Below are 258,508 nucleotides of genomic sequence, written 5' to 3' on the forward strand. Positions count from 1 at the left end.
AGGCTCTCAAGTACCAAAACGAAGGACGATTCCTTCGAATATACCAATCCGCCTTCATTATCATATACATAGCTCCAACAATAATGTTGATCGCAGCTCACTGGGATCAAATCATAGTGTAAGTTGCGGTATATCATGGCCCGCCTATTTCTTCTGATCAGGATCGCACTTGGCCGAATAGAAAATTGACGATGGAAATCGGTCGACTTTGATTGGATAAAACCAAAACTATGCCTGATAGCATGCTGCAAAATCCTTCAACCAAGCGGCCTTACCAGACGCTTGTATTTTTAATGCTCAGATTTAGCCAAACAACCATATAGGACCGTCGTTATGAACCATCACTCATTCCAACTCTTCACATCCTTATTCTGTGCCAACCAAGGCAGATCTCTCTCGATTCTCCAAATCTACCAGGTATCGTGTGCGGTATGTTAGATGCCTCGGGTCGCTGCGTTTTCAGGTTTGTGTGGCGACACCTAGTCCATGTGTAACAGTGCAGAACAGACATGCGTCTTGGTGGTTTATAAGTCAACCATGTGGCAGGAGTCTGGTTATTATCGTCGAAGCATGTCTTCCAACACCGTGTACTGGACTTTTACGTTGACTTGCACTTGTGGCCCTTGAAGTTACCTTGGCTCAACCCATCAGATATCAAGTCACTGCTAGTGAAACCGAAGGTTAAAGGTTATGTTCCTTTTTATGTCTCAGGCTCTGAGACGATGTTCTCCAAGTACGCCCACTTCTGATTGGCTCCACCTTCCCGTCGTCAAGTTTTCCGCTCCACTCACACCTGAGCGACATTTTTGATTTTTCAATACTACTTATATGAATACCATTACTGAGGCAATTTTCAACAGCAAACCATCTGAAAAGATGGCCTGGTTAGCTCAATCGGTAGAGCGTGAGACTCTTAATCTCAAGGCTGCGGGTTCGACCCCCGCATCGGGCTCAATTCCCGATGCATTCTAATCATTAGAATAAATCGACCTTATTTTTGCACTTTTCTTTTTCTTTCCTTTGGCCATATATGTATGACCCAACGTGTATTATCTGTTATTAAATCAGCTTTCTCTCCGAGCAGCCTCTAGTAGCTCGGTTGGCTGGGTATTACCTTCGCCACTCGATTTCGGTAGGAGCTGTGCCTGTTCACACCATCGAAAATGTTCCAAGAAGTCATATTGGGCATATACCTTGTCGCAAGCCTCGAATGCCCATTAATCGCCCCACAGAGCCGATGATATTCTATGGCAGCTGGAATTAGAGAAGCTTCCGGTGTCGGATGCGATCAGATGAATGGCGCACCACACGTGTTTGATTTTTTAAATATAATGCTGTTGAAGAGGTTCAAAAAAGAGCCGTGCCGGTCAGTTCACTACTTGCACAAGGTGAGCAAGCGCCTGATTACGTCTCAAGCTTCGTTATGGTGGGGGTATCTTTTACAGTATACGCTGACCTAGTTTGTTCACTTTAACACGACGATCGTCTGCAGGACTAGGACATTAAGTATTATTAAATTTAATCATTAAACCATTTAATTAATTTCAAAGTTATGAGAATCATAATAAATATATTTATATTTCTAAGAAATGTTTAATATATAAGCTTAATATGACAACTCTTAATTATTACGTTAAGCTTTTACAAGATTAGTAAACATGTAATAGATGCAGTTATGCGCTAGTCTTCCTTATAGTATAACGAAGGGGGAGAATCTCTACTCCTGATCGAGGAACACCGAAAAGGACAAATCTTGCACCCCATCGCGCAACCTAGAACGGGCGTAAAAAAAACAGGAAAAGCGGGTGTTTGTTTATAAGCCAGCCAGGGCTTCCGAACGACACTGGGGACGTGCCGTGCAAAGCCCCTAGGAGCCAAGCTGAACCCTTTTTAAGCTATATAAGAATTTTGGCACATATCTGTAGAGCACCATAAGTCCATTGAATAGGAAGAGAATTACACGAAATGATGGTGGAATGGTGTCCATGTGCAGTCTATACCACCACTTCTCGGCCAACCTCTTCCAACGCCTTCAGAAGCCCCTCCACGGTTCCTTCCAGTGTTTGACAGTTCACAACAACTCGGAAGAAGCTACCTTGGGGTCCTGGAGAGTAGTCGATCATAAAACCTCTCGGCACCAGCTTCTTCACCACCTCGCTCGTCCGTCTGGTATTCTCACTCTCGTCCTCCGCCAACGCGCCATCGGGGGCGTAGTAAAAGCACACCTGCAGACATGGTGGTGGGTTGCTGCTCACCAACCTGAAGTCTGGGTGTTCTTGGACCAACGTCGCAAGGTACGAAGCCATGTCAAAGGCATGATCGATCTGCTTCTCGAAGCCAGCAGCTCCGTAGTAGACCCACGCGAGGGCCAGCTTCAGCGCGTCTCCGCGGCGCCCGCACTGAAGAGTCAGGTCCGCGAGATCCCAGTACTCCTTTGTCTCCTCCTCCACGTCGTCGTCATCGTCACTGTGAAACAGATATCCAGCGGCCAGGGTGTTGGCCTTCTTGAACACACTCAAGTCGTTGGTCAACAGGAACGAGCAGGTGACGGGGACGTTGAGCATCTTGTGCGGGTTCACCGTCAGCGAGTTCGCCAGCTCCGCGCCCTCGAGCTTGTGGCGTTGCCTCGACGAGAGCACGGCGCTCCCGCCCCACGACCCGTCGATGTGCAGCCAGAGGTTGAACTCCCTGCAGATGGCCGAGATGGCCCGGAACGGGTCGTACGAGCCGAGCACGGTGGTGCCGGCTGTGGCGTTGACGTAGAGGGGGGTCTTGCCGTCGGCCTTGGAGCGCGCGACGGCCTCTCGGAGGGCGCTGGGAATTATGCAGCCTGCGTCATCCACGGGCACGGCAACGACAGCCGCTTTTCCGAGACCCAGGGTCGTCGCGGCCTTCTCGACCGAGTAGTGGCCGTGCTGGCTGGTGAAAAGGACGAAATTGTGAGCCCCGTTGCCGTTGATCTTGGTATCGGGGTATAGTGCGTTGCGGGCGATGACTAGCGAGGTCAGATTCGATGACGAACCACCTTGACATGTCACACCGCCAGCACGTGGACCAGTGAATCCGAACAACGCGGCGAATGACTTTGCAGTCTCCCGTTCAATGACCGTTAAAGCGGGAGAGACATTGTATACGTGGAGCTGCCAGGCTATTAGTCAGATTCCAATGATCTGAGCCCATCTGGAATAAAACCTACGTTCGTGTTCAAGACGGAGAGGACAAGTTCTGAGACTACGCCGACCTAAGGAAGATTGATTAATTTGTACTTCCGCGACACGATAGATACAATCCACGTAACTCACAGCATTGGTGCTCGAGTACAGTTTGTCCAAAAACCCTTGATCCCAGGTGTTGACGCTGTACTTCAGGAGACTCTGGATGGTAGCGAGCAGTCCGTCACGCCCTCGACCCTCTCGTTCCGGCAACGAAAACGCCAGTCGTTCCACCAGTGCCTTAGGGGCATAGGAGTCGACAAGTACGCTTGACTGAGATGTCACATTGCCGCCCCTGGCCCTCTCCGGCGCCGCATCATCCGCGGACTTGATGAAGGGCAGCAGCAGAGACTTGACGGCATCTACGAGCTACAGACACGTATTAGTAGCGTACGGGACTATAAGGGACGAACAGCATAAATTACATCTTCAACCTCGGCTGCCCTGGTCAGGGACGACACCGCGCCGTTATGGTGGATATGGCCATTAACACCGTTCGTACTCTTGATATCCTGGCCCATTATTTCCTCCGTCTTGGTCGGTTTGCGGTCGCCTGTTTCTTGAAGCAAGGAAAAATTACTTTACAAAATAATAGCACGAATGCAAAAGTCTACTTGTCTATGCAAAACTTCATCTCGAGGCGTCCCCGTACCCCCGAGAGGTTTATACAACAACCCCCCACATACGTGACTAATGCCGGCTTGCATAATTTTCTTAGTCCCAACGCACGTAGACTTGAAGGCCGATTTCGTCAGCGATTTAGCCCGAGCCTTTGCCGAACGGTAGGTAGGTATCTAGCTATTCGTATGCCTTAGGTTTCAACTGGTACTACGGTGTTGATTAATTGAAATTAAAATGGGAGTGTATTGTTTGCAGCCATGAAATGCTCGAAAGCAATGAGCTGTGAGTCAAAGAGTATAGGAGTAAACTCTACGCTCGGACCTCTGTACGATGCAGAGGCCATGCCTGCTTTGCGGGTATCGCGACTCGATGAAGTTAATACTACGTTGATTCTTTATAGCAACTGCCGCCATCTGCATGGAAGACTTGACATATATTTGCAGTGGAAGGTAGCCTGTTCCCGAATGTGGCCACAATAATCTCGACGAGTGAAGCTATAAGATAAGGCTGTTAAAAGCCAGGTGTTTCTGAGCTTGGTTTGAGTCCTGGCGGACCAAACCACAACGAATGGCATAAAGACCTATTTAAATATAGTTTGGCCGGCCAAGATTGCAAGGAACCATTTTCTACGTAATCCATAGCCATCATGGCGTTCATCTAATTCGTACAGGGGCTAGTAAGTCATCATTCCATTAATCATGAAGCTTAGCCCAGCCCGAACGCCGCAGAAGGTATCATTTGGGCCCGCGTAGTCCTCCGTTATCATAACAATTACAAAGACACGATTGCAGTTAGTCGACGCGCTTTTTGGCCTCGTTGATGTCGCCGATGTCTTGAGCAGCAGCAGCAGCAGCAGCAGCAGCAGGGGCGGCCTTCGGTTTGCTCGAAGAACCTCCAATATCGCCATCATCGTCGCCCTCATCCCAGGCGTCGACAGCATTCTCGTCCCAGTTATCAACCTCATCTTCCAGCGTCGTGGCCCGCTCATTACCGGCAGCGCTCATGACGCCCTCCTCTCGTTCCGCATCTTCAGGTATCACGCTGCCTTCGCCCAACTCGAGATCGTCTTCGTCTTCACCAGGCACGGCGTCATACCTTCTGCCCTTCCGCCTCCTCTCTAGCATGCGCTTGTGGTACCAACTGCACAGGCCCAGAGCTCCCAGACTCCCCACGATGTTGGCTACGATGTCATAGCTGTCAAACTCGCGGCCATTTGGTAAGAAGCCCTGAAGAAACTCGGAGCCGACACCAAGACAGACGGTGCAGACGATGGCGGTGAGATTGAGAGTGCGGCGGCGATTCGTGTCGACGATCCAGTAGAAGACGACGGTCAGCAGGAAGAAGGTCAGGACGTGCAGGAGCTTGTCGTCAATGTAGAGGCCGAGCTGCAAAGATGAGAGGCCGGCGTAGCCTGCTAGCAGGCAGAGGAGGAAAAATGTGCCTGGTAGAGGTCCTTGTTAGTCTCTCGGAACTCTCGAACCCCTCGGGTAGCATGTGGAGGGTGATACAGAACGACGAGGGGCTGCTGTGCGATACGAGGTGAAGCAACGGTAGGCGGCAATGTTTGGGGGGGGGGGGGGGGGGGTTTGCTCACCTGCGAATTGTAATCGGATGCGCATTTTGCAATGTGTGGGGGGTGTGGTTGTTGGGAAGAATATTAAGAAGTGGTGGTTATATCGGGGACATCTTCAGTGCGGAGGGTGTCGTCGTGAAGGTGACTTGTTGAAGAGTTGTCCTGTTTGCGATTTTGTGTAAGACGAGCTGGAGAGCTGCTCCCAACCAGCCGAAGCTCCAGCATGAGAGAGCTCCACCTTTTGATTTGGGCGAGCCTTTGACATGCAGCCTGGCAACTGGAGTTGCGCGCACTGGATGTAACTACCAAGTGACGTTTAGCATGCCTGGACCCGCGTGGCTGGGGGGAGTAAAGTGACTTCAGAGCTGGAGGTGCTGCCTTGAAAGCATCCCACAGTGGGGTGATGGCCTAAACGCGCTATCCTGGTCAGGGCGCCCAAGGCTGTGTTGTGGTGGCCTGTAAGGAATAACTAATCTGTGCGGCACCTGTACCTATATCCCGGAAAAGCCTCGGATACAGGACATACCCGTGGTTGGATACTGCGATGTCACCCAGTACTAAATACCGTGAGGCGTGAGGGGTGCCAGACGAGTCGGACAGACAGACTGTCACATCCTACTCGAAATTCATTTGCTTCTTGTCGATACCTGACGACGGGGATCGGCATCACAACCCGGTGGAGGACTTGGAGGCTCTGCCTTTTTGCGCCAAACCTCAATGTGGGGTTAGGGCGCCAAGACCAGGATTCTCGATCAAGAGAGAGTGACCTGGACAGGAGAGCTCCTAGAGGGTGTAAACCGCTCGAAACACGTCCTCCTTGTCTTTGCCTGTGCAGACAATGAAACGTGTGTAGAGCAGCCACATGTGTGTTGTAGTGATATGTAGGACCAACATGGGACAATGAAAACACGTGATTGACTCTTTCATGGTCAGACTAAGTTAGCCTCGAGGTTCCAGGAAGAAGGAGAAGGGGGGACGACGGGGGGGGGAGGGCCACTTGCGGAGAGGAGGTACACGCATCGGAACAAGGCAATGCTGCTGATTGAAGGCCTCAATGGCGACTGCAAATTGCGCAAAACAGCGTAACGGCTGCTCTGACGGCTGAATGGAAAATTGTAACGCGCAGTTGCTTATACAAGAGCATGTTGCCTCAGTAATCTGACATGGCGCCTGCCTCGCTCAAGTACACGGGGGCAGCCAAACGCAAATGCAAATGTACTTTGTAAATGCAAATGCGAATGCGGTCATCGCGGAGAGAGCAAAACTCACTTGTACCCTTTTCGGCCTCTCCCAAGTTAACCACATCCATCAACGACACGCGAATTGACCAACCTGGAAATCATCGCGACAGCAGCAGCAACATCACTCCCTCGACCAAACTCGGTTTTCCCATCTATTTCAATGACGCTCTTTTTACCAATACTATTTTAGGTGCAGAAAACGCCCTTTTGCCTGCGCGATAGAGACCTGGCGTTTTTGCTTGGTTTTCCCGCATGGCGACCGCAGGCCTGCCTACCCCATAATACGCGAAGGACCATCTTTTGTCCATCATGAACGGCAATCAACAATGGACGCCTTCATCGGGACCCCAAGTCAATGGCAACAGACCTTTCCACTTTCCCGATGATGGCCCAAGACGTACCCAAACACCCATCGACAATTCCCAATCTCAATCCCAATCCCAGTCCCAGTCTCACTCCCAGAACTCGATGCCTGAGGCATCCACATCTGATAGCACCGACGATGACCGTCAACGCGCCTTCTTTGCCGACCTCTTTCGCAAGACCGAAGCAAACATCGCGCACATATTTGGAGACGACGGATCCTACAATTACCCCGGCATACACTCCCTCCGCCGCCCCGTCGCCCTCGCCGCACCCCTGCTACCTCCAACCACCGACCATGCGCCCGTCGAGGAGCGCCCACTCAAGCGCGTAAAGCGTGTCATCGACGAAGATGATTATGGCGACGATGATGATGACGAAGAAGAAGATGATGAAGAAGACGACGACAGTCAAGGTGCCACGCAGCTCAACTCTAAAGCTGCTCAAGCCCACAAGGGTTTATTATCCCCCTCCAAATCCGGCAGTTCTCCTGGACACTCCGTTACCACTCCCGAAAAACAAGCCGACAAGTCCAAAGAAGACCTGTCACAAGGTTCGCAAGCATCTCAAGACCGCAACAAGTCATCTGAAGATGCGCGCAAAAAGTTGGAGGAGGACCGCGTCGCCACCGAGCAGGCTGTCAAGCGCAGCTTCCACACCGTGTTCTATACCCTCGAGAACGATCGCACAGCTATGCTCGAACAACAGCAGTTAGAAGAGTCCGAAAAGCTGCTCCAGGCTGAGATGGACAAGAACAATAATGGCCAGTCCAATACTGGCGCGACCGGCGAGAATCATGGTTCTCTCAGTAGCGCAAATCTTGGCGCTTCAAGTCTCACGCTCAAGCATCTCATTGCCCGAATCGACATGAAGCGCGATATGGTCCGCGCCTCGGATGCTGAACTGCGCCATCTTATGAACGAAGTCAGAAAGAACCGAAGCAAGTGGGCTAGCGAGGAGAATGTCAATCAGGAAGAATTATACGAGGCAGTGGAAAAAGTCCTGACAGAACTTAAGGCGCATACCGAATATTCGACCCCTTTCTTACAGAAGGTCAACAAGAGGGATGCGCCTGACTACTACAATCGTAAGCAAAGTCGTGAATTATTTCTTCCCCTTTTACCTGTCTTCATGTTCGCTTACGATTACCAGTCATCAAAACCCCCATGGATCTGGGTACCATGACAAAGAAGCTGAAGTCTACCCAGTACAAGTCCAAGGCGGATTTTGTGGGAGATCTAAATCTGATTTGGGACAACTGCCTCAGATACAACCAAGACATGAATCACCCGTTACGCAGAATGGCCAACGGCATGCGCAGGGAAGCTGAGAAACTGATCCCGCTAATCCCTGATCTGGTCATCCGACCACGTGCTGAAGTGGAAGCCGAAGAACGCCGTAAGCTGAACGGCGGAGAGGACGACAATGGCGATGATTCCGACGATGAACCCATCATGTCGTCGCGTGGGCGCAATACCACAGGAGCGAAAGGCGCCAGCAAATCTCGGAAAGCTCCATCAGATCAGAAGGAAGAAACGCCAAATGTAGATCAGAAACCCGTCTTGCAACTAAATGGTTTGCTTGCGAAAGCCCACCGCGAAGGGTCTGAGTTGGACGGAAGTAATGGCTTCGCAACACCGCCCGTAGGAGGCTCCATAACTCCAGGCGGTGTGAACGGTATATCAGGTGTTGGCAGCAACGGAGATGCCATGGACATCGACGGCCCGTCGCTGAATGGCATGGCCCTCAACCAGGCCCTCAACGAAGCTCAAGAACAAATATTCGAGGATGAGGAGTACAAGATCTACAAACAACTTACTAAAAAGGACCGCGCTCGAATTGCCATGCGCCGCAACCAGCTATTCAATGGCAGGAGACTGAATGTCGAGGAGCCTGCTCTCCTCCGCACCAAAGCTGGTATGCGCAACTACCTACGTCATCAGCAGCAGGCAGAAGCTTTGGGTGCAGTCAGTCCTACAGCAGAGTCGTCATCGGCAGCTGCCAAGGATGCTTCAAAGGCAACAGAAACATTGGCAGAAGGGATGGAAGAGGAGGAAGTGGACACTCTCGCTCCTGCTTATTACGAGCCGCAAAGTTTGGTACCGGACATTCTCCCGAACTTGCGGTGGTCAGAGGATGGCGACGGACAAGTCATCAATCATCATGAGGACTATTTGAAGACTCTTCCCAGTGGTTTTTACACCGCTCCCAAAGGTGCACTCTCCGAGAGGCTCGACGCCAACTTGCGACAAATGCAGGAAACGAGAAAGGTCTGCTCTAAAATCGCCGTGGTGAAGCAAATGCAAATACAGGCCCAGGTATGTGACATATCAAATGCTATTGAATTATGTGTTGACAAATTTTTTTTTTCCAGGTCTACACAAATCAGTTTCCCAAGTACGAGCCCGAGCCCTTCACGGAGCAGGACATCGAGCCCCATGTCATCTGCAGTGCCGACAACTTAGTCATGGACCCTACCGTCAACAGAGCTGCCCTGCAAAGATCCGTTGCCAAATTGTTTTATCACGCCGGCTTCGAAGAAATGCAGCCTTCTGCGATGGAAGCCATTACAGATGTCGCTGCCGACTATTTTCACAAGCTAGTGAAGACCTTCACGACCTACGCCGAGGCTGACGGGGTTGATCCGACTCCAACATACGCTCAACGTGGAGCTCATGTGCAACCCCGGTTCACCGATGAGGAGGTTCTACTCCATACCTTGCATGAAAACGGATTCAGCATTGAAGATCTTGATTCGTACGCCAAGGATGAGGTAGATAGGCTGGGCAACAAACTTGGAGTGATGCACGATCGTATGAAGAACCACCTAGCAGAACTTCTTCGGCCTGCCCTCAACGAAGGCATCACGGACGGAGGTGCATCATCATTTAATGAAGGCAGTGAGCAGTTCGTAAGTGGCGACTTCGCCGACGAGCTTGGCGAGGATTACTTCGGATTCAAGGATTTGGGTCTTGCAGGGGAGCTCGGAGGCATGTTGTCTGTCCCTCTACATCTACTGCACTCTAGGGTACGAACGACCTACGCAAGCCAAAACACCACGTCAGGTCCTGTCGATGTGCTGTTGTTCGACGAGCTTTCGCCTCCCGATCCCGTTACCAAAGACAACATCCAGAACGAGATTGGTCTGGCCAAAAATTTCTTCCTCGCCAAGTTACACGCCAATGGCGACCAACCTTTGGTGGAAGACCTCGACTTACCGATTAAACAACAGCGTCCCCGCCCACGTCTCGGCGCAACTGGCAAAATCGTAGGCGCCCAAAAGAGGCCACCAAAGGAGCAGAACGCGATTAACAAGAGAAAGAAGAAGATGGAAGCTGCTGCGGCAGCAGCAGCTGAGAAAGGCAGTACGGTAAACGGAAGCCCCGAAAAGAGCAGAGATAAGAAGTTGCCTGCGAAAGCTGGTGCTCTTCCCAATGGCGCTCCCAACTCTGGGTCTGTAGCTACTGAAATGCCCCATGGTGAGGGCATGCAAAGCCAGGGCAGTCATGGCCAGACGGACAAGACCGGTACCGGTATGATGAGCCCCGAGAGTAACGAGTCCTAGAAGGGCGAGCGTGCTACTTCGGTTGGTTCAGAAGGCTCACAATCCATGAACACCTCGTCTTCGCCGTAGCCCAGCGGATTGGGGGAGATTGCAGAGCAACCAGTGCCGGGAAGATACTATCCTGTCTCAGTCAGTGACTACATAATACAGCATTTTGTTTCATCGATTTTTCTACCGGAAGTCATTGTGCGAAACGACGCACAGGGGTCTACATCCATCGAAACAAATATACAGCAACAGTCGAATGATGAGACTGGATCAAGGAGGCTGCTGACAGAAGTTAGACTTGCTGAGTTTGCAAGTATGTTGAAGCCCCTTGACGAAAACAACAAGGAAAGCACAGCCGACAGATCAGAGATACTTGATGACAAGGTATCAGAACATCAAATGCCTCGTGATGGTGATGGTGCTGCAACTCAACAAACACCAAACAACGCACAATGTAAATACTGTGGCCGAACATCCAAAGGCAAGAGACATCTCGGTCAGCACTTTGAAAGTATTACCATGGCCAACAAAGCCCAAGCACCAGACAACAAACACAACATTGAGGAAACCCAGCAAATCATTTCTACCATCAATTTTAGGGCCACTAAATGGTCACAAGATGAGGAACGGACCCTACTCGACGGCATGAAGATACGAGGACTGGGCTATTTGGAGATGCACAGTAAAGCCAACGGAAGGAAGCCCACAGCCTGTGAAAAGCGCTAGAAGAAGCTGACACGACAAAACCAGATCAACGCGTCTTGAAATCAGGCATATTTCTTTTTCTTCCACTAGCGATGATACCCGGAGATAGGGTCAATTTGTTCTTTTGAGACTGGTGGTCTTAGATGGTCGCCTCATTCTGCACTGCTTTAGAAAGCTACTATTTAAATAATCATGACATTTGAGCTGGGTTGGTTAAGTAGCTTACACGTGGTTTTGGGTGGTTCCGACGCACTATGACTAGGAAATACATGGATGATCCATGAATTATTTTCGGTGTCTTCTCGTGCTGATCGGAGGTCCTTCTGACGGATCGGCCTAACGAAAGGAATTTGATACTGGACGTGTAAAACGGGTGTATGCGATAGATACCCCCCTTGAAGATTTCGAGCTAGCAACAAGAATAAAGACCATTGATATCATATTATTTTGTTCCGTGTTTCGCAATCATACTTTGCAAGGTGGCTTTTGATTTCGTTTTCCCAAACATCAGGCTGTGTGTATTTCCAGGCTTGTTTATTCGAGCTTGGAGAACGAAATACTGTTGACGGAAACACTATCCCGTCTACTAAGGGCTTGACGATGCAGACACTGGCTATTTTCACTGATTTGTTATCCCTCTTGAATCCAGCCTCCATATTGGCATGCAGGCATTTGTCAACTTATCAGGCAAAATAAAGAGTTTGATTATCTTGCTAGCTATATTTCCGCTAAAAGAATAATATAAAGACATTCGATTACGTTCCCATCCTCGGCAAGCCAATCAACCCCAAGGTCATCGGTTGATGTGTACACTCGGCACGAATTCAGTAGCAGAGACCTGCTGCGCAATGCCGGTGTACCGCCATTTCGACACATGGGCGTCACCACCAGCCGGACAACCGAGCCCCTCGCCCGCGCCGTTGCACGTCGCGTACGCACCAACCAGGCTGCCCACGAACGACCCGTTGCCGCCGCTGACGAGCTCCGCCGACGCCGTGCCCAGCACCACCTGCGCGTTGGGGTCCGCCGCGGGGTGCGCCGAGAAACGGTAGTGCGTCTGGTTCGCGGTCTGGATCTGCAGGGTGATGGCCTGGCCCGTCGGCCAGGCCGAGGGCACGGGGACCACCACGGGTGGCGGAGGGGTGCCGGCCACGGGCGGGTTTGCCCTGAACGGTGCCTCGGCGCGCAGCCGGAGGCTGAGCGCAGACGTGCCGCCCGGCTCGGATTCTAGCAGGACGAGGCCCAGGTCGATGTGGTTCAGCTGTGTCAGGAAGACGGTGACGCCCGCCTCCTGCTCGCCCGCCTGCGGCGCGAAGACGAGGTCGACGCTGAAGCTGAATAGAGTGTCTGTCTGCCGCCGCGCGATGAAGGCGAGGCCGTCTTGGCCGGTGAGTTCGGACGTGCCGGTCAGGTTTCCGCGGCTGGGCACGATCTGCAGACCCTCTTCCGTGATCGTAAACGCCCCGTCGCGTGGAACACGCCAGTAGACTAGGTTGCGTGGGATGGTGGTGCCGTTGGCGAAGTCGTACACATCTGGATCCGAGTTCCAAGGCCCATCGCCCGGCACGTCGAGGGAGGTGGATGGAAGAGGCCAGCCGCTCATGACGCCCCGGACCGGCTCCAAGATGGGCCACTCTTCTTCTTTCCATGTGACTGGATACAACACCGCCTCGCGACCCATGGGGTAGGTCTCCCACTCAGGTCCCGACCTCGTCGCCAGCGCGACACCCCACCAATTTCCCTCGTCGTCCTGGAACAGATCCCCGTGTCCGACGGTTTGGAAGTACTCGTTTGTACCCCGATTGGTCAGAATGGGATTGTCTTCATACGCTTCATATGGACCTGAGACGTTCTTTGATCGCGCGATGGTGATCGAGTGGTTAGTCTCCGTGCCGCCTTCTGCAATCAAGAGGTAATAGTATCCATCCTTCTTATACAAGTGAGGGCCCTCCGGCCAGACTCCACCGGTACCGTTCCAGATACTGAGGGGCGTATCTGGGGTCAGTTCCCCAGTCTCCAAATCAACGCTCTGCTGCACGATGCCCTGCTGCGTCAGATACACGGTGCCATCGTCGTCCCAGAACAGATCCGGGTCGATGCGGGTCGTCTTGAAAGTCACGGGGTCGCTCCAGGCAGCGTCATCAAAAGGGTCCGACGTCTTGAAGATGACGCCGAGGTTGGTGCCGTCGGCCGTGCCGCCAAGATACGTACAGATGACGTGGAAGACGCCCGCATGGTACCGCAGCGTCGCCGCGTACATGCCGACCTGCTGCCCGGTGCTGTTGCGCGAGGCGCCCGGGATCTGTGAGTCACGGTTCCATGCGTGCGAGATGTGCCTCCAGTCGATCAGGTCCGCGGACGCGTAGATGGGCAGCCCGGGGAAGGAGATGAAGGTCGAGGTCACGCAGAAGAAGGTGCCGTTGACGTGCGTGCATGACGGGTCCGAGTGCCACCCCGGGAGGATCGGGTTGTAGTAGGTTGAGTTGGGGGACTGGGCGAACGCGCATAGTCCTCCAGCTCCTGCAAGGAGCATGGAGAGGCAGTTGGCAACTTTCATGCTGAAGCCGATATCTTGCGTGTCGCGATTAGACGGCACAGACTTGATTATCGTGCAGAGGTCATGTTTCTTGTGTCACTCGGGGAGGAGACTATAGAGGACCGCCACATTTTATAGTTCGTGGCGTTGAGCAACGGATCTGCAGATCGACGTATGGAGTTCTCCCCCGCAGAATCGGGTTCTTCGGGTGCGGGGGCCGATATACATTGTAAGTCAGAGTATGCATAGACCAAGTATGGTTAATTTATGGATAAATTGGTGTTGCATGTGTAGTGGATTAGAGTATGTACCCCTCAATGATTCGATTGGGGAAACCATGGCGTTTTGCCCGATGACGTTACTAGACTGTACGAAAGACTGATCCAGGAACCTACAATTGGTGCGCAATTCTGTATAGTCTTGGCATTTGCTCTTTTGGTGAGATTGTGCAATCCTCCAATGATATATTACCACACTTGGCCTGGCTGCGTGATCCAAGCATTAAATGTATGATGTTCGCGGACTGCCAATCGATGTCAACGTTTGTACCTAAACAAAACATGTCATAGGATGTGGCAAGTTGGATTACTAGCACATATAAAAACAAATAAATAAGAGAGGTACCGGAGGAACCGTCAATCATAAAGTCAGCGAGATCCTCCTTCTGGGAAGCGCACAGCTCCAACGTGTCAATATTTCGGCTGCTGCATCTGATTGCGTTCAAAGGCAATACTTGAAAATTGAACTTGGATTCTCGAATAAGCGTCGTGAGTCGCTGAAGGTCCGGCTGAGAAAATTCGTGGACAAAGACAATTAATCGCAATTAGCAACAGCCATGTGTTCAATATTTATATGGACTGCTCTGCGAGCCCAGGGACCATCGGAATGCTGATTGTCCGAGAACTTGGGCCCCGAACGTACTGTCATCAGTTGCAATGTGTTTATGTTGGATCTCCTGGATTCGCAACGTTTCAAAGTTGCACGATCATGATAAGAAGCTTCAGAAAGTCAGCAAAGCTTCGGGTGAAAACGGGCATTAGCGACTTCACAAAAAACCTTTATATATCCTTCAACGTACTTGATCAATTTAAGAAGCTTTTGCAACATTTCAGCACGTTCACCGTTGTATTCGTCAAGCGCATCGACGAACAGTAAGCATCGATAACTATCAAAAGAACCAGATTGGTGAGCGATTTTATTGAGACCGTCTTCGACATCACCGGAAGTGACTTATATACTTGGATTTTTCTTGCAGTCCTGCCATAGCAATAAAAAAGCAATCGGGCCGAGCTCCGTTGCTTATGAGATTACGTGTTGTCGCATATTGGCAAATGAATTTCATTATAGTAGGACTACTTGTGGAACCTTCACAACGACTTCGTCGGACATCTTAAGAATTTCTGTGCGGGCTTCAGGACAGGACTATTTAAGTGAGGTGAGTTGAGTTGATTGGGACGCGCAAGATATTTGTATTATATTGTAGTGCGCCCACGCACTGTTCTTTTCATTGGCCCAGCTTTACGAATTCGTCCAGTTTCGCCGCTGTTCCGGTCTGGTAATCTGTCAGCTGACAGATTTACGCGCCCAGTTTGAGACCTATTACCTTGCCATACGGGCTATTTGAGTTTCAAATAACGCATCACTACGTATACTAGCCAAAGACAACTGGAAACCCATTTGACAATCCTACGCTTTTTGTTGCCCTTCCAATCCATCAGATTTTGCTAGTTCAAGACGGCGAAGAGCTAGGTTGTAGAGTTGTTCAATAGTAATTCGAAGAGTCTGGACCTATTGAGAGAGGAGGGTCATCACGAGTATAACGGCCTCATCTGCATTCACAATAAGACGTCCCGTAAGTCAAGTATAGAATGACATACAGGCTTGGAGTTGATTGGTAGAAATGTCTAGTTAGTTCGCCCGGCTTGCCTACCTGTCACTCTCCCTGATTGGACCCTGCAGTAAAACCTGCAACTTCAGCTTGAATGATCGCGATTTGTCGCGCGCGGGTTCAAAGGGTACTTTGATAGTCTGGTAATTTGTGCTATCGGACAAGAGCAGTCCTTCTAACGAATAAATTGTAGCTAGATTTTGCCTGATTATTGGAAAAAAAAAAAAAACCCCCCCCCAATCTCAACCCTAGTGCTGCCCAAATTGGCTTGATATGATGCTTGGGGCTCTTAGCTCAACCTTTATCTCCTACGCCGTTTCGAGCAGAGCCTGCGAATACAATGGACGAAGCACACTTCTTCAAACACACATTCATGCTAGATCAGACTGAATGAGCATCAACACTAGAGTGCATAGGGTCTATGGAGGGATTTGCTCAAGGTTCTCTTGCAATCATACAGGCAGATGCTATATTGGGCTATACTGTAGTCACTCACGATAAACTATGACCTTATGATCAACAGATAATTCGGGCTGAATTATGTTTCCTATTTATAGCAAACCTTGAAGACCCAGCAGAACTCTTCTTTCGATAAAAGATCATCGGAGACAGTAATGGATAGCTGTAAATCACTACCACGCCCAGAAACCTCCCAGGCCAATGACTCGCCTCCAGCCACTGAGAGGAGACTCACGTCGTCGCCGGTTATGACTGGTACCGGTGCCGCCACAACGATTTTCCCGTCCAACATGCTGGGCTTTTCGAGGAACAGAATATAGAAGGCATCATCTGTCTGCGTGAAGCGAACGTCAGGGCCACCAGAAATCTCGCTCTGGATGAACCAGTAAGTTGTGTTGAAGATGGCCTCTTCGTGAGCATGAATCCACGTGCCAGCTTCGCGTAGGTTGTCGATCTCCGCCTGAACAATGCTGCCATCAGCTCGGGGTCCAATATCGAGGAGCAGATTTCCGTTTTTGGAAACCATATCGACCAGAGTGTACACAATGGTGCTGGCATTCATGATCGCACTGTCGGGCGTCGCTCGATTGTAGCCATAACTATAGGGGTCCATCCCTTGGTTGGATTCCCACTTTCGGTGTTGCGCGGACGAGAAAGTCTGGTACTCAGGAGTGTCAAAGTCCGCGGCAGCCGCTATACCACATCGCGAGTTGATGGCTACTTGGCGGTCTTGACCCCGAGCCTTGTTCCACCAAGCAGCTGCGAAGTCAGCTGTCCCGTTTGCGGCACCGCAATCGCACCACATGATATCGGTACCGTAATCATAAGCCAAGGCCTCCATTTGAGGGACCATTATATCAGTGATGAAATCATCGACGGGAACTCGACCAGTGTATGGCTCATCTTCCCCGGTATATGGGTTCTTGGCCAAAATGCCCGGCCAGGAAACGGCGGATGACGTATTGAACTGATCGAATCCATATGGTCCGAAGTCGGGATTGAACCACTCGGGCAAAGAGAAGTATGTGCCTCGTTTCAATCCCGGTTGATACGTTTCTGCGGCCTCGAAAAGCTCAGCAAGCAGATCGCGCTGCGGACCGTAATGAATTGCTGAACGGTTTGTGGTGTTACCTGTGTCAAACAAAGCAAATCCGTCGTGGTGCTTTGTAGTAATGACAAAATATTTAGCACCAGCTTCAGCGAAGAGATCAACCCATCTGTTGTCCAAGTTAGCTTATCAAAAGTGATATGGGAATAGTCGCGATGATGTTATGAGACATTAAAGTGCAATACTAGGAGACCCTAGAATGGTGCAATAACATCGGGCATCAGGTAGTTACTTACGCCTTAGGATCGAAGCTGGATGCATTGAAGTCAGGGAACGTGTCATCGTAAGACCATTGAGATCCATAAGTCTGCAGCCGGTAGTCGTAGAAATCGGACCTATCAGCTTGGGGATGATGAGTTGAATACCACCTAGTGGAGACTGTAAGCTACTGAGCATTCACCTCGAAGTGAGTTAAACATACCAAAACCATTCGGCATAGCTCTCATACGGAGACGAGTTGCCCCAACCAGTGACCGAGTACGGGCCCCAATGGATAAAAATGCCGAACTTGGCGTCATCAAACCATTCGGGGCTCTCATGTTTAGACAGGACGTCAAGTTCTGATGTCCATGTAAGAAGCCCAAAGTCAAGGCCATCTACGGTCACTGTTGAGGAATTGATTCCATCATCAAGCACAACATTAGCTGAAATAGTCTGGTTCGGAGAACCTTCCACACCAACCGTCACGGTCTTCTGGTCCCCAGGACACAAGCGTTTCAAGTTTCCTTGAATAGTTGTGTGGACACCCTGACCGTCAATCGACAAGCTCAATCCATTGCCAGAAACGCAGTTAGAACCGGCATTGTTGATGGTGACTTCGACAGCCTGGACACCAGCCTCCAGCCACTTTTGCGTTGGGCGGACCGACTGCACCTCAATAGAAGAGCCTTGCCAGAGACTAATGGCAAAAACATGAAGTCTCCCTTCAGTGGCGTTTGTAGTAACTGGTAGAGTAATGGAGCTTAGCTGCTTCCCTGCGGGGATAGATGCTGCGCGTTCAAAGATGTGTGTGGTATTGTAGTTGATGTCGTCCGCTGTAAAACGGCTTGGAAAGATGACCTCGCCACGGTTGATAGTCAAAAAGCTGAACCAATTCAGGCTCCTCAGCTCAAATAGCGAAGTACTATTGTCGGTGTATGTGAACGTAACGTTTGCGCTCACGCTTGCAGATTCCAGGTCCCCGGCAACAAGGAAGGAAGCCGAGAAGTACGAGCCGGCTGGTACATTGATGAATTCGCCGTTACAAATGAGATTGTCCGAGGCGCCAGGTCCCGTGTAGCCAGGGAACGAGTAGAGTATACCGGTTTCAGTAGACTCGTACTGTGTAGTGTCAAAGTCAGGTGAAGGATAAGACTCGTTCAAAGCATTGAAATCCGCTTCTCCGGGGTACGTGCCAAATGCTTTGTTATTGAAGAACCGAGTCAAATCAAGTGCAACTGAGCTCTACAACCAGTGTTAGTATCATTCCCAATCTTAGCACAATTGTGAAGAACTTACTGACGCCGATGGGGTAGCCGAGCATGAATATGCTTCCGCAGCTCTCGCCAGAAGCAACAGGGTGGCAGCGGACTTCATCGCTTCTCTCCTCCTCATGAGACTGAGAGTTCCCTGAATATGTTAAGAAAGGTCCTGCAACGGTCCATGGGTGGTACTGTCCCCAATGCACCACACCGAGGCGATGGGTGTTATACCACCGGCCTGAGGGTCCGAAGGTGACCTCAATCGCCCCTCAAATACCAAAGGTAACGTTCGAGGAGCGACCGACCAGGGACTTAACCCACAATTCATACTACTGAGGTTCGGAAATCAGGTTCGGGGCAGTCGGCAGCGTTGCGGCATCAGGGACCTTATCTACCGAAGCTCCGCATCTATCCCCGCTCTTCTCCAAAAGCACCATTACTCTTGACCCTTCTGGGATTGAGGTCGGTCGATCTGCAAACTTAGCACTGCAAAGCAACCCTGATAAGCTGTCGTGTAATTTGTTACGTATGCGTTTTTAGTTACCCAGGTAAACGGGTCGGGGTAGTTCGTGCAAGCGAGAGCAACGTGACACTCGATAGCATGATGTTGCTATAGTCGGCATGACCCCACAATTTGCAGAGGTGGCGGGAGGCGCTAGCCCTTGTTGACACCGTTATGATATAGGACATATAGAGTCAACTGCCAGTAAGCCGAATAGCTCGTTGCTGAGTAGACACTCTGAATCTTGCAAGATGAAGCTTCCATCTTCGTTGTCGTCTTGGGCGTGGGTGGTCTCGTTGCGTTGGGGTCTCGCCGAGGCACAATTCAATAACCCTGAAGGAGTAGATATATGGTGTGGCAAAGCATACCGTCCGGCGTGAGTCTTCTCTCCCGAAAATGTTTTTCAAGTATAACCATAACTAAGCCTACTCCAGGAATGCCTCGTTCAACCCTGGCGGATGGTTCGAGGAACCGCCAAAGTCAGACGTTCCTCTGCTAAATCTTCGGGTAAAGCCACGAATGAGCATATATCTTGAGACAGATGATGAAGCAAGTCTCCTGATCACCACAGCAGTCTCGGATCAAATAGGACAGCCGCTTCCTGCCAATTACACGGGAACATATGCATACGATTCCGAGAACTTGAGCGTCGATATCATCTATGATGGCGCGGCTATTGGCACAGCAGTGCTTAGTGTCGGCTCAGTTGATGTAGAAGTTCCAATCAAATTGGACCAGTTCACTTCTGGCCTTGACGGGCTCAATATCAGCATTCGGGCGACTCTCGGCAAAGCGTACACTTACGAGGCATCAACAGAAATATTTAAGCTGCCGCTGCCCGAGAACTACGGCAGCGTGTCGCGTCTTGACAACCTGTACGGAGGCCTTTGGGTGCAGAGGGAAGATGAGGTCTGGCGGCACATCTTCCCCTACACGTACTATGTCCAATGGAGTCTTTACTGGGATGCCAACATCACAACCTTGGATGATTTTGCGGCTCTCGGGTACAATGTCATTCATATAGTACCCACCGGAACGCTTGGCGATAAGCCGTTTCCATGGGATCAGTTCGAGCCATACCTTGACCGTGCGGACGAGCTCGGTCTGTATCTGCAATATGACGTGATCTGGGATTATGCCAATCTGACAGGCATGATTGAGCAAGTGGAACGCATACGAAATCATAGATCGCTAGTAAGTGCCCCGTGTATCATATGAATATGCATCACCATGATCTTACGTGGAACAGCTCGTTTGGTACCAATCAGACGAACCAGACGGCAAGTCCAACCCGATCAACTCGACGGGAATCGCCTACCAGAAGATCCGTGAGCTCGACCCCTACCACCCGGCATCCCTGGCGCTCAACTGCTACGACTTCTACTACACCGACTATGCCAGCGGCGCCGACATCATCACGCCCGACGTGTACCCCATCTCCACCAACACGTCCTACTCCACCGTGTACGACACGGTATGCAACGCCACGTACGGGTGCTGCGGCTGCGACGACTGCGACGGCACCTTCGAGGACATCGCGGAGCGCCTCGACGAGTTCCGCCGCCGCGACGAGCTGATCGGCTGGTCCAAGTCGCAGTGGTTCGCGCCGCAGGCCTTCGGGAACGAGACGTTCTGGACCCGGTACCCCACGGCGGCGGAGGAGGTGGTCATGACGCTCCTCGCCGTCAACCACGGGGCGAAAGGCATCGTGATGTGGGACTACCCGACGACGGCGGAGATATTGAACGTCACGAATCACTTGGCGGGTGTGCTTACCAGTGACACGATTGCTGACTTTCTTCTCGGCGCACCTCTGACACAGACTCTGCCTGTGGCTGGCGGCAGTCGGATTGATGCGGCGGCATGGGTGAACAAAGGTGCAGGACAGGCCCTGGTCAGTATCGTGAACATGAATTATGGTGATGTTGGGGCCGCGATTGAGGTCAGTGCCCCGGATGGCACCTCTTTCTCTTCAGTTGCGGAGACGCTCTGGGGAGATATACAGTGGGACATTGAGAGCGGATCAGTATCTAGTGATATGGGGATGCTGGGCTTACAAGTGTCTGTATTGCTGATGAACATGACTGCGACTTAGAAGTAGGAATGCACTGAACATATCACAAATTGGGAACAACCTCTTTATTGATCTTGTGGGGCTCTACAATATCTGATACCATCTCGTACACTCAGGAAATATCATGTCAAAGGGCAAGTCCTTCACTGTAGGCGTAAAGCGGATTTCGCAACAGCACGACAGAAGATTTCTACGGCACGCCTCGCCCCTCCCTGGTAGCCTTTGCCAACTCGCTTTGTGCTTCATCATCCGCATACCTCTTGTATATGGGCAGATAATGTTCCGTCTCACTCGTGGTCGCTTTAACACTCCCACGGGCTTCCAGAGCCTTAACCCACTTTCGCCATCGCACCCAAGCCTTCTCATCATCGCCACCCTTGCCCTCTTCCGGAATGCGTAATCCCCCCTTGAAGTGGTCGAACACCCAGTGCCTGACCGCCCAGGGAATCAATACTAGATCCACAGTAGAGAGCTCAGATCCCATGAAATACGGACCCTCAGGATGCATGTCCCGGGTGAACTCGAGAAGCTTGGCGCGGTACTCGGCGCGCAGCTTGTCGAGCTTTTCTTCGCCGTCCGCCGAGGACGAGGGCTGGAACTGCAGCAGCCAGTGGAAGGCGGGGATGATGCGGGAAGTCACGAAATCCGTCCAGATGCGCGAGCGGGCTAGCTGATACGGATCTTTGGGCCTCAGGGGTTTGTGGTCTGGATATGCATCCTCGAGGTATTCGAGGAGGACATTACTTTCATAGAGGGCTTTGCCGGGGGCAACTTCCAAAGTAGGGATTAGGCCGCGCGGGTTGGAGCGCATGAGAGAATCGGGCTTATGGTAAGGATTCACTGTCGTAATTGGTCATGGGTAAAGCCAAATTGTCAAGCGAATTCAACTCACCTTCGACATATTGGTAAGGAATACCCTTCTCCTCTAGAGCCAGCCAGGCGCGCTGTACAAACGGGCAAAACCAGCCTGCGTAGAGTTTCAAAGGCTGCTCTGCTTGATGTTTCTGATGGGCGATTAGCAGTGTAAGTGCGGTGTCGAGGACAGGTACATTTACATCGACCGTTTCTTTAGCTAGACCTGTCGCGACAGGGTGGAGATCTGCATCTGGGGGCGACATTGCGATATGCAACTTGTTTTACCAAATTGTTAAAGAAATCAACCGAATTTTTTTGACGCTCAAGTTCATAGAAACAAATCCTGTTGCTAGAGTCATGTTAGAATCGGTCATACTAGCATTCCATCCTGAAGTGATGACATTGGGTAAATGACGTGCTAGGATGCGGGCACTGCTCCAACTGGAATTATTACATCATTGACCATTCAATCACATGCAACTGTCACAAAACACAAACGTCTTGCGTCAAATGATCCGAGCTAAAAAGCTTCGGTTTCACTGTATTATACAGTTTTCATAGTAAAAGCAAGACACCCGCTGTGTTGAAGCAGTGTAAACCCAAATGCCATATGGCAACCCAGCCCCCAAACTGCTCGTAAGCAGTAACGCCTTATAATATGCATGACTATTTGTCTTCCGTTTTCCAGATGTTAAAACCTGGACTCCTTGTTTCACGCCGAGAAAAGTTGAGTTACCCCTGATCATCTCTCATATACGGTTGAACCTCATCAATCATTGCCGGTGATGTCTTCTTAGATACCAGCATCGACTCTCCAGCCCTCAACAGGCAGAGGGAACTTGAGGCAGTAAGCCGAGATCTCCTTCTTCAGGTTGTTGATCTTCTCAACCTCGCCTCCAGTGATCTTGGCTCTGAAGTCCTTGAGCTTGTTAGCCTCCTTGGGCAGAGCAGCCTGGACCTCCTTGCAGATCTTGATGCTCTGGTCAATGTACTCAGCAACCTTGTCGAAGTCCTTGGTGCCGAAGCCACGAGAAGTCATGGCAGGGGTACCGATGCGGATACCGCAGGGGGTAAGAGCGGACTTGTCACCAGGGATACTGTTCTTGTTGCAGGCAATGTTGATCTGCTCGAGGACGGCCTCGACACGAGCACCGTCCAAAGCCTGAGGACGCAAGTCAACGAGGACCATGTGCGAGTCAGTGCCGTCCGAGACAAGCTTGTAGCCGAGCTCCTTGAACTTGACCTCCAAAGCCTTGGCGTTCTCGACGACCTGCTTCTGGTAGGCCTTGAACTCGGGAGTAGCAGCCTGCTTCAGGGCGACAGCAAGGGCAGTGATGGTGTGGTTGTGGGGACCACCCTGGTGACCAGGGAAGACCGAGAAGTTGATCTTGTCCTCAAGGTCGTAAGGGATCTCCTTGCCAGTCTTGTCGGTGCTGCGGACACCCCTGCGGAAGAAGATCATTGCACCACGGGGACCACGGAGGGACTTGTGGGTGGTGGTGGTGACAACATCGGCGTAATCGAAGGGGGTCTTGATGACACCGGCGGAGATGAGACCAGAGATGTGGGCCATATCAACGACAAGGTAGGCGTTGACGGAGTCGGCGATCTTGCGCATACGGGCGTAGTCGATCTCTCGGCAGTAGGCGGAGGTACCGGCAACAAGGATCTTGGGGCGGAAGATGGAGGCATTCTCCTGGAGTCTGTCGTAGTCAATGATGCCAGTGCTGTCGTTGACGCGGTAGGGCATGGTCTCGAAGTAGGTGGAGATGGCAGAGATCTTCTTGGCGGGGGTTTGGTAACCGTGGCTCAAGTGACCACCGTGAGGAAGGTCAAGACCCATCAGGCGGCCGTGAGGAGGCATGAGGGCCTGGTAGACCTGCAAGTTGGCAGGGCTACCGCTCAAGCTCTGGACGTTGACACCCCACTTGGCAGGGTCGAGGTTGAATGCCTTCAGGGCACGGTTCTGGCAGAGAATCTCGATCTCATCGATGTGCTGGTTGCCACCATAGTATCTGGCACCGGGGAGACCCTCGGAGTACTTGTTGGACATGGGCGAACCGAGGGCATCGAAGACGGCGCGGGATGTGACATTTTCGGAGGCGATGAGGATGATGGACTCCCGCTGACGCTGGATCTCCTTCTTCTGCAGGGGTTGTGAGTATTTGTTTCTCTCGGTGCTCCAAACTACTTTTCGACGAGGAGTTTTCACGTACCATGATCTCAGCAACCTCAGGATCAGAGTCCACGAGGGACTTCTCCAACAACTAGCGGTGTGTCAGCATGCCCCATGCACTTGATTCTGAATCTGAATTTGAATTTGAATTTGCATTCAACAATCGAAACACCACGGCAGTTACGCCGTGGCCACGAGGGGCAATGGTGAAGGGGGGGGGGGGGGGGGGGGGGGGGGGGGGGGTACTGCTAACCTCCTTGTGCTCGCTGGAGAGAGCGTAGGTGGCCTCTTGGCCATTGGCACTGGTGGTAGACATGTTGCGAGTGGTTTGCTTTGCAATTGGGTATCAGCAAAAGTCTTGAGAGGATTATGCTGGCAGGAAGCAGGCAGTAAGCAGCACTGAGGAGGCGAGGGGTAGGGGAAGAGCTCATAAAATACTTCGATCGATAAAAAATCCTTTGGAGCTAAAGTACAGAATTTTAGCGGAGCTTGAGCGGCCTGCGTGGCGGGCTGGCGGGGTGTTTGCTTCCTCACGCCCCCCTAGCCCCTCACCGGGCTACTCAAGGAACCACTCGTAGGGCTCGCAAATGCCTTAACGGATCCGTAGATGGCCTACATTTTCCAATCGAAGAGGCACTAACCCGTTAGCGTCTGGCAAGGAACAATTCGGGGTCGCGTGCCAAGCTGCGAGCTCGGCCAACGACACCATTAGCCCCGATCACATGATTCGTACGTGCAGCAGTTTGCACGGTTCAGAAAGCAGCAGCCCGAACATTTATCGCGGTCTGGTCAATTATGGATCAAGACATCCTTTTGCCCCAAGTGCACTGTCAACAATCTCTCCCATGCGTGTCCGTCTAGGAGTCTGTATGATCTCGTAAAGGTTCGGCTGGATGGTCCGATCTACACAGGCATTTCCGGCTCATAGTCCGTGTCTATCTTGCGCATAGTATATCCTCTGGTTTCAGATACCATGCTCGGGCTCAACACTGCCAAAATGCTCTTACTCGTTGGCATGGCGCAAAAAAGAAACTAAATATGAATATATAAATATAAATAAGAGTAAAAAAAAACCCCGCTCATTCGTAAAACTATTCCTGGCCCCCGTAAATCGCACAGGTAGAGTACGGCACTAGTATTTCTTGCTACTAAGCAGATTGGCCGTCTCCAAATGAAGGAAGTGCAGATATAAGCTGGTTTTGTGTTTAAACTATGTGAGAGGTATTTTCTTCTGATTGCTCCAACCGGTTGAAAAGACTTATATGTTGGGATATTACAGCGCTCTCACCCGGGTCCGACACACCCAACAGCCTTGATGGGAGAACGGAAAACATGCCAACACGCTCATAAACTCGACCACCTCCTAATTTCTTAAGCACGGGACCTGCGAACCCTTTGTGAACCCACGGCTGTCGTTGCATTTCGTTGGCTTAGGCAGAGTCAAACACCACCATCCTTACGTACGATGATACCCTGTACACCGAAGGTACAATGACCAGTATTTCTGGCACGGGATCTGCTCATGCGCAATCAGGCTGGAAATTGAGCAGAGCCAAACACGGATGAGATACTTCAATAGCCCTTCCCCTGACAGACAGGACTAAGCTCTTCGTGTCATCTTCGATTCCAGGTTGCCCCATCAATCGAATATCTATACAGTATGGTGTCCACTCGGCTGTTTCGCCGTATTCATTCCTTCTGTTCGAGCCTGGGAGGAAGCTCCGGTAAATGCGTTATTTCACCATCGACAGATAGCCATGGACAAGTTGAGGCACAGAGCGCGGCTGGCCGCGGAGGCAATAATTCTGCAGGCCCTCGCGTCATCCATAGTAGGTGATGAGGTATCAACTGATCCTTGTACCACAGTCCGTCAGCATATCGCAGCCCGCGTGCTGAATTAATCGGGGATACGATCCCAGCAATAGCCGGCTTCCTGTCGGTGCTGACAGTGATCTGGAATCAAGAGAACGGACTGACGACCATCCTCCAGTTCTCCATGAACTTCTGGTCCCATTCACTGCGCCTCAGTGCGATTCACTGTGCCATACGACTCATTCGAGCAACAGTCCCTGAAACCGGCTGATTCAAAGAATGTAGCAGGCTTGGCGCCGCTAATAGACCTCGGAGATGCCATCTGATATTTTCGGGTACTTTCCTCGTTCTTCCAGCGCGACGGCCTTCGGGACAAGAGTCGTTGGCTATGCGCGAAGAGCATTCCCAGAAGATGCCGTTGGCTGTAAAGTGGAGAATCTGTTGTGACAAGAGTCGTTCCTGGATGACCCATGCTCGGGTGTTAAGCGGGGCATCTTGGATCCGTTTCTCTAGGATCATATTCAAGTCTCTCGATTCCCACTCGGCGCAGGCATACACCCCGTTGTTTGGAGATCCGGCGATGCGGCACGGATGGTAGCTCGGAGGGCTTCTATACTTGTAACACCCTTGGTCATTACTTGCTGACCAAGTCGCAGCTACAGTAAGTGTCGAATTGGAATAGACCTCTCCTATCCGAGCAGCTTCAAGCTTCTAGTCATCTTTCGAATCTTGAATTATGCATAACGAGTCAACCCATAAATATCGATGGCTGAGTCGCTGAGTGATGTCGACGCCGTCAGCAATCGTTTTCGGTAGAGAAGTGGTATCGATCTCTTCAAGAAAGTTGAGCAAACTGGTCCCAGTGAGGACGAGCGGCTTCCCACGACCCCAACAATAACTAAGCGTAAGATATGGGGCGTCTGTGGGCAATACGTGGCTCATGGCCAATCGAATAGTTCGGGAAGAAGTCGAATGCCCTACATCTAGTAGTCGCGTAGGGAGAAATCCCGATCCGGTCGAAGCACAGGACCTATCTTTTTGAATACAATCGTCGAGCCATTTTCTTGTTAGGCTCAAGCAGCTGTCCGATGATGTATGCAAACTTTGTCTGGGCTTCATCTGGTGCGTTGATACCCACCATGTCCCCTGACATATCGTACAGTCAATGGCAATATTCCCTACGAGTCAGAGTTACGAGCCAACTCACATTCATCATCGTCCGGCCCATGTGAATGTTTATCTAGTGCCCAGTGTTTTTCCCGGCAGATGTCTAACTTCTGGTTGAAGATAGATGCGCCATCGGCCCTTGTAAGATTGATTTCCAGGATGCATAGCGGCCAACAATAATAGCTGTATGCTCTGAGGAGACCTTCAGAGACTTTCTGCTTGATATCATCGTTCATGAGGACCACAACGCAGACAGCGAATGCGAGCGCGTTAGCCTTCTGGAAGTGGCTACCTAAATAGGGCTCAACGGCATTTCCTAGCAAGCTACACAAATGACACCCGTTCTTAGCTGAAGCCTCTAGCTTTGCGACAGAGTCGTAATGATCGTATGTCTCCTGTACATCCAAATCCTTGCACTTCCCGCGAATTATATATAAGTCCCTGACAATGTATTGGCACGCTGTGCATAACATATCTACTTTGCAGGTCGCATTATGATCGGTTTCAGCCGATGATGGGGCCTCCGTCATATTTGGTCGCAGGTCAATAAAAACTGGAAAACGGTCTCGGTGATGATTTGATAGATAGTATTGATGATCAAGAGACGCCTGTGGAGACCTCAGTGGAATTTCTCTTGACAATTAAAGAAAAATCGAGAATTATGTCGCTAGTGACTAGTAGATTATGCTCATTCATAGTGGACCGACATTCGAGGCGATGTGCGGCACAATGGACCGTTGAACAGTGGGGTTCAAAGGCCCCTGTAAAATACAGACTGACAGGACATTAACAGTTGCTACATGCGTCAGGAGGATAACTTGCTAAACATGATTTATCTTCTATTGGTAAGATTTCACAACTAGAGTTGGGCTTCATAAAATAGACTATATTTTGATACTCGAACCGGAACAACTAGCTCTCGTTACCTCTTCATTGATAGTATAGACGAAGTTTTCTACCCTTCACGCCGTGTAGATATACTAGCTAGTAGCAGCCGAAGAATGACGTCGAACGTAGTTACCATACGAGAGAGCCACGCCATGTTGTGTTCTGTTTGTTACTTCAAGAGACAGCAGTCATCATGCTAGTAGAATGAAGCCATTCTGAAAGTTCAATATCTGTTATACTGACGGTATGTCAATGCTGGTGCGTTACGGTGTGGGGTGTATGTTGTCGTGATTGAGCAAGGCGGAGGATCTCATACAATAGAAGTCATAATACTGATGAATACCGTTGAGGGGAGAGTGACGCGCGTCACTCTTCCTGTGAGTGTCTAGGTATATTTATCGGAGCCAACAAATATTGGTAGCAGCCGTTATAGCAGTGAGAGGCATCGCAATATAACTCACCTTTGAGATATACGATATAAAAAAACAAGATCTGACCAAACTTGACAAGATAAAGGTTTAAAGAATTCAATATCTTCTGGGTGTCGATCTCCTCGAGTTGGCGGAGCACTAATGACGAATATGCTCAAAAATTGTTACATGTTGTAATACAACGTGTTGAGACAAAAAAGATTGTGAACTAGAGAATCTTGCTTTAAGAGTGTCATGCCTAGTCTAGCCTCATTGAATACCAAATATTCATGTTTGAGTACAGCGTTATGGTTGTTTATACCCCGATTTTGCTACTCGATTGATTTCCGCATATCATATTATGTCAGTGGTCAGTCCTGACCAATGATTCGACTATACTTTTCTACTTCGCCGGAAATTCGTTCCTTCAATCAGTCACAAGCTGTGGTTATGAAAAATCAAGCGTTAAATATCTTGGACAATTACGTGGAAACGGATTTCTACGACCGATATACACTGTAGCCTGTTCTTTTACCACTATACATCACCAGCTTATACAGTGATTACAACCTGAGTGATCAGGTTCCGTTCTAGGTCTATCGAATATTTCAAATTGTAAATTCAAAACTACTTAAAGGCTCTTCAACAGACACTTGCCCTTTATAGCAAGCTGATTTGCCATTCACACAATGATGCTCAAAACAGACACGCTACATCGTCAAATGGGCTCGACAGCGCGCTTGTGCCTAGACTAGCCATCTGATGTGGGACAATAAAACTGAGCCCATGCTCGATTCTTTGATTCGATTGTTAGAGGCGTAGTGCCGTTTGGTGATTGAAATGCACCGTCATTGCAACACGTCTTCTATGGTATGTTGTAGCTTGAATATATGATTCCGGGTGTTTGGCAAAATGGTGGTACGGACATGTTGATTTTATGTAACCAAGTGATGTGTATGGATACACTCTCCACTGACTGACTGTATCGCAAAAACTGACTGAGCTGCCGAGGCTGTTGGCTACTGTATAACCAGTAATAGTATAATAAAAGTGAATGGAATTGAACCGAAGCAATCATGCCACGGCAGGGACCGCAAGTTTTTCATCAAACAGTGTATTGAACAACCAGAATGCTAACAATTTACACGACAAATGCTATTGTTAGCCTGAGAGAGTCGTATCGGGACACGCAGCAAACGATATTAATAAGGTCAATTTATGCCAATGATTTTAAGTTGGTCATAATGTGTTGGAATATTGATGAATCTAGAAGCATTTTTTGAGTCAACTCTAAAGTTTCGGTCGCTAGTCGCATATATTCCAATGACCATTCCAAATGGAAACTAAATATATCGAACAGTATGGTCGGACATTGAAAAGCGCTTGCGCGATTTAGATGAGCGTTGATATATCCCAAGTTGACAATGTGCTCAGAAATCAGACAACTTTGTTCAGTGGGAACAGCTCCAATTGCACTAAGTCAATGAACCTCAAACCCTGCCCACACTTACCGGGCTCATCCGAACTAATTAGAACTTGTGATGCTGAACCATATCGGCTCGATGGCACGGATGATATGAGTATCCAGAGTTGCGCAATCTGCCTAGCAACCCTGGTTAAGAATTTTTGTTCTCTCGGCGCCTAGACTAGGCCTCTGGGGAAAATGCGGGTTCTAGGGTCCGACCCATGAGCTTATCTCAACTTTAATTTGGAACCCTGGGTCAAGATTTGTGAGGCCAGAAAGCTGGCCTCGGAGCAGAAGTCATTGATTAAATCTGGCCAGTATTATCACAACAAATGGAATAAATAATCAACGCATGTCTGGAAACTCGTGATGTTTTCCGTCATCTCGCTTCGAAGAGATGATCAATATCCTAGTGCGTCAAGTCCCTGTACCGGCAGTGGAGGTGTCGTGAGCCGAGGAGCCTGGGTTCTTACGCGGCGACGAGGGTCAGATCCAAAAAAGACGTTGCCAAGGATAATCTTCTGACATGTGTTCCAATCGAATCGCCTCAGACGTGTAAGCTTTTCTAATTTGGTGGGATACAAACGCCGCCGCTTATCGCAAGAGGATAGATGCCCGGTGGAATATGCAGCCACAATCTGCAGAACCCGGGCGCGGTTCCGCACTATCTAGGATATCAGTGATAAATCTTCGACTTTTGTATCAAATTGATTGGTGCTGAATAATGTGTTCAGAGACATGAGCTTACATGCAGTTCAATGTTGCACTCACCCTTGTTTTCGTACACCTGCCGGCTTCAGCTGGATCCACAGATTCGGGTCTCGATCGTGGTTTCCTTCCCGTGGGTAAGCCCTGGTAGCTGACAAGGTTGTCTAAAATCGAACTCTATAAGAGTTGGTGGCGCCTGGATATTGACGATAGGTCTCCAGAGGATACGCCAGCGGCCGCCGATTTTCTTCTCTTAATTCCTACGCATCGCGCGTCTAGGAACTCACTAATTTGGAGTTCTTGATCACGATAGAGAAGATTGTGTACCGCAAGTTCACTCCAGTCCACCATCGTTATTCATTTCCATCATCTTTCCAGTCGGTGCCCTCTAAAAAGGAGTTTAAAACAAATAAAATATTGAGCATGTCGGATACCCTGCAGGCGGACATTCCGTCCACGAAGCCACCCAGCTCCGAGCTGAAGGATGACAAGTCAGGCTCAGTGTCGGTGCACGTTGCCGAAGCTCAAGGCTTTGACAAGAAAGAGACCAAGCGCCTCTTGCGAAAGCTCGATTGGCATCTTATCCCGTTCATGAGTTTGATTTATTTGTAAGTTCAACCTTGGGAATATTATGTGACGCAACTGATGTTTTGCAGACTCTGCTTTTTGGACCGTACAAACATCGGAAATGCTCGATTGGACAACTTGGAGCAGGACTTGCACCTGCAGGGCATCCAGTACAATGATTGTCTCGCGATTTTATTTCCGTTTTATATCGCCGCTGAGATTCCCTCCAACATGATGATGAAGCGCCTCCGACCGTCTATCTGGCTGACATTCATCATGGTCTTTTGGTCTGCGGCCATGATTGGACAGGGCTTTGTCAAGAATTATTCTGGCCTTATGGCTACGCGTGTATTCTTGGGGGTCTTTGAAGGCGGTCTATTCCCTGGCGTGAACTACTACATCACGCAGTGGTATTGCAGGCATGAGACCGGCTTTCGCATGGCACTTTTCTTCTCTGCAGCTACCCTTGCTGGTGCTTTCGGTGGTATCCTTGCTCGTGGTATTGCAGAGATGAGCGGAGTTGGTGGTCTGCACGCCTGGTCCTGGATTTTTATCCTCGAAGGCCTTCTCAGTATCATCGTGTCCTTCACGGCCTACTGGGCGATTTACGACTACCCCGCTACAGCACAATTCCTCACCAACAGTGAAAGAAACGAGGTCGAGCGCCGTCTTCTCGAGGACCACGGTCACCTATCTAACGACTTCGACGTCAAGTATGTGTGGCAGGCAATCAAGGACTGGAAGATATATATTTTCATGCTCATTTGTATGGCCGGCTTCTGCCCCATCTATTCGTTCTCTCTTTTCCTGCCAACCATCATCAAAAACATGGGATATACAGCAAATAATGCTCAGCTCATGTCGGTCCCTCCTTACGTATTCGCCTGCGTCTTCACTATTGGCGCTAGTTACTTTGCCGACAAGGTTCGTCAGCGTGGAGTTTTCCTGCTTGGCTTCCAGGCTGTGGCTGTTGTTGGTTTCTCTATGCTTGCCGGCAGCGGGCATGCACCAGTTCAGTACACTGGCACCGTTCTGGCCGCCATTGGTAGGTTTTGACAAAACGAAGACTCGAGTCCTCTACTAACGCCTAGTGCAGGTATCTACCCCCAGATTCCCCTTGGCATGGCATGGAATGGTGCCAATATCGGTGGAAGTCTCAAGCGCGGCACCGGTATTGCTATGCAAGTCATGGGTGGCAACTGCGGTGGTATCATCGCATCTTACGTCTACCTCACTCGTGACGGGCCGAGATATATCACTGGCCATTGTATCCTAATCGGCTTTGTCGTGTGAGTTTTTTTTTTTTCATCGCCAGACTGATCCGATTCGAAATAGGTACTGACTTATGCTAGCATGGCCTTTTGCCTGACTCTTTTCATGACGATCTGGTGCCGTCAGGAGAATGCGAGGCGCGAGGCATTGATGGCCGAGCGCGGTGTTCAAGAGCTGACAGAGGAGGAGAAGGCGCTCGAGCGAGAGCTGGCTGATGATGTGCTGTGGTTCCGTTTTCAGATCTAGCTGAGCACAGCTCATGAGTCGTGGGTTTAGGAGTGAAAGGGCACACTCATGTTAGACAGGTAGAGTATACAAGAGCAGTGTCAAATATGGGGCTTGCCTTGTTACTGTAAACCATAAAGTTGTGTTATTAATATGCTTACTTACGTAACGCCGCTTTCGCTGCATGTGAGCCAGCGATTCTCCCGTACACAACACACTCAAGCAAAGAAGAGCCACCTAACCTATTGTCTCCATGGATACCACCAGTGATCTCGCCTGCTGCCCACAGACCCGCAATTGGTGTCTTGTCCTTCCTCAGTACCTGTGTATCTTGGTTGAATGCTGCGCCACCCATCGTGAAATGTGTAATTGGCGTGACTTTACCCACACACACTTCCTGCTCGCGGTTCTCCTCCCCAGGTTTGAGCGTCCAGTGACCAAAAGACTTCCGGCCATATTCTGAATCTGAGCCAGAGGCCACGGCTGAGGCATATTTATCCACCGTCTCAATGATGACCGGATCCAAGTCCTTGATCTTCTTCTTCTCCATAAGCCCCTTGAAGGTATAGAACCCCAAATGTCCCTTCGCAGCCTCACAGGCGCCGGGGTCGAGGAGGAGCGTCACGTCCCACTGGGTAGTACTTGTCTCGCTGATCTGCCGAGCGAGCGCCATGATCGCCGCGCTCACATGTGCTCGCGTGCCGAGTTCGTCGACAAACCGCGTGCCTTCGTGGTCGAGGAGGATGCCGCCCTCCCCGCGGAGCGCCTCGGCGGCCAGGAACTTGTATCGAGCTTCGGGCTCCTTGGGATCCACGAACCCGGTGGGGTGAATCTGAACACTGTCCATATCCACGAAGGCGGCGTTGATCTCTCCCAGGATATGGTGGGATGCGGGGCGGTCGTCGTTCGTAGACGGCAGACCGGCAAGATCGGGACGATGTTCCGCTAGGAGGCCTGTTGCGTCGCCAGCGAAGCCTCCTGCGGCGAAGACTACGGCCCCTTCGAGGTCTTGTGTCTGTCCCTCGTGGGCATATCTGACGCCCGTCACCGCTGAATCGGTATTGCGAGTGAGGGAGAGCACTTCCGCGCCGTTCGTGAGCTGGAACTTCTCACTCTCTCCCAGTTTCTTCAGGATTGCGCTGACAATCGAAAACCCCGGTGTTCCCTTTACACCCCGATGCGTCCTGGAAACGGAGTGGCCACCCAGAGTCGCGACGACACTGAGGTCAATCTCGAACTCGTCTACCAACCATTGGACCGCCGAGGCGGACTCGCCCGTGAGCTTCTTTACCAACGTCTCCCGGTCGACCAGGTCGTCTTTCCTCTTGGGGTCCGTAAACCGGCGGCCCGCGGAACGCACCGTGTCATCATAGAAGAGGTCATCTTTCTCGACGCCAGCCGCTCGCTGGAAGGCGGTGCCTGCTCCGTTGATGCCGGACGAGGCCTTGATGCTATTTCCACCTGGTTTGGGGGCGCGGTCCAGCATGCGCACGGAGGCGCCGGCTTTGAGGGCCTCGTAGGCGGCAGAGAGACCTGCCAGCCCCGAGCCGACCACAATTACTGGCTGAGATTGAGATTCAGTCATTATCGACGATGTTGTAAATCTCGCACTTGCTTGCGATAATGATTGTAGACTCCGTGTTATCAATGTACTATACCGCATGCCCAGGATAGTAAGTCCTATGCTGATGATGGTAAAGAGCAAGCGCTTGGAGAAAGGCATGCATTCAGGAATTCCATGTGCAAGAAGTGTGATGTTGTTGTTATATGGGTGATGGTATGTCGGACCTGAAATACGTTAACCTTCATGAGCGGCTGATCAGCCCACGTCAGATCGTATGATCGGACGTCGGGGCCGTCGCCCGGGCCGAAAACATGACCCTGCAAAGCTGGAACACCAACTTAGAAATAGACCAGTCACTCAGCATGTATAATATGATTTCTGAAATTCAGCTTGTGTCGTTTCAATTCGGTGACACCATACTAATGCCGTTTACAGGACCGCACGATTGTAAAGAACATTGCCGAGGAATGAGGGCTCAATTGGCGAATTTACATTGCCACACTGACGAAAATGGGCACTTTGACACGGAAATATTGTACTTGAAAAATGAATCTAATTACTGGACGCCCAGTATCCGAAGGCATCGAAGCCGAGTTCAGGGATGAGTGAGGCGACCGACGCAATTTACCAGTCTGAGGGTGCCTCTTGATAAGCGTAACTATATTCTGACTGCTGGACAAAATGTCAGTATGAGTGAGCTGTCAATCAAACCTCTGAACACACGGCTATGACTTTGACGGCTTTGCATTCAACCATAAAGATATGTATGAACTGCTATTATACCACCAATATAGAGTATGTTCATGTCCTGATTGGTTGTTGACCTTGACCGGGTCGCCAAGATCCACCCGGGCTATCCGCGACGAGCTTGAGCAACATTGGGCCCGAGACATGACAGGAGTTGTGAGCGCCGCAGTTGTGATCCTCCAAGTATGATAATAGGTGTGGATGATTATGGGATGGCGACTCCTGTAGTATTATAGCACAAGGTGAGATTTCTGAAGATACCAACATGACAATTGATAAGATGTTCGGATCCGTAGCTTGGTCGGGATCTTGCTGTCGCAGCACTAACACATAAGAGGCAGGGAGAGACAGATGGGGCATGGGGTGGGTGAACAGGCAAATGGATTGATTGCGTGGCTCGGTCAGCAGGACGAACCGGTCAATGGTGAGTCGGTAGGTCAAGGCGACAGGACAGGGGAAATGTGAGGTGTAATTGGTGTATGTAATTGATAGTAATCGATGCAATGAATTTCAGGCGTCAGTCGGTGACAATGACTGAACTTCCGTGAAGTTGGCATGGATGGCGAGCTGCGCAAGCTGGCGACGGTACCTGCTTTTGCCAACAACCTGGACGGGGCTTGGGCAAGCTTGGGGGGCTAGTGATGGTTGCCAGGTGGCGACGCGACTGTCGCAGATGGCTGTGATTGGTTGAGATCCAAGCCACGCACCTTAATCCTTCACGTTTAGGGGAATTAGTGGGTCATGGCTCTTGGCCGTTGTCGTCACAAGAACTCAAGGCAACGAGAAACCGCAGGCATTGAGACGCACGAGACGCACGAGACCTCGGGGGCCCCATCGAGTGTCCCGTCTCCCATCTCTCATCTGCCCCCTCCCCATCTCCCATCGCTATCAGCAGTCTGCAGGCTAGTTAGTACGTGGTACGAGCAAAGTACATAATAAACTACGTTAGCGCCCTGTCTCACGCCTGCCTCGCCTGCCTCCGCATCCACCCCCAGCTTCGGCTTCGGAGCTCCCAGCATCTCGTCATACTTGAATCGAAGCTCCCTCCTCTCATCATCATCATCACCATCACACTGCCAACAAACACCAAACAACACAGCATTCAAATCCCATCAGTGCGGTCATCGCTCTACTTCCGCACGTCGTCCATTTCCTTCATTGGAAGTTATTGTTTGTTCACGCATCTCTAAGTGCTTGCCTATCATGAAGGGAGCTCTGCTTACAGCAGCTGCGCTGCTTGGAGCCGCTGAGGCCGGCGTCCACAAGATGAAGCTTCAGAAGATTCCCCTTTCAGAACAGCTCGTGAGTCGGATCACCTGTCATCCACTGCATCGCTGCGACAGTGCAGTACTAACCACGGAAACCCACAGGACTCTTACCCCATCGATCTACAGATGAAGGGACTCGGCCAGAAGTACATGGGCGCCAGACCCGAGACCCATGCCCAAGCCATGTTCAAGGAGACGTCGTTCCACGCCGACAAGAACCACCCTCTGCCCATCAGCAACTTCATGAACGCCCAGTGTACGTTTCCAGGCCCCCTCTTCTCTATATGACATGAATGATCACGTCTCTGTTGATCGCAATCACTCAATCATACTAATTCGCGCTCCTCCCAACAGACTTCTCCGACATCTCCATCGGTACTCCTCCCCAGGAGTTCAAGGTTATCCTCGATACCGGCAGCTCCAACCTTTGGGTACCCAGCCAGTCCTGTGGAAGCATCGCCTGCTACCTGCACTCCAAGTATGACTCGTCAGCCTCATCCTCATACAAGAAGAATGGCTCCGACTTTGAGATCCGTTACGGATCTGGTAGCATGAAGGGCTTTGTCTCCAACGACAAGCTCGTCATTGGCGACCTCACAATCAAGAACCAAGACTTTGCCGAGGCTACCAGCGAGCCCGGTCTGGCTTTTGCCTTCGGTCGATTTGACGGAATCCTCGGTCTGGGTTTCGACAGACTATCCGTCAACGGCATTGTCCCTCCTTTCTACCAGTTGATCAACCAGGGTCTCGTCGACGAGCCTGTTTTTGCCTTCTACCTTTCTAGTGAGAATGGTGACGACTCTTCCGAGGTTGTCTTTGGTGGCATCGACAAGGATCACTACACTGGCAAGATCACCGAGATTCCCCTACGCCGTAAGGCCTACTGGGAGGTTGATCTTGACTCCATCACTTTCGGCGACGAGACTGCCGAGCTCGAAAACACTGGAGTCATCTTGGACACTGGCACATCTTTGATCGCCCTTCCCACCGATCTTGCTGAGCTTCTCAACAAGGAGATTGGTGCCAAGAAAGGCTTCAACGGCCAATACACCGTTGACTGCTCCGCCCGTGACAGCTTGCCCGATGTCAGCTTCAAGCTGAGCGGTTACGACTTTGCCATTACTCCTTACGATTACATCCTCGAAGTTCAGGGCAGCTGTATCTCTACTTTCATGGGCATGGACTTCCCTGCTCCCGTCGGTCCCTTGGCCATCCTGGGTGATGCTTTCCTCCGCAAGTGGTACTCCATCTATGATGTTGGTAAGGGAACTGTTGGTCTTGCCAAGGCCAAATAAACGATCCCCGAGAAGCGCTTAGGATTGAGGGTGCGACATTGCCCTTGGATTAGGTTTATGGGAATTGTTCCAAGTCGGACAGAGTTTTTCTTTTTATGTTATTAATTACCAGGCATGGCGAGTTCCTCCTGTAAAAACACTACAAGGCTGACACATTTCTTTGCACCAAAAATAAACCATCAAAGGCATGATATCGTCTTCATATTTGTGATATTCCAATTTGCTCGCTGGTCGCCCAAACGAGCCAGTGCTTCTTTGGCTTATGTCGCCTGTTCTAACCTGGATTGCAATTGCGTCCAATTAATGTACCAGTCCAGGCAGTTATTGAAATACATTTCAGATTCCAGAGGCACCATATGCTTTCTTATGATCATCTTCCATTGAGCATCCAACAATGAGTCATTGTAGTGTGTACGCACCCAGTCCCACCAATTGGGATAGAAGCCACTCTGAGCGAAGTCCACAAAGCCAGCAAATCTGTTATTCTCTATCATGATATGGCGAGCCGACACATCACCATGCGAGAACACGAAGGGCGTCATCACTGGCACGCGCATGCGGATGAATTCCATCTGTGGCACAGCGATTTTGTCGGTGCTGAGCGCCGACACCACACGGTCCAAAATTTCATCCTGGGACATACAGGGCTGAATCGCAGCGTCTTCTGCGCACCCAAAAAATGCCCCGGCATTCAGGAACGCACCGCCGTTGGCGCCGCTCATGCATTCATTGGTGACTGAGTGCAGCTCTCTCAGGTGCTCGGCCACGCTCCGAGCAATATCCTCACGTGTTTCCGCATCCAGGTCGGGCCAGGCTTCCTCAAGCGTTTGGCCGGGCAGGCGAGACGTGAGCAGGAACGCGCACGAGCTGGGCCCCTCCGTCCAGCTGGCCAGCACTTGCGGCACGGGCGCCGAGGTGTGCCGGGCCGCGAACTCCAGGTTCCGCGCTTCGTAGGCCAGCCGGCCGGAAACGTCGCGCTCGAGCTCCTTGAGAACCGACCGCTGGCCCAGCGCCCAGACCCCGCGCGGCGCCGTCGACGAGGTCTGGAGCAGCTTGATGTGGCCTCGGTATGTCGATGGAGGTGGCTCCGGGGCGTGAAGGTCTCTAGCTGGCGCGCCACAGATACGGCAGGGGTTGCGCGAAATCGACGCGGTGCGTGGTGGTGAGCGCGTGTAGTACGAGTTCAGCCGCCAGCTCTGCTGGGAGCCGGTCGACCCGCTCGAACCTGTTTCGGAGCCACTGTCGTCGTACTCCGAGGACGACGGGTCTTCGAAGGTGCTTTTTGTGGTACCTGATTGCTTGATCAGCTCGTCGGTCCAGTTGTCAGGTGACGGTCGGTCATATCTGGAACCGGGTCGTAGGGCTAAAGGCGTCGCCACGCCGGAGCCGCCCTCTGGGGTTGGCGCGAGGATGCGTATGATTGGAGTCGGCGTTGCTGTTTGTTCAAGTTGCGATTGCTTGGACGGTGAGTCGGTATAGGACTCCGCCAAGCTATTTGGTGGCGGTAGCTCTGGATATGAGTTACTCGGAGCCCACATTTCGCTGGGGTATTTAGAATCATGTAAGATGGATGAGAGACAGTTCAGTGAAGCAGTGACCTTCTTCGTTCATGGTTGTAAAACTTCTCAACTGGTTTTCCAGTTTCATATGTTCTTTTGTTCGAGGTTCATTGTTTCCGACGATCATGTCAGTCCGGCAAAATGCGGAACAAGGCCTCAAAATTAGGTATTTCCAATTCCGGATTGTCATTGTATCTTAGTCTTTATTTTTCGACAGCGTATTGAGACAGCACTTAAACGACTTCATTGGACACTCATACTGTCCAAAAACAAATTCGACAATTCATAGTGATGTTTCCTTACACAGGTTTGGAGAGTACAGAGAATACCCGCAAACTAGGATTTCGTGTATATATATATATGCCCGTGACGTTCGTTTTCTGAGTGTAATAACTTAGACGTACTTGATATATTAATCTGTTTTAGGCTGCTTGTATAGTATACTTTCAAACCCAGTTGCTGTGAAAGAACACAGTGAACACCTGGTCATCGGTAAAGAGGGTAGATAAAGGACATGATGCTTGATCTTGTGTGAGTAAAATTGGCGAGGGCGCATAGATGTAATTACATCGAAGCTAAGGTAAGTCATGTATCCTAGGCACATCGTCATTTTGGATGTGTGTGATGTTCCATGCCTACAATGGTATAGGTGCGCATCATCGGTGTTCAGAGTATAGACTATGATCAACTAGCCTACAGGCGTTGGATAGTGCTCAATTCAAAGCATACATAGGACTAAGTGGCACCAGTATAGCAGGTTAACATTCCATTGCCCCAGCGATTAAAGGAGCTCAATGCAGCAAACTTAATGTTCCCGGCATACGCATTCGGTCGAAGCCCACGAAATCGCCAAGTAATTAGTATTCATGAGTCCGCGCAATCCCCTAAATTTGGACAATTACCGGTATAACATGAGTTCTTGAATGTCTGATCCTGTATTATGAGCTCCTGTTTTGTCCCGGAGAATTTGGATCATGAATTTGATTGGGGATTTTCGGTTACCATTAAAATAGATGCACTATGTACAACCTTAAATATCAAACTGTGTCTACCTATTTACCTATCTGCCTATCTTCCGGTAAACCCACGATGTTAGAAGGTCCACATTCCGACGTCGTGCCTGGCACTCTGAACATGTCATAGGGCGCCTTCACGCTCATAAATCGGTATAAAACAAATTAAAAATATGGTACTTAAAAATCCTCATTGAGTGCCAGCAGAGCAATCAAAAGAATGCGCCTTGTGTCCTCGGTGCAGATGCTCCGTCTTTACTCTTTGAAACCAGGAGCTCTGTCTGTGGCTGAATGCTGCGAATGATTTAACCGCCTTTTACCAGCGACGTCGTCCCTGAGGTGAGAATAGGAAGTCAAGGCAGCCAATGCACCGTCATAAGACCGGCAGATATTAGCCACTTATTATTTCCTCCTAGTCTAGTCTTCCATTTACGCATATCTTATGGCTAATGATAGAGGTTCCTTATTTTTTTTTAAACCTATATTACACCGCCGACAATGCATACCGACACGCCTTATTTAAGAAAGCTAGCCGGCCTCCCCAACCTGATATCCAGCCTGTGCCATTGTTCTCGAAAAGTAGCCCTTGATGATCTTTGAATTATATTGTATTATTGCCACGGCCCTCGGGGCTCTGGCGTGGTCTCCCAAATCACTCGAAACTCGACAGTCTGCAACAACTGTAACAGTGAACCTAGACCAGCAATACCAACGTATTGATGGCTTTGGATGCTCAGAAGCTTTTCAGCGCGCTGTGCAAATATCTAAACTGTCCGGAGATAAGCAGCAAGAAGCACTAGATTTGCTCTTTAGTACAACATCTGGCGCAGGACTTTCAATTCTGCGCAATGGCATCGGATCATCGCCGGACATGAGCTCTGACCATATGGTCAGCATTGCACCGAAGTCACCTGGCGGTCCTTCCAAACCTCTCGTATATACTTGGGATGGCAGTGACAACAAACAACTCTGGGTGTCACAGGAAGCAGTCAAGCGAGGTGTGCGGACCATATATGCCGATGCCTGGTCAGCGCCAGGGTATATGAAGACGAATGGGAACGATGCCAACGGCGGGAGTTTGTGCGGCGTCAGCGGTGCTACTTGTTCTAGTGGAGACTGGAGACAGGCCTATGCGGACTACCTGGTGCAATATGTCAATTTCTATGCTCAAGAAGGAGTCAACATCACCCATCTGGGTTTTCTCAACGAGCCAGACTTAACGTGAGTCTTGTTACTGTAAATGTATTCATGCTACCTCTGCTGGAGCTTAACCGGTTCAAATCGAGTATATCGTGAGGATACGCTGACACAGACGAATAGCACGAGCTACGCATCTATGCGTTCTTCTGGCACACAAGCCGCAGACTTCATCAAGATTCTCGGGCCAACGCTCCAGAAAGCCAATCTCTCGTATGTAGGGATTAACTGTTGCGATGCTGAAGGTTGGTCCAGCCAGGCGAGCATGCTAAGCCAGCTATCCTCCGTGGACGCGTACATTTCGACAATCACGGCGCATTCATACACGTCCTCGCCGGGCTCGCCCATGAACACCCGGCACCCGGTGTGGCAAACAGAAGCGGCCGATCTCAATGGAGCGTGGACGGCGACATGGTACGCAAGTGGTGGTGCTGGCGAGGGAATGACCTGGGCAAACAACATATACACAGCCGTCGTCAATGCAAACAGCTCGGCCTACCTGTATTGGATCGGTGTGCAGGGAGGCAACACGAACTCGAAACTAGTCCGTATCGACGGCAATAACGTACTCGCTTCGAAGCGTCTCTGGGCCTTTGGGCAGTGGAGTCGATTCGTACGACCTGGTGCCTACAGAGTAGGTGTATCAGGGGCAAAGTCCGGCGTTAAGACCTCGGCGTTTCGCAACGTGGATGATCGAGTCGCTGTGCAGTTTATCAACACTGGTTCCTCAGCTGCTTCGTTGGCTGTTAAAGTCTCAGGTGGCAACGGCTTCAAGGTCAGCAATGCGGCAGCTTCTGTTACTGATAATTCCCACGATCTGGATGTGTTGGCTGTAACTCTCACTGATGAGATAGCTGCCGTTAGTGTACCGTCTAGGTCGATGGTCACAGTCATCTTGCAACAATAAGCAGCAATATAGCATTTATAGTTTTCCACTAATATAGCTCCTGTGAGAGATCGTAATGTGCAGTACTGAACACTTATTAGATAATATTTTTAACTGAAGGCACAGCTCTACGGAAACGCTCACAGACTCACTGGGCGCTGTTATACGGGCTCTAAGCATGATATCCTCCACTGATCATTGCCGGCATAAAACTGATCGGCTGACCGTATTTCTGTTCCTGCCATTGGTACGTACGTTTATGCCTAAATTACATGCATCAATCACAGCATCATTGGCCAATCAGCACAATGTTCACCGCAACCATGCAGATAACCTCGGCCAAGATCCCCTCGAAACATGCCTACATAACGTGAGGCCCGGAAAGACAACAATACAAGCGCTGTTTGAGCAATCTAATAGACTGAAAGTACTTCAGGAACGTGAAAAGCCGGTTCGTTTGGTCGCCATCGTGATAATGTCCTACGACGTCAAGGGTAAGGTCGCCATCGTCACTGGCGCCGGATCTGGTGAGTAAGCTAAAGCTATAAGAGCAGAAGAAGTAACCAAGAACAATCCACGGGCATATGCCTTTCACTAGCACAGAAACTCATCGAGGTGGGTTGCTCGGTCATGGTTGCAGATCTTGCGCTCCGTCCGGAAGCCGGGCGCGCCTATGAACATCATCTTCACCGCGACTTAGTCGATGAACCCTTTATTGTCTTTCACCGAACAGATCTGCGTGATTGGGGTCAGATCGGTGGGCTATTCGACAGGAGTCTGTGGATTTTTGGGGCGTGTTAATATTGTGGTCAATGGCGCAGCCATTTTTGAGCCACCGTCGAGCTCATTCTGGCATCCTCCTGACTCGAGCATAGCCAAAGATCCCATAGACTCGAATCCGGGACAATATGAAGTCTTCTCAGTCAATACCGTAGCGCCCATCCGGCTTGCGCAGATTGCGATCGATTACTGGCTACGCAACAAGGACGTCGATGGCAATCTGCTGTGGCTGGTCAGCATGGGTGCATACATCCACACAATGCTGTCCCCGCTCTACTTCTCCAGCAAAGCGGCTGTATTGAGTATGGTAAAATCACTTGGGCCTATGAAGGAGTCGTTTGGTATTCGTAATTCAGCAGTATGCCCAGGTGCGGTATGGACGCCCATATTTAATCCCGAGTATGCCCGTGGGAGGTTACGCGAACAAGACGTATCGTTGTCAGCTGAAGAGTGTGCTTCTCTCATCATGCAAGTCCTCCAGGAACCGCAGTACGGTGATGGCAGCGTTGTCGAAGTCCAGAAGATTGGTGCCAAGGAAGACCCGCAAGTGAACGTGAGAGATGTACCTCTTGAGGCCCTATACCCTACTGTCTCAGCCTTAGACCAAGTGAAGGCGGCATTGGCAGAAGAAGAGGAGCTTGTCAAGACACTGAGCACAAGTGGTATGCATAAATGACGACAGGGTGTTGGCAATCCAGATGCCAGCGTATCAAGGGTACTAGAATAAGCGAGTCTCTCGTGGCAGCTTGGATAGTCGCAGTGATGTTGACGAATCCCTGGGTGTGATTTGCGTTATCCCCGGGATATTTGCTTGCATGTAATAGACAATGCATGATGCAAGTCATGATGAGTTCCATCTTATCGATAGGCCATTGCCGTCATAAAGGTACCAAGGGGCGTCTTTCGAAACACAGAAAGCCCTCATATTTCCAAATCGTCTGTACTTGTAATTGGATACTCCGAACCGATTGATAACACAGGACGTCTTATGTGCTTTATTCCATGCGTTACATGCGAGAAGTGCTACCATAGCCATAGGCTAGTGGGCAATAAGGTTGCCCACGAAACTGGTTTATAATAGAAGCGATGCTCATTCGGTATTCTAATAAGGATCTCCAAAAGATTATTCTTCCCGTCGGTTATTGTCGTACTTGAAATTTTGTTCCTATCATCGATGTGGAACGTCAAAGTCTCTCTTTTCAAGTTATTTACAGGAATATTGAGCCTTGTCAAATCCAGCCCACTGTGACATGGAAGACACGACAGGCTGTGACCGATACGGAATGTAGGAGATTCGTAATTTGCTGTGGCAATTTGACACGAAATGAGATAACTTTCAGCCACCCATTAAACGAACGGATTTCCTTGACTCATAACTTGTCAAGCGTTTTGCCGATACTTGCTGCACTATTCACGTGCTGTCACATGAATCACACTAATGTCGGAAACACAAGGTTGTATGGTTACCACTTAGTAGTGCACGTTGTTCCAATCAACCTTTATCTGATAAAAGTGAAGGTACGGCCTTGACAGAGACATTCAAATGATCGATAGGCAGTATATTGAATCTTTAGCAGTCCCATACACTAACTTCATCGCTAGGTCAGTTGGGATTCTTATACATGTTACAAAAGAAAAAGTTTCGCTGACAACAATTGCCTACAGTGCCTTGCCAAGCAACCTCTATCTGGAACCTATTGGCATCAAGCTTTGGGTTCGTTGATGGCGACCACATGGGGCATTATGTCTATGTGATTGGGTTTCGTGCATAAATTCACAGGTTTTGCAGCCGTTTGCACACTATTAGGTGCGGCACAAGGCGGTTATCTACCTGGCATCGTCTTTACCTTTAAGTATATATACTCCTTGAGAGCTTAGGCTGCGGCTTGAGATCTTCTGCTACTAGGCTTGCACTTTGTCCGGCCCTTTCAGTGTTCTGTTCACGCACGTAATTGTTTCATCGGATGCACAAATGTATGCTTCGCGGGCCTTGACGTTTAATTTTCGTGATCGAAGGCCTCATGAGTGTGGTCCTAGGTGCCGTCGCGTATGTACTCTTGCCAAACTCCAGTATCGAAACACGCTTCTTTCTACACCGCAGCGGCAACCCGCCGAGCTCGCATCGAGAATAATCCAAGCCCACTAGAGGAACTTGATGAGAAGTTCGGCTGTTCTAAACTCCGACGAGGTGTGCCGAGTCTCCATTTCTGGCTTATTGTGCTGGTAGAGTTTAGGATCGTTGCCAGCGTATTCCCATTAAGTCTGTTTCCGCCTACCATTTTCGAGGCCCTAACTTAGGATACATAGCAAATGAAGCGCAGTTGTTGCTTGCCATCCCTTTTGCCGTGGCATCTATAACCACAATCCTTACGGCTTTTGTGTCCGATTCTTTTGGAAAACAGGCTATTGTATTGTTATTTCCACTGACTCTTGCCATTGCTGGATGTATCATAATTACTGCTAGTACCAACCCGAGGATCAAATACGGCATGACTGTCTCGATGGCTCGGTATATCGAAGGCCATACGATTATGCTGGGCCTCCTTGTTGCATCCTAGATCTCGTAAGCTTACCCCTCCTTCCAGGCAGCATGACGTCTTTACCAATCATCTAACCTAGGACTTTCTTTAATGCTCTGTGCCGTTGGAAGATCAATTGGGACAAAAACAACGAGGACTGTATGAGAAATTTACGGGATGTGGTGATGACCGCAATCCACTTTTTAAGCACATTCTATGAGCGCTAATTGCTTCTGGAAAATACTCCAGCTGCATGCATTCTCGGTACTGGTTGATCACCAGCTTTTATAATTCAACCACTAAGAAGTAGACTTCCGAGTATGAAGTTTTGGTTCGCTTGGCCATACTCGCAACCACTTTTATGAACCACAAATGCCCCATATACATAGATAGTAGAAATGGGGCCGCTATGCAGCACCTTACGGTGGAGCCATTTGACCACCCACTTATATATTCAGTAGTCTCATCGCATGACTATCCAAGCTGTCCAAAACCAGGCTTTATTATGTCCTAGATCTAAGTGTGACACTCAAATGACTTTCGGCATGTCTACCCCGCGGCCAAGCAGCTCAGCCACCACAGTTAGGCTATCCGGCCCGGCATACAAATCAGCAGATCTGGCGACTGCGCCCCCAGAGATCACTCCCAGACTCTAGTATACTTAAGCCTGAACAACAGTGTTGATATTATCTCCATGATGTGGAAAGACCGAACACGGCGTAGTTGTCGCAAAGATGGCAGACCATTCAAAGAGAAGAGAAGCCGAATCGGAAGCGGCCGTACATTCGCAATCTGATGACGAGGCACTACCAGCGTATACTGACAGCACTGATCATCAGACACCTGCTGAAAACATTAAGGGACAAGAACTCGAGGAGTCGACTCCAAGGTTAAATTTGCTGACCACGAACCTCACATCTATCCCTACGGTGGACTCGTGTCTAGCACATCTGAGACTGCTTCGGGCTTTTGAGGTGTTGAAGCGAAAGACTGGGTACACCGACGGTCTATGGGATATTTGGGATTCACGGGCCCAAAATAAGCTCGATATCCTGTCCAAGCTGCGAGAAAAGCGATGGGCGATCTTTGTTGCTCGAGCAGTGGACCGCTACGAGGCTTGGTGGAAGAGTTTTGTGCCGGATATGCTCAAGGAGAAGGACATGCTTCGGGGAGATAGCGAAGCACGGAGCTCAAGTTTTGAGTGCTTTACATCTGTACACAACCTCATGAAATGGACCTTGGCTTCATTGCCTCCTCCTGGTCAGTTTTCGTTCTTTGCAAAGTAGATGACACAGGCGCCTAAGAGGCTAACCTACCATAAGACATCCTTCTCGTCTGGCATACTCACATGCTTAATCCGCGGGTCTATCTTGAAGTATACCTTCCCCAATTCCAATTTCAATAAAGACTAGTCCTGACGATTATAGGATTGCATCAGATCGGGCTATGGTTCTCTATGGAGTTCGGGTTTGCCATGGGATATTGTTGACCAGAGTATAAACTCTATTAGTGAGTTCTCTGCCACGCAAGAAGGCAGGATAAACTGGTCCGAAAGAACAGGCCATGAATGGGCCAATGAGCAGGACTCAATGCACAAAGACATGAAATGTCCGACATGTTCGGAGCTCAAGTCAATTCCATGGACGACATGTGGTCAGGATCAAGGTTCTAAGGAAAAGCCGGGCCTTGTGGGTTCCGGATATGGCGATGGAAACCTGAGCACTACCTGCAAGAAATGCGGCACCATCATCAACGAAGAACTTCTCCGGGCGGCCAAATTCCGCGCTGATCTGAGGAACCTTATCACAAAAGACTGGCCCATGCCAGGGACAATTATTGATGTTCAGGATGGTCTAGTCAAGTTACAAGAAGCTAATAGTGATCAGCTCTTCCCTAACCGCCTTGCTCGTTTCGGTTTGTTGGTCGAGATTACCCAAGCGTTTGAACCCGGAAGTTCAACCAGACCTAGCATGGAATACATCCGAGGCAAGATCGAGGACATTACTCTTCAAACCAAGTATCGTCACAGCAGTGATCAGTTGAAGAAAATTGACAAAGGGATCACTGGTGCCAGTACTGCTGCCCATCATGTATTATCTCAACCAGCTCGAATGCAGACAAGATGTATGATGTCACGATACTGGACGAATACATCTGTCTTTGGGTTGGATCTCAAAGGCGCAGTAATGAGACAGGGCGTTTTTTGTGAGAAGATGTTCAAGGTGAGACACGCTCAATTTTTTCCAGGCGAAACAGGAAAAGGAAAGAAAAGGAAAAGGAAGGAGAAGGAAAAGGAAAAGGAAAGAAAAGAAAAGAAAAAAAAAGGAAAGTCAAGGAAAAGGGCTTTGTCCGTTGCTTACTCTGCCATAGATCAACTGGCTACAAAGCCCCACTGCAGAATTCACTATGGAAAAGCTCCTGAAGAAATATGAAAGATTCTTTGAAATTCAGGTCGCTAACCCAGGTCAAATCGTTACACCCACGCTAGATGTTGACCTCGGCTGGCATACTCACCAACTCAGTCCACGTCACTACCTGGAGTACGCAACGAAGGAGACAGGTGCCTTCACCGACCACAACGACAAAGTTGATGAGGACAAGTTGGCTGTCTCTTTTGAATGGATGGCCAATGCTTACCAAGAAAAGTACGGCGAAGCATACTCAGAGTGCAATTGTTGGTTTTGTGAAAGTGAGCTGCCAACTTGCTATGTTTATCGGCATATAGTCTCATTAGACTGACTATAACGACAGGTTTGCGGTTCCAACATGCTTCGTCCCTGACACAAAGAATGACCAAGCAGAAGGCACCCCAGGTTCGCGAGCCATGGCGAAATACTAACCAGAGTGCGACCGAGCCTCCACATATATCTTCGCACCCTTCAGTGACTCCCCTTTCAGAGCGCAACAGTAGCCGACGGACCGAGCGTTTGCTGTTCAAGAATGATCTAGATGCTACTTACACCAAGCTCCTCAAGCAGACTAACCAATCAGGTCAAGGCAAAGAGCAGAAGAAGTCATTCTCATCCATTTTTAAGTCCTCTTCGTCCAGAAATACTGCCAACGATGCATCGAAATTGATCGTAGGCCCCCGAGGTGAAGACAAGGCCGCTCATTGGGGCAAGTCGGTGCCACTGCTCGGGCCTTGGTCATCGACCACGTTCGCTGCCCTCACGGAGGAGATGTACACTGCTCCTCCAGGAGCCATCCACGAGTCAAAGGGAAGGCCGGGCGTATGCGCGGCAGGAACTTGTGGTGGTAAGACAGGTTGTGGCAATGGTGCGATAGCCATGTGTGGCGCTGGATGCACTGGCCTGGATAAGAACCCTTTTGGGCCCGGCTGTGTGGGATAATGAGGATGAGAATTATGTGTGAACGGTTCTGTAAAATGGCTTTGGGAGGAGCACACGCACGGCTTCGATTCAATCATAGCCCTTTATTTGCTATGTCTGATATCCCGTAGTGGAATGTTTCACTTTACAGTTTCATGTCCATCTGCATTATGTGATAGTCAAATTCGAACTCGAAAATCTAAGAAGGAAACCACGTTCGGGACGGGCCCTCAACTTTAGATCGCAGCTACGAACTACGTTTGACTTGATTGGCATTCCAAAGGGATCCTAAAACGGAATGGTTTCTTTCTTGCGCCCTTGACGTTCATCTCTTTCAAGACAATCTCGAAGTTGGTACATTCCCTCCTGATAATCGAGGGGACCATATATCATGAGACAAGGGAAACCAGCTGTGTGCTGGCTACATGGAACCTGAAGACCTTTGAAGGCTTTCATCTATGCTCGCAGACCACGAAGTTCTGTTTGATGAAAGCATCTCGTTTATGACAAGTCCGCCACCTGTCAATCCAACTTGCTTGTCGGTCAATATTAGTCTAGTAGGACTCTGGGAAATTAAAACAAACTGAGGAGAGCCAGTCAACGGCTGAATTTATCAAGGTCTGCTGGAGCTCATCGCCACTCTTCCAGAGCACCAGTCGGATAAGGGTCATCTTGACCATGTCCTGTACTGAACAGTTGAAATTCTTGGTTCCAAATAATCTCGGGTCCAGTCCAGCCCGGCGTCTCCCTAGTGTCAACGCGTATCTTAACTCGGGACCCGTTGTAAAGAGGTTTGAACGAGGCTGATATCTTTTGGGGCAAGGAGTAATCATGATACTTCAAGCGATTATACGCAATGACTTTGATGTGGTTGGCGACCGCGTGTTTCATGATAGGCTGAACTAGTGCTCGTGCTAATCCGTCAATGTGTTGATACTGTGGCAAGATGTAGACCGGTTCAAGGACTGTGGCAGTATGATGGATGAGCTAGAATATCATGGTATGACGCAGTGAAACTCACTTAAAAGGTCTTCATCGATTTCCGAAAACGTCTGGCCATCGATTTTGAGGCTCTCGCTGAATCCTTGCAACACAGGATCACCAGTAAATTCTCTGGTAACAGGAGATAATGTGCTGCCTTCAGCTGCAAAGATGCTAGCTTGAAGCTCTGTTTGCTGTGATGACGAAGTGAACTCCCAGTATGGATCACGCCAGCCCTTGAAGCGTAGCTTGAAAAGCGCGAAGCCAACCACATAGCTCCTGTCGTCTGCACCGAGGCGAGCTACTTGTAGTATACTAGAATTGTAACGAACCAAGTCCTGCAAATATCCAGCGACACTGGCCCCGAGCTTGTCGTAGATGCCATCGTTGGTGGCAGCTCGGAAAACGTCAACAAGCTTCTCAGCATATTTGACAGATGAAACTTGTTCAGGTGTAATCCGGGATATTGTGAAATCGGCAAGACTTGTCATGATGGTTTACACGGAAATGGGAAGAAGGGTTGTCGCCGACATGTGCGCAGGCCCGGGGTTACAGCTTATCCTTATATGAGAAGACGACGCACCAATACACGATGCTTATGACAGCGCATCATATGATGCGGCTTAGGGTGAAATCGCCGCGTGTCATGCCAGACTATGGAGTGCTCACGGTTGTGGGTAGTGAGCCATGCTTACAGTCAACCAGGTTCACGCGACAAAAGGGATAACCGGGCCGTCGCTATTCGCTTGTTTGGGGGTCACTAGATGGTGGACGAGAAATTTTACTCCACACAGGAGCTGATGGAATAGCACAAGGTGACTTGACCATTGGGCCGCGACTAGTAACCGTGTTGCCATCTGATAGGTCGGGATGGAAGTTGGAGGTAAGGTGTATCGAAAGGTGAAGACTGCCTCCAGCATCTTCTGTGTTTTTTTTTTCGGCAGGTGCAAAGAAAGTTCTGATAGACCATTACTGATATAGGTCACACCATGCAAATTTTGTACTGTATAGGCTACCTATGATATAGTGTTGCCGATCAATTCGTCAGAGGCTAGTCTGAACTGCCGACTGAGCTCACAAGCGACTGAGAGTTGCAGGCTCTGCGTGAATAGGTGGCCAAGCCATTACATTCATGTGGTCCAAGAGGCTAAGCCAGAAAGATGGCATCAAAAGTTCGGCATGCCATGACAAGCAGCGTGGGCTTGTTAGCATCACACCGCATCACATCACACACCAAATGGGAGCCTGTAGAAGTGGTCGTCGTTGGTTGGAAAGCATGGGATCTGCGCCGCAAGGGAGAGCAGCAGCCCTTTGGTCTTGACATGGTCGATGAGATACAACAAGTACACAGCTCTCAGGTGGAGTTGGACGGGCACGACGCGCAAGTGCACATAGCCAGACCCAGAATCGACGCTTGAGTACTGTACGGTAGAGGGCGACGCAAGGATCAAATTCGAGCATCAGAGCTTCATCTCCGGCGTATGTACGTAGTTTTGATTTGATTAGTCCAGGTGTCGGGTCTATGTACATATCTACAGTATGCACAAGCGGTAGGAGGATTCGCAGGTCAAAGAGGGGCCGGGGAATAACCATTCTGCCGACGCTTGAATCCGAGAGGCGGCTAGGCCGAAAAGCGCCCTAGCGTCCAACAGCTGCTCAAGGCACACTGCGCATTCTCACTCTACATTCTGTTCACATCGCAGCCTCCCAGTCACTCCCTCAATTTAATCAATGAATAATCACGTTAAAGCTCCCTTCCAATTGACTTGAGTTGCAGCAGTCGAGGAGTAAATTTCTCGTGGTCGAGTTGGATGAATTTCTCACTATCAAGAGAGAGGCTGACTGTTGGGTTTCTTGTCCTTGTCCCTGTCCTTGCCCTTCCCTTGCTAGATTTGGTTTGATTTCATTTGATTTGGTCCATATTTTTTCCGCGGTCCCTGCGGTCCTTGCACCAACTCACTGTCCAAGGCCAGTCAATCGATCAGTCAGGCAGTCAGTCAATCAATCAATCAAATCCACCACCAGACGCTTTTTCCCCCCTACCCGCCTTAGCAACCCGTACGCGACCAAAAAGTATCGACAACGCGACGGGACTAAGGCATAGCGACAACTACCACAACCTTGAGGGCACAGCACCCATTACCGCCATTATGGCCTCGCCAGCCGTCGCACTCCCCAATGGCCTCCCCGAGCCTGCGCATTCACGCGACGTCGAAATGAACGATGTGGATGAGCATGCCCACGCCGCTGCCCACGCCCACGCCGATGCGGACGCGAATGCGCAACATGACTTCGCCAGCTCCATCAAGCGCAAACGCGAGCCAAGCATCAACGGCATCGCTTTTGATGATGCGAAGCCACTCACCACCACAAATGGTGGCTCCCAACCTCCCGTAAACCATGCAGCTGTCGTTCGCGACTATCTCCTGGTCCTAGAGGGGTATGTACCATCCACTCACTCGTTAGACGTCCCGGGGCCCTCGGTCCTCAGCACCATCCAAGATGCTATCATGGGGGCATATCATCAGACTCTAACACCTTGTTACTCTCGTGCAGATACGACCCAAGTCCGTCGATATTGAAACGCCCTTTGCCAGACTTTGAGCCATCCGACGAGCCCGATGCAAAGCGGAAGAAGGCCGAAGATGGTTCAGCACAGCCATCAGTCTCCGACAAGGCCGCCAAGGGCCACTATGCCCATCTCGATGCTGTCCTGGCCGACATCAAGGCCGCCTTCAAGGACCAGCTTGCCGAGCTGCGCGACCTTGACACCGACAAGGTTACCAAGGACACCGACGTCGCCATAGCAAAGACCATCGCCTTCGATCAGAAAGCGCGGGAGTTGTACCGTCGCGAGGTCAGCTATCCCTCCACTACCCAGAAGGCTAGCGTCCTCCGGGAGCTCGACCAGTCCAGCGATCTGCAATCAAACGCGAGCGGAAACATGATTCTGAAAGTCTTCGGCGAGGCGCCTAGACCGCGTCACCTGTACTCGAGCTTGCAACAACCCGTTGCTACTCCCGACAATCCCAAAGGCGCCATTCGACCCTTGCGGGAGGTCAACCTGCCCAATGGCGTCAAGACCGCCAAAGCTGTTCCTTTTTCTTTCCCCTCAGCTGTCGAGAAGGATAAGAGGTCCAAAACCTTGGGTGAACTCTTTCCTGCCCCTCGTAATCTGCCCTCGCTACAACCGCCCAAGGCGCCCAAGAGCTCAACCAAAGGTGTCCAGGTCGGTTGGCATCGCCCAGAATTGACCGAGAAGTCCAAGTACCGTTCGGGCTCATACTTTGGTCAGTCAATTTCTACCGGGCGCTGGCTGGATTATAGTAATGCTGCTCCCCCTTCCCAGATAATGACCAAGCAGAGGGAGCGCGCCATGAGTCTGGCGGGGATTGGGAAACCCTCGCCAACCCATTTGGAGAACAATGAAATGGATGCCTTGTTCCGAGGCGCCTTCTCCAGCTTTGCTCCGTCAAAGGATGATTCCGCCGCCATGGTCTCTTCCGGCCTGATCAGTCAGACCATGTGGTGGCAGAAGTATGGAAAACGCAGTTTTGATCGCCTTCTTGAGTTGGAGCTGCCGGAAGACAGCGTGGAAGAGGCCGTCATCACTGAAGAAGATGTTGCTTTGGACGATGAGATCCTCCAGGATGCCATCGAGAACTGGGACACCAAGATTGACCCTAGTCTCGAGGATATGTGCAACCCCAAGAAGTCCAAGGAAGAGCAAGACGTGGATGATATTCTGCAAGACGTGTCTGACATGATTCAGACGCTAGTCTCGTTCCAAAAGAACCGCAACTTGGCTTTGCCTTCGGTCGCTAGTCAGAGCCGTTATGCCGCTGACCCTGCAAACAACGACATGCTCAACAACGGCACACCAGCCCAGCCAAGCGAGGAGGAGACCTTGACGTACGAGACTTTGAAGGCGCAGCTTGCGCTAGTCGTCAAGACGCTGCCCCCATATGCCGTGGCGCGACTCCACTCTGACAAGCTGGAGGAGTTGAACATTAGCACTAAGATTGAGGTGCGCACCGACGAGTACCAGGGTCTCATGGAGGAAGACGAGGCCGCCGCCCGTGCCAGGGCCGCTCAGCAAGCCTCCCCCGCACCCCGACCTGCCACGCATCGCTCGTCCAGCTCGTCAAGCAATCTAGCTTACGGTGGACAATATGGTGCAAGTCCTCGCCCACCAGCCCCAACCCCAGGATATTACGGTGTTCAGACTCCAGTCCGGCCTCCGGCACCCGTGCAGCGGCCGCCACCCAGTATGCCAACGTACTCGCAACCGCGACCGCCCTCCAATACTGGTTATAGGCCACCCACCAATGGATACGGCGGGAACCAAAACTTTGCACAGAATCTGGCTAGGGCCCAGCAGTCGTACACACAGACGAATGCTTATGCCGCAACACCGCCACAGCCTCGACCTCCGTATCAAGCAACACCCTCTTACCACAACATGGGAGCCAATCCTCCACCGCCGCGTTATCCAAACCATCCTCCTCCAGCGCAAGCTCCGCCGTACCAGCAACCTGGGTACCCGCAACATCAGCAACCCAACACCCCTTCTCATCCACCCTTTAGTCCATATCCTAATGGTGCGCCCGGTATGCCTCCGCGAACAGTCTCCCCACAGGTAGCTCACCAACAACCTCAGTACGCACCACAACAAAATTTCAACCCTAACGCGACTCCATCGCGACCACCCTATGCTGGTCAACCACCCATGCCAGCAAATCAACAGCAGCGGTACCACCCACAGCCAGGCACGCCTCAAGCTCAGACCCCGGTCCCACCACCTACCCAAGGCCAGCAGAATACCCAGCAAGCTACTTCATTTCAAACCTCCCTGGCTCCTCATCAAGTCAAGCAGGCCATGGACCAAGCCAAGGCACGATTTGATGCACACGCCAAAGTCCAAGAGGGTATTCGGCCTATGCAGGGACAAGGCCAACCGCCTGCCGCACCTGTTGGCCTTGGTGGTATCGGCCTAGGAGGCACCCGTCCCAACGTACCGGGTACTGTAAACTACAACACACCTAGCCCAAGTCCCAAGCCGCAATCAACTTCACCTGCGATACCTCAGCCGCCTGCTACCAACGGTACTCCGGCGGTGGGCACCACACCGGCCTCGGCGAATGGAATACCAGCGGGAACGCAACAGCAAGCGTAGGAAGCTCATGTGCAACCGTCTCATTATTCCGCCGGAGCTATTCGGCTGCTTCACATGCCGCCTCCAACTTTCTACACACGGCAACCGCGAAGGTACTAGTGCACATGGGTGGCGCCAGGTTTAGATTATGGAGGATTGAATAATCTTGATTGTAGTCTTTCATGCTCATCGATGGAATAGAGTTTCTAATCGTGCTGCGGCAAAAGATTCTCCGGGCATCTCAAGGATGACAGATAGGTATCCTGGTGCCGCCCAAAGTAGAGTGACTTGCGAAGGGCGAGGCGTTGGATCTGTTACACTAGTGAGCTTCTTTCGAAGAGCGTCATGATTTTTATTTGGGCCTTTGCCACGACCCGGAGAGCTAGTGCCGGGGTTAAGGATTCGGCGTTCACTACAGGGAAAGTAGACGGTTAATATGCAATTGTACGAGGAAGCAAAAGTCTTTGGTCAATGTCGTGTCTCGAGGCTGCTTATTTCTCATGTGGTGGTGTATAAACAGTCAACATTACAGCTCTGCAATCACTTAGTTCTCCGTCCATGGCTTTTAATAGCAAGTGAATTTCTAGTATAGTAAGCGTTGGTTTTTATGCTAGTTAGACTAAATACAAGACAAAATTTGTCAAACAATTAGCTACTGGTGACAGGATCATAACCATGAAGTAGGGTAGACCTCCGAAATTGACAGCATCCATCGCCCGTTTACAATGACTCAAGCAGAGGCCGTCGTAATCGTTTGAACAGGAGCCTCATACACATTGATCCTGTTCGCAGCACCACAGAACTCGGACCCGTCACCTGGACAAAGATAACTGCACTCATCCTCGGGTTGTTGCATCCCCGTGAAAACATTTCCGCAGAAACACTCCACGCCGTACTCGACGCCGAAATAATCATAGTCGGCACAGAAGGCTGCGCACATCTCCACAGTCATGTCATTGTCGCCCTCGCGGTCGCGGGCCAGGACGCGCGCCTCGCCCGCATCACTCGAGCAGAACTTGTAGTTGAACTTGCCGACCGAGGCAATGCTGGACGGCGGGGGTTTGAGGGGAACGGATGCGTAGGTCGATATTAGGCTCGTGTCGCCGCAGCTCTCGGTTGTGCTCCCGGGACACGAGCGCGCGCACTGGATCTCGGCCACGGGACTGGCGGTGGGGCTAAAAGACGAGCCACAGAAACACTGGTTGCCGTCCTCGAGGCCGAAGTAGCTGTATTGTCTGCAGACCGTCGCGCACCTTTTGACGGTCATGTCGTCGCCGTAGGACCATAGCGAGCTGAGCAGCCGGGCGTTGACGTCGTCGCCGTAGCCGCTGACGTTGGTAGGCCTCACGGCCTCGTAGAGGGTCAGCCGATCTCCGGCGCCGTAGAAGGAGCGCTTGTCACCGGGACATAAAAACGAGCAGTCGGATTCCGAAGCGTTACTCCCGCTGTGGAGTGAGCTGCCGCAGTAGCATTCGCGTCCGTACTCGATCCCAGCATAAAGGTACCCGGAGCAGGCATCCGCACAGGCTTGGGGGGGTCATACTGTCGTTGTAGGATGCCTTCTCCTGAAGGAGCCGCTGGCCGGAACCTTCGGTATGGCAACCCTGGTAGGCCCATCCCTTGGTTGCCGAGGCACTTGGGGGAACATAATAGTTGTTAACGTAGAGACTGAGTTTGCTGTGTCCGCCGCAGATCTGTGTCGAATCACCAGCACATGTCATGCTACAACCCGTTGTCGGGCTGGAGCCAGACGCGATCTTGTTGCCGCAGAAGTATTGCTCGCCGTACTCGGTGCCAAAGTAATTGTAGTCCGAGCAATAGCTAGTGCATGACTCTGTAGTTGAGGCAATGCTGGAGTAACTTGCCAGCTTAATGGCCCGTCCGCCAGATGGCTCAGCATAGCAATCCAGAATATGAGAAGTTGAGCACGTCACGCTTGGCGATTGTGTGCTTATGAGATGTCGGTGCCGCCATGGAAGCAGCTGCCTGTATGGCCATCAAAAGCGTAGCATGCTGGCTTTTGTTTGCAAAAATTGCCATGGTGAAGACTAATGGAATTATTGTGTAGAGATATATGTAACGGAGGCGGTTGTCGCTGCACTCAGACGATCACCTAGAAGATCCTTCTATCTGTTTTATTTGAACATTATCGTTTGTCTCCTCCTCAGTAGTATTGTTGTAGATCTGCTGTTTCGTGGCTGCTGGTGCAGATTTCCAACCTCCATGGTGTCCAGCCCGCTCCCTTTTACAACGCCGTATGATCAACCAGAACTTAGAATACATTCCTCCCGCGCCGTAGACTCTTGAAGTCATCTGTTAGATATGAACTCACCACAATGTGTGCAGTTGGCGTTTCCCGCCTGGGTCCTGGAGTTGTGTACTAGACTAGTCTAAGTCCACTTTTCAGTCTGTATTCTTGCGAAATGCCGATTAAGACAGCCGCTCGAAACATTTAATGCAAATTAGGGACAAAGCGTCCATTAGAGGGAAGACGCCATGTTCGATAGCTCAATAATGCACTGACAATGTAGTGTCTAACATGAAAGTCCATGCTTGTCTCAATGTGACGTAAATAAGTCCATGGCCGTGGCCGAGTCCCAGACCGACTAGTTTAGGTTAGACTTTCTCGTTACGGGATGCGTGCCAAGTGGAGGCGAGTATAGACAACTGGCCGTTTCGAAGTTCCCATGTATGCTGACTCTGGTCTAAACCTGCGGGCTCCCACATGTTCGCTGGCGGCTCATTCCAGCAGCATTGGACAACAGAAGAAGCAAACTTTGCAAATCCACCAGGTGGCAGGATACGAGGTGTTATTAGTCAGTGTCATTCATGCGGTGTCCCGCGATCCGATGAACATGCTTTCGCTAGTTACACAGAAGGTGTTGTATACCAAAATGCTGAAAATAAATGCAAACCTCAGAACCTTGTGAGTAGGGCGGTGTAGTCTGTTACCCTATGCGTTTGGTGCCGTATCAATTCGAGTAGCGTATAAGCGGCCACCCACGTGGAATTTGTTTGTTGCACAGCAGAGAAGTTCCAGAGGTTGGTTACGGTTGACGGTGGTGTTTCGGGCACAGGCCAATAGGCACGGTAGTGATGCCATCTGAGACTTCTTCCTTTCGTGCAAGCGTGTTCCTGTCACAGCATTGCCAACGGGTCTCTTGTTACATCTTGAGCGGCCACGAAGCCGCAGCTTCTTGTCATGTGGTCCAATGCAGAGAAGTATAATTGTAGGAAAGCTTCACTTGATTTAGGTCAGCTAGCACTGGAAATGTGTAACTGAACTTGGATGCAAGATGATAGCCACAAACACACAGAACATCAGTCCACCACTTGAAGTTACTTCAAGTCCATGCACGATTCCGATCCCGCTCATGGAAGATTATGCTTAATTATAAAAGTACAAAACGTGTTGGTCATGTACAGCAGTTGGCCAAAAAGTGACACGGGCGCTTCTACACACACGGTAGGTCTGTATTGCCCCATTTCTGGTAAACCATTAACTTCTCTACATACCTCACACAAATTGATCTATATTGTTTCCTTAGATGACAAGTTGTGAATCAGATGTTGAGCAGATGCTGAACTTTTGGTAACGTTGTGTTTATCATCACAGGCAACGGACCTTTAAAAGAGCGGTGCAGGTATTCACAGGCGGAAAACTATTTCTAAAAAGATTTTATAAACTTACAGACTGTCCGAGATTTAGAAACTTGTTTGTTCTTGAATATCTCTCGAAGCCATGGCCTACATCTTTGCAAGCCTTGTACTGTGGATGGTTTGTGCCATTGGCGCTGCGGCCGACAATGGCAGTACCAGCGACGCTATGACTTATCTACCTCTGAGGCCACCAGCGGTACCATTAGCAGTCCGTACACCGTATACAAGTATATGGTCATCTGGAGGGCTGAACGATGCAATGCCCAAGTTCTGGACTGGTGCTGAAGCCGGATGGGTTGGAATTGTGACGGTCGATGGAACTTCATATGGCTACATGGGTAACGGCTTCAAAAATCTGCCTGAGACGCCCAATTATCAACCGGCAGTGCCCTTGAGCTTAAACTTCGACTCTCATTATTCGAATTATACCTTTCATGCGGGAGGGGTCACTATCTTGGCCAGCTTCTTTTCTCCGGTGCTTCCAGAGGACTATTGCCGCACCTCCATTCCCTTGAGCTATCTGACTACAACCATAGAAGCCAACGACGGTCGCGCGCATGATGTACAGATATACAGCGATATCAGCGCGAACTGGCTTGATTTTGGAGCAAATGACGATCCCGTTCAGTGGCAGTTTCACAGCAATGGCGTGCCAGTGGGCAGGATGCTCAACGATTCTCTACCTGCAAGCGAATTATATACCTGGAGATATCAGCCTTGGATACCTGCCAAGTTTCACGAGTGGGCAGATTTACCTCAATGGGGCGCTATCACATATACGACTTCGCCTACTAACGCCGACTCCTTCAAAGCCGCCAGCGGCACTGATTACAGATTCCGGTACAGTTATATCGTCAACGCAACCTTTGACAACAATGTCAACTTCGATACGCAAGGCCTTGGAAGAGAAGACGCCGTATTCTCGTACCTGCATGTATTCGATGGTGTGAAGAGTGCGCAAGTACGATACACGGTTGGCTCCATCCAGGAACCGGTCGCAAAGTATCTGCATAAAGCAGGTATGAGTGAGTTGGATCCTTGGTGGAAACATTGTTATAATTCCGAGGAAAACATGATAGCGTTTCATTGGACAGATTTCGAAACTTCGCAGTCGCTCGCACGCGATTTTCAGTATCGGTTACGCACGGGCATAAACATGCTCTACTCCAGAAGTATGAATAACTTGACACGAAATGCTCAAGAGCCGGTAAAATCGAAAGGAAACAACACACCAGCTATGTACAAATCCGGTATCGCCAATTCTGATCTATCTGAAGCAGAGGCATACAATGCTATCGTCGATTTGTCCGCTCGCCAAGTTATGGCGGCAAGTGTTCTTGCGGCCCCGCCGTATCAGAAACCGTTAGGAAATACCGAGCTGGAGCCTTTGCTCTTCATGAAGGAGATATCAAGTGATGGTTTGTTCCCAAGTAACAGGGAAATAGCTCAAGGTGATTCACGCTGACCTCATAGATAGGCAACATGAACACGATGGATGTGCTATACCCAACTTCACCGTTCTTTCTCTATACGAATCCGGATTTACTAAGATTTGCACTACAACCGCTTTACGAAATGCGGGAAAACTCGTTCTATCCAAATGACTATACTATGCATGACCTCGGCGGCAACTTCCCAAATGCAACTGGCCATCTTAAAGGCGACGATGAATACATGCCGGTCGAGGAATGTGGCAACTTGATACTCATGAGCTATGCCTACTACAAGTTCAGCGGTGATATCTCTTGGCTTCGTAGTCACTACAAGACGTTGACAGACTCTGCTCAATACCTTCTCGACTTCTCGTTACTCCCCGCTTCACAAATGAGCACGGATGACTTCAATGGCGAACTCGCAAATCAGACAAACCTTGCCATTAAAGGCATAATCGCGTTGCAGGCAATGTCTTCGGTGGCAATTGTTGTCGAGAACCTGGAAAACGCGAGCATGTACGCGGCCAAAGCCAAGGAGTACTACGTTGGCTGGGAAGAGTTGTCAGTCGAACCGTCGAGGCAACATACCGTTTTGAGCTACCAGTGGACGTCTAGCTGGGGTCTACTTTACAATATCTATTTCGACAAGCTTCTCAACATAGGTATTGTGAACGAGTCGATCTACAATATGCAATCAGACTGGTATGCGAAAGTCTCCCAGGTCTTTGGCGTTCCCCTCGACAGTCGAAAGACCCAAACGAAGTCTGACTGGCAAATATGGGCAGCTGCTACCAGCTCCTCAAACACAAGAGAGATGATCATCAGATCGATGGCTACCTGGCTCGACTCTACAGCCTCCACTGATCCGTTCCCGGATCGTTATGAGACATTTGGTAATGGCCAAAATATCGGGTTTAAGGCGCGGCCAGTAGTAGGAGGGCATTTCGCCCTGCTGGCGCTGGCGAAGAGTGGTCAACGAGCAAATGCTGAAGGCGGGGTTATGAATGGTTCGCGGTTTTCGAGGAGCGGGGATGGCTTTTTGCAAGTTAAGCCGGTGTCGAAATTTTCCAAGCCGCTGAAATGGTTCGAGCTTCCATCATGATAGGATCTTTCTGTTGGACGATGTTAACATTAGTGTTTGCATCGGTAACATGCCAGTGTCGTTTGATGAGATTTTGCTAACTAAATTATCGTGTCCTTTTAATAGTGTAAGCGTCGTGGTTCTCAAGTCAAAGAGGCTGTAAAACATCACACTAGTTTCAATAAATATTATCATATTCGAGGACACCATTTGCTTTGCTACCTTGCTATGAGGGTGCCAGGAGTTCATCCTTATCAAAAGAGCTATGGCTATTAGATCTCGGTCGGCCTGTTCGATAGAGCTTGCGAAAAGCAAGGTCCCTGCGGAGCTATTTCAAGGTTGTAGAGGATGCTTAACTCCGCCCATGTAGGAATCAGCGCCCGGAAAAGCCTATGTGTTCGCCGCGGTGCATACTGCCTGAACCTTTGAGGGAGGGTGAACAGACCAGGTATAAGAACGTAGCGACCAGCATAAATCCTAGCGCCTTGGCACAAGTTCAACAAGTATATAACATGTGAAACACCCACCAGCCACATGTCTTCAGCTAATGTTGCACTGAGTTCGGGTATTCTGTGGGGCCCTCACAAAGGGAAATTCAGTGGACTAACGGCCAGACACTGCTAGTCTTCTCTTATGTGCTACTATGGTACGGTGCGCCGAACATCGTTTTTACCTTGGATACGAACTTTGAAGGCGAGATCACTGGAGGACGGAAGCACTTATCTCGTCATGAGTACAATCGCAAAGACACCCACCGAGTGACGACTCTTTTGTAATTGTGGAAGATCTTATTATTTTGCGTGACATTAGATATTAACTAGAAGGAATTTTATTATATATATCATCACCCAGGACACAGGCAGAATGGTGGATGTACGAAGTGGCCGGACACTTATAGCCCGTCTCATTATAGCTGCACCTAAACACACCCTCACTTTTATACTTAACCACAACGCAAAACATAGATATAGCTAGAACTCATGTCAAGTATTAATAATAGGCTAGGAAACACTGACAGTATTTTGTGACAGAAAACAGTGCCCATGGATCAGCTCTTAGCTAGTGGATGACTCAGCCATAGTGGCTGGAGGCCTTGCGTGCAATCAGCATATAAACGGGACGGTGCTCCCCATCCACTCTTTCTTCGCTTTGTTGTTTAGACGCGATTATCACACTATTGTTTGTGATCAAGCAGTGATTTTGCCATTCCATGCTCGACTTTCTTGTATGATCAGCTTCCATGTTCAGGGGTGCTCTCATAACTGTCACATATTTTTAATCAGATTTAATTACAATTTTCCAACGACTAACTATTGTAGGTGGTAAACTGGGGTGACTGCCGTGTTATTCAATGTAAAAGCGACCTTTCTTATTCTATTTCTTTTCTCCTTTTTCTTCCTTCCTGCTGAGCAACAATTAATTATATTCTCCGCCAAATATGACGCTTGGTATGTGCAAAAATAACGAATCCCGCAAAAGTCGCACCAATTGGCAATTCAGGGTGTTCGGTAGCTTGTGTCCACCATTCTAATATGTATCTGGGGAGGCACAAGTTCTGCATTCCCAATAGTATTTCTTCGTACAGCTCGCTTGGGTGGTCGATGCTCAGATTGGTGTCTAAATTTTGGTTCTTCCGTGATATTTTCCATGACATGCGCTATACATATTACATTTTACAGAGGATTATCCAATAGAATTATGTTTTGCTACATGCACGTGGTTCTGGCCATCCGACGATTTGGAATACTTCTACTTAGATGCCAAAAGTCTATGGTAATATGTGGAGCGACAAAAGACTGCTCTTCCATGAACGTACGATCAATGCAGCCGCCTACTTCAGGTCGCATTCCTGGGCTCCAATCTTTGGCTAAGGTGTGTGACATATGATCAATCACAGCCGCAAGGGGCATTGGGGGGGGACGATCCTTTTACCCATGTCGACTGTCTTCCACCCCCCTCATCAATCGCAGCTGCAAAGAGAGAATTCATTCCCCGCACCTTGGTATATATATCAATACCTTCATAGGTTATTTGTTAATGCTGCTTTTCGAAAACGGGCACCGGCGTCAGAAGGCCTGATTGATGTTCCTCGTCCTTGTTCTTTCATAGCTGCCAACAATCCAGTACATGCCATGTTGATCAATCATGGGTTCAACTGGCACTTCAGTAGATAACTTGAGCCGCGATGGCATCATAGAGCTTGATGTCGTTGTAGTTGGCGCTGGCTTTGGAGGATGTTATCAACTCAAACGCTTTCGTGATGAGGGGTACAAAGTCAAACTTCTAGAGACGGCCTTGGGATATGGAGGTGTATGGTACTGGAACGCATATCCCGGTGCTCGCGTTGATACCACCACTCCTCTTTACGAGTTTGATGATCCAATGCTGTGGAAAGACTGGACTTGGAAGCAGAGATTCCCTGCCCATACCGAGATTCGTGCGTATTTTGATTACGTTGCCGAAAGGTGGGATCTAAGGAGGGATACGTGTTTCGACCGCTTTGTACAATCTGCCCACTGGGATGACGACACGTCGGAGTGGACTATCAGGACCAGAGAGGGAGAGATATACAAGGCAAGATATTTGTCTTTGAATACTGGATTCGCAGCCAGGCGCTATATTCCTGACTGGAAAGGATATGAGTCTTTCAAAGGGGTCTTTATTCACCCATCGTATTGGCCACACGAAGGGCTTGACCTCAAGGATAAAAAGATTGCAGTTATCGGGACAGGATCAACTGGTGTTCAAATCGCGACGGAGCTCACTCCAAACGCCAGCCAACTCACTATCTTTCAACGATCGATCAATACCTGCATGCCGATGAAGCAAATCAATTACCAGAACGGAGAACAGGCGTACCCCCGTGAGGCTTATCCGGAAGTTTTCAGTGGGCGCTTAAAGAATTTCCCTGGTTTTGACTTCAGCTTTTTGGGCCGGAAGACCTTCGACGACGACGTCGAAACCCGTCGTGTGACATACGAGATGCTCTGGTCCGATGGAAGCCTAAAATTCTGGCTGGCCACATATATTGACATGCTCTTTGACCCCGACGCCAACCGCGAGGCATATAATTTCTGGCGTGACAAAACTCGTGCCAAGATTAACGACGCCCGAATTCGTGATATACTGGCTCCCATAGAACAGCCTTACGCTTTCGGGTGTAAGAGGATATCTCTGGAGCAAGGCTTTTTTGAGATATTCAACGAGCCTCACGTTCGCCTTGTTGATATCAATAATGATCCTATTGAGGAGATTACAAAGAATGGTATCAAGACTTCTGAGAAAGAGCACGAGTTTGATGTTATTATCTGTGCTACTGGCTACGATGCAGTGACAGGAGGTCTCCGCCAGATCGACATCCAAGGCTCAAGTGGAGAAACGCTCAGTGATCACTGGAAGGATGGCGCTTACACTTACCTCGGTATGACCGTGTCTGGCTTTCCCAACATGTTCATGACGTACGCCCCACAAGGACCTACGGCTTTTTGCAATGGGCCAACATGTGCACAGCTACAGGGAGACTGGATCGTCAACGCTGTTGGTTATATGAGACAGGAAGGGCATAAGAAAATGACTGCAGGGAGAGAAGCAGAGGAAGAATGGCGCGAGACGATTATGAAAATTGCCTACGCCACACTCTTACCAGGTGCCAAGTCTGTGAGCAACTTTGACTCCACAAACGTTATCTCGAGACGTTACTAATTATTTCTAGTGGTATGTGAATCCCAAAGCGCTCATCACCTTGACCGACTATCTCCGTGTTGTATCAGGAGGCAACTTGAAACTTTCTTTGTTCATTCCAGAGAGAGTAATGCTAACCTCTGATTCGCCACATAGGTATATGGGTGACAATATACCCGGCAAGCCGAGAGAGCCTTTAATCTACCTCGGAGGTGTTCCAAAATACTATAAGGCTCTGAGCGATGTTGCAGCCAATAACTACACTGGGTTCCATTTTGAGTGAAGGGATTTTGCGCTATCATCAATTGGCTCGGTCATAAACAGGATGTTGCATCTCTAGACCAATAATTAGTCTGATGCGAGACTTTCCTGTGTCCATGATCATTATAACTTTTGCCTAAAGTTTTTATCTTCTTCTGATATATGCTGTTTTGATCTTCTTACGTTCTGGGTTGCCGCCAGCGGTCAAGTTGTTGAACATGTTGGCTTAGAGCCGTGTCTCTTCTCAATGACACATCGCTGCTCTTGTGCTTCGCCAGCGTCAAACCTTCAGGCCAATTGTTACTAGTCTAGCGCAATTCAGATTGACAATTCTAAGTCGATGAGTGGCGTACATGAAGAGTTTGAATCGAAATGACATGCACATTTTTCCAGCATAGTACCTTAGGTAGTGGCTGTCCACGATTTTCGCCGGCAAGAAGGTGTGATGAAGCTATGTAGAAAGCTTTTATTTTGACTGGCGTCAGCCGTCTGGTTACATATAGATAGGAGATCGTTACGAAGCCTGCACAATCGAAAATATATGGTGAAGAAGATATCGCCAAGTGGCTTTGCCTTATTTATTATGGTATCAGGCCTTGAAAAGGCCAGTGGGGCGAGCTTTTTCGCAGGGAAGGTATAACTGGCTCGGAGCTCATCATCGCGGGAAACGCCCATGCAATCGAAGCGGTACCTGCCCCGTTGCCGTATGGCGCAGTCCTCTGCGGGGGCGCAATGATGTGCGATTTCCGGGCCTCGGCAATTCCTATTTATTCAAATATCATGATGATCTAACCTAGATTATTTCGATCTCACACTGCCTCACATAAAATATAGTAAGACACCAAAATGAGCGACTTTACACAATATGGAAACCCAAGCAAAGAGTGGCTGGCTTACGCCTCGACGCTCCCGGCACCTCCGGCCGGCCTCACCATGGCGCAACGTAAGGATCTCATGAACAATGAGCGTGAAGGGATCGCCGCGAAAGGGCTGGAACTTTGGAAAGCCAAAGTGGAGCTCAAGGATCATTCAATATCTACGCGCGGCGGATCCCATATAGAGGCACGAAGCTACCGTCCAACAAATGTGGATACTGACAAGATCCTGCCCGCCTATATCCATCTGCACGGCGGTGGCTTCTTCTTCGGCACGCTAAGCTCTGAGGATGCGGTCTGCGCCCGGATCGCCACTAATGCTCAGGTCGTGGTGTTGAACGTAAATTACCGACACACGCCAGAGCATGTCTATCCTGCAGCCTGGGACGATACTGCCGATGCCTTTGAGTGGCTGCATGACAACGTCGGCCTTCTGAAGGTCGACCCGAACCAGGTAGTCATGGGTGGTATCTCGGCTGGCGCGCAGTTGACAGCTTCCTTTGCCTTGCAACAACACCTTGGCAAGGCGTCGGCTTCGAGGCCCAAGCTGGCCGGGCAGGTATTGATGATTCCGTGTCTTGTCAACCCAGACTGTTACGAGCCGCAGCTCAAGAAGCTAAGTGACCCTTCGAAGTCATCATATGAGCAGAACAAGGACGCTGCAATTCTGCCGATGTCTGTGGCTCGATTCTTTACGGATAGCCTAAAGATTGAAAAGCCACAAATTGATGACCTGAAGGTGAATCCGGGCAATGCCTCGGCAGACGACGTCAAAGGTCTTCCGCCAACCGTATTTGGCATTGCTGGCTGGGATATCCTGCGAGACGAGGGCTTGCTTTGGGCCAAGCTGCTCACAGAGGTCGGGTAAGTTGAACAGGCACATGTGATATAACCAAAGCTTATTGATCCCTGCAGTGTTGCAACCGATGTCCATCTATTTCCGGGACTACCTCATGGTTTCCGACGGGCGGGAGATAAGGTGGCTGATTCGGAGAGGTGGGACCAAGTCATGGAGAAAGGGATCATTTGGGCATTATCAAAGCCTGTCGCCACTAAAAAGCTCCAAATTAAGACGGAACAAGTGTTTTGAGAAGTCAATCATCCAAATGGTTTTTAATATTTACATATGATATATACACAAAGAATCGAAGCTATCTTGGTAGCTAAACTGGCTTGGCTCTTTACAAGTCGGAAAGTCTTCACTTATGCAAGGTGACGACGAGAGTGCCTTCTCTTTCTGTTCTTGTTCTTACAAGCAGCCTTCGAGCTGGCAGCTGCGGCGCTGCTGCTTGTGGCAGTGCTTGACGAATTTGCTTCAACGGCGACAGCAGTCGAGCTAACAGCGGAAGTAGTGGCAGCAGCACTTGAGGTGGCAGCAGCGCTAGAGGTGGCAACAGAACTGGGGGAGACAGCAGCAGAGGAGGATGCGGCCGTCGAAGTGGTAACGGCAGCAGCAGAGCTTGTCACAGCAGCGGACGAGCTACCGGCTGTGCTGGTAGCAACCGAAGCTGCGGATGTTGCAGTCGAACCAGATGAGCCGCCACATGAGAAGACAGACTATTAGAAGGTTAGTATGATGTCTGATTAGGCAATTTTCGAAGAAAAACTTACGGGGCCTGGGATGGGGTATGTGCTGCTAGACGAGTCCCATGTGATACCGGGGTCGGTGCTGGAGTAGGCACCGGGGAAGCTGACGAGGTCGCTGACAGTAGTCGAGCCACTCCCGGTGACTTCAAGTTGGTGACAGCCGGGGTAGATTTGGACACCGGGGTATGTGTTTGCGACGAAGACGGCAAGGATCTCGTGACGCACGAGGTAGTAACCTGACGCGAGACACTCGGGGATGGTGTAAGTGTACCCAGCATTTCCAGCAGTCTCGAGAGGAGTGACAGCCCATTCGTTGGTGTCCTTGTCAATCAGACCGCTTTCAGCGATCTTGAACCAGACGGCACTATGATCACATGTTAGCATGGGTTGTAACAAATCATCAGGTCCCAGTGGCATACTCCGATTCTGGCATGTAGTCTGTGCAACCAGTGTCAGGGCAGCGAGCCATGTAAGTGACAAGAGCACCAAAGTGAGACTCAGGCCACAGAGTCCAGTAAAGGGTCACATCCGAGCCAGCTGCAGCAGGGGCGTGAAGGGCAGCTGGCGATGAGCCGTTGACACCACCATCTGTATAACCACCGCATTGGATGTCCGAGTATGTGACGTCCTGGACGGGACCGTTGCCCTGAATCGGACGAGAGACACGATCAGGTGTAGGGCTGGTGTACGGATCCGCGTAAGGCTGATAAAATTCGTAACTAGTACCGCCAATCGTACCATTCTGAACATAGCCGTGACCAGCCGCGAGTCTGATCAGAGCCGCCGATGCGACCACCGATAGAGTTGAGCCAAAGTTCTTCATTGTGGGTGAGTAAAATCGACAGCGTTTGTGCAAAAGAATGGGCTTTTCAAAATAAATTTCTGAGTAAATGAGAGGACGACCCGGCGTCAAATATGGTAAAGTCAACCCGGACTTGGAAGGGAACGAATGGAGCACAAAGCTAACGAAAAGAATGTATGAAAGACGGATGGAAAATGATCAAAAGTCGAGTCGCGAGAGATGGACTTCATTAATATCGAGTTTACCCCTTGTTCGTCCCATGTAGGAGGCTCTACTCTTAGCGAGGCAAGGGTCGCTCGGTTGGAGCCGAAAGTGTTTGGTTTCCGGGATTAGTGGGCACTCTTTACGACCTGAAGCCTCCTGCAGTATATTAAGAGGAGGCGCTAAGACATCCTACTTGACTTGAAAAAGTGTAAACAGTCACGATCGCAATTTATGTCTGAATACAACCCATGATGAATATGATATACTTGAGGTTCTTCAATGGGTCCATGACGTGTCATGCCTAAAAGTCAACCCTGCTGCTTGTCACCATCCTCACAGATACCAACGAATGAGCTGATTAGATACCGTTAATCATATATAGTATTCGAAAGCTACTAACACTCGTATATACATGTTGTAATATTAGTCGAGTTGGACACTGTCAACGTGAAGAAAAGCAAGAATGAAAGAAGGAAAGGAAAAGACACCCACACTGTAAGGACGAGCAGTGCAGCAATTACAGTCATACACAGTAATTCGATTTTAGCGCCTCCAGCTCCTGGTGAAACACCAGGGGTCGTGTCTGATAAAGTGGGATCCACTACCACCACCCAAGATATGTCTAGGCGCCGGCTCTTTATTGGAAGCACCAGCAAAAATACAGCAGTAGGTCGCATCGTTTCCCAATGTGAAGTATCCCTGCTTGAGCGCCTCTCGACTTGGCAGGCACTCGATAGAGTGACCAGAATAGATGTGAAATCAAACACAGCACAGGCTAGAAGTTAATTCACTGTAAAGACGCGTTCAATCTTGTTCGCAGCGTGCTTAGAGCTCGGAGTGGTGCGAGTGGTTGCAAGAATGGAGGTTGATATGAGTGGGAAAACTTGGCCTATGGTAAGCATTATTGCTTGTCGTTATGTTGTGCGAGTAGCAAGCTGTTGCAGTTGAGCCGAGGATTGCCTGCACCTTCAAACTCTGCATTCACTCTGAAGAGTGCCAGTCTGCAGTGCATTGGCAAATGATATTACCATCTCGATGCTCGAGTTCCTCACGTCACTCAGCTGCAAGATTTACGGCATAGAAATAAACTTGCCCACTTGGCTCCGTCTATCCCGTGGACAAGACGGCTCCAGACACGAACTCCGGGTTTGAACGGCCCGCGTTCGACGCTTGTGGCGGCGGCGTCCCCGGACAATAATATCACGTACAACTTTATTGCAAAAGCTATCGCCACTACTAGTAAATGATTAGAACTCGGTTAGCTGCCGGACATTTGCAGCCGAGTTCCTCCAGGATTATTGAACACTGGGATGCTAATTCCAAGCTAGGTCAGGCTTGGTAAGACGTCATTGCACGACAATTTGAATTGACGCTTCCAGCAGTCTTGTGGTAGTCGGTTTTGGTGCAAAGCCGGCGGTGAATAAAGTTGTGTTTTGGAGGCGACGATTGGCAGCCCTCAGTCAGTCGGCTAATCGCGCGGCTAATCTTCTAGCGTTGCCGGAGAAGTCCGGAATCACGAGCTGCTACTTTCCTGATCTATGAATAGGCTGTGACAGTATGTAGGTGTCACTGGAAAACTTCTAGAAGGCTTCGCCATCAAGCTTCACTCGATGGTCTTTGTTACTGCGCCTTGCACGTGTGACAGAAACTCCTTAGAAAACTTTACTTTTAGCTTCACTAGTACGGCAGAATTGGCGGCGACACGAGCGGTAACAAGAGCACGTGCCTTTCGGCATGGCAATGACCGAGTTCCCCCATTCACACCTCAGCTGTCGCGTTGCGCAAAATGATGGCACGAATCACGTTGCTGCGAATAACTGTGAGTCTGTGGCATGGGCTCGCATGGCTGGTTAATCTCAATACTCCTCCTCAACTTAACGGCTATCGGAACCTGTTCGGAAAGATGTGTCGCTAGCCTTATCGCCTGGCGATCCAGCCCAATCAATCTCTCGATGGCCAATGGGGGTGGTCGCTAATGTCTGTTTTTGGTTGTGTTTGAGCCTTGTCGGGAGAAGCGAGTCGCGTGTTGAGAAATTGCTGGGCGCTGACTGGCTCATGAGACGGCATGATTTAGATATGACTACTTTTTATCGAGCAATACTGACGAGAGGAAAACTAGATGGCATAAAGTTATGTATAATAGTACTGTAGCAGTGCAGGAAAGGTTGTGTCTGGAGAGGCGGACAGGGCTTGCCAACCCAAGGCGGCCAAAGTTCGGCGTGATTGGCTATTCTCGGCTCAACAGGTGGGGGTGTTTGTGGGGGAGGCATCTTATCGGGTGCGTGAGTACAACGCTAGGACTCTGGACCCTGCAGGTGGTCAATGCCTAGAACGCTACTGACGTAGGTTAACGATGGACTAGCCACTGTCGTGGAGGGGACAAACGAGCAACTTGGGTGGTCTGGCAAGTCAGGCCATTAGAATTCGTAAACATACAGAGTCAGAGGAGGCTTATCGCGGCACCTGTGCTCGGGGGTGTTTCCCTTTGTTCTCACGTTTGTGTTTGGCGCTCTGAAAGTAACGTGCCAAGTACAGGTAGCAACTTAACCTAAGTGATTTGTAGCGCTCTTACACTACGGATCCATACATACACATCGTCGCTGACTGGGCTGAGGTCGTTTCAGGGATGTCTTTGATCCCTTTTGCCCGCTCCCACACTTGTGACTGCCTCACCCCACCAACAAGCAAACCAACGGTTACGCCGTCGATCGGACTTGGCCCAGCAAACCAAACACGCTGCGCCTTTTTCTTACATAAAAGCGACCCCTCTCAATACCGTATCTTGATCCCCTTTCCATCTGTGTTCCTGAACTACCTCCCTATAGATTTGTGAGAACTCCCAAGTCTCTCCTGTCGCAAACCTTCAGTTCCAGAGTCGCATTCTCTTTTTCTCTACCCCTCCAGAAACCCAAAAACCAAAAAAATCACCACAATCATGGTCAGTCTATTACCCCGCTTTCCCTCGCATGGAGTAATGGACATCCAAACTGACTCTGCAATCTCTCGCAGGCTTCCGCCGCTGCCCAGACGTCGAATCAGGCGATTCTCCAGAAGTACATGGCCCTTGACCAGAAGGGTCAGATCATGGCCGAGTACATCTGGATTGACGCCGAAGGTAACACCCGATCCAAGTCAAGGGTAAGTCATTAAGAAAAGGTCTACAGACACCAATTGAAGTGCATTGGCATTGACCTTTCTGCCTAGACACTTCCTGCTCAAGAGGGCGGCTACGAGCCCAAGGACCTGCCAGTCTGGAACTTTGATGGTTCCTCCACTGGCCAAGCCCCCGGCGACAACTCGGGTATGTTCTCCTTTCACTAATTGTAGTCACAAATTCTCTACTAACACACTGCGCAGATACCTACCTCCGCCCCATCGCCGTCTTCCCTGATCCTTTCCGCCTACAAGACAACATCCTCGTGCTGACTGAGTGCTGGATGGCCGATGGCACTCCCAACAAGTTCAACTACAGACATGAGGTCGGTCTTCTGTACACTCGGTGCTAAATCGCTTTTTGCTGACCATACACAAGGCTGCCAAGCTGATGGAGACGTACGCCTCACACAAGCCCTGGTTCGGTCTTGAGCAGGAGTACACCCTGCTCGACCTCAACGACCGCCCATTCGGCTGGCCTCAGGCTGGTTTCCCTGCTCCCCAGGGCCCCTACTACTGTGGTGTTGGTGCTGGCAAGGTTGTCCAGAGAGATATTGTTGAGGCACACTACAAGGCTGTGAGTTGTTTGAGTAGCATACGGCAACGGACACATTTGCTGACAGTTTTAGTGCTTGTACACTGGTGTCAAGATCTCTGGTACCAACGCCGAGGTCATGCCTGCCCAGTGGGAGTTCCAGGTCGGCCCCTGCGAGGGTATTGAGATGGGTGACCACCTCTGGCTCGCTCGCTTCCTCCTCAACCGTGTCGCCGAGGAGTTCGGTGCCAAGGTTTCCGTTGACCCCAAGCCCATGCCTGGTGACTGGAACGGTGCTGGTCTGCACTCCAACTACTCCTCTGTCGAGATGCGTGAGGAAGGTGGTATGAAGCACATTGAGGCTGCCATCAAGAGGCTGGAGGGCCGCCACCTTGAGCACATTGCCGTCTACGGTGAGGGTAACGAGAAGCGTCTCACTGGTAAACACGAGACTGGTGCCATGGACAAGTTCACATACGGTGTCGCCAACCGTGGCGCATCAATCCGTATTCCTCGCGAAACCGCGGCCAAGGGCTACGGTTACTTTGAGGACCGTCGCCCAGCGTCCAACGCTGACCCGTACCGTATTACTGGTATAATCATGGAGACTCTATACCAGTAGAGAGGTAGAGAATGGAGTATGCGGTTTTGGATGAGATTTTGCGACGGAATTTGGGGAGAAAAACACCTTGAGATTGATTCCGATACCCTCTCTCTCTCGGGACGACTTGATGAACTTTTGATACTGGGCCACTGTCATAAGTCTTCTACAGCTGTAGAATTAATGGAGCGCCATAGAAATGTATATCCTTTTTCACCACTGCATGACTTTACTTTTGCCACACAAATTGCCTGGACAGTTTGAAATCATGGAGCATGAGGTCCGGTGATGAAATTTATTTATAGACTGATGGGGTCAATACTGACTCAGTGCGTTCCTACACAGGCAGGGCTGTTTGCGCCAAAACCGTGCCCCATATGATCGCCATCAAGTCGTATGTGCTAGTTACAGCTCGCGAATAGCAAAATCGTTAAATGTCATGCCCAAGCACCAAATCTCCTTATCCTCCACACGAGTGGGAACAATTGGAAGTTGGTTCCTTGATGTGCCAAGCCCATCTCTGATGCCGTCAAACTCCTCCCCCGCAATTGCCGAGATCGGCGGGGTCCTTCCTGGATCCGGCGTCTACTCCAGCAGAATGGTTTCGCAGGTTTGAAACCATACATTTCGCAGATTGCGGTCTCCGTGTCACCTTGGAGCTCCTCCCAAGCTCTACGGATACAGTAATCTCCTATCGGCAAATCCGCTCACCTTGGTCTCACCTTGTTCGTTCAGACTAGTCACAGCCTAAACCAAGCGTAACCATATGCCTTAGTGCTGAGATAATCGTAGTCGTGTGCCGGCGGGCGAGCCAAGTGACATTACACAAATAGAAGATTGGGCTGTACACGGAGAACTTGTGTGAATACGGAAGTAAGTATATTGCTTTGACGTCTATCGTGATTGACACATACATCCTACATCTAATCTAGTTATTTACTCTACGCTTTATCCGAAACTCCTTTGCAGACAAGTCTCTTCCATGAATATTAAAAATATTATACTTTGATCGATCCAACACTCTTATTCTGCGTCGTCCAAAATTCTGCCATTATATGTCGGGGTTCCATCAATTGCACTGTTCTGTAGCAAATGCCTCGCTCAAAGGACTATGAAAATCGCTTGATCGATAGGCACAGTTCGGCGCTGGAATACGCGCCACGCACTCAAGTGGCAAGGCTTCCCGGGTGTTATAATATAAGATATGCGGCTGGAAGTGGCCGACATCTCATGGGTTGTAGGTGTGCAGTACGTATGAATTTAAATAGATTCTAAGATCTAAGGGATCAAAGTCTGTGGTTTGTTTCCCCTATATTTAAATCTATTGCTTGTCCAAAATCCAGATTGTGGTCGTGTTTTCTCTACAAACTTGTGTTGGTTAGCTACATTGATAACCCCACGAAATACAACATTCGCCAATTCGGAAAGGAAATTCATTTAGCTTTAGTTACATCGCCGGCGCATCAATAGACACAGTGACTGTCCCATCACAAACAGCCATGGCTTCCAGAATACCAGACACAATGAAACGGTCGACTATTGTGATGTCCGGGGCATCTTATGTTGGCGGCGGGCCAACTTATATGCATGGAATAATGGATTCTGCCGATTTTAATCCCAGGAAACTAGGCAACGAGGTAATGACAGTTTATTCGAATCAGATATGTCCTGCGCCTACTAGCAAGTAGCTGCGTTTCTACTTTCTGTCTACGCGTCAAGGCAAAAGGTCTACACTTCCAATCCTCAAAGCTCTTGCCTGTTCTAAACTACTTTTCTTTTGGCATCCAAAGCACACTTCAGGAGGAAAGATATAACAGCTTCCCATCTTTTTTTTGCAGATCATGTCACTGATCTCATTTCATCCTTACTGATCAAACTCACCTGACAGCACCTTCACGATGCTTCCTACTCCACAAGCGTCGCCGACGCTTGATGGCGCCTCCTCAGAGTCTAGCAAAGTAGCTCTAGACAAACAACCTGATAGCAATATCCAAGTCGTTGTTCATCGCTTCAACCAAATGTTCTCTTTGCCAAGCTTCATGAGGGATGGTGCTCCTGCTACACCGCTAGGCCCCAAACTGCCAGAACTTTTTCAAACAGCTCTTAAACTGACTAACGCAAGAAACTCGATCTACCAGAATACCGTCAAACGCTTGGCAACTGATGAAGGCCTGGAACGCATCAAAGAATTATTAGATACTATCTCCGACGCACTTACCCCTCAAACAAGAACAAAACTGTGGCACTCTTCAATAAGGCCATTCATTCTAATCATAACGCATCAACATGATCATTCGACTGCCCTTGAAAGTTCCTTCCAAGCCATATACACTTTTCTGGCCGAATCCCACGTGAATCGATGGGGTTTCCGCCTGGGCTCGATGTACCGACTCATCAGCGATGTGGCTGCAACCTGGGAATCGCCTCGAGATGACCTTGACGGCGCCTGCCGACAAGAGCTTTTCGAAATTGCGTCGGCTATGCTGAAGCAAATACTTGAATCCGTTTTCGTCAATACTTCTGACGTTCATTTTCGTGCTGTGGTGCAACGGTTTCGAGATCTGTACGACAGCACGGGCGGACAAATACAACACGTCAAGAAGAACGGAGTCGAGGATAATATTCAGCACGTGTTCAAAATACTCGATGAAAGTACAACAACAGCAACAGGAGCTGTGGATCCGGTGAAAAACAACATTTTTATTGGCCGTGGGTCTATGGGTAGTGATGATCGTCCCGGCCAACTTTCTTCACTTGGTCCACGACATGACAACGATCACGCGAATATCACAGATATACGCATTCTCCCGACCACGAACGAAATCCTTTCCACTAGATATTCGTATATACCGGTATATGACCCATCTAAATGGCATTTGCAAGGTATCCAGGGACTTTTGGACCGCCACTTCCGATTGCTTCGAGAAGATAATCTTGGGCCTGTTCGAGACGTTGTCAGAACTCATCTACAAGGTAGCTCATGCACCATGGGGATGTATCAGGACAATTCTATGAGTGCCAATGAATACAAAGTTCAAAATCTTCGTGTTGCTTTCGACATGATAGATGGCTTCGGGCTTCATATTGCTGTTAGACAGCCGATAGAAGTTGCTAGTAGGCGCACACCAGCGCACCGGGAGCAGTGGTGGATCGAATCTCAAAATATCGACTGGGAGCGGCTGGTGTGTGTTATCAGCAAGGGCTATGTCATGTTCTGTGTGGTGTCTCGAGCAACTTGTCGTACCCTGGCACAGCTGAACGAGAAAAGGGACAAATCTAAGAAGAAGCGAATACGCGTCTACGATCCAAAAAGGACTCTATTTGCATCTCAAGACTTTGCCTATTTTGTCTTACAGCCAGCAGATTTGAAAGCAAGTGACGTTGACTTTATGCTAAACCTTCGACATAGCCTGGGTGCTGGCTCGATTGTGGTGGAGTTTCCCACACTCCTCCTAGCATCATTCAAGCCAATGCTGTGTACCCTTCAACATATGTCCACACATACACAAGTACCGATGGGTGAGTACTTGGTTGGTAGTTCAGGCAATCTTCAAGATAATAGCAAGGTGGATGAGCATATCCCGCCTCCCACTTATGCCACAAACACCAGTTTCCAATTCGATCTGCGGCCCGTCATAAGGGATCAAACCACTCTTCTCTATTCTGCACAAAACGAGCCGAATGTCGAGGAACTCTGTGCAAGATCAGATCTCGATACAGGCCAAGCAGAATCACTTCTGAATAGCCTTCGTCGACAGCTGGCGCTGATTCAAGGGCCTCCTGGTACCGGGAAATCCTATACTGGTGAGGCCATCATTGATGTGTTGCTCGCCAATAAGGCAAAAGCAAATCTCGGACCCATCATTTGCATTTGCCAGACCAACCATGCACTTGACCAGCTATTAGAGCACTTGTACTTGCGCAAGAACATCAAGCGAGTCGTTCGTCTAGGTTCACAGAGCAAGTCCGACGTCATTGGGGGGCTTACTCTTCAGAACATTATGGATCTGCAACCAATGACTGAGCAGGAGATGATGAAGCGAGGCAGAACTAGCAAGAAACGCAGGAGTGCTGCGAAACGAGTGATCGAAGCACTTGCAGAGCTAGAGACGGCTGAGCCTCAAAAAAGTGCAGAGATCACAAGAGCCATTCACGACCTCAATCAGACGTTTGAAACCCACGTCAAGGCGGTCGACGCGACTTGGTCAGAAAGAAAGGTCAATATTCTCCGAGGATATGATGTTATCGGTGTCACCACAAGTGGGCTTGCTCGCTTTCGTGAGTTTGTAGGTCAACTAAAGAGCAAAGTTGTAATCTGTGAAGAGGCTGGTGAGGTCTTGGAGTCCCATACACTTGGGGCTCTAATGCCACATACGCAGCACCTTATCCTAATAGGTGACCATCAACAACTACGACCGACGACCAATAATTGGGCATTCCAGGTTGCCAATCCTGATGGCAGGATATTTTCCTTCGATATGTCTCTCTTCGAACGACTAGTTAAGCCTCTACTCCTGTCTGATAAAAGGCTACCCTTTGATACCCTGGAAGTGCAACGGCGAATGCACCCGGTCATTTCAGACCTCGTGCGATCAACAATGTACCCGAAACTCCAGGATGCAGAAAATGTGAAGCGGTACCCTGGCCTCGCCGGTTTCAAACGTCGACTCTTTTGGTTCCACCATTCCAAGCCCGAAGATGGTTCAAATATTAATCGAAGTAACGAGTTCTCGTTCAGTAATCGGTTCGAAATTGAGGTCGTCAAAACTGTCTTGAGTCACCTGACTCGACAGAATGTGTATGGCGACGGCGAGATTGCGGTGCTCACCCCATATGCCGGACAGCTTCGGCAATTGAAGATTCAACTTGGGACGACGTACGATATTTCTATGAACGAGCTTGATGCCGCTGAGCTCGAAAGGCGCAACATGATGGTCAAAACCGGTGGTTATACTGGCAGACGGCGCATACGCGTCGCAACGGTCGATAACTTCCAGGGAGAGGAAGCTTCAGTCGTGATCATTTCACTTGTGAGAAGCAACGCTGAGCGAAGATGTGGGTTCCTAAATCAGTCAAATCGCATTAACGTGCTTCTTTCCCGCGCCAAACATGGCATGATCATCATCGGCAATGCTGAGACATACAGCCTCAATGATATGTGGTGGGAAATCATTCAGATGATGCAAAATAACGGGAACATCGGTCCCAGTTTTGAGCTCGAATGTCCCAGGCACAAGGACAAAACCATGCTCGCATCAAGTGCTCAGCAGTTCTTTGTTAGTGGCTGCGACGAGGAATGCGGCAAGCCGCTGTCTTGCGGTCACAGCTGCGCCGGGAGTTGTCATCCCAAGCATGTTCACGATGGCTTCAAATGCCAAACTCGCTGTGGTGCTGGCCTCACTTGCGGCCATGACTGCACTCAACTTTGTCATGACAGAATCCCATGTGGCCCTTGCACCACCTGTGAACAGGCAAATCACGTCGTCGTTAATCCTCTTCAGCCCGCGAAGACGACAACAACTCCCACTTTTCAAACGGCCGTTCTTAAGACCACTGCTATAGTCCGTGGTGGTACATCAGAAGCCGGCAAAACAGCCAGCATTAGCAAGATGCACGTTGCTGATGAACTAGCTAAGCTTGACACTGGTGCGAGCTTCGCTTTGGTCAAATTTATCAGCACAACGCATAGTCGTCTGGTCAAGTTTGAGCTCTTGTTGCTGGACGAACAAGAAGCGCTGGCAAAGTCACTCCCCTCAGCAGAGGTACTCGCATCTGTCGGACGAGAAGGTAGGCTAGACATCACAGGCCAACCGTTTGCCATGTTACAATCTATCCACAATTGGGTCAATGGTCGTTATAACTCGGTGATAAGATTGGTTGACGAGTTCAATGGTTGGTTTCGTGTTGTCAAGACAGAGGAGAGAAGTTTCCAGGAGAGTGTTGACTCCGTCCTGGGTGGTCAGGCATATGAGGGAATGAAGAAGGATTCTACTTGTCGACTAAACTTGCAAGGTACATTGAGTGGGGTTGTCCTTCTGATGCGAAGTAATGTTGTCATTTTGGCCGACTATCTCGAACTAAGACGCAAAACCAAGAACTCGAGGACGGTGGTCGCAATCGATCTAGGTGGGTTTAGGCGCTTGTGCAAGTATGTCATTGAGACAGCACGAAGTTCTTCATATCCTCGTCTGGAGGCCGAGGGTCACATTCTCATGGCAAAGATGATTGTCATCACTAACGAAGCTTCGGAGCTACCTGAGGGTGCCAACGGCATATGTGATCCAGCAGTTGCTACGACGCACCTCGTGAAAGCGCTGGATATAGTTTTACACCATGCTTGTCTTGACTACCTCATAGACGACATCGACGCACTGCATGGTGAGCTCTCAGAATCGAAGTTCGGAAACATAGTAACCAGCGCCGCGAAACGTTGTGCCTGGCAATCGTACGCGGGGGAGTTTCAAGAACAGGGTTACTGGCATGTTTGCGCCAATGGTCATCCCTTCAGCATTAAAGAGGCAATCCCAGGCCAGCCCATCAACTGCCGTGAATGCAACGCTCCCGTCGGAGATATTGTCGTCAACGTGGACAAGGACGTGGACGCAGTCGGAGGACAGGAAGATGTCGAAGATGATAGCGGGTCAGACAAAGAAGAGACCGTCATCGATCATGGGCGGTTCCCAACAGACCAAGAGCCATTGATAGAGCTGTGAGATGTAAGACAACGGATACACGATCATCGCACGGCCACCAATGATATATCGGAGGAGGAAGATGGCCACATGGTAACGGAGGTTTGTTTGTTTGCATGTATTGGGTTGAAGTCGGAAGGATGATGAGCAAACAGCAAGCGTCCGTTCAAGCAAGGCCCGAGATGCGGACTATGACATGGCAGGCTTCGTGGCTAAGGAGTGTGTGGTTTCAGCAGAAGAGAGGACAGAGACTGGTATATTTGAAGGAAGCTCAAGCCACAGGCGGTGATGGGTAGTAATTTGTGCTCTAGACTAGTCTAATCAATAGAAAGCAGTCCGGCATTTGCTAGGTTGGAGGGATCATTTTATAGCTCAAGTATGCGTGTATGTGGAGGAGTTCCTAATTCCAAAGCAAAATGACACCAAAGGCTGCTTTGGTCTGATACCCTGCAGAGTATGCATGATGTATGTTGGTTGGTGACTTTGATAGATTTACACGTGAAATGAAATGAATAGACGCGAAGAAGCTAGACTCAAGCTAGAACCAAGTTACTATGTAGAGAGCATACTATGTAAAGAGCATACTATGTGTAGAGGTATGCATGGACCGTAGACTGGACTAACTTGGGTCAGCATAGGGCCCGGCTATGCGGCACTGGCATTGGTCAAGAAAACAGCTAAGCCACTCTTGGCCAAAGAAAATGACGTCGTGACCCCTCCTGAGGAACTGCCAGGCTGCCTAGGAGGAGTGTTTGGAGTTGTCTAGGTTAGGTTACATACATACATACATACATACATACACACATACATACATACATACATACATACATACATATGTAGGTCAGTTACTAACCGAGACACTGTCGAGTAGACACTGTCCACAATTCATGCACACGACCCCCCTCCCCTGTTGGCCTTGGTCAGCCCCTCCCAGCTCCAGTAAAGTCGAAGCTCCCTCTTTTTCAGGGTCTTGGAAACTAGTCAACCTAGACTAATCTTAGAAACGAAGCTTGCGCGGCCCAACGGCAAGACGGGAAGCGCATGTCAGATGTGTAGTCCATCTAGATCGACCTTGACCTTCGAGAGAGGATCGTGAGAAGCAGCACCACGCGTTTTCCGAACTTCATACTTGCGCGGACCAGTCGAGCAGCGCGGCACATCACCATGGCGAGCTTCCTGAGGGGCAAACAGGCGGGCATGTCGAATGACCTGTCTGCCAGCATCTCACCAGAGCTCTTTGCGCCCGACGACAGGTTCAGATACGGAATCAACTCGCAGATCAGGTAATGCACTGCACTGCATCGTGACTGGACTGTGTCCCATTGCTGACCCGGAATCCTCCTCCAGCTGTGTCGCATACGAACCAGTGCAGTCTCTCATTGCTGTGGGCACCAAAGAGTCCAAGTTTGGTACTGGACGCATCGAAGTTTACGGTCAAAGTCGGGTTCACAAGTTCCTAGTACCTCCGAGACCATGCTCCTTCGCCGACTTGCAGTTTTGCGCCAACCGTCTCATCAGCCTCGATACCAAGAACGAGATCATCATATGGAATCTGGATACTGGCGCCCGCGTCGCTGGCTTTCATGCCCCCGGGGTGGTTACCACCATGGTGACCGATCCCATGCTGGACTGGTGCTTCCTGGGAACCGCCAACGGCGAGGTCTTTGCTTATGACCTTGACCGGGAACGCCTGTCAGCGTTGAAACTGCCCAACTTCTGGCAGGAACAAGACACCAAGGCTAGAGCCGTAGGCCTCGTTTCCATGCAGCTGCATCCGCGGGACATTGGCAAGCTCATGATAGCGTACACACACGGCGTCGCTCTATACTCGTTTAAACAGAACAAGGCGAATCAGTTCTTCGAGTATAAACTCCCCCCCGGTGCCCCAGGAGGCAGCACCATCGCGGTGGACTCCATGAGACGGCCCAGGGTGACCCATGCAGTCTGGCACCCTACCGGCACTTTTATCCTCACGGCCCATGAGGACGGCAGCCTGGTCTTCTGGGATACCAAAGATGGCCGAGTTGTCATGGCACGCACATTATCCGAGTTCAACATCGACCAACCCTTGCCCAACTCGGGCAACTCCAAGTTGAAGCATCCCTATCTGCGCATTGCGTGGTGTTGCAAGGAGAACCCGGAAGACTCTGCACTTCTCATCGCCGGTGGCCAAACCATGGACCAGCCGGCCAATGGCTTGACCTTCATTGAGCTTGGATTGACACCCAACTACCAAACATCTACATGGCAGGGACTTTCGGATTATTTTAAAGGCAAGCGACAGAGTGTCCTCGAAACCCCACCTGGTGCCGAAGTCGTGAACTTCTTCTTGATACCCCGATACTCGCCCCACTTCGCTGGCGCCCAGGATCCTATCGCTGTTATCACTTTGCTCTCTTCTGGTGAACTGCTCACCATGAGCTTCCCAAGCGGCTACCCCATCTCTCCTACCAACCAACTGCATCCTTCGCTTTCCTTCGTTCACCCGTTTGCAGTCAAGTTCGCGGTCGCTACTCTGGACCGGTCGAGGTGGTTAGGTATGGTCGAGACTCGCAAACAAGGAGATCAAATTCTGAAGGGCGGCAAAGAAGCACCTCTGCCTCATCGCAAATTTGTTGGCCGTAGCATCATCCAAGTTGCACACGCTGATGGGACGATCCGTATTTGGGATGTAGGGCATGGCGATGAGATCGAGAACCCTACCCAGCTTCAAGTGGACCTTGCCCGTGCCCTCAACCGCTACGACGACATCAACATTACTGCCATGAGCATGGCTTCCAGCACAGGAGAGTTTGCCGTTGGCACCAGCGGTGGCGAGGTTGTCATGTACCGATGGGATGGCAACCGTTTCTTTGGGCGCAACCAGGAGCAACATTTGGATCCGAATCCGGGTGGCCTTACCGACATCAGTGCACGGGCAGAGCCCTCTCTCAAACAAGGTCTCCAGCCATATTCCCTCTATGAGATGATGCAGGGGCCCATCAGCGCCGTCAAAATCTCCGACGTCGGTTTCGTTGGAGTCGGGTCTGAGAATGGCTTCTTCAGCATCATCGACATGCGTGGTCCTACGGTAATCTTCCAAGCGTCGATGCTTGAGTTCTCGAAACAGGATAAGCGTTCCTCGTTCCTGCGTAGCCACACCAATTCTGCAGGCGCCAAGGAATGGCCAGTCGTGATACAATTTGGTGTCATGACCTTGGAAGGAGAGAAATATTCTAGCATATGCTGTTTCGTAGGCACAAACCAAGGAAGAGTTGTCACCTTCAAGCTTTTGCCTTCCGGAAGTGGTTATGCCGCCGAAGTCGCCGGCGTTGCCCACCTGAGCGATAAGGTCATTGCTATCTGTCCCATAGTTGCAGACACAGGAAAACCGGCGTACGCCACTGGGCACGCTGTTGCTGGACTCCGAGAAGGCAAGCAAGTAAACGGTCTTTTAGTAGTCGGTGAGTCTGGCCTTCTTCCCGAGTTTTCCGTGACCCGCTGCTAACGTCTCATAGCGACTCAAACCGAGGCACGTATCTTCAAGCCGGCAACCACCAAAGGTGCATCGAAATCATTCGACGACTATCTTTGCGAGGCCGCTTCAGTCAGCGAACTCGATCTTCATGGAATGGCACTGGTAGGCGTTTTTGGTGACCGTGTCACTCGTGCCTTCTCTCTACCAGGCCTCAAAGAAATTGCCAGCTCTCCTCTCAAGATGATGGATGGTAGTCGCAGCCCAGACACCATTGTCGACGAAGACGGCAATTTGTTCTGCTGGACCGGGCCATCAGAGATTGCTGTCTTGAACGTCTGGGGCGCGGGGCAAGAAATTGCAAACACGGCAGATGTGCTTATAAACCCAACATTGCCCATCCCGCCACGACCTACGATCTCCAATGTGCAGTGGCTCTCAGGCACACAATATATCACACCTACAGATCTTGACCTCCTCATTGGCGGGCCAGACAGACCACCCAGCAAGCGTATGATTGCCGCAACTGCGGCGGAACAGCGCGCAGGTCCATCTGGCTCATATGGACAGATGAGCCCACGTACACGGGAAGCTGAGGGCTGGGGTGAATACCTCACGCGATCATTGAACGAGCGCACAGAAAAGTTGAACCTTACGGGGGAGTCTTTGGATAACGCAGCAGATGCCAGTCAGCGCTGGGCAGAGGATGCCGGAAAATGGGTCAATCAACAAAAGAGAAATGTTCTGCTGGGTGGTTTGAAGAGCAAGTTCTTGTAGAAATGGATGTTCGGATAATCGGGCCTTGGTGTTTCCGAAAACACCACAGCGTTTTGGGGGCGTTCAGGTGTTCGTATCCCCTGGCTTCGAGTTCAGATTGCCTGTTGGATTGAGCACGATAGGCTTTGCTCTTGTGAATCATTTAACCTTTCAACCAATTCAATACTCACACGAACCTCTTGGTGCCAGAAGTCAATGCTGGTCTTAAAGTGAGCGCTTGCCATCGAGACTTCACAATGAACATCCGAGCCGTGAACCACTCCCAAGGCCAGCGCAGAGGTCAGTCACGACCAGCAAGAGTCATACGCGGAACAGGTTCGCGAAGCCTAAACTTCATAGTCACTACTTCAGCGCTAAGACAAGACGACTGTTTGGGGTCTTACTGCCAAGACTCATCTTGTTACTCATGTCAATACTGCATTTGCAGAGACAGGATCGTTCGATTAGTACCTCCTGCTCTAGAAAGAAACCCTGCCTCGGGCCGTATGACTCTTGAGGCCGCACACATTTTCCGTTCCAGGGAATGGCCATCTTGACACGAGTTGTATAAATTGATCTTGACGATGCGACTTCTTATTGCCCCACAGAACTCCCTGACACTTTCGAGTTAAGGGTACCGTAAGAGACAATCTCGCCATGAAAGCAGTTCGGGGAGAAATATGCCGTTATGTCGCCTGCAAGTTCGAGTTGCGAGGGAGGTGCACCCGAAAGGGACCCCAGTCCCACCACGCGGGCTTCTTTGCGGTCATCCCTAACGGTGACGATGATGGATCGGTCCTTCTGCATGACAATTCTGGCGCCATCACTGACGGAGACAGCGATAGCATCAGTGATACCGATACGTATAATAGTGTCAACCCCCACCCAGGCATAATTATTGACTCAAACGCCAGCGATATAAACATGGTCATAAACATTAGCAACACAAACATGGACTTGGGTATTAACATCAACACCAATACGAACGCTAGAAGCACTACAAGCATTTATAACGAAGCATCGCCACAGATCATTACGATCAGCGACGATGAGGATGAAGATATGAAGAGCTTCACTCAGGACAACTGCCCTCGGCCCGAAAAACCAGTCGCAGGCCCGGGAAAGACACTGGAAAGCCAAGGGAGTCCAGCTGTATCGTTACGGTCCCACCGGCAACCCCGACCTCCAGCGCAGGGTGTGCCTGCCCCTGAGCATATCTCGCTTGGAAGTGAAATTGCGCCACGACAGTATATCCAATTCATTGCGCAAAAGAACCAGCAGCTCAAGAACTTGCTGCTGCGGAATCAACAGAACGCTCGCCTCCTCGGGCTGAGGGACCAAACGATCCAGGATCTGATATTTCGAAACAATCAACAGGCCCATGCCCTCGCAGTCAGGGACCGGCAGGTACAGGCGCTGTCACACGCACACCAGCAAGCCTGCCAGCTCGTCGCCCTGAGGGATCAAGAGCTCAGAGCCAGGTCCGAGGAGAAGCAAGGCCTCGTGGGTGACTTCATCCAGGTCAGAGACACCGCACACCAGGATGCAGCGAATCACCGGCTACTGGTCGAAAAGCTGAGGGAAGAGATCAACGCACTGCGAAAGGAGAACATGCAGCTAACCAACGTCGGCACCAGTTCCGGGGGTAGGGTGGGTTCCGAGGGGACGCTCACGCCGGCACGAGACGCCACAGGGAGGGAGTTGGCGAAAGGCGGCGGGGCGCTGGACTTGATGCAAGTGGACCACGACGCAAGAAAGACGGCGGGCGGCTGTACAGACTCAACGCACTCGAAATGAAACGGGGGAGGTGGCTCAGTAGACCAGACTGTAGAGATACACTGTTTGAAGCAGCCACGAGCTGCTGGTCCTGGCGATTCGGTTCTGGTCAAGTGGTGTCATCTTTGGTGACACAAAGAGCAGATCTAATGAAACCAATAGTACGAAATAGATATTGCAAAACATTCGTAATTTTGGGTCCGAGCTTATTCTCTCTTTTGACAGCCAAAGCTTGAATTCAAATACAGATTAAGTCATGACAAAGGACGAACACTGCTGTTGAACCGGACCATTCATCTTGATACCCTGCCGATTTCTGACAGCGCTCCAAAGCGGGAAACGCATTTTCTTTGGGCCGGAACCATCTAGTAGAACATGTAATGGAAAGAATACATTGGCACATAGATGTGGTTCAGTTCAGCGAGATGATAGAAGCTTTCAGTGGTGAAGTACCCAGGCTGGCACTGAAAAGTATTTCGCACAAGAACTCGACGATCAGGTTTTTGCTAGAGAACGGGCAACATGAGGAGACCATTCCCTTGATATAGAGATACTTACTGGCAAATCAAGATAAGTTCCTTCGATACAAACTAAGTCAGCAAGGAGTATAGAGAGCTACTACCGCTAATTCCCAAGCCTAAGCAGGACTGTGAGAACAATATGTGACGGTTTCATCCCACCGTTTGGCTGAGAAACCGTGTGTCTACTTCCATTTACAACAAGGAGGGTGTATTGAAAACAAACGAAGACGAAGAAACCAAAAAAGAAAAGAAAAAAAAAAGGAAAAAAAAGGCAAAGAAAAACGACCAAGCATGGATAGAGTTTGTCCCCCTTCGCTACGTGTTGTACTAGTGACGATAGAGGTTCCGTGCTTGTGTACTGGCTAAACCTTGATAACACATGTTTCAAGGCATGATGATTGCTCCATCGCAATTAGAAATATGCACCGGTAGCAAACAAGAGGGATCACCACGTGTGATCCGGATGCATTGTGCTGCGAACAAGGCCACCAGAGAACCAAGCAATTAGCTGCTCAGCAGATCTGTGCAGACAGAGAGAAATGGATCAGCAGGAGGCACACACGTTGGGCGGCCGCAGGAGGAAGCGAACCCAACATCTGAGAGAGCGCGAATGAGATTTGTGTCAAACCCGCAAACCGTCTGATGTGCAAGCGTATATGACGATGGCGCACCTGGGACTCGGCGATCTAGCCCTTGAAGACGCGTAAACAAGGGATGTTGTGGAGAATCATGACTTGCGAGGCATAACCTGCCGTTGCATACACGTGTGACGAAGGTTTGGTGTCTATTGATGTGTAAGTAATCTTCGCCTGTCCTGTCCGCAGAAGGGAGGACTGTAAGAAATCGATGACCGGCTTCATTTCCGCTCAGGTGATTCCATCGGTCGATATTACCGGGAAGTGGACACTCGCAGGGGGAGTGCTGGGCTGCCTGCAAATAGCAACTCCAAGCTCTGGCATAGACTTGGCCGCGCGTGAGCCAGAGGGTGGAAGCGAGTGGGGTTTTAATGATTCCTCATAGCGTCCTGCACATTGATCTGGATCGTGGAGGTCCGGCACCCGACGCCTCGCTCGATCAGGGTGTGTTGCATCCATTTCAGCATGCGGTCCTCATAGCAACAGATAGACTTTACTCGTTCCGAGCTCCCGATCTGCGCCGTCTGCAGGTTATAGGTTAATATACCACAGCACTCGTTGCCACTCGTCGTACGATTCCGACGGTTTCCGAGCCCATAAGATTCCATCATACTCCATCTGCATGAGACCATAATGGACCGAAGACGATGGGCTCATTTCTGTAAATCGCCTGCTCTCCGAATCTCACGCGCCAAACTGCCGAGAGCCAATAGGAAGGCCGCAATTATTTATAATGGCGCGGGGTCAGGAATGGGTTGAAACGCGGGGTCCAAGTGGGCCTTCAGAGTGGGACTTTAGGGCGGAGGTATAAAGTGCGGGGGTGGTTCCTTCGAGGTCCACTGCGGGCATCTATTCCACTTGTTAGTTGCTGCTTTCTAATACAAGACGTATAAAGAGAAACACGCACACACGCCAGGTCCCCCCATCGCCCTGAACCGGACCCAAGCCCAAACCCAAAATCAAAATATAAATACAAAAACATAAACATAAACCCCCAGTATCAATTTGGCATACCACAGCGATGGCGGAGAAGAAGTGCCCAGTTCATCAGCGTGCCAACGTCGGTGGCGGTGGTACCAGAAACAAGGACTGGTGGCCAGAGCAGTTGAAGCTCAACATCCTCCGCCAGCACACCAATGTCACAAATCCCCTGAAGGACTTCGACTATGCGGAGGCCTTCAAGAGTCTCGACTACTTTGCCTTGAAGAAGGACATCAAGGCTTTGATGACAGATTCCCAGGACTGGTGGCCAGCTGACTTCGGCCACTATGGTGGTCTTTTCATTCGTATGGCTTGGCACAGTGCTGGCACGTACCGAACGACCGACGGTCGTGGCGGTGGCGGTCAGGTAAGTCCAATCGCATTGACTGCTTTGGGGGGGTTTTTTTTTGTTGACAGGGTGCTGACTCGGCTTCCTTCTCTAGGGCCAACAACGATTCGCTCCTCTTAACAGTTGGCCCGATAACGTGAGTCTCGACAAGGCTCGTCGTCTGCTATGGCCGATCAAGCAAAAGTACGGAAATAAGATCTCTTGGGCCGATCTGCTGCTGCTGACTGGCAACGTCGCCCTCGAGTCCATGGACTTCAAGACATTTGGCTTTTCCGGTGGCCGTGAAGATGTATACGAAGCCGATGAGTCCGTATACTGGGGTGGCGAGACCACATGGCTTGGCAACGACGTGCGCTATGCCGACGGCCATGAGGGTCTGAAAGGCGACGGTGTTCTGGATGGCGATGAACATAAAAAGGGTCACAGTGACATCCACAACCGAGAGCTTGAAGAGCCCTTGGGTGCTGCCCACATGGGCTTGATCTACGTCAACCCTGAAGGACCTGATGGCAACCCAGATCCCGTTGCTGCTGCCAGAGATATCCGTATTACGTTCGGCCGTATGGCTATGAACGACGAAGAGACTGTTGCCCTTATTGCTGGTGGCCACTCTTTCGGTAAGACACACGGTGCCGGTCCAACTGACAAGGTTGGTTCCGAGCCTGAAGGTGCCAGCATCGAGCAGCAAGGACTTGGTTGGAGCAACACTCATGGCTCTGGCAAGGGCCCCGATACTACCACCAGTGGTCTCGAAGTCATCTGGACCAAGACTCCTACCAAGTGGAGCAACAACTACTTTGAGTACTTGTTCAAGTATGAATGGGAGTTGGAGAAAAGCCCCGCTGGTGCGAACCAATGGGTGGCTAAGACCAACGACGAAATCATCCCCGACGCCTATGACGGCAACAAAAAGCACAAGCCTAGAATGCTTACGACGGATCTTTCTCTGCGCTTTGACCCAGAGTACGAGAAAATTTCTCGACGCTTCCTGGAGCACCCCGACCAGTTCGCCGATGTTTTTGCAAGGGCCTGGTTCAAGCTCCTACACCGTGATCTCGGTCCTCGATCCCGCTACGTCGGTCCTGAGGTGCCAAAGGAAGACTTGATCTGGCAAGATGTCATCCCAGCTCTTGAGCACCCTGTGGTCACTGACAGCCAGATTGCCGAATTGAAGAAGGAAATATTGGGCTCTGGTCTGACCGTACCTCAGCTTGTCTCTACAGCCTTCGCATCTGCCTCTACTTTCCGAGGTAGCGACAAGCGTGGTGGCGCCAACGGCGCCCGTATTCGTCTCGAGCCTCAGAAGCACTGGAAGGTGAACAACCCTGAGCAGCTATCCAAGGTGCTAAGCACCCTGGAGGGCATCCAGAAGAAGTTCAACCAGTCAAGCTCGAAGGAGAAGATCTCGTTGGCAGATATCATCGTTCTCGGTGGATCCGCTGCTGTCGAGAAGGCCGCAAAGGATGCTGGGTCCAATATCACAGTACCCTTCAGCCCGGGTCGCGCGGATGCCTCGTTGGAGCAGACTGATGTGGCGTCATTCGAGCATCTGGAACCCTTCGCGGACGGTTTCCGCAACTACGGAAAGGGCACGTCTCGTGTACGAACCGAGCAGTTCCTGGTCGACAGGGCTCACCTGTTGACCCTCACAGCCCCTGAGTTGACGGTTCTCCTCGGTGGTCTGCGTGTCCTTGATACCAACTACGACGGTTCCAAGAACGGTGTTTTCACCAAAACGCCTGGCAAGCTTACCAACGACTTCTTTGTCAACCTGCTCGACACCAACACCGAGTGGAAGGCCGTTGATGAGAAGAAGGAGCTCTTCGAGGGCAAGGACCGTAAGACTGGCGAGAAGAAGTGGACTGGAACACGCGCTGATCTCGTCTTCGGCTCGCACGCTGAGTTGCGCGCTATTTCCGAGATCTATGGCCAATCCGACAGCTCCGAAAAATTCATCAAGGACTTCGTGAACGTTTGGGCCAAGGTCGCCAACCTCGACCGTTTCGACCTCCACAAATAGGAACTCGGCTCAACTCCAGCTGCACTGAAGATTGCGCCTAAACTTTGAGCGATAGGATAGGGTTTTCCACAATTCTGAGGGGTATGTGCTGGGGTTGAGGTGTGAACAAATGGAGGCAAGAACCTCCTGTATATAATAGAGAACCAAGATTGTCTTACGTTGAAAACTGTGTGTTACATAGTTGTTGACCGGAATGTCTCAACGTGTTTCTTTTGCGTAGACCTCATGTCAATCGTGTGTACAATCGTTTGAGTAGAGAAAAGCTGGTGATGAAGATGTTGGCGGTTCCCCGCGTTTCAAGTCATCCACATGCATGTGGTGAGCCCACCTTATTAGTGACCGGGGGTTGCCTAGAGTAGGGTATAACACGCTGAATTAAGGTTGGAGTACTCCAGCAACGACAAGTTTTTAGATGTATAAAGATATCACGACCATCTACAGTGATTAATATAGTCTAAAGATAAGTTTGATCACGTATGACCATGTTTCGCCTTTATTTCATTGTTGAATTTGTCAATCAACACCTAGCGGACCCCCTTCCAGACCTAGTTCGTGGAAGTGGGATACTTGGTAATAAGAACCGCAGTAGCAGTATCGATAGTCAATGTTCATATATAGCCATATGGAATCTCATTTTTCTTAACTAGTTGAGATTTCGAAGCTGGCTGACTCTCCAGCTCGTCGATAGTGACCAGTTAACATGCCCGCCACCTCTAGAATGGCTGCGCGAACACGACGCAACGTAACACCATAAGCTCGACCAAAAAAGTTCCTCAACATATCTGACTCGACAAGACCGAACACGATCCTCAGAATGCCGGGCTTTCTACCTATAATTCTTAAGATCTTCGGTGTGTATTATTCGCTAGCCATATTTGCGGTGTAAGAAACATGCGCCCGCCCCTTATTTGGGGCGAGAATCCGTTTGAAGCCTGGAGACGCCACACGGCTGAACAATACCCAACATGATCTCGCCTCTTTTTGGGTGCTTGAAATTTAAATACTTTCTCTGTCTTTGGCCGCAGGAACTCATCGAGCCTCTAGCATTCTAAGCAGCTACTATCACCGCAGCCTCGCGGTCTGTGTGCAAGACCAGGTAACTGCCTGGAAACAAACGTGCTCATGCGCTTGTTTAACAATATCAGATTTCCACAGACGTTCCAGAGTTCATTCGACCTAGTCTTTTTCTAGCCTCTTTCTAGTTTCCTTCCTTTCTCCTTCTTTTTCTTTCTTTTTGCATGAAAATTATAATCAAGAGGGCCCGGCAGGGGAACCTACCAAAGACCCTAATCAGGTAGCCCGTTGTCGGGAAACTGGTCATCCACAGTCTGGGGCTACCGACTCAACAAGAGGCTGGCAATGATTGGATTTGTCTTCGTCGTCCTCTTCCTTCGTCGTCATGTGGGTCTTTGCAATCATCAGGTCTTGTAAGATTAGCCAGTGATGGAAAGAATACATGGTGTTGACAGATTTAGATCAGAATCTGGAATAACGCCACCACGCCCAATTCGGTGGCCTCGTGTAGCATCAGAATACCATGACATTATTGAGGGGTCGAATGCGGAGGAGGCACTCGTCAAGAATGGGTGTTCTTTGTCACCCATTGGCAAATGTGCCTTACCGCCCTCATGCCTCGAAGCCTGGATTGACAGAAGCGTCCGATGTCTTAGCATCGCGAAATCTCCTGTTATCTGTACATCATGGATTTGGAGGCCCAGGGGTGCGTTTACAGGGATAGGAATTGCTAAGATCATCATATGGGTCTGATTCTACCATGACGGCGGATTTGGGTTCAGTCCATTGTTAGCGCACTTCCGTAATACTGCAACTGTTGAAAGGGTTAAGCAGTCCTCGTTCCTCAATTGTACAATGCCCCATTGATGCGACAGGGCAAGTCATACAAGATGCGATGACGTACTTGGCAATACACGCATCAACTGACAGGGGTTTAGATAGGTAATGGTATAGGACGCGTCGCTTGCAGAATCCTCCTTGTCATAGATCATGCAGGCAATACGACAGCTGATTGGCAGACGGTGCCGGTGTAAATCAATATTACCCACTGCATCTGGTTTCCTTACATGTACTAAGCTCAACATTGCATCTGCTGAAATTGATGTTGGACCGAACCTCCGGCAGCCGATTGGCATTTCCATTGAGCACGCGTATTCAAGAAGACCACAGATATGTTCCGTCAACTGTGCTATTTTTGTCGACGCGGAAACCGACAATCAGCGTGCCCTCGAGTTCGGATGCGCGGAGAAGCATAATCTCCTAAGCGACCCCCAGGGTAGTACAACCCGGAAGAGCCTTGCAGGAGATAAGATTAACCTGCAAGATTCGGAATAGTATTCCAACTTGGTGTCCATAACACTTTGCTTCAAAGATCCCAAATGTAGATAACCAACGACTACGCTTGGTCGTACTTGGTAAGTGCCAAGACATTCCTGTTACAAGGGTTTTAACGGCGTCTGGCGCGCTGAAGATCGTAAGAGGCGTTTTCCCTCCCTTGCGAGAAGTCATGAGCTGCATTTCGATCAAAGACCAGATCGTTCTGGTCTTAGTAATCTCCACCGCCAGAGTTGACGAGCAGTCGGGACGAACCTTAAGCTATCTTGTATACACAAGCGAGCCAATGATAATGACATTAAAATAGAGTAATTGTCTGCGCAATCCTTGCCAACAGGTAACGAACGATAGTCGGCGTGCTCTCCGATTCGTGGCAACATAAGCATATCTGCTGTGCCCCCTGTTGCACACCCACTTAAATGCGTTAACTGACAATAGTTCACGGGATTTCCTTCCTAGATGCCACCGGAGATCGATGCTAGCAGGTCGACATTGACCGGGCGAACCACCAAACTCTCCCACACATCTCGAGGAGGCTGAGAGCTGAGATGCAGTCACCTGCGTGCTTTTGGAGTCCCATCAACGCACCTACTATCGCAGCCCAATAGAGTGATTGCATGTTACACCCTTTGCTGCAGGAACATGGCTGAATCAAGGTATATAATCCTATTTATACACGAACTGCGTTGTTCTTGTGCATAAGCGAAGGATCAATAAATGTTTGCCAAGGCCTGGCGATTAAGAGAGCTCGTCAGCATCGCTTCCAGGAAAATGTGCATTAGTTTCTGCTGATGGCCGTTTGAAATGCATCACGATTTCACGAGATGTGTAGTAGAAATATGGCTTCAACTCCCGTGCTTGGATTGCCACTTCCGCTGTACCAGCAGTTCTCTCGTTTATTGCTCAGTGGTTGAAAATTTTCCCATTCTTTTAACCTGCTTTCGCCCAAGATGCGGTTCAATTCGGTCTTTCTCAGTGCTCTTGTCTTCTGGCGCAGTGCTTACGCTCAGTGCCAAGAAGTGGTGCCAGCCCAGTATGCCGGTACACCCTTTGCGAACACTCTTAAGCCAAGCCACGCGTTGTCCAACATCACATACTTCAAGATCAGAGATCCTTCTGGCCAGCATGTTTGCACCTCTGATGCTGCAAGCGACCTCAGCTTCCTTACGTACCTGTCTATGAATTCGACAGGGCAGAGGCTGCTGAACAATGCAATCAAAAGGCTTGTCATAGTTGTCTCTGGGGCAAATGCTGATGCCTGGAACTACCACAAAGACATGATCAATGCCTTGCAAGTCATGGCAGATAGCCAGATTAACACCGACAACGTGATCATCTTGGCTCCGTACTTCCCTAATGTGAGTAGTCAAACATGTCAGCTTGTTATGCCTAGTTTCCTCTCTCGACCTAAGAAAGATAGTACTTCCACATGTGAAGCCTTCGATTCATTAACATATAAGAGTATAAGCTGACAAGTTGTCTATCAATAGGACAATCATGCCACATCTGGTTTTCCATACAACGCCAGCGGCACTACTCCTGATCAGAAATATCCATCACCTGCACTCGTCTGGTATGGTACAGAAGTAAGTGTTCTTGAACTCTCCTGTTGCGAGATCAAGACTGACCGCCCGTGATCTAGTGGGCTGGAGGTTCTAACAACCAATACCCGCCCCGCCTCAGGTCTGTGTCCGCCTATGATGCTCTCGACCAGGTGGTCCAGTACTATGGAAATAAGACGCTCTTCCCAAACATGAACCATATCGTCGTCTCGGGCCATTCCATGGGAGGACAGATGATGCACCGATACGCTGCCGTCGGCAAGACAAGAACGCAGCTTGGTGTTGAGGTCCCGATCAGCTACTATCTCGGAAACCCCAGCAGTTCGACGTGGTTCAGCAGCAGCAGACCACTGTCGACGGGCAAGTGCGCCAGCGCTTACGATGATTGGAGGGAAGGACTTGCCAAGTACACATCTTATGGATCCGCTCACTCGACGAGCCTGGCTTACAACGCGGCACTTCTGGCAGCAGGCGCAAACGCGGTTCTTGCCAACTGGAGAAGCAAGACTGTGGCCCATGGTCGTGGTATCCGTGACAGGGGTGACTACTCGGAAGGCCTCTGTGCTCCCTATACCACTGGTAAAGATAGACACGAGAGGTTCTTCAAATTCATTGAGACCTGGGCACCTTTGTGCGCGAACCCAGCTGGGGAGGGCTGCCACACTGTCGACTACGTGAACACCACCCATAACAATGTGGATATGTTCAGGTCGCCAGGCGGAAACGCGCGCCTTTTCCGAGACAACTTCAACGGCGACGGCTCAAAAGCCTACGACACCGGGTACCCTCGTCACCAGGCGGGCGACGATCCATACCCCAACCCCGCGCTGACCGGCGCGGCTCTCACGGATACGGATGTCACCGTGTACGCCGGTGGCAAGACTCACCGGGGCTGCTATACCGATGTGGACAACGCACAGTCGGTCGCTGCCTTCACCGTCGTTGGCTACACCGGTAGCCTGAACACCCGCACATACTGTGCCAACGTTTGCACAACGCAGGGTTACACTATTGCCGGCCTGCGAGACTCCAACTGCTACTGTGGAAACTCGCTCGGCTCGCAGAGTGTTCGCATGGTGACTTCATCCTGCGAGAACAAGTGCCCCGGCGACGCTAGTTTCTGCGGCTCGTCCACCCGTGTGACAGTTCTTTCCAGCGTTACTATTTAATGATGTATGATATATAAGGTGTTGGACCCGTTTAGGAGTTATATCTTTAACCCATATGGGGATGATTGTATCTAAAATCAACTTCGAGTACACTTAATTATCCACAAATGTAATTTCTCTGATCACGCTGTCAGGGCATCGTATAGATCCTTTCGCTGGCCTGCTGGGTTGGGTGGTGACTTGAGGAAGAAGCGCTGAGCGGGTAGCTGTCGACAGGCCCCTATTCTTGGGCACGCCAAGCAGACGAAGCGCCTGGGCTTGGCCTAATGCTACGTAGTTGGCTAAATGCTGACATGCGGCTTAGCGACGATCGAGGAAGCCTAACGGTGCTTAGCACCAATCAACAAGTTCCGGGGTTGGATTAAGCTTAGCTGAGAGCTTATTATTATTGTTGTTACTTACCCCTGAAGCATCTTCCGCATCTTTTCCTCCGAATGCGTTCGAACATGCAGCCTTGGAAAAATGAATGCTCCGAAGTCTTGATCATGCAAGTCAGCACACAAGAAAGGTCTGCGTATATCCTCAACACGAGCTCGGCACCGCTTCTTGGTTGAAATGCTGCAGTTGTAAAGGAAACTTGGTACTATTGGGCAAGGTGAGATAAGCTCTCGTATTAAGCGGTTTAGCGGCGCGTGTCAAAGCAATACGAGTGGCCCCATACGAACCCGTCTCGACAGGGCAACCCAGATGACTCAATTTCCTTCATCCCTCTTGGCAACTACTCGTAAACCATCTTCAGCTGGGGCTCGTACATATACTTGAAAGCCACTGATCTCATTTTGCCGCTCTTGACATGACCCTTCCGACTCCCATTGTGTAGCAAAACCATCAACGTTCAACAAAGTCTCATGTAAAGGTTCCTCTATACATGCAATTAACCACCACCACTGAACACACAACCGACTAGAGGTCAACCCAAGTCTTTAATAATAGTGAAAGAAGGAAGGAGAAGAAAGGAAAGGAAAAACACTATGCTCTCGACTACCACCGTACCCTTGCTGCTACTTGCAGCCAGGAGCGTCTATGCCGTAGGCTGCGCGACTCACACCTTCGGCCACTGCGAGGACGGCATCACGCACTGGTACGACCCGGACGACTTCCAGATCTGCGACCCACTGGACTGCGGCGGCGGGCGCGCTCCCCCCAAGACCAACAACCCCTGCTGCGGCAGCTACAAAGGGACGGAGGCGTGCGTGGACACGCCCTCGTACATGTCCTGCCTCGTGGCCAAGGCGACGGCCGCGACGTCGAGCAGCGTCGCTGCCATCACCGCCGCCACCACCACCACTTCGGAGAGCGAGATCGTCGTGCAGACCACGATGCCGACCACGTCGCCCACCGTCGCCATCGTCACCTCGTCCTTCCCGGTATCCCCCATGCCCACGAACACGGACGAGAGCAGCTCCGGGATCACCACAGAGCCGACCACCAGCGGATATACGAGTCAGGTCACCGTCACCACCAGGACCAACACGCAAGAGAGTGGTAGCAGCAGCAGCACCAGCACCAGCACCAGCACTGGCACCGGCGCGTCCAGCTCAGGTAGCACTACCAGCAGTGGCTCTCAATCAACCTCCACTCCCAACGCAGCAGGGCGCATGGAATATGACTCACTAGTAGTTGTCGCTGGCGCTGCGTTTGCCGGTGTTCTTGCCATGGCTTAGTTCTAGGATTTGGCACTCTTTTTGTAGTATCTTGGTGGTCAAAAGCTTCATATTCGGCGAAATTTTGTTTGAAAGGCTAGTTAAGAGCATACCCAATTCATTTCCTCGCGCATACTGAGATGATTGTACGATGACACAGGTTTGCTTTCGTCTTATCGATTCACATGTTCCATAATCTTTGTATTACCATCCATTCACACTTGCCAATTACGTAAGGTTGGATTTCAAGGGTTGTAGCGGGCAAAAAGGTTCTTTTGGTCTAGACTAGCCGAGATCTTGTCAAGTAAACATGTTTGCGCATTTTCCTCCTTGATGGGTTAAATCACCAGTGCCGCGCCTGGTTTTTCAAATGCACGTGGCATCTCTATTGACAGTGTCCATTTATGCTTCGCGCATTTTCAAAGTATTGGAGCCTCTACATGAGACTCCTCAAAACCACTGCGCACTCACGGAGGGCATCGAATGTGTGTTTCACAGATGCTTCATGCTCTACACTCTCCTTTCTGTTCGTCGTTCCTCGAGAGACGTCTCCCCCTTTCTCGGACGTCTCAATCAATTATCGCTCGATGCATTCCCTTCCTACGCTACCTCAGCTGATGCTATGCCTATTATCAAATAAAAACCTCTATTTCCAAGCAAGGTCGTAGACACCACCAGTGCTAATTTCCATCAGACGAATTCGTCGAGGGTTTGACGTCATCAAGGTAGGAACCCCGGGGATAACGACTGGTAATGCCATGTTCATGCTTATGTCTATCATCTCTACAGAAGATTAGGTAGACCACGTTTACATTACAACCTGAAGTCAAGTTTAGCACAAAGGGCATATAGTTTGGCAAGAGGGTTATGGAGGAAAGACTCACGCATTCGTCATCCTTCTTCGCTTGCGGGATACCCATCTCCTCAAAAGTTGATGGTCCCGACTTGCCTGAAGGCGTCTTGACGGGTGCAGGGGGGGCAGTCTGTGCAGAACTAGTCGTGGCAGCACTAGGCGCTGGGGATGCGGCAGCTGGGCGGCTAGGAGGTGCACTAGCCCTCCCACTTGCGGCACCGGTGTCCTGTAACCCAACAGGTGGCCTCGTGCTGCCCGGTCTCGAGGCAGCAGGACCTCCCATCGGAAGCCCGGGTCTGCCGTACGTGTCCGCTCGTGGTGGTGCGGGACCCATTCCACCAGTCATTGCAGGTGATGTTGTATTCGGCCCAGCAGAAGGAGTACGGCCGCCATACGGATCATTGACCGCAGAAACCGGGCGGGAGGAGGTGCGTGGGCCATACTCCCGCCCGGGCTGCGCGGGCACAGGAGCCCCTCCTGGTCCTTGACCACCCATCGGGTATTGGCTTGGAGGTGTCCCCTTCGCTGGCAAGCCGGGATTTGGGTTTGTCTTGGTCAGACGGTTGTAGGCCGGGTTGTTTGCAGCAGGACCACCATGTCCAGGATACTGCGCTGACACAGGACGGTTGTAGTCTTGGTACCCAGCGGCTGGAGGCGACTGCCTGTATCCACCAGGCCCTTGAGGTTGCCAGCCAGCAGATGCTGACACCGGCCGACCACGATTCGGGTCCATCCCAGCAGCGGGAATGCCAAGCTGACTTGACGATTGCGAGGCGCGCATTGCAGGGCCTGGGGGTCCTTGGCTACCGGGTGACTGCGTACGGATACCGAAAGCGCTCCCTGGGCGGTCTGACGAGGGCCGAATGTTGGAGTTGTAGTGCGGTGAGACTGGTGGCTTAGCTCCGTGCATGTCATCTTCGGGATATGGCGCGCTCGACTTTGGCCTGGTGTTGTTGAGACTCAGGGGTGCAGGTCTGTCGTCTTCTGGGTATGGAGCTGCTGCTGACTTGGGTCTCTCAGCGAGGTTGACCGTGAAAGCGGGTTGCCGTCTTTCGCCACTCAGTCTGCTTGGATCCGGCATGTTGGAACCAGCAAATGCAGACTGTCTTGGCGAGGGTTGAGGCGATACTCTTGGGGAAGGTCGAGGGGAATTATCTTCTGTCACAGCTGGCATGGCACTGACCTGCTTGAATCGATCAGGTCTCTTACCACGCTGCGAGCCATGCTGCGACTTGATCCTAGTCAGGGTCGTGGTTTCGTGGTCCTGTTTTGAGAGCACTTTTGCCTGTGAGAGTCCATCTAAGCGCCCAAGCGCATCTTTGTTGCCATGTTCAGCGGCCAATTCGTACCACTTCCGCGCTTCCCTAACATCCTTTTCGACATAGATACCAATTTCGTGGTAGTAGCCCATTGCAAACTCACCAGTGGGAAGCTTAGATGAGGCGGCAAGCTGGGCGTACTTGTAGGCCAATTGCTCGTTCTTGGCAAAGGAGGTCTCATATCCAAAGAGGAACCACCGACTAACACCGAGCGACGCTTCGGGCTGGCCTTGTCTCGCCGCCAATCCATAGTAGTGCAGGGATAATGCAGGATTGAAATCACAACCGAGCTGGCAAAGCTCGTATGCTTGGCCCATCTTCAGTTGCGCCTTAGCAAAGCCAAGATATGCTGCTTTCTCGATGTATTGTCGTGCGACGGCAACGTCGAAAGAAAGAATCCCTTCCGGCACGTTCACATCAGGCAAATCTCTTCCAATAACCATGCCGTACACAAAGGCACCTTGGGGGGCGTCCTCATCAGCGGTGTCGGCAGCCTGGTGGATGAGGTCCAAACCCCTGGCGATGTCTTTACGCTGTCCATGCTGTCCCATCAAGTTGATCATGCCGAGCCGATAGGATGCTGCGGAGTCATTCAGTTCCAGACCAGCATAGTAATGCCTCAGTGCCTTGTCGACATCGTTGGAGTTTTCGTAGAGCATGCCGATTCGGTACTCGGCTCGTCCCCATCCATTTTGTGCAGCGGTGACATAACCGTTATAAGCTTCTTTTTTGTCTTGCCTCTGGCCAAACTTGCCAAACTCGAGCCATTTGCTACGGATAAAGACGGCCTCGGGATGTCCTTGGTCGGCGAGGTAGTTGATGATATTTGTAGCATCGTCCCTGAGCTCATGTTCGGTTCGCGGAGTTGAGGGCCTTCCGAAGTCGCGATCGCCGGGTTTCTTGCATACCTCGTACTCGCGCGTGGCAGCTTCTGCCGAGATCTCGACGTAAGCAAGTACGTCGCGAGCCCAGCAGATCTGCATGTTCGGGTCGTTTGAATGCAGGACATGCTCTCGGCTCTCGGCTAGTACGGTCTCCTTCTCATCGTCGCTAGGCGGAATATGCTCGCCCGTGATTCTCGGGAAGTGGGAAAAGGAGGGTTTGTCTGCCGGCATGTCTTTAAGCTTCCTCTCAAGCTGTGGACTAGTCGCGCCGTTCTCATGAAAAGGGCTGTAATTCGACTGGCTGTAAATCGAGGCAGGGCTGTAATCTGCCATATCCGGCTTGGGCTTTTGATACTGCTGTCCGTATGTTCCCACGTTTGTGTTCAAGACATGGGACAAAGAAGGTTCACGGCCGTGGACAGGCGGTCTACCCCCATAACTTCCAGCTGTCGCAGAATTCATCCTGCTTGGGTCGACTGATCGAGCTTCTAGTTCCATGCGCTGAAGGTCTTGTTGCATATTCTGGGGCACTTCAGGCATCACCCTTTTTGGGAATAGCCAGAGTTAGCTGGGGCGCTCGACAATAATCACAATAATATGACGGCTATGATGCATTTGCAATGCTGCAAAAATCCGGCCTGCAAAGATTGGGACAATACCCTAGACACGTACAAATGTCCACCACGCTGAGCAGAGCTGGAATGATTTCAGTCACTGGGTGGCATGAGAGCTTACCTTTGAGGGGCAGGCGCGAGAACTTCAGGGCTAGGCATGTAGAAATCATCTACACCCCCTGGATAAAAGGTCGCGCCAAATTGCGGCATATCGTCAAAGTCGTCTATTAAAAGCGGCCGTTCCGATCCTGCATAAAACCAAGAAACAGAAGATTGTCAGCACGTCAAAATCCTAATCCTCACAGCCAATCGATCCAAGCCCAAAGTGTAAGCCCGTTGTATTTGCTGGCAGGTATTCCTTGCCGATGCAATCGATTCCTTTTCACCACCCCGCGTACTGTCTGGCCGCGGCGGGGCTTCGGGTGGAATCTGAACAGGGTAGAACCGGAAAATGCAGATTAGGGGTGTGGCGTCTGGTCGCTCTCGTTTATTTTGTCGCTGTCAGGGCTCTCTCTATTACTTCTTGGAAGTCTGTGACCAGTGGGTAACCAAACGACTGGTTTGTTGTCGGTCCAAAAGAGCACCTAATTGTTTGTAGCGAAGCCGCTTCGCCTGCGGAATCGAGAAGTTCTGAAGGGCGCTTGTTTGTCGCAAAGGATTGTCTCACTCGAAGGAAATCCTTTCCGGGTCCGGCAAGTTTGTCTGGCGTTTGTCTGACAACGGGGGTATAGGTATGGGTATGGGTATGGGTATGGGTCTCAAAGGCAGGTTGAGCTTCTTTTATTTAACTTGGAAGAGCTCTTTCGTTGCGTTGCGCAGTGCCTGGCGCCAGTAATAACAATAATAATAATAATGCAGTGTTGCAGGGGCGGGCTTTACGTGAAATATGCTAAGAGACCCTGCAACGAGCGGGCTATGCAAGATTGCAGTATGAGGGTCTGGGTCTCTTTGTACTATGTGTAATAGGAGATTTGTGGAGAGGCCGAGCTGGACGGCGTGGCTTTTAGGCAACTAGCATTCAGTCAAGCTGACAGACGAGAACAACCCGACCTTGTTCATTTGAGAAGAGAACAGTTGCTTCGTTTTTGGAGGTAGAAGTTCGTTCATCAATGCGAGAAGCGACCCCTCCTTGTACCATAGTAAACTCCGGAGCTGTTCTGAGTCGTATCCGGCAGAGCTCGGCAGCAGCGAATGCGAGAGCAATGCGAGTTGGCATGGCCTCATTGCTCTTGAGTCTTGGGGTACCTTGACCGGTGGTTATGGATCATCTAGAATGGTCTTGACTTTCAAGATAATTTGATGAGATGTTTGCTGCTGTCGGGCGCGGTCCATTTCGTCCCTTCAGAGACTGAGTTATGCTGCCAATAGCTACGTCGGCGGAGCAATTCTCATCGTCACCATTCTTCCAAATCGCTATCATGAGGGACGAGCGACCAGACGGCTCAGCTGTAGTGCGTACTGTGCATGCTATCCGTACAGGGGGCACCTGAATTGCATGCATCGCCGGTGCATGTACCTGGCTGCCATGGGTGTATTGTGTAGTCTGGTGGAAGCTTACCTGGTGAGTGATAATCCTGGGGATGTGAGCTGAGCGGCGCGGTATAGGCTGGACTACCGCCCTTCGGCCGCGCGTATGGTGGGTAACGCTGGGGCATCATTTCGATTGTCTCGCCGGTGATGTTGCGTTGTTGCGAATGGATTTTGAGTAGATTTTGTCTTCGTTATTGAGATGGGAAATTACTGCGGGGTTCCAATGAATGTGCAAACGTAATCTTTGCAATGAGATTCTGAATCATGTTCCGAGTACCAAGTATTGTGATGTGAGCCTACGAGGTGGTCGACGCTGCTGCCCGGAGCATGGAGGCCCAAACACACAAAGTAGTACAGTGAATTAAAGTTGTCAAGCAGAGCGAGCATCTAAACTACTTAGACTAACTTGAATGATCACCTGTATCGAAGATTCATGTACCATTCGCAACATGAAAAGGGCCAAACAGGACAGATTCAAACGTGCTCAACAGACAAATAGAGAAAAGATAGTTGGATTCTCCATTCGTATCTTCTCAGGTTTGCTTTTGCTTTGGGCTGCCTAGGACATCGCGACAGCCAATATAGATGGTAAGACGGCCCACGAAATCTACATACAAAGTCCATATACAGAGATGTGTATCTCTCAGGGAGGAAGTACATGTCGCACTGCCCGTATGCAGCGAAAGATTAGAGCAGTGATCGGAGTAAGTCACGATGCTGTTGGGCGGCGGGACATGGCGCATCGGAAGAACAAGAACACAGCCTCGTGGCTTCTATTTTAAGGTTATTCCAGGCGGGTTTGCGGCTAGACTAGGCTCATTTTCGTCGCTTGCAGCGATCTGACAGGGTCCGACACTCGTATACTGAGAAGTTGAGAGACGACTGGGGACATGAAACCGAGGAGATTTGGCGTCATTACTAGTTGATGCTCAACTTTTGTTTTTCTTTTTCGAAGAGAGTTGGAAGTTTGCATCTCTTCATGATTGTGTTTGATGTCTGAGAGCCACGACCGAAGGATGTAGCTTCGATATGTGGGTACATACAACATGTCCAGACTTTGGTTCTCCGTAAGCTGTCTCGTGTGCTCCAAATCCCTGTTTGTGCACATGAGAAAGAAAATACATTTCCAAGCGAGCTGCCTCTTCCAAAGGTGGAATGCCGTGTCCAAGACACAATTGCAATGGCTACGGATAGCTGCGAATAACAAGCTGGGCTTCAGTATAGGGCCCCACCTCTAGGATCCATATGACCACCCTTCTCAAGTGCACCTGACTGGCGCACGCTCATGCTCATGCTCATGCTCACGAGTGATAGATGGCTGTAAGAAATATTGAGTAGTAAAACAGATGGTGAGCCTACAGTTGTGGCGGGACTCGAATTTAGATCATACACATGTATTCGTTCTTGGTGAAACAGAGCTCCTCGAGTTGCATGTGTCCGGGTAACTTATATATTTGGGCAATGAGATTCCTTGACTTTGCAGGTTGGAAGGGTGGAAGGTCAAGTTTGGCGCACCCGGGAGCTACAGGAGGAGCTACAGGAGTTACAGGAGCCGGAGCCAGCGACCCAGGCGTTCGGTCGGGGTCGGGGTTCAGTGAGTTCAGTGAGTTCAGTGGAGCTCAAAGTCAAACTGGCCCAAGCTTGAGCTCCGTCTGCAGCTGGAAGGCGAGGGCAAACAACAGCAACAGCAACAGCAACATCTCCAGCAAGACCTTGACGTTAGCACTAAGGCCCAAGTACAACGTCAGCCTCTCAGCCTGGCTCGGGTCATTACGCCTTGTCCGCCCCAACCCACCATCTTCGCCAACATCATCGCTTCGAACCGCGAATCCATCAACCACCATATCCGACGACACCTCAGATCCAGAACGTCAGCCAGTAGAGGATAGCCTGTCTGCTGCAGCGGAAAACAACGCCTCGACAAACTATCAATCTATCCACCAACCGGACCCATCCTCCATAGCGGCGTCGCAAGTGACACCTGCGGAATTGTCAAGTACGGCAATCCACAACCAAGACGCATACGCATACGCATACTCAAGCTCGTACTCGGATACACACGCCCACGCCAGCGCCATGGCCGAAAGACAAATCCAGCAGATCATCACCCAGATCAAGGGCGCTTCTTCCTACGAACAAGCCTTGTCCCTCCTCTCAAAAGCCAAGCTCTCATTATTGCAGGCCAAGGCCCTGACACCTACACCTTCAACCCCGTCCAGCCTTCTGTCACTCGCTCGGGATGTCTATGAGCTCGGCGCTCTAGCGTCCATCCGCGCAAGGAATCCCGAGGGTTTCACCCGATACGTCCAGCAATTGCAGCCCTTCTACGAACTTCCTTCCAGTCAGCTCAAGCCCAACCCCGATGGACGGAACAAGATCACCGGACTGTACCTCCTGCTCCTCCTGACCCAAGGCCGCTACGACGTCTTCCACAGTGAGCTGGAGAGCTTGAGTATGCGTGTTGGCAATGGAGGCTTCGAGGCTATCGAGGCCGATCGCTATCTCGGATATCCCATCAAGCTGGAGAGATGGCTGATGGAGGGAAGCTATGACCGTGTGTGGAAGGCCATGAAGAAGGGAGAGGTGCCGAGTGAGGAATTTGGTGTCTTCTCCGAGGTATGTCAACACCCTTGTAGAGCATCAAAGCAAGGCAGGCCCATACTAACCATGTTTGTAGATTCTCACATCACAAATTCGTTCCGAAATCGCCTCGTCTTCGGAACGCGCATACCCCTCCCTACCACTGAGTAGCACAAAGTCGCTTCTCTTCCTCGAATCTGAAGGTGCTGTAATCGAGTTTGCCCGCCAGCGCGGCTGGGTGATTCGTGATGGTCAGATCTACTTCCCAGCTGCCGAGGCCGAGGACGCCGAGGAGAAGGATGTTTCGCAGATGATCATCGAGAACACGCTTGGATACGCTCGAGAGTTGGAGACAATTGTCTGAGGTGGTCTTGGGGCTCTAGAAAGAATCCTTCCAGAAACGCCCTTCGAATGGTTCCAGCCACCATGGCCCACCGGCATGCCACTTTGAGGAGGACATGAGAAAGTCCGCCTGTACTAATACAAACCAAAGGACGCATCACAGCGTAATGCATAGGTGTAGATGCTGGGACTGAAATAGAGCTATACGTTTTGCATGACCACCCATTGACGTCAAGGTTCCCCATTTGTGCATCGCTCCAGAAACGTGCAATTTATACTGAGTGCTCCGCACAAAACTCGCCTTCACCGCGGTCTTCAATGACGCATAAAGGATTTAAAAAAATTTATAATAAAAAAAGAAGAAAAAAAGAAGGCTGTCTCTATACACATCGTCGTCTTAGAATTGAACTCACTCCTGCTCCCTAGAGAAGGTCCAAGCTCACGTTGAAAGTATCGAATTGCATCTCCTCACCCACCAGGCACCGCAAGCTCCGACATCAGACCCCCTTTCCGAGCCGGAAATATCTCTCGTTCCAGCGTGCCAGTAAATTGCACTACGCCTGCACACGCACGGCTGGCTTGGAGGACGGGGACGTGGATTCAACACACGATGGATGGAACGGCGAAGACGGAGCACGATTGGGGGATTGAAGAACCTAGCGACGAAACGGTAGGGCCTTGAGAGATCGACACGTTCGGCAGTGATTAATCAAGTATGCTCGCTAGGCTTGGTACAGTCACCAGAATGATGAGAGGTTGAGCTTGGATTTGCACTTTCTGTCCAAGGTTACCGTCACATGAATCGGCGTATTTGACCAGCGCCGTGTATGGTGTAGCTAGCATATAAAAATAAATGGGTGTTTCATTGCTTGGGTCATTACTATACTGTTCCAAATGACTAGTTTGGCTTTGTTCAGTCACTCCAGTTCTGACTCCCTTCCTTTCTATCTCTACTTTTGATTTAGGTTCAACATACCGCCAGCACACTGTACCAAACCTAAGACTCGTAACTCGTGTGCATTCTCATCTTCTGCCGGACTTATCTGCTATGGCAAAACATTTGGCCGTCTTCCCATTTGGTGGGGTCAGACAGCCTGGCTACCTGAGCTCATCCGCCCACTCATAGATCAGTGTGGAAGCAGGTCCTTCTACCCAGATCCAGCTGTGACTCGAGCGAGCTCTAGCTCTCTACGCAAAGAGTTTCAAACCACTGCCGTGCTTGCCAACCTCGCATACCTCGCACACCGTGCATACTGTGCCCTTGTACTTCGTGTGATACTTGGCACCATCAAAGGCGCATTCTTCGTAAGGTGTACCACTGTAGATAGGGGTATATGATGCAGCACAAACATCGAACTCAGCAAATTGGTCATATTCGATCTCAACCGCATCATGAGGGTTTCGCTCAGCTTGAGCCTTGACCTTTTTGGCCTTTTGAAGGTTAGCTTTACGGCATTGCGACGGTTGTAGACTAGACTTACGTTTTCAAGCAATCTTGGCGCTCCGCCATTTGCCAGCATTCTGTTTGCGAAGCTCAATGCGGTGCTGTAGTTCCTGCTCCTGCTTGCCAAGTTCATGGCATTGAGTAGGGCGAGCTGCCTATGCGGCACCTCAATCTTGGGTATTGTGAAGTATGCCGATAACTCTAAGCTCCGCTTTTGCAGATCGGGGTTAGAGTTTACAGCATCGGGACTACCGAGCCCGCGGCGCTTGAGCTCAATTGTCATGGCCAGTGCATATTCCGCAGCCGACGAAATGAGCTTCTTTGCTTCGGCAACTTCGCCTTCCGCAGATACGGCGTTGACAAGCAGCGCGTGTAAGATACCCTTGAAGATCCTAACACCGTCTTCGAGCTTGTTTCCCTTCATGGCATCATATCCCTTCTGCAAATCGTTGCTTGCAAGGTACTCCAGGTCTCGGGGGATGATAGGAAGAACTTTTCTGAGATCTGTCTCATCGAGCGTACGACGAATGTAGTTGACCAGTGGCGGAAGACCGGCTGAAGCTGGTAAGCTGCTCTTTGTGGATTCGTAAATTTCCGTAAAGCGAGGCTCGAGAGGGCCAAAGTTGACAGCACCCACTTGCCGGTTGAGAAGGTTCATGGCGGATTCAAAAGAGCCAGAAGCTGCATGATCAGCTGCCAAAGGCGAGTTACGGGCCCATAGATCCGCCTCGCTGCTACCAGCGCCACCGGCATCGGCACTTTCGACGTTGACAAAATCACTGTCAGCTTCTGGGACAATGTCATCACCCATGTCCCAACCAGCAGCATCCTCATCATCGTCAGCTTCAAGAGTACCATTCTTCTTGGCAGCCATGTCATCCTCGCCCAGTTCACCAAAGCCATCTGTAGCCGCCGCAGGCTCGTCGTCTAATGTGAGACCTTCCAATTGTCCAGTAAGAGCCTTCTCAAAGACCGACTGAGAGCTGGCCTTGGTCGGCCAGTTTGCCTTGTATGTTGGTACTACAGGCTGAGGTTGCTTGAGCGGCTCTCCGAAGGACGGCAGAGTCAGTTGGTCCTCTGTAATGCCAGTAGCCTCCAGGATGGACTGAGCCTCCTCTTCGAGACCGTGAGCCTTCGCGGTGGCGTACGCAAGAGGATCTGGGTTACCGGTTAGTGTGAATGAGCACAAAGTTGATCGCGGGAATACTAACACAAATCGATCTCCTTGAACATCTGTATCCTATCTTCTACCTCGCCAAGGTAGAGGGCGTTCTGGAAACGAGCAGTGAAATCTCCACGGTGTTCTGCAATCTTGGCCATCCTTGCGAGCTTGCTGTGGTCACCGGTGGACAAGTAAAGGAAGGAGAGCTTTTCGAATTGTTTCTGCTTTTGATAAGCCATCTCAACGACTTGATGGTTACCGTGTGCCAAAGCCTCGTCTCCAAGTCTCTTCCATAGCGCAGGACGGTCAAGCTCCTTGGCAGTCTCAACAGCAACGTCAAGGTTGCCACATTCGATAGCCAGCTCAAACCGAGTGGCAGAATCTTGTACAAATTGCAGGGCAATTTCAGGGTAACCCTTCTTCTGCAGATATGAGATGATGGACTGACCAACCAAGCTGGACGTCTTAATGATGTGAAGCATTTCCTCGTAGTTGCGCTTGACCAGGGACAGCTTGAAGCGGTATTCGGTGGGATCGATATTGATGACACGGGGCTTGGCAGCACGGTCCAAGCAGTAGACACTTCTGCCCTTCACCCTGACAAGATAGACGGTCTGATCCAGAGTTCGGACGATACCGTTGTCGCCATTCATCAAGGTGTACTTGATGTGGTTGAGAGTAGAGTAAAGAAGAACTCCGGCGTCGTCCCAGGTTGCGCTCTTGATTCTGATTGTCTCGTGAAGAGTGCTGACCTGCTCCAGGGTCTTGGTGATAATGGTGACATTGTGCTTGCTCAGAAGTGCGGCATGGAGACCATCGTTTGACCAGACAACATACTTGACGCCATTAACAGACAGGTCGGCAATGCTCTTCTTCTGCTGAATATCGTAGAGGTGGACAGCGGTAGGGGTGATGATGAGGAGATGGCCGGTTCCGCCAAAGTAGATGTCGGTTGTACCAACAGGAGGCTTGAACGATCGTGCAGTGTTGTTCGACAGGTCCTTGATGTCAACGGTTTGGGCAGCAGTGTTGAGAACGGCGAACCGGTTACGTGCGACGAAAATGGCCGAGTTACCCTGTCCGCGCTTGGAATCAGTAGCTTCCAGGGCACCGGATCCATCGCGTGGCAAGTTGATTAGCTCATAAGAGCCCCCGTCAGACGGCGACGTGACCAGAACAGATCGCTCGGCAGGGTTGTACGAAAGTGTACGAGGCGGTACCCAGGCGCTTCCAAGTCTCTTCAGCGAAAGCAGTGTCGGGCTTTCTGCGTTCTTCTGGAAGTCGTACGAACGGACGTGCTTCTCCTTGGTGATGTAGAACAAGTTGTTCTGGTGAACAGTCGAAGCAGGTCTTTCCCTTTCCAGCTTGAAGACCATGACACCATTGTCGTGGCCAGCAGCGAACAGGTTGATCTCGGGATGGGCGGCGATAACCCAAAAACGGTCGTTCTCTCTCTTAAAAGACTGGACGGCGGTTCGCTTTTGTGAGTCCCAAACTCGGATCGTTTTATCCTCACCGCAAGATAGGATGAGGTCCTGGTGGGGGTGGAACAGACAGCCAGATGCGTTCTGGAAGTGTCCGCGGCAAGTGTCGACCTCCCATGCCTTGGTTTCGCTGAAGCGCCAGAGCTTCACGAGACGATCGTCGCCGGCGGAGACAATGTGGGGTGCGGTAGGGTGGAAGGCAACCCAGTTGACACCGCGATCGTGGCCCTCGAGAACGAACTTGACCATGGCATCGGTATTGCCGAACATATCAGTCTGTTGCTGGTTGTTGCGGGCGACCTGGTCCTCAAAAGACATGGAGGTAGGGGCCGAGTGCTTCTTTCGCAGACCTGAGATATCCCATACTCTTACGGACTGATCGAGGGAAGCGGAGACGACGAGGTCGTCTTTGGGGTGGAACTGGGCGCACATGACATAGTGGTTATGGCCAGTCATGGTGCAGATGAGGGAACGGTTCTGCCAGTTCCATATCCGGATGGTCTGGTCGTCGGAGCTGGAGATGATCCAGGGAAGCTCGTGGTGGAAGAAGACAGTTCGAACGTAGTCGAGATGGCCGTTGAGTGTGAACAAGCATCTCCTCGTTTGGTATGACCAGACCTTGATCTTGTAGTCGTCGCCTCCCGAGACGAACAGAGGTTGGGTCTTGTGGAAGTCGATGCCGCGAACGGGGCCGTCGTGTTCTTCGAATCGATCGATCAGAGTTCCCATGCGGTAATCCCATAGCTGGATGGTGGAGGAGTGGAGGGAAACAAGAATCCATGGCCTGAGGTGGTGGGTTAACAAGGTGTTTTGAGGAGCAGAATTCGAATTCAGGTAGCATGAGTTCATGTGATGGTTGATTGGTGAGGGAGGGGTGGGCGCATCGTGTGAAGCTCTTACCTCTTGGGGTGGAAGGCAATGCCCTTTGCCCTCGAGGACTTGGACTCGAACTGAGGAACTAGTCAGCTGTGTTCATGGAAGACGAGCGATGGGGAAGGAAGTGGTGGTGGCTGGGCGGACCTTTGTGAGCATGCCTGAGGAAGCCATTTTGGCGGTGTTGGGAGTTGGTAGCCCCTAGGGGTAGTTCATCAATGGGGCGAGCTGGAGTCGCAAATGCAGTGGAATGGCAAACGATGATGCACGGCTCCGGAGAATGTGCTCTTGAAGCAGAGAGAGAGGTAGCGTAGAGTTGTTCTTCGGAATTCAGAGTGTAGTGCAGGAAGAGACGGCGCCGGAGAAGGCAACAGTAGCCTTTCTTTTGCGCAAGCTGTCGTCTATAAAATTAAGGCAAGGGAGTTGAACGTGTCCCAGGCTGGCTGCGCTGGTTAGACTGACAGCTCACCCAAAGTCCAATTCCGACGTCGTGGCCAGTGACTTATCGGCCGGGTAGCGCTACTAAACAAGAGGACAGATGAGTTCCGTGGTTTTTCCGCCTCCGCCTGGATGTGAAGTTTGAACTGTGAATTGTGGGCTCGATGTACGGGTCCGTAGGTACCCAGATGGAGGATGGAGGGGCAGTCTTCTGTCCGACGTGCCAAGTAGCACCAACAGGGGACATGTGGGAGACTCAGGGGTTCTACTACATATCTAACTTAGTTATGTGAGCTGGAGAGTCTCTCTCTCAAGGTTCTAGTTTAGTCTAGCCAGGAGCCAGAGGATCCCTGTTCACCCAAACGCCGCCGTCCCCTGATGTGTAAGTACTTGTGCTGTGGAGAGCTAGCTTACTTACCCGCTAGGCCTTAACTGTACAGCTTTGATGCAATGTGTTCTTGTTGTCTTGTCACTACACGTGCAGACATGCAACGAAAGTTATCAAAGGTTACCGAATGCCTCTTCTCTTCCAATAGGTGGCAGCTGTAAATGCTATGCTGGCCAACTTCCGCCCTTTTTAATTGATGTCTTCTTTGAAATTGGCATCGAACAAAGCTATGATATAAACTCGCTGGAGACGCCTCGCCGTCATTACACTGGAACCTTTCAAGTTGCTCCTTGCTCCTTAGCAGTGGGAACCCCTCCAAACTCTATTGTTTATATATCCGCCGGCGGACCGCCCTGTACTTTATACTCTCTACGTAGCCCAGCTCAGTTGTCATAGCCATACGCGTACTCGTTGCTACTGAGGGACATCACCGCAAACATGTTACGGCTATTGAAGCTGCCTGGTGGTCTTGCCGCCACCTTTTTGGCAGCAATCTGTCTCAATGCCGGCAGTGCCACAGCAGGCCCGACTGTTACTGTGGGCATGAAAGCTGCTTTCCACTCGCCTCCATATCTTCTCGAGCTGCTGTGAGTGTCGCTCTCTATTTCCTTAAAGAGTGCCCACCAATCAGGTCTGACATAATTTTATCAACACCAGTGAGACCGCCGCTGAAGAGAATGCGACTTCATACTTCCCCCTGCTCGATCGTATTGCGAGCGGACACTTTACCGACACCACAACCGACAAAGGCCTGTATGATAGGTTTCTTGATCTTCTCCAACAAGATGGTCACATCTCCGGCCCCGAGGCCCTGTCCACCTTCAAACTCGCCTTGTCTATGCGGTCGGCTGCCCCGAGAATAGAGGCCCACTACCAATACTATGATACTGCCGTCGAACCAGTCGTGTCACCCAAGGATGATTGCGCAGACTGGATCCTGCTTGGAGGGAGGCAGTATTGCTCTGCGTCTCTATCACACGCAGAAGGCACCATTGATGGCCAATCGCAAACGCGAATGCTGCCCTTTGATCGCGCACTAGGTAGAGGTCCTGAGGCAGTGCTCTATGCCGACCTCACCAAGCCTGGCTTTGGCTCCTTTCATACTGCGCTCTCTGATATGGCAAGGAAGGGAGAGGTCTCCTACCGCCTGCGGTATCGACCTGATCAGCGAGAACTGCTGGAGAAATTGCCCGTGAATGGTTATGGCGTAGAGCTGCAGTTGAAGCGCACAGACTACATCGTCATTGACGACCGCGAGGGAGATTCGAAAGCGGAAGCGTCCGGCTCTACCAAACTGGAAGTAAATCTAGATGCTGAAGATGAGGTCGCGGATTTAAAGCCCCTTGCGAGCTCCGAACTCTCTGCGCTGGGTGTTAAAGCTGCTTCTTTCATCATGGAAAGCGATGATCCCTTCGATTCTCTGCTGAAGTTGACTCAGGACTTTCCAAAGTACTCCGCATCGTTCGCCGCCCACAACGAATCACAGGATTTCTTGAGGGAGCACTACTTCAACCGTGGTCAAATGGTCCCACAGGGGATGAATGTGCTTTGGATGAACGGTGTCCAGATGATTGAGAGACAAATTGACCCCTACACGCTGGTTGACTTGCTCCGTAGAGAACGGACACTCATCAAGGGTGTCCTGGACCTTGGCTTGACTGGCAAACAAGCCGTCTCTCTTCTCGGAAATCGAGAAGTGACCATGGCCAAGTCTAATGACGAAGTTGGTCGGTTCGACTGGAGAGATGAAATCGAAGATGGAAGAGTCATTGTTTGGCTCAATAACATCGAGAAGGACAAGCGGTATGCTGAGTACCCCACAAGCCTCATGTCTGTAAGTATTGCCACCGCTGCAATCACTAAAACTTACTTACCAAGTCCGCAGCTTATGCAACGCACTATGCCCGGTCAAATCCCGCCCGTTAGGAAGGACATGTTCAATCTGATCGTGCCTGTCGACCTCACGAACCCTGAAGATATTGCTCTCGTCGTTGAGCAGCTGAAAGGTTTCATCACAAGATTGCTACCCATTCGATTCGGGCTTGTTCCATTAACCCCGACTCCTGTAGCAGAGCAGCAAGCCAAAATCGTCTACTACCTGCTTGAGAATTACGGTCTTGCATCACTGATGGCGTATCTGGAGTCATGCAATACTGGGAAGCAAGTTTTCAGTATTGAGCAGGGGAAGTTTGAGAAAGCTACAAAAGACCGATCCCTGCGTGAGGAGGCGACTGCTCTATCTTTTGGGGATATTTTTGAGTCCGAACACTACATCAAACAGATTGAACATGCTAGACATTGGGTCACCAGACTCAATGCGGCCACCACAGTTCCTCCTATCTTTCTCAACGGTCAAGCCATCCCACGAGAGGAATCATGGCTTCAGGAGATGAGCATGAAGCTTGGCCAAGATCTTCAGCTTATCCAGCAAGGCATTTACTATGGCCAGGTGAACGAGGACATGTGGATTCCAAGCCTTTTCCTGGAAAACGCACCAACGCGCCGAAATGTCTATATTTTCCCCGGTAAGGATAACCAGCTTACCGTTCTTGACGTGAACAAGGTTTATAGTGAGCATCACGATCTATTCAACGTTGTGCCTGTAATTGAGGCTAGTCCCGACTCTAGTAAAGAGACCTGGGCTGCTTTATCAGTCTTTGCCGATTTTACTGGCCAGCCCGGCTTGAAGCTGCTCCTGTCAGCTCTGGAGTTCCGTCGCAACAACCCGAGCGTGCGTATTGATATCATCCACAACCCTACTACGATTACCAATGACGACAATGTCAATGCCCGCCTCGTAAGGGAGATCGAAAAGCTGCTAGAAATTGAGAACTTGGAAACCTTGGAAGTTCTCGTAACTGGCGCGGGTAGCGACAAAGTAGACGGTACTGCATATTATATGTCTTTGGCACGGTTCTTGTCTGCTGCCGGTTTCCAGCCTGGCGCTCAAGTTCTGCTCCTGAACGGCCGTGTTGTCGGTCCTCTTGCCAATGACGCTGAGTGGACAGAAGATGACTTTCAACAATTGATGGAATTCGAGCAAGCAAGTCGCATTCTGCCCGTCTATCAAGCAGTCGAGGCTCTCAACTTGACCGAGAAGGTTTCCGGGCCACTTGCAGCGGCGAAGCTGACATCAATAACTGCTTTATCCACCATTTCAGATTTGCCAGAAGGAATTTTTGAGTCTGCGCCAACCTTGCGAACAACAGTTTTTGATGATTGGGAGTCTGCCCATACTATGATTTCAGTCGGCGATGAATCAACTGCAAACATCCATCTTGTTGCGGTTCTCAATCCAGCAAGCGAACAGGGCCAGAAATGGGCACCCATACTAAAGGTACTTTCTGAGCTCGACGGTGTCTTCTTGCGTATCTTCTTGAACCCGAGGGAGCGAATCGACGAACTACCCGTCAAGCGGTTCTATAGATATGTGCTTGAATCAGCGCCTACTTTCGATGAGTCTGGCAAAGTCCGTTCGTTAAGTGCCAAGTTTAAGGGTATTCCATCTGAGGCGTTACTGAACCTAGGCATGGACGTGCAACCCGCCTGGCTGGTGGCAGCTAAGGACTCCGTCCATGATCTCGACAACCTGAAGCTCAGCTCCATCAAATCAAATGTCGAGGCTACGTACGAGCTTGAGAACATCCTCATTGAAGGCCACTCTAGAGAATCATCTGGCAACCCGCCGCGCGGTGTTCAATTGCTGCTGGGCACCGAGTCGGACGCACATTTTGCGGACACCATCATCATGGCCAATATTGGGTACTTCCAGTTCAAGGCCAACCCAGGTTACTACAATATTCAACTCAAGGAGGGACGAAGCTCAGATATATTTTCCATCACTAGTGTTGGCGCTAAAGGATTCAATGCTGCGGCTGGCGACGAGGGCACCGACGTTGCTCTTATAGGCTTTCAGGGAACTACTCTTTACCCGCGCCTTGAACGCAAGCCTGGCCAGGAGCTGGAAGATGTCCTCGAAGAGACTGGATCTGCCGGTGGCGATATTCTTTCTCAGGGCCTCAAGTTCGCCCAGGGTATTCTAGGTGGCAAGAGCAAGGCCAAGTCTATTTCGGATACCGAGCATGCGGAGATCAACATCTTCTCTGTCGCTAGCGGGCACCTGTATGAGCGCATGTTGAATATCATGATGGTTTCTGTCATGAAGAACACTAACCACACGGTCAAGTTCTGGTTCATTGAGCAATTTCTCTCCCCTTCATTCAAGGAGTTCATTCCCCATCTGGCCGAGGAATACGGCTTCAAGTATGAAATGGTTACATACAAATGGCCGCACTGGCTCCGCCAGCAGAAGGAGAAGCAGCGAGAGATCTGGGGCTATAAGATTCTCTTCTTGGACGTTCTCTTCCCGCTGTCTCTGGATAAGGTTATCTTCGTGGACGCCGACCAGATAGTTCGGACTGACATGATTGATCTTGTAAACCTCGACCTCGAAGGCGCGCCTTACGGTTTCACCCCTATGTGTGATTCTCGCACGGAGATGGAAGGATTCCGCTTCTGGAAGCAAGGGTACTGGGCAAATTACCTCCGCGGCCTTCCTTACCATATTTCAGCGTTGTATGTGGTCGACCTACGCCGCTTCCGTGAGCTGGCAGCCGGTGACCGTCTTCGACAGCAATACCATACTCTCTCGGCTGATCCAGCCAGTCTCAGCAACCTGGACCAGGACTTGCCCAACCACATGCAGTTCCAGATTCCTATCAAAAGTTTACCTCAAGAATGGCTCTGGTGTGAGACTTGGTGCTCTGACGAGAGCCAAAAGGAGGCTCGCACGATTGATCTCTGCAACAACCCACAGACGAAGGAGCCCAAACTTGACAGGGCCAGAAGACAAGTGCCTGAGTGGAATTTATACGATGACGAAATTGCCGCGGTTGCCAGACGGTTCAAGAGTGATACCATCACAGGTGAGGAGCAACAGAAAGTCCTCGGTGGCGATGAAGTCCAGGTCGAAAAGAATCCCAAGAGCCGCCGGTTCGAGGAAGAGCCTAAGACGAAGACACAAGGCACCGGAGAGGAGGAACATATCAAAGACGAGTTGTAAGCACAACACAACATATAGAGCTAGATAATGTAAAGAAGACAAGGTCAAAGTAGCACAGTCGTCCAAGGGATGCATTATTATGACACGAGGTAGATTATGCGCATGGTAGTTGAAGAGAGATTTTTGCGAGCAGAAGTAGTGTGTTTGGTGGAAGCAGCAACGCAAGCACATGTCGGTGCTCAAATAAATTGCTGCATAGTATGTATGTGTAGCATCTGTTTTGCCAAGACCCGTGCGTACAATTCGGTGCCAAGTTCTTTTAGGAATCACATCAGGCAGTTTGGTCCGCCTACTACCCTACCCGTACTTGTCGCCAATCTAAATAAATAAAAATAGGGTCGAGGTACTCTGCTTCCGTATAGTCAGCCGAATAACAGCTAGCTACGTTATTTTGGCAATATTTGTTTCCAGTGCAACACGCTCACGACTTCCAAACTACAATGCCTTCCCACAAAAATAACAGCAGTAATTCAAACGTCAGTAACCTCAGAACTTCGCCATCTTCTCATCCAGCCGCTGAAGCAACACCCTCGAGATTCATCACAAAAGCTCTAGGAGAACAATGGCAAGAACTAAAAAGGCCCAGCCAGGAAACAAACGGCGCCAGCTGCAACTCCTTGCTCGGCAGTCCTCAAGCCGGGCGGCTCCAAAGACCTCCCAAGCTGCCACTCAGCTCACGCGGCAGAGCATCCTGCCGTACCGTGCATTCACACTCAATCCATACGCGATCATGTTGGGCGAGCACGTTCATGACAAAGCCCATGTCGCAGCCATGGAGGGTAGGAAAGATGTAACGTGGGATGCTCGTGGTGCCGTTTTCGATCAGCCCAGACCCATTATATCCGTCCATCTTCTACGGAACCTAGACGTCACTGAGTTGGTCATACCCGGCACTCTATACCAACGAAAGACTGACACTTAACAGCGAGCACATCTTTGACCTCCTGAATCGCGGCGCCCTGTTTTACGATTCGATCGAGGATTTCCATGTGGGCTCCGTCGAGCCGGGCAGCGCGAATAGTCTTACAAACCATTCCATCTTGCCACTTGCCCGTAACTGCCCAAATATCAAGCAGATCAGCCTGAAAGGTGCCACCAGGATGACAGAAGGAACTCTAATGGCTTTTTTGCAGCACTGCCCGCAGCTTGAATACATTGACATCTCTGGTGCTTGGGATAAACTCGGTCAAGTCAAATCACATGACGGCGGCAACCTCCTTGACGACGCTATTCTTGCAGCACCGAAGCTTCGCAAGCTGGTTCTCTGCAACCAGCGCTCAATAACCGAGAAGGGCATGCGGGTACTTTCCATGAAAAGACCTGGCCTTGAAATTTGCTGTGGCCGAACCGGACATGGAGGCAAGGATATCAGAACATTCTGGTGCGGTCAAGAGCTTGATGCGACTGGACATATTCCCGAGACAAGTTCGGAGCTAGTTCCCTCCGATAAAAACAACACTTTGTGTAAAAGCAAAGAGGTAGTGGTCATCAGTGACGACAGCGATGACAGCAACGCCAAGTCTGATCGTCAGGATATTATTGTATTGAGCGACGATGACGACTATGGATCAAAGGACCTTGATACCCGTACAAACAAAGGCAAGGACGAAGGCGTTTATCATCTCAAGTTGTCGGACTATGAGATGGACAAGGGGTTTGTCTCCCAGGAGCTCTTCGGAGTGGCAGGATTGGATTCCATCTTGGCATCTCGCCGCACTTCGGGATGATTATCAGTTTCTGGCCGAAATTCAGTAGCAGGGAGCTACTCTGACTGGCAAAAAATGGCAGGAACTGGCAATACACCCAAAAGTCATATGCGCTTGATGTAGGGGTTTGTTACCGGGCGTCGCAAGAAGTACTAGTGCACACAATAGGGCATGTTCGATACCAATGATTCTTGAATTCCTAATCTGCGAAGAGTCAAGACTTAAAACTCCGAGGATTTCCTTTTCTCTTGTGACAAAGCGGCGACTCGAAAATGAACGAAACACAAGTGACTTCCAGAGGTACGTCTAGAAATATTCCTGAACTGTTGGCTCAAATTTTGACAATGGCGCTCAGTACAACTGAGGATTTTTCTATAGGAACTTGAATGATCGGAATTTATGTGACTCCTGGCATTTTGGTTCTGGTGTCAGACTTATAGAGGAATTTGGCATACCTCACTGCACAGGCTTGCACAACCACTTGATCTGCCTAGAAAGACGGCAGTCTAGATTGATTAACTAAGTAAACGTGCGTTTGTTTCAATCACTTGACTTTGGCTAATTGTTAGATGAAGCCAGGTATTGATTTGGCCCACACAAGAAGAGGGTCGATCGAAAGAGTACTCTCATCCATACTTGTGTCAGCGTTTTAGATAAAGCGTTTGAACAACATTAGATAGAGTATTTAATGTCTACTAGAAGATTGTGTCATTTGATTTGATATTGTGTAAAAAGATATGATGTTCTTATTAGTGTTCGCGTTGCGGTGCGGTACTGTTGGTGCTGAATAATGTATGAGCTGAGCGTGGCGATCGCGTCGGCCGAAACACTGCTAAGAAATTGAGTAAAAAGCATAGGCTGCCGCCAGCTTAGTGTGCCTTTGAACTTGAATCACAGTGAGGATACCTATTTTATTTTATTAATTCCACTCGATATTATTAGAACCAGTTTGACAGTCCAGACATGCGTGGCGTCTTATTCCTGGCACGGTCTCGGTCGTAAGAATAGTGAATAGTGGGGCACTTCGGTCTTTTCACTATTCTTACGACCGAGAAATGCGCACTCTCCTCGGGGTTTTCTCATTGTCTGTTAACACCCAATTCTTTGGAGCAATGCCGGGGAGTAACTACTGGTCTATGACACGTTACCTGATTGAACGGCATCGTCTGGTTCATGGTCCCTCGTATATTACTTAGAAGCTCCGTGCAGACCATAGCCCTGACGGAGTTTAGGTACCTTCGGTGAATTCGATATCACACTTTAGCAGTCAGCCGCGCTATGGAACAACAGTCACGACGGCGGCGGAGGCCGGCATTATCGTGTGTTCAATGCCGACGACGCAAGATCAAATGTGACAGAGGCGATCCATGTGCACACTGCCTCACCGCCAAGAGTCAGTGCACCTATAGGCTCTATGGCGGCGAGCCGGGTGCGCGGCAGGAATCAGTATGCCATCCGAGTACGATATCCAGCGTGCCGAATGCTAGAACTATTAGTTCACCTCAATATCCTGGGAATAGTGCGGGTTTGCGTATTTCTCTGTCTAACCGAGATACACTTACTCCATTGGTCACAACTGCAATAACAGAAGGGGGCGAACAGGGCGACCTGGATCGTTCCATTCCCAACGACACTCAACCTCCGTGCCACACCCCAAGGGTAGACATCAATGTATCAGGTAGTCTGCGGCGAGTGGCAAACCAGGAGAGGAATTCAGAACGGGGATCTACTACAAGCAGCACACGGGAGAAAGCAGTAGATCTCTTGAATGAACACTCTGCGCTAGATCACTCGCATATCAGTCTCAATAAGACACGAATAGTCAGCTCCAGTCACTGGAAGACTACCACGCAAGAAGTAACACAAGAACTTCCCTGGAATCTGTGAACCAGGCTGATTGTCTACGTAGCTTGCACCCGTCTTGTCCTGTTATATGCGGGCAATGAAAAATGACAGAGGAGCATCGGTTGAAGATGTACAGACCCGAGCCGTTGTCATTGAGATGGGCGACCTGCTCCGCACGAGCAAAGATATAACCAAGCGCATCAAGATGACACGGCCTAGTGGGAGTTTGGCAGATCCTGACTTTGGCCTTATCAACCCTACACGCGAACTAGCAGATGAAATGACCAACCTATATTTTCAGTCATTCGAGTCGGCACATCGCATACTCCATGTGCCTACGTTCTGGACCGAGTACAAAAAATATTGGGAAGGACCCGAAAGTGCCGCGACAGCGCTGAGACTAAAAGTACTTCTTGTTGTTGGTTTGGGGTCAAGTTTACACGCAGAAACCAATCCTGATTCCGATATCCGTGTAATGCTTTATCAATGGGTACAGGCTGCCCAGAGTTGGCTCTCAGGGCCACTGAAGAAGGATCGACTAAGCATTGACGGGCTTCAAATCTATTGTCTTACGGTTCTAGCACGTCAGGTCTTCTCGATTGGTGGCGACTTGGTGTGGATGTCAATGGGCTCCCTGATTCACAGAGCCATGCAAATAGGTTTGCATCGTGATCCTAAGTACTTGCCACCGATGTCGATATTACAAGCTGAAGTTAGAAGAAGGCTCTGGGCCACGATCGTTGAGCTGCTTGTTCAATCATCTTTGGACTCGGCGATGCCACCAAGGATTTCCTTTGCGGAGTTCGATACCGATCCGCCATCAAATGTCCACGACGAAGAGCTCGATGGCTCAACAACAACGCTAGAACCTCATAACAAGAGCACTTATACTGCGACTTCCATGCAGCTCCGCTTGCTCGACTCACTACCAACCCGTCACAAGGTGGTCGAACTCCTGAATGGCCTGAATTCAGAAATCTCCTACCTTGACGTGCTTGCAATAACGTCCGACATCATGGATGGAATTCGGACAAACGATGAGTTCCTTTCGCGAAACGACAAATTCGGTGCGACTTTGTTCCATCGAAACCTACTCGACTACTTGCTACGTCGGTTTCTTCTGCTTCTACATTGCCCATTCGCCGTCAAAGCTCGAGCCAACCCGTTGTTCTACAACTCTGTCAAAGTAAGCATCGACGCTGCCATGGCTATAGTATCGCCACAGCCGGATCACGCATTTTCCCAACTGATGGTTCTTGGCGGTGGCATGTTTCGAGAAGGATTTCGCTGCGCCGGTAGCGTAATCAGCTACGAGGTGATCGCACGAGCTGAGGCACAACGCCACGCGGGAACTCTGTACGGAAACTCCCACAACATCGATTACCTCAAACAAGCCATGCATAGAATTATCGATTTCTCGGTGAAGCGGATCGAATACGGCGAAACGAACATCAAGGGTCCGATGTTCCTGAGTATGATAATGGCACACGTTGCGGCTATTGAAGCTAATATCCCAATTGAGTACCAAATCGCTCGGAGTGGGAGAGAGAGTCTTGAGCACTGTGTCGATTTGCTGCAGAAAAGATCGGATGCTATCTCTCTAGCAAACCCTGACAACATCGGGTTTACCCCAACGAACTTCAGCGAGCACGATAGCTACGGTTTGGACTTTGACCTGGACTTTTTCTTGGGAGACGCGGATTTTGCATAAACCGCGTCAATATGTATTGGCCATGTTACCATGCGTGCGACCTCCTCGGCCGATACGCTGGAGCACATTCGCTGTAAGCGGAGATAAGTATTTCACTGCAGCAATTTGCCGAGCTGTTTATAAGAGAGCAAAGAAGCTGCTCGCAGTGTTTCTTTCTTCTGAATATCTTCAAGAAATTTGAAGTATATCAGACTCGTTTGTATCTTTATGTCGGACGCAATCCGAATGGCGCCACTCAAAGTGCTAATTAGCGGTGGAGGCATCGCTGGCAACGCACTTGCCTTCTGGCTCTCAAACCTCGGCCACGCTGTCACCGTCGTAGAGAGGTTCCCAACACTCCGGGCCACGGGTCTACAGATTGATCTCCGCGGCCACGGCGTCGAAGTGCTGAAGCGGATGGGCCTCGAGCAGTCCTACCGCTCCGTGTCGCCCCCCGAGCAAGGCCTCCAGATGGTAGACAGGTCCGGACGCCGGCGGGCATACTTTCCTGCCAACCGCTCCGGCGAGGGCCTGCAGAGTTTCACGACGGACTGGGAGATCATGAGGGGCGATCTGTGCAGGCTCATGTATGACGAAACCAAGGAGCGGGCGAAATACGTCTTCGGCGCCTCGATCGAAAGCATAAAGCAGGAGGGCCTCGGCGGCGGCTCCGTGGAGGTCCGCTTCGCGGACGGTAGAACCGAGCTGTTTGACCTCGTGGTCGGCGCCGATGGGCAGGGGTCCCGCACTCGCAAGTTGATGCTCGGCGCAGAGACCGAGGACAAATTTTTTCCCATCACTGGCCAATATGTGGCCTACTTCACGATCCCGCGGCCCATCGAGGAGGGGGAGGAGTATATGGCGACGCAGTACCTGGCCACCAACCACCGCGGGGTCATGCTCCGAAGGTCCCATCCGGACAAAGTCCAGGTGTACGTCGGCTGCACGGACCGCTCCGAGCCGCTCAAGCACATCCGCCGCGGTGATGTCGGGGCCGAGAAGGAGGCGCTGGCGAAGATCATGCGCGGCGCTGGGTGGCAGACGGACGAGATTGTCCGGGCCATGATGACAGCCGACGATTTCTACTGCGAGCGCATGGGCCTGGTCAAGCTAGAATCCTGGTCAAAGGGTCATGTCGCACTCGTCGGCGATGCTGCTTATTGCCCTTCAGCGAACACAGGCATGGGCACAACTTCCGCTTTGGTCGGCGCCTATATCCTGGCCGGTGAGATCGGGAGGCATTGCGGAAAGGCTGCTAATGCTGATGTAGGCGACGGGGTTGCGGCTGCACTGAAGGCATACGACCAGAAGTTCAGACCGTTTATGGACCAAGTACAAAAAGGAATTCTAGAGGGAGATTCGGGCATGGTATACCCGTCCTCGGCGTTTGGTATTGCCGTTGCACATTTGTTTCTTGGCCTCGCTTCGTTCTTCAAATTACCGATATTCGGGTGGTTCCTCAAAGAGGAGGTGAAGGACTGGGATCTCCCAGACTATCCGGAGATGATGTAAATTCAGATGTCGGCCATGGCTAGTGGATTATGGAGGAGAGAGTTATGGATATTATGGTGTAGACGGACAAATCCTCACTCAAATGTAAAGCTATTGATGATGTTATACAACTATACTGTAAAAGCGGAAACTCATGTCTCCACTATCTCGAAAGACACCTTATGCACTTTCAGATTTTATCATTTTGATTGGTCGACCTTATACTGCTACGAAGCAGGGCTCTATACGTGTATCTCCCATGGTGTCGCCCAGAAGAGCACCGGTGTAGCTGCCTTGCATGAAAAGACCACAAACTGCCGGGCAACTCTGCATATTGAGGTTAAGCAAGTACTGTTCGAGATCAACACATCTCATAATTATTGTAAGTGAGAGCGGTATAGGCAGCTACCAATGTCGAGCCCACCCCGAACCGTCGCAACTTTCCTGAGTTTCTCGAGATACGACCTGTGTATGTCGAATCGGATTCAATCTAGGCCATGAATATTTAAACTGCATCTTAAATATCGCGGACAGCACGAGCCGTCGTTGCCTCTGAACAGCATAACACGTGCGCCGTACAACTGGCGTGATTGCTTTTGCGTTCGGGGTGCGACTGTCGTTTCACCATACCCGAGAGTTATCCAAAGACATGGTGATGTACTCCAGTCTGCTAATGCGGTTCATCACCATGCGATCGTACTTGTCTATTTAGGTCCGCCTCGGATGCAACGGGTTCCTCGTTGGACCATGTTCAGATGATTTTGTAGCCTCCAAACCACAGATACCCGCCTGCACAAGCCAGCGATATGACGGCAGGAAGCACATTGAGTTCAATCACGCTCCAGATCCAGAGACAGCCTATGGACGGGGCCTGCTTCATGACAGCTATGTAGCTGAAGGTGTTTGAGATGTATATGAGGTAGCATCCAGATACAACACTTGTTACAAAGAAGATGCCCTGGCGCAGAGGGGTTTGGTACTTGTCCGGCAAAGCAGACACCAAGGTTGGGGAGGACGGATGCGCATGGAGAAAGAACATCAGGAAGGAGAAGACTGGTAGGGCAACATTCAGTTCAGTGACATGTCACATAGATGGGGAGGCGTCGGGTATTGTGATCTTACCAAACAAAGCTGTCAGAGTCCTGGAGACGGCGCTAGACCAGGACAACTCGACGGCGTACTGGTGCTGAACTAGCACATCCAGGGTGAAATGCAGCATTGACAGGCTCACACTCCAAAAGAAGACATCCAGTATGCGTTCTGCCGTAGGGGACATGTCTTCTTGATCCTCTGGGCCACCATGTGGCTTTTGTGTTGCGGGCTTCTTGTCTAGTTTCCGCTGTCTGACATCCGCCTGGTCGAAAAGCTGTCGTTCCTGTGCGAGTTCCAGTAGGGTCTTCTCTGTCGGCACAGATCGATCGGGCTGCGACAGTGGTATCTGTGCAGATTTGCGTTCCTTGCGCGTCTGGACCATTTTGAGGGTTGGCGGATGCGAGTGTCCTGTAAATGGTAGGACCGGTGTCGAGGCTGAATCGGAAAAGATAGGTCCTCGAAGGAGCATGTGCCCCAGTTGTGTTTTGCTGCAATGGGCGAAAATGTCATGCCAGGGCTCTGCCAAGGTCCCTCCCCCCCTTAAGGTTAGACCTTAGCGCTGCGACTGATATGCGGGTGACGGCTGCACAAATTACATACTAGTACTACGTAGGGTGTCACTGTACACTAACCGTAGACTAACCATAGTATAGATTATACACAGTATATTCGAGCAATGCTGTACCTACCCTGGACAAGTCATCCATTCCCACAAGACGATACTGACAAGCAAAGAGCAGGTAGGCTCAAGAAGGCTTCACTCGCATGCATCGCCTTACCTGATACACGAAGCCACGGCAATGGGGTCGTCAACCCTGCTATGTGCAACTGAACAGGTCCCGTGCTGTAATAATGGCTCGTTGCAATGTTACATACATACATGCACACATACACACATATGTAGCTCCAGTCCAAGAGAGGTGACCGAGTTAGTATTCGCCCCGGGACAGAGTACTGTAATCTCTGTACACCCGCACAGGGAGAATTGATGGATGATACATATTTATTCTGATTAGATTGAACTACTAACTGCCCTATCCTGGTCTATATGTGCTGAATCGAGCTTTACCCAGGACGAATTAGTCCAACTAGTGCGAGCCTCAGTTCCGCGATCCGATTTGAAGCCATTGACCAAAGTGCGGATCGTCGAATGTCAAATTTCCCCGGGCGCATATTGGAACAGGGGGGGTGGATGATTTGTCCCTCATTTCTTTGCGAAGTCGCAAGGTGGCATTTTCGCTCTTCCCGTCGCATTTGATCCAGCTGACGGCCGTGAGGGGATAGAGGAAAAGGCTCTGTCGCGTTCTATCCCCTCTGATCTCCGTACTTTATTCAAACCCGCACGGGAAGTCTTCCTCTGAGTTGCACGTGCTCTCCTTTCTTTGTCTTACCCACCTCATCCACACTTTCCCCCCCTGAAGGAAACAGGAACAGGCACAGGAACCGCCCAAAGACCCAAAGACCCAAAGACGCACGTCAGCCGTGCAGCGCATCGCATTGCATCCCCCACGGCAGCCCAGCCCAGCGCCCCCCCAGCGGCCGTCCCGCACCTCCATCAACGGCGCAAGCTGCCCCCAAACCTCTCCCAAAAGCTTTCTGGATAGCTTGTATGACATAGCTGGACCTCAAAAGGCACAATCCAGCCGGCTTGCACAGAGAATTGGTCGCCCAGCATGGATCTGCTATGGCTGAGCAGTATGGGGGTTTTCATGGCCGTCCTGCCCCTCCTGTATGTCTATACATGCTCAGTCGCCCAAACACGATTCCCAACTGTGCGCAACAAGCGCATATGTCTGCTCATTGCGCACCCCGACGACGAGGCCATGTTCTTCGCACCCACCGTACTGGCCCTCACTCGGCCCGAAACTGGAAATCATGTCAAGATCCTGTGCCTCAGCACTGGCAATGCCGACGGCCTCGGCGAGACAAGAAAGAAGGAACTGGTCAAGAGCGGCATGTTGCTGGGACTGCGACAGGAGGACGACGTCTTTGTCATCGATAGCCCGTATGTATATTTCACCTGCATTTCTCGGTGCTCGCGCAATGGCTATCTCTCGAGCGGAGCTGCCGGCGCGTTTGACCACCTTTCCCCTCCCCTCCCCTTTATATCACGACGAGCACACACTGAACCAACACCTCTCTAGTGACTTCCCCGACGGCATGACCACCCCCTGGGACCATCAGCGCATATCCACGCTCCTGTCGAGCGCTTTTGCCCCCTACCTGCTTCGCCCAAACTCTCCCTCGTCTGCCAACCCCACCGCCTCCATCGACGTGCTTATTACCTTCGACGCGCAAGGCATTTCTTCCCACCCGAACCACATATCGCTCCACCACGGCGCGAAGCGATTCCTGGCCGCTCTCACTGCAGGCAGGCCTGGCTTCGCCTCCCCCGTGGACCTGTACACCCTGACCACAGTCAGCGTGCTCCGAAAGTACACCACCTTCCTCGACATGTTCGCTACCATGCTCGATGTGGTGCTGGCTGGCGCCGACGGCCGGAAGAAGAATGTCAAGGGCAACCCTGCGGCTCTCGTCGCCATGAGCAGTCTGTTTGGGGGAAGAGAGAGCGCAGGAACCGCGAGGCAGGCCATGACAGAGGCACACAAAAGCCAAATGGTGTGGTTTCGATGGGGCTGGATCACCATGAGTCGTTATATGGTAATCAATACCTTGAGCTTGGAGAAGTCGAAACCGTGACAGAGTGTTAATTAAGAGAAGCAAGTCTGAAGTCGCTTCGAGACAACTGGCTAGGAAAACACCAAAATAGCATGAAAACAAAAAGAAAGCAAAATTACAAATAATAGACACGCAAGAAGCCTTTGCATGGTATCACAGAGATCTAAATTGTACCCATCTACATAACCAGCGAACAGTTGATCTGCGCATAGCTGTCAGATCCCAAGTTTCAGGTACATAAACCCGACGAGAAGTTTTACACACACAATACCACACCTTCTTCTGCTCTTCTCAGCACACCACCAACGGAGGTAACTACCAAGACCAATCTCACAGCGCTAATACTCTTCATCGTCCCAAATGTCTCCTTCGGGCGCCGTCTCCTCTTGCTGCTCAGCTACCTGAGCATTCTCCCAAGCACGCCACTTGTCGACGCGTTTGGATTGAGAGGGACGTCCCGCTGGCACAACTCCTTGGAGGATGTCCAATGGGTCCACTCTGGTGCTCATCAAATCTCCCAGCGCATGCATGCTCACGCGGCGGAACTGCTTCTGGGCCATGGGGGTGACACGCCATCGCCCGCCGCGTTTCATGGCCAGGTCAACGGTATGGTCTCGCACAAAAATCGTCTTCTCCACCACCTCTGCAGGGTCTAATAGGTGAACAAAGCCTGATGCTATCCGATACCTCAAAGGGTTGCTGAGTACGTCCCGCCATTCCCGGACGAAATCTGGTATTCCACGCGTTGCTACAGGATCATGCATGTCTTTTGTGCGAAATACTTTCTCCAGGAAGATGTTGCACCACCCGTTCATCCGTTGCCGCATGTATGCCTTGAGGAAACGAGCCCGCCGGAACGCTTGCAATTCCTTTGTATCGTTTATACCAGCGCTCTTGGCGCTGGCATACTCAAATGCTGCTGTCTCAAATTCCGTGCATTGGTACTCATAAATTTTGCGAGCTTCGCGCATGTGTACAAAGGCCTCTTCGCGTCTTTCAAGTCTGAGCAGTGCCCTGATGAAAATATCATATTGCTTGAACCCGGGTTGAACCTTGTAGGGAGGTGCGGTCATGGTGTTCCAAATGATTTCAACCGAGTTCCGACTCGGGATGCGATTGCTGAGGCCTGCAATATCCCAGGCTGTACTGGTAGGCGGTGTGGACATGATGTACGCCCATTCGAGCAGCTCAAACCAAACATTTGGGCTAATCGGAATCCTGTATTTGTTCGAGATGAAGTCAACAATGTGAAAGGCCATGGGGAGCTGTCCATTTGAGCAGTACGCGTAAACGACGGCGTCAATCAATTTGGCCGTTGGTAGATACGGCGGTCTTGCTGGTCGGAATGGGTTCTTTGTTGATTTCGTCTTGATAAATGCTCGCTTGACCGATATCTCGCCGTCACGGTTGTCCTTGTGGACGGAAATTCCGAAGTAGTCCTCAAGGATGTGGTATTGGATAAACCTGAGCGAACCACTTCGTGCAAATGCGACAATGAATTGACAAAGAGAATTATGTGTCATACGCAAGCCATGTATCCGCATGTAAAAGAACAAACGTGTTGGGGGAAGACGCTTTCTCATCAGGCGACTGAGGTCCTCCGCAACATTTCTGTTCCTATTCAATCCGAATTTGAACTTCCGTCTTCGTATATTTTTCCTTAGATTGTCGAGACGGCTAACAGAAGCTATCAAGTATGTGCCAGCTTGACGATGTAGATTTCGTGGGGTCATCATCAGATGACTCTTGTCGTATCCGGTGTACGCAGGCTCGGTCAAAAACCTTGCCTTCATGAACTCATCATATGTGATGCTGTTTCTCCAATATGAAATTTCGTGTTCGACCATTTGGTTCCAGAGCAGTTGAGTGACAGATACATCCGAGGTCAACCCCGCTGCTCTAAACAACGGTAGGTAGTCGTTGATATTAAGCCGCTGTCCATTGCTGTGTAGCGCACGCATAAGTATCAACATCTGCCTCAGAAGCGTCGTGTAGAGTATTCGGGTGCCCCATTCATCCACCACAGCTCCTAGGCTGAGTATTTGCCACATACCAGCTCCGATAGCAACTCCACGAGTAGGATCATTGTCCCGGCCAATCTGAAACGGGTCCAGGAAACGTAGAAATTCGGAGAAAGCAGTTCTAGGGAAGGCATCAACAGCATCCACCAGTTCGTTCTCGGGCAATACAGTGATCTTCTTCAAGGAAGCCAAAAGCTCTCGACTATCTCGTCGTTGCATTGCGCCGAGCGCCTTACGGAATAGCTCATGAATATTATCCGTAGGAACAGTGGGTTCGTTAAGCGTGTCTGGCGGTTCCGCATTCCATCTCTCCGCCTTCCTTCTCTCAAGGAACACTTCATGATGAGTTGGCGTATACCCGTCGCCATTCTGTGATGCCCCGCTCAGGCCACTGCTAGACTCTGCCAACCTGTTCAGAAAGTGTATGTCTTCTGCTGAAAACGTTGCTTCTGCGGATGAGAAGTCCGTCCAAGTGGAATACGGGCGGACCCTGTGATATGCCGCCAAATGAGATGGTGTGGACTGGCCAGCGAAATATGACAAAGGTCTCGTCGCCAGCAGGATTGGGGTGAGACGTGTCCCAAGATGTCGACCAACCCGGCAAGAACTCCGATAACGTTGGGGACTAGTCACCAGTAGCCACGCTGGCGGTCCTCTCGAAGACTTATAAGCTGCCATTCGAGGACCTGCGAACTCGACCACCTGATTGAGGCCAGACATCACCCAATGTTGGCTAGGTGGATCATACTGGGAAGAAGCGCCTTTTGAAATCTGGGGAAGTGGAGATCTTCAACGGTTTGGTGGAGGCATCGCTGTTGGCGCGTTCGTTAATACGGATCCACATGCTCTGTATCAATCTCGAAGCTGAAGCTTGGGCCCTTCCCAGAAGGTCCCCAGTGAAGTCGGCGTCGGCTGCAAGATTTTCCTGCGGGCCGCCAGGCACAAACCCCTGTTGTCACCCGCCAAGCACAGCACCATCGTCCGCGTCAGATATTGATGGCATTACGAAATTGACTTAAACTACGCCACATCACACATTTCGACAGAAAGAAAACCTCGTCGTCCTACGTGAGCCATTTCTACAATTCACAATGGCCGATGTCGAAGAAGGTGCAGGCGCTGCCGCTACTCCAGAGCCTCTTGATCTGGTGCGCCTGCTTCTTGACGAGATAGTGTTTGTCAAGCTGCGAGGTGACAGAGAACTGCAAGGCCGGTTACATGTGAGTCTAGAAGCAACGTCACCAGAGTTACCGTTGCTAATGCATTTAAGGCTTACGATAGCCACATGAACTTGGTCCTGGGGGATGTGCTAGAGACTATCTACATCGTGGATGAAGAAGACGATGATGAGGATATCAAGGTAAAGGACCTCGTGCAAAATGCGGGTTTCTGTTCTGACATCATCTCTAGACAATTACGAAAAAATCCGAAATGCTGTTTGTTCGAGGTGAGTGACTTGGGGCATGAGATGAGGTAACTCTATACTGACAACATCTCCAGGAGATAGTGTCGTGCTCGTATCACCGCACAATTCGTCATGAGAAGCACCAAATGTAGAAGTCTTTAGGCGCTTAGCAAGACTGTGTTCAAGCTTTAGCTGGTCAGTCAGGATGTGATGCCTTGGGGGCATCCAGCCGGAAGTATGCCATTGCAACCAAGAATTGTTGCCACGGGCGAAGCGTGACGGCAAATGAAGCTCACCAGTCCTCCCGAAATAAAGGATCGAGATGGACGGGTATCACGACTCCGCTGTGGCAGAGTCAAGGCAGCGAAGCGATTCGACATTAGTTCGGGCTGGCATGAAGTAGACAGATCACAGGCAGCTGTCAATATGCTCTACCCGAATTCACAATGCTTTCTACTGATTGTGAGTGATTATGATTATTCAACTTTCCAAAGATCGGACCCTTCCGATGCACCTTACCTGACTTGGTTGTTGGAGCCGCAGTTAAGTATATCTGCATGATAGCGTATCTGGCGACTGCAGATCACAAGTGGCTCACAAACCCCTGTCAATCTCACCGAACCCCCGACATCATGAAGTCATCAAGCCATTGAGAAGAGTTTCTGCAACCGCTTATCGAATGCCAACTGGGATGTCGAGGCCTTTTCATCGTGTGACCTACCAAAGAAGAAATAGATACAATGTTCATTTCACCCCTACCCCCCTCCCGAGCTCACCATGCATGATAGGGTAAGCCTTGGCCCTCTTGATAAGAGCTTACCCGGGAGTTAGCGTCCGTCGCAACATATGAGTATATAGAGAAAGTGGTTGTACGACTGCTCCCTCTGAGCTTGTCCAGGCGGTCTACAAAGCTTTTCTTGGTCGCATTGAAATCTTGCAATCAACCATCCGGTATCTAATTATCAACTCTTAAAATTTCTTCAGTAGGCTATACGCAGATAGCAATATACAATGTCGGAACAAGTAATGCCAAGTGGAAAATCAGATGCCGAGGGGCAAACTTCCAAGGTTGTGGATGTAGACGCAGCATTGGAGTACCTCAATCATGAAGACATGACCGTAATGACTGAGATCAATGAGAGGAAACTCGTTCGCAAAATCGATTGGTGGATTGTACCTCTTATGTGTAAGTGTCACTTCGATGGGGGTGTGACAGGGACTTACATCATAGCAAAACAGGGGCTTGTTACAATCTGCAGTACCTTGACAAAACGTTGAGTGAGGCTCTTCTTCTCTCTTCCTAGCGTCTCGTTTGACGATGGGCAGGCGCTGATGAGGAGTAGTCAATTATGCGAATGTCATGGGCCTCCAAGACGACACCAATATCACTGGCGATCAGTTTTCCCAACTGGCTCTTGTGTTCTATGTTACATATTTGGCTTTCGAATTTCCGACTGGGTACCTAATGCAACGGCTGCCGACTGCGAAATATCTCGGCGCGAACGTAATTCTTTGGGGGTTGATGGTGACACTCACCGCAGCTGCGAAGAATTGGGCTGCTCTAGTCACCTTACGAGTCCTACTTGGTTGTTTTGAGGCAGCCGTTGCCCCAGCCCTCATCTTAATAACATCAATGTGGTATGTGACTTACTGCAGCCCTCGAAACTCCTGCGGGAACTTCCGCTACCTCCTTCTGGGGCGACAAACAATGTTTGTTGTTACTACTACAGTAGAATGATACTGAGCTCGGTTATCACACAGGTACAAACGTTCGGAGCAGCCTGCACGTGTCGGCTTCTGGTATGCGATCCCCTGAGGCATTCATCAACATTCTAAGCTATATATTTTTTTGGCTGTTTTGGGGGGAGATTTGAACCCGTCCTTAACTTTGGGCAAAAGGAGCAATACTGATCTCTGATTGTCGCTTAGGTATGTGGGTACCGGAACTGGTACCATCATCGGCGCTCTGACATCGTTCGGCTTTCAGCACTATGTGAGCGAAAAATTCACTAGCTGGCAGATCATGTTTCTTTTATTTGGCTTGATCACCATTGCCGTCGGCATCCTTGTCGTGGTGGTCATGCCAGATAGCCCAATGACTGCGAAACTGAGTCACGAAGAAAAGATTTGGGCCATTGAGCGTGTACGAGAGAACCAGACCGGAATTGAGAACAAGCATTTCAAGCTCTATCAGGTACTCGAATGTTTAAAAGACCCGCAAACTTGGCTCTTAAGTTTGATTACCATCAGCAGCAATGTTCCCAATGGAGCCGTGAGTAGTTACCAGGCTACTATCATCAAGGGCTTTGGATACACCAGCAAGGAGACTGCACTGCTTAGTATCCCCAGTGGAGCTATCGCATGCATTTCCGTCATATCTTCTGGTGTGGTTGCATCAAGGTATAATATGCGAGGTCCCATCGTTATCGTTATACTGCTCATTGGCGGTATTCTGGGGGGTTGCATGCTGGCTTTCTTACCCAAAGATAGTCAAGGCGGTCTCTTGGCAGGGAATTATCTGACTAACGTGAGTTATTTCCCCTGTCGACACTCGGTACCACTGCTTTCGATATGCTTACTTCTTGAATATAGGTTATTGGCTCATCTTTGCCCCTACTATACTCGTATAGCTCTGCAAACTATGCTGGTCATACCAAAAAGGTTACCATGAATGCGATACTTCTCATGTCCTTCTGTAAGTACATTCCCACAGATTCTGCAAAGAATTTCTGCTCATAGCAGTTAGGTCTCGGCAATATCATTGGACCACTTACATTTCGTAACGCCGACAAACCAAATTACCTACCCGCGAAGATAGCCATAGTAGCCACCAGTGCTGTTGCAGTGGCACTTACCGGTCTGCTTATGGCGTACTACTCGTGGGAGAACAAGCGCAGAGATAGGCTTTTTGACAGCGAGCACAAGGAAAACAATGAATTCCTTGACCTAACTGACCGAGAGAACCAAGAGTTCAGAGTAAGTCTGTTGATCTTCAGAACAAGTTGGAACAGCATACTAACAGAAATTGTGCAGTACAGCTGGTAGTTGTTGTTCTTGAGTTTCAACCGGCGATCTAAGATTACTAGAGTGAGGGGAGTGTTCAGGCATGACTTTTTGAATGATGGAGCACAATGCAGATTTGAACTCCTAGCTGAACTTTATTGTTAGTGAGGTGATAAATGTGCTCAACTGCGGTGGGCTACTACTATTACATGCTGAGATGAGTTTCGTCAAACCTGCACCGGTTCTAGTTGCTAGCCAAACATGACCGGCCAGTGTGAGTTGGTTATTTACGAAGAGTCAAGTCCCAATATAATTCACACGATGGGGCTTTGCAACGCAAATCGAGTTGATTCATTGCTGACCGTTATGGCTTGCGTGAATAACAGCAAGAGATGATCAACATCAAACACTAGGTTAGTATAGCAGGATAAATCTGGTGGAAGGAAAAGGTTCAAGAGACACAGCCAGGGGTCTAGAAGAAGAGACGCAATGGAATGTCAAGCATAACCTTTAAGGTAAATGACGAGAATATGCTCTACAAGCGGGCAGTATTACTCTGCGACCTTGGTGGCAGGACACTGGTGATATTGAGCAGGATTTATAAACTTGTAGCTGGTATAACGTATGAGTATGTAGCACTTACGGTAGTAAGAGATATCGCACTAACCTTAGACTAAAGCACGAGCCACAGCCTTAACCCTGACCAAAACTGACGCTGTGTACATGGAAGTACAGTAAGGTTAGTTACGTATGTAATAGAGGTGAGCGGATACGGATACAAATCGGCTATAAATCGGCTAATTCCGTCCCCCATTCCAATCCCATCAGCTGTCGCGTCGCTCAACTGTGGCACGGTTAACAATCAGTCTAGTCTAACCTAGCTCAATTTCTGGCAGCGAAACCAACAGGCAAGAAGATTCCGAGCTTGCGATGCGACAAGCAGCTTTGTTTTGTTGCGCAAAACTTGAGGATTGACTTGTCTAGCTTCGACACCTGCCTATATGGAATCATAACAATTTGTCTCTCTGGAACTCCATTTTGACGAGAATACACACGCTACTCCCGTCACAATGGCTGACGCGAACGAGCCCAGCAACGCGCCCAAGGTCGATGTCAACGTCGAGGTTCGCGACTCCATCGAGGCTAAAGCTAACCCAGAGGGCGATAGCAACAAGACGACTGAAGTGCAGCCAGTTATGGAACCCGTCAAAACGGAACACAACGTCGATTCAACTGGAGACGCAGTCGCAGTCACAAACGCGGATGCTGATGCTGATGCAGAGATTGACGCAGACGCAGACGCAGACGCGGATGCGGATGCCGACATTGACATAGGTGTCAACGCTGATGCTGATGCAGAAGCAGATGAAGATGCAGATGCAGATGCAGATGCAGATGCAGATGCAGATGCAGACGCCGAAGCAGATCCAGCAGATGTTGATATCAATGTCGACGCTGATGCTGATGCTGATGCTGATGTAGATGCAGATGGCGATGTAGACATGGATGCGGATGGAGAAGCCGATGCCGAAGGTGAACTTGAGGATGATGGAGGAGAGCGGGTCGGCTTGTCGTCAGACATGTACACAATCATCGAAAATACGGCCAACTACTTGTCCAGCTTTAAAGATGAAAGTGGTTACCATATCGCCTCGTCGTTCCAGCGTATTCCCAACCGTCGATTAATACCAGACTACTACGAGGTCATCGACGAAGCCATAGCTTTCAGTACCATTAGGGTATGACTGCATCATCTTGAAACCGAAACTTGCAACAGTCCAGCTGACATGCATTACAGACAAAGAAGCTCAGGAAGCAATACCCGACTTTCTCGGATTTCGTTCGTGATGTCGCCAAGATCTGCCACAACGCCCAAGTCTACAATCGGCCTTCTTCGCATTTCTTCCAAGACGCCGGACGATTGAGGGAACTTTTCAAAGAGGAGCTCCAAAAACTCGTCGACGAAGAGATCATAACAGCGGAAGAGGCCGTCATACCCGATCTGGGTCCTATCCCCGAGTATGAGGATTCGCCGCCTCTCGACGAAGATGAGGATGAGGACGACGAAGACGACGAGGATGACGAGGATGATGATTCTGACGATGACGGTGGGCGCCGCCGCAGGAGAGGTCGTGGAGGCCGTAAGTCTGCCGATAGGGACGATCATCCTCAAAAACGTGGTCGCCGGCCGCCCAAGGTCTTCACCCCTCTCGAGGGACGAATTCATGCATTCTTGAAGGGCCTGCGCAAGTTTAAGCATCCCAACGGAGAGCTGATGATCTTGCCGTTCGAAAGACTTCCTGATAAGCAGGCCGCGCCAGACTACTATGCCACTATCAATAATCCCATAGCCCTCGACTTGATCAAGAGGAAAGCGAAGCGCAAGAAGTACCAAAATCTGGACCAGGTGATGCAAGACATTGAGTTGATGTTCGAAAATGCCAAGGAGTACAACCAAGAGGACAGTCAGATCTACAAGGATTCCATGGAACTCCAAAATCAGGCTCGCCTCTTGGCCGAACAAGAGAAAGCTAAACCAGATGATCAGTTTGCCGATGAAGATGGCCGACGGCCCGTACCAGAAATTCATCACAGGGGTGAGGTCTGGAAAGTTGGTAAGTGAAGCACGCCCCCATGACTTTGGAGGAAATCTGCGTTACTGACTGTGATGACTCAGGCGATTGGGTACACATCACCAACCCGAACGACCTGACCAAACCGATCGTTGCTCAAATTTATCGTACTTACATTGACAAAGCCGGAAAACAGTGCGTCAACGCTTGTTGGTACTATCGCCCGGAGCAGACGGTTCATCGGTTCGAAAAACACTTCTTCGAGAACGAGGTTGTCAAGACCGGCCAATACCGGGACCATGGTATCGAGGAAGTTGTGGACAGGTGCTTCGTCATGTTCATAACCCGCTACAGCAAGGGCAGACCCCGTGGCCTTCCCAAGGACAAGGAGGTCTACGTTTGTGAGGCACGATATAACGAGGAGAAGCACAAGCTCAACAAGATCAAAACGTGGGCAAGTTGCCTACCAGATGAGGTCAGAGACAAGGACTACGAGATGGACTTGTTTGATGTGCCTCGGAGGCTCAAGAAGTTCCCCAGCCCTATCAAGCATCTTCTGAGGGATGATGCGAAGCCCACTGATCCTCTGCCTAAGCCGACCTGGGGAGCACCCAATGCGCCTCCACTGGTAGGAGCGGTTCACTGCCGCGCGCGTGAATCAAATGTAAGTGGTGTCCTGTTGCCTACTTTATCTCGTCTCAATTACAATCCTCCCGATAAGCAAGATGGCAATTCCCTCCCTTCCAATGCCTGAAACCCCCCCCCCCCCCCCCCCCCCCTTATCGATTACACACCCAGGAATCTTTTTAATGCCGTCAACTTGCAAATTGCCAAAACTTCCAAGGAGTCCTCCTGCTCATGTCTCTTCTAGGAATCACCGCCACCTGAGCCTACCCCACCACCAATCCCTGTTGATCCAACAAGGCGATCATCAATGATGCAGGGCCCGCGACCAGGAGACGCGCAAGGCGACATCGCCATGGGCAATGCACCAAGTTACACGCCTGTGCCTGCACCACCAACACCCGCGCCTGGTGCTTACACTCCTCAATTTTCGGGAGCACGACCAAGTCCAACACCAGTTCCTGTACCACAGTATGGAATGATTCCCAATATGCACCAGGCTCCGCCTCCAGTGCCACAAACACCCCACTACCAAGGTCATCAACCGCCGCAGCCTCCGGCGTACAACGGTTACGTGCCGCCGTACAATCCGGCCCCCGTCCACCACCAACCGCCCCACCAACCACCCATCAACACTCCCATGATTCCATACGACCCCAGCCAGCGCGTGGCACCATCTCCAGCGCGCACGGCAGTGCCTCCCCCGCCCATACCTGGTATACATGGTCAGCCAAACACTTACAACCCGCCTCGCCCGGTCGAGGTGTACACCTTGGATGACGCACTAGACGCACGCATTCCTGCGGAGATTCGCGAGCAGTTCCAGCGCGACGAGCAAGGACGCATTCTCTTCTTTACGCAGCCACCGTTGGATCGGGCTCACCGCGGTCTCTCAGTGGAAAGTGCTGGCCTTGGCCATAGCATCCGCTATCTTGCCGACCGTGCGCGAGGCATTGAGGATCGCCGCGCCAAGCGCAGAGCTCGGGACGAGCTACGCAGGCAGGAGGAGAGCAAGAGGCGCGAACTTGAACAGGACGAAGCGCAGAAGACGAAGGCTGAGGTCATGGAAGTTGCCAGTGACGTCCTGATTGGCTGGATGAGTTCGGTCAACAAAGAGAACGAGATGTTGAAGAAGCAGTACGAGGGCTGGAGCGTCAAGGATGACGAGATTGACAGGCTTTCCTCCAAGTAAGGAATGGCCCCAAAGGCTTGCTGTGAAAGCTGCCGGCGTGCATTTTAACGGCGTTCAGGACTGAAGGCGGCGTACAGGATCTCCAAGATACCACCACACCAAAGTGGCCTAGGGATGGTAGATGTGATGTAGATGACAGGGAAAACATTGCATATTTAGTATTGTCGTACATGCAGCATGGCTGTTTGCCAGCTCATAATGACTTCACATGTATTTTTACATGCACATAGGATCCCCTACGACGTCCGTGAGAGTTCTGCTGATTTCTTTCATATCTTTCTTTGTAAAAGGAATAAGGTGAATATCAGTTGAGGATTCTTGATTTATATCATGATAGTGCACATAGGAGACGTTAACAAGCAACAGCAAAGTATGCACATGGTTCTGGGTTGATAAGTAGTTATCGGATGCCCAAAAGAATGGCGAGAATCACGTACGGGGAGTGCTAGCTAGCTAAACTGGCAAGCATGATAATAGCACTTGGGAGATGATGGCGCTAGTCTAGTCCAGCGTTCAACGTCATGCGCGGGCCGTTGACACAGAGGTGCCCTGCAACATATCTTAACACTAGGTATTATGCTTCTGCAGTAAGGTAAGACAAAGAACGGATAGGTTATCAGGGCCGACATAGGATCGAAGTACAAAGTTGCGAAGATCTTTGTCCGATTCCAATACCCACAAAGTGTCTCCCCAATAGTGTGGCAAGGGGGGTCGTTCTTGGTGTCATTGCAACTGAGATCTGGTGGGCCTCGCCCATCGGATTAGCGGGAGATCGGGGACGAGGGGGAGGGCCCTAGTGCATCCACCCCCCGAGACCGCCTACTGACAGCAGCCAATAGTGGGGGGGCATCAGGTGGGTGGCAGAATCATGGCCCGCCACTGGCAATCCCACTTGGGGTAGCTGTACGGATTTTGTATTCATTATCAACATCGCCGAGTTCTCTTGAATGATTCATCTTACCCAAAGATAACCCAACACTATCAAGCTAAACTTCTTTACCTCGACCAGCGTTTTGATTTCTTTGCCCGTTTCTTTCCTCCTCCTGCTCTTTTCCAGCTCGTATTTCATTCCCGTTCACTTAACTTTGTCTTTCAGCCTTCGCTGCTCCCATCTCCACGACGATAATTCAATACTCCTCTGCTCCGCTTGTCGGCAACTATGAGTTGTCACAGCTGCCTCGATCATCCTTATTGTGTGGAGGACATTTACTGGTAGCAACAACTGCACAGTCGGCGAGGTGACAAGAGATTTCAAGGTAGGTCAGCTTTGGTCACCATAATCAGCACCCCCCATCAGCCATCCCATGCTGCTACACCCCAATCTGAAGCTGATCAAGTCAACTTCATAACCCTCCCAGTTCTTTCCAACCCAGACATCCGTTCCCTCTTGGCGATAATCCTTCAATACTCGTTTTCAAACACCCTCTAGGCCAACTCCTTGCCACTTGTTCTTGGTCAAACGACTCTCCTGGGGTCCGAATACTCTTGGACATACATGTCACTGACTTGCGTACCAGTTTTCAACAAGACAAAAACAAAACCATTCCCTGCCATAGGTTTACGCCTTGCCAGTAGATGAGCATATCGACACCCTTGCAGCGCACAATGGCTGTCGAGCATGAGCCTCGCCTTGTGCCACCCCAGGCACCAAAGCCAAACCTAGACTTAGATGCCAACGCCATTACCCGTGCCGGTGCTTCTGGCTCGCTTCTTACGAATCATGGCGCACATGGCCATCCCGACCAGAACGTGGCCAAGGGTCGTGGCGGCGACGATAAAAACGACAAGCCACTCAAGGCCAATTCTCGCTTGAGAGTGTCGTCTTGGGAGGGAACGCTTCCTCGACTCGGGTTTAGTTCAATAGATTTGAGTGGAATATTAGATTACCAGAATCGGCCCAAAACTCCCGACGCTTTTGTTTATGAGACGTTGGCATCTCCCACTCGGCCGCCTACGCCGCCCTTCGTCCCCAGCCAGAAGCTTCCCAGGCTGTCTACGGGTCTTGTCGCGACATTGCCCGACGACTCCATCCCCGCCACTGCTTTCAGCTCAAGCTCCGCCTTTACGCTGACTACGAGCACTGCTCAGAATTCATCCTGTGGTCGAGACCGAAGCACTATACAGTCTTCACCTCCGGTACCCACCTCATTGAGAAGGGACAAGCCACAAGATATTAGCGGCCAAGGACAACTCTGGGGGTTCAGTCTGGCTAGTGGTTTACAAGATGCTCTTGGCCGGTCTGTGGGCTTCCGTAGCAATACTCCCATCCATGACCTCGTGGAGCAAGAACCGCCGCAAGCAAGACAGCCGCTAGCAACAACAATCCCGCCACTCGAGAGTTCCACCAACCCAGTAGCTCACAGGTTGCCTCCTGGCTTTCCTGCTGCATCCCATACGCCAAATCCTACCATTGCGGGTGCGTCAAGCCCTTGTCCACAGCGAATCAAGACTGACAACAAGGTCGTAGCCGTTACTAAAGGTCTTGTCTCTTTCACCACTCGAAGCATCGCTGGTCACCGCGAACCACTCAACAGTGGCATCGATGTTGACCAGTATTTTGATATCATTCGGGCTTCTATAGACATTACACCACGTCCCCAGCGCTCTATAACTCTAAGACAAGTCCAGGCGAATATCAGTCCAAGAAGCACTCCTCGAGGCCAAACACCAGTCACCAGCGCGGCTTGGCCCCCAACCTCTCAACCACCAAGCAGTCCTCAGACTGAGCATTCACAGTCGGAATATAAACAGACTGCCCCATATCCGCCTCGCATACTACCCAAGTTTCGAGACGTGGAGCTTCATTCTATCATTGAGAGTGTGTACGCTTCATCGCCCCGTCAAAATACAAACACTATTGTGCACAAACACCTCCCCGATAACGACGTCGATGGTAACGACGACGACGACGACGACGACGACGACGAAGAAGTTGGAGGGTGTACCGTAGAACCTATTCTCGATCTGCAGCAGAGATTGACCATCTTCAATCAAGAACCGCCTCGGTTCTCTCGCAAGAAGCCTACACCAGCTCACAAAGCTATCCAAGATGCCTTCCGGGCCCAAGTTCGTGAGATAGCATCATTCAGCGCGCAGTTCAAGCCTGTCCTCCAGCTCAGCAAGGAGGACAAATTCAACTGCTTGGTAGCAAAGATACAGACGAAGGGACTTCTCACCAGCAATGGCATGACAGGTGCACGAGACGTGCATGTCTTTGTAGATATGTCGAATATCTTCATCGGGTTCCAGGATACTGCCAAGATTAGCCAGGGTTTGTCCATCAACGCCCGTGTCACTTTCAGTCCCTTTTCCTTTGAACACCTAGCTTTTGTGCTTGAGCGAGGTCGAAAGACGGTTAAGCGCAAATTGGCTGGTTCTGTTCGACAGGCTCATCAGATGAACAACTTGCCGTCTTACATCCTCGAAGCTCAAACTTATGGTTTCGAAGCCAAGATACTTCATCAAGTTGTCAAGTTGGATCGAAACCAGCCGTTTCAAAACAGTCCCTGCACTAGTGCTGATGAGGCGAACTCTGCGATACTCTGTCCTCGCACAAAGTTGGGTGAGCAGGGAGTCGATGAGACACTGCACCTTTCCATGCAAGATAGCATCCTTGATGCCCAGGGGAACCCAGGCGTCATGGTGCTTGCAACTGGCGACGCGAAGCCAGCTGAGTATTCCGATGGTTTCGCACATTATGCTATCAAAGCCCTGAAGCACGGCTGGCACGTAGAGGTCGTATCGTGGAGAAAGTGCTTGTCTAGCGAATGGAAGAAATCGCCATTCAAGGACACGTACGCTGATCAGTTCCGAATTGTTATACTTGACGATTTCTTCGACGAGATACATGCAGACTGGGTTGGCAGTGCTTCGGCCGTGTTGGCTCACGTTTGATGGCACACGTTTCACATCTTGTCAAGTGCCTCATACTTTCGCGCTCTACACGGCCGTGTTGGCTCCTGCTCTACACGATTCTCAACCTCTGCATCTTACAGCTTGTCCGTTATAATTGCTTTCTGGAGTGTGTTTGACTCTTATGATGCTTCTGCTCCAGCGACCTCGGTGTCAACGTGACTGGAATCACTACCCTTTTCCTCGTTTCGTCTGTGGCCAATCGTCTTGGCTCAATTCTTGGGCGTCGATATCCTATGTGGAAACGGATTCGCAAAATCGGCGGCTACCTTGCCCACACAATGAACTGGATCGGCTGACTTGGAACGTTGTCCGGCGACTCGCCGTGCTTGTCTATTGTCATTGTGCCTACTGGTTGCCTGGCATGTTACGCTTTTGGACAGCGATATCATATTTCGGACGCATGGCTGGAATGCCATTGCCCTGATCCCATCGTCGGCAGCAGTAGCATTGGCAGCAGCCACCAACTACGTGAAGTCGTACTCCTGATTCAATCATGCATGATTTAGTGTATACGCATTCGACGTTTGCATTATCATCTTTGACATGATAGAGCAGCACAACGGCTTTCTTGTAACCGGTTTTGTTACCTTTCTCAAATCGTTCTCACTTGGGCCACTGAAACCTTGAAACGTGGCTTTCAGCAGTTCATTTTCTCACATTTCACCAAGTACACGGATGACATGACGAATCAAGGCCATATACAGGAAGACATGGGGGAATCGAAAAAGGCACTCGGACATGTCGGTATTTCCGCAGATAATCGACACGGAGGAGTTGATGAGCTGCATCTTTTGGTCCGCTGGAAGCAATCTGCTCTCAGCTATAGCGTCGTTGCGTCATGGGGGTGTTCCTCACGTGCATTGTAATAGGCGTTTATGGCATCGGTATCTTTGATTGGAAATTGGTTTTCCAGTTGCATCTTCATGGTATTGCATACTGGCAGACTTCTTGCGAGGCGTGGTGGAAGGGAGATCTCTGAATGGGGCAACGATTGGAACGATTGGAACTGTGAAATGTATGCTTGGGCACTCATGGCTATCGCTGATATTGCATATCCTCCAGCGGGCATGCTGACTTCGTTTGAGCAAAAGAGTGCAAGGATTGGAAGGTCACTGTACTCGAGTTTGCTGCCACGAATGGGGTCATTTATGCATGCACTTAGGTATGGCGTCGTGAGATAGGCTTCATGAATATAAGTGGATACATGCTCGAAGATGGGTTCGTCTGATATTCCGTCCGGAGTTCAGAGCTCTGGATGTTACTGATGGGTATGGCAACTACGTTCAGCGTGTCGTCAGGTCGAGCATCCTGCTGGATCGACCTGCATGCCTCGGTGCGATCACCATCGCTACCGGAGAGGTGGTGGTGGCATGGTGCGCACCCCCTAATGGCCTAAAGTTTCCAGCTACAATTAGTGTCGCGATAAGCGTTGAACTGTTCCTGCTCCGTGATTGGCGCCATCAGCTCAGCTCGCTCCAGACGGCTCTAGCGGGAGATTGCTCCGGACTGGAGGGGTGGGGGAGGAACTCAGCTTTGGTCAGTAAGATCAGCCAACACCCGAGGCGAACGAAGGGCAGAAAAGAAGAGAAAAAGGAGAGCAGGCAAAAGGTAAGTGAGCAGCAGCAGTTACATAGTTAACCTTGGACTAGTCTAGTCTAGACTAACCTTAGTAGCTTACTGTGGCCCAGTAGAGATACGGACAATTACCACTCACTTCATCTTTTTAAGGTCCTGTTCTTCTACCTAGATTCGTACTATCCTTGCAGTAAATCTTATTCTCTAGCTTTTTGGGGGGTTTTTTCTTTTTCTTTTTCAACTTTTTCTTCTTAATAATAATTTTGTTTTTACTGCCTTCAGACCGAACGAACCCCTGCTGGCTCCGGATCCTGTACCGATTACGGGTCACCACAGTACATTTGAATCCCCTCTACCTGCGGCCAGCCTCTCTGCTGCCGCGTGTACTGCCACTGCCACTGCGTCAACGCTGTGTTACATGTGTACAGACTGTAGCTTCTTCCGATCTGTCTGAACTCCAGGGGCGGTTGAAGAAAAGAAAAAAAAAGAAAAAGGCCACGAGGAGGTTTCGATTAAAGCCCACTCTTAAAGAAAACGGATTCGCGACCAGTTCTCCAAATGGGTGCCATAACTCCCAACATGTCGTCACTGCGCAATCCTCCGCGGCACGTCACCATCGGTGGCATCGCCTTTGCCATAATCGTGCTCTTCGTCGTGTTCACACCGCGATCGCCCCACGTAAACCTGCCGCAGTTCAAATCCCCCTCGTCCTCGAGCAGCCAAGCCGACACGTCCAATGCCCAGGGCTCGTACCTGGGATCGTCGCGAGCATCTGAGAAGCTGTACGGGAAGGAATACCACGGCCACTCGTCGCCGTCCGACATCAACCGCGTTACCAACGATACCCTGGGCTTCTCCAAGATCTTCGTCGTCGGTCTGCCCGAGCGCAGCGACAAGCGCGATGCCATTGCGCTGACGAGCTCCCTGACCGGATTCCGTGTCGACTGGGTGGATGGTGTCAGGGGCAACACGATACCAGACAAGGCCGTGCCCTTTGGCACTGACAGGAAGAAGCTGTGGGAGAATAACTTGGGCAGTTGGAGAGGACATATGAATGCGATCAGAAGGTAAGGATTTGAGTTCCTTTGCAGGCGTTGACTTTGCGAGACTTGTTCCAGTTTCACCGCACCCGGCCCCTTCCAGCCGACATGCCCATCTACCTTGTTCATGCGGTTACAAGGACACTGTCCACGTGGTCAAGATCTACTCGAGTCTCGACACGGCTAACAGTATACGGTTGATAGAATCGTCGAAGAAGACCTAGACTCGGCCCTCATCATGGAGGATGACATGGACTGGGACGTCCGGCTGAAGCCCCAATTGGAGCGGGTGGCGCAAGGCGCTCGCGCGCTATTGGGCTCGGCATCAAACCCTACCTCACCCTACGGCGACGACTGGGACATACTCTGGCTAGGCCACTGCGGCGAGGTCTTCCCAGAGTTGCTGGATGAGAACAAGGGCAAGCCCGCCGACGACGCCGGCCTCAAGTACATGCAGCGCAAGTTTGTTATCGAGAACGACCTGACCGTTCCACCTCTCGACAAGGTCACCGGCCTGATCGACTTCAAGCAGAGTCCGGAGCACACCCGCTTCGTCCACATCACTGCTGCCCCCATTTGCACCTTTGCGTATGCCCTTTCCCAAAGGGGCGCAAGGAAGGTGCTCTTTGACCTCTCCGTCGATCATCTCAATGGGCCCTTCGACAACTCGCTCGCTTGGCTCTGTAGACGGGCCGTCTCCAGCATGGGCTCGACAGATCCCAAAGCAGCCGGAGACCGCGGACTAGACGCCAAGTGTATCAGCGTCACCCCGCCCGTCTTCTTCCACCACAAGGCCAAGGGTCTGATAAGCGGCGACAGCGACATCCAAACAGTGGCCGACAGCAAGATCCGTGAGAAAGGCTCCACCGAGAACATTGTCTGGAGCGCGAGGAGCAACATCAGGAACATGATCATGGGGACGAGGATGGAGAGTCAGTACGAGGAGAGCTCGTCGAAATCCTCCGGCTCATCATAAACTAATACAGTCTCGGACGAAATGGGAGTGGGACTGGACGAAAGCATTAGATGGGGACAACATGATTTACGGCGCAGCATCAAGAAGTGATGACCACTAGAGGAAAGGGACATGCCCCATGTCAGAACAGAACCGGGGAGCCCTCGGGAAAACGGTAAATGGTCATGGTGTGCTCGGCGTTTTGTAGGATAAGATACCTCTGATAAGTGCCATGTGAAAAGGCATGTGTGCAGCTATTACCCCTTGATTATTCGCGACATTGAAACTGACCCTGTTTGCTGAGTGCGTGCTACGGTGGCATCTGGACAAATTGTCCACCACGTCAGAGTAATTAATGCTGTGAGTTCCAGACACGGGTTCTCTTGGCTCGCCAATGCTATTCCTGTTCATCGAACCGTGCATTCGTGACTCCCAGATTTCGCTAGTGTTGAGCTATGCCCCTTTGCAATATCGCATGGTGATTCGCGGGCACGCCTCGTGCATGAACGCCAGCCTCCTCGCGCTGAGGCCGTCTGCGTCGCCGCTCTCACCACCATGATCGTGCCCCGGTTTCTCGAACCTCGGGATCCGGTACTTGCAAGTTCCAGCCTTGCCATGAGCGACTGCGCCCTCCCTTTTCCCTGTTTTCGCTTCACCTTGGTCCAGGCCGTCCTTCGACCTTAGGGGGGGGGGGGGGGGGGGGGTGTTTACAAGACACTGTACGGCAGTCGTGCGAAAGAAAAAGGAAAGACGGAAAGAAAAGAAGAAAAAAGGTGTGGACACGCCCCCGCCCCTGGGCATGGGATGATTCGAGGCATTTCCGTCGTTGAAACTTATCTGCCGCGACTGTCTCTCAAATTACAAGCTCGATATCCAAGCGATCGGATCCGAGGGTGTGATGTTTGAGCAGCTCGGAGGTGCTCTCTGGCTTCGAGGTCCACTCCACGGCGGGCACACGAGGGCCCAATGGCGAAGGCGTCGAGCTCCGCGTTCAGATCCATGGCACCTCGCTCAGACTCCCCTTCCTCGTGAGGAACATGGCCTCGGTCATAGTTGCCGTGCTCACGAGTGTGCCCGCGTCTAAAAAAAAAAAAAAAGACGTTGTAATCCCCGTGGGGGTCATTTAGCCCGTCCGATTCGTCGTACAAGGAGCTAACTAGCTATCCCCAAGAACGGTCGTGAGAAATTGTCATGTGTGTTAGAATGGCAAAGGTACACAATGAGAGATTCTGGTCCAACCCCTATGTTTTTAGAAAAGGAAGAATCACAAGTCATTGTATTCGTAGCAAAACGCCAGAGCATACTGCTCATATGCTATTCTAATCCAGACCGAGGCTATGCATTTCCATAAAACGATGCTAGGCGCCATTCCCTTAACATTCGTAACGCCAGTCAGTTGTGTGCTTCGCCGTAGCTAGCTTTGCTGGGAAACGATTTTCATGACAGCGAGCGAATCATGTAGAACAGCAAGTAGGCCTTGGCATTCAGCACCTCTGATTTCGATGCCAACTCGACACGGTGGTCGTTGAACGCGAACCACTACATACGACATTAGCTCAGACCGCAAACAACCTTTTAGGAAGCCATACCTGATCACCCACTCGGCAATAGGACACGTAGTGGCCAGTATCAATTTCTCCTACGTGCACCACGACACAGAGCAGGTCGTAGGTGCAGGAACGGGCCAGCTCCTGGCTCTCCTGCCCGCTTGCGGTTCTGCCGCGTGATGTATAGGGTGTCATGTTTAGTGTCAGTGGAAACTGGACAGGCGTTTCGATTTTAGAAGCCTTCACATCTCTGGCTCCTTGTTTGTACTCAAACCGCTGTGGTAATGTTTGGTCAGCATCACGGTTCCGGCATATAGCAATGAGTTCTGGGCGCACCTTGAGCTGTATTGACAGTGTATTCGGCAGAAGCTTGATGCTGTTATCACGCCGAGCTTGCTGCATCGAATCGCAGTTCCTACAGCGATACTCGCACTTGTCTGACTTGATGTATTCCTCGTCTAGACACTCCTGTAGTGTCAGACTGACAGGCGCATTCTTAGCTTTCTTGCCGCGCTTCTGGGCCAGTGTATCGAGGCCTAAGCTCAGATCCATGAATGATTCCACTGCATCCGTCACACCACCACATGACTGGCACGTAGTCTGTCTCTGGAGCTTTCCATAGAACGTCTGATGAATAATACAGTTGCAGCTATGCTCACTGCCCATCTCCGGCTTCTTGCCGTCCCCATTGCGCTCGTGCAACTCCTCGGCAAGAAATTGGAAGAACTCGTGGGCGTCCTGTTCTTTCGTGGTGACAAGGTTCTCGAAGGCCTTCTTTTCACTTATCCAGAAGCCAGATAAAATGTTGGCGGCAGTGTAGCCGTTCGTGTTTTCCATTGCGTAGAACTCCTGGAACATGGCATCCATGGAGCAACTCAAGCAATGGGAGATCTCACAATCACCTTCAGTATGTCCATCACTGAGATAGAAGTTTCTGAGGAGAGGGTTGTGCAGGAAGCTCTGAAGAACGACGTTCTGATAGCAGGTTGCACCTGCGTTGTAGATGCCACGGAGGCCATCGGCCTTGCAGGACGCCACTGTTGTATTATTGGATATATAACGAGGGTCATCCTTGACTGGGTCTGAGAAGAGCTCCTCATGTTTTCGCTTGCGGCCTACGGATATCAGTGAGTAGGATATTCGGCGGGGGACAAGACGCCCAATTTTGGGTGCTCGTGATGGCAGCAACTCGGAAGTATGGTGTGGTTCCAGGTTCAGTAGCTTACCCGTGAAAGTGCCAGTTCCTATCTTCTTCACTCTGAGTTCCTCGAGGGTAGGGTCCCAAACAAAGTCCTCGCATAGATGGCAGTAGAAAGATCCAGTCCGAGAATCGACGTAGAAGCGATGACCCTTCTTAGTAGCATGTTTCGTACGCTCCTCTTCTGGTACAATGGCAGAGCACTGCAAGCAAAGATAATTGGAAGTCAGCGACGTGGAGATTATGCCCTCTGGTATCTTGGATGTCTGAGGCACGACAGCTGTGTTGTCGTAAATCACCCGCAATAGCATCTTGTAGTACTGGATAGAGCTGGCCATAACATCTGGGCTATTTGAGAGGAGGATCTGGACATGTTCTTGGGGCGAGAGGTTAGCAAAGTTTGAACCAGGGAGGCAGGATGTGATAGATGGGCGACCAACCGCAACCGAACAGAGGTGTGCCAGGAACTGGGGACTTGATGTTGGCGGCCTTTGGAGAAGCCGGTTCCGATGGCTTTGCGCTCATCTTGTGCTTGCTCTTGGTGGGTGTATCGCTTGGTCTTGTCTCCCGGAACCCGTCGTTTCCATGCGCCGAGTATGTGTGGCGTGGACGGGCCTTTTCTGGATATGAACCGGCGTGTTGCTAGGGTGGGTATTCTACTGGCAGCAGCAACAAGTGGTGATCTGGAGCGCCGCCGATTGCGGATTCACTATACTCGTCAAGATATGCCAACGGTAGCTGCTGTTGGAGAGCACCCTCAGGGCTTGGGGCTTGGATGAACGGCCTTTGATCACGGCTGAAGAGACGCCCACGTTGTGCGCTCGGAGGGAAGCTCTTAATGCTGCGCTCCGACTCTCTGTTGGGCGAAGGTATCGTGAGGTTACGGATGCGATGGAAACTCTGGAGAGTGGCAAACGGTCAGCGCCTGGAAACTCTCGCCGAGGGGCTTGTGGAATGGCAGATGTACTTGGATTGGGCTTAGCTAAGCCTTACAGAAAGGCAATATTGCGTCTACTTCCAACGCGATTGTCTGGATCAATTGATTGTTCTTGTGTCTAAAGATCATTAAACTGAAAGCTGCTCACACAACAATCGCGACGAGGCTTCCCGACAGCTGCAGCAGGGCGCTGGAAATTGCTTATCAACAGCTGATTGAGCAGCTTATCTGAGCGCTACATAGTGGCTGGCCTTCAGGGGTTTATCCCAGCGTTGCACTGTAAGCCCCGATATACCGACCCTCTGTCCCTCCTCCCCGCGCTCCAGCTCCAGCTCCAGCGCTACAGGCAAGTCAGCATCCGCCCGGGCCCCTACTTTTTTATAGAGCTCCTTGCCCTCTCAAGACCATGGATCTTATTGGCGTGACATCTTGACACTTCCGAATGTCGTGATTCGCAACCTCGGCATCAACCTCTCCTCCAAATCAAATATTCAGGTAGGCTTATCTGGCGTTCTCCCTCGTGTGCCCAATCATCGAAACGGCTCTTTCTGGCCTTATCTTGGCTGAATATATATATATATAGATATCGTAAGATTAACAACACCTATGAGGCCTCTAAGGTTATTCACTTATACCGCCTGTCGATAGCCGAGAAAGAACAGCTGTAAGCACCCACACATTCGTCTTTCTGGCCCCGGCTCTTGTTTGTTTTTCGCGCACGTTCGAGAAGCTCTTGCCTGTGCACCATCTCAGTGCCAGCGCATTTTATGAAATCTTTCGCTGCTGTCTCCACCGGTCTCAGAAAGATGGCCTCTCAGCTCGTGCCACTGCCCGAGGTCGAAAGATTGTCCCCCGCAGTGACCCGGATCCTTGGAGGGAACCCGGGCAAGTTCAGCCTGCAAGGGACAAACACATATCTGATAGGCACCGGCTCCAGCAGGTTGCTCGTCGATACCGGAGAGGGCAAGCCATCGTGGGCTGCCGCCCTGAAACGCGTTCTGGCTGAAGAAGATATCTCCATCAAAAGTGCGCTGCTGACTCATTGGCATCACGACCACATCGACGGCGTGCCCGACCTGTTGAGTCACTCTCCGGGCACCGCCGTCTACAAGCGTGATCCTCACCAGGGCTGGCTTGATATACAGGATGGACACAAATTCGAAGTCGAAGGTGCAACGTTGACGGCTGTTCATACACCAGGGCACGCGACAGACCACATGGTATTCATTCTGGAGGAAGAGAATGCTCTCTTCACGGGCGACAATGTACTAGGCCAAGGGACATCCGTATTTGAGGATCTAGCAACCTACTTGCAAAGCCTGGAGAAGATGGGCAAGCTAGTCTCCGGACGCGGTTATCCTGGTCATGGCCCAGTCCTTCCCGATGTCAACGCCAAGATTTCCGAGTACATAGCCCACAGGTTCGAACGGGAGGAGCAGGTTATCCAGACACTCGCCTCTCAAAAATCGTCTCTTGCCTCGACTGGGGAAGTCTCGGGACCCGCCGACGCTTGGACTGCTATGGAACTAGTCAAGGTTATCTATGCTGCATATCCAGAGAATCTTCATGGCCCAGCCGCCCACGGCGTGGTTCAGATCCTGCAGAAACTCCGGAACGAAGGCAAAGTCCTGCTCGAAAATAGCGATCTCTGGCGATTGAAAGACAAGTCTAGTCTCTAGTAACGGCCTACGAAAAATAAGTGACCAGAGGTCAGGAGAGTCTTGTTTACCATAGAGTTGACGTAAAAGCCGCCTGCCCAGGTGCATCCAAGCCTCAACGAAGAAGTTCACCTGAAAACAGGCATGGTCTTGGCGTAACAGAGAACGTAACATATAAATACCAACGTCTCCATGTACATCTTGTAGGGGGTGAATCAATAGGCCCAAGGCTAATGAGAACAATATATGTAATAACTTCACCTTCCCTAGGTAGTGTATATGTTTTATCAAGAAGCTTGCTTCCAATTGTTTTTCTTTTGTCTCCCCCGCACTCTCTCCCCTCTCCACATCTCTTCGTTTCTCTGATATATACCTTAGTAGATATGAGCGGATAGAGACGTGGTCTAGGCCCAGGCAGGCTCGAATTGACAATTTGGTTATAATCATTTGGGGACGTGTTGAGTAAGCTCAGGTCGGGATGCCGACGGAGCCGGCAAACCAATGATCAACTTGCTTCAATTAATAATTAAATCTTTGGGTCCGATTACTAAGTAGTGGGATGACTGAAGACGGGACTGACGGGGGTGACCAGGTCACGGTAGGTAAATGTGATAGGCTAGCTTGCTACGATAATGAGACTTGTAAGCTATAGCGATCCACGCCCAAAGATCGCAAACGTTCTTATACAATCGGCTGTCACTAACTCGAAGTCCGCATATGTACTTGGATAAAGTCGAACTAGAATGGGGCCAGGCCGTAATGATAAGAAGAAGAAGAAAGAAAAGAAACCCCCTTTCCCCTTCTAACGTTAGCCGTATTCGGTAGTAGTTAATAGGAGCAGTGGGCAGTAGTGACATATTCGGCAGATATAAGAGTCATGCTATTAGCTCATCATTAACAATGCGGGTTTCATGCTGCAGGAGTGGCAAAGGGGATTTAGAAAATATTATATTGCTGATTGATGTCGTGACCTCTTTGGGCAAGATCGTACCGAGTGTAGAAGAAGCACGCGCGCTAAGTTAGTGAGCGCAGGGATAGTCGCCACAGCGCTTTTGGTAGTTCTGAAGCATTTCTGTTACAAGAATCCACGATATGGCCAGCAAAACATTGTCAACCATCATATCGGTTGCAATGCCATATACAGTACCGCTAATGACCTTCCGCTTGTGTTTGGTCCAACTAAGTAAGTCTACAGAGCTTGACAAGGAATGGACCCGCTTCATCTTCAGCCAAAAGGCTCTGGTTTTGGCTTATACAAAAAACCATACACAACAACTTCAGAAATCAATACATTAAAGTAATATCATGGCGATTAATAGCTTAACAAAGCAGTACTTTCAATTTCCCTAAAAGTTATTACCATGCTGTCATATTGCATTAAACACGAAAGAGTATTGCGAAACTATGTATCTGGTTTATTTCGCCTTCCGCGGGGCGCTTCGCATCCTTACAACCATATCGTGCAACAGTGACTATGTATAGTGGGTTCGTGCAATACAGCGTCGGAGTCCGATAAGAAGCCGCTCGTTACTTGCCTCCTCCGCGAGCTCGCCGACCGGTCGGCAATGAAAAGCGATGTATGAGCCGCTCCACAGTCGTGTGATCAGGGTTTGAAGGGCTTTGTCCTTGTTTAGCAGAGATGCCAGCTCTGTGGCTCAGAGACTAGGCTGAAGATAAACAGCTCTTTCAATGCTATACCTAAGCTTGACAGATACTCGAGACTCGGTCGTCATTGTGTAGGCTATGTGATGTGTTTCAGCAATCAAAACATCTCTGTTCGCCTTCGACTGGCGCCCAAGATGACATATCAAGACAGAAAGGCACTTCTTGCTGACGGTGAATTCGTCAGGGCGATCATCGATGACTCCGATGCATACTATGCACAGTACCGTACCGGGGCAGCCTGGTGGTAAGACGCAATGGCAATGTGGGGTTTGACGGAGTCATCGGAGGTAGCGCCTCCAAATCCTCAAACGGCTCTAAAGACCTTGAAGCCACCTCGGACAACACATGGTTCGACCTCGAACCACCATGATGCCGTTAGTCAAGGATTATTACATCGCAGCAGACGGTGATCTGTTCGCTTTCTGCGCTCAAAAATGGGCCATGCAGTTGTAAACGTCTGATCCGCCGGCACTTGGTGCAAAGGCTACGCTACTGGCCCGCGCCTGCATGCAAGTGACGCACCCTTGTTTTATAGCGCGTGTTCAATTCTGTCTTGTATTATCCGATACAGCCGACAAGTGGCGCATACTCTTGCGGGATTCACGAAGGCTACAATTGATTCCAAACAGACTTCCATGGACATATAACATAATCAACCTCAACAGCCACTAGATTATATATGCTCTTCATGGAAAGCTAGTGATATAATGTGGGATAAGATGGGTTGTCGCATGAAGACCAGTGGATGCTCGAGTTCAGGCGACTTCGTGAATCTCTATATCGATAGCTTAAGCCGGTTACCGATCTACAGTGGCCGAGACTTGAACTGGTCGGATTGGTCGTGGAATCCCAGAGAATCAATTGTGCATCACACACTAACTTAGCACATCATCCTTGTCAAGCTTCCTACCGGGGTACTATGAGAGTATCATCTGGACTTGAGCACGGAAATTTGCTATCTTTTGCTTGGCAGTATCTAGAGCAAAAAGTAGTATCCTGGGTTGATGTCATAAAGCCTTATATCATGACCCGAATTCTTTCTACTACATGAGGACATGATTATTCCGATATTTCTGTAAAGTAGGCAAGCGGTGGATTTTGGGAACAACCGGAGATACTGAGATGGGTTTCAACGGAACATTTTGATCTAGGTGGTCAGCACAGCCTATTCGCATACTGGCTGCATCCCCATCTTCCTTCAATATCACACATTTGTCCACATCGCCCTCGCGTTTCGGGGTTGCAGTAACACATCCTGACATCCTATCCGTGGCTCGTCAAGTTACATACAAGTCCAGAGTGGGTCATAGATGCACAGTTTTCATCCATGATTGCTTGAGCCTCGGACGCCAAGCCTTACGGTAGATCACCATTGGGGTTTGTGGCTGGGGTTCGAGCTGCAAGAGCTGCACGAACTGCACGAACAGGGGCTCTACTCCTTGTGTAAAATGTGAGAGGTGTCAGGTGGGTCAGATGACGCTCGTCTCCAAGTCTGACCTGACATGGGTAAGCTCCCCACTACAAGATGCTTACCGCCCGATCTTTTTGGTTTTTTTCTGACCTCAAAACATCTTAGACCGGAAGCTTCGGATCTGCATGGCTTTCCATGTGACTGACCAAACGTGCCTAATGCCTCCATCAAACCAAGTAGCGAATCGCGAGTGATGAAACGAACTCGATGCAAAAAGACGTACCGGGGCGCGATGGGGTTTGGAATTTGTAGGTAGCTAACGCCGGAGTTCTGACCGTTGCTTACAATCCGGGTTTTGAACCTCAATGGCGCTGTCCCCCAAGACATAATAATAAATATGTAGCACCGTAGTCCCTTCCCGCCCAAGGCGCCAGTCCGTATCATTTTCCCCTCCGCTTGGCCTCTCGGCGTCTTATGAAGCGGTACAGAACGCCTTTTATTTATAAGTGTCCGTTCCAGCAGCTACCAGCAGTCTAAATCCCAGTTCATCTTATCTTCATCGCAGGCCTGTCATATACGGGCAGGGCTCCCTGGTAGTCGCGCGTTTCCGAGGCACTACTTAAATCTTTTGCCAAATTGTTCCTTTTCTATGCATGAAACATCATAACCTCTGCCGGATTAGACAAGTTATCGGTTGGTTTTCTTGGAGCATACATACATTACACGCAGCAATGAGGTCGACGACGAGATCGGCATTGTCGCTCCTAGCAGCCACTGCGGTCTTGAGCGCCTTGCCTACAGGATATGCACATGGAGACGATAATGGTGCAATGGATATGGGCATGGACATGAACGTGGAAGAATCCAACCCAAATCCCGGCTCGTACGCGCCAACGTACTTTACACACCCTGAACATCGCGGTCTTATATATACGCACATTGCGCTCATGACGCTTGGGTGGCTCGTGGTACTGCCAATAGGTAAGTTGAGCTGTCGCGTCCAGAGAAACGGTCGAAGAGCTAACAATTTTTCCTTCCAAGCTGTCATGTTTTCGTTGGCTCGTTCACGGTACACTTTACCCACTCAATTTGTGTTCCTGGCTACGAATGCGCTAGCCTTGCTTCTGGGTATCAGCTACGATGCGCAAACACCAGACCTCTATCCTAACAATGCTCACCACAAGATTGGTTGGATCGCAACCTGGATCGTTTCTGCCCAGGTTCTCGTCAGTCTTGTAGGCCGTGTAGCAGGCGTCGTGAAAGGCGGTGATGGCTCTCGGAAGCACGGTACCGAAGAACAACAGGCGTTTATCCCTGTCTCCACTGAAAACATGGCGGAGCATCAGCGCATAAATGAGGCTATCAACCTGCACAAATTCAGACACTCATATGATAGCGGGCAGGGTACCGAGCCTAATACCGAGTCTCTGAGGACTAGTTCCGCCTCAAACTCGTCCGGTCATCAATCTCCAACGAGTATGGAAGAACGCCATATAGATTATGATGAGGACGACGAACTGGAGCTAAAACCCGTTGAGCTGAACCCTGTCAGATCTCAAAGTAAACCGCTCATCGCAAAGATTGTTGGAAAGATATCCAACAGGACTTGGAAGTTCCTCCTTTTCGGCTACAATGCGGTAGATAGAACCATCCTCATCCTTGGCTATATTGCATTCGCTACAGGCATCGTCACCTGGGCCCGTTTCTTTGTAAGTGGTCGCTCTTTCACGGATCATGTGGTAGAATGGAACTAACAATCATATCCAGGAGGGCCATGCTATTTTCACTGGTTTAGCTCACTGGATTAAAGGCAGTGTGTTCGTTTGGTATGGTCTACTTACGCTTGGAAGATGGTGCGGTAGTTTTGGCGACCTTGGTTGGGTAGGTAGTAGGCCGCCCTACAGCTGAGGATCTTACTGACATATCTTTGTGTACAGGCTTGGAACGTTAGACCGAAGCAAAAATCCCAGAAATGGAAGCCATCCGCCGAATTTGTTGAGGGTGCCCTGATCTTCTTTTATGGATCCACAAATATCTTTCTCGAACATTTAGGCAACTCTAGCGCAGGCGTCTCGGAGTTCAGTCCGCAGGATCTTGAGCATATTTCGATTACGGTTTTGTTCATTGGTGGTGGTCTCCTCGCCATGCTTATCGAGTCGACCAATATCCGTGAGCTTTTGAATACCACCGTTTCAGAAGCAGCTCTTGCACAGCCCGCCCATTCCTACAATGATGAGGAACGTGAGGCGCTACAACCACCCAAGCAGTACGAATTTTCGATAAATCCGATCCCGGCTTTGGTGATTCTACTGCTAGGTATCATGATGAGTTCGCATACTCAGGCATCCATGATATCCAGCATGGTTCACAAGCAATGGGGTAACATGCTCACTGGTGCTTCCTTTGCCCGTGGCTTTACCTATGTGTTGATGTATCTACGTCCTCCCCGCTCGATCCTGCCGTCCCGTCCCCCAACCGAGCTTCTCACAGCATTTGGACTGATTGCTGGTGGTATTATTTTCTGTGCAAGTGTAAGCATACAACGGACATCTTCCCATTCTAAAGTAATGACTAACTCTGAGATAGTCCGGTGACACCATCGAAGGTATGGTTCATTATGACCTTGATGCCATGTTCTTTTACACAGTCACAATGGGCTTTGTTGGCCTCTTGATGGCCTGGGTTGTGCTCTTGCTGGCACTCAAAGGCTGGGCTATTCGCCGCGAATCTGGCAAGGCGCCAATTGGATGGAGCGCATCTGCACGAGTTTAAATGGCTGATCTTGCATTTTTGGCACTGGATACCCACGAGACCTGGTCTTCTTTCTGGCGCAATGGGTATTGCCGGGAATACCCCATACTTCCTTTTTGAAATCTGGACTTTCGTCCTATCCTATGATACCCACAAAGACTTGGAGATGGATGAACTCGGGACGATTACGAGAGAAGAAGGAAACCACTGGAGAGGATGATTAATGACTATAGATTACTTAATGAAAATGTGGTTTGACTTTCAAGTCTTAACCTTTGGTCTAGTATTCGGGACGGATTCCGTTAATTTCGTTTCTTTTGTACCATATCATCTGACCTAACTGAAACGGGAACACCATGTTGGTGACGACATGCGTCATCCCTGACGCTGGCTGGTCGAAGTGGCAAGTAATAAACATAGGATTTCGTTAACCAAGCAAACTTTTCCACTTCTGGCGGAGTTCAAGGTTTATTATTTATCCAGTGTTATGCCGGTTGGGAGTGACCATTCCAAGTCATCTATATTTAGGTTACCAATCTCCGAGTCTTCCTTACGTGATATCGAGTTGCCAGTGCATTTCGAATAGCGTGCTTCTGTCTCCTCCGTAGAAAAGACTTCCATATCATTGAGTTCTGTAACAACTCAAGTATCTAGGTCGGTGTTGTCGACATGTACAAGTTGGATATCTACGAGGAGACTGTGGATGCTAAGCACACGCACCCCTATGACTTCTTCTTAGTATAGTCTCAGTGAGTAAAGGACGATAGAAGAATAGATGATCAGGTTGTATAGTATTGTGTTTGTTATCATGCCATCGTCGTAGCAAGTGAGAGCTTATAAGCGTCAAGCATTATCAAATCATTGACTGTATGTTCTCTAATTTCCTGCTTTTAATGTCATGAGAATGGCAAAATCGAAAGTCTCGAAGTATTTGATCATGTTCTTTCGGCCATTTTATAAGCCCACGGCGCTGCGAAATGTCGTTTCGAACGATATTCTACATATCGCTTTAAAGTTTGGTGTGTGACGGTAAGGAGGGAAGCACAATTGGTACTGTAGATGAGGAAAGTGTGTATTTTCCCAACCAAAAAAATTCACCTTGTTTCATTTCTTGCTTATGTTTTTTTCCTATTTTTAGTTATATGACATTTATTTCTCAATGTACATAGAAAGAAAGATGCATTACAAAAACCCAATCATGAGAGGTAGACCTTATTTTATTAGCAACGGACAACTTCTAACTGTCCAAGAAAAAAGGCTTCGCACACTAACAAACTTGGTTCATTCGCATCCCAGGCAACAATGAGAAAATCACAAATAGATTTGACAAAATGAAGAGCCGAGATAATTAGAAGTAAGTACAATAGTGAAGCGCTTCTTGGTTGACCAGGTGTGCACACAAAAAGATGGCGACATGTGCAGGATTTGAACCTACGCGACCGAAGTCATGAGATGGCTGAATTGCTCACTGCGATTCAAGTCTCACCCATTAACCACTCTGGCAACATGCCTTGTTGAGATCTTGGACAATTATTAGAAACTAATAGCTTGACTCAACTTAAGTGGATCCTTGGCTACTCATTACCCAATCGTTGTGATGTTCAAGCCCGGGTGGATGTATTATTATATAACATCATGCCGAACATCACCCGAAATTATGTTCTTCAAGTAACATGAGCAGAATAAGAACAGCACTTGTGGTCATGGTTAAAACATGTATTTGAACAAGCGATAGCAGGAGTCGACATGATTAGGCAAGATACGTTTCACCAGCAGTTGAAGGTTTAATTGCACTCGAACGCTTTCAATACTGTGAAGGCCCAGACAAGCACGCAAACTTTGATCACTTGGCTGCATCACAACACGTTGGGTCGGGAAGGCTTAGTATGGCATTGGAGGCTTGTACTCACAGTGTCATAGGTGCTAGTTACAGTCATACTAATCAGTACCAGTTTGCAACGATCGATGTCTTCACTCAATATAGCAGTACTTGTCACCACAGTTCTCAGAACAAAACAACACACACCACCATTATCTAAGCCTGCGAGGCAAAGACTGACACTGAGGTCCGTATAAATCCTTTCATTGAGAATCGTTTTCTACACTAAGTATGAAATCTGTTTGCTAAAGCCTAAATCAGTGTCGTGTCAGTTGAGCCTATGAATAAGTAGATACACGAAGTGGCTTGAGAAATAGTAACCTCCACAGAGAACCCGTGACATGGTGTACGATACGCACTTGGTCAGTGGCCTAGTCACTGCCAAGGCCGACATAGTATTGGGTGCATTCGTGATCTAACTAAAGGCGTGTGTACAAGGTCTGATGCAATGGCAGGGGTGTAATTTCAATAGTCCGCCATCATCAACGCGGAGACTACCCAAAAGCGACGTCAGCTCCCAACAATACAAAACTAAGCATTGCAAGCAGACCTTGGAGGAGTATTTAAACCCGGACGAGCGCTGCGGACATCATACTGGGACTCCATTGATGGGATGACACTTCGGCCTATACCAGTAGCACTATGCCCCGATCACTTCTTGGAACGCTCTTTGCGTTCCTTGCTCCATCCGCACTATGTTTGGACACCGTCAATTATGGTGCGTTCACACAAACTGCAACATATTCAATCGCGAACCAACTTGGTCTGTTCCAAGGAGTCAACCTGAACGTGACGTACCTTCAGATACCTAACTCGAGTTTCGCCTATCCCAATCTGCTCAAGGGGGGTTACGATGTGCTCACAGGTACAATTGATAACGCGGTGAACCTGCGATTCAATCAAAATGCAACAGTGACAGTCCTAGGCCAAATCGATGCTGGACCCGACATTGTAATCGCAGCAACGCCAGACATCACAAGTATCCAGCAACTACGGGGGAAGTCACTCATTGTCGATAGCCCGGTCAGTGGATATGCCTATATCTTACGAAAGGTTCTCAGTTTGTACGGTTTAAGCCTGGAAAACGGAGATTATTACTTCCAGGTGTGTCCGGTCCCAATGAATGAACTTGACCTCATGCTGAACCTTGGATAGACAGCGGGCAGCACAGCGCTTCGTTACCAATACCTTACGTCGGGAGTTCTGCCCAACGGGACCGCCGTTTATGCTACTATTCTAACGTACCCATTTACCGAGTTCGCACGAGCACTGCCTTCTGGCCAAAGACCTACCATACTGGCGAGGGTTTCTGACTTTATCCAGCCATTCTCAAGTTCCGCCATTACTGTAGCTGAGGCATCGCTTTCTGACACATCCAAACGCGACACTCTCAAGCGATTCTGGGCAGCACTCTATGCAGCAAGCACTTACCTAGCCACGCCGGAAAACCAAGACTGTGCGGTCAAGGCGATCGGTAAGCAGCTCAATGTGACCAGTAGTGTCGCGCAAGCCGAGTATGCAGCTGCAACAGATGCAACCAGTGGAGAGAGCATCAGTGTGGCTGGGGGGTTCAATGTTAGCAGACAGGGTCTACTGAATGTCATCGACGTGAGAGGACAGTTTGGGGGGTTTGCGTCTATTGCAAAGGAGAGGGGGTTCGATTTCGTTGAGGCCATCGAGCCTGGTGTGGGCAAGATGATCGACTATAGTGTCAAAGATGAGGCACTTGCGGCTTACGGGAACTGGATCAAGCAGGTTACGAAGAGAGGCAAAAAACTGTGCACGGCTGCTGGGTTGTAGGGCAACAGGGCCCCTTTCTGTTGCATTGCATCTCGAGATGGCTGGGTTCACTGCTCAACAACGCTCGACACACTATCTACGAATGGATGAGTTGGGTATTCCCCCGGTTTGGGAGAAGACACCTAGGCAAGGTGGTTGCCAGAAAGAGGCCTCCGCTGACAGACAGGGCCTTGCAGACGGGAATGCCTTCTAGTTAGGTAGGTAATCTGCGAGTAAGGATTCTAATAAACGTGATTGAGGGCCATCTCAGTCAACCTTAAATTGACTTACAGTCGGTGCTTAGATACATACTGTACTGCGTGGGCGTACTTTTAAGGTGCTGGGAATCGAGACGGACACGGAGTCATGCTGCTGCTGCTGCTGCTTGTCAGCTTGTGTTGCAACTGCCAATCTTTGGCTTCCGCTGCTTGCATGCTTGCAGTTTAGCGTTCTGCAGCCGCCCCACATGCATTTATTACCCCTAACACTTGAATTTCACTTTACAAACGCGCGCCTTCCGGGTCGTCGCCCGCGTTCCATTTCCAATTCCAATCCCAGTCGCAAACCATCCCGTTGCTCCCGCAGAATGACAAAAATGTGCTTCGTTCTGTAATCAGTTCATTCAGAGTGGGGAAAAAGACCATATTGGCAGAGACTGATTCGGCGACAAAGTTTGCGCAGTGTATTGTCACTGCACCCCTGTATTTTGTCCCTGTTTCTGGTCACGATTCCGCCAGGCGCATACCAAGACTTGAACTGAGGTCATCATCATAACGTTCTTTCATTCATTCCATCTATTCACTTGACGAGACAAGACATGGATCTTCACGAAGCACAAACCCGCCTCGTGGCCTCGCTCCACGAAGTCTCACAGGGCTTCCAAAAAGTCCCCGGCAGCGCCGTCCTGATCCGCTACATCCAGTCCAGCTACCAGAACGACCCAATACGCTCTGCCATTGAGCTTGTCCTGGTCATTTTCTTCATTCGATACCTGCTCTCGCCCTCCTATCCCACACACGGTCCTAACTATGTCAAGTTGAAGGAGGAAGAGATTGACGAGCTTGTAAACGATTGGGAACCTGAACCTTTGGTCCCCAATCAGACCCCGTTCGAGGAGCTCGAGTCTGAGAGACTACCCATTATTATCGGGTAGGTTTGCGGAAGTCCGGCCTTGGCGTAGAAACGCGCAGACTAACCACAATGTTTTATGTTTTTTTTGCAGACCGACTGGGCCAAAGTCAAAGTTAGCCAGCGGCAAGACCGTCACGAACCTCGCCTCGTACAACTTTTACAACTTCAACGCGAACGAACAGATCAAGGACAAGGCCATCCAGACCCTGCGCACATATGGAGTGGGACCCTGCGGTCCGCCGCAATTCTATGGTACTCAGGATGTCCACATGAAGACGGAAGCAGATATTGCCGCCTATCTCGGCACCGAGGGCTGCATCGTCTATGCCCAGGCCTTCTCAACCATCTCCAGCGTTATCCCTTCTTTCTGCAAACGCGGAGATGTCATTGTTGCCGACAAGCAGGTCAACTACTCCATACGCAAGGGTATGGAAATTTCTCGAAGTCAGGTCAAATGGTTCAACCACAATGACATGGAGGACTTGGAAAGGGTCATGAAGCAGGTTGTCCGCGATCAGTCCAAAAAGAAACTCACGAGGAGGTTCATTGTCACCGAAGGTCTATTTGAATTGGTTGGCGACAGTGCCAATCTACCAAAACTGGTAAGCACACCATAATACTGCCATGCCCGTTAAGCTTAGGAGTCGTTCGTTCTAACAACTGCTGCAGGTCGAGTTGAAAGAAAAATACAAATTTCGCATCATGCTGGATGAGACCTGGTCCTTTGGTGTCCTGGGTCGCACTGGACGTGGTCTCACTGAAGCCCAAAACGTGGACTCCTCACAAATCGATATGATCGTCGGTTCCCTCGCTGGGCCTCTATGTGCTGGTGGTGGTTTCTGTGCCGGGAACCCTGATGTTGTAGCTCATCAACGTATCACCGCGGCTTCGTACACGTTCTCTGCCGCACTGCCAGCTATGCTAGCCGTCACTGCCAGCGAAACACTCAACGTGTTGCAATCAAATCCAGAGATCTTGACCCAATGCCGGGAGAATATCAAAGCCATGAGAGCGCAACTTGATCCCCGCAGTGATTGGGTCAGCTGCACCAGCTCACCAGAAAATCCTATTATGCTCCTGGTTCTCAAGCCAGATGTAGTTCGCACAAGAGGACTGACATATGAAGACCAGGAGCGCATCTTGCAAGATTGCGTTGATGAGGTGAGTTCCCAATTTCAATGATAAGCTCAGGACATATCTGACCATGCACACACAAACAGACTCTGAACAATGGCGTTCTTATTACTCGGCTCAAGAGTCTGCCATCGGTGAAAGCTATCGGTACACCAAAGGATGAAACATGGGCCATTAAACCAGCATTGAAAGTGTGCATCACATCTGGCTTGTCAAAAAAGGAAACAGAAAAGGCAGGTGTGACGATACGGCATGCTATTACTAAGGTCATGACCCGGAAGACCAACAGACAATCGTCACTTGTGGCATAAAAGCCATAGACCACAATAAGAAAGCGATGATGACAATCATACTATAGACGTGGTTGGAGTACATTCGACCTTGTATGAACGGATTATGTACATTATAGCAAGAGTAGAAGAAGTCTACTTATCACGAGACAGGAGCGCAGCAAGACTACGGGCACACAAGACATCGACCCCCGATATATAATATTAATTAATTTGATCATCAGCAGCATAATCAGCACTTTTATCGAAAAGTAATAAGAATAGTACGAAGGGACCATAAGAGACACAAGATTACTACGTATGTATTCATGGCCTCTGGGACATGTGGCATGCCAGACGGAATTGGCCAGACTAATCGGGCTTGCACAGATAATTACTAGACCAATCTGAAAACCTAGGTTTCTGCACGAATCGTGCCGGTCGTGAATCTGCAAATCTTTCTGCAGGTAAGAAGTTACGGTATATTAATCGCTCAGTATACTACATACAGTGGCTGGAGGTTAATAATACTCCTGAAGCACATGCATATGCTCACGGAGTGGTGAACTCATGAAAAGAAATACCGCAATTGAATAATAAGAACTGGCATCATCAGACGGTCCTCGCTGCTGTTATTCCATTTGCTTCACATCTGCCAACGTCGTCCCTTCTTGTCCTTCTTGTTCTTCTACTTCATCATCTTCTTCTTCCTGCTGCTGGGCAAGCACAAGACATCTTCTTCACCAACCTCGATACCAGGAATTCCAGTTGACTGGAGTGAACAAATATCATCGCATACTCGACCTGGCGTTTCGCTTGACAAAACACCGCCGTCTAGTCCTGTCTCTTGCTTTCTTCAGAGTATCTCCGCAGCATCAAAATCGTTAATGCGCCAGGACAGCGCAGAAGCCTGACGTTCTTTCCAACCCCAGAATTGTTGGCAGAGGATACTCCACGGAAGTCGAATAGCACCATCAAAAGTAATCGTCCACTGGTCAGTTATGCATTGTGATTGTTATTTGCATCTGCCCCTTCAGGATCAGGAAGGTGGTCTTGAATGCGCTTTTCATGTCTCACTTCTTGAACGATAGTATCAGTCTTGCTAGCTTTCATTCCTCCACGTTTCGCCTCACCTCAACACCATCAAGGGAGGCGCATTCCCACTATGTTCTGGCAACCGCCGAATCTGTCGTGTGACGCTTACTGGGCGGAGTGCCCAGCTGCGTTGTCGGGGCCAACAAGACCCTCATTTATTTACACAAAGTCTCTCCAACCACTATATTCCTTTGTTGTTCCTTTTGTTTCTCCCCCTTTAAGGCTTCATATCGCTTGAGACTAACGGGCAGCTGACAACCTTGGTCGCCTTTGCTGCTTGCAAGTCCATTTTTTGTCCTTGTCGCTCGCTGTCATAGTCATATCTGCTGGCTGTTACTGACTTGTTGCCCCCTTGCAGCTAGTTTGTCATTCGTTATTTGAAGAAGGGGCCGCCATTCCTTGATCCTGAAGAAGAGGAATAAAGATTGAGAGTTTATATCAAACTACGAATATTCTTACAATATGAAGGTCGCATCCCTATCTTTAACTGCTTTAGCACTGCTTCAGTTGTCAGCTGCAGAGCCCAGTAAGTGTCTATTGTTTTCATCATCTCCAGCTCCACGCAACGTCTAATTAATTTATCCGCAGACCGACGGACTGTCCAGCAGAGATATGCTCATCGAAGGGCATTTGCTCCCAAGCGTGGTCAACTGACCATCACAGACTCGTCCATCTCCTCACCCACTGAGGTACCAGAGGTTGTGGTCTATGTTAATCAGTTTGGTAAGCCCATCCGTACTGCGACTGAGATTGTTGTGATTGTTCCAGCCACTACCTCGTCTGCCATCTTGTCCTCGACTCTTGCATACTCCACGTCTGTTAGGGCCTCAGTTGTCTCTGCTGGGACGGCGGCGAAGCCTGAAGCAACCCAGGATGTTTCTACACCGGTTGCCTACGCTACCGCATCCTCTGTATCTGCGCCGAGCTCCACCCCTACTAAGGACTCGGTCTCGAAGGACCCCCAACCGAGTCCATCTACTGCTACATTAGCCCAACCTACCAGTGGCGACACCAACTTGCACGGAATAACATACTCGCCTTACAAGGGGACTGGTGGATGCAAGTCTGCATCCGAGGTCGATGCCGACTTTGCCGTCTTTGCTGAGGACCATGGGGTTGTTCGCCTTTATGGCGTCGACTGTAACCAGGTTGCGACGGCCTATGCTGCAGCCAAGAAGTACGGCAACAAGCTCTTCCTTGGTATCTTCGACATCAGTGTTGTCGAATCGGCCGTCTCTACCATCGCCGCTGGTGTCAAAAATGACTGGAGCATCGTCGATACCGTCAGCGTTGGAAATGAGTTGGTCAACAATGGTGCAAAAACCTCTGCTCAAGTTGTAGCCGCTATCAACCAAGCCCGTACTGCATTGCGGAGCAACGGCTACCAAGGTCCAGTCGTCACTGTCGATACATTTGTCGCGGCGATCAACCATCCCGAACTTTGCAACGAATCCGACTACTGCGCTGTTAACGTCCATCCTTTCTTCGACCCTAACACAGGTGCAGATCAGGCAGGTTCCTTTGTCGCCAATCAAATAAAGCGTATTCGCAGCAAACTTTCTGATTCTAGCAAACGCATTGTTGTCACTGAGACGGGCTGGCCTTGGAAGGGCGAGGCCAATGGTGCTGCCGTTCCTAGCTTGGACAACCAAGCCGTGGCAATCACCTCCATTCAAGGCTCTTTCTCCAGCAATCCTGCAGATTGCATCATGTTCACCGCTTTCAACGACCCGTGGAAGCAGGCCGATGCTGGGACGTTTTTTGCCGAGCAATATTGGGGCATGAGAGGTCGATACTCGGCCGCGGACAGGTAGGAGATACACGGGTTTCTCCTCAGCCGACTTTTTGACAGTTTCGTTCTACTTCATACTTTGCATATTCGGGTTGATGGAAAAGCAGCTGGCTGGACTTGATATAGGCATTGGGGGCAAGCACACCCCAGGCTGTCATTCCTTTTTATTTTTATTTTTTTTATTCATGATGATGCGAGATGGCAGTCGCAGTCTCTAAACAATGATCACAAGAAACGAACAAAATGCAAATGCTTTTTTTTCCTTAGGACTTTCTACCCTGGGAACATATCCCAGCCACATTTGATGGTACAAACATAGTTTTCTCCAGTGAAGTGACTTAAAGTGGAGGCATCTCCTCTGTTCCATAATGTTGTGTCTGCAGAATATGATGCTAAATGATCTCATTTCGATTCTTGCTTAGTACCAGCTTACACGGAACGCACCTGTGAAATATATCGCTCTACAAGACGCCATCCTGTTTTCCCTTGACAGATGAGTAGTATTTGTGATATTAAACAACCAATCCATTAAGGGAGGCAAATTATCCTTTCATGTATATAATATATGCCCCCTTACCTACGTAATATAGCTCACTAGCCAGCTGTCTTTACTGAGCCCACAACATCACTTATAGGTAGAACTAAGGACGTAATAACAAAAAAGATCAAAATTTTAATAATAAAAAAGACAAGAAGGACAATCCAAGGTCTCAGCCAGCACCCATTCCTGTCTTCGCGAGGCTCCGCAACCTGGAGCTGCCTCCTCCTCTGCCCCCCGAAGTACGCACGCTGTCTGTCGTGGTTGGAAATTGTCCGGTAGGATATGGAAGCTTCAGAGTAGATGCCCCGTAGAGAACACCAGCCAGAACTCGGAGATGAAAAAGATTCTTGTTCCACGTGTGATCATTATTTGGGACAGGTTCGAGATTGTGCGGGGTGGGATGGTGCATTCCGCCAATACATCACACCCTCTCCGTCGTGTCCAGCCGGCACGAAGCCTCGGCTCGCTCTCTTCCCAGAGCTGTAGGTCCTGCTGTGAGAACAGCATTACCTCGTACTAGAACGGCTGGTTTCTATAGGCCTTCTGGAGTAGTAAGGCACTGGCTGCTAGTGAGGCATTCGGCTGTACCGGTCATCAACCAAGAGAGTTTCCAGGCCTCCAAAGATCTCTACAACACTCGCCTCGCTGTTAATCGGCAGGCGTGCCCTGCGTTGGCCATCGACACTTCATGTGCCTGCGGCTGCCCCCGCTCCAGGGCTTGTACGTCAACTACAGTTTGAATGCCGTAGTAGTATTGTCCAATCTACAGTCATTCCACACGACCGAATTCCCGTCCGCCTTTCCCTATTGATAGCTCGTAGACTACTGTGTGTTATACTCTACTAAACCAAGGTCTGACGTGTTTTGTTTCAATGATGTGTAGGGACTGAAATAGGGCACTGCAAAACCGGAGGGAAGAAACGCCCACAATTCCAGTATAGAACTACACGGAGGTCTGAAAGGGGTTTCCTCCGAAATAGCAGTCATGGCCAAGGTTTATGAGATGGGCCAGAGGAGAATTGTTCATGACAAGTGACGGTGCGTGTCAAAAGACAGAGAAATGGGGCGGTTTAAGGTAGTCTCCCTTGCGTAGTTCCTGAACCAATTTGGTACGAGACAAAAAGAATGCTGAACAACTAGTTGGTCTTGCTGTTTTTGGGCCGGGGCACCGCCAACAAGAGCGGTTATTGCGCCTTTCTGACTAATAAACCCACGCGTTTGGATGTTGTTTTGACTACTTGAGAGCATCAGAATTCATGGCGCCCATCAGGGGGAAGAGCACAGCCGGATAAAAGGTGAACTCGAATGCACTTTTCACTGGTTATTAAAGCAAGGAAACCGTAAGTCTAGGTGTATATGTACAAACACATGAGTTTCTCTCTTTTGCCCCTGTGAAGGTTAATCTACAGCTCATCCGTAACATGAATGTACTTTCTGTCTTCCCTCTTCTCCTTTTCTGTGGCCGGGGGGAGATCGTAGAATGAGGAGCTCCGGTATCCTTGAAGGTAGTGGTAAGTAAAGTCCTTGATGTCGCCAGGGGTGATGCCGAGGTCCTTGAAGGTCTTGGCAGTCTGGTCAATCTCCTGGTCGATGAACTCCATCTCGATGGCCTCGGCGTTGAGGATGGGCCACCAGATAACCTTGTTCAGGAGCTGTGCGACGGGCTTCAGGATGGCCTTGGGGACGTTGATGTGTCTGCGCTTCTTGAAGATCTCGCGGTCCACAAGCTCGGCGATCTCCTCTGTCGAGTACTCGGTGGGGCCGTAGAGCTCATACGTCTGCCCGGCGGTGGTGTCGTCGTAGAGCATCTGCTCAAGAGCCTTACCGAGGTCGATGGACTGCGGAGAGGTCAGTTGCCGTCTCGGGACAAGGCAAGTTGAAGACAAGACAGAGAGAATCAGGGCAACAAAGGAGACTTACGTGTACTGGCGAGTACCTCTCCTGCATGTTGTTGGAAGTGAAGAGGTTGGCTGGGGTCGCCAGGCGGATCAGGAGGTTGTCCTCGAAGCCGAAGATGGGTGCTGGCCTGACAATGGTGGTCTCGGGGAAGATGCTCCGTGCGACCTGCTCGCTCTTGCCCTTGGTGGCAAAGAATTCCGAGGGGGAGTCGGGGTTGGCGTTGTAGGAGGAGACGTGGATGTAACGGTCGACATCGTACTTGGCGACGGCGTCGACGATGCGCTCGGTGCCCTGCACGTGGACGTCGTCAAGACTGTAGTTCTTGGTGGGGTATGTTCTGCCGATGAGGTTGTAGACGACGTCGGAGTGCCGGACGCTGGCCTCGATGGACTCCGTGTTGTAGAGGTCGTACTCGACGAAGTTGACTCGGCCCAAGTCACCGGTGACCTTGAGATGGCGCTTGGCCATCTCGTCCCTGAAGGGAATGACGACGTGGCATCCTTGACGGGCTAGCCTGTTGACGATGTATCGGCCCAATTGACCGGTTGCGCCAAATACGGTGGCAGTGTGGCCTAGACATGGAGTTGGTTAGAGACCGTCTGTGTTCCGGTTTTGGATTGGACGAGGGTCTGCTGGCATACCTCCGAGCGAGTGTCTATATGTATAGGAGGAACGGGTCAGTTCTGTCTTGTGCCATGGCATAGATGGGGAGGGGGAAGGGGAAAAGGACATACCGGCCACCCTGCTGTCGTAGAATGGGCTTGCCGGTACGTGTGATGGTTACGTCGGCAATGGACCTTCGCTGAGTGAAATTGAGGGCAAGTCTGGTGCTAGACCGCGCAGCGGCCGGAAAGGAGGCCATTTCTTGCGATTGCTCTGGACTGCAAGAATGGCAGCGACCTTTCCAATTCCTGTCAGAAGCGTTGAGCGATGGGCAATTGAAGCTATCACAACAGGATGGTACCGGTATTTGGCTGCTGCTATGCGATGAGCTTCACGCCTTGAATTGAGACCCGGTCTGCCTGCCACTTTGACCGGCCCGCCAAGCCCGCCAATCACCGCCAGCTGATTTGAGGGCGTGAGTGCATGGAGCTTCAGCCACAATACAGTTTGTCGTTGTCTATGTGACTATGTTAACCTACCGCTAGGTTACATACATCCGTCCACGAGCGTCGAAGCACAAAGGTCAGCTGTGGCTTACGCACCCTATCTCACCCAGCGACCCCATTCAGGACATTAGGTAGTCTTCCCGTGGGTTAGGTACGGAAGTAAGTGAAGGCAGGCACCCAAGGCACCTAACCTACTGTAATCAAAGTCTCCAGCACGCGCCTCCCCCCCCCCATCAGGCTACAGACCAGCCGCGTTTGCACTCACTCCAGTTCCAGCTCCAGCTCTTGTAGCCTCCGAGATACCCACGTTACTTACTTACTTACGTATGTATGTAGGTACATGTGCTGTAGGCCGTGTTCTATCTTAGTGGCACATCATCATATTGTGACATCGTCTCCCCCGGAGCTTTCACCACAGCTACAGTCCATCATCACAACGTCTTCCACGCCCCTCCCCGACAACCCTACATATTTTAAACAATCCCGCTCCTTGCGCATAACTCTCAGCTTTCGATCAGACTAGGGGCCAAGTACATCCAGCAAGCAAGCAAGCAAACAAACAAACATCCACGGCACCATGAATGTCGACACCATTTCCGATTTCCTCGCCGATCAGCGCGACGAAGCTCCCGAAGAGCTCCAGGGCCTCATCATCCAGTTCGAGAACTTGTGGGAGCGAAAGTTATGGCACCAGCTCACCGATGCCCTCGTCGAATTCTTCGAGAACCCCGCCAGTCAAAAGCAACGCCTACAGTTCTACAAGGTCTTCATCCTCAAGTTTGCCGACAAGATCAACCAGATCAAGCTGGTCGATCTAGGTCTCAAGGCCGCCGCCGCATGCAAAGGTATATCCCATAGCTTCCTCATCCTCCTCCTCCTCCTCTTCTTCTTCTTCTTCTTCTTCTTCTTCTTCTTGTTTTATATTTGCATCTATTTTTATCCTCTGACCGAATACGCATTGACCAATAACTGACCCAACAGCAGACGACGATGAGAGATTGTCCTTCCTTGAAGATCTCGCCAAAAGGGTCGACAACGAGAGCTCACAAGACGCCTTCGTCTACGCCACCATCTTCGTTGGTCTCATCAAGTTGCGCGTGGACGATGATGAGGGTGCCAGGAAAGATCTCGACAAGGCAGAGAAGATCCTCGACACGTTCGACAGCGTTGAGACAAAAGTTCACGCCTCCTTCTACCGCACAAATGCAATGTATTACAACTCCGTCAGCGACTACGCCTCCTACTACCGCAACGCTCTGCTCTACCTTGCCTGCATAGATCTCAAGGACTTGTCCGACAAGGAGCGCAAGCAAAGGGCCTATGAGCTGGGCATCGCTGCCCTCGTCTCCGACTCCATCTACAACTTCGGCGAGCTGCTACAACACCCCATTCTGGCCTCTCTATCGGGCGATGCTGACTGGTTACGCCAACTTCTCATTGCCTTCAACCGAGGCGACCTGGTAGCTTACGACAAGCTCTCCGGCAACATCAAGTCAAATGAGCTACTCGCTGATAACGAGCAAGAAATCAGACAAAAGATCTACCTAACAGCTCTGACCGAGGCCGTCTTCCGGCGGCCCCCTCATCAGCGCGCCATGACCTTTGACGACATCTCCGCCGACACAAGAGTTCGTCCTAACGAGATTGAGCACTTGGTCATGAAGGCCCTAAGTTTGGGTCTGGTGAGAGGCACAATTGATGAAGTCGACAAGCTCGTCAATTTCACCTGGGTTCAACCCCGTGTCCTCGACATGACTCAAATCGCCAGCATGAGCGCGAGGCTGGGTGAGTGGGGTGAGAACGTGAACAAGCTGGGCAACTGGATCGAGGCCACAGGCCAGGATATCTGGGCACCGTAAACTCTAACAACGTCTTGTTAATGTATGATGATGATAAAACGGCTTGCCAACTACAAGGCGGGCACAGGCATGGACTTATGGCTGGCTGAAGCTGATTAGGAGCCTGGTCTGGCGTAATTCTGGTCTGTAAGATAGATACCATAGACGATCATCCCCGGGTTATGGCTGGGGTGAGAAAAGCATAATGCAGAGCGCATTGCCCCGTCAGAGCATGCATTGCCTATCATGAATCTCACGTCGCCTCACGCAGTGAATGTACAATGCTCGCTGTCTATGCCGAAACTTCAATGAGTGATCTGTTTGTTGTAGACAGGTACACGGTTCTAATGCTTCCTCCTTGATATTGTGGCTGCCGTTGAAGGCTTGAAGACCCAATCCGGCACAGGCAAATGCGTTTTGAAGGCGCCGACTGGCATATCATCCGAGGTTCGGGGGTTGGCGTTTGCCTGTAATAACATGTATTGGGACCACCAGCAGTATCAGTGGTGGAGGGAATGCGAACACCTGTGTAGCTACCATGGATGTGTGTAGGTGGTATGTTATAGGGACACTCTGGTCGGCACTACAGATGAACGTAGGATACATGAACTACTGCAGCGGTCTGGATTTCTGCGCCGCTACCCAGGCTTCAAGTGCAAGTTCTTACTGAGAGAACATGAGGAGAAGTCGGCGTATACTGAAGTCAATGTGTCCACGTACGACGACCGACGAAACAGAGAATAGCACGGACTTGATTGCCCAAGTTGCATAGATCCTAATCAGAGTTGCGTAATTGTAACGAAGCCTCACAAGCGCCGGTTTGTTCAAAAATGCTATAGCTAATACCGGGGGAAAGTGGTGTGGTAGACAGAGGTGTTCGTCCGTGGACTCTAGTGATGTAGTCGTATCTAATGGTGACCCAAAAGACTTGTTGCCTAAGGGCCCATTTGGGATAGTGTATCAAATGTTTTATTGTAAGCGAAAATCAAAGCTATTTACCATCAACATTTTGTGCTATCGTGTTGGGTTCATAGCTCACCTTTTATGTTCCGCTGCCATTGTGAATGCCTTGGTAACGTCCATTCCAAGTAGCTCATCACAATCCATGTATCACAATTAGCTAATATACTATTCTATGTGTCAAAATGAGTACTGTAATGGCATCCGTTATCAATCAAACGGAACGAACTAGCAATTTGGTGTCCTGCAGTAAACTCGCTATGGTGCCTGGTATGTCTGAGCCACTTGACTGACAAGTATACCACCTTCTTTCCCTTACCTATATATGCCTACAGGAGTATCTCGACATATTTCCAGTATCTAACAAAGGATACGTCATAGAGTGGCACTAGGAAGGTTACGAAGAAGGACAAACCGGTAAAGGAAGTAAGCTTCCTCTAACCTTGCAGTCCGAAATGTCTATTCATACGCTTGGTTGATCCATAGGCTTGGTCCATTGAAACGTTTGCCCCACAATGATTCGGAGCCCAGTGCCTCATAGACATTGGAATGTGTCATTGGTCTTTCATTACTGCCTGGCGGGGTATGTTTTATTGAAGCCTCTAGCTTGTCCTGGGGCAGGAAGGTGGGTGTTCTGTGGTTTCTTCACAGTATCTAGTCTACAAGTACGATGAATACCGTGACTAATGGCGAAATATATTAACAGACTTGCGGCTCTGCTTTAACTACCAAGTATCTCGTTGCGGCCCGGGGAGTCCTTATGCCAAGCTTTTTGGTGACATATGACCCAGGGTAACTGGTTGAATCAAGACGATCACGCTCCATGGTCGGAGAGAGGTTGGAGAGATTTGAATAACTTTCGGCGACCATGGAGCGCCTTGAGTTGTGATTTTGAAGTGTCAATATGTTAGACTTGGATGAAGAACTTATGGTAACTCTGAAAGCAAGGCAGACACTTCCTCTCCTTGCTCTCTCCAAAAGAACATGGCACAGGAGTGTAGATGCCTCGGATTTGACGCTCGGGATTACTTCGGCATACGATGCTGAAGTCCTCACCCACCAGCTCTACCGAAGCACTAATATATATAGAAATAGATGACAAATTTCTTGGAGCTAACGAGTGATCTGGACAACCGAACCATTGCCTTTTACCATGATTCGCTAGAGATCTGCCGTTGAGATGCTCCTTTCTCTATCTTTGGAACCAATTCTCTGCGCATCAGCAGATTGATTTTTGCATGGTTGCTCAGCGGATGTGGTGTGTCGTTACCACAAATGCTGAGATCATACAATTTGGCTTAGTGGCAGGCGGGAACCAATGCAGCGGGAACAAAACGGGCCCAATTTCTTCTTTGGTTGGCGTCGACCATTCAATCCGTTCTTTTGGGTAGGTTATCCTTTTCAAAGAGACAACACCACTGACTACCAAAAACACTGTGTCAGTCACATGGTGGATGGACCATAGAATGGGCTACGGATATCTTCACGTGGGTGTATTTCTGTTTCGAACGATTCATGGCCAGCATGCACGGTATCTGTCTGTCATCTAAAGGGAGGAGGATGGTGGATGAACGAGGTGCCAATGCCGGTACGAAATGGCAGCAGACGTACAATAGCAGTACGAACTCCAGCAATACGCCGAAGGTCTCTTTTTTTCTTTCTATCATATTTTTTATTAATATTTTCTGTGTTCTTTTTTGTCCTTTCATTTAATAAAAGCTCATCTAAAGCGACAGCCAGACAAGCCCAGAACGAACCCCAACTTGCTTCCTTGATGCACTTGTCGTTGGAGTTTAGGGTGCCGTCTGAAAGATCAGGCTCCATAATACGGTCCCAGTCACAGAAATAGCTGCAAGAGTCATTTGGTTCTCACCCTTAGCTTTGAATAAACACAATACAATCCAACAGTCGAAATCATCACTACAGGTATGGATGGGTATTTCTGCTCAACGGTAATTTGTTGGACCCCCTGCAGAGTAGTGGTAGAGCAGTGAGAATCATCATAATCTTTAGGCGTCCTGGTAACTACACATTTCCATGTAAACCTGCTTTCATGGTGACACATGTTGAATAAGTTAAAGGTCATGGACTTTTTATTAAGCTGAGTTCACCCCGCGAGCGACCAACAAGACCCCACCTCAACCTGCTGCGTCATTGTAGCTTCCTTCAGTGCATCTGCAACGGAAACCTGATGAGGCTTCAAATTACTATCTTCACATTTCTTCAATTTCTGCCACCGATATACACCCTTCAAAGCTTCCCAGCATGTCTTACAAGACTGTACCACTCTACGGTGGCGCAATCGTCGTTTCGCTACCCGACCAGTTTGCCGATGTCAGGTATGATTTTCCTCGATGCGCGCTGGCCCTGTGCATATTGCGCCAGTCACGTCAATCTCACCCAAGGGACCCCGTTACACAACTGACACAAACCCCCCACCCACAGCCGACTGCGCGAAGTCCCCGATCACCAAGAAGTCTGGATCGACAAAGATGGCTTCACAAGCATCGTCTTTGAGATCAACGAGCGAGTGGGCGAGAAAGGCACCGGTCCCGAGATCGACGGTCGTGCCTTGACACGACATCTGGAGGATGTAGTTGAAGAGGATATTGACCGGCTCAAAGTCTGGAATACCACGCCGACACTCTTTTCGCGCCTCGAGTACGTGGAAGCATCTTTTCTTTACCCTTTGACAAAGTCCGATCCATCGTGTGTCGATCCACGCTCGTCGTGTTCCGTGTTCCGTGTTCCATGTTCCATGTCCCATGTTCCAGCAGGTACATGCCTGGGCAATGCCTGTCGCTAACTGCCCAACAGCGAGAACGTCCCAGCATATACGCTCATCGCTACCATAACACCGAAATCGAGCTCGGACAAGGACCGAAAGTCTGCGCCCGACTTCACTGCACTAATCATGACCCTGGTGCGGCTTGAGCGTGAGATGACAGACTTTCTCATCACCATCAATGTGCCTCACATCAAAGGCGAATACGACGAGGACGATATCGATTTGGAGTTGGGCAAACAAGGAAAGTTAATAGGCGATGCAGTCGATTATGCCGCTAAGATCTGGGAGACCTTCAAGGTCAAGGACTGGAATTTGTTCAGTGAGGTATAGCCTAGCACGGATAAGACTAGGAGCAGGCCTGTCTTTTATGTCTGGAATGACAAGTTTGGCAAACTTTTGGATGGATTACGAAATGAACGAATGTAACTTGTGACTTTGGACTGTCTTGAGCTGCAGACTGATATCTTCTAAGAATGCTAGGTCACATGTTCATGCATGTGTATATCTGCGTTGCGTCGATTGTACAACGGTAAAACGCCGATTTCCTTTCCCGACGTCAAGAGTAGATTTTAAAGATTGAGGGTGTGGTATTGTAAATAAGGTCATTTCTATAATGCGCTCTATTCCCCAAGATGCCAATGCAGAACTCCTCTATATGAAGCGAAACTCCAAGCAATGCATACACTGACTGACTGTTATTTCAGAACGGATGATGGACATTTCCATGTCGAAGCCGCAACGGTTTACTTGACGAAACCGGGAGCACTGACATAGTTCAAGGTCAGTCAGATATCACGTCTGTGACCGCCAGCTCCTCAAACTCAACTTCCAGATCTTTAAGGTCGTTGCCGGGAGTGCTGGTTTCCATCCTTTTCGTTTCCTGGTGAGCTTTCCAGCGTGTGGAGACAGTGGCCATCATTTCCTTGAAACTCAGTGCCCTGCCCTCAGCTTTCAGCACCTTCATTTCTGTGCTCACAAACTCCTGGTACGCACTCTTTCCTTTGCCACGGGCTCTTGGGACAGGCTTGACCTGCTCCAACGTGCCTCGGCACCGTCCGCACCTTTGCTTGAGAGGATCCACGCTCTTTGAGTGTCGCTTGACCTCGGTTGCGCAGTCGCTACAGCGCCAGATGAATTTGAAGTCGATCTCGTAGTTGTGTTTCGTGGTCACCTCGATCCCTCGGTCTTTGAACTCATCCATGCACTTGCTACCCCATGACTTGAACTCTGCTCCGTGTGCAAACTTGGGCTTGCCATTGAGCATAAAGACTGCGAGATGACAAAACTCGTGCGCAACTGTGTTGAGTAGGTCCTCCTCGTTGCTCAAAACCTTGGCGGCCAGTTCGATGAAGCCTTCGTGCCGGCGCTCCCTTGTCGATTTGAATGAGCCATCCGGCTGCTGAACGTTGGTGGTCGTTTCCTTACACTTCCAGTGAGCTCTGCCAGCCGTGGTTTGTAACGAGGTAGACCACTTGATGCGCAACCCTCCTGTAGCTTCCGTCAGCTTAGACAGCTGACCGGTCGTGATGCGTTCATCTAGCTCGTGCAGGAATTCCTGCGCCACTTTCTCCTTGGCCTGGTCGAACATCTTTTTTGCATCCCGCTTCTCTGGGCTGGCCCCGTACTTTTTCTTCAGCAATTCTATGTTGGAAGTGCCAGCCATCAGGTCAACCTTTCTGGGGCCGCGTTTGGGAGGCGAGTGCTGGTCGACCCACTCGTTCTGTATCTCAACATCCCAAAATTCTTTATGCTCGGCTTTCCATGGAGAAGGTGGAATTTTGGTTGCTTTAAATGGTGACTGTTGCAATGACTTCTTAGGAGTGACTGGATTGAGTTGTGTTTGCGGCTTGGCATCAGGTGAATTATCCAGATCGTCAGCATAGAGCTTTAATTTTTGAAAATCATTTCCGAGGCTCTCTGTTATAGGGTTGCTCTTTCTGGATCTTACCCCTGGGGTCTGAGGGACGGTTTGTGTTTTGTCCATGCTGTGAGCTCGCTTGTTATCCTTTGCCGGTGATTTGTTCGATTGTGTCTGCCTTTTCGGTGGCTCTTTTGGTGGCGATAGTCGGACTAGTCCTCTTGATTTGGTACCGGGACTTTTTGATCGCCTGGGTTTGGTCAAGGACCCGGATTCTGATGGCGATTCGTAATTCGAGTCTGACTCCACGTTCTCAGACAACGCAGTCACAAACTCCGACTCATCATCATTACTTGAGTGTCCTTGGCCTTCCAGCTCCTCCCCTTCAGAGAGAATTGCCGATATCTCCAGCGTCTCCTCAGTGGTCCGCGTGTTGTCGCTTAATTCAGTGACCGATAGTAGAACCTCGGTCTTGACCCGGCTTTCCGCACGTTTCCTTACCAGCTTCTCCGCAGCAGGTTTGGCTCGTATTCTCCTCCGCACAAAAACGTCGTCGTCAGACTCTTGGGTGCTGTCCTCTAATTCTTGTGAGGGGCATATTGATATGTCCGATGTGTTCCTCTTGGTCTCCCGGCTGCTAACACGAGACGACCTTGATCTGGATTCTGCAGTATCTTCGCTCCATTTTCGGAAGAGCGGATTGTCCAATGCCTGCGAGTCGCCCAATTTCCGTCGCCTCAGCGGAGTTCCTCTAAACGACAGTTCTGAGAGCTTTGACTTCCCGAGAAGGCTTGCTGGTGGTTCGCTTGATGGTACATTCTCCTTGTCTGTTATGCTTGGCTTTGTGTCCTTCGCCGCTGGCATCTTTTGTCTAACGCGCTTTGCAACAACCTTTAGTGGCGGGAATTCGTCCTCGCTATTTGATTCATATAATAATCTAGCCATGGTTCCTGCAGAATGAATTACTTTCTGAAGTGATTTTCGACCAAATGAAAACGCGAATAGTTTTGCACCTAATCAAACTAATAACACATCCGTGAAGATGCGGGTCGGTTGGAGGGGCAACGAAGCCGCTTCAACCCTTCATTCGACAACTAACTCGCACGTCCACACTTTCGTCTCGGTGCATACTAGTAATTGCTACACTGCACTTCTGATTTTGCTCCGAATTCAATAAAAATAACATTGAATAATGAGCTTCGACTTTCTATGGCGGTACGTTTGGAAAGATTGAGAGCTGATATAAGTTCTCTTCAATCATCACCTAAGAATGTAGGCCACCAGCACCCCCTTCCCCTTCGGCAGATTAGAAAAAGAATACGGCTAGGTGAAAGGAACGTATTGCTATGAACGTCATGATGTGGTACTATTCTAGAGAGCGGTGCCATAGCGTTAGCATACAGGCTCCATTGATGGCAACAACCGCCACAATGTCTAGAAAGGTAAAAAGCCTGTGTGCATTGTTATCTGGACATGATGCGAAATCGTCATTCCCTGGCGTCCTAACATAACTCACTCGAGGTTTACGGAAATATTACCCAACGGAGTAATATATCAGCTACTAGTCATTTGGCCAGGCACTCGGGCTTTATGTCTTTTTGGACAGTCGTTTATTTATGCTTAGCCCCTTCTCATTATCTTCTTGTATTATAGACCACGACTTGATATTTCGACACTGAACTACCAAGGCAATAATGCCAACATTATATGCTTCGGATGCGTTTGTTTTGTATCCCATGATTACAATATGTGGTCATTATTACCATTTATAGCAGAACTAAGTTTGCATTAAAGTACTATCGTTAGACGATAGCGGGCGGCATATATAATCATGCGTACATGTATGATTATAACATCAGGCATTTGTCTTGTCCACAACGCTTGGCATCACCAGCATTTACTTTGATCGCGCGCGTGTATATGATCGCACGTAGGAAAGAAAAGGGTACCGCGATACTGGAAAGTAGACAATCGACTTGGCCTACATGATTTTAGTAACTGTTAACCCTGATGGTGATATACCATCAGAAGGTACTGCGCGGTTGGTATCTGAGCAAAATACTGCTCGAGTCGTATCTTGTCCACTATGTAGGAGTTACGCAAACTTCGCAACACCAGCTCCACCAGATTCCCTGGCGGATGTTATTTTCGAGGCGCGTTGAGAGATGGTATCATATAGTTCCGTGGCAATAGTTCCCTGGTCCCACAACTTCAGACATAAGGTACTCGGCCTTGACTATTTACGTACCATAAGGAAGGAATGGATTCCCGGTGAAATTGGCAAATGAATGGCAACATAAGTGAAGAAAAGATCCACCAAACGGAAATACAAACGAAGTCTCACCATCTCGGCTTGAAATGAGGAGCACGAGCAATTGCCGCGATTTATTCAAATCTGCTCAAAGTTCTGATGTTAAGCTGGCTGACAAGCTCAGTCTGCTCAAATTTGCTGTAGTATGCGAAGCATTTCACACTACTAACTACCACCACAAGCACGCTTCAATCCCGAATTTGACTTGCGCACACTGCGCCAGGTCACCTCATGCGTGCAAGTATGGCCTTCACCGCACACCTCGGCGGTGGCACGAATAGGGCCCACAAAATGCAATCCCCGGACTTTCTGATTTCTCAGCACCACGATGCGTGCGCAGCCCTACCATTGCGGCTGAGTCGCAGCGTTATTAGAGGAGCTACAATGACTAGACGTGTAATCCAGACTGTAAATGAATTGCTCAAGCCCTTGTAGAAATTTGAAAGTGGCCCATCAAGTGGATGCGAAGGCAAGGACAAACGGTGCTGTGACGAGTCACTGATCCACTGACCAGACTTGCCTGTGGAAGCTTTTCCTCGACGGGCTCCGAACCGTCAAACGCGCTGGAGCGCCTAAGATATAAACCTGAACAGGCCCCGCAATTATATGAGATAAATTGAGGGGCAGCGGAGAGCAGCGGAAGCAATGGAAGCCGGCGAGCTGGCTGCTGGGTACTGTTGCTCCTGGTCAAACTGCCTTTCTTAAAGGTATTTTTCTTTTTTATCTTCCCGGGCCTAGAGTATCACCATTTGGCTTCGGACAAACATATGGGGAGACGCCTAATGTGGCTAAAACCTTCACCAGATTTGCAACCGCTACAGTTGGGCTTATGGTACTAGGGCGTGGGCGGGAAACACTGGTTGCGCTGTCATCCAATGTTTGAACAAGGTAACATGGCACTGCTGAAACAATACATTCCTCATGATGACCATCTACAATAGAGGTGCACGGAATACACGGAATAATTCGAGAGAAAAGGGGCTATCAAGGCCGGAAACGTCTAATCTCAGGCTGCAGTCTTGTTGGTCAGATCCTTGCCACACCTTTGCCGGTAGTGCGAACTTGATTATTTCCATGTCGTCATCGCCTGTACCTTGCATGAGACGCGGGCTTATTTTTGTCTGCTACAACGCTACACTTTCACACTGTAAAGCCTTTGCGTAGCCTCCTGATGGAGCTCATGTGTCGCGAAGGTTTACTCTCAACGCGGTGGGATCCAGGTGCCACACATCCTTTCAGCACAGTCCTGTATCTCAGGATAAATACTTAATGGGGACTCTCCAACAGGATACGGCAATTAGTAAGCTTGGAAAACCTCCCGCCAAGCGCGGAAAACTTTCAGAACTCGATAAGGTTTTTTTGTTTTGTTTTTTTGGCGTTGTTGGTCGCATCTTGACGCCCTGTGTAAGATTCAACACGCGTTCTTATGGCTACATCAAAGGCGCCGAAATTAAATGCAAAAACAGGGCAAGCGACCTCGTGCCGCATAACAGTGTACACCACTATGGTATTCTCAGCCAGCTTTTGGAAAACCCATCTCGCCTATCACTTTTAGTGTTGCGCGCCTCGCACCTCGCGCCTCGTGCCTGGTGCACCTGGTGCATTTGCCACATGTTGATCGATTCGTATTTTCTCGGGAGGATTTGCGTGCGCGGCACAGAACACGAATGCATGCAGGCACGCCAATGCAGCACGCGAAGCAACTACGGGGCGGTGCTGCGAACACGATTGGAACACAACGCGTCAACATCAGCTGTAGGAGAGCTATAAAGACAACCGCAATGCCTATGTACCATTCCTACATCTCGTTGTTAGATTGCTAGGAGACCTGCTTTCTATTGTCCCAGCTCATGTCGAGATGAGTTGAAATTGGTTGGTTTAGTGGGTCGGCAAGTTCTGCTAAGCCATGGATGTACTATGTACTGTATGTAGGTGGCCCCAGAACTGCAGATAACCCTTGGCCATATAAGCGGCAGCCTACAGGTACTTCGAGTGTACTCGTATATGCATGAAGACAGTGCAGAGCATCGCATTATAATGGCAAGACGTAGAAGCCGAGCCCATATAATTAAAGCAGCACTAGAACATATAGTAGATTACAAAGTAGATACATTTATTAGCAACTGATGGGCTAAGGGGGTTGCTGTGTTCGTGGTTTAATATGGCTTGGCCCATTCAAATGGTCATCAACATGGCCTTTTATGAAATACAACACAAGACGATACAATACGTGCCACGCATGTCCGAAAATGCCACAACGTATAGCAGATATGTTGATATTCATTATGCATACAAAATCGTTGCACCATAGGTCCGGGGGACCAGATGGGATGGATACCTTTTTTTTTTTTTTTTTTGCTGAGATATTCATTTCAACCATAATGGGCTGGATGGTCGAAAAGATCGATCGTCGGGTGGTATGGAGCGACGAGTTGGGAGTTTGTACTCGTAAGGTTTCTCTCGGTGATTCGCATTCTAGTGCACTTGGACAAGTTCCAGGCTGTAAGAAAGCGGGATGAGCAGCCAATCAGTGCTCAGGGAAACCCTGTCGGTTTCTGCGGATTGCCCCTTGACACGATCCATTTCTGGTTTCTTGCAAGTGGAAAGGGGTTAGCATGCCCACTTTCGTGGATTTGCCCCCGAAGTGCTCCAGCGGTTCCTTGTTTGGCAACCTCTAGGCAGAGTGCGAGAGTGCCAGCGCGCTCACTTTACTACATACCGCGTACTATGATAGTATCAGCCAAGCACCAGCTGGCATCTCCTCCCTCGTCCCTCCATGAACCTGAATCTAGGGCAATAACGAGCTGTGGGGTGATTTAGCGGATACAGGGGCGAGTTGTCGAATGGGCAAACCTCAACTTGCACAGCCTCCCTCCCTCCGTATCTCGATCCTGATGCGGGTTCTCCCTCCTCCTTGTTTAGCGGACCTCAGTGGTCAAGCAAGTCAAACCCCTGCCCCCAGTGTCAATCGCATTGCAGGTAACTAGCAATGCTCCGTGAGGTACCGGTAGCGTAGTGCAGTGCGTTATTCGTCCATGCTTGGTACATTTAGGAGAGCATAGGAGTCAAGATAGCATAGCATAGCGTACAGTACAGCACAATACAGCACAGCACAGTACTGTATTATGTTGTAATTGTAATAGTCCTTTCCCCTTTCGACGCATTCCAGTTTTCCAAGGCCAACCTCACTCTCTTTTCCTGAACCCCCCTTCCCAACTTTCCTGACTTCTACCTTCCCTCGCAAACCGTTTCACACTTTCTTCTTTCTTTGGATTCAATTTCTTCCTGATCTGCCTCGTGTAGCAGCATTGGGCCGATTCCTTGGAAAGCAGCGTTGAGAGACAGGAAAGCTTGTAGTTCTTTTTTCCCTCTTTTCTGCGAGAGAAACACTCACTCCGACCTTCGTTACCTTGCACCGGTTCAAATCTAGTTTTTGGCCATCTGCCTGCGTTAGACGACCAGTACACGTTCGCTTGCTCGTCGTGGTGCACACAGCCGATACAAAAACCTTAAACAACAACGACCAGGACGGACGGACAACCGCGACACGCCGGGACCGCCTCCTTTATTGTTTTACCACATACGGACTCACCTCTAGTCAATCGTTGCCCGACCACAAAAATTGTCAAGGGATTCCGAATAATTGGTTATCGGAGAAGTTGGGAACTTGAGGCCAAGTTCAAGTTCCTCTTTTGACAGGATTCAACGCTAGTTTTTGGAGACGCCGAGCCTGCCGAACTTATCGCTAGGTCAAGCCGACAGGACGACAGCACTACGCTACGCCGCGTAACCCAGAGTCGGGCCAATCCTGCACAGCAGCTCCAAATTCAATCCGTTCCAATCCCATCCAATACGATACCAAACAATACAACACAACTCCAGTCCGACCGCGTCAACAAAGTCACTGGCTGGCCGTGATTGTTCTTTCGTTCATTGACAGGAAGGAACAAGCTGCAACATTAATCAATAATTTTTGACCTTTGCATGTCATGAGTTTCTGAGCCTGTAAGTTGCACCCCCAACAGCACCTTGATCCCGATCTGAATTCCTTCCCGTCTGTCCTGCCTGCCCGCCATGCGTCTACTGCTTGCTACTTGGTTTTAACAACAACCTGCATCTTGCATCTTGCACCTTGCACGAGCGTCTGCATCAACACCCAAAAAATGCAACCGCTCCGACGTCAAGATTCAAGTCAAAATCAAGACCACCCTTGCAGATCCGCCCCTACCTTCTTTCTGTGTCATGCAGTTTAATTATTGGCGCCACCCAAAACCCTTTCCCGCCATCTCATTTCCTTTGCAAGCATGGACGAACACTGACTTGCTCAATCACTAGGTCTACGCCGAATACTGACACTTTAAGTCCCATCTTCCCTCAAGATGTCGGCTTACCCAGGTGGTGGTCATAACGACCACTACGACGATGGCTACGGTCATCCTCAGGGAGCCCAGAACACGGACTCCTACTATGAGAACGACCACAATGGCCAGTACTACGACCATGATGGCTACGACAACACCGCCAACCACGCCGGCAATGCCAACAACCAGCAAGGCCACAATGAAGGCTACTACGATCAATCGTGAGTTTCTTCCGCCTTGCTACCCTCCTCACTTCCATGTGTAAGCTGACCATGCCGCTTCGCCCTCCACAGCGGCTACTACAATGCCGACGCCCAGAATCCTTACCACCAAGACGGCGGGTACTACGACAACAACGACCAGTACCAAGACGATTATTACAATAACAACAACAACAACAACAACAACAACAACAATAACCATGAGAGTGGACAGTATCACGACCAGGCCTATAACCAGGGCGGCGAGAATGATTCCGAGACTTTCAGTGACTTCACCATGAGGTCAGACATGGCTCGTGCCACTGACATGGACTACTACGGCCGTGGCGATGAAAGATATAACAGCTACGCTGAGGGAGGAGCCCGTGGGTACCGGCCCCCTTCCTCTCAGGTCTCCTATGGCGGAAACCGCTCCTCTGGCGCATCAACCCCCAACTACGGTATGGATTTTGGAAACGTTCTCCCTGCTGGCCAGCGCTCGAGGGAACCTTATCCTGCTTGGACCTCGGATGCACAGATCCCCCTGTCTAAGGAGGAGATCGAAGACATTTTCATGGACTTGACCGGCAAGTTTGGTTTCCAGCGTGACAGCATGAGAAACATGTACGACCACCTCATGATTCTCTTGGATTCTCGAGCATCCCGCATGACTCCCAACCAGGCTTTGCTTTCGCTTCACGCCGACTACATTGGTGGCGACAATGCCAACTACCGAAAATGGTATTTCGCTGCACACCTCGACCTCGACGATGCCGTTGGCTTTGCCAATGTCAAGGGCAAAGGCCGCAAAAAGAAGTCCAAGAAGAGCAAGGCTGCCCAAGACGCCCCCGACGAGCAACAAGCCCTTGAGGAGCTTGAGGGCGATGACAGCTTGGAAGCTGCCGAATACCGCTGGAAGACGCGCATGAACCGCATGTCCCAGCACGACCGCATTCGCCAGATTGCCTTGTATCTTCTCTGCTGGGGTGAAGCCAACCAAGTTCGTTTCATGCCTGAATGTTTGTGCTTCGTTTTCAAGTGCGCCGATGACTACCTCAACTCTCCTGCCTGCCAGAACATGGTCGAGCAAGTTGAGGAGGGCACCTTCCTTAACAACGTCATTACGCCGTTGTATCAGTACTGCCGTGACCAAGGTTATGAGATTTCTGGTGGTGTATATGTCCGTCGCGAGCGGGACCACAACCAGATCATCGGTTACGATGACTGCAACCAGCTCTTCTGGTACCCCGAGGGCATCGAGCGCATTGTCATGGAAGACAAGAGTAAGCTGGTGGACGTCCCACCACAGGAGCGCTACCTCAAGCTGAAGGATGTCAATTGGAAGAAGTGCTTCTTCAAAACCTACAAGGAGACTCGGTCGTGGTTCCACATGCTTGTTAACTTCAACCGCATCTGGGTAATCCACTTGACCATGTTCTGGTTTTACACTGCTCACAATGCTCCGTCTCTTATTTTGGGTAGCAAGTACGAGCAAGAGGTTAACAATCAGCCGACTGCTGCTGCTCAGTGGTCAATTGTCGGTGCCGGTGGTGGTATTGCCTCCCTGGTCCAGATCATCGCCACACTTGCAGAATGGTCATATGTTCCGAGACGCTGGGCGGGAGCGCAGCACTTGACTAAGCGTCTCTTGTTCCTCATCGTCGTCTTCCTGATCAACGTTGGCCCTAGTGTGTATGTCTTTGGCATTTCTGGGGGCCAAGATTCACAGGTTGGTCTGATTCTGGGCATTGTCCAGTTCTTCTTCTCTATCGCCAGCTTCATCTTCTTCTCAGTCATGCCTCTAGGTGGCTTGTTCGGAAGCTACCTGACTAAGAAGAACTCCCGTCAGTACGTTGCCAGCCAGACATTTACCGCCAGTTGGCCGCGCCTCCATGGTAATGACATGGCCATGTCTTACGGCATGTGGGCCGTTGTCTTCGGCGCCAAGTTTGGAGAGTCTTACATCTATTTGACACTCTCCCTTCGTGACCCTCTGCGCTACCTTAGCATCATGAATGTCGATGATTGCTTGGGAGACGCGATCATTGGCAAGGTACTTTGCCAGAAGCAGCCAACCATCACTTTAATCCTCATGATTTTTACCGATCTGATTTTCTTCTTCTTGGATACCTATCTGTGGTATGTCATCCTCAACACGGTCGGTTCGATTGCCCGGTCTTTCTACCTTGGTTCCTCCATCTGGACGCCTTGGCGAAACATCTTTTCCCGTTTGCCCAAGCGTATCTACTCCAAGATCTTGGCAACCACCGACATGGAAATCAAGTATAAGCCAAAGGTCCTGATTTCACAGATTTGGAATGCCATCGTCATCTCCATGTACCGTGAGCATCTTCTGGCAATCGATCACGTGCAGAAACTTCTTTATCACCAAGTTCCGTCTGAGCAGGAAGGCAAGAGAACACTCCGTGCACCCACTTTCTTCGTTTCCCAGGAAGATCACTCGTTCAAGACAGAGTTCTTCCCCAGTCAGAGCGAGGCAGAGCGCCGTATTTCTTTCTTTGCACAGTCTCTGTCTACACCTATCCCTGAGCCACTTCCCGTCGACAACATGCCCACCTTCACCGTTCTGATCCCCCATTACAGTGAGAAGATTTTGCTCTCACTAAGAGAAATTATCCGTGAGGACGAGCCTTATTCTCGTGTTACCATGTTGGAATATCTCAAGCAATTGCACCCTCACGAGTGGGACTGCTTCGTCAAGGACACCAAGATTCTCGCGGACGAGACTTCCCAGTTCAATGGTGACGAGGAGAAGAACGAAAAGGACACTGCCAAGAGCAAGATTGATGACCTGCCCTTTTACTGCATTGGTTTCAAGTCCTCGGCCCCCGAATACACTCTTCGAACTCGTATCTGGGCATCTCTGCGATCTCAAACTCTCTACCGCACCATTTCCGGTTTCATGAACTATAGCCGTGCCATCAAACTTCTGTATCGTGTTGAGAACCCAGAAGTCGTTCAGATGTTCGGTGGCAACTCTGACAAGCTGGAGCGTGAACTCGAGAGGATGGCTCGTCGCAAGTTCAAGCTGTGCGTTTCCATGCAACGCTTCGCCAAATTCAAGAAGGAAGAAATGGAGAACGCCGAGTTCCTTCTTCGCGCTTACCCCGACCTTCAAATTGCGTACCTCGACGAGGAGCCTCCGCTGGTCGAGGGTGACGAGCCACGCATCTACTCCGCCCTTATTGACGGCCACTCTGAGATCATGGAGAACGGCATGAGACGCCCCAAGTTCAGGATTCAGCTTTCTGGTAACCCCGTCCTTGGTGACGGAAAGTCGGACAACCAGAACCATTCTATCATCTTCTACCGCGGAGAGTACATCCAGCTTATCGATGCCAACCAGGACAACTACCTGGAAGAGTGTCTGAAGATTCGTTCCGTCCTGGCCGAATTCGAGGAAATGAAGACTGACAACGTTTCACCATACACTCCTGGCGTCAAGAATCAAGCTTTTGCCCCCGTTGCCATCCTAGGTGCTCGTGAATACATTTTCTCAGAGAACATTGGTATCCTTGGTGATATTGCTGCTGGAAAGGAACAGACCTTCGGTACCCTCTTCGCGAGAACCCTCGCACAGATTGGAGGCAAGCTTCATTATGGCCATCCCGATTTCTTGAACGGTATTTTCATGACCACCCGTGGCGGTGTTTCCAAGGCCCAAAAAGGTCTTCACCTGAACGAGGATATCTACGCTGGTATGAATGCTGTACTCCGCGGTGGGCGTATCAAGCACTGCGAGTATTATCAGTGCGGTAAAGGTCGTGATTTAGGTTTTGGTTCTATTCTGAACTTTACAACCAAGATTGGTACTGGTATGGGTGAGCAGATGCTCTCCCGCGAGTACTATTACCTCGGAACACAATTGCCTCTCGATCGCTTCCTGTCATTTTACTATGCTCATCCTGGTTTCCATCTGAACAACATGTTCATCATGCTTTCGATTCAGACATTCATGATAACTCTTCTCAGCTTCGGCGCTCTCCGACACGAGACGATTCCTTGCGACTATAACCGAGATGTTCCGATCACGGATCCGTTGTATCCAACTGGCTGTGCGAACACTGACTCACTGATAGACTGGATCTACCGCTGTGTCATTTCCATTCTATTCGTGTTCTTCTTGTCATACATTCCTCTCTGTGTACAAGAACTGACAGAACGTGGTCTCCTGCGCATGGCAACTCGATTGGCGAAGCAATTCTGCTCCCTCTCTCCGTTCTTCGAGGTGTTCGTCTGTCAGATCTACGCCAACTCTGTGCAAGAGGATTTGACATTCGGCGGTGCCCGTTACATCGGTACTGGTCGTGGTTTCGCCACAGCTCGCATTCCCTTCGGTGTGTTGTACTCGCGTTTCGCCGGCCCTTCGATCTATTTTGGCGCGCGTTGCTTCATGATGCTTCTCTTCGCCACATTGACAGTGTGGCAGTCGGCTTTGACCTACTTCTATATCACAGTCCCAGCGCTTCTGGTCTCGCCATTCCTGTACAACCCTCATCAATTCTCCTGGAACGACTTTTTCATCGACTACCGTGACTATTTGCGCTGGTTGTCACGTGGCAACTCCAAATCTCACGCGGCCTCGTGGATTGGTTTTTGCCGCTTGTCTCGTACCAGAATCACTGGCTATAAGCGCAAAGCCTTGGGTGATCCATCCGGGAAGCTCTCTGCCGATGTGCCTCGCGCGGGATTCACCAACGTTTTTGTCGGAGAGATCGTTGCCCCTCTAATCTTTGTCGCTGTTACCTTGATACCGTACCTATTCATCAACGCACAGACGGGAGTCTTTACCAACGACAACAGTGCCAAGGCTACAAATGCCCTGATACGCGTTGCTGTCGTCGCATTCGGTCCTATAGCCGTCAACGCTGGAACGCTTGCTGCCATGTTTGGCATGGCTTGCTGTATGGGACCACTCCTGAGTATGTGCTGCAAGAAGTTTGGTAGTGTGCTGGCTGGAATCGCCCACGCCGTCGCAGTGATCATGCTGCTTGTTTTCTTCGAGGTCATGTTCTTCCTCGAAGGGTTTGATTTCACCAAGACTCTGTTGGGTATGATTGCGGTCATGGCGTTGCAGCGATTTATCCTCAAGCTCATCATCGCCCTTGCTCTTACTCGTGAGTTCAAGACTGACCAATCTAACATCGCGTTCTGGACGGGCAAGTGGTACTCTATGGGTTGGCATTCGGTTTCCCAGCCTGCACGTGAATTCCTCTGCAAAATTACCGAGCTGAGCTTATTCGCCGCTGATTTCGCTCTCGGCCACATTCTTCTCTTCTTGATGCTTCCCCTCATCCTCATCCCGCAGATCGATAAGCTGCACTCCATGATGCTCTTCTGGTTGCGACCTAGGTATGCTTTGTCTAAATTCCGCTCTGTCAAGCATTCTCGCTAACATTACCTAGTCGTCAAATTCGCCCGCCAATCTACTCTCTCAAGCAATCAAAACTTCGAAGGAGGAGAGTAATCCGGTTCGCGATCCTCTATTTCGCAATGGTCATCCTCTTCGTTGCACTGATTGCTGGTCCGATCGTGGCTGGCAAGTACATTCCTTCCAGCCTGACCAGCAAAATCCCCATGAACCTGTACCAGCCCAACAACAACTGGGAAAAGGACAACACTAGAAACGAGACCAAAACTGGAACTGGTGCCGCGTCGTACCACGGCGTCGCCGCAACTACCACCTCGAAGTCTACTGCCACCTCGAACAAGTTCCGTTTTGTGTAGATATTGGTCTCATGGGTATATATGTATCATAGAGAACAGTGGTGGAGTGGGTGTCCTGCTTATGAAGCGACTAATGAATCCCGATCCTCTTTAAATCTGGTGTTGTATTGCATGGTATATGGCTTTTCTTTCTTTCTATTTATACATCTAGAATCAGGCATTATCACATTATTCTACGGTTCTCGAATCTCTCTGTTAATGATAACGAAATGTGTTTCGCAAAGGACCAGTGCCAAAAGTCATTGTGCCCAGTCTCCCAACTGATTTCGTATACACAGTCACTTAGCAGGGTATTATAATTGTAGCCAATTTGTAACACAAGGTTGACGAACCGATAAGCCGAGGATGGTATCGTCCCGATACACAATCATCGCGCTCAAGCCAACTTTATAATACTACATCAGTTAGAACTCGGTCTCGGGAACTTCCACAATTAATATGGAATTGGTATAAGCGATAGTAGCTCACGAAACTGGTCTTTCCTCGGTGTACAGTCACGACGACCGTTTACAGTGGCCGGATAGAGCTAGCCAGACTAACAACCCGTTGTTGCCTAGCCGCGTACTTGAACAGTGGTGTTACCGAATCAGTTCACCCATGACGCAGCTTATGGTACTGGTTAATAGGGGCAAGTAATAACTGAGAGCGGTACAGTTTGCAATCGTGCGACTTGAGTGATATGGAAATGCAAAGGAATCTGCATTGTAATTAGTACAACACAACTGAGACACATCGGGAAGGAATAAACTTTAAGGAAGACCCCATTCATAAAGACGATGTCCCTTAATAATCTCTCAACATTGTCGAGCGGATGGTCCGCCAACTTTTCTACAACAATCTGTTAAACCAAAGAACTCGAACTTCGTAAGGTTTCCCACGACCTTATAAATTATAACTCCGTGTATAATTATTGGCCGTTACAAGGAATATATCGACATCTACTCCCCGGAAAATAATCGATGATATGACATCTGGCTAAGATTGAGATATCTTGGTCAGATAGTCTGGCGGGGAGACATAGGCGGTGTATATGATATCCAGACAACGTGTAAACCATCTTTTTCACCACCAGAAGCTGGGTAACTATTACCCCTCGGATCAACACCATCTTAGACCTCATTACTCAATTAAGATTTGATAAGGAGGACGAGAATGTTTTATCAAGCTTATTTATTACACTTTCTATTGTAATGGGCATCGCTAAAACCACGGGAGCCAGCGTCTGCGTCGATATCGTTATTCACCTCCACATCCTCGAGATTGTCGTCCAGTTTATCGACGTCTTTATCCTCATGATCGAACTAAGGGTCCGGATCGTCTGGATTATAGCATGGATAGTCTTCGTCATCACCACCGTCGTTATAAGTTGTCATCATGTACTTTCCCATTGAAGGATTACGTAAGCTCAGTAGAATGATCGAGGCATGATCGATAATAGTTTATATGGTTGTAAAGGAAGCATGGGAGATAAAGATCAAACACGGATTGGCGGATTTTATGATTTAGAAAAGGACTAAAGAAAAGAAATGCGTAGTGATGTTAGAATGACAATGTTAGGATTGCTATCCTGTGGTGCTTTATAAATTTTCATCATTTGCCAACGTCCGAGGCCTGACGCACCACCTCCAGGTCATACTTATGGCCAACCAATGAATAACTAACGGTAGAGTTGTTCACATGATCTCTAACTGATTGTACAATTGAGCATGCCCCGAATATCTCTCTATACATGCATTCTCATCGACAGCTCGGTTCATAGTGCAGTATTCCTTGCCCAAATCGAGCCCATAATCTCGTTCAGTCTCAGCTAATTAGCCTGAGCTCTTATCATGCAGTGCTTCGGAAACTTGGAAAAGTACCATGAATTGTTGGTGGTGCTGGTCTTGGTTGACCACCAGCTACTGACTGCTTTGTGCGACCCGTGAATATTTTTCAGACCAGGCCGTATAATATTCAGTAAGAACTACCAGAAGGCAGAAATAGAGCGCGGGAAGAGAAACTAGCACACACGTATTTCCAGTTCGTCGTAACAGCAGGGTAAGCAATTGTGATGTGTCCGTGGCGAATCAGAATGGTTGATGATGCCACGCCACGCCTCATTTTCCCTCGTCGCTAATGCTGCTACCGCTGCTGCTCGTATCCTCGTGCGAGCCCTCTTCCGGCTGCTTCTGGGCGGCATCCATGATACGGCGCTGGTCAGCTGACGAGAAGAGAGCTGTGCCCTGCTGCAGCGCCCTGATCAGCATGGGGAAGGCATCGCCCTTGAAATCGTCCGCATTGCGAACCTTGTCAAGATCTTCGGCGAACTCTTTGGTGGCTTGCTGGAGGTAGAAGGAGGTGAATTCCTCCGAAGCGTCGTTTTGACTGCCTGCCATTTCTGTGTGTGCGTGTGTGTAGTGTTCTCGCAGGAACAGGATTTTCCTGGCGCAATGCTGTGTGACTACGGGGGCGAGAGCTTCCGAGGTCGTGATTATAGGAGTCGAGTAAGCTTATGAGTAGATGGATACAGATTTTGGTTTGGCAAATTCAGGTTTAATCAGGCCAGAACCTATTTCTCTGTTGTTGGGAGCTCTAACGTTGTATTATTTAATTATCTACTCGGATCGCTAGAGTAGCGATTACTAGGCTAGTCTAGGCAGGAAATCGAGGTTCAAATTTTAGATGGGCTGGCCAAGTTAGCGCTTGCACTTCTCAAGTTAGCCAATTCCCAGCCAGAATAGCTGTACGACATCCATCCGGCAGCTATCGCGTTAATCATTTTAACGTAGACTTCTCAGTCAATGCCAACTCTGCCAACCCACAAGAAACGCATCTGGTTATGTTCATGCCTTCTGAGATTCAGTACATGACGGATAGTAGATCCCGTTCGCGGCCAAAGGTGTTCCTCGTTTCTTGCAGCGCTTGTGCGACTAGCCACACTGACTTTACGGTTTCTGTTGTGCATACAGAAATTGCAAACGGATGGCACATGGCCAATAAACATGGCACGAGGAAATTGGAATCAGTTTGATCTAGAGTTCGTGTCTCCAGTCCCGGAAAAAGGATCAGCAACTCAAACACAATCATCACGAGCGGGATCTTGCAGAAAGGGCACCCCGAGCTTGGCATCTTCGCGGATAAGGACCAGCAATCAACAGCAACAACCTTTTAAAGACCTTTGCCGATGAATGAGTAAGGCAGCGTTGGGTGTTCCGTGATTCCATGTCGCTATAGGGTAATCCAGGGGTATTGGCAAGTGCTGTGTGACAATAATATGCAGGTCTATTGAAAAGGGGGCCAAACGGGGGCTGCTCCAAGCCATCGGATCCAATTATAGTACAGTGACCACACCCCGTTCCCAATGATTTGATGAGCCAGCCAGGTCATGGAGGCCGGAAGTTAATGAAATGTATTTAAATTGCTGCAATTCCTGCCATGCCTTGGATGTTGCCGTATCTGCACCTGTACAGCGGGTAAGTAACGAGATGAAATTGTTCGTTGTTCTTGCAAGTCTCTTGATAGTCGGTGTCTACCGATTCATCGTTCGGACTTCTGTCAATATAATCCTGTAAGCAATCATAGGTTCCATCCTGCAAGTGTCATCACTGATGGATAACAGCCAGACGCTCACGCTATTTCTGATGGGACTAGATGTTGCTGCGAGGCGTGGTTGAGTCGACTAACAGTTAAGATATGATCGGCCAGACCGCGCGTGTGAGCAATATCAAACCTCCAACTAGTCGCAAACGAAATAAGGAGCAGAGACACATATAATCGGTGCCCATTCTCGCAGCTGTGACAACACCCCCCTGAATTATTCGGAGAATCCTGGATCCGAAGACCACGCCATAGGCACCAAAGGTGGAAACAGCAACCGACTACACGTCTACAAATCTTTATCAGCACGCGGTGCTGGGCCACAATGATAACATTGCCCTACAACGTTGTCTATACTTGTCAGTATCTATCTGGTTCCAAGTTCCGACACGCGCGAAATTGTCACCGTTCCGAACAGCGAGTGAAACTCGTGATCATTTTCTAGTATGGCAACATACTTGCTGCAATTCTGCCGCTTCAAATATGTCACTTCACCATGGACTGCCGGGCTTTATCGCCAAGACCTGAAGGGATACACCCGATCTCGAACCCTGAACCGTGACGCCTTAGCCTGCCGTGAAGTTCAGACGGAGTATTGTGTCCAAGGACGGGAGTCTAAGGAGACGTGCGTCGATGACATCAGCAATGCTCCATCATATACATGGTTCCCTCCAACACCTTCTGAAGAGCCTCGCCGGGGTTCAGGATACCCTGCATGATCACTTCATACTGGCCTTCACATTCTCCGTGCTGTTCCGCGTCTTCTGGTACGCTCGACCTTGCTGGTCAGCAGCGGCCTCGATCCTGAGTATGGTTAATAATATGTCATGGCTTGTTTCATGTTTCAGAGGATCTCCATCCGGCAACGACTTCGCCCGGAGTGAAGTTCTGAAATCGGCAGCGCTGATGTCATGGTTGAACATGCCGCAAGTGCCAGACAGATCGGGAGTTCACATGCGAGAAGTACTAGTAAGGTGAACTCGTGGGTATAGTGTTATTCAATACGGGACGCATCTTTTGTCATAGCGCTGGGGGGAGGAAAAATAAAAATAAAAAATTCTTTCCAAACCACTTATTTGCTACCGGTACATATCTCAGATCCTTCTCTTTCTCCAGCCCGGGTTACCAGCTTGCCATTGTTGAAATGAACTGGGTCCTCTCCTAAGGGCATTACTAAAGAAAAACAACAATATCAAGAATTCTTGTCGATGCAGATGTGTGAGTTTTCGGCATGATTGACGGAACACGTTGTTGCTTAGAAGTATACATACTCGAGGCACCGCCGGGGTTGATACAAGTATTTACATATCAAGGAGTGGGAAAGTAGGGAGACTAACCTTAGACTAGTCTAGGTTAGTCTAGTATGCAGTTAACGGGGCTAGTCTGATTGGGAGTCCCCCTGCTGCCCCCCTCAGGATACGGGCCCGTACATCCGATAGCTACTGGCACTGCTACAGTGCCTGCTGGGGGGGGGGGGGGGGGTGTGAAGTTGGGGGGCGCGTTCCACTAACGTTCAAGTGGGAAGTAGTCTATCGTAGGTCACAGTCCAGGCTAATTCAGGGGTCCCTGCATACATACATACACACACACGCATACGCACGCCGAGTTACATAGTCGTACATACTCTGCCATGCTCTTCTTACTCTTGGACTAGTCTTACGTATCTACTCTTCTTCTCAAGACATACCTCCAGGCTAGGATCCCTCAACCTCGACCTCGACCTTGACCTTGACCTCGACCTCGAGCTGGAGCTGGGGCTGGAGCTGGAGCTGGAGTGATGCCTCGTCTTTTGTGTAAGTCGGCCTCTTCCTTGCTTACATTGGATTATATATGCTCGTTATATTATATGTGTAATGTACATATGACCTGCGCAAACATCTACTATGAGTCGCCCGTACATCAAATGACTAACGGCCTCGTTCACTACGCGCAGCCGGGGCCTTGTTCGCCCGCCGCGATCCGCGACTCCTCAAGGTGCCACCGTACTTGTCGCTCCTGTGCATCGTCGTCGGCGTCGCGTGGCTGTTCATGCTCCCGCTGGACGACTACTCGCGCCGCACCTACATATCCGAGAACGCACTGCTGCCCGGCCAGGTCCATACCTACTTTGGCGGGAGCGACCAAAATGTCTTCCGGGCCTACAGGCACGAGATCACCGCCCTCGAGAATACCACCAATGCCGAGGTCAACGACAAGCTGGAGAGCATCTTCAGGGGCATCGGGCTCAAGGTCGGCCGCCAGAACTACACCTACCATTCCGCCGGCGACACCTACGCTGGTGAAAACATTTACGCCATTCTGCAGGCGCCCAGGGGCGACGCCACCGAGGCCATTGTCCTCATCGCCGCTTGGAAGAATGTCAAGCACGAGTTCAACCGCAACGGCCTCGCCCTCGCCCTCGCCCTGACCAGATACTTCAAGCGCTGGTCGTTGTGGTCCAAGGATATCATACTCGTCGTGCCCCCGGACAGCCGCGCAGGGACACAGGCTTGGGTCGACGCCTACCATGATGGACACGATGCTTCCAACGTTGCCTCCCTGCCCATCAAGTCAGGTGCTCTGCAGGGCGCAGTTGCCATTGACTACCCGCAAGAGGGCCGCTTCGAGGGTGTACACATAGTATACGATGGTGTCAACGGCCAGCTGCCCAACCTGGATCTGATCAACTCCGTTGTCAATATTGCCAGTGGGCAGATGGGCATGCATTCGGCGATCCAGGAGATGTGGCACCATTCCGACAAATACCCCGACCGCCTCAAGACCATATTGCGCGGAATGCTCAACCAGGGCCTGGGACATGCCGTTGGCCCCCATAGCTCCTTCATCCCCTATCATGTCGACGCCATCACTATTCAGCCCATCGGTAATGGCTGGCATGATGAGATGGGATTGGGACGCCTGGTGGAGGGCACCTTCAGAAGCTTGAACAACCTCCTCGAAAAGCTGCATCAGAGCTTCTTCTTTTATCTGCTTATGCACAAGGAGAGGTTCGTCAGTATTGGTACATACCTGCCCTGCGCCATGCTGATTGCCGCCAACTTCACCATCATGGCCATCTATCTCTGGATCAAGAGCGGGTACACGGACAGGGCATCTACATCAAAAGGGCCGACGAGCACGCCCACCCCCCAAGCGAGCGTCAGAGCGGCGGACGCGAAAGTCGACGTGGATACAGCGACCGTTGAAACAACCGAGAGAGATGTCGTCTTCCCCCTCAGCGTGGTCGCCGCTTCTCAGTTCCTCGGCTTCGTACCCCTCTTCGTGTTCAGTCATGCGCCTGCAAGCGTGAGTCCCGGCCTTGGGCCCAGATCACAATACTTTGAATACCTCAGCTAATGCTATGACAGTTCCTTTCACCCTTGTTCTTCGTCTTTACCGCCGTCTCAGCCGCTGCTCCATTTGTCGGATCCTACCTCCTGACCACGCAGTTGAGACCCACAGCCCAGCACTACCAGCTCCTCTCGTCCTTCTCTCTGCTCTTTTTGGGCATGTTCCTGTCTGCCCTTGCAACTCTGAACTTCTCGCTGGCGTTCCTGGTAGGCCTGCTTGCAACACCCCTCTCGTTTGCGCGGCCGTTCCGGAACCCCATTCTGAAAACCAGCTACACGGCTTTGTTGGCTCTCCTTAACCCCGGCGTCGTGATTAGCACTGCGGCCATCGTCTCTGGCGTCGGGGTGGATTTTGTGTCGAGAGAAGCCGCCTTTGGCTGGGACGTTTGGGGCATGTACACGCCACTGGTAGTCTGGTGTGTCTGGTGGCCTGCCTGGATCATGGGAAGTGTAGTTGTGCTTGGCAGGGTAGAGTCTCCCAAGGCCAAAAGCGCTTGACATGGCCTGTTCGATGGGGAAAGTAAGAAAGCGTAATAGCTAGAAATCCGCCAAATCCCTTTTTAAATCTAGAGATGGCAGACAGCATATCAAGTCCCCACAATAGAACTGTGACCGCGTGGTTTGTAACATTTTGCTACCTGCTTCCTCGTTCGTCTTGTCGGCTCTCAGTCCATCCTGGGCGCTTTGCTTACAGTTCATGTCACGGGAGCACTTGGTATTGGACAAAACGCTGGCGAGCCATTGTTTCCTGCAGTACGCAATGGCCCCCCGATATAATTAATTAGTTTGTTTTGAGCCGGCCACGGTTCTATCAGATTCTCATGGTTGCTGCTCTGATGATATATCTAGCTCAATCCTCCGAAACCCTGGGGACTCCCGACAAGACCAGGCAACGTCGAGCTCCCGCCGTTGGTGGTGGGCAAAACGCCGAAACGGCCGTATGTCTTCTGATCTACGCTGACATAGTGCGGCAGCCTGCCGAGGAGGTTCAGGCGCCCTTCGACCCATCGCAAAGCCTTCTCGGGGGGTGCGAGGAACTTGAGGTATCCCAGCCCGACTGCAGTCTCGTCAACTTCCGGGCCGGGCGAGATTGGGAGATATCAACTTACACAAATACCCTACAGCGACACCACAGAGATGGCCCAGCAGGCTACTGCTCGGTACTAGGGCCTTGGTGACAAGCGTCAAAACCAGGGGAGTGGTCCAAGTTGGCACATGGAGAGTGCCGAGGATCAGGTAAGGATTTGTCCTGTATGTCCGAATGGCCTCTACTCCCAACAGCAGGAAAACCCATAAACTATCCGCCCGGTCAGCATGTATATCTATGCATACATATGTGTATATATATATGTGTGTATGTGTGGCAGCAGTTGTGCTTTGTCGGGTAAAGCTCACCTGGCACCCATGACCGCCGTGTTGCTCCTAAGTATGGCGCGCTCGATTATCACGTATAGCACGGCCGGTATCGTTGTTAGGGCTGGCCACTTGTTAGTGTATTATCCCAAGTTCCCATGCGGGATGCGCGTGTGCAGCCGTTGGTTGACTTACGCCCGAAGAACATGGCCAAGCTGGTCAAAGTCCCATATTCGCTTTCGAACCTCTCTAGGAGGGGCGCCAGAGCCAGCACGTTGAAGATCATGTGGAAGAAGTTGAGGTGTATGAGGGGAAAGGTATTTATCCGGTATGCTGTTGTGGCGCGTTGGTCAGTAGGAATAGCTGTCTCGGTTCGCCGGACGGCTCTTTCGGATGCCGAGCCCTCGCTCTACATGTTCCCTCCTCTCCCTTCGCAGGATGTTTTGACCTACCGGTTGTTATACTGACTTGGTCCGGAATCAGCGCGCCCCATTGCCTTTCATCCCAGACTGACTGTACGCCTACGAGCCAGAGCACCACAATGATGAGCACCATGGCGCGCGTGAACAATGGCAATCGGAGGACATACGAGCGCGCGCGCAGGGTACTGAGGCCCTGGATATTAGGCATCTTGAATGGGCGTGGTGTCTCTATATAGAGTCCGTCTCCCGTCTCAGGTCCCGTCTTGGTTTTGTAGTGCAGCACGATTCGCGATGGGTGACGGACGGTTAGTTTCGGGTCGCGCGGGCAGGTGTCAAGTAGAGCAAAGCAAAGTCAAGTAGAGTAGTCGTAGTCGCAGGCGTTGGCAAGTGCAGCAGGCCGCCAAGATCGATCCGGCTCGATTCGACAGGAACACACCCGGTTGTTGAAGCGGCCTGAACAAAAGGCACCAGAGAGCGTGTGTGGATTGCAAAAAACTCCAACTAATCGGTCGGAGCAGACGCGCCTGGTCAAGTAGCTTAACTACTTGCAGTCGAGTTCAACGTGGTCGTGTGCCTGCTGTTTCTCGTCTTAAGCACTAAAGTTAAGCTACCCAACCCCTGCCCGGGTACTCAGGTACTTGTACAATGTTAGCGATGCGAAAGATGACACGCCATCTTTTTTTTTTCCTATTCTCTCCCTCTCTCTCTCTCTCTCTTGATTTTTCTTTCTTCCTTTTCGCCGGGGGTGCCTTAACGGCACTCTCGGCTGCTCCACACCACCTATCCCAGTCCCAAGTCTATGTAGATAGAACCTGTGGCATTTGGTGGGCTTCACTCCTCGTTACCACACATGCCGCCGTGGCACTTCCAGTCGTAATGATAACCTCGAGCATTATTAATTGGTCTCCATGCGACAACCCATCTTATCCCAGATCATGCCAACTTTACTCAGTTAGAACTCTACATAGAACGAGCAAGCAGAAACATATGGAATCTAGTGGCTTTCGTCAGTTTTCGTCATGCACCACCTGCATGTGTGTCCATACCGCCATCAACATTATAAGGCCAGGAACAGATTTACTGCCCATTACCACATACCCGCCGTCTACGTTGACGTTTTTCCAAATCCTCCCATCAACACTTGTATTGCATTCACTTCATATTGAGGCATGCACGTTCCTTTGCGCAACAGGAAAAGCATATCCGCGTCACATGTCTTGATTCGATACTTTTTAACGTTTCAATTTTGTACAGGACATATAAAAACAGTTGGCTAACTCATGTGCGGTATAAATGTCATCCCGTAAAGCATAACGTCCATACCGAAATCCGTATAGAAACCCCCCAGGAATCTTGGAGACCTCCCCAACAATGCATGCAAAGAGGACATTTCCAGTTATCAAACTCCTCACATCGCCGTCTGATGGCTGGCCTTCTTTATGGTATCATCAACATCCTTGCCATTCATCTCTTTAGTTCTTCTTGGCGTTCTTGGCCATTGTGTTCAACGCGCTTCCGTTCTTGAACCACTCGATCTGGGGCTCGTTGAAGGTCTGGTTGAGCTTGACCTCGAACGTCTCGCCGTTCTTGGGGTGCACTCTCATGGTGATGGGCTTGCCAACAGCGAGCTCAGTGCACAGGATATCCACCTGTCGCAAGTTAGTGGCTCGTTCTCATCAAATCAGTCAAGTAGGCTTACCTTGTCCTCGGGCTTGATCTTGTCGTAGTCGGCGGGGTCGGCAAAGGTCAGAGGAAGCATACCCTGCTTCTTCAGGTTGGTCTCGTGGATACGAGCGAAGGATCGGGTGATGATGGCAAGACCACCGAGGTGGCGGGGCTCAAGAGCGGCGTGCTCTCGGGAAGAACCCTCTCCGTAGTTCCAGTCACCAATGACAACCCACTTAATGCCCTTGGACTTGTAGTCACGAGCAGTGGCAGGGACAGCGTCCCATTCGCCAGTGACAGCGTTCTTGACCTTGTTGGCCTCACCGTTGGCCTCGTTGATGGCACCAATCAACATGTTGTTAGAGATGTTGTCCAAGTGCCCACGGTACTTGAGCCAAGGTCCGGCCATGGAGATGTGGTCAGTAGTGGTCTTGCCCTGAGCCTTGATAAGAATGGGCAAGTCAGTGGCGTCCTTGCCATCCCAAGCCGCGAATGGCGAAAGCGTCTGAAGACGATCCGATGTGGGAGCGACCTGGACTTGAACAGAGGCGCGGTCCTCGGGGGGAGCCTGGTAAGTGTTGTTGCCAGGGTCGTATCCGCGGCTGGGGAGACCATCGCCAGTAGGAGCCTTGAGCAGGAACTCGTTGCCGTCCTTGTCCTTGAGCTTGTCGGTCAAGGGGTTGAAGTGGAGAGAGCCAGCAATGGACATGGCGACGACCAAGTCAGGAGAGGTGACAAAGGAGTGAGTGGCGGGGTTACCGTCGTTGCGACCGGTGAAGTTACGGTTGTACGATGAGATGATGGAGTTAGCCGTGCCCTTGGGGACGTCCTTGCGGTCCCACTGACCAATGCAAGGACCGCAGGCGTTGGCAAGAACGACGCCGCCAAACTCTTCGAAAGTTTCGAGTTGCTTGTCGCGGGCGATGGTAGCTCTGATTTGCTCGGAACCAGGTGTGACAACGAAGGCAGCCTTCGCCTTGAGACCATGATCCAGGGCATCACGTGCAATGGAGGCACCACGAGACATATCCTCGTACGAGGAGTTGGTGCAGGAACCGATCAGACCGACCTTGAGCTCCTCGGGCCAGTTGTTATCCTTGACAGCCTGGCTGAACTTGGAGATGGGGGTAGCCAAATCGGGAGTGAAGGGACCATTGATGTGCGGCTCGAGCTCAGAGAGGTTGATCTCGATCAGCTGGTCGTACTCGGCGCCCTCGTCCTCACGGAGGTCCTTGGCGTACGATCGAGCGAAGTCACCGATATCCTTTCGCTTGGTGGCGGCTAGGTAGTCGTACATACGGTCGTTGAAAGGGAATAGCGAAGTCGTAGCGCCAATCTCGGCACCCATGTTACCTTTAGTCACGTTAGTTACTTCATTCTCCTTACCAAAGGGGGGGGGGGGGGGGGGGGGGTTTGATTGTTGAGTTACTTACAAATAGTTCCCATGCCAGTAGAAGAGAGTGTGTCGACACCAGGACCGTGGTATTCGACAATGGCACCAGTACCTCCCTTGACAGTGAGAATACCAGCGACCTTGAGGATAATGTCCTTGGGCGTGGACCAGCCAGACAGTTGACCAGTGAGCTTGACACCAATGACCTTGGGAGCCTTCAACTCCCATGGGAGGTTGGCCATGACGTCGACTGCGTCAGCACCACCAACTCCAATGGCTGCCATTCCCAAACCACCCTGAAGAATGTCAGTAAATCGTCAACACAAGGGTTCAACAGTGGCACCAACTGCATTTGGAGTGTGAGAGTCGGTTCCGATGAGGAGACCACCAGGGAAAGCGTAGTTCTCGAGGAGGATCTGGTGAATGATACCAGAGCCGGGTCTCCAAAAACCGATGTTGTACTTGGCGCAGGCAGAGGCCAAGAAGTCGTAGACCTCCTTGTTGATGTTGATAGCGCGCTCGAGATCCTTCTCGCCACCAATTTGTGCCTCGATCAAGTGATCGCAGTGCACGGTGGTAGGGTTGGCAACCGAGGGCATACCAGCAGACATGAACTGCAGGATAGCCATCTGGGCGGTGGCATCCTGGCAGGCAACACGGTCAGGGCGTAGCCTGAGGTAGGAGACACCACGCTCAATGTCCTGGCCGTGAGGGTCGTCCAGATGGGAGTAGAGAATCTTCTCGGCATATGTGAGAGGGCGGTTCAGACGGCTCCGGACGATGCTGAGGTTCTCAGACATCTTCTTGTAGTTGATGAAGTTGCCATCTTCGTGGATGTTCTGCCTGACCTATGGTGTTGAGGGAAATATCAGCATCCTCGGCTATCTGGCGGAGAGGCAAGATAAGGACAGTGAAGCTTACCTTCTTGTCCAAAGGCGAGTCGGAGACAGTGGCCATGGTTCTGCGAAGGCCCAGGCTGGCCATGGCCCGCGAGCGGGTGACATTGCCCAGGACCTGTCTCGTTGCCAACATTGTGACGGAGCTTGGGGGGGGTGGTCCTGAGAGCTATTGGGTCAAGTGGTCAGTCTCAGCAATTGAAGCTGGTGAGTGACGATTGGCGATGGGAGGGGAGATGGCTATTATGATGGGTTCACCCGACTCTCAGATCAGGGCATGAAGAAGAAAAGAAGTCGACTCCGTGGGAGATGTTTATTTCTAATGGAAGGGAAAAAGTAAAAGGTGGAGAGTTTCTTGACGGGCTCGCGATTTGAAAAGACGATGGCAGGCGAGTCGCAACAGAAATGACGCTAATCCAGGTATGCACCAAGCAGCATGTAACTTATGGAGCTGCCACCCCCCCAGTCGGCTTATTAGGTCTTTTGGGTCTCTGGTCTTTGGTCTTTGGCTGCTGCTGTGTGCTCTCGGCAAACAGCGACGGGCTGGGGATCGGTCCAGCGGACGAATCAGAGCCGCCGCATTGCAATTCTGGGACATCAAGAAATCGTCATAGCTGTGCTGCCATTCCGGCCAAGGATAGCATGGAAGGCTCTCCTCCCAATTCTGCCCTGCTGACAATAAGGATATCTCTTCAAGCTACTGCTGCCATGGGGCCGTTCACAGTATTCCCATGATATCGTCGCTTGTTATCCCGTTCGTTGCAGAGCTGCTAACATGCCTTTGTGCAAATGAGTAATTACCAAGATCCGAGCTCCGACTGGTTCGGTGCAGATGTGCCCTCTACAGTGCTCATATATGAGTATGCCCACTGGGTCTATCAGTACGGATCCGGACCCTTGACGCAAATGCAGCTACGAGTCTCAGTAAACAGCCTCGCTAGAACACCTATATCCGTCGTCGATACGGCTACAAGAAATTCCCAGTATTGAGTTTGGCTAGAAAGCACTCTGCATAGCTCTTATGCAACTTACCACCAGACTATTTGCACTGTGCTCATGACCTACCACAGTAGCCGGTAAATTCCCATGCGTCTCTGCCAACCGGGGCATGTCTGAGACGACTCCACGGCCAGAAGAGCCCCGTTCTCGTGAGGCTAAACCCTTCCGCGGGTACAGTACGTACTGTCCTCCGCCCACTTTACATGTGACGAAAGACGGTCAAGCTATTGCAACCTATTTCGCTACATTGGTTTCCGATTCCACCGTCTAGAATGGTCATACCGTATCAATCAGCTGCACGGCAAACCTTACTGAATACGCTTTGGATTTCTCGAACTCCAGGTGCCCTGTAGACAATCAATGGCTTCAGCTTCAACTTCAAATGCACGCCGGAAACACGTAACGGCAATTCATAAACACCCGGGGTCTTTAGAATGGGGCTGCGAAAAAACTTGCAGACCTGGAGATCAAGAGTGGGTACATGAGCACCCAATCCCTGTGAGGGAAATGCGCGGAAAAAGTGGACGGTTGCGTTGGCGACACAGACGAGAGTTGAAAGTCATCAATCAGCCTCGGCCAAAAGGCATGGAGCTTGCACAAACGCGCCAAAGACAGATTGTCCTTCGGATGACTCCGGCTAGATAGACCCGTGGAAAGCAGATCCGGTTCTGCTACTTGGACTTTCCACTTTGGTAGACTGGTCGCTGTCTTGGAGTGACTTTATTGAACATACATACAACCAGTATCTTTGGATGTTTGATATGGATGCCTACACATTGTCTCGCTGACTTAAAACCTTAGGTCTGCATCATACGGCATTGCCATTCCTTTGGCACGTTAAGAGACAAGCATTTTGTTTGATGCCGAAGAATTTTCCCAGTCCTCTTGTTATTTATGCGCCTAGCGAATGGCCCTCCTAGGCTTATTAAAAGCTGTTAAGGTAAAATGGTAAATATATTTACATCTTGTCAATACCTAGTGTAGTTATCTTGATAGCGTACAGGCAAACATGACATTGAATTAAACAAGTATTAGAAAACCCACGAACAATCTTATGCGACTTTATATGTCAGTTCACGTTGAAGTATTGATTACTTAGATATGTTCCACAGGAATGCAATATATATGACAACTACCTCCTTGCTACCTCATTGAAACAGGTAGGGTCGGGTCAGGTATGCGGGAAGTTGATCTGTATTCACTATACCCTATTCCCTATACTCCGTGCTCGGTACCGGGCAGCATTCGGTGAGTTTTAACTACCCGACTACGTGCAGGCAGGTGCGTGGGTGGGCCAGTTGGCAGTCGTATTTCCAGGATTGGCCGAGCCCATTTTCCACCTGCTACATAACTAACTTACAAAGTACAGTAGCTTATCGGTCGAATCGGGGCGATAAGATAAACTGAAACCCCACCATACATTTTTCGATAGGTCGCCATCACCGCCTTCCAATCTGCCTTTGCATCAAACAATATATCGCTGCAAACAACGAAACTAGGAAGCTGCCCCAGAAAGGATTGGAAGTGTGACGAGGTTATCAACTCCAGGATACTCACAGCATCACGACCGTTCAAAATGGGCGTTAGCAACAAGCGTACGCTGACCAAGACACGCCGTCATACACGAGACCTCGATCAGATCAAAGCCGATCTCCTCTCACCCAAGCACCTGTCGCAATACAAAGATGCGAAATCAAGGGAAGATCTGCCTGGTCTCGGCAAGTGGTACTGCACCGAATGCGCCAAGTGGTTCGAGAGCGAGACAAGTCTTCTGGGACACGTCAAGGGCAAGCCTCACAAGAGAAGGTACGCCATGCTCCTCACAACTCAACCTTTTTCATTACTATCTTTGGCGCGTAGCTAACCCATTCCTGTCCAGAGTCAAGCAGTTGAAGGAAGAGCCCTACACACAGAAAGAAGCCGAGGCTGCCATCGGCTTGAGAACCGACAATGTTGGCTCTAACCAGCCGACTACCTCGGCCGTGGACGAAGTCATCATGACAACTTGAAAGAATGCCTCGTCGCCTCGTCATCACTTTCGGAGCTAGTCCAATCATCATTATCTATGGCGTTACCGCCCGCTTCTGGTGTGGTTGCAGGCGGCTGTCCACACCAACTATCGGTGCCTACTTTAGTCCTCTTGCTAGTAATCAGATACCCCCAACGTATGATACGAGCATTCGCCGTAGTGGCGCGGCAACGGTCCTGGATGTCTGTGGTACTGACAGAACTGCAGCCCTACAGGTCTCGTGGTTTTCTGGCTGTTCTAGGTGCTGCAATACAAGTTCGGTATAGGTCGGCGCATCATTGGTAAAGCGATGCTTCAAGTCAACTTTCATCGGAGACCACGCGCTCTCGGTCTGACAAGACCGCTTGTGCGGCCCCGGCCGGTGCCTGTTCGGCCGCGAGTACCACCGCGGGTGCCAGAAGCCACGCGAGGTTGTCTTGTCTCGGGTGCTGTAAACTTCTTCGGGGTCATCTTGGAAGCAGTCGGGGGGTTTTCTACAAAGGATGTGTTCGTAGTCCTAGACGAATGAAAAGTCAGTTCCGCATAGCCCATGTTCGCAGAACGTAGATCCTGACATGAATGTTGTTTCACCGTCCAGTTCGTCGCGGTCCGTACTACGCGATCTCCCTGCCGAGACGCGATGCGTTAATACATGTCGATAGCGGCAGCACGATCCCCTGCTTGCTAACATACCTGCTGGTTCGATGCGCTCCTCGTTCAGTTTTGCCCGTCGAAAGGATTCAGCAATAGGTCCCTGGCGATGATGATCAATATAAGCTCGAATCCGACGTGTGTGTAGTCAATATTGGTGTTACCTCGGGGAAATCCACACAAAATGCGTTCATGTTGAGTCCGTACAAGAAGCTAGCAAAGCTCTCGCTGAAACGGGAGAGACTCTCATGCATTAGCTGAAAGTGCATCATGTTCGCTTCGAGATCGGCGACGGCATCGGACAGTTCAGCGAAGGCGGGCTCGAAGGCGTTCAAGGGAAATGGCTCGCTGCCACCGACAGACCGCTGAGCGGACTCGCGAAAGGACGACCGTGATGAGGGGCGGAGGGGCGTCGTCGGGCGTGAGATGCTGCGCGTGCGCGAGTTGGATCGCTTGCCGGTATCCTGAGCATCGGCCATGTTGAATTCGACTGGTTCGTGTTCGTGTCTGATGTTGTTATCCCTGGCGGCGCGTGCAGTGCAGTCTTGCGGGTTGGTTCACAAAGTGAGTATCCCCATGGAGCGCAACGGATTCACGCAAAAGTCAACATTGTTAATGGTGGGGGGGTGCTGCGCTACATGCACCTGCAGGGCTGTGAGAGCTTTCGGGGCTTTCCACCAGTCCATCCGTTGCTTTCAATTCCCACCCACTGCAAGGGACGGGGGGGACTTTACCTCACATATTCATCAAGCAGCTAACTTATTAAGTATGAGGCGGATCGACTTCCAGGTGAGGATTCCCAATTGTCCGGCTCTGTTACCGCCCGCCCCCGAATCTTAATATTCAAGCGACAAAGTGGAGGTCGCGTATCTCGTAAACACAGCACGGATTACTGCAGCCGTAGCTGTAGCTGTAGCTGCAATTCAGCTGTGGCTGTAGCGTCTCGAGAGACGTCACAGCACTCCCAGCAGCAAATCCCACCACTATCCACCCCGTCCACACGCGACTCGGCTGCTGCGGAGATGAGCCATCGGCCTTTTGATGACGACCATGGTTTCCGCGCGACTCAGCCCTCTTTTCTCGGCTCCATCGTGAGCCTAAACAGACTAAACTACACAAAATTACCATACATCGCCTGTTCCGAGCTCGAGCGGAGGGTGACTTGAGACAGGGTACCCCGTGAGAGTGACCGTCCAATATATTTCCGTGTTCCATGCATTTCTTCCCAGGCCTATAGACTAATTCATCGTGCACGTCTTGTCGCCTTCTCAACCCCGCTGGCTCTACCTGTCCATTCGACATTCCAGACTGTGTGCGCAACGAATCGGCGAACAGATTCTTCGCCGTATTGAACACGCCTGTGGATTCCGCCAGTGTCGCTCTTTTGTTGGGAAACCACTTTCTCTCATCGACCATAAACAGAGCTATTCTATCTCTCCCGCGCGCTCGCTCTCGCTCTCTCTCTCACACACTCTCTCTCCCTCTGTCTCTGTCATCCCCAAGCCACCCGGATCCTTCGGACATATGAGAACAGCTTCGAGATCCGTCACGCGAACTTATCTTTCTTATCCTACCTTTTTTGATACTTTGAGCAGCATTCGTGTCCATAGTCGTCCTGGACGAGCTTCATTGACCAGTTCTTCTCTTTTCGCGACCACCCCTCGTCGCATATTTCTAAGACGAGATTCTGGTTTACGAAACGCTCACTACCAATCGACACTTACACGACTTGAGCGACCTACGGCATCCCAGACCCTCAAAAGTTCATCCGGACCATTGGTCTATATACTACCCCTTCTTGCGGGTGCTCTACTTGTATACGGCGCCGGCTCTTTTTGGAACACTTCTTCTGGCTCTTCCGCAGCAGATCCGGAGGCAAGTATTGCAGATACCAACATAGAATCATCTGCTGTCAACGGATTCAACTTCCAAGATATGTCGAGTCCTCCGGGCCGTGTGGGGAATCTGACCCCTGAGCAGGAAGAGAAGCTGTTCGAGCTGTGGAAGCTGATTTTCCAGATCTGCGGTGTTGAGGATGACGGTAGTAGTGAAACGCCGAGTCCTGTGCAAACGCGCACGTCGACAATCGCGTCAGAGAAGCCTAAGAAAGAGAAGAAGCGATTAGGGCTTTTCAAGAAGAAGGACAAGAAGGACAAGGAGAATCTGTCCGAAAAGACAGCAACTCTCGAAGGTATCAAGGACAACGACCCTGACGATAAGTATGGCCACAACAAGGTATTCCAAGAGACTCTGGCAAACCGGTCCCCCGAGAGCATACGAGCATCTCTGTGGGCAATGATCAAGATGGACCATCCTGACCAATTGGTCTTGCGCTTCCTCCGGGCACGGAAATGGGACGTGCAGAAGGCGCTCGTCATGCTCATTTCGACCATGAAGTGGAGACAGGACGCCAAAGTTGATGACGATATCATGGTCAATGGCGAGGAGCATATGTTCTTGCAGGAGCACCAAGGAGCCACTGAGCGTGAGAAGAAAGAAGCCAAGGATTTCCTTGATCAGATGCGCATGGGCAAGAGCTTTTCGCATGGTGTTGACAAGGAAGGAAGGCCGACGACTGTGGTGAGAGCGCGTTTACATCGTGCCGGAGAGCAGTCCGAGGAGAGCTTGGAGAGGTACACTGTCTATCTCATTGAGACGAACCGATATTTGCTTTCGGCCCCAGTCGACACCGGTACCGTCATCTTCGACATGACCGGCTTCAGCATGGCGAACATGGATTATACACCCGTCAAGTTCATGATCCAATGTTTCGAGGCTAACTATCCTGAGAGCTTGGGTGTCGTCTTGGTTCACAAGGCGCCCTGGCTTTTCCAAGGTATGTTGATGATATGATACGATTCAACCACGGTTTGCTGACTCATTCTAGGTGTTTGGAAGATTATTAAGGGTTGGCTCGATCCCGTTGTCGCAAGCAAAGTTCACTTCACGAACAACTTGAAAGACATGTCCGAGTTCCTGACGCCCAGTCGAGTGCCAAAGGAGCTGGACGGTGAAGATCCGTGGGAGTACCATTACGTTGAGCCGGTTATTGGTGAGAACCCGAAGTTGAAAGACACCGACACAAGAGATACGCTGCTCGAGGAACGGGACGTGCTCTATGAAGAATATGAGCAAAAGACTCTTCAGTGGTTGAATGAGAAGGATGCAGGGAAACGTGCAGCTATCGTGGCAGAGCGCAACAATCTCGCCACTAAACTCAAGGAGGGATACTGGACTTTGGACCCGTACATCAGGGCAAGGTCACTATACGACAGAGTCGGCATCTTGAACGCAGGCGGAAAGCTAGACTATTATTCGTGGAACAAGGCTGCCCCCGCCAACAGTGCTTCAGGCGCGGCGGCTTCTGCACCAACACTTCCAGATTCAGCTGCAGATGACGTAGACTGAAGGAACCCAGTTAAGATTCTAATCATAATGCCAAAAAGTTTGTTTCTCAATCAAACTATCAAAAATACACACTCCACTTGATGCCACTTGCTTTCGTAGCTTGATGCGTGTACCTACAGAAGTCTTTATAAAGTGGATTACACCTTTGCCTTGAGCTCCTCGAACAGTGCCTTCAGCTTATCCATGTCCGTCTGCTGCTGCGGCCAGCCAATGCCCAAACCTTCTGTTTCATTGGGCTTGGGAATCTGTGCTTCTGTCAGTAGGGATCTTCCACCGTAGCCCGTAAAGCCAACTCTGGCAGGGGTGGATAATAGGCTCACTATGTGGAAGTGCACATGGTCGACAACCTGGTGGGCAATGCGTCCGTTGTTTTGTAGCAGGTTGTAGTCGTTTGCGCCTGAAGCCTTGGCCAGCTTCTTGACCACGGGCTTTAGACAATAGTGTTAGCCAAGCGGTGACCTGAGAGAATGCAATGGCCAAAGCTTACCAAGATCTCGCTGAGGTGGTCATCTGGGATATCGAGGAGCTTGGCACCGTGGTGCTTGGGAATCACGAGCTTACAATCCTGTTAGTCGCGGCCAGTCGGTAGAAATGGAATGGGAGCAGGAACCCACGGCATGGCCTCGGCTCAAGGGCTGGATGTCCAGGAACGCTAAAGTCTTGTCGCTTTCGAAGAGCTTGAAGCAAGGGATCTCGCCTGTGTATTTGATCAGCTTGCTTGGCCCGTATAACGCCGGAGCATCGGGGCTGCCGCCAATCAAGCACCTTGACGTCCAGTCCGCAGCTTGAGCCTCGAATAAGGATACGAAGGCTAGCTCACTCACCCTTGATGATCTTGCAGAAAATGCACGCGGCTGAAGACATGTTGAGTTAATATAAGAGACCTTCTTTTCCCGGCCGATCGTTGACTCTTGCTGCAGATGCTGCCGATATCGTTTTTCAGATATTGTGGGCTTCCAATTCAGTTGTTGATGTTTGTTAATGGGCACGCTCGAAGCTCGGCATCCTACATATGTCACGGAGGGGGGAGGAGGAGGGGATCTTATTTAGAGCACGGGCCACCTACCCTCGATCATCCAGATGCGATCTTCCTGCAAGCAAGCACATTGCATCCTTCTCATGGATGAATTCTGACAGTTTTTCGCTTTATACCCGTCATTGGTCCTAAAACTTTCAGACTACGAGCAGATTGTAACATGCACATGTCTTGTCAAAACCGTTGCAGCATTCGATGGCAGTTAGCCATGAACAGTATATAAATATTTCCTTGTCGGTCGGTATGGGATAATACGTCACGCATATGATGCACGTCCAGGGGCCTGGAGACTAAGAAGCATTTTCACGAAGCATTTCTGGTTCATTGACTCATACGCCACCGAAGCGGTTCCCTTTTCCGAGCCTCTACACGAGGCGATGGGGAATATCGTATTTCAGCTTCTGGCTATAAAGAGACCAGATCCTCAACCAATCTCGTTTGGTCCCGCGTTGTTCTCGACTGTCGTATTGACACGAGTACAGCAAGTTCTTTACAACAGCTATACCTTTCATATATCTTTGTATTCAAAATAAAGGCATGTAAAAGTGGTTTTGTTGTTTTTATATTCATCAAACCGGCAATTCATAATGCACAAGAAACGAATCCACTTATGGAATCATATAGTAATGTTATGTTCTCGTGAGCTACGACTAAAGCTAGGGTATGGTGTAATAGTCTCTTGGGAATGATTACAGCTCTTTCAGTCTTGGCCGGCGTCGAACATTTGGGTTTCCAACCAAGGGCGGATCTACCAGCAGCGCCTATTGTATTCCCGCCCTTTGGGCTTAGCTGTTTATCGTCGTCCTTCACACCAGATCATTATCTCGGGCTGTTGCCTTAGTTATATTTGCCTGCAACGTACCAACACCGTCGTTATTCCAGAATCTTATTTTTTTACCCTTGCCTGTAACCACGCCGTAGATATCGAAAGGGTCAAGGAGTGTGGCAATGAAATTGCGCTCCTGCTCATAACCAGGACCCATGATCTCTACGATACCATCCGCGGCCAGATACACCGTCGTGCTTTTTGGTAACCAGCGCCGTGGGTGGCGTACGTTCCATAAAACCGAGTTCAGAAGCATCAAGCTGGCTTCAAAGACGTAAAAGAACCACTCGTATCGGACGATGGGACTCATTCCCATGGGGTCAAACCTCGGGTCCCAGAAATCAGTACCGGTCAAATCGAAATATTCAACAATTCGGTAGATAGTTCGAATGGCCATGATACCTGTGCTGATATATAAGGTATTCAGGGTGCTGTTAACCTTGGGCGAATCGATACCGTTGCGTCGGCACTTGAGTTGGAAAAACAAAGCGAGAAATGCAAATAAAGCAATCACAACGATTTGCAACAATAACGCAGCCTTGAGAAGTGCTTTGCCAGTGTTCCGCCTTTCCCCGGAAAGTGACTGATTAGCAATGAAAGCTGCTCCGTTACCGTTCAAGGCTTCAATGACAATCGATATAGCGGCAAAGGTGGTCAATACACGTCCAGGGTGTATCGGCGCGTAGTATGGCACGTAGTACATGACACGCCCGAGGACGTAATAGTTAGCCAACTCATAGAGAGGTCTACCATGATAGTCAGCTTGGGTTGCCAGTTCTGCAGTGTCGGGACGCACGGTGCGGCGTATACCAGGCATATGCTCACAATATATTTGACAAGGTTACCGTTATCGAATGCACCCAGCTCCCGGGTAACAAAGCCTGCCACGAACAGGATGGGTATCCAGACATAGAGTCCGGTCAGGCGCCAACATTTGTATTGTCTAATCCTTGTAAGTAGAGGCTTGGAAGATGTTAATCCCACAAGCTCACATGGTCTGCCATGTATGTACTGCCCCAGATATAAGGAAGGCCGCTGCGAAAAAGACAGGAGCTCCACTGTTGGGAGCATAGAACCACACACTACCCTCGACGTAGCGTCCGTCTTCCATTCTCAGAACACAGAATGATGGTTACAAGCAACGGTTTAGGTATGATAAACAAAGCTTAGCCTCGTCGATGGCCAAAATGTAGCACTCAAAAGGAACGCAACACGGTCGGAATGGAGAATTGCTGAATTGAAGACGGAGCTGCACAAGGATGGCTTTTATAATGGTGGTAACTAGATAAGGGGTCCTCTATTGGCAGTTAGCCAGTCACTCGAGATTGTACCCAGCCTCGTCTGAGGCTGGCCGAGCCCCTGGAACTCATGGAAGGATCAAACCGAGATACGGTAAGGTTTTGTCCACATCTGGCATCATATCACATGGAGTGCTGGTAGCGCACTACTCATCGAGTGTGTCAGCTAGGTTCTGTCTTTCCTGTGGTCGAGCGCATAAAGCACAAACGATAAGTTGATTTTGGGATATGGTGGGGTCTTGCCAAGGGGAGTGGCACTGGGCGCACTACCGTATTCCTCGCATTTGTATTTCGTACTACCCGTAAGGAGCGCTCATTGGCTGCGTCGATTCTAAGTAAGCAAGCATTGCACGTATTCGGGTCGTCGTCGTGGATGATCATCCTATTAAACCTTAGGACAGGCAGAACTAAGTCATTAAAAATAAACATAAAAAAATTCTTAATTATTTTTACGAGCTAATAGACTGATTGTCTAATTCTAAAGCGGGAACACATTGTGAGATTGACACCACAGGTATTGTTGCCCAGTCAGAAGGACATCCCCATATCGATGCAGTTCGAATATAACCTGTCTCTATTCCTGTGACGTGGTTTAAATGAGGTGAACATGACATGACATGGCATGCCCACTTCAGGATACCTACCTGGTCAAACAAATTTCACAATCTGGCTAATACTTCAGATATTATTTTGCATCAAGAATTCCCAGGGCCGTGTGCCTGCGCGACAGTTCAAGGTAGGAATGACACCAACCACAGTGACCTTATGCTTCACGTTGGTTTCTTGTAAGAACTATATAGCTTGTATCGCCTTGTGCGGACGGAGGCAGAAAAGACGCCCGGTTAGGCTGCCAAGTAATCTACCAGGCTTCAAGAGCGGTCAGGAATGCCGGGCTTTCATAACCTTCAACTACCTTGGACACAGGGCCGGCTCGTGCTTCCATGTCTTCGTCCGAGCTGGCAAACCGACGAACATAATGTTGTGCCACTTTGATCCACATGGCCTTCTCTCCTCTGCTAGCCCCTGAACCTTGCCAAACCCATATGTTCGAGCCAGTGTCTAGAAGAAAGACGTCATTGCTATCAAGGTCTGATTTCTTTATGCTTTGACCATCCTTGACAATATGAAAAGACAGCTGTCCAGATGAGTCAGAAAGTCGAAACAGCCGGCGCGGTCGCTGGTGTTCTGCTCTGTTTGGCGATAGAATGGGCCGTTGAGCCGTGAGACTTGTCACGTCAGCTAGCTCACCACCGAGTAAGGCAACAATTGCATGTGACCTTGACTCGGACTGAGAAACCACCTCAACGTCGATATGCTTGGCGATTGTCATATCGTGCACAACCTGCGCGGCCTTCGCCTTTTCCATCGGACTGCAATTTTTGCCCTGCCAAACCCAGATTTTGTCATTCTTTTCCAGAACGAAGACATCGTTCTCGTCCAAATTTTTCCAGGTGGGCTCAACTTCATAGACCATGATTGAATCTGCGCGTTTAGCGGAGGGGTGTTTAAAGATTCTGAGAAGCAGTAAGACCTCCTTTCGTTGCTCGTCAGGCTCCACATGTGTAAAGCCAGACTGAACGCCGCCTGACAGGATGGAAATCTTTGGAAATAGCGCCACGAAATCATCGGATAGTTCTTGCTGCAGCTCACGATGTTGAGTAGCTACGCCATGTAGGAATTCATCTAGCTCAACTGTTTTGTACTTTTGAAAGGTCAGTATACAGTTATGCAGGGTATGCCGAAAACTTTGACGACGAAACTTTCGTTCCGAAGCTCGCTTATGGAGGCCGGCCAGCAAAGTGAATAAGGCGCGCTTACAGCAGCAGTACCAGCTTCATCTTGTGAGGTCTTCGTACCCAGCCAGAAGAAGATATCGTGGCCCAGCTTCTGTTCGCCGTTCTTATCTCCTAGCTTGTACGAGTGCAGGACGATATAGCTATCGCCCTCATGAAACTGTCCATGGTTTTCTTTGGGCCACGGGACGACCTGGAAGTCCTCAATGCGCCATATGTACAAACCGGCAACGCTGCCAACCTGGCCATCATTCCATGCAGGCTCCGAAGCTGCAGAGTTGTATTTGACTCGATGGTCAATGTCGGAGCCAATGAGCTCGACATTGCTGTCACGCCAATCGTATTCCTTTGGATGAACCAAACCTTCGTGCGGGGCCATTGTTGGTAGCGAAGATGTGTGTTTTTGAGGGTTGTAACTTTGGATTGCGGACAGGCAATCAAATTGGAGATGAGTTCCTTAGGTGATGTTATCACAAGTGTACAGTCTAACCTAGAGCACTTTGGAATGTAATGGGGTTTCGGGAGAAGATGAGATCCAGAAGGAGCTGACTGCGCCCCATATGTGACGTCGAGCATCTAAAGTTACGGATACAAAGGCCTGAGACACTCGGCTCCGTCGCATGATTGCTGTGTACAAGAACTTGGTTCAGTTCGCAATAGTTAGCAGTATCTAGCAATATTTGGCAATCGACACGCTGCCTCTTTCCACATGCATAGAAAAGCTTGGGTCCTCTCGGAGACGCTCATATCTAGATAGTAATATCCTGTGTGATCACAGTCACGAATCGAGGCTGGATGTGTAGAGCTATAGGAACATGTTTAACCTTACTGCAGTACTTTCTCTTTCGTCCTTAGTGGTGGTGGAGATATTTGCTGTCCATGCTTGTTGTGGATTACCTTACCGCAGTCCCGGAACCACTCCGTACTTGCATGGGTTCAGTAATCCATGTAAATCAATCATGACTCTCTGCATGTTGTTGCCGTAACCATCAGCATGGTATAGGTAAATCTACCAGAAACCGTTTCGTATGACGTTAGTGCCGGCGATGTGTTCACTGTACGAGGCTGAATTTTGGGACTTGAAGGCACGCTATACTCGGTGTCGCAAGTACCAAGTCAGGTTAAGGGTGTGCCTGGTGGTTGTGTTGTGTTCCGTAATTGCCCCTCTATGTACTCCCCGCCACTTGCCCCTCGATTGGATTGCGACGATTCATTCCCACTTTAGCACAGCTCGAGCCGCTTGGGAAGCGAGGCAGTTGGGCACGCGCCGACGATGGTGACGTTCTTGTTCTTTGCCTCGGACGTCCTTCGTCGCAAGTTTGGAAGAACGGCTGGACTTGCCCCTGATTCCATATTGTTCCACCGCTTGCCCTAGACGACGATGAGATAAGCACAACTCATTGCTACATACCAAAAGCATTACCAGCCGATCGCGGGAAGGAAGTGGCTTTTGATCACCAGCTGATTTGACTCCATTTCACTGTTGACATCCATGCTGAACTGTCGATTGGACACAAGACCGTGAAAGCGTGCTTTAGTCATTTGCGCCCTCTAGAACAGGACTTGCCATAAATATGCCGCTCAAGATTCGATACCGAGCTCCCTCGGGACCCGGGACTCTCGACCTCGATGACGATGCCACAGTCAAGCAGTTGTTTGATGCTATAAAAGAAAAAACGAGCTCGAGTGACGTTACGATCAAGTATGGGTGGCCACCGAAGGCTTTAACCACAGAAGAAGCTGGCGCGTCTATCGTGTCTCTCAACCTTCAGCGCGAAAGTCTTACTGTCGTACTTGCTGAAGCAGCCGCTCCGAGCCCAAGTCCTGCACCTTCGTTACCGCAACCATCTGCTCCGTCGGCAACGATAGGCCCTGAAGCTTCTCTAGGCCAGAAGGACGTGAAGGATGGGCCAGTTACAGTGCAGATGCCTCAAACAGGGACCTACCTAGGTATGTGAGAACATACATGTGGGAAATTTCGCTCTTGAGCAATATGCTAAGATTGGTGCCTTCCCAACAGTTTTGCGAGTAATGCCCGACGACAACTCATGCATGTTCACTGCAATCGCCGGTGCCCTTCGTGGCACAAACTCAGGCCTCGACGGGTCTTCGCCAGAGAAATTGCGACACATAGTGGCAGACCATATCCTTGCAAAACCCGATGTATATACCAAAGTCGTCCTCGAGAAGGAACCCAGAGCATACTGCACTAACATCCTTCGACCCGATGTATGGGGAGGTGCGATAGAACTTGGTATTATATCTGAGGTATTCGGGATTGAGATTTGTGTGGTAAATGTTAAGGTATAGCCCCACTGGACTGCAAGCCCACCGAGGAGGATTGACCACCACAACTGACACACTCACAGGAGGGCACCATCATCAAGTACGGCGAGGATCAGTACGATCTTCGTTGTGTACTTGTTTGGTCGAATATCCACTACGATCGCGTGGCCGAGATCTTCACCGAAGACCAAGTCGATGACTCGTTCGACGTGACAACCTGGAATCGTCTTGAGAGCGACCACATCCTCCAGAGTGCTAAGGACCTCTGTCGGAAGTTGAAGGAGGAATATCATTACTTTACCGACACAAGTGATTTTGTTGTCAGGTGCAATCAATGTGGGTGGATCGGCCAAGGTGAACAGTCTGTTGTCCTGCATTCAAAACAGACCGGCCATATCGCCATTGAGGAGATACCGGATCTTTCGTGAACTCCACAGATGGATTGGAACTCAGCGCAAGGCTCTGGTCATCAGTTTTGCAGGTGGTGCTGGACTATGCAGTTTCATTATTAGGACATGGCCGAATCTACTTAGCCCCGGCTTGTTGGCCTATTAGAGTATGGACGAACCCGAAATCGTAGTCCTCTCTTATAGCGATATGTTATTATAGATCACATGGTTACCTTCGTGCCTCCTTTGCCCGAGCGCTTGTGAGTCTACGACGTAGAAACGGCATCCTTGACCTTGTCCACAACAGTTGCCTTGTATGTCAAACCACCTCCAAAACTGTGCTCGCTGTTCTTCACGCTTTCTGTCACCTTGCCTGCTTTCACACCTGTTTCAAACACGCACGTGCCCATATCGAGAGCCTTCGCGACGCCGGACGGTGATATGTCAAAATCGAATATGTCCATTGGCAGGCCCAAGGTGGTGCAAGCATTTGGAATATCCACAATGCCGGCAACGTGACCCTGGACAGGCGCGCATGATAACAAGAGGTATATCTGGTAATCACTGTATCCGAACCTCTTAAGGTACTCCATACAACCTTGGTCGCAATTAGTACCTTGATTTTGAAAGCTGGTTTTTTTTTTTCCGGCTGGTGACTTACGAAGAATAGTTTGTCGATACGCAACAGTCACGTCCATATAATGCTGCTTGCCATGCTCATCAACCGAAAAGCCCTCAAAGTATATGTAGCGTCCTGGCCCAAACTGTGGTTCGACAGGCCCAGGAATGTAAATAGGTGACTTGAGTCCCAGGTCTCCTACACCGTTCTTGATAACCTTCAAGTTGACGGTGATGACGCCTGCCATCTCAATGGCACCACAAAACGAAATCTCACCGTCGCCCTGACTGAAGTGCAAGTCACCTACGGAAAACTTGGCTCCAGCGACGTGCACGGGCAGATACACCTTCGATCCGCGACTGAGGTTTTTGATGCTGTGATGCGTTAGTCTTGTCACTGCTCTACACCGCGCCATCGCCACTGTCTGCTGGATATACGCACTCGCAGTTTCCACCGTGCTCTGGACGTCCAGGGATCGTTCTCGCGCCCTCCCGGCCGACTTTCTCCTTGATGACAGCATCAGCTCCACCGGCATGAACATTAGTCGCGTTGGGCGGCTGCGCAACATCTCTATCAAGTTTATTCGCCGCGATGAGCTCGCCCTCGCGCTTGTTCCAGGTCTCCAGCACTTCAGCGGAAGGCGCACAACCTAGGATGCCTGGATGAATGAGACCTGCGAACTTGACGTGAGGAATATGGCGCGAGGTACAATAGATGCCCTCGAAGTCCCAAATGGCCTTTGCGCTACCAGCCGGGAAATCGTGTCAGCAAGAAAATATTGTTTAAATCACGTTGTCGTCAGAGAAAGAGGTAAAAAAAAAAAAAAAAAAGTCGTCCTAGTATAGTGGGGATGGAGAGCTTACGCGGATGGGTAGATCTCGTCCAAAAAGCCACCTCCATTTCTCCTGTCAAAGACACCAGTAAACCCCCAAGGTTGGTCCTGAATGGGGACCGGAGTATTAGCAACATATTTTCTTTGGTATGGTGTGAGAATGCCCAAGTAAAGACACTGGTCTAAACGGTGTTTGAATCAACAATGTACTTGATAGACTCAATGCCGTTCTGGGGAGGTCACCAGAGACCACGCATAAGAAGAAGGTTATCGAGCTAACCTGGAATGGTTGGACATCCATGATTTCAACAAGCAACAAGTCCCCGGGTTGGGCACCCTCAACCTCAAAGGGGCCAGTGAGATAGTGGATTTTGGTCAGGTCAACTTTCCGCATATCGTCGGCGCTGTCATTGTTCCCGATTTGCCCACCGGTCCTGTGTTGGAAATCAGCTTCTCGAAACAGTCTATGTGCGGGACGGTGCTGGATCATAAATGCCTGTTTTATGATATTGATAGCAAATCGGTCAAGTCTGAGTGAGGACCGCGGTATTACCTACCAATCGACACATTCAATCTTGACGGTCTCACCATCTTTGATTGTTCCAGCGAAGGGAACTGAGGAAGTCAGAAATTAGTTCCACATTTCATTACATGCCCATGAGCGAGGTCCAAACATACTGTCAGGATGCCATCTGTTCTTCCTAACTTGTCAATAAAATGATTCTCGGTTTACACGCTTCTGGCTGTGGCTTACATGGAGTACTTCCTGTTGGTCTGCCGGCTTGTCCAAGCTCACCTTGCCAGCGGTACGAATTCCGTTCAAGCCCATTATCACTAGAAGCAGAATAAAGTTCAGGAGTATGCACAGCCAGATGTTATTGACAAGCTCTGTGCGATGTGATGGGGCGTGCTGGACGTGGCACCATTTGAAGTGGTCATGCCCAGGTCTACTGAATTATATACCGTCGACCGGTTCATCGCGAGGCTACCCCGCAACCTCCCCACCCTCATCCATAATGCCGAGTACATTTGGAACATAAAAGACGTCATAACGATGGGATAAGAACTCTTTATCTTGCAGGATGTTGGTTGTCGAATTGCTGTAGTCATTAGTTAGTTGATCAGCTTATCGCCAGCGTCGCAGTGCGGACCCTCCCCCCCTCGTTGCCGCTTGCATACTGCATACATTGGAGATAAGCCGGCTTTGCAACTTCCGGTTCACATTGATGGGCTTGTTTGGGGGTCAAATGGATAAGAGGATATTCAAAAGTCAGACAAAGCTGGCCCTGGAATTATGACTTGCCTGGGCAACTATTACATGGTTCACGTGCTGACACTGAGGAGAAAAAGAAACTGGTACTTTTCTATCAGGTGGCTATCATTGCAGCTCCACGACTTATGCCGAGTAGTTGCCTCTTGCTCCTTGTGACTTGCACGTGCACTTCGATCCGTACCAACCCTATAGATCCTTCCTCCCCACTGTTGCGTCTTCGTAGGAAGGGGGGTAGGGCGGCACTTTGGAAGAGGAGCTCGCCGCGCTGCCGGACGGGGGATCACGGCCAGCATGCAAAGCATCCAAATCAAAGAGCGACAGGCTTAGAAATTCATGCTTATTCCTCCAGACCTGTTGGCTTGCGGCGAAGTTCTTGCTTTGGGCAGGGGGTGGAGGTGGATCCGTCACTTTGGTAATGAGATAGGCCGTGGAGGCTTCGGCGATGCCATAGATCAGAACACCCAATAGTGGTACACGAACCAGAGTATAGAAGCCGAGACCAAAGCCGAACAGCAGCCCCTCGCGGCTGTGAAACCAGTTCTTCTTCTGCTCCTTGTTCATGTGAACACGCGCGAAATAGGGCTCCAAGAGCTCACGCATCAAACTTCGGGAACCAAAGTAGGTCTGCAGGAAGATGACGAGGTATCGCCTGGGGAAGAAGATGCCGGTACCAAAGATTACGGCAGCTGGACCCAGTCCCACGGCATTGTTGAAAGTATAGAAACTGGCGGCGGGGAGTACAAGTCGGCCAATGTATGGGATGTAGGACAAGGCAAAGATGGCCAAGGAAATGGCGCCCTTGCGAGCGAACCGTACAGCAAACATGGTGCTAGCCTCGGCAGTGCTGGTGGAATGGGTGCTGCCATCCTTGATCTTGTATTGTCGTAGGTTGGGATAGTACATATCTCTCAGAGTATCGGGGTTCTCGTGTTGATGCTTCTGAACATAGGTCTGATCAACCCACCGTAAAGAATCCATGAACATGTTGTCGAGGGTGGGAGTGATGTATCGCATGAGGGTCATGAGGAACAAGGGAGCTTGAAGAACATGGTTGGCAAGAAGCTGGAGGAATTCGACAAGGTTTTCATCCCATGATGTCTGATTGAGGTCCCAGAAGAGGGCGGAAAAGCGAATTCCGAGTTTGACAGACAGGATCTGTAGATTCTCGGTCAGTTGTGTATATACATGTCTGTCTGTATGTCTGTCTGTAGAAGAGCTAGGGGATTTTGTGTGTGATTATTTGTGGTGGGTGTTTCTGGGCCTACTGACGGGAATTGCGATGAGAAGTCGTATTGCTATACCGGCACCGACAGCCAGGGCCGCCTGCTTGTAGTGGGCATTGGTGAAGATGTCCGGGTTCTGTAGGGCTCGGTTTGCTGTAGAGTTTCGTCAGGTCACTGCCTCTCCTCGTTTGCCCCGTTTGATTCATTCGAATTCTCACCTCCAACCAGGGTCAACTGGATGCCCCGCAGTATGGCGTTGATGTCGAAATGGGACAGGTCGAAGGCTCTTTTGAGCTTCTCCTTGTCGTGTTGAGATAGCTTGGGTTCTGCCATGGTCAATTGCTTGAGTAAGATGCACGGCACTGACTTTGGCCAGCTGTGTTGGAGTTGCAATGGCACAAGAACCAAGATGCTATCCCGACGCGAGAGAGCGAGTGCAGTATCAGTCGAGCTTGTAAGCACAGAATGACGACACTATTGCCAAGGAAAATGCCGGCGCCAGGGCACGCACACAGGCATGCATAGGCACAGGCACAGGCAGACAGGTAGGCATAACTATGTACTAGTAGGCAGACTGACGGCTTGCACGGCACGCACCCACACCGGAGCCAATTCAAGCTCAAGCTCAAGCTCTGCTCAGGTTGGCACGGACGGGGTTCATACAGCCGGTAACTTAGATTGTAATGTAGCTTATCGTCGCTCTACCTGATCTGGAGGATCCGGAGGTATGCAGTGAGACCTGGCCTAATCCTCCAAGGTCAGAGAAGTAACGAAATGTCCAGTTGATTTTGCAAAAAAAACTATTACTTGCATTGGCTTGTGGCGAGCAATGACATTAGTGGGCTCGCTCAAGCCATTTAATTTAAATCAACATCCGTAGTAGTAGAAGCTCGGAAGGAACAAGATTTTAGGATTTGGTTACTTCGGTCAGCCGATAGCAATTATGACCGCTCTTGTCCAGGTACAATACCTATGGCTGTGGCTGGGAATCACTTCGTAAAACCTGATCAACTCTCCATGTCTTTGTGGTCCTTGATCTAATGCCGATGCAAATGTTCAAACACCAGGTATGTTATGACTGCGAGGTCTATTCAGTTGCCTGCTCTACTTGGTATACTAACCCCCCTCATGCTGTAGGCGAGCCGCTCAGCGCGGTTTGAATGATCCATAACTTGCTAATGTGTGTACACACACAGACCTTACAGTAGGAGGTACCTGCATGAGTACGGATCCGTACGCATGTTAGCATTCGCGCTAGCATTAGCAGCACCAAGAGGCACCTCAGCCAATCTTGATTCATGATTCTTTGATTCTTGATCCTGACCCCCGAGCAAATCCACTCAAACTCTCTCTCTAGCCACCCTTCTCGCAAGGGCTTCGACTTTGCCTCAACCCTCTGTCGCAAACCTCAACCTGTTTCCCCCTCCCCATGGCTGTTGCCGTCTCCTTGTCCGCGTCCTTGCCCTGAGCGCAGACTCTCCATATCTTAGTTGTATTTTACAGAAACTGTATGTTGGATAGAGTTCGAGAGACTCGGGGTCTGTTCTATTTCCACGACGGAACAGATGACACGAGAAACTACTACTTCTACCGATTTATTTGTCACGTTAGATCTACGACTGCATGGTTGCGCAGTGCAGACTACCAGGGATCCGGCCATGCTCAAGACAGCCGGGCTTTCGCATAATTATTCGATCGATTGCCACGTTCAAGGTGTAAGACTTTGGCTTGGAACATACGGCGGCTACACCCCGTAGGATAAGCATAACACTCATACCGAACATCTTTGTCTCCATCTCGACCAAGAATGCGCAATCATGGAGGCACAGGTTTCTGTCGACACCCGATTCCTCCATCCTCGACGCGTCGCAACTGAACCCGCACCTCTCCAGCCTCTCCGAAGATCGCTGTCCGTCTCTTCCACCTCTTCGCGCTCCGGCTTCCTTGGCGCCCCAAAACTTCCCGACGAATCCATCGAGACCCTCTACAATCACCCCTCTGTCAAGATCATAGCCTTCACCACCAGCCAGCGGACCTCCTTTGCTGCTCCCCAGTTCCCCGATGAACCTGCCCCCGGTTCCCTTCCTCCCTCTTCGCAGCTCGAAAGAACAATCGCAGTGGGTATGTAGATAAAACATCTCCAGCCCGATCTGGCATAGAAACAAGTACTGACAATCAACGTGTCCAGGGCCGTTCCGTATTTATCGCGCCCCGGGATCTGTAGCATTCTTAAACTGTGGCTCGGCACTGCAGCCTATATTACCAAAGTCTCAGTGCTGGTCTATCGATGAGGCAAACAGTCACTTTGTCCTGCAAATCCGTCGCCCGCAATACTGGAGGATCGAAGTGCCTGTATCCGATCCCGAAGACGCCCACCGTGCCTTGATTTTGAGAGAGGTTCTCGACAGCATCCTACTCTTCGAGAAGACCGAGTGTCCCTTCCAGAGAAGCTTCACTGTCCAGCTGCCGCAAAGGCCACAAACTCCCGTCAAGAAGAAGCCATGGACTGCCGCTGGGAAAAACCTCATCTCCGCGCCCTTCTCCGCAAACCCGTCGCTGCCTTTACCGGCAGCAAAAATAGTAAATGAGAAACGGCGCCCCAACCCTGGTCTTCCTGCACCAACGGAACTCTTGCACAAGGAGGGCCGACAGCCTGAAGAAACGGCTCTCGCCTCAGCTACACCTACAACGGGAACACTGGGTGGTGGGCCGTCACCAAAAGAGGTCGCTAAGTTCTTGGATGACGCAGCCGACAACACAGCAGCAGAGACGACAGCAGCAGAGACGACAGCAGCAGAGACGACAGCAGCAGAGACAACAGCAGCAGAGACAACAGCAGCAGAGACAACAGCAGCAGATCCTATGGCAGAACAAGTCACAAGAGAGTTTGGTGAACTCAGACCGACAACCGTTCCCATTCCCAAAGGAATTTATCATACTTCACAACCTACCACGGCAACGCTACCTATAGACAACCCAGAAATGCAATCTTGCGTACAACCTGAGCCGGTGGTGCAACCTGACCGGAGGCTATCGCAAAGATCCCACTCCAGTGTGGTCAACCTGGCCCCCTCGGTTACACTAGAGCTATCCTCGCAGCAAATTGCTGCGCCTTCAGTTATACCCGCAACAGTGCCTTTGCTTCGCTCCGCTATCTCGGAGCACATCCCAGGAAAGACGAATATACCCTCTGTAGCTTCAGCGGGAAACTTATCTAGCAGGGCCCTACATGGCAATACCTCATCATGTCCATCATTGTCCTATGAAATCCCAGCGGTCCTGGATTCGGAGCACACGAAGCCTATCATTGTAGATGATAGCCTAGTCAAAGGGGAAGAAGCAGTTGCCGGATACACGAAGGATGCTGATCCCCACTCATTCGAAGGCGCTGGCAGCGTTGGAGCCGTTAGTCTCAAAAAGAAGAGGATGAGTCGTATATTGGCAGGTCGTTCTGTGACAATTCCACCACATCTTACTGTCGTGACATCTCCACCGTCCAAATCTACTCAACCCATGGGCTCAAGGACCGCTTCGACACAACCGCTTGAATATTCTGTTGAGCCTTTGCCAGAAGAGGCATCTCCTGTCGGCTCTATGGACTCATTCCACAGTGTGCAATCGTGGCATAGTCCGATTACACCCAACCCTCCTTCCCCACCTTCTTCTTCTCCTTCTCCGCCATCCTTTCCATACCCACATGAAAATATCATACTCCCGAGCAAGAGCACGGCCAACTTGACCAGTGCCGATATTACGCCTGTTACCGATGCAACTTTGATGCCGAGCTCGACTGGTGCTACAACCCGTTCACTAGACGCGGAGTTTCCGGCCTCGTTCAGTGCCATTGAGGAAAGCGAAGCCACCAACGCCAACTTGCCGTTGCCGCTCGAGTCATCTGGGTCATCTTCTTTTGCCTATGAACGGCCTGGACTTGAGCATCGCAGGAAGAGCACAAACCTGTCGATTAGTAGGCGAGCATTCTCGCCCCTGCCCCCGGCTGCCAATTTATTTTCGCCATCAAGGCGCCAGCCCCCAGCAAGTCGCTTAGCCGCCGTTGGCAAACTGCCAAGCGCAATCATCCACAAAACGGTCGAAATCCTTCTTTCGCCACCCGGTCATCTCGTCAACCTTATGCTGAAGGTCGCTGCTAAGATCGCGGCTGGTGAATGGAGAGGCTTGGTATTCGGGTTAGGAGAAGGGGGCGAGAGTATTCCTGTCCACTGGGATTATTCGGATGGAGAACTGAGTTCGTGGGAGGATGATGATGACTATCACTTCTCAATTGGGCGATTAACAAAGACACCTTCGGCGAGTCACAACTCCCTCCAGGAACAGTCCTCCATACATATGAACAGGTCGGGTTCGGAAGACCACAACGACCGCAGTTGGGAAGTTGATTAAGAACTTGAAATCCATACTTTGTCTTGGTCGAGGTGTAAAAGGGAAGGATGTGGGATATACTACTCACGTGCTAACGGATTTTTCTTTTTCTTTTCTTTTCGTCGATGATATCTCTACAGCATGGCAAAGGAGTTTGACGGCATTGACAACTGAACCCATTATGCATTTAGAGGGAAAGCCCATTTACGATTGTGTAGTAGGAAAGGGTAACATTCGACGGGTACTCGGCGTCTTGTGCTTGCATATATGTGTTAATATGAATTTAAACAGGTGTCGGGGGCACATAATAATGTATCATAGGGAGCTTTCGGCTGCGACAAAAATACCGCTATGCCGTAGATCGAGGAATTCAGGTATATCCAAGTCGCCTCGTTAGCTTGCACAACTTCCAGCGGCGCCCTTTTTTCAAGTTGCCGCATTCGAGCAACCGAGGTCACTTGATCGTGTTCTAAGCTTGAAAGTCTTCCACCTAAATGTTTAGTAGCAATGACTCATAGTCAATGATGTCGAAATTAACCGGACCGTCAACTTTGCTATGGAGCGGTTGTATTATATGATGATAGCACTATCGTAGATCTCCAATATTAGTGTCAGAGGTCCCCAATATTCTTCCTGTCTGTCCAGCGAGTAAGCGACTGGGACTGACAACTAAACCTTATGACACCACGCTGCAGCTTCTTTATTACAATGACGATCTTTTAGACACTGTGTACTCGAGCGTCATGGATTCCATCGACACTGAGCGGTTGGCCCATGATCATGCGTAGTCTTGAATCGTCTGATATGACAGCTTCAGGTCGCGACTGGTTACAAGTAGTAGCAGCTCATTTCTGTCGAGTATCGCTCACGTAGTAATTATCATGCAAAGAGGTTTTGACTAAGCGGTGAATCTAACCTAATTTCTCCTTATCAGGTCTCATGATTGGTGGTATTGTGTATCATCCCTCTTAAGACACGAGATGCATGCCGGCCTGGGGAAATTCAGGCGGTGCTTATGGCGACGTAATGACGAGTATACCCAACCGCCAATATTTTGTGATAGCGTAATTGAACAAGCAATTATCTTATGTACCATGATGCCTACCACTTGACAGGTCTATCACGTACTGCTATGAACTCGCCTTCCAACATAGCCATTCTGAGTTCTACCATTGCGTATATACGCCCATAGATCACTTCTACCTATGGCAGGTCATTGTAGGTGGCGGTCGCTACAGTGTAGTGTCTGCAATGCTGACGATCTTGCTGCAGCGACGAGAGCTAAGACGCCCCCGCCCCCCTGCAGCAGTCTAATGTTCGGGGTGCAACACTCTTCGACTAATTACTATTGGTTTATCTCCCGAGCGATATGTGTGGACGGTTATTGCTTGTAAGCGGTCAAAGGTGTCACTAGGTCTGTCTACTTCTTGTGGTGGATGCATAGGTCAAAGGCAATACCGCATAGCACAAACGAGTAGCCAGATATATATTGAGCATGTCGCAACAGTGGTGTATAGCACTCGTCCTGTCAAAGCATTTGAAAGCTATGGTTCCATTCTTGTGGTGCATTTTAAAGGCTAAATGGGAGAGCTGTCCTCGAGAAGACAACTGCGAGAACAACCTGCTAATCCACAAATATGACTGTCAATAAAATGGTTCAATATGACGCAGTAATGGTGAACACATGACTTTAGCACTCGGCGGCCAACATCAAAGTCAGCCAAAGAGGTCCTGAAGGGAAGCACTGCTGTACCAAAAAAGAAAAAAGAAAAAAGCATTCCGGCATAATCACCACAGGCTATTCAGTTTAAAAACCCGGTATACCTCCTCGAGCTCCACTGCCGATGTCCTACAGTCATGACAGTTGAGATAATTTAGCTGTATATAGTGTTGTTGGGCGGAAATACGGACCAGGTGCCTAGCGTTTCTAAGAATAAACTGTGCTGGTTGGAATATCACTTACTAACAATTCGATTGCATGCCATTTCGGAATACCTGACGGAGCTATTACGCCACCAAAGCGCCGTGGAGTGACCTGGGCTGTAGATGATATCAAGGGGAGGACCTACATCCAATCTTCGTTCTCGTGCATGTGATATTTGGGAAATGGGTACAGGCTTCAGCCAATACAGAGTCAACATCCAAAGTTGTCGTGCCTTTTGCAAAGAGCTCGTTCTCACTTGCCCGGCACCATACACTATGCGAGTATTGTAAAACAAAAATAGGCCGAGGACTTGTGCTTCTTTGGTCGCGGAGGGCTAGATGCCAAGCAGTAGCCGCTGCCAGTTCTAATTTCACAAATTGGGCCAAGCATGTGAAATTATATACACCAATTTTAACTATGAACAATCTTCAAGGAACACGGTAAGTGCGAGTTGCCTCGGTAGGGATTTCTGGACAGTTATCCACTGATAGATACTGGCAAGGACTAACAAGAAGACCTGACGTGAAGCGGCGTTTTGTGCGGATGATTGTCGATCTTGGTACGTCAGAAACGGCATGGCGGCTGTATGAGCCAGAGAATATGCTGTATTTCAAAGAAAAGCTCGCCGTACATGGTGGAGTTCCTCATGACTCGGTCCCGAATAGGAAAATGAGATGGATCCCAGAACTATTACTAGCTCCTAGGAGTGCTTCGTTTGAAACGCGGAATTTATCCCACTCCAGGACGAAGATATCAAGGTTGTCTCTGCTTGGGACAATGCTCAACGGGTAAACCAGCTACGTAAAGTTCAGACAAGTTCGGATAACTGACTACACTTGTAAAGGAAGAGCTTGAACACTCACGCGACTGGCTTTTCTGTTCCCAGGATAGCAATACGGTAAAGATGTAAAATGCATGTCCGTCAGTGGGGGGTTGACCTTGATACTCCGGTTAAGAACGACGACTAGCCGTACGATGTACCTCAAGCCAGGCGGTGATAGTCAGGCAGAACCTTTTTCGCAGGACGTGGAAATGGTGGCTTGAGGCGGCGAAGAGAAGAAATTACAAGCTCTGTAAGGAATCCCTGCTAGACATAGCCCTGCTCCACATTTGGGTTTCTATTTTAAGCGATCAGACTATGGCTTGGCTTGGCTTAGCCTGGGCGATTCCCGGCCTCACCTTTTACATACTGTACATAAGTTACTTACTTACTCCTCACAGTAGATAGATGGCGAAACGTAGCAGCATCTAGTCTACCCCGTACTTTACTGGCCGGTCACCCATGCACCCCCTTGAAGACGCCGGGACACCTACGGCCCTAGTTTTGCGGTGTAACGCAGCGCAGAAAGAATATGTCCCCGGTATGTAGAGAAGATGCCCGTTGTCACGGCACGCCATAGCCCATGCGCAAGCGCTTACATGTGCAAAGGCCAAAGACGGGTGGCATGTAATCATGATCAGATTCTCAGCAGTGCCGTATGTACTAATTCGTGACGCCTCGATTGATTTGGGGGCACAAGCAGCACAAGCAGCACAAGCTACATACAATGTAGGGATGTAGGTATCCTATGCCTGACATGTTTGGTGGGGCTGCCTGGTCGATCTGGCGGGCCCCATGCCAAGGCCCAAAGGGCTCTCCGGTACAAGGTATTAGATTTCATACGGATACAGTAAAAGCCAAAGCTAGTCCCTTTGAGAGCGAATTTGTTCCTCCCCCTAGACGTTCTTGTTCTTGTTCTTGTTCTATGGAAACATATTCCCATCGATCAACCTCGTCACACACGGTCAGAACTGTTCGACGCCGACAACAGCCCGCACAAGTTCATCCGAGACTACCAGTCTTTGGATCGTGCTCGCCGTGCTCCAAATTATTGGCGGTCTGCTACTGTACTGTATGTAGGTAGCTGGTTTATCTGCCCTGTCCGTCCCCTCAGATTTCTCAGAAGCACAGGCTCCAGGGATTACAATCCTTCCAAGACCGAGCCTTTCCATCTAGGTAACCACAAATCTTTGGCTCGCTTTTTCTACGGAGCTTCTGGTATGTGAGGCGTAACGTAGCTTGTCACTAAAATCGTCTTTACAAGGGGCTCTATCAAGGTCAGGAGTGGGTGCCGCTGCCCATGCCACCAATTCTGTCGGACAATTCGAATCTCCTGCGTATCATCCTCAACCAGGCAAACGGCCTAGTCTGAGCATTGGGACCAAGCAAGGGAACAACGCAAAGCTGTTCTATTTTCTTTCTCATCTCCGGCTCACTAGGCGCAAGCGTACTTAGTGTTGAGCCCATTCTTCCCAGCTAGGCGGACAGCATTGACTCCATCCTGTCGGGTCGACTTGCAACGTCCTGTCCACAGTACTATATACTCGAGTTATACATTGCTGGGCCATCTGTCGGGGTGGATATTTGACAAGCTTGGCCACATCCGTCCCGGTGCAATTCCGCCATTCCTAACAGTCTCCAAGCCGCATCAAGAATATCTGCGGCGGTGTGGTGCTCGTGCCACTTCCTAGTCGAGTCCCCTCTTGCAAATCCGCTCCTCCTCTGGTGTTCCCTTGCTCATACGGTGCGCGGGAAGCGTCCTCTCGAGCCAAAGTCCTTGAGCGATAAACCCGTGATCACGGGCAAGAGCTGGTAGCACTTGTCTTTCAACGGCCGCTACTATCCGCGTTAAATACATTTAGTGCAGCTCAACCACTAGGCTCCGCGTTAGTGGCTGGAACCGATCTCCTTCTCTCTACGCCTATCAGTCGAGCTCATCTTGACGTGTCTACATCTTTTCCAGTTTGTGGACAAAGCTGGAGTCCGAAGCTACTCACTTCATCCTCGCAGCTGGCGCGGAGTACAGAATTATCCACCATGGATCAGAATCAGAGTTACAATCACAATCTTCACAGCGAAAGGGGTCCCATGTCCAGACCACAAATGTTCGTACACCTCGAATTTGGGCTGTCATGGTCGCAGCATCATACACCACGAACGCACACGGTCACGTACACCTCACGTAATTTGATAGACTCCAGGACCCGGAGCGGTTTCCCACGCCAACTTCCTCCACCCAACGCAAATTTCCTGAGCACAGACAACCATCAACATCGGCCGCGGGAAGCGCGAGACCGTGCAGGGCGTCAACATCACCAGCAGCAACAATACTATTATCCACAGCTACAGGACCAGCATCAGCGTCCTGGGCTACATGACCGTCCGACGGAAGAAGAACGTTCACGGCCACAGCAGACTCACGAACAGAGGCACGAGCGCCGCGAATCGAGGAGTGAATCCCGCGGCTTGTCACACGAGCGAGGAAAATCGGCACCTCCACCGTTTCAAGACAGTCCATGGGATGCTACTGCAGGACCGTCGGCATCTCTATTTCCAGACGTTCCTCAGGAAAGTGCGGAGCAGCCTAGAATTTGGAAGCCGTTACCGGCACCCCCAAGCAGCTTTCGGCTCGGAGAGGATGATCTACCTTGGTCTGCGTGGGCTGGGCCGTCAGACTCCTATGAGCGGAGGCGTAGCAATGAGAACGAGGATGACTCTTCATATGCCAACCAACCGACAACTGTTCCCATTTCGCCATACCGCCGTCGCAGCGATGACCCAGAAAGGAGTAGAGAGCTTGAATCTCTATCTGCAGCAATGGTAACCGTTGATAACGGGTTTGAAAATCAGTGGTGGTATCAAGGGCCAAGAGAGACAACGGCATGGTGGCCGAGGGACCAAGAAGAGCCCCCGAGACTTAGTATGGCGGACGCACTCTTACTGTCAGCAGCCGAACCTCCAGCCACCGCTCCGCCCCACGGATGGTATGCGCCGTCTGTTGATGATCAGGCGTCATACCTCGACGGGGTTGTTTCACCGATCTCTACCATCAGCCCGTCAAGACCGCTTCAACGGTCCATGACCACGAGATCAGAAGAATTATTTATTACAAGCGATCTATGAGCACTCGAATCAACATATATGCAGCATGGCCAACAACGGAAATTGTTCGGGTTGGCTGCAAGACTTTTCGTCATGAACTCGAGATACTGCCTGTGGCATTATTAATGACATCCAAGAATATCATCCGATTGTGGAGAAATTGTATTTATGATTTGTAAATTTACAGTCGAGGCGGCCTAGGTCTCCGTATACGACCTGTATGGATATCAAGATTAGTATCAAATTCTATTCAACAATTTAGTACTCAATTAATCGCCAAGCATAAAATAGCAATTAATTTATACTCTCTGCTTGTCAAGTCACTTCATTGGTTGTGCCTCTATGTCTTTCCGGGGTGGCCTTTCGTCTTATACTACGACGGCTGCTGTTATCCGGCATGAAAGATTCGTATTGCCCTACAACACAAAGACATACAATGGCTCCTTTTCTTCCCTATCCAAGCGTAATATTGAGACGTAAAAGCAAAGTTTCAGGTAAAAGGATGGGACTCAAGGGAAAAGACATCGATAGGAAGTCTCCATCGAAAACGCGCTCGGATTGGTCTTTCAGCAATTATTTACGATCATACTAGACTAGGATCTAACAAGATTATGGTTTACCAGACTGTCAGGGTCGGCTGCCATAGTCCAATTTCGCGACAAGCCATAGTCATACTTGTAACATGACACGGACGCACTTGCCAGCGATGCAACTTCGAAGCATTGGTCCTGGTCAAGTATCGTAATTATTTCAAGGAATTGAGACTGTATGCACTAGTTCCAGTATGAAAGGGATTACTCACGTAACATATACTGAAAGATACTCTATCTCTCAGTCAGACCAAGGTTATTCTTTTCTTTCTGCTTGCTTCTGGCATTAAAGGAACTGTGAGTAACATTACTAAGGGGCCTCGAGGGTGAGTAAGAAGCCTGTCGTGCCCCGCGCCACAGCGTTGCTCGTCTCCAAGTGTGATGAGTTGTTGCTATTTTGGGCATTTCTGGGATCTACGGATCCCTACAGCTGTCGGTGATCGGCCGGACCCCTGCACTTGTTCGGATGTGACAACCTGTGAGCATAATTTGTAGTGTTAAGCATTTCCCACTCATCCTTAACTATGCATAGCTTTAGGTACTTCCTGGTTAATGATAGGTATTGAATGCCGTACAAAAAGAAATTGGAAAAAAGGAAGAAGGAAAAGGGGGCGGGGGGTTAGCGATACAAGCATTGCTGAATTATCGATATACGGATATACTTCTTGACCATTGACCGGATTCTTGAGACCCAAGATCGCCGCCATCACTTGTGACTTTCCCTGGAAGAGTGTAAGAGTGGATGGGTAGAGAGCCGTGAGCATCTCTTCGGAGCAGATCTCCGGAGTTCTGTACCTCAGGCAGACTGACTGTGGTTTCGAATGTGGTTCTGGTATTTTTCGCTTGTTGTATAACATCCGGGGTGTGAGGTGAATTTTTATTCATTATTCATGCAGTCTTAACCATATCACCGATTTTCCGGCGCCATGTCGGTATTCGCTGCCGCTCTTGCTCTCTTTCTTGTCTATTGCTAAGAACAAAGAAGCGCAGTAAATGATGTGTCTAGTGCGAAGTCGTAGCAAATCTCCAAGGACACGGAAGTTCGCTTCGGGGAGGGGGGGTATGATTGAGGCTTAGCACGCATGGCATGACATTCGATTATTGTAATCCCTGTTTCCAATTACACCGATATTTGCAAACCGTATCCTGTCTAATCTCTAAAAGAAATCTGGTTGTTCTGAAAGCAGCCAATAAAACTTTGGGGGGGTGTTAGAGGGGGCAAAACAAAAATCAGCGGGGAGGTTATAGCGACTAATGTAGCAGCAGAAAAGAGACCAGTACGTAATTGAACTACTGCTGAGACTGCTATACAGGATGGAATAGAAATTTTTCTCTCGTCCCAGCTCAGCTCGGTAAGTGGGCGATAGAACACGACACGAAAGACTCAGACCAAAGGTTAGCATAGCTAAATTATATTGGAGGCATATCTACATCATGTGGAGTGGACTCCAGCAACTGCAGTCGCGCAGAGTTTCGTGCTTCATGCAGAAATTATCGATTTCTGTGTATAATGTTTGTGTGCCCCAAAGCCCCTGATCCGTGATACCCGACGATTGTGGGCTCAGCACACACTCTTGCACAAGCCTTTAACCTATAAGAGCCCGACTTCAGCCTTGTTAACTACATGAGTTCTCACGACGGGGCTATTTGAAGTCACTCACAAACTCGATAGATTACGCAGACGACCAGTCCCAGACCAGATCCCTAACAAATACACCCAGGCGAATAGTCATCAGACGGACAGGAGAAACAGACCAAAACAACAGCCAAGGTTAAATTACAGGCATAGAAAATTGGTTAGCCGTGGTACAGATGATGCTTAGTCACGTAGTAGATAACGGAGTACAAATATAAGGCCATTCGTATTTCGTGTACGTCGTATCGGCATGTCAGTAAGTACCTGAACCATGTAAGCACAACCCAAAATGTCAAGTGAAGCAAGACAATGACCGAGAGCGTGTGCTGCTAGATCCACCTACGCCCAATACCCTAATCGTTGGCGTCGTAGCTTTTCACGGTGCACAGTCAAAGCCGTCTCCGGAGCACTGTGTTTACGCTGCTCTAAAGATCAACCTTGTAATCTCCCATATCTTCCATGAGGTTGTGCAAAGCCGAGTCCATGAGAAGCAGAAACAGGACCCCCCTACGCCGCATGAATGCATTCTTCCTTCCCCGCAAGATCCCTATTGTTGGCGTGTCGTATCTTGTACACGCAACGACATCTCTACTGATATCGATGAACCTTAAATGATGAAACCTAAATGACCTCGAAATAAAGAGCAGACTGTGTGGTATCTCAAAATTAAATTGAACATGACCCTGGATAACGCGCATCGAATGTAGAGCCATAGCAAGTGAATATGTAGCAAGGGATTTTCAAGGCGCTTCTCGCTCTTCCCGGATAGGAGCCATCTGACCGCCTTCAGCGCCGCCTTCTAGAAGTGGCTGACTGAGTGGCGGCTTGGAAGGAGTCTTCAGTGCGGTGGGCGTGGTAACAGCGCTCGTGTTGGGACCCACGCTAGAGCTCAGGGACCTGTTCGCAGTGCCGGCTGAGTCAGTCTCGGAAGGCTTTTCACTGACCTCTCCCTGCGAGACCTCACGGGTGAGGGAAGACGTGTGCACGGGCGAGGCGGACTTCTTACTTGCCGTGTCGGCACCACCGCGAGAAGAGTTCCGCGGAGAGACCCTGCCCGTCTGATGAACGACGCATGATTAGCCTGACACGACAGTTGCACAACGTCGATGATGCTTACCTGCTTGGCCCACCTAAGACCACAACTGTTGCACAGATCTCTTTGACCACTCGGACCTCGTCGCCATTCAGGCGTATTGCGGGTATGACAATTAGCACAGTCACGAACAACGTTGCCGACACCTTTTCTGCGCTTCCGTTTCTTTTTATTCGATAGCAAGCCATGTAGCTCCTCGGCCAATACACGGTTGACCTTTTCCATCTGTCGCAGTTCGTACTGCCAACTCGTACACCTCGTCGTTTTGAGCTCATCGAATATGTTATCATCGGACGCAAGCGCAACATCTTGGGTGCCTGGCGGAATGTCACCGCCCCCAGCTGCCGATGTTACTCCCGTCTCCTTTGGTGAACCGTTGCTGCTTCCTGTAGAATTGCCTGCCAAAGACTTTGGGTCATATGTGTTGTTATTGGAAGGCCCCTGCTTGTTGAGAGTGGCGGTTGAAGCGATGGCCCGGGAGGATGCCTTCAATAGCTTAGTCTGAGCCAAGAGAAACGTAGGTTTCTGTCCCTCCGAAGCATCGCCGGGATAGAGGGTTGTGTGCGCCTGAAGAACTTGACCACGTCTGTTTTGGACTTCATGCTTGCAAGTGACGGTTTGGCCCCGCCTAGCCTTTTCTATAGTACGTCCGAACTCCGGTCGCGACTCCCTCCTCATCAATTCCTGAATGCTGGTCCCTATCAGTTGGTCTGGTTGAAGGTCAAGCAAGGACCGTATGTTGGAGGATACAAAGAGGAACATGCCCGAGGTTGAAAGCTTGGTCCACATCTCGCTATCCCCAATGCCACCGTGTTTCTCAAGGTCGCGACGCTGTAGCGCAAATACAGGACGTTTTCGTCCGACAAGAATGATACATTTGCGGCCCTTGCCAGCCTCGACAAATAGCGAGCCGTGGCTTTCGAACCAAGTGTAACCGCTTTGCTTTCGTCTAATACGGAACACTATGTTGACGGAAGATCCATTTGTAGTGTCCTTGAGCTCACGCGTAACTGGAACAATGTCGGAAGGGTGACAAATGGTGGATATCGAGTTACCAACTAGCTCAGTCGAGTCGTATTCAAGAAGACGCTTGCATGACGGGGACAGGTAGAGGAATAGACCCTTCAGCGAGAGAACATGCACGACATCGTCGGCATTCTCTAGCAGCATCTTATCCCACGACTGCCTGTGCCAATCTGAAACGACACCTTTAGGGTTGAACTGTTGCAGCAGTGTTGATACGTCGTCAACCCCGAGAGTTTGACCGGTTTCTGGCTCCCACTGGGCAGTGGCTGGGGGCGTCCAGATGTACTGTCCGATGTCATTGTGTTTGTAGCTGACCTGCAGAGAACCCTGCCCTTGGGATGACGTGATGGCATCTGGGCACTCCACGAGATCGATTTGAAACCCAACAATATATCGTATCTCGGACGTATCCCAGGGTATCGGGATCATGGTCAAGAGATTTAGGAATGGCTTCCCACCTTTTCTGTAGTTGATGAGGCTCTGCTGTACCTCCTTACCCTCGGCAATCTTCTGTTTGAGATTATAGACAGCGCCGTTGTCAACAAATTCACGCTTGGTGCCGGCCTCGACCTTGGCATCAGGGGCCTGGAGGAAACGGCAGTTTTGGCCAATGATTTCATGACGACTATACCCGGTCAGGTTCTGGAAATTGTCCGACACATAAATAATGGGACAGTCATTCATGGTCACATCGCAGACGACGAAAGCACATGACATGTCCACCGCACCGAGGTTGACCTGGGCATTCTTGCGCGTCGCGACAAGCCAGAGGGCTCTGAGCATGTCGAAGCCACTTTTGGAGTAGATGGTCTTCTGATCCTTTGGCGCGGATGAGGGAGCCTGACCGGGATTGGGGCTGAGGGCACTCATGGGTGGAGGCTGCATCTGTATCTGGGCGACATTGATACCGTTCGGGTTGGAGGTTGGCGGCATGGGGGATTGATAGTCGGGGGGGATGGCCTTGGTGCTAGGCATGGAAAAGATGCGGGGCTGAGGGTTTGCGGAGGGGTTTGTGTGTGAATTGCCAGGGCTGGGAATAGGATTTGAGCCCGGCTGGGTCTGCTCTGGCTGGGTCGAAGGGATGAATGGTTGAGATGTGGCCATCATAGTTGTCGAGTCAGATCCGTCCAGGAGCATCCCCGAGGCAGCAGGGTTGGGCATGTTGCTCATCTGGTTGGCGGCGGTATCCAGATCCATGGCAAGCTCGCTCGCCATAGGGTCCATAGAGGCCTGGGAATAGGCGGTAGGCATACCTGATTGATAGAGGTTCATGGCCGAGGAAACGGCGGCCATCTGTCCCATGTTCATGTTCTGAAGTGCAATCATGTTTCCCATCATTTCCGGTGTGATGTTGGCGGAAAAGTCATGGGCAAGCATACTGCGAGGCGAGAAGTTTCCAGAAGTACCGGGCATGGTCATGTTGTGGTTCATATTGGGGAAGGCACCGGACATGCCGTCAACAGGAGAGCCCATCATGCCGAACTGATGATCACCATAGGCGTCGTTGGCGTGGTTTATGACACCGTTCATGCCGTTGCCGCCAAAGTCCATCATGGAGAGGTGGCGATTGGCCTCGGAGGGAGACATCTGGGCGGCGTAGGGCTGGTGTGGCAGGCTCCTCCTCCGATTCTGTATGGTGTGATGATTGTCTCGAATGATGTCGTCGAGGCTGTCGGCTCCTACGAGGGAGGCATCGGGGTTGGCAGACATGTGCTGGGAGATTGGCATTTGGTGCATGCCAGAACTAGAGTTTGAGGTAGCACGTCTTTGATTGCGTTGTCGAGCATGTCGACGCTGCAGGTCCTCCGGAGAGAGCTGGAAAGCGGAAGAGTTGTCCATGGCGGCCGCGAATACAGATACATGTGGTGTTGGCTTTCTTCTCTTTCTCTCTCCTTCTCTCCTTCTTTCTTTCTTTCTTTGTTCCCTCTCTCTCTCTCTCACTATCACCCTCTCTTTTCCCCGTGCTGTAATATACTACGCGAATGGCATGCAGTTTGATTTGATTGGTGGCATCTGCGACCTTGACCCAAGATACAAGGAAAGTATTGGCATGGGAAGAGGTTTTTTTTTTATCCGGCTTGAGCTCGACACAGGGCGGGCTACAACTTCATCTCGTAATCTCCTCCGAGGCCTTCCAAGTCGGAGGTTGCAAGCCCTGACTCGAACGTGTACCGCGACCAGAAGTTGGCGCTACCTCAAGTAGTACTGGTAGATGGTTTTCGTTGTCCGCTATATGTCGTCGGTACCCGATTCGAAGACGCACAGCGATAGAGGAGGGAATTTGTAGTTTGGAACAATGCCTGTTTATGGCAGGCTGTAGCGGTGAATGCAGATGAACATGTAAATCGCGCGCTCCTGGATGCCGTATACTAGTGTACCGTTATGGCATCGAGAGGCCCTGTGGGACGAGAGGAGAGGCGATGACTGTCAACCGGATGGTCAACATGGACGACGCGAGGTTTGATGACAGTACGAGGGTTACCAGTGAGCAAATGTGATCTGTGGCATAAGATGCAAGGACTTGAGGGATTCGCAGAGCATAGGAGTAGGTTGAACGTTTCGATCTGAATACTTGAAGGGCTGGTTCGTTTTGGTAGGTAGCTGCAGGAGAGAGCCCGACAGCAGCCAATGAGCCCAGTGTAATCCGTAGTGGCAATCTGCGGTAAGTCGACTCAGTGATCGAGTAGCAGGTGGATGGTCGGGGCTTGAGCTGACTTCAGGTTCAGGCTTGGTCAGGGTGAAAAAAACAGCGGGGATGCGGGATGTGGCGCCCGGCGCTGCGATTGGCGATTATGTACATTACGTGCTGCAAGCTGTGACTTTTCATGTCGTCTACGTGGTTATGATTGCCTCGTATAATTATGTACATGTGCATACATCGCAAACGCATATACCGTTACTGGCCAGCAACTTCCTTCGAGTAAAGCCCTTGAGCACACGTCGGTGTTTCCAAGTACATCCATCACATCAGCACTCACCGGCCGTCCCGCCCCGCCCGCCTTACGCAAGTTACGCTGCATACCTACCTCAATTACACGTAGCCCCACGTCGTATCTACTCCAAGCACCCAACAAGCAAATCAGATCAAATCCTTGTAACTAGTAATGAATATATTTTGGTATCATCAAAGAGTTCTCATCTCTGTCATTCCTGCCTCGGCTGCCCTCGAGTGGCGCGCCTTGTTTCTCGCCCGTCATTGCATCTGCCTCGAATGTCGAATGTGCACTCTTCACACGCCGCTCTATTTGGAATTTCTTTTTTCTTCTTCTTCTCCTCTCCTTCCCAACTCGACATCGCTTTCATCGGATAGTCTTTCTTCTAGCATATAGCAAGATTTCTCCGTTTCTTTTCACCCTCGTTCGTTCAATCACCACCCTCCTCCAGTTCAGGAAAAGTAGCGCAAGATGGTCTGTTGCGCTTCGGGCGAAAATTGTTGTAGCAACGACTGGGCGTTAACTCCAGATGATTGCATCAACGCCTTGGTGGCCTGTACAACTCTCTGTGCCACCTCTCCAGAGCCGAGCATGTCGGCCTCCAGTGCTTGCGCTACGTACACAAACATCTTGTCGGCTTGACCCATAACCGCCGGGTTTTGTCTATTTGTCACGTGTCAGTACGTCACACAGTCCACGGCGTCTGAAACAAACTCTCAACATGGGAAGGGGGGGTGGACTCACTGGCTGATCAATGTTGCGAGGTATCCATACGCAAATGGCGCTGCCTCCTCATCGTTGGTAACGGGCAAGGTATTCACCCACTGTGCCACGACAGCCTGTGGGTCTTGCACACTGGCATTGTTAAAATGGAGAATCTTGGCAATGGCAGCACAGGCATTCTCCGTTGCGTAAACGGCATCATCACCGCGCGCATCGGGCACCTGTGTTATCTGGAACAAATAAGGTATAGAGCCGTAGAGAAACTGTGACCACGATGGACCTCCACGGTGGGCCGCCACACCGATGCCATAAGCCGCTGCTTGACGGATCGCTGCGGACGGGTCCTTGCAGCCATCAACTAGGGGCTTCTGAATGTAGTTGGCATAGCGAATGCTCTCCTGCCCGCAGTACTCCACAACATCATCCATGATGCACAGGCCCCACTGCCGTTGTGTAGGGTCCGACGAGTTGAGGAAGGTCTCGTATGTGGTCATGAGACGTTCCCATGAGGGAAGGAATGCGGCACCGTGGTTTTTGAAGATGGCGTGGAAGGCTTTGTTCATATCGGACAAGAGCGTCTGGTCATCCTCGATGGCTAACAGCAGCTCCTCGGCCTCGTCCTCGACATCCTCGGCCGTTACGCCTTCCCTGTCTTGCTCTCGTTGTGCGACACGGTCTCTGTAATCCTCGATGGCGGACAAAACACTGTCGATAAACTTGCCCATGTGCTGCAACGACATGCAGTCCTTGCCGACCACTTCGACAGACTCGTAAAAGCATTGATACATTTCAGCCAAAGCGTCGATCGCCGGCTCGGCCGTGAGAACCTCGAGCAGCTTGTCTACAGTAGCCAACCACAACTCACGCAGTTCATTCGAGGTAGGTCCAAAGGCCTTTTTATAAGAGCTGAGCAGTTGCGGCACCAGCTTGGCCGAGATGAATCGGACAGGATCGTGGAAGAAAAACGCAAGTCCCGGCAAGGCGATCTTCTCCATGGTGTCCTTGACGTAAGGCGCAAAAGCTGCCTCGAGGGTCTGTGCGTAAACAACGAGGAGCTCGATAGCCATATGCTTGTCGTCCATCGTGCTCGTCTTGATGCCGATCATCTTGCCCTTCAATGGCACCAACTCCCATCCATCCTCTTGCTGGATCTGCTCGACCTGCTCGTCGTCATCGAGGAGCTGAATGTCGGCCTTAGCACTGGCCAGTTCTACCAGGGGGGGCATGACGTTAGGCAGGAATGGGAGGAAATCACTTCCCATGACACGACACATTCGGCCCCAGCAATGCATGAGATACTGGCTTTGCGGGTCGTCGGGATCAGTGATGCTAGACTGAATAGAGGCGAGCAGCTGCACGAGGTTCATGGCGTCATTACCAAGGCGCTCTTTGCCGACAGCTAGGGCGATAAGAGTGGCACACTCCATTGCCTTGGCACGCAACAGACGGAACTCCTTGTCGTTCTCCCGTTGTAAAACACCCATCAAAAGCGGCATAAGTGTATCGTAGTACTTTGAAAAGGCGGCCTCGGCAGCATCGGCAATGGTGGCAATGGTCGACAAAGCTTGCTCTTGCACGAAGCGCTTGTCGTTCTGCAGGAGTTGGAAAAGATGAGAAAGCAATTCGTCCAAGTAGGGCACAAGAATGTTTTTCTCGGCCTCCTCGCAAAAGTTGACAAGAGCGGCGGCAGCATGAGCCTTGACACGAGGCTCTGGTGACGTGAGAACAGGAATGATGGCTTTGAGAACGGTGTCGTAGTGTTCCTTCTGCATAGTAGGAGCGAAATCGGTGCTCATCTGGCCAAGGGCTTGACAACCCGCCCAGCGAACTCGCGGATGAGCGTCCTTGAGGGCGGGAACAACGAGGTTGAGGACCTGACTGAGCTCCTTGACCATGAGATCACGGCAGCCTTCGGAGATGGCAGAAATGGCCATCAGAGCAGCATGACGATCCTTCCAGGCCATCGAAGTCATCATTCTAGGAAGCCAGTTGAACGTGGGGGCCAAGATGGTCTCGCCACCGAGCTTGTTTGCCAGTCTGTCCATGCACTGTTCTCCAGCAACATGGTTGAAGTCGCTCTCCTCCGAGTCGGGCTAGACATGGGGTCAGTTCTGGAGACCTCTCGGGCTGGGATTGTCTTGGAGGGATAATTCTTCAGAATGGGGGAAACCTACGTCTTCGGATGCGAGCCACTCTGCAGCATCGTCGTCGTCTTCTCCAAGGTCAGTCATGAGACTCAAACACTGAGTTATCATGTCGTTGGTGTAAGATGGGTCCTTGCGGCACATTGACGGCGCGTAATCGGCGAAGGTTGCCATGAGCTCTAATGCATTTTGGCGTGCGATGTCAGACAGCTCCTTGTCTTGAATGACGCCGACGCTGAACATGACGAGATTGTGGAAAAGAGGCTTGAACATCTTGGGGCAAGTCTCGGCAAGGTCTATAAGGGCGATGAGAGCCTTGCTGAGGTCCTCGGAGTCTTGAGAATCCTTGATAGGGGGCAGGATGTTGAGAACATCGGGCAGCAAGCCGAAGTACTTCGGTTGTGCCTTTTTGCTCAGGTTGCGGAAGAAGGAGGCAAAGGCCTCCATGGCGGCCAATCGTACCTGTCAGTTTGTCACAAGTCAGTCCAGGTCGCTGCATTTGCGGGAAGTGCATGTAGAGCAGAGTAGATAAGTGTAGAGTAGGACGGAGTAGAGTAGAGTAGAGTATAGTTCGGGCATGGATGCTTACTCCGACAGCATCGTCCTTGAAACCTCTCCCGAAGGCTTCCAAGACAGCGCCTTCGTGCTGCTTCTCTATTATGCCCGGGGTGGTGGTGAAGACACGGTAAGCGGTCTCACGCTTGCCAGCGTCGGGAGACAAGCTCAGCTGGAAAAGGACACCGAGAATCTCTGGCCAGCTATCATCTGCGCGGAAGTTTGCATCAATATCTCGTTCTGGGATTTTTGGGTGTCTTTTGGAGTCTCGTTTGAAGACAGGCGGGGAATCGGGACACACTGACTGTTTTCGGAATATTGCCTGGCGACATCCGCGACGGCATCGCTGATCTTGTTGCGTACAGTACGGTCGGACTCATTGGCCAGGGCCTCGAGGAGTTTCTGGCGGATAGCGGTGGCATGGTCAGGGACCAAAGAGATGAACATCTCGACGGTGTCACCCTTATCATTCTTGCGGCTCTTGGAGGATATCCTTCGGAAGATGACGGCGGCGAAAGAGCGTATCTGCTTTGTGTAAGTTGTGATCTACCGTGATTTTGACGGTTTGTGAGGCAAATGGAAGGTTTGAATTCTTTAGAGCAAGTGTTAGAGAGAGATTGTGAACATACCGGAGCGTCCGTGGAGCCTGCTACCTGCTCGGCCAGTCCCATCAAGAGGACCTCGGGGCGCGAGGCAGTCCAGTTGTTTTGGAGGTGATCTTCGGCTTGGGAGCGGGTTGTGTTGTCGGGGGACTGCAGGGCCTGCAGGAGCTGGGTCAGCTCGGCATGGACCGCAGGCGGTAGCATGGACATTTTGACGGCGATTTGTTCGGATCGGGGTGCCCTTCGCGATCAAGACGTTGCTTCTGCCCGGTGTGGTCCTGGTCCTCGTCCTGGTCCTAAAGCTCTGCTGTGAACTACCGTGGTACTGGTAAAGTGAGGCAGTCCTATACTGTGTACGGTGTAGTGGGTGGAAGGTTTCGAGGGGTTGTGATGGAGTCGGTGGTAGGGTCCCTCTCTAGCGTTGGTTGCGTAGGTACCCAAGCAAAAAGCACCAAGGGAGGGGAGGGGAGGGGCTCCAAAAAAAAAAACAAAGTCCAGTCTGGGGAGACGAGACGCGCGAGAGCGGTGCGGTGCGGTGGTTTCTCTGCAGTGTGTAGAGAAGAAGTGTCGTCGCAAAAGCAGCCTCTGGTGAAGAGGATAGGCGCTTTGCGATTCAAGGAGAAACCAGAACGCCGGGCGAGTAACGAGGAAATACTACTTCAAGGTAGGAATAAGAATAATAATAAAAAAATTTATTAAGAAAAAATTATGGCGGAGAATGGGTCGTTGACAGACGCGGTGGGCGTTTCCTGGGTTGGCTCAACGCTCAGCTGGAGCTGCATGTAGTGCATGTAGTGCGTGTTGGTGTGTGTGGTGTGTACAAGTAATAATATGTACTTTGAGTTAGGTGGTATAAATGTGTTAGGTTAGGTAGTGTGGGTGTCCATGTTTTGAAAGGTGGGGCAGGGCAGCTTTGAGGTCACAAGTCACAGGCTACAGTGTCACAGGTCACCTGTTTTAGCGTGTACTGTGCAGAGATATCTAGGGTAGGTGTCCGTCTCTCTTTCCCCCCAAGACCCAAGCGATTCCCAGGTTATGCGTCGCGGTCAGTCTGATTTGATTCCATGTCAAGAAACACGTATCTGTCTTTCTTTTTCTTTCTGGTTCGCTTTGTTATCATGTGTCTCATAATAGCCTTTACTTGTAACCTCGTTGCAGAAACGCCGCCCCAATAATCATGTGTTCCACCATGAAACATGACTTGGTCTCTGAGGTTGATCATGCATACGGATCCGTACATAAACCCTGGCTTATTATGGTCGGGTCCCAATCACGTCTAGTGCTATTCATTTTCTTCCATGTTGTCTATATCAGTATCAACTTTGGCCTCGAGTGGGCAGCATCCGAGCTGTCTGACAATACAAGACCGCCCAATATCATTATTCTCTCTTGGTCCTAAGCCCATACCTACGCATGTGTGCTGTGTCCATTTGTTCAACTCATTGCCAATAACATGCCAAACTCTCAGCCATCCACGTTTGTGTGTCTGCCTGCCCAGGTACGACTCTACCAGTGTAGTGTCACACCGTGCATGTGGCCATGGGCTATGAAGTAACGACGACCCCTGTGAGGTAAACAATGAGAGAATACGGAGTACATAGACAGATTACCCCTCCAAGATGTGGCTGATGGCGGGGGTATTGCAAGAGCCGATAACAGCGGCTACCTAAGCCTAAGCTTAAGCCTAGACGTAAGCCTATGACGGCACGAAACCTGACCAAAAGTATGGAGGGGAGGGGAGGACCTCTCGGACCGCGACGCGTTATTGTACTCTACCGACTTGATCCAAATCATTGGCTCACGGTGCGTATTGAGCTTCATCCGTCAACCTCGCTCGCTCAGGCGCGATTCAATCTTATCATTTCCTTCGCAATCATGGCCGTTATGCAATCGTACATTACCACTATCAACCCCGCCTCTCAGTCGCTTCATTGAGCTGGTGAGACAGGCAGTAGCTTCCAGGATTGCCCCATTGAACTCATATAAAGTCATCCAAACTTGGACTGCGGACACACGGTAACGGGCGAACCCTCCGCTTCCATCTCAAGTCAAGTGTAATAGCAAAAGCTACATTCCAAGGATTCAACTGAGGGTCTGCCTCAGACCGTCCCTACAAGTGCTGCGATTGAAGAAAGCTTGCGGGGAAGGGGAGAAATAAGCTAGGCTGGGTGACCTCCGGCTTCCTGCTTCTGCAATAAGCTGGTCTGCTTCAGTCCAGCATACTCAGTACAGTATATAGATACTCACATCAGCCCGCCAGCTTGTGTAAATTCATATAGTACCCTTTGGACTTTCATCATAGTTACCTGGCCACCATGGATGAATCCAAGGATCACGCGAGCTCGGCCATCGATAGCTCCAAGGAGGCAGCCGCCACATCGCCAGCCCCTCCATCGAGATCAAATTCTTCTTCGAGCATTCACAGGATACCCAGTCATCGACAGAGTTTCGCGGAGAATCTCAGAGGCCTTCCACCTTCCCCACGCAGCCAGCGACATCCCTCCCTCACACAGGCTGCCATCCAGGATTTACTCAACCATCCACCGACAACAAGGCCCCAAAACCCCCGCTTCGCCGGCAGGGACTGGCGCGATGTCCAAGTCGGCGAGCTCATCCCCAAGGATGACCTGAAATGGGTGGATATGGACACGAGCGTTGAGGACGCTACCATGGTCTGTACCCGGCCAACTTGTCTCTTTGACTCGACACCTTTGGGCTAACTTTCTTTTTCAGCTCCTGCTAAAGAACATGTCTAGCAATATCGTTCTCATTCGGGACGACGCTTCTCAGGATATTGCCGTGTCGACGTTCGATCATAACGACTTGAACGCCTATCTACTTGTAGTCGTTGGTTTGGCTCATCCAACAGACGACTTGGTCTCACTTTACGACTCCCTTGTCGGAAAGGCGCAGGCACATGAAAGCATTCCCTTGCGGGATATTCAGGTACGTTTTGCAACGTAACTTCTACGCCTTGTCTACCTTGTTGCTAATGTTGAAGCGCATAATAGCCCATCTGTCGGAAGGAGGCTTTAGTCACACTGCCTGGCGACGAAAATCTAGCCAAGGTAATCGAAATATTCGGCAGTGGCGTTCATCGACTTCTCGTAACCAATTCATCGGGTGATGTTGTGGGCGTGCTTAGCCAACTTAGACTTGTTGAGTTTTTCTGGAACGAAGGCATCAATTTCAGGGCCATTGATGAGCTATATCCCAGGCTTATGCGAGACCTCGGAATTGGTTCTCAGCAGATAATTGCCGTTAAGTAAGGCCGCTCTCAAATCTGTCGGCGTGCAGTGCTAAAAAGTTTCGCAGTGCCGATAACCCCTTGGCCGATGCTCTCAGTCTCATGAGCAACGAGGGCCTGTCGAGCGTCGCGGTTGTTGACAATGGCCGCAATGTTGTCGGCAATATCTCGACAGTAGATGTCAGACTTCTCACCAATGCCGCAAGTTTGCCTCTGTTACAGAGCACATGCATGCACTTCATTTCCGTTATATTGAATGAACGCGGCGTAGAGAAGGGCAAGGACTCATTTCCAGTCTTCTATGTAAACCCCTACTCAACGCTCGCACATACCGGTATGGTCGCTTGTAGTCTTCGGTCGTGTATGTCTCGCTGACGGTTATTCGCAGTCGCCAAACTGGTCGCAACCAGAAGTCACCGTATGTGGGTAGTTGAGTCTGCCTCGCCTTCGCCTTCGGCCCCTGCTACTCCACTCCTCGGCCCAACTGTTCTAGTGCCAAACTCAACATCCAGCTCTCAGTCCTCTCTGGCTACGGGAACACACTTCCCCTCGGTCCCAACGTCTACGATGGCGGGCGCGAATATCTCTGGGCGCTTGACCGGTGTCGTGACACTGACTGATATTTTGAACTTGTTCGCAAGAAACTCGGGATTACACCCGTCGGATCCCAGTGAGCAGCGAGCGCGCAGACGGCGGAGCTCGAGCAGCTCTTTACGACCATCTATGGAGGCTTCACGGTCTAGTATTGACCTGAGACGTTGAATGGCACACCGGCCATCGACCTGAATTTGGTTCAATTCGGCCCCCTAAGTTGACTGTCTGTCCATGGAATATCAGTTGTGTGTGTGTACTTGTGGTATGAAATCGCCGCACTAAACGTGGATTGTGAAGCGAAATGGACCTGGAAGCCATTATCCTGTATCGTCTGTGATACGCATGTGGATTTTGCTATATTCTACACAGGTCCATCGGAGCGAGCAGCGTCCTACATTGTAGTTTCTGGATCCTCATCATGCAGCCGGAAATGTATATTCTTCTTTCTACTTTGCCCCGTTTGTTTTCTCGTGGTTTCTGTAACCCTTCAAAGCATCCGGATGTTGTTGTGCCTTGACGACGAAATATAAGCTGCTAACTCACATGCGCACTTCACGCGGCCTTTGACCCAGACTTGCCCTCGATTTTCGGAGCAAAAGGTGTTGAGCCAACTATGTAAGAGTCGACGTCCAAACCTTGCACCTTCCTCCGGTCAATCACTCCACCACATCCCACTGGTATGGTCTTAAACTAGAAGGTCTAAATCATGTAGGCCCACCGTGTTGCTTTCCCTTCTCCGCAAGCTAATATGAAGCTATCAAAACTGACTCCCAAGCTCGTCGAAAGGCATAAAACCGAGGCACCCACCTAGTTGAAGTCCTGTCATTTAGACATATGCCAATCTAATCTCCCAATGCAATTCTTACCTCCAAGTCAGGTGAATAAAAATAGCTCCTTGGCATATTTCTAGACCATGGACGACGACTTGATCATAGAATAACGAGAATAACCCGTTTACATAACAAAACCCGCATGAGTTCTGGGGGAATGTGATCTTTATTCCTCAGTCGACAAAAGTCCATGCATTAAAGTTTCTGGTCAGGAAGAAACGTTGGAGCAAACGGCCATCTGACAAGTCAACATTGGCTGAACCAGCCATTGTCTGTGGTGCGGCTGGTCGTAGGTATTGGAGGCCGTATCCGTGGTGGCTGAGAGGAAAATCAGTGTTGACCGTCTTGGGGTCCGATGTAGTGACAACATCAGCTTGAAATACGTTGACTTGAAGGTGCGGGGAGGAATACCCCCCATGAACGGGGAATGGTTTTCGGTATATGACCTAGTACAACTTCAAACCTTTCGTTCCACTGCGACAGGTACATAGATCGCAACTTGCATATATTTGTGCCGGTCTTAATGATTACTGAATGAGTTATTGTTGAACGGGCTACCATAAATTGGTGTATATGAATCGCTAGACTGCGACTTATAGGACAGTACGAAACTAGGACAGGCAAAAGCAAAATTCTCCCCTGCTGTCCTCATCTGCTCGAAATTATATCTTGTAAATTCACATGCAGCCACAGATTGGTTTGATCGGGGGTATCAATCGCATTTACGTGCGGACTATGGGCGATGGCTTCCTAGACGAGGAAACCGGCTCGTGCTTAATAAGGTAAAGCCTACGATCCAACGATATTTTGAAAATGATATTACTGAGAGGCACTATGCATCACATCCGGGAACATATATTGCAGAGTTAACGGTTTCCCGACCAGTCCATCTTTCATCCGGCGTCCTTTCGCCGAGGGCTATGATACAGTAGACTCTAATGAAAGGGATCCCCTGGCATAGAGATGTTATAAATACTAGCTAGATTCATCAATAATTTACACTTGTGTGACACGGCAGATATGATCTATTGCATCAAAGTCCAAAGTTGATTAGGTGACCTACAAATCCGTAACCATAGTTTGAGTTCATGGGCTGAAAGGAGTAAAGAGGAAAGGGGTCTGTGGGGAAGCGCGCGGTCCGAAATGGTCCGAGGTAATGTGCTACGTTACAACTGGTAGCGGCAAACATGTGGTCATATAAGCCGAAACATCGGATCAACTCCTAGACGTAGGCTTGGATGATGTAACGTCGAAAGTACTGTATATCTCAAGCGGGGTCTGAAATTCAGCTCTCGGCGCCGACAGGCGCGCTTCAATGCTGCCAAGCCCTGGTCAACGATGCAGTTCTGTTCTCCTCACCGGCAATTATTATATCTTGCTGGGTCACATCCAGCACATGTGGTAGTCATCTTAACAGGTCGGGGCAATGTGAGCCGGCAAGCGAAGATCAAGATAAATAGAGCATACATTCAAGAGGTCCTGGACATGAATTTGTTTCTAATCACCAGCCCTTCGCTAGGACATCAATAACGACAATGCTAGGCATGTTTTGTATTGTAGAAAAGAACTGGGGGCTTATGATCCTAGGTATCTTATTTCAATTGGCAAATACGCACTCAGCAACGGCTCATTCCATCTCTCGAGGAGTGTCGTCCTCGGTTCGTGAGCGCATAAGCTTGAATGGCGGCTGGAGATTTACACGTTTCACGTCGAACCCGGACTCTCTGTCCTACAACGAGACATTGAAACCATGGGTGCTACCATCGGCCAACGACTATATTCTCAATGGCACCAAGCATCAACGCCCGAATGGGACCGCCCCTGGCTACAATTTAGAGTTTACACAATTATCCTTTGATGATAGTTCGTGGGAAGCAGTCACGTTACCACATGACTGGGCAATCAAAGGACCCTTCAATGCACCTGGCATCAGTGGCGGTATGGGACGCCTCCCGTCTAATGGCGTTGGATGGTATCGCCGTAGCTTGAGCTTCGCATCGAGTGACGTCGGCAAGTCAATTTTCCTAGACATCGATGGTGCCATGTCGTACTCGGCTGTCTGGCTAAACGGCGATCTTGTCGGCGGTTGGCCGTACGGATATGCTTCATTCCGGTTAGACCTGACACCATACATTAAGGTAAATGACGATAATTTGCTTGCTATTCGTCTCGATAACGCCCTGGATTCGTCACGATGGTACCCTGGAGCTGGAATCTACCGCAACACCTGGCTTGTCAAGGTTGATCCAGTACACATAGAGAACTTTGGTACGCGGATCGTTTTCCCATCTGTATCGGCGGAAGAAGCAACAGTCAAACTTGTCGTGGCTGTCGAGAACAAGGGAACATCAGATCAAGCTGTAACGGTGGAAACAGTAATCAGTCCTAAGGGGACTGATGATATGGTAGCTAAAATCCCAGGGGCGCTGGTGAATGTGATGGCTGGGTCGAGGCAATCAATCAGTGGCTCGGTCACCATTCCCGAACCATTGCTATGGGGCCCACCCCCAACACAAAAGCCAAATCTGTATGTGGCTGTGACGTCTATATCTACAAGCAACGGTTCGGTCGTTGATAAGTATGAGACAATATTCGGCATCCGCTCAGTGACTTATGATGCCAATCGAGGTATCCTTATCAACGGCGAAGAGGTACGTATCAGAGGAACTGATAACCATCACGATCTTGGTAGCCTGGGAGCCGCATTCAATTACAGAGCTGCGCAGCGGCAACTCGAGTTGTTGCAAGAAATGGGTGGGAACGCACTCCGCATGTCGCATAACCCACCGGCTCCTGAGTTACTCAACTTGGCTGACAGTATGGGCTTCTTGGTTATGAACGAAGCCTTTGATGTGTGGAACGATGAAAAGGTGACCAATGATTACCATTTACTGTTCGCTGATTGGCACGAGCCAGATCTCCGATCGTTTATTCGTCGGGATTTTAACCATCCTTCCGTAATCGCCTGGAGCATCGGCAATGAGATTCCCGAACAGAGAACTGACGCTGGCGCGGCGACTGGCCGAGTGCTGTACAATATCGCCCATGAGGAGGACCCCACGCGACCGGTGACATCGGCTTTGAACAACGGCCAACCAGGCGATGGACTAGCGGACCTCCTAGATGTTGAAAGCCTTAACTATCAGGGCGAGGGACGAGGAAATTCGTGGATTGGCACTTTCCCTGATTTCCATAACAGATATCCGGAAAAGCTGATCTGGACAAGCGAGAGTGCATCCACTCTAAGCACTCGCGGCACTTACATCTTTCCCGTTGTTAGCAATATGAGCCAGGTTGTTGGCGATGGACTTGGAGATGGTGGCAACTCCAGCTCACTACAGGTCAGCTCTTATGAGCTATACGCACCATCATGGGCTTCTTCCCCAGACAAGGTGTTCAAGCAACAGGACCTTCACCCTTATGTCGCAGGGGAGTTTGTGTGGACTGGCTGGGATTACCTTGGTGAGCCCACGCCGTATGATGACTTTGAGGCAGCACGGAGCTCTTATTTCGGTATTATCGACTTGGCTGGATTCAAGAAGGACCGTTTCTACCTATACCAGTCGCGCTGGCGACCTGACTTGCCCATTGCCCATATTTTGCCACACTGGAGTTGGCCAGATCGTGTGGGTCAATTGACGCCTGTCCACGTTTTCTCGTCTGGTGATGAAGCGGAACTTTTTGTGAATGGAAGATCAGCTGGCAGAATCCTCAAGGAGCCGTTTACCTACCGTTTTCGCTGGGACAATGTCACATATTCACCAGGGGATCTCCATGTCGTGGCATATAAGAATGGCTTGAAGTGGGCCGAGGCAAGCAAGAAGACGGTTGGCGCCGCTGCAGCTCTAAACATTACAGCAGACCGGGCAATAATTTCAGCTGATGGGTATGACTTGTCCTTTGTGACGGTAGCTATCGTCGATGCTGCTGGAGATATCGTACCACAAGCGAGCAACAATATTACTTTCTCAGTATCAGGGCCAGGGGACATTATATCCACTGATAACGGTGACCCGACCGATTTAACACCGTTTTCGTCATTAACACGGAAGGCGTTTAATGGTTTAGCCCTCGCTGTGATTCGAACAAGGTTTGAAAAACAGGGAAATATTACGATATCGGCTGTTACAAATGGGTCATTTTATACAGATATAAACTTATTAAGTATTTAAAAACTAATGTAAATTAAATTCTTTATTATTTAATAAAGAATTTATATTTAAAATTTTAATGTTATATATATAAACATAAAGATAACATGATTAAATTTTATAATATATAAAAGAAAATTAAATAAAGATATTTATAAATATAATTATTAAAGTATTAATTATATTTATATATAAAACAAATGTTTAAATTCGGTATTAAAGTAATAATTATTTATATAAATTAAAATATATAGTTTTTGTTATATTTAGTTGTTCTTTTATTAATACTTTTTTAACTATTTAAACTATTATCAAGTTTTAATAATTTTAATATATAACTTTAAAGCTTTAAAACTTATTTAGTTTTAAGCGTTTATTAATAATATTAAAAGTTATTAAGCTTCGAATTATTAACGTTATTATTTATATAAATATTTATAAATAATCTATAAGAATAAACAGGAAAATTCAAAAATAAGACGTATATAATTTATTTTATTTTATTATTTAATATTGTTTAATAATCTTATGTTTTAAAAGGGAAGGAAGTTATTTTAATATATTATTAAACTTCTTCGATAATAACTTACGAAAATACGTTAAAGCTTATACGATTAATATATGTTAGGCTAGACTAATACATGGCTGGCCTTAAGCCAGCCATGGTATAAGCGTAAAGTTAGCCATAACTTTGGCTAGGCTAATGTTATAAATAAGTCATTAAACATACTTTATATAACGTTGGCTATACTAACATGCCTAACAATATATTTAATAAATAATGATTTTATAATAAACTTTTATTTTTTATTATTAATTATAGTTTATTATTTAATTTACTTAATAAGGATTTTATAAAAGGAAATTCTCTTTAATAATTCATATTTAAATAAATTTAATATAATTACTTTGTATTTAAATATAATATATTATTATATAAATTAATTAGATTTAAATAAATAAAATAAAATTAAAAATATTAATATTTATTAAAAAATTACGAAAACAATTAAGTATTATTTAACTTAACGAAAATTTTCGAAAATTTATAAGTATTTATTTATGCTTTTTAACATTAAATACTTAATTTAAATAATAATACCCGATATAACGATTATAATAATAATATATAACATTATTTAAAACATAATGTTTGTTATTTTTCTTATATTTTAAATATATATATTAATAATAATAACGACTAGTAAGTAAGACTAATAAACTTTACGAGTTTATTTCTATTATTATTAAATAATAATAAAGATTTTAAAATATTAAAAGATTCGAAATTTAAGAATACATTATTATTTTATAAATTTTTAAGTCATTACCTTTTTAATAATATAAATAAAAATTTAATAAGCCGAGGTTAATAAGTGGTAGTATTAGCAAAGTATATATAAGAAACTCACGATTTATTATTAAAAAGGATTAAAGAACTTACTTATTATAAGGCTTAAATAAAAAGATTTAAAAAAAAACTTAAACCTTGAAATATATATAATATATATTATTAAATAACTAAATAATTTTAAAATATATATATTTATCTATACTTTATATAAAATATAATTAAACTTTTTATTAAAATATAAGGCAAAATTTGTTATATATTTATTTAATTTCTAAAGAATTAATTATAATTAATTGAGATTATTATATTTAAAATTAATGTATTATTATTAGGGTTAATATATTAGTTATAAGTTATAATTCATAAGTTTAATTATTATTATTATTAAATACGCCGTAGGACTCTAAGTCCCTCGGTACCTCTCCGAGTTAAACCGTACGGTAAACCTTGCCTTAAGGGCTGGACAAAACCCGTACGCTTCGTGTGCTTTACGCTCTAATAGCGTTTACGTTATAATGTCTATAATGCGACGTTGGTTTTCACCTAACCAACGTAACTACCCCTGAAAAGACTGGCTATCCCCGATATTAGATAGTCTCCCCGTTTATAATAGCCACTGAACTAGAACCTTTGACACTTTCGGAATCAACGTAGCCGCGGCGAGGTCGCGGCGTGTATCCAATCTTACCGGAGCTATAAAGCTCCTTAGGCGTGCTTGAGCCTCTTCTAATAATCCGCAATAAAGGAATACGTGTACGACTGTTTCAGGGGCTTCGCCGCAGCGGCAGAGGGGTGTATACGCTCCGAACGCGTCTATTCTAAATAAGAAGGCTGCGAGTCCAATCCGTTCCGACCGGATTTGGAAGATTATCGTGGCTTCTTTCCTCTTAAACTTCTCGTACTGTTTTAGACCGGTTCCAGGGGCTTCGTCGGCTAATGCTCTGCGTTGGCGATCATCTTGCGAAGCGTTATCGCTTTGTCTACGCTTTTGCTAGTGTCTAGAGAGAGCTTGTCTTATATCTGGTCCTTCGGCCCATCTTAGTGCTCGTTCGTACTTCTCGATCGGGTATGCTGCTGGGCGTAAGGGGAGCGGTAACGGCTTTCTTCGCCTGACCGGCCTTGCTTCTCGTAATATATGCGTCGCCTTTGCGCAAGCGGTACGTAATAGCTTATTAGTCTTTTTCTTACGAATCCGTAGTTCGAACTTCGTTGCCTAAGCGCTTAAATAAATGTCTAGCGGCGGGATCGCTGATTTAGCTTCAAGTATCCGCGTTAGTATAGCCTTATATACGCCGCAAATAGCGCGTAAGCACTCGTTTTGGGAGCTCGCTAGTGCTTTGACCGGGCCTACGGGTCTCTCGCTAATAGTGTACCACGTAGCCGCTCCGTATACAAGGGCTGTTCGTATCACTACTGTATATAATAGCCTTGCTCGTAGGAAGTCTATTCCCCACGCCATTCGTACGAGCTTCGTAAGGGCTAGCTTTTGTGTAGCGAACTTCGATTTTACTCTCTCTATATGGGCGTGCCAATTTAGTTTCCTATCGAACCAGACGCCAAGGAACCGTGCTGACACAACCGGCGTTATAGCTGCGTTTCCGAGGCGAACTCCTAACGTTAACGGGTCTCTGGCTCTTGTAAAGTGTATAAGCTCGCACTTTTCTGGCGCGAAGTCCATGCCGTGCCTAGTTGCCCATGCCTTACACGTCGTCCACGCTGCTTCTAAGTGTGTACAGGTTGTCTTTACATCGTGGCCGACGCTAAGTAGGTTCGTATCGTCGGCGAACCCTACTATAATTAGCGATGGGTAATTTGCTGCTAGCTCTTCGTATAAGGTAGAGATATAGAGTAAGAATAATATAGGTGATAGTGGGGAGCCTTGGGGGACGCCCGCGTTTAGTAAGAAGGGCGTGGACTCTTCGCCGTCGAAGCGTAGCCTAGCCGTCCTATCCTCTACGTAGCTCGTAACCCATGCCCGGACCCATTCCGGAAATCCCTTCTGGGCTAGGATCGCGATTAACCTGGTATGATTAACTGTATCGAACGCTCCTTTTATGTCTAGTTATAGTAGCGAGGCAATGCCTCCGCGCCGCCAAGTTATATGCGCTACGTCTTCGACGATACGTATAGCGAGTTCCGTAGAACGGCCCTTACGGTTGCCCATCTGGCCGTTAGGAAGGACGCCCCCTTTCTCGGCTGCTTCTGTGATTCTCCGGGCCATTACTCCTTCGATAACCTTCCCTATCGTACTAAGTAGCGCTATTGGTCGCCACCCGCTTGCCGTGCGTCTTTGGGCTGTTGTCTTGTTTGGTTTAGGGATAACTACTACTCTAGCGGTGCGAAAGCGCCGTGGGAAGTAGCTAATAGCGAGGCTTGTTGTAGTTATATCCGCTAGGATCTTATAGAGTGGTTCCCCGTAGCTCTTTAGTAGTCCTACCGGGATTAAGTCGTCTCCCGGGGCTTTCCATGACGCCATCTTTGATACGGTAATGCTGATATCTGTTATAGATACCTCTTGTTCTATATCGAGTACGTTGCTCGCTCGTGGCGGTGTTATAGCGAGGTCGTATAGGTCCGCGTACGGGCTCGGGAAGAACCTTTCCGCTAGGATTTGTGCCTTTATGCTATGGGTAGTCCCTGTGGCCGTGGCCGTCCCGTTGTCGTTGCTTTGTAGGTCTGGTATACTATGTTGATCTTGGGGTTTCCAACTGCGTAGTCGAGCCCACCGTTATAGCGCCCATAAGCTGTTACGGTCCCTTGCCGTGGCTTCTAGCTTTTCTTACCAGCTCCGTTCTTAGGCGTCTGCTATTTCTTCCTTTTGGTGCTGCGTAGCAGTGGTATACTTAGTCCATGTGTTAAGGGATTTCGCTTGTAAGTAGTCCCTACGGCGTCGCTTTGTATCTGCGCAGGCTTTGCTAACTTGTGGACTCCACCATGGTACCCCGTGGCCAGTGCTTACCGTCCGTTTTGGCGCTGCTAAGTCTGCGATTTCATGTAATTCGTTTACTAGCCAGTCCACTGCTTGGTCGATTTCATCGGCTATTTGGACGGGTAGCCAGTTCTCGAATCTGTTGGCCGCTTCGGCTAGGATAAGCTCTTTGTCGGCTGCTGCCCAGTTCCAGCCTTCTATCGTACGTAGTCCTTTAGCTGCGGCTTCGCCGCTATTGAGGATTTGTACCCTTTGGGCCCGGTGATCTGAACCTTCTAAGCCTGGGTCCCCTTCGTAAAGGATCTCTGTACCTTCCGTAGCCCAAGCTAGGTCGATAGTTGAGTCCCTTTGGTTGTGTCTGCTCCTTGTTACCTCCCCGTACGGTGTTATTAACGTAAGTCGCCACCGTTGCGCCCACGTTGTTACTTTCTCACTATGCCTTGACTCTCGCCCGTGTATATCCCATAACGGGTGGTAGGTGTTAAAATCCCCTACGAGCAAGTGCTTTCCTTTAAGAGCGTCGCTTGGGAGCTCTGTTAAAGGGCTAACCCAGCTGCTTATTTGGTTCGGTGAGTAAATAGACCATATCGTGACTGGTTCCAAGCCTTTTGTAAGTGTAATACATGCCCAGTCGTGGCCTAACCGGGGGTGTAGTGTTGTTATGTCGTATCTTTTGTGTACGTAGAGCGCTGCTCGTCCGCTGCTATATACTACTTTGTAGCTCGACCAAGATGGGCAGTAAATGATCCCGTTTTTCACCCATGGTTCTTGGAGCGCAATAAAGTCGCTACCTCCTCCCTTGTCTAACGCTAGTATCACGTTAGACCTTGATCCTGCGGTATTCTAATAGAGGGTTGTAATTCCCATTATGCTGTAGAGGGTGGTGGCATTCGGCTATCTTTTGCTATAGTGGTCCACTAGCGGAGCCGAGCTGCGGACTGTTCCCTTTAAGCGGCTTGCTTCTTCGACCCGCCTACTGGGCGTCCGCGTTTCGATGACACTACGGTAAAGCCATCCTCACTTCTTGGCTGGCTTGTATAGTCGGCTGTAGGTAGGGAGTTAGGCGGGGTAAGCCGTCCTTTGCTTTGCGATCCCTCGGTGTAGCTACGGACCTCGAACTGACGTGGTCGGTGGGTATACGCCTCCGCCGCTCTTTCACGCTGCTTGATCGCGGCTGGACAGCTACGGTCCCACGCAGGGTATGGCCCTGTGCAGTTGATACAGCGTTTTGTTCCCTTTTCGCCCTTTTAGGGGCACCCTTTTTCCCCGTCTAGGTGGGCCGTGGCTGCGCAGATGCCATATCGTGGTGTCTTTTTGCAGAACCTTGCGATATGGTCGTATTCATGGCAACGGAAGCACTAGCGTACCCGGAGCGTTACATCGTATGGTTCGCAGCTAAATACTAACGCTTCCCATACTAGCCCGTAGTCGCAAAGCTTCTTCGCTGCCTCTACGCTATCCACGTGGAGGATTAGAGCTCCGTACAAGGCCTGGGGGGCTTTTAGGAGGCTCCTCTTCGCTTTAGTAACGTGGTTATCCACTTCGTTAACTTCGAGGATATCCCGTAAGATCTTTGTTTCATCGTAGGCTACCCGTAATAGCTTTGTTGGGATGCCTTTCGCTAGTACCGCTACCTCCCGGCGAGTAAGTAGTGCCTTTTCTCCGAAGGCGCTACTTACCCACTGTTGGTTAGCAGTGGCCGTTTGGATAGCCCCGTGTTTAAACGTAACTACCGTGTCGCCGCTATATAGCTTGCGGACTGCTATCGCATCGTTAACGCCACGAGCTTTGTTTACTGCCTTTAATACTTCGGTAGTAGACCTATTCTTTAACTGGTCCCCTTGGATTCCTTTTACTACCACCTCTCTCTCGCGGCTTGCCGGTACAATTACCGCTTGCTTCCACGGGTCGACCCCGTTGTGTCCTAGCTGCGTATCCGCTGCGACTTTAGCCCAGGTCGTATCCGTCGTGTTCTTCCTCTCCGTGAGGGCCACTTGTACCGATTATACGGACTGTAAGATCGCTTGTTGTAGCCCGGCTAGAGCTTTGGTCATATCCTCTTTGCTAGCCGTGCGGCTCCCATCCTCGAGGGAGCGGAGCTGGTACCATCGGCCTATTAGCTCCGCTAATTCACCAGTCTTTTCGGGGGTAACTAAGCTGGTTATCATCGATTCGACAAGTTGTAGTTCGCTGCCGGTAGCCTCATTCGCATTCGCTTCGCTGCTTTTTCGCTGTTTCTCCGTTGCGCCCGCGCCATTCGGGGCGTGGGTGCTCTCGTTTGCTTGGGGGTGGTGAAAACTCTGATCGAGTCCGCCCCGCCCTTCGTCAATTGCCATCGGCGCCGCCATCGCGTTGCGCCTACGTCTCGACGTAAGTGCGCGATCGTAAATAGCGGGAGTCGATAGTAAGGATTCGATTGCCGTGCCCGGCGTGTTAATTAGACGCGATTTCGTAGAGTTACCGTTCTTCAATCTTTTTTTTCTTTTAAAATGATATTAAAATTATAAATATTTATTTAAAGTTTAATTAAAAACTTAAACTAAATTTAATATTTAAGTTAATAATTAATTTCCGAGTTAAATAAAACTTATTGAATTAATAAGCTAATTAATCTTATACTTAATGAGTTATATATTACTTAATTATAACGTACTTAATTTATATATTTTAAGATTCCATTTAAAATAGTTCCTTTTACACGTTTTAATATTTATATAAGTATTTAAGTGTATTAAGATTTAATTAATTATATAAAGGATAATTATTAATATAATCTTTATTATATAAATTAAGTAAAAATAATATTTACATTAAATTTATATAATAATAACACTTTTATTTAAACATAACTTTAAATTTTTAAATTTTTAAATAATCATTAATATAATCTTTATTATATAAACTAAGTAAAAATAATATTTATAATAAGTTTATTCAAGATTAATATTTAGTAATTAGTGCTTTAAATAATGCTTAAATTAATTATAAAATTCGTAACTAAAATTAACTTAATTTTAATATTAATTATAAATAAAAAAAGATTAATGATTAATTTTTAAACCTTAATTACGAAAGATATATATAAAGAACATAACTAATTAAAGTTAAAGGGTAAACGATAACGACTTACTTTTATAATTAAGTCTTAAAAGGTTAAGACAAAGAAAGAAAGGACTTAATCTTATAAACGAAAGTTAAGAACTAAGCTTAAAGTAAAGAAAAATAACTTAATGTAATTAATTATTATTATGCTAATCTTATTAAACAATAAAAATATAAGATATTAAGTTATATAATTAAAGAATAACATAAATATAACGCTTTATACGATTTTAAAAGCGATTAAAGCGTCGCGCTTTAAAGAGTATTAATAAATAAATAAATATAATGTTATAATAAAGGTTTAGAATTAATTAAACTAAATTACCTTCATAATTAAATACATAATTAATAATAAAATTATATATTTTGTATATAATATACTTTAATTGATTTTAATTAATAAATAATGAGTAAAATTAACTTAATTAATTTAAACGTTTAAAGAATAAAAAGGGAAAAAACTAAAAAACTAAAAGTAAAGAAAATAAAGAAATGAATTAAAGAAATGTAATAAAAAAAGGGAATAAAATAGTTATTTTTATTATTATATTTTTAACCTTTTACGCTTTTCTCCTTTTTAAGCGACCTTTTATATTTTTTTTAATTAAAAATTGTTTTTAAGTTTTTTTATTAAAGCTAATTACTTAAGTATATTAAGATTTAATTAATTTCTTAACTTAAAAGTAATTAACTTAGAGACAAAAAAGCTACTTTTAATAAAAGTTAAAGTAATTAAAATTACTAAATATCGACGATTTATAATTATTAAAATCGGGTTTTAATAAAGTAGTGTTTATAAAAGGTTAATAAATATATATTAAAAAAACTTATAATTTATATTTTTATATTTCTATCTTTTATTTTTATATCCTTTATCTTTATACACTTTTTTATATAAATGTAAGTATAAATGGTTTTCTTAAAGATAATTATTTATATTACCTTTT

The 258,508-nt window shown here is 49.8% G+C and overlaps 78 protein-coding genes and 2 non-coding genes across 80 annotated transcripts; 47 read left to right on the top strand and 33 right to left on the bottom strand.

Annotated features, from left to right (window-relative positions):
* The first annotated feature begins 879 nt into the window (after window positions 1–879).
* On the top strand, window positions 880–952 carry BKA67DRAFT_t120. Its single transcript has one exon. It is a non-coding gene; the product is annotated as a tRNA-Lys (tRNA).
* Window positions 953–1,659: 707 nt separating this feature from the next.
* BKA67DRAFT_572693 (pyridoxal phosphate-dependent transferase) lies at window positions 1,660–4,201 on the bottom strand. Its single transcript, XM_046103305.1, has 4 exons — window positions 3,638–4,201; window positions 3,303–3,581; window positions 3,197–3,241; window positions 1,660–3,140 (listed from the first exon to the last, which is right to left on the bottom strand). Exons 1-4 carry the CDS (start codon window positions 3,731–3,733, stop codon window positions 1,995–1,997), a joined length of 1,566 nt encoding a protein of 521 aa, XP_045956299.1. The 5' UTR covers window positions 3,734–4,201; the 3' UTR covers window positions 1,660–1,994.
* A 267-nt stretch (window positions 4,202–4,468) lies between these two features.
* BKA67DRAFT_344491 (uncharacterized protein) lies at window positions 4,469–5,820 on the bottom strand. Its single transcript, XM_046096325.1, has 2 exons — window positions 5,428–5,820; window positions 4,469–5,274 (listed from the first exon to the last, which is right to left on the bottom strand). Exons 1-2 carry the CDS (start codon window positions 5,450–5,452, stop codon window positions 4,625–4,627), a joined length of 675 nt encoding a protein of 224 aa, XP_045956300.1. The 5' UTR covers window positions 5,453–5,820; the 3' UTR covers window positions 4,469–4,624.
* A 1,136-nt stretch (window positions 5,821–6,956) lies between these two features.
* BKA67DRAFT_660792 (transcriptional activator spt7) lies at window positions 6,957–10,575 on the top strand (the record flags this gene model as incomplete). Its single annotated transcript, XM_046107687.1, has 3 exons — window positions 6,957–8,097; window positions 8,163–9,328; window positions 9,385–10,575. 3 exons carry the CDS (start codon window positions 6,957–6,959, stop codon window positions 10,573–10,575), a joined length of 3,498 nt encoding a protein of 1,165 aa, XP_045956301.1.
* Window positions 10,576–12,061: 1,486 nt separating this feature from the next.
* Window positions 12,062–13,801, bottom strand: BKA67DRAFT_593663 (glycoside hydrolase family 43 protein; the record flags this gene model as incomplete). The annotated part of the gene is made up of 1 exon (XM_046104964.1): window positions 12,062–13,801. The coding sequence occupies one exon, from the start codon at window positions 13,799–13,801 to the stop codon at window positions 12,062–12,064; it is 1,740 nt and encodes a 579-aa protein (XP_045956302.1).
* Window positions 13,802–16,109: 2,308 nt separating this feature from the next.
* On the bottom strand, window positions 16,110–19,220 carry BKA67DRAFT_693231 (alpha-L-fucosidase). The gene is made up of 4 exons (XM_046109244.1): window positions 18,757–19,220; window positions 17,681–18,702; window positions 17,496–17,627; window positions 16,110–17,368 (listed from the first exon to the last, which is right to left on the bottom strand). Exons 1-4 carry the CDS (start codon window positions 18,850–18,852, stop codon window positions 16,240–16,242), a joined length of 2,379 nt encoding a protein of 792 aa, XP_045956303.1. The 5' UTR covers window positions 18,853–19,220; the 3' UTR covers window positions 16,110–16,239.
* BKA67DRAFT_572704 (uncharacterized protein) lies at window positions 19,206–21,428 on the top strand. The gene is made up of 3 exons (XM_046103306.1): window positions 19,206–19,597; window positions 19,656–20,415; window positions 20,471–21,428. The coding sequence occupies exons 1-3, from the start codon at window positions 19,473–19,475 to the stop codon at window positions 21,314–21,316; spliced, it is 1,731 nt and encodes a 576-aa protein (XP_045956304.1). The 5' UTR covers window positions 19,206–19,472; the 3' UTR covers window positions 21,317–21,428.
* BKA67DRAFT_572706 (glutathione S-transferase) lies at window positions 21,346–22,373 on the bottom strand. Its single transcript, XM_046103307.1, has 2 exons — window positions 22,351–22,373; window positions 21,346–22,299 (listed from the first exon to the last, which is right to left on the bottom strand). Exon 2 carries the CDS (start codon window positions 22,104–22,106, stop codon window positions 21,486–21,488), a length of 621 nt encoding a protein of 206 aa, XP_045956305.1. The 5' UTR covers window positions 22,107–22,299; window positions 22,351–22,373; the 3' UTR covers window positions 21,346–21,485.
* Window positions 22,374–22,595: 222 nt separating this feature from the next.
* On the bottom strand, window positions 22,596–24,845 carry BKA67DRAFT_344512 (serine hydroxymethyltransferase-like protein). The gene is made up of 3 exons (XM_046096327.1): window positions 24,580–24,845; window positions 24,367–24,417; window positions 22,596–24,296 (listed from the first exon to the last, which is right to left on the bottom strand). Exons 1-3 carry the CDS (start codon window positions 24,640–24,642, stop codon window positions 22,944–22,946), a joined length of 1,467 nt encoding a protein of 488 aa, XP_045956306.1. The 5' UTR covers window positions 24,643–24,845; the 3' UTR covers window positions 22,596–22,943.
* A 1,908-nt stretch (window positions 24,846–26,753) lies between these two features.
* On the bottom strand, window positions 26,754–27,576 carry BKA67DRAFT_344507 (uncharacterized protein). Its single transcript, XM_046096326.1, has 2 exons — window positions 27,346–27,576; window positions 26,754–27,284 (listed from the first exon to the last, which is right to left on the bottom strand). Exons 1-2 carry the CDS (start codon window positions 27,364–27,366, stop codon window positions 26,850–26,852), a joined length of 456 nt encoding a protein of 151 aa, XP_045956307.1. The 5' UTR covers window positions 27,367–27,576; the 3' UTR covers window positions 26,754–26,849.
* A 3,197-nt stretch (window positions 27,577–30,773) lies between these two features.
* Window positions 30,774–32,636, top strand: BKA67DRAFT_680406 (major facilitator superfamily domain-containing protein; the record flags this gene model as incomplete). Its single annotated transcript, XM_046108900.1, has 3 exons — window positions 30,774–31,384; window positions 31,433–32,388; window positions 32,440–32,636. Exons 1-3 carry the CDS (start codon window positions 31,200–31,202, stop codon window positions 32,634–32,636), a joined length of 1,338 nt encoding a protein of 445 aa, XP_045956308.1. The 5' UTR covers window positions 30,774–31,199.
* A 361-nt stretch (window positions 32,637–32,997) lies between these two features.
* Window positions 32,998–34,425, bottom strand: BKA67DRAFT_660801 (flavocytochrome c; the record flags this gene model as incomplete). Its single annotated transcript, XM_046107688.1, has 1 exon — window positions 32,998–34,425. One exon carries the CDS (start codon window positions 34,423–34,425, stop codon window positions 32,998–33,000), a length of 1,428 nt encoding a protein of 475 aa, XP_045956309.1.
* A 1,929-nt stretch (window positions 34,426–36,354) lies between these two features.
* On the top strand, window positions 36,355–37,714 carry BKA67DRAFT_660802 (putative vacuolar protease A; the record flags this gene model as incomplete). Its single annotated transcript, XM_046107689.1, has 3 exons — window positions 36,355–36,453; window positions 36,522–36,675; window positions 36,774–37,714. 3 exons carry the CDS (start codon window positions 36,355–36,357, stop codon window positions 37,712–37,714), a joined length of 1,194 nt encoding a protein of 397 aa, XP_045956310.1.
* Window positions 37,715–37,974: 260 nt separating this feature from the next.
* On the bottom strand, window positions 37,975–39,252 carry BKA67DRAFT_660803 (kinase-like domain-containing protein; the record flags this gene model as incomplete). Its single annotated transcript, XM_046107690.1, has 1 exon — window positions 37,975–39,252. One exon carries the CDS (start codon window positions 39,250–39,252, stop codon window positions 37,975–37,977), a length of 1,278 nt encoding a protein of 425 aa, XP_045956311.1.
* A 1,623-nt stretch (window positions 39,253–40,875) lies between these two features.
* On the top strand, window positions 40,876–42,390 carry BKA67DRAFT_520217 (glycoside hydrolase superfamily; the record flags this gene model as incomplete). Its single annotated transcript, XM_046098160.1, has 2 exons — window positions 40,876–41,507; window positions 41,607–42,390. 2 exons carry the CDS (start codon window positions 40,876–40,878, stop codon window positions 42,388–42,390), a joined length of 1,416 nt encoding a protein of 471 aa, XP_045956312.1.
* A 385-nt stretch (window positions 42,391–42,775) lies between these two features.
* BKA67DRAFT_572722 (uncharacterized protein) lies at window positions 42,776–44,040 on the top strand. The gene has a single exon (XM_046103308.1). It carries the CDS (start codon window positions 43,073–43,075, stop codon window positions 43,823–43,825), a length of 753 nt encoding a protein of 250 aa, XP_045956313.1. The 5' UTR covers window positions 42,776–43,072; the 3' UTR covers window positions 43,826–44,040.
* Window positions 44,041–45,115: 1,075 nt separating this feature from the next.
* Window positions 45,116–45,934, top strand: BKA67DRAFT_572725 (uncharacterized protein). Its single transcript, XM_046103309.1, has 2 exons — window positions 45,116–45,369; window positions 45,426–45,934. The coding sequence occupies exons 1-2, from the start codon at window positions 45,199–45,201 to the stop codon at window positions 45,705–45,707; spliced, it is 453 nt and encodes a 150-aa protein (XP_045956314.1). The 5' UTR covers window positions 45,116–45,198; the 3' UTR covers window positions 45,708–45,934.
* Window positions 45,935–46,402: 468 nt separating this feature from the next.
* On the top strand, window positions 46,403–49,018 carry BKA67DRAFT_660806 (uncharacterized protein; the record flags this gene model as incomplete). The annotated part of the gene is made up of 5 exons (XM_046107691.1): window positions 46,403–46,928; window positions 46,991–47,043; window positions 47,096–47,890; window positions 48,039–48,357; window positions 48,420–49,018. The coding sequence occupies 5 exons, from the start codon at window positions 46,403–46,405 to the stop codon at window positions 49,016–49,018; spliced, it is 2,292 nt and encodes a 763-aa protein (XP_045956315.1).
* Window positions 49,019–49,540: 522 nt separating this feature from the next.
* On the bottom strand, window positions 49,541–50,577 carry BKA67DRAFT_344883 (uncharacterized protein). The gene is made up of 2 exons (XM_046096328.1): window positions 50,019–50,577; window positions 49,541–49,968 (listed from the first exon to the last, which is right to left on the bottom strand). The coding sequence occupies exons 1-2, from the start codon at window positions 50,467–50,469 to the stop codon at window positions 49,628–49,630; spliced, it is 792 nt and encodes a 263-aa protein (XP_045956316.1). The 5' UTR covers window positions 50,470–50,577; the 3' UTR covers window positions 49,541–49,627.
* Window positions 50,578–52,128: 1,551 nt separating this feature from the next.
* On the top strand, window positions 52,129–55,154 carry BKA67DRAFT_660808 (uncharacterized protein; the record flags this gene model as incomplete). Its single annotated transcript, XM_046107692.1, has 2 exons — window positions 52,129–52,418; window positions 52,535–55,154. The coding sequence occupies 2 exons, from the start codon at window positions 52,129–52,131 to the stop codon at window positions 55,152–55,154; spliced, it is 2,910 nt and encodes a 969-aa protein (XP_045956317.1).
* Window positions 55,155–55,798: 644 nt separating this feature from the next.
* BKA67DRAFT_637751 (WSC domain-containing protein) lies at window positions 55,799–57,173 on the bottom strand (the record flags this gene model as incomplete). Its single annotated transcript, XM_046105701.1, has 3 exons — window positions 55,799–56,660; window positions 56,722–57,025; window positions 57,063–57,173. 3 exons carry the CDS (start codon window positions 57,171–57,173, stop codon window positions 55,864–55,866), a joined length of 1,212 nt encoding a protein of 403 aa, XP_045956318.1. The 3' UTR covers window positions 55,799–55,863.
* Window positions 57,174–59,970: 2,797 nt separating this feature from the next.
* On the top strand, window positions 59,971–61,708 carry BKA67DRAFT_572737 (uncharacterized protein). The gene is made up of 3 exons (XM_046103310.1): window positions 59,971–60,210; window positions 60,270–61,338; window positions 61,410–61,708. Exons 1-2 carry the CDS (start codon window positions 60,031–60,033, stop codon window positions 61,326–61,328), a joined length of 1,239 nt encoding a protein of 412 aa, XP_045956319.1. The 5' UTR covers window positions 59,971–60,030; the 3' UTR covers window positions 61,329–61,338; window positions 61,410–61,708.
* Window positions 61,709–63,452: 1,744 nt separating this feature from the next.
* Window positions 63,453–65,271, top strand: BKA67DRAFT_660811 (cyclohexanone 1,2-monooxygenase-like protein; the record flags this gene model as incomplete). The annotated part of the gene is made up of 2 exons (XM_046107693.1): window positions 63,453–64,964; window positions 65,020–65,271. The coding sequence occupies 2 exons, from the start codon at window positions 63,453–63,455 to the stop codon at window positions 65,269–65,271; spliced, it is 1,764 nt and encodes a 587-aa protein (XP_045956320.1).
* Window positions 65,272–65,978: 707 nt separating this feature from the next.
* BKA67DRAFT_572744 (Alpha/Beta hydrolase protein) lies at window positions 65,979–67,278 on the top strand. Its single transcript, XM_046103311.1, has 2 exons — window positions 65,979–66,988; window positions 67,040–67,278. Exons 1-2 carry the CDS (start codon window positions 66,096–66,098, stop codon window positions 67,212–67,214), a joined length of 1,068 nt encoding a protein of 355 aa, XP_045956321.1. The 5' UTR covers window positions 65,979–66,095; the 3' UTR covers window positions 67,215–67,278.
* Window positions 67,279–69,029, bottom strand: BKA67DRAFT_572746 (glycosyl hydrolase family 61-domain-containing protein). Its single transcript, XM_046103312.1, has 3 exons — window positions 68,131–69,029; window positions 67,736–68,075; window positions 67,279–67,681 (listed from the first exon to the last, which is right to left on the bottom strand). Exons 1-3 carry the CDS (start codon window positions 68,532–68,534, stop codon window positions 67,328–67,330), a joined length of 1,098 nt encoding a protein of 365 aa, XP_045956322.1. The 5' UTR covers window positions 68,535–69,029; the 3' UTR covers window positions 67,279–67,327.
* Window positions 69,030–71,652: 2,623 nt separating this feature from the next.
* On the top strand, window positions 71,653–73,357 carry BKA67DRAFT_680432 (glutamine synthetase; the record flags this gene model as incomplete). Its single annotated transcript, XM_046108901.1, has 6 exons — window positions 71,653–71,655; window positions 71,727–71,855; window positions 71,922–72,018; window positions 72,075–72,196; window positions 72,250–72,447; window positions 72,500–73,357. The coding sequence occupies 6 exons, from the start codon at window positions 71,653–71,655 to the stop codon at window positions 73,025–73,027; spliced, it is 1,077 nt and encodes a 358-aa protein (XP_045956323.1). The 3' UTR covers window positions 73,028–73,357.
* Window positions 73,358–75,723: 2,366 nt separating this feature from the next.
* On the top strand, window positions 75,724–78,318 carry BKA67DRAFT_521546 (P-loop containing nucleoside triphosphate hydrolase protein; the record flags this gene model as incomplete). Its single annotated transcript, XM_046098284.1, has 2 exons — window positions 75,724–76,302; window positions 76,363–78,318. Coding segments are annotated over 2 exons (2,535 nt in total), but the record flags the coding sequence as incomplete, so codon positions are not given.
* Window positions 78,319–80,862: 2,544 nt separating this feature from the next.
* Window positions 80,863–83,929, top strand: BKA67DRAFT_537892 (lethal giant larvae like, C-terminal-domain-containing protein; the record flags this gene model as incomplete). The annotated part of the gene is made up of 3 exons (XM_046100399.1): window positions 80,863–80,981; window positions 81,046–83,141; window positions 83,196–83,929. 3 exons carry the CDS (start codon window positions 80,863–80,865, stop codon window positions 83,927–83,929), a joined length of 2,949 nt encoding a protein of 982 aa, XP_045956325.1.
* Window positions 83,930–84,565: 636 nt separating this feature from the next.
* On the top strand, window positions 84,566–85,705 carry BKA67DRAFT_660817 (uncharacterized protein; the record flags this gene model as incomplete). The annotated part of the gene is made up of 1 exon (XM_046107694.1): window positions 84,566–85,705. One exon carries the CDS (start codon window positions 84,566–84,568, stop codon window positions 85,703–85,705), a length of 1,140 nt encoding a protein of 379 aa, XP_045956326.1.
* A 2,156-nt stretch (window positions 85,706–87,861) lies between these two features.
* On the top strand, window positions 87,862–90,190 carry BKA67DRAFT_593681 (peroxidase/catalase; the record flags this gene model as incomplete). Its single annotated transcript, XM_046104965.1, has 2 exons — window positions 87,862–88,188; window positions 88,265–90,190. The coding sequence occupies 2 exons, from the start codon at window positions 87,862–87,864 to the stop codon at window positions 90,188–90,190; spliced, it is 2,253 nt and encodes a 750-aa protein (XP_045956327.1).
* A 3,962-nt stretch (window positions 90,191–94,152) lies between these two features.
* On the top strand, window positions 94,153–95,436 carry BKA67DRAFT_345110 (uncharacterized protein). Its single transcript, XM_046096329.1, has one exon. The coding sequence runs from the start codon at window positions 94,293–94,295 to the stop codon at window positions 95,268–95,270; it is 978 nt and encodes a 325-aa protein (XP_045956328.1). The 5' UTR covers window positions 94,153–94,292; the 3' UTR covers window positions 95,271–95,436.
* Window positions 95,437–96,033: 597 nt separating this feature from the next.
* On the top strand, window positions 96,034–97,247 carry BKA67DRAFT_345180 (uncharacterized protein). The gene has a single exon (XM_046096330.1). The coding sequence runs from the start codon at window positions 96,242–96,244 to the stop codon at window positions 96,932–96,934; it is 693 nt and encodes a 230-aa protein (XP_045956329.1). The 5' UTR covers window positions 96,034–96,241; the 3' UTR covers window positions 96,935–97,247.
* Window positions 97,248–97,721: 474 nt separating this feature from the next.
* BKA67DRAFT_660821 (uncharacterized protein) lies at window positions 97,722–100,793 on the bottom strand (the record flags this gene model as incomplete). Its single annotated transcript, XM_046107695.1, has 3 exons — window positions 97,722–97,733; window positions 97,798–100,513; window positions 100,705–100,793. The coding sequence occupies 3 exons, from the start codon at window positions 100,791–100,793 to the stop codon at window positions 97,722–97,724; spliced, it is 2,817 nt and encodes a 938-aa protein (XP_045956330.1).
* A 3,396-nt stretch (window positions 100,794–104,189) lies between these two features.
* On the top strand, window positions 104,190–105,057 carry BKA67DRAFT_521297 (GANP/Nin1/mts3/eIF-3 p25 family protein; the record flags this gene model as incomplete). The annotated part of the gene is made up of 2 exons (XM_046098266.1): window positions 104,190–104,729; window positions 104,791–105,057. 2 exons carry the CDS (start codon window positions 104,190–104,192, stop codon window positions 105,055–105,057), a joined length of 807 nt encoding a protein of 268 aa, XP_045956331.1.
* A 1,166-nt stretch (window positions 105,058–106,223) lies between these two features.
* Window positions 106,224–110,172, bottom strand: BKA67DRAFT_521353 (coatomer WD associated region-domain-containing protein; the record flags this gene model as incomplete). Its single annotated transcript, XM_046098270.1, has 5 exons — window positions 106,224–106,466; window positions 106,517–107,637; window positions 107,691–109,909; window positions 110,026–110,075; window positions 110,146–110,172. 5 exons carry the CDS (start codon window positions 110,170–110,172, stop codon window positions 106,224–106,226), a joined length of 3,660 nt encoding a protein of 1,219 aa, XP_045956332.1.
* A 598-nt stretch (window positions 110,173–110,770) lies between these two features.
* Window positions 110,771–116,147, top strand: BKA67DRAFT_608040 (UDP-glucose:glycoprotein glucosyltransferase). Its single transcript, XM_046105370.1, has 3 exons — window positions 110,771–111,411; window positions 111,482–112,658; window positions 112,710–116,147. Exons 1-3 carry the CDS (start codon window positions 111,263–111,265, stop codon window positions 115,884–115,886), a joined length of 4,503 nt encoding a protein of 1,500 aa, XP_045956333.1. The 5' UTR covers window positions 110,771–111,262; the 3' UTR covers window positions 115,887–116,147.
* Window positions 116,148–116,448: 301 nt separating this feature from the next.
* On the top strand, window positions 116,449–117,613 carry BKA67DRAFT_647979 (uncharacterized protein; the record flags this gene model as incomplete). Its single annotated transcript, XM_046105970.1, has 2 exons — window positions 116,449–116,762; window positions 116,812–117,613. The coding sequence occupies 2 exons, from the start codon at window positions 116,449–116,451 to the stop codon at window positions 117,611–117,613; spliced, it is 1,116 nt and encodes a 371-aa protein (XP_045956334.1).
* A 1,160-nt stretch (window positions 117,614–118,773) lies between these two features.
* BKA67DRAFT_345316 (uncharacterized protein) lies at window positions 118,774–121,252 on the top strand. Its single transcript, XM_046096331.1, has 2 exons — window positions 118,774–119,449; window positions 119,502–121,252. Exons 1-2 carry the CDS (start codon window positions 118,871–118,873, stop codon window positions 121,146–121,148), a joined length of 2,226 nt encoding a protein of 741 aa, XP_045956335.1. The 5' UTR covers window positions 118,774–118,870; the 3' UTR covers window positions 121,149–121,252.
* Window positions 121,253–121,373: 121 nt separating this feature from the next.
* On the top strand, window positions 121,374–123,066 carry BKA67DRAFT_537903 (uncharacterized protein; the record flags this gene model as incomplete). The annotated part of the gene is made up of 3 exons (XM_046100400.1): window positions 121,374–122,635; window positions 122,813–123,000; window positions 123,038–123,066. 3 exons carry the CDS (start codon window positions 121,374–121,376, stop codon window positions 123,064–123,066), a joined length of 1,479 nt encoding a protein of 492 aa, XP_045956336.1.
* Window positions 123,067–123,369: 303 nt separating this feature from the next.
* BKA67DRAFT_660828 (uncharacterized protein) lies at window positions 123,370–124,092 on the bottom strand (the record flags this gene model as incomplete). The annotated part of the gene is made up of 2 exons (XM_046107696.1): window positions 123,370–123,671; window positions 123,741–124,092. The coding sequence occupies 2 exons, from the start codon at window positions 124,090–124,092 to the stop codon at window positions 123,370–123,372; spliced, it is 654 nt and encodes a 217-aa protein (XP_045956337.1).
* Window positions 124,093–125,383: 1,291 nt separating this feature from the next.
* On the top strand, window positions 125,384–126,410 carry BKA67DRAFT_593688 (putative deacetylase LmbE-like domain-containing protein; the record flags this gene model as incomplete). The annotated part of the gene is made up of 2 exons (XM_046104966.1): window positions 125,384–125,715; window positions 125,855–126,410. 2 exons carry the CDS (start codon window positions 125,384–125,386, stop codon window positions 126,408–126,410), a joined length of 888 nt encoding a protein of 295 aa, XP_045956338.1.
* A 122-nt stretch (window positions 126,411–126,532) lies between these two features.
* Window positions 126,533–129,253, bottom strand: BKA67DRAFT_572781 (mitochondrial ATPase expression-domain-containing protein). The gene has a single exon (XM_046103313.1). It carries the CDS (start codon window positions 129,128–129,130, stop codon window positions 126,728–126,730), a length of 2,403 nt encoding a protein of 800 aa, XP_045956339.1. The 5' UTR covers window positions 129,131–129,253; the 3' UTR covers window positions 126,533–126,727.
* Window positions 129,254–129,358: 105 nt separating this feature from the next.
* Window positions 129,359–130,262, top strand: BKA67DRAFT_572783 (uncharacterized protein). The gene is made up of 4 exons (XM_046103314.1): window positions 129,359–129,630; window positions 129,681–129,770; window positions 129,821–129,857; window positions 129,911–130,262. The coding sequence occupies exons 1-4, from the start codon at window positions 129,502–129,504 to the stop codon at window positions 129,949–129,951; spliced, it is 297 nt and encodes a 98-aa protein (XP_045956340.1). The 5' UTR covers window positions 129,359–129,501; the 3' UTR covers window positions 129,952–130,262.
* A 699-nt stretch (window positions 130,263–130,961) lies between these two features.
* Window positions 130,962–133,086, top strand: BKA67DRAFT_345353 (allantoin permease). Its single transcript, XM_046096332.1, has 8 exons — window positions 130,962–131,001; window positions 131,055–131,093; window positions 131,159–131,453; window positions 131,577–131,615; window positions 131,745–132,342; window positions 132,408–132,510; window positions 132,562–132,791; window positions 132,849–133,086. Exons 1-8 carry the CDS (start codon window positions 130,998–131,000, stop codon window positions 132,858–132,860), a joined length of 1,320 nt encoding a protein of 439 aa, XP_045956341.1. The 5' UTR covers window positions 130,962–130,997; the 3' UTR covers window positions 132,861–133,086.
* Window positions 133,087–133,888: 802 nt separating this feature from the next.
* BKA67DRAFT_593690 (uncharacterized protein) lies at window positions 133,889–137,207 on the top strand (the record flags this gene model as incomplete). The annotated part of the gene is made up of 5 exons (XM_046104967.1): window positions 133,889–134,153; window positions 134,184–134,557; window positions 134,617–135,433; window positions 135,496–136,055; window positions 136,263–137,207. 5 exons carry the CDS (start codon window positions 133,889–133,891, stop codon window positions 137,205–137,207), a joined length of 2,961 nt encoding a protein of 986 aa, XP_045956342.1.
* A 1,605-nt stretch (window positions 137,208–138,812) lies between these two features.
* BKA67DRAFT_660834 (uncharacterized protein) lies at window positions 138,813–141,101 on the top strand (the record flags this gene model as incomplete). The annotated part of the gene is made up of 1 exon (XM_046107697.1): window positions 138,813–141,101. The coding sequence occupies one exon, from the start codon at window positions 138,813–138,815 to the stop codon at window positions 141,099–141,101; it is 2,289 nt and encodes a 762-aa protein (XP_045956343.1).
* Window positions 141,102–143,276: 2,175 nt separating this feature from the next.
* BKA67DRAFT_537910 (uncharacterized protein) lies at window positions 143,277–144,713 on the top strand (the record flags this gene model as incomplete). The annotated part of the gene is made up of 2 exons (XM_046100401.1): window positions 143,277–143,764; window positions 143,942–144,713. 2 exons carry the CDS (start codon window positions 143,277–143,279, stop codon window positions 144,711–144,713), a joined length of 1,260 nt encoding a protein of 419 aa, XP_045956344.1.
* A 1,416-nt stretch (window positions 144,714–146,129) lies between these two features.
* BKA67DRAFT_593691 (ubiquitin carboxyl-terminal hydrolase) lies at window positions 146,130–147,962 on the bottom strand (the record flags this gene model as incomplete). The annotated part of the gene is made up of 5 exons (XM_046104968.1): window positions 146,130–146,231; window positions 146,282–146,515; window positions 146,576–147,354; window positions 147,466–147,813; window positions 147,878–147,962. The coding sequence occupies 5 exons, from the start codon at window positions 147,960–147,962 to the stop codon at window positions 146,130–146,132; spliced, it is 1,548 nt and encodes a 515-aa protein (XP_045956345.1).
* Window positions 147,963–149,180: 1,218 nt separating this feature from the next.
* Window positions 149,181–150,053, top strand: BKA67DRAFT_521072 (putative metallo-beta-lactamase domain protein; the record flags this gene model as incomplete). Its single annotated transcript, XM_046098241.1, has 1 exon — window positions 149,181–150,053. The coding sequence occupies one exon, from the start codon at window positions 149,181–149,183 to the stop codon at window positions 150,051–150,053; it is 873 nt and encodes a 290-aa protein (XP_045956346.1).
* A 3,885-nt stretch (window positions 150,054–153,938) lies between these two features.
* Window positions 153,939–155,880, top strand: BKA67DRAFT_593693 (uncharacterized protein; the record flags this gene model as incomplete). Its single annotated transcript, XM_046104969.1, has 5 exons — window positions 153,939–154,089; window positions 154,150–154,817; window positions 154,876–154,989; window positions 155,046–155,639; window positions 155,695–155,880. The coding sequence occupies 5 exons, from the start codon at window positions 153,939–153,941 to the stop codon at window positions 155,878–155,880; spliced, it is 1,713 nt and encodes a 570-aa protein (XP_045956347.1).
* A 1,389-nt stretch (window positions 155,881–157,269) lies between these two features.
* BKA67DRAFT_t128 lies at window positions 157,270–157,370 on the bottom strand. The gene has a single exon. It is a non-coding gene; the product is annotated as a tRNA-Ser (tRNA).
* A 1,010-nt stretch (window positions 157,371–158,380) lies between these two features.
* Window positions 158,381–159,538, top strand: BKA67DRAFT_593694 (uncharacterized protein; the record flags this gene model as incomplete). Its single annotated transcript, XM_046104970.1, has 2 exons — window positions 158,381–158,842; window positions 158,894–159,538. 2 exons carry the CDS (start codon window positions 158,381–158,383, stop codon window positions 159,536–159,538), a joined length of 1,107 nt encoding a protein of 368 aa, XP_045956348.1.
* A 796-nt stretch (window positions 159,539–160,334) lies between these two features.
* Window positions 160,335–162,093, top strand: BKA67DRAFT_537915 (serine palmitoyltransferase; the record flags this gene model as incomplete). The annotated part of the gene is made up of 4 exons (XM_046100402.1): window positions 160,335–160,666; window positions 160,740–161,250; window positions 161,318–161,809; window positions 161,869–162,093. The coding sequence occupies 4 exons, from the start codon at window positions 160,335–160,337 to the stop codon at window positions 162,091–162,093; spliced, it is 1,560 nt and encodes a 519-aa protein (XP_045956349.1).
* A 1,515-nt stretch (window positions 162,094–163,608) lies between these two features.
* BKA67DRAFT_537916 (glycoside hydrolase superfamily) lies at window positions 163,609–164,960 on the top strand (the record flags this gene model as incomplete). Its single annotated transcript, XM_046100403.1, has 2 exons — window positions 163,609–163,672; window positions 163,735–164,960. The coding sequence occupies 2 exons, from the start codon at window positions 163,609–163,611 to the stop codon at window positions 164,958–164,960; spliced, it is 1,290 nt and encodes a 429-aa protein (XP_045956350.1).
* Window positions 164,961–166,780: 1,820 nt separating this feature from the next.
* Window positions 166,781–168,387, bottom strand: BKA67DRAFT_572817 (uncharacterized protein). Its single transcript, XM_046103315.1, has 4 exons — window positions 168,113–168,387; window positions 168,020–168,033; window positions 167,400–167,950; window positions 166,781–167,317 (listed from the first exon to the last, which is right to left on the bottom strand). Exons 1-4 carry the CDS (start codon window positions 168,238–168,240, stop codon window positions 166,883–166,885), a joined length of 1,128 nt encoding a protein of 375 aa, XP_045956351.1. The 5' UTR covers window positions 168,241–168,387; the 3' UTR covers window positions 166,781–166,882.
* Window positions 168,388–168,717: 330 nt separating this feature from the next.
* On the top strand, window positions 168,718–170,576 carry BKA67DRAFT_572821 (uncharacterized protein). Its single transcript, XM_046103316.1, has 2 exons — window positions 168,718–169,332; window positions 169,472–170,576. Exons 1-2 carry the CDS (start codon window positions 169,065–169,067, stop codon window positions 170,344–170,346), a joined length of 1,143 nt encoding a protein of 380 aa, XP_045956352.1. The 5' UTR covers window positions 168,718–169,064; the 3' UTR covers window positions 170,347–170,576.
* Window positions 170,577–173,342: 2,766 nt separating this feature from the next.
* Window positions 173,343–174,598, top strand: BKA67DRAFT_346072 (ran-interacting Mog1 protein). Its single transcript, XM_046096333.1, has 4 exons — window positions 173,343–173,624; window positions 173,731–173,946; window positions 174,103–174,495; window positions 174,546–174,598. Exons 1-3 carry the CDS (start codon window positions 173,551–173,553, stop codon window positions 174,401–174,403), a joined length of 591 nt encoding a protein of 196 aa, XP_045956353.1. The 5' UTR covers window positions 173,343–173,550; the 3' UTR covers window positions 174,404–174,495; window positions 174,546–174,598.
* A 256-nt stretch (window positions 174,599–174,854) lies between these two features.
* On the bottom strand, window positions 174,855–176,876 carry BKA67DRAFT_660845 (SprT-like family-domain-containing protein; the record flags this gene model as incomplete). Its single annotated transcript, XM_046107698.1, has 1 exon — window positions 174,855–176,876. One exon carries the CDS (start codon window positions 176,874–176,876, stop codon window positions 174,855–174,857), a length of 2,022 nt encoding a protein of 673 aa, XP_045956354.1.
* Window positions 176,877–182,241: 5,365 nt separating this feature from the next.
* On the bottom strand, window positions 182,242–183,019 carry BKA67DRAFT_572836 (uncharacterized protein). The gene is made up of 2 exons (XM_046103317.1): window positions 182,897–183,019; window positions 182,242–182,824 (listed from the first exon to the last, which is right to left on the bottom strand). The coding sequence occupies exon 2, from the start codon at window positions 182,742–182,744 to the stop codon at window positions 182,580–182,582; it is 165 nt and encodes a 54-aa protein (XP_045956355.1). The 5' UTR covers window positions 182,745–182,824; window positions 182,897–183,019; the 3' UTR covers window positions 182,242–182,579.
* Window positions 183,000–188,769, top strand: BKA67DRAFT_572837 (1,3-beta-glucan synthase component-domain-containing protein). Its single transcript, XM_046103318.1, has 2 exons — window positions 183,000–188,172; window positions 188,226–188,769. Exons 1-2 carry the CDS (start codon window positions 183,102–183,104, stop codon window positions 188,549–188,551), a joined length of 5,397 nt encoding a protein of 1,798 aa, XP_045956356.1. The 5' UTR covers window positions 183,000–183,101; the 3' UTR covers window positions 188,552–188,769.
* Window positions 188,770–190,647: 1,878 nt separating this feature from the next.
* BKA67DRAFT_660847 (uncharacterized protein) lies at window positions 190,648–190,926 on the bottom strand (the record flags this gene model as incomplete). The annotated part of the gene is made up of 2 exons (XM_046107699.1): window positions 190,648–190,776; window positions 190,837–190,926. The coding sequence occupies 2 exons, from the start codon at window positions 190,924–190,926 to the stop codon at window positions 190,648–190,650; spliced, it is 219 nt and encodes a 72-aa protein (XP_045956357.1).
* A 373-nt stretch (window positions 190,927–191,299) lies between these two features.
* BKA67DRAFT_572841 (uncharacterized protein) lies at window positions 191,300–191,900 on the bottom strand. The gene has a single exon (XM_046103319.1). The coding sequence runs from the start codon at window positions 191,657–191,659 to the stop codon at window positions 191,390–191,392; it is 270 nt and encodes an 89-aa protein (XP_045956358.1). The 5' UTR covers window positions 191,660–191,900; the 3' UTR covers window positions 191,300–191,389.
* A 1,889-nt stretch (window positions 191,901–193,789) lies between these two features.
* BKA67DRAFT_572845 (Gaa1-like protein) lies at window positions 193,790–196,219 on the top strand. Its single transcript, XM_046103320.1, has 3 exons — window positions 193,790–193,920; window positions 194,061–195,412; window positions 195,475–196,219. Exons 1-3 carry the CDS (start codon window positions 193,905–193,907, stop codon window positions 195,952–195,954), a joined length of 1,848 nt encoding a protein of 615 aa, XP_045956359.1. The 5' UTR covers window positions 193,790–193,904; the 3' UTR covers window positions 195,955–196,219.
* An 82-nt stretch (window positions 196,220–196,301) lies between these two features.
* On the bottom strand, window positions 196,302–197,439 carry BKA67DRAFT_660849 (rhomboid family protein; the record flags this gene model as incomplete). Its single annotated transcript, XM_046107700.1, has 5 exons — window positions 196,302–196,513; window positions 196,566–196,753; window positions 196,852–196,933; window positions 197,005–197,142; window positions 197,262–197,439. 5 exons carry the CDS (start codon window positions 197,437–197,439, stop codon window positions 196,302–196,304), a joined length of 798 nt encoding a protein of 265 aa, XP_045956360.1.
* A 1,264-nt stretch (window positions 197,440–198,703) lies between these two features.
* BKA67DRAFT_593701 (aconitase family-domain-containing protein) lies at window positions 198,704–201,321 on the bottom strand (the record flags this gene model as incomplete). Its single annotated transcript, XM_046104971.1, has 5 exons — window positions 198,704–198,880; window positions 198,931–200,249; window positions 200,330–200,585; window positions 200,637–201,137; window positions 201,211–201,321. 5 exons carry the CDS (start codon window positions 201,319–201,321, stop codon window positions 198,704–198,706), a joined length of 2,364 nt encoding a protein of 787 aa, XP_045956361.1.
* Window positions 201,322–203,319: 1,998 nt separating this feature from the next.
* Window positions 203,320–204,299, top strand: BKA67DRAFT_346803 (zinc finger protein). Its single transcript, XM_046096336.1, has 3 exons — window positions 203,320–203,432; window positions 203,549–203,990; window positions 204,064–204,299. The coding sequence occupies exons 2-3, from the start codon at window positions 203,761–203,763 to the stop codon at window positions 204,191–204,193; spliced, it is 360 nt and encodes a 119-aa protein (XP_045956362.1). The 5' UTR covers window positions 203,320–203,432; window positions 203,549–203,760; the 3' UTR covers window positions 204,194–204,299.
* A 220-nt stretch (window positions 204,300–204,519) lies between these two features.
* On the bottom strand, window positions 204,520–205,322 carry BKA67DRAFT_660852 (DASH complex subunit Dam1-domain-containing protein; the record flags this gene model as incomplete). The annotated part of the gene is made up of 4 exons (XM_046107701.1): window positions 204,520–204,709; window positions 204,768–204,819; window positions 204,886–204,946; window positions 205,008–205,322. 4 exons carry the CDS (start codon window positions 205,320–205,322, stop codon window positions 204,520–204,522), a joined length of 618 nt encoding a protein of 205 aa, XP_045956363.1.
* A 1,456-nt stretch (window positions 205,323–206,778) lies between these two features.
* On the top strand, window positions 206,779–208,251 carry BKA67DRAFT_520314 (CRAL/TRIO domain-containing protein; the record flags this gene model as incomplete). Its single annotated transcript, XM_046098169.1, has 2 exons — window positions 206,779–207,679; window positions 207,731–208,251. 2 exons carry the CDS (start codon window positions 206,779–206,781, stop codon window positions 208,249–208,251), a joined length of 1,422 nt encoding a protein of 473 aa, XP_045956364.1.
* A 137-nt stretch (window positions 208,252–208,388) lies between these two features.
* On the bottom strand, window positions 208,389–209,115 carry BKA67DRAFT_593704 (HIT domain-containing protein; the record flags this gene model as incomplete). The annotated part of the gene is made up of 5 exons (XM_046104972.1): window positions 208,389–208,496; window positions 208,572–208,679; window positions 208,739–208,807; window positions 208,866–208,948; window positions 209,076–209,115. 5 exons carry the CDS (start codon window positions 209,113–209,115, stop codon window positions 208,389–208,391), a joined length of 408 nt encoding a protein of 135 aa, XP_045956365.1.
* Window positions 209,116–209,975: 860 nt separating this feature from the next.
* On the bottom strand, window positions 209,976–211,398 carry BKA67DRAFT_346192 (RTA1 like protein-domain-containing protein). Its single transcript, XM_046096334.1, has 3 exons — window positions 211,106–211,398; window positions 210,910–211,056; window positions 209,976–210,859 (listed from the first exon to the last, which is right to left on the bottom strand). Exons 1-3 carry the CDS (start codon window positions 211,222–211,224, stop codon window positions 210,094–210,096), a joined length of 1,032 nt encoding a protein of 343 aa, XP_045956366.1. The 5' UTR covers window positions 211,225–211,398; the 3' UTR covers window positions 209,976–210,093.
* Window positions 211,399–212,270: 872 nt separating this feature from the next.
* Window positions 212,271–213,583, bottom strand: BKA67DRAFT_520596 (putative actin-binding protein Fragmin; the record flags this gene model as incomplete). Its single annotated transcript, XM_046098195.1, has 2 exons — window positions 212,271–213,113; window positions 213,230–213,583. 2 exons carry the CDS (start codon window positions 213,581–213,583, stop codon window positions 212,271–212,273), a joined length of 1,197 nt encoding a protein of 398 aa, XP_045956367.1.
* Window positions 213,584–214,778: 1,195 nt separating this feature from the next.
* BKA67DRAFT_660856 (uncharacterized protein) lies at window positions 214,779–215,918 on the top strand (the record flags this gene model as incomplete). Its single annotated transcript, XM_046107702.1, has 3 exons — window positions 214,779–215,154; window positions 215,225–215,508; window positions 215,574–215,918. 3 exons carry the CDS (start codon window positions 214,779–214,781, stop codon window positions 215,916–215,918), a joined length of 1,005 nt encoding a protein of 334 aa, XP_045956368.1.
* Window positions 215,919–216,145: 227 nt separating this feature from the next.
* On the bottom strand, window positions 216,146–218,159 carry BKA67DRAFT_521472 (acetamidase/Formamidase; the record flags this gene model as incomplete). The annotated part of the gene is made up of 8 exons (XM_046098279.1): window positions 216,146–216,477; window positions 216,541–216,872; window positions 216,940–217,242; window positions 217,362–217,438; window positions 217,611–217,764; window positions 217,888–217,945; window positions 218,009–218,027; window positions 218,085–218,159. 8 exons carry the CDS (start codon window positions 218,157–218,159, stop codon window positions 216,146–216,148), a joined length of 1,350 nt encoding a protein of 449 aa, XP_045956369.1.
* Window positions 218,160–218,789: 630 nt separating this feature from the next.
* On the bottom strand, window positions 218,790–220,159 carry BKA67DRAFT_537932 (transmembrane protein UsgS; the record flags this gene model as incomplete). Its single annotated transcript, XM_046100404.1, has 3 exons — window positions 218,790–219,758; window positions 219,873–219,979; window positions 220,045–220,159. 3 exons carry the CDS (start codon window positions 220,157–220,159, stop codon window positions 218,790–218,792), a joined length of 1,191 nt encoding a protein of 396 aa, XP_045956370.1.
* Window positions 220,160–221,643: 1,484 nt separating this feature from the next.
* On the top strand, window positions 221,644–224,227 carry BKA67DRAFT_537933 (inheritance of peroxisomes protein 1-domain-containing protein; the record flags this gene model as incomplete). The annotated part of the gene is made up of 2 exons (XM_046100405.1): window positions 221,644–221,947; window positions 222,015–224,227. The coding sequence occupies 2 exons, from the start codon at window positions 221,644–221,646 to the stop codon at window positions 224,225–224,227; spliced, it is 2,517 nt and encodes an 838-aa protein (XP_045956371.1).
* A 4,327-nt stretch (window positions 224,228–228,554) lies between these two features.
* BKA67DRAFT_347565 (uncharacterized protein) lies at window positions 228,555–230,261 on the top strand. The gene has a single exon (XM_046096337.1). It carries the CDS (start codon window positions 228,988–228,990, stop codon window positions 230,071–230,073), a length of 1,086 nt encoding a protein of 361 aa, XP_045956372.1. The 5' UTR covers window positions 228,555–228,987; the 3' UTR covers window positions 230,074–230,261.
* Window positions 230,262–233,018: 2,757 nt separating this feature from the next.
* On the bottom strand, window positions 233,019–236,107 carry BKA67DRAFT_521623 (PAS domain-containing protein; the record flags this gene model as incomplete). Its single annotated transcript, XM_046098293.1, has 3 exons — window positions 233,019–233,336; window positions 233,381–235,210; window positions 235,298–236,107. 3 exons carry the CDS (start codon window positions 236,105–236,107, stop codon window positions 233,019–233,021), a joined length of 2,958 nt encoding a protein of 985 aa, XP_045956373.1.
* Window positions 236,108–237,782: 1,675 nt separating this feature from the next.
* On the bottom strand, window positions 237,783–241,564 carry BKA67DRAFT_520421 (armadillo-type protein; the record flags this gene model as incomplete). Its single annotated transcript, XM_046098179.1, has 6 exons — window positions 237,783–237,993; window positions 238,075–240,146; window positions 240,228–240,659; window positions 240,787–240,962; window positions 241,058–241,277; window positions 241,382–241,564. The coding sequence occupies 6 exons, from the start codon at window positions 241,562–241,564 to the stop codon at window positions 237,783–237,785; spliced, it is 3,294 nt and encodes a 1,097-aa protein (XP_045956374.1).
* Window positions 241,565–243,669: 2,105 nt separating this feature from the next.
* On the top strand, window positions 243,670–245,363 carry BKA67DRAFT_521064 (uncharacterized protein; the record flags this gene model as incomplete). Its single annotated transcript, XM_046098238.1, has 5 exons — window positions 243,670–244,026; window positions 244,088–244,300; window positions 244,366–244,619; window positions 244,670–244,935; window positions 244,990–245,363. 5 exons carry the CDS (start codon window positions 243,670–243,672, stop codon window positions 245,361–245,363), a joined length of 1,464 nt encoding a protein of 487 aa, XP_045956375.1.
* Window positions 245,364–247,209: 1,846 nt separating this feature from the next.
* Window positions 247,210–250,283, top strand: BKA67DRAFT_572990 (beta-galactosidase). Its single transcript, XM_046103321.1, has one exon. It carries the CDS (start codon window positions 247,561–247,563, stop codon window positions 250,195–250,197), a length of 2,637 nt encoding a protein of 878 aa, XP_045956376.1. The 5' UTR covers window positions 247,210–247,560; the 3' UTR covers window positions 250,198–250,283.
* Window positions 250,284–258,508: the final 8,225 nt, after the last annotated feature.

This window comes from Truncatella angustata, assembly GCF_020726525.1.
Source record: "Truncatella angustata strain MPI-SDFR-AT-0073 chromosome Unknown BKA67scaffold_6, whole genome shotgun sequence".
Lineage (NCBI taxonomy): Eukaryota > Fungi > Ascomycota > Sordariomycetes > Amphisphaeriales > Sporocadaceae > Truncatella > Truncatella angustata.

Coding starts and splice junctions, on each gene's coding strand:
- BKA67DRAFT_345353 (XM_046096332.1), top strand. Junction 131,616..131,744: donor CCTGCACGTGTCGGCTTCTG/GTATGCGATCCC, acceptor ATTGTCGCTTAG/GTATGTGGGTACCGGAACTG. Junction 132,511..132,561: donor GATACTTCTCATGTCCTTCT/GTAAGTACATTC, acceptor CATAGCAGTTAG/GTCTCGGCAATATCATTGGA.
- BKA67DRAFT_346803 (XM_046096336.1), top strand. CDS start 203,761: ATGGGCGTTAGCAACAAGCGTACGCTGACCAAGACACGCCGTCATACA. Junction 203,991..204,063: donor GGCAAGCCTCACAAGAGAAG/GTACGCCATGCT, acceptor ATTCCTGTCCAG/AGTCAAGCAGTTGAAGGAAG.
- BKA67DRAFT_572841 (XM_046103319.1), bottom strand. CDS start 191,659: ATGCCAAGCTCGGGGTGCCCTTTCTGCAAGATCCCGCTCGTGATGATT.
- BKA67DRAFT_572781 (XM_046103313.1), bottom strand. CDS start 129,130: ATGTCTGGCCTCAATCAGGTGGTCGAGTTCGCAGGTCCTCGAATGGCA.
- BKA67DRAFT_693231 (XM_046109244.1), bottom strand. CDS start 18,852: ATGAGGAGGAGAGAAGCGATGAAGTCCGCTGCCACCCTGTTGCTTCTG. Junction 18,703..18,756: donor CGGCTACCCCATCGGCGTCA/GTAAGTTCTTCA, acceptor CACTGGTTGTAG/AGCTCAGTTGCACTTGATTT. Junction 17,628..17,680: donor AGCTATGCCGAATGGTTTTG/GTATGTTTAACT, acceptor AGTCTCCACTAG/GTGGTATTCAACTCATCATC.
- BKA67DRAFT_344491 (XM_046096325.1), bottom strand. CDS start 5,452: ATGCGCATCCGATTACAATTCGCAG. Junction 5,275..5,427: donor CATCCGATTACAATTCGCAG/GTGAGCAAACCC, acceptor GACCTCTACCAG/GCACATTTTTCCTCCTCTGC.
- BKA67DRAFT_572725 (XM_046103309.1), top strand. CDS start 45,199: ATGTACTCTTGCCAAACTCCAGTATCGAAACACGCTTCTTTCTACACC. Junction 45,370..45,425: donor TCCATTTCTGGCTTATTGTG/CTGGTAGAGTTT, acceptor GTTTCCGCCTAC/CATTTTCGAGGCCCTAACTT.
- BKA67DRAFT_572990 (XM_046103321.1), top strand. CDS start 247,561: ATGCTAGGCATGTTTTGTATTGTAGAAAAGAACTGGGGGCTTATGATC.
- BKA67DRAFT_608040 (XM_046105370.1), top strand. CDS start 111,263: ATGTTACGGCTATTGAAGCTGCCTGGTGGTCTTGCCGCCACCTTTTTG. Junction 111,412..111,481: donor CCATATCTTCTCGAGCTGCT/GTGAGTGTCGCT, acceptor TATCAACACCAG/TGAGACCGCCGCTGAAGAGA. Junction 112,659..112,709: donor ACCCCACAAGCCTCATGTCT/GTAAGTATTGCC, acceptor CCAAGTCCGCAG/CTTATGCAACGCACTATGCC.
- BKA67DRAFT_572783 (XM_046103314.1), top strand. CDS start 129,502: ATGGCCGATGTCGAAGAAGGTGCAGGCGCTGCCGCTACTCCAGAGCCT. Junction 129,631..129,680: donor AACTGCAAGGCCGGTTACAT/GTGAGTCTAGAA, acceptor AATGCATTTAAG/GCTTACGATAGCCACATGAA. Junction 129,858..129,910: donor CGAAATGCTGTTTGTTCGAG/GTGAGTGACTTG, acceptor CAACATCTCCAG/GAGATAGTGTCGTGCTCGTA.
- BKA67DRAFT_344883 (XM_046096328.1), bottom strand. CDS start 50,469: ATGACAAGTCTTGCCGATTTCACAATATCCCGGATTACACCTGAACAA. Junction 49,969..50,018: donor AATCGATGAAGACCTTTTAA/GTGAGTTTCACT, acceptor TCCATCATACTG/CCACAGTCCTTGAACCGGTC.
- BKA67DRAFT_347565 (XM_046096337.1), top strand. CDS start 228,988: ATGGATCAGAATCAGAGTTACAATCACAATCTTCACAGCGAAAGGGGT.
- BKA67DRAFT_345110 (XM_046096329.1), top strand. CDS start 94,293: ATGAACCATATCGTCGTCTCGGGCCATTCCATGGGAGGACAGATGATG.
- BKA67DRAFT_346072 (XM_046096333.1), top strand. CDS start 173,551: ATGTCTTACAAGACTGTACCACTCTACGGTGGCGCAATCGTCGTTTCG. Junction 173,625..173,730: donor GACCAGTTTGCCGATGTCAG/GTATGATTTTCC, acceptor CCCCACCCACAG/CCGACTGCGCGAAGTCCCCG. Junction 173,947..174,102: donor ACACTCTTTTCGCGCCTCGA/GTACGTGGAAGC, acceptor ACTGCCCAACAG/CGAGAACGTCCCAGCATATA.
- BKA67DRAFT_345180 (XM_046096330.1), top strand. CDS start 96,242: ATGCTCTCGACTACCACCGTACCCTTGCTGCTACTTGCAGCCAGGAGC.
- BKA67DRAFT_572845 (XM_046103320.1), top strand. Junction 195,413..195,474: donor TCAGTCATGCGCCTGCAAGC/GTGAGTCCCGGC, acceptor ATGCTATGACAG/TTCCTTTCACCCTTGTTCTT.
- BKA67DRAFT_572704 (XM_046103306.1), top strand. CDS start 19,473: ATGAAGCTTCCATCTTCGTTGTCGTCTTGGGCGTGGGTGGTCTCGTTG. Junction 19,598..19,655: donor GGCAAAGCATACCGTCCGGC/GTGAGTCTTCTC, acceptor AGCCTACTCCAG/GAATGCCTCGTTCAACCCTG. Junction 20,416..20,470: donor TACGAAATCATAGATCGCTA/GTAAGTGCCCCG, acceptor TACGTGGAACAG/CTCGTTTGGTACCAATCAGA.
- BKA67DRAFT_572744 (XM_046103311.1), top strand. CDS start 66,096: ATGAGCGACTTTACACAATATGGAAACCCAAGCAAAGAGTGGCTGGCT. Junction 66,989..67,039: donor AAGCTGCTCACAGAGGTCGG/GTAAGTTGAACA, acceptor TGATCCCTGCAG/TGTTGCAACCGATGTCCATC.
- BKA67DRAFT_346192 (XM_046096334.1), bottom strand. CDS start 211,224: ATGGAAGACGGACGCTACGTCGAGGGTAGTGTGTGGTTCTATGCTCCC. Junction 211,057..211,105: donor GTACATACATGGCAGACCAT/GTGAGCTTGTGG, acceptor TACAAGGATTAG/ACAATACAAATGTTGGCGCC. Junction 210,860..210,909: donor TGCCTGGTATACGCCGCACC/GTGCGTCCCGAC, acceptor CTATCATGGTAG/ACCTCTCTATGAGTTGGCTA.
- BKA67DRAFT_572737 (XM_046103310.1), top strand. CDS start 60,031: ATGTACAAATCCGGTATCGCCAATTCTGATCTATCTGAAGCAGAGGCA. Junction 60,211..60,269: donor TGAAGGAGATATCAAGTGAT/GGTTTGTTCCCA, acceptor ACCTCATAGATA/GGCAACATGAACACGATGGA.
- BKA67DRAFT_344507 (XM_046096326.1), bottom strand. CDS start 27,366: ATGGGCCGGACGATGATGAAT. Junction 27,285..27,345: donor TGGGCCGGACGATGATGAAT/GTGAGTTGGCTC, acceptor ACGATATGTCAG/GGGACATGGTGGGTATCAAC.
- BKA67DRAFT_572817 (XM_046103315.1), bottom strand. CDS start 168,240: ATGGCCTCCTTTCCGGCCGCTGCGCGGTCTAGCACCAGACTTGCCCTC. Junction 167,318..167,399: donor AGAGGTACTCGCCAGTACAC/GTAAGTCTCCTT, acceptor ACCTCTCCGCAG/TCCATCGACCTCGGTAAGGC.
- BKA67DRAFT_572837 (XM_046103318.1), top strand. CDS start 183,102: ATGAGGTCAGACATGGCTCGTGCCACTGACATGGACTACTACGGCCGT. Junction 188,173..188,225: donor GATGCTCTTCTGGTTGCGAC/CTAGGTATGCTT, acceptor CGCTAACATTAC/CTAGTCGTCAAATTCGCCCG.
- BKA67DRAFT_344512 (XM_046096327.1), bottom strand. CDS start 24,642: ATGTCTACCACCAGTGCCAATGGCCAAGAGGCCACCTACGCTCTCTCC. Junction 24,418..24,579: donor TCTCCAGCGAGCACAAGGAG/GTTAGCAGTACC, acceptor ACACACCGCTAG/TTGTTGGAGAAGTCCCTCGT. Junction 24,297..24,366: donor CTGAGGTTGCTGAGATCATG/GTACGTGAAAAC, acceptor CAACCCCTGCAG/AAGAAGGAGATCCAGCGTCA.
- BKA67DRAFT_572722 (XM_046103308.1), top strand. CDS start 43,073: ATGAACCCTTTATTGTCTTTCACCGAACAGATCTGCGTGATTGGGGTC.
- BKA67DRAFT_572821 (XM_046103316.1), top strand. CDS start 169,065: ATGAATGTCGACACCATTTCCGATTTCCTCGCCGATCAGCGCGACGAA. Junction 169,333..169,471: donor GGCCGCCGCCGCATGCAAAG/GTATATCCCATA, acceptor ACCCAACAGCAG/ACGACGATGAGAGATTGTCC.
- BKA67DRAFT_572693 (XM_046103305.1), bottom strand. CDS start 3,733: ATGGGCCAGGATATCAAGAGTACGAACGGTGTTAATGGCCATATCCAC. Junction 3,582..3,637: donor GGGCAGCCGAGGTTGAAGAT/GTAATTTATGCT, acceptor ACGTGTCTGTAG/CTCGTAGATGCCGTCAAGTC. Junction 3,242..3,302: donor TGTACTCGAGCACCAATGCT/GTGAGTTACGTG, acceptor AATCTTCCTTAG/GTCGGCGTAGTCTCAGAACT.
- BKA67DRAFT_572836 (XM_046103317.1), bottom strand. CDS start 182,744: ATGGTCGTAGTACTGGCCATTGTGGTCGTTCTCATAGTAGGAGTCCGT.
- BKA67DRAFT_572746 (XM_046103312.1), bottom strand. CDS start 68,534: ATGAAGAACTTTGGCTCAACTCTATCGGTGGTCGCATCGGCGGCTCTG. Junction 68,076..68,130: donor GACTACATGCCAGAATCGGA/GTATGCCACTGG, acceptor ATGTGATCATAG/TGCCGTCTGGTTCAAGATCG. Junction 67,682..67,735: donor CATACCCCATCCCAGGCCCC/GTAAGTTTTTCT, acceptor ACCTTCTAATAG/TCTGTCTTCTCATGTGGCGG.
- BKA67DRAFT_572706 (XM_046103307.1), bottom strand. CDS start 22,106: ATGCGCTCCAACCCGCGCGGCCTAATCCCTACTTTGGAAGTTGCCCCC.
- BKA67DRAFT_345316 (XM_046096331.1), top strand. CDS start 118,871: ATGGAACAACAGTCACGACGGCGGCGGAGGCCGGCATTATCGTGTGTT. Junction 119,450..119,501: donor GGAAGACTACCACGCAAGAA/GTAACACAAGAA, acceptor TTGTCTACGTAG/CTTGCACCCGTCTTGTCCTG.